The 272,057-nt window shown below is 41.9% G+C and overlaps 3 protein-coding genes and 4 long non-coding RNA genes across 11 annotated transcripts; 3 read left to right on the top strand and 4 right to left on the bottom strand.

Annotated features, from left to right (window-relative positions):
• The first annotated feature begins 2,878 nt into the window (after positions 1-2,878).
• On the top strand, positions 2,879-14,755 carry SUB1 (SUB1 regulator of transcription). 2 transcript variants are annotated; one of them, XM_079995173.1, is made up of 5 exons: positions 2,879-2,987; positions 6,999-7,071; positions 9,123-9,242; positions 12,717-12,825; positions 14,445-14,755. In XM_079995173.1, the coding sequence occupies exons 2-5, from the start codon at positions 7,000-7,002 to the stop codon at positions 14,522-14,524; spliced, it is 381 nt and encodes a 126-aa protein (XP_079851299.1). In that variant the 5' UTR covers positions 2,879-2,987; position 6,999; the 3' UTR covers positions 14,525-14,755. The 2 variants fall into 2 exon arrangements, with proteins under 2 accessions (XP_079851299.1, XP_079851298.1); XM_079995172.1 differs by lacking the exon at positions 2,879-2,987 and adding an exon at positions 3,084-3,248.
• LOC307226399 lies at positions 4,602-6,992 on the bottom strand. The gene is made up of 2 exons (XR_013843367.1): positions 5,082-6,992; positions 4,602-4,815 (listed from the first exon to the last, which is right to left on the bottom strand). It is a non-coding gene; the product is annotated as an uncharacterized lncRNA (long non-coding RNA).
• Positions 14,756-35,255: 20,500 nt separating the features above from the next.
• Positions 35,256-61,189, bottom strand: LOC307226418. Of its 2 annotated transcripts, none has more exons than XR_013843396.1 (4): positions 61,120-61,189; positions 58,571-58,828; positions 52,655-52,748; positions 35,256-35,529 (listed from the first exon to the last, which is right to left on the bottom strand). It is a non-coding gene; the product is annotated as an uncharacterized lncRNA (long non-coding RNA). The 2 variants fall into 2 exon arrangements; XR_013843397.1 differs by lacking the exon at positions 35,256-35,529 and adding an exon at positions 44,745-46,638.
• TARS1 (threonyl-tRNA synthetase 1) lies at positions 61,175-271,814 on the top strand. Of its 2 annotated transcripts, XM_079994832.1 has the most exons (20): positions 61,175-61,189; positions 63,726-63,776; positions 250,774-250,854; positions 254,357-254,547; positions 255,087-255,210; positions 256,169-256,290; positions 256,802-256,919; positions 257,770-257,834; positions 257,921-257,999; positions 258,785-258,931; positions 260,006-260,104; positions 261,393-261,559; positions 263,280-263,442; positions 263,530-263,667; positions 263,922-263,999; positions 265,357-265,457; positions 265,548-265,652; positions 268,289-268,361; positions 269,564-269,678; positions 271,329-271,814. In XM_079994832.1, the coding sequence occupies exons 2-20, from the start codon at positions 63,750-63,752 to the stop codon at positions 271,475-271,477; spliced, it is 2,142 nt and encodes a 713-aa protein (XP_079850958.1). In that variant the 5' UTR covers positions 61,175-61,189; positions 63,726-63,749; the 3' UTR covers positions 271,478-271,814. The 2 variants fall into 2 exon arrangements, with proteins under 2 accessions (XP_079850958.1, XP_079850959.1); XM_079994833.1 differs by lacking the exons at positions 61,175-61,189; positions 63,726-63,776 and adding an exon at positions 248,615-248,797.
• Positions 170,560-225,000, bottom strand: NPR3 (natriuretic peptide receptor 3). Of its 2 annotated transcripts, none has more exons than XM_079994947.1 (8): positions 223,737-225,000; positions 213,975-214,097; positions 211,488-211,654; positions 186,779-186,914; positions 183,082-183,176; positions 180,465-180,597; positions 178,142-178,229; positions 170,560-177,277 (listed from the first exon to the last, which is right to left on the bottom strand). In XM_079994947.1, exons 1-8 carry the CDS (start codon positions 224,473-224,475, stop codon positions 177,166-177,168), a joined length of 1,593 nt encoding a protein of 530 aa, XP_079851073.1. In that variant the 5' UTR covers positions 224,476-225,000; the 3' UTR covers positions 170,560-177,165. The 2 variants fall into 2 exon arrangements, with proteins under 2 accessions (XP_079851073.1, XP_079851074.1); XM_079994948.1 differs by having other exon boundaries at positions 178,142-178,226.
• Positions 186,936-188,519, top strand: LOC307226429. Its single transcript, XR_013843410.1, has 2 exons — positions 186,936-187,373; positions 187,609-188,519. It is a non-coding gene; the product is annotated as an uncharacterized lncRNA (long non-coding RNA).
• LOC307226419 lies at positions 264,130-264,849 on the bottom strand. The gene is made up of 2 exons (XR_013843398.1): positions 264,730-264,849; positions 264,130-264,219 (listed from the first exon to the last, which is right to left on the bottom strand). It is a non-coding gene; the product is annotated as an uncharacterized lncRNA (long non-coding RNA).
• Positions 271,815-272,057: the final 243 nt, after the last annotated feature.

The raw sequence follows: 272,057 nt of genomic DNA, 5'->3' as shown, positions 1-272,057 counted from the left end.
GCAAATGTTTTCTCTACAAGGTCAAAGTGGGAAAACCTCCCCATTGTCTCTTTCCTCACAAATCTTGTCTTAAGGGCACATTTAAGATATGAATAGGGTGTGAGCCTGTGACCTGGCCCAGGAACTAAGTATTTATCATTACAAAAGACTGGCCAGGCTACCCAGGCAATCCAATCAAGTAACCTGCCAGACAGGAGAAAAACAACATTCAAATTTCTGTTTTAGACGGCTTTTTCTGTGATGTAGGTGTGATGTATCTGAGGGGTGGTCTTAGGTTACACCCCTTCTGTGATGTATGTATGATGTTTCTGGGGGTGGTCTTGATCTACAGGGTGGCAATTTCAAAAGTCTTTATAAGGGTTAAAAATGCACACCATTTTTCTGGGTTCCTCCTCTCTCCTGCAGGTGAGGGGAGCACCCTGTTGCAACAGATCAATAAAGATCAAGCTTACTAGCTGCTTTGCTTCTCAGTATTCTCTGGTTGGCCTCTTGTTATTTTCTCCTACCAATAGGGAACCTATGTAAGGACTCTATATGGGCTCTTGGCTACCCCATAAGGGAAAAGGGCATATTTTTGTTTACAACAATTGCATATGATTGATAAATTTAATTGTTATTGGTAGATCTCTTATTACAGTATTATGGCTATAACACTGTTATTGGACAGCAATATCCAACTCCCCACTTCAGTTGCACATCAGTATTCCCTTGCAGCCTCTCCAGGGATAATAATTGTGCCATTGTTACCAAGCTGCTGTGTGGGATTCAAGGACCTTTCTTCAAGCTCACAGTTCTGTTCTTTTTCCAGCTTTCAAATCATAATGCGGTTTTTCCTTACGCCCCCACTGCTGAGTCATTTGTGTTGTACAACAATAATCTGCCATCTTCTAGTCAGCACCAGCCTGGAGCCAGAACACTGTAGTGCAGGGGAACCCCATTACCAGGCCCAGTACAGGGAGCAAGGGGAGTTAGTGGAGCTTGCCAAACATCCTGAGACTACACCCTGGAAGATGCTTAATGTGGTATGACTACAGATTCAGACATTTCCATGTTTTAACAGGTTCATATAAGCTCCAGAAATTCCACACTTAATCCACAGTGTAAAGGCAGTGGTGATTTAGAGTAGAAGTCTAGATCAGGATGATCTGTGCATGTCTGATATCACAAAGCCTCCAACCCTGAACCTACTCGAGAGAAGGAAACAAACTAGTGTGTGCTCTGGATAGGGAAGCAGGTGGTGGAACAGCAAAGACAGCTATAAAACTGCTCAATTTGGCACTTAATATTGGAACACCTCATTTTACTCAATTCCATGTCACTCTGTGAAGATGATTTCCTAGCGACTGCATCTTGTCAAAATGCCGCTGGACAGCACTTTGGCCCTGCTTCTAAGATAGGAAATCCAAGCATACATCAAGGGTGGAAATTGACAATACTGGCACTTAGGGGATATTCTCTATGGCATTGCTGGCAATGAATGACCCAATTCGTCTCCCAACTTCTGAACATTTTACAAGCTGTATTTTGTTGGCTTTGCAATTCTCTAGGAGTCAACACCTCAGGGATGCTGTTCCTCAGGTACTCCTACAGACCTTAATTTTAAAAGTTGCAGAAAATGAAACACTAATACCGGGGCTTTTTTTCAGGGGTACTCAATGGTATGCAGTACATCAACTCTTTTTCTTGTTGTTAAAAAGTGTGGCACTTACAGAGTACCGGCATCTCTTTTTCTAGAAAACAAAGCACTGACTAATACAGTCTGAAGGCTCCTCTATTTATTCATGTTCTCTCAACCTGGGGCTGGAGCAAGGAAAGGGCATTCATATTCCATTCCAGAGTGGCAGTTCTGCTTGCATATTGCAGCAAAAACAAGGGAGTCTTGCAGCACCTCAAAAGACAAACAACTTTTTATAGCAGGAACTATTAATAGATTTTTAAAATATAACAGTTTTAATTATAACAATGTTTACCCGGTAATTAGTTTTTTAATGGTTGCATTCCCATGTTTTTAGCTGTTCTTACTTTAAATATAAAAGGGACGCGGGTGGCGCTGTGGGTAAAATCTCAGTGCCTAGGACTTGCTGATCGTAAGGTCGGTGGTTCGAATCCCCACGGCGGGGTGAGCTCCCGTCGTTCGGTCCCAGCTCCTGCCCACCTAGCAGTTCGAAAGCACCCCTTAAGTGCAAGTAGATAAATAGGTACCGCTTTATAGTGGGAAGGTAAACGGCTCACCAGCTGCAGCTTCGTCACGCTGACCAGGTGACCCGGAAGTGTCTTCAGACAGCGCTGGCTCCCGGCCTCTTGAGTGAGATGAGCACGCAACCCTAGAGTCGGACACGACTGGCCCCTACGGGCAGGGGTACCTTTACCTTTACCTTTACTTTAAATATAGAATGATGGTGATAATGATAAACTTCCATAGAATACAAGTCACATGCTTTGAACATACAAGTGCCCACTCCACATTTGTAATAACTTTCAATGTGGCAGCACCTGCACTTTGGAATTCCCTGTCTATTGTATTAAGATCAAGCCGGCGCTATACTCCTTTCCAAGCCTGCTGGAAACATTTTAGACAAGCCTACCCAGAAGCTTATAAAGTTGATGCGACCTAAACCAGTTTAATGTTTTAACCGTTGTAAGTTGTAAATCAGTGCTGTGATTTTTTTCTCAGTTTTATCGTGTTATTTTTTAAGGGTTTGAAAAATGAATTTAATAAAAGAAAACTTCGATTTTTAATTTTTTTTATTTAAGATGGTTGATGCTGCACGCATTTCTACGTCCCACGAGTCACCCACACGCTTTAAACGCTTTTCGCCTCGCCGCGCGCAGCGCGCTAACTTCACGCACGGTGTGCGCGCGGCCTCACTCTTGGAGTGGGCGGGCCGCCGGAGTCACGTCACTTCCGCTTTTGCAGCGGCGTGGGGCGGGGATAGAAAAGGCAAGCCGAGAGGAAGGCAGTGAGAGCAGCGGGCTCTGAGTGGAACGTGAGTGCCGCTTTTCCCGTTACTCTTCGCGCGCGCTCCCCATCCCTCTTCCCTTGGCTCTTTCTGCGGGGGTGGGGGTGGGGGTGTCACGTTCGAATGGAACTCTCGCCCCTCGCTGTCGCCTGCGCGCGCGGCGCGGCGGTTTGAGCCGCCATGTTGGGCTCCTCGGGACCCGAGTCCCTGAAATGAGAGGCGGCGGCGACGACGACGCTCACCCCTGAGAAACGAGGGAGCCATGGGACAAATAACTGCACCCTATCGGTGCGGGTCGTCTTCGGACTCCCCATTCCCTAATTCTAAAGGGGTGGAGGGAAACCTGAGGGAAGAGGCGGAGGCGGCGCAGCAGCCCAGAGGCTGCCATGTTGGGGAAGGGAGGGGGCAGAGAAAGCATCCGAGGGAGGGAGAAAATGGCGGCTGGGAACCGCCCCCCAGCTCGACTTGGCCTGGGGGGATTCCCACCTCACCGCCTTGGCCCAGGTTCCCCCCCCCCCGCTTCATCTACACGGCTGTCTTAAAGGCGCCGTCTCTGGTCCTCCATACTGTGGTCTTGTCTGTCTGTCTTTCTCTCTCTCCCCATCTTCATCTTGGCTGGTTTCGGGTCCGCGGTCGGCAGAGCACGATACGGCCGTGGGTTCGAGCCCCACGCTGGGCAAAACGGTTCCTGCATTGTAGGGGGTTGGACTAGATGACCCTCGGGTTCCCTTGCGACCAAGCGGTTCTCTGATTTTCTGGCAACCTGCTCCCCTCACGTATTTCCTCCCCATGGGTGTTAATGGGACCTTGTGCTGCACTTTCTCTCTCCATTGGCTCAAATGAAGGGACCCCCCCCAAAGAACAAAACCATGGCACCTTCTAGGATACTGTGGCCCCAACAGTGACACGCACTCTGCATTTTGAGTGACCCGCCATTTGCTCTTTCCTGTGTTGTAGCCTCACCTTCCTGTTCAATCCTCCACCTCTTGAGTGGCCATTTTGTCCCTTGGGTGCCCCATGTGGCACTGGACTTGAGGCACCATTGGGTGGCAGCAAGAAGCTCAGCAAGTCAATGGCACAGCCAAGCCTGCCCCCTGGTTTGTTGCCCCCAATTTGGAGCAGTACCAGAACATAGGGTGTGGGTTGGCACACAACATACAGTATTGGTGTATTGCTTTAACCATGGGCCTAGTCACATTTTAGCCTATTCCAAGTTCATTTTCCTTCTACATTTACACACGCAGCTGCACTACATCATCTGTTAGCTCCCTCTCCTCTTTGTTCTTTAGACTTATATGCACACAGGTCTGTATGCTCATTTCGCCATCACCTCTCTCCTACCAAATTCCCTTCCCTTTTGCTCTTTTGAAAATCTTGGTTCTTGGTGAATTAAGTGGTAATAGCACATAAAGTTCTCGCTGTACCTTCACAGTTCATACAGTGAGAGAATCTCAGATACAGTATGGCTGTAGCACATGCCTCTGAATCCAGAAAGACGGGATGTAACACAGGTGTGTTACTTACAGACATTGTCGTCAGGTGGGTGGGTCTCAGATGTTCCTGCAAAGAAATTGAGGAGGCCAACAAACACGGGGTTTTTTATTTCCTCCAGGAGGATTGAAGTAATCAGGGAGGAGTTGCAGTTGGGTAAGCTAGTGTGAAAGCCTGTAGTGGTGCAACATAGGTGGGCAGATTTCTTCCTAAACCAGAGGTATTTATGAAGGATAGGGCTCTGCTATCCCAGACATTGGTGGGTAGGTTTCTATCTGTTAAGCATAACCCTATGCTCTGCATCTCCCCCCTCCCAAGAATACTAGTTGCATTTTTCAGTCTTGACCCTCTTCTCTCAGTATGCCTATCCTCAAAACAAAATAAAAAAATTCCTTCCAGTAGCACCTTAAAGACCAACTAAGTTAGTTCTTGGTATGAGCTTTCGTGTGCATGCACACTTCTTCAGATACCTGAAGAAGTAAGCTCATACCAAGAACTAACTTAGTTGGTCTTTAAGGTGCTACTGGAAGGAATTTTTTTATAATGTTTTGACTATGGCAGACCAACACGGCTATCTATCTGTAACTGGAACTATGGAAGGCACCACATTGAGCCGCATGAAATGTATGCCTATCCTGTTAATCTTCCCGCCCCCAGGACTCCTCCCATGTAATATCCAGGGATCTACCTGTCTTCTTTATACTGCCCTCCATATCTTTATTTCTAGTGTTTGTCTCTTCCTATTTTGTAATCCATTTTAATTGCCTTGATATGGTTTTCCCATTTGCATTGAAACTGCTGGGCTCTGGGTATTTTACTACTTTTCATTCCTTACAAGCTGGTCTCTGACCGTAATAATAATTATTACTTCCATCTGCCATTTCCCATGTTTCTTATATTTCACTCTAATTTATACTACAAAGTTTGTGATGGAACAAAGGTTGGATATAATAAACATGCTAAATAAAGAAATGCCTTTCCCCTTAATTGCCTTAGTGAAGCACCTGAAGCCTGCTTGTTTAATTTTTCTGAGAAGTTAAACATGTCATTGATGTGGTGTGGTCAAGCAAATATACTTACCTGGAGATAAGGTGTATGATCTCTGATGAAGCTGCATATTTAATTGCTTTGTTTTTTTCTCCCATATGTTATCTTTTGGAGCTGGAATCGGAAGCCACGCCTTGCCTAGAGAGAGAGAGCCAGAGGTTCTTTAAAGGGTTAAGTGGGAAGAATTCCTGATAACTGATAATATGTAGGGCAACATAAGATGATGTCTGCTGGATCAGACCAAAGGCTCATCCAGCCTAGTATCCTGTTATCCCAATGGATAACCAGATTCCTGTGGGAAAACCACAAGCAGCACCTGATGCACTTGTGATGAATTTCCTTGCAGTTTATATTCAGAGGCATATTGCCTCCAGCAGTAGAGTTAGAACACAGCCATCTTCTTTCATTCTGAAACTGGAATAGCAAATTGGTATTTCACAGAACATATCCATTGGTTCTTTCAAGCCACTTGCAAATTATCACTTAGATTTTGTAGAACATTTTTTCAGCTTCACTCATAAGCAAAAACATTTATTCAAAGGTGTGATACATTCTGTACTCTGCCACATCTTGTTAGGATTTGTACATAACACCCCAGCTTTGCCTGAGTGCATTATTTACTATTCAACTTTACCACCTGTGAGGTGGATCAGCTTCCTCACAATCCTTGAAAATACAGTGGTACCTCGGGTCACATACACTTCAGGTTACAGACTCCCCTAACCCAGAAATAGTACCTCAGGTTAAGAACTTTGCTTCAGGATGAGAACAGAAATTATGCTCCGGCGGTGGCAGCAGGTGGCCCCATTAGCTAAAGTGGTGCTTCAGGTTAAGAACAGTTTCAGGTTAAGAACGGACCTCCAGAACGAATTAAGTACTTAATCCGAGGTACCACTGACAGGCGTTTGCTCTCTTTTAAAACAAATACATTTTTACTTACTGCTGTCTCTTACTTGCTACGTTGTTTCAGAAGGTCTAAAGTAACCCGATTCCCTACTGTTCCTCCATGCAAGTCATATCCATCTCTCTGCCTTTGCTGTAACAGAAGAATAAGTTCAGCTCTATCAGACTATAACAGTATATATTCTTCAAACAACAGTTGGATAGGATTGCAATGTGTTAATAGTATTGATTTAAGATAAAGTAACATCCTATATGGGTCTCATTCACTGTCTCATAAGCAGAGAGGACATCAGTTAACCCTATTTAAAATCAAAGCTACCTAACAACCAAGCATTTTGTGTTTCTCTCCATAGTCATTTATTATGTATCCCTACTGCCACTTTTCCCCAATGGTAAGCCCAATGCCAAGATATGGCTCGTATCCCAATTCTTAAATATTACTTTGAAGCCTATTTAATTTCAGTGGAACTTCAGAGCAGTTGTGTGTGAAATGACAATGATGGAGGAGATTGCTTGATGGGAGGGGGTGTGAAATTTTAACAATCACTTAGTGTATGAAGCTTTTTTAAAAAACAACAACATTTCTTTCCTTCCTAGAATGCCGAAATCAAAAGAACTTGTGTCTTCAAGCTCATCTGCCAGTGATTCGGACAGTGAAGTTGACAAAAAGGTGATTTATTTCCTCTCTCTCTCTCTATATATATATATACACAAAATAATGAGCAAGAATAAAACAGTGGCATAAGCCACCCAGAAACTAATTTTAGAGTTTATGCTTTCTACTTATAAAGAGACGTGTATAAATAGCTAAGTCTTGCATATATGCCTAAAAAAGCCATAACGGTATAAGATAAATAGATCCTCAGGGGAGCTGATTTTACAAATCTACTTTCCTTGTTCTTAAAAAGATAATTAAAATGCACTTCTCTTTAATTGAGTCAGTCTTTTGAGGGCATACTTGTGCTACTCATGATTTTTTATTTCATTTTAAAGTTATGGAATATTTGGATCAGAATGGATATCTTGATCAGAACTTTTTTTTTATTCTGTTTGTATTTTTTAAATACATCAACCTATTTTAAGGCAATGACCCTTTAAGACCTTTCATTTCAAGTATACCCACAATTCCGGGCACATTTCTTTTTCAAGTTCCGCTTATACTGGTATTTAGGACCTAGTTAGGCATGTAGAAGATTGCATAGCTCTCTTGTAGCTGAATGCTTTTTTTAGCAAGCGTAGTCAGTAAAGTGGGGGAAGAATGAATCTCTCAGGGAATTTTTTTTGTACTTGAGGGGTAAGTACTAGTCCAGTTGCAGTTTCTCAAAATGTTGACGTATAGTTACTTCACATTTTAAAGAACTTTACCATCCGCATATTTACTAATTTGTGGTGCTTTACCCACTTGCCGATGAGGGGAAATGGAGAAGCATAACTGGTATAGAAGTGTTTACCACTAAATCTTGGAAAGAATGGATCCCTCTAGCTTGCAAATAAATGTTATGAACAGCAAACTGTTAACCTTAATGTTTAAATGTTCAACATCTAGCTTGGTCTTGAAATTTCATCTCTGAGCAGGATTCCATCCCACCCATGGCCTGATTCTTCTCTCAGCTACTTGGCTGTACTTGGAGAATTTCACAAAGGTGCTTTTGTTGAACGAGTAGAATGTAAGTGCATCAGACTATGCATTCAAAGCCCCTCGTTCTGCCCCAGGCTGCAGAATTTTGCAATTGCCTTTTCATCTAAATATTTTTTAAGGAATTCCCTATGTACCTGTAACTAATATTCTTTGGTTAGTGGCCCATTTTTTGTGGACTTGAGGTGTTCAGGATTGCCAGCATAGATCAAGGCAGGGTCAAAATAGTTTGGGGAGCTTTTGAGCACAAATGAATTGGGATCTTGGTTTGGCCTTTCTCACAGAAGATGGGACAGAAAGGGCCACATTTTTGAGCTGTGGTTTCAAGTGCTGTTAAGTCTGGTATTGCCAGCCCTCAGTCTTTTATACATCATGTTGTAGAAAGTTGCATACATTATTTTGCAATGTTATTTTGCATCTCTTTGATCCAGTTAATTTTAAGGGAGTTTACATTTTCATTTGTAAGTTGATATCCTAGCTGCTGGTACAAACAACACTTCTATTGAAGGGAAGTGCCTATTATTTACCAACACAGTTTGCCGAACGTTAAGGGAATTCCTGGATTTACACAGTCTCTGGTGGAGATGGAAAGCCCAAGTTATCTAGAGTGAGATACTGGAGTAAACAAACTCAGGAAGTTTCTCAATACAAAGCAAAGCCAGTTGACCCCATTCAGGACTGTTCTGAGAGTTTGCTGCAGTTTCACATTGATTTTATCTGGCCTTCTGTAGATGCAACCTGAATGTGGTTATATTTTAAGTATGCAGTGATGCTAATAAGGTTTCTTTTACATTTTAAGGCCTGCATTGAACCTTGATAGAAAAAGGTTTAGTTTCCCACAATGAGAAAAATGTAGCTTTTACTTGGTAAAATTGTTCTTTGTATGTAAGTATTGTGTCTTCCCTGTGAACATGGGTACTTTTTTGTTAAATGGTTTTCTGGGGCTTTCTCTGATCAAATATTGAGTACATTTGAACACTCTTCCTACACTGTTGTGGGGGAAGGAGAAGAGACATATTGGTGTAAACTTGAAACTACAACTTCTCCAGTAGGTTCTTAATTCACTTTCATTTTTAAATGTCAAGGTGAAAAGGAAAAAACAAGCAGTGCCTGAAAAGCCTGTGAAGAAACAGAAGACTGGTGAAAGCTCCAAAGGTGCCGCCTCCTCCAAGCAAAGTAGCAACAGAGATGAGAATATGTTTCAGGTAACTGGTGGCTCTTACTTTGAGTAGTTGGTGGGATACCCAGTTCTTGTGTTGTGGGTTGTACTTAAATTTTACAAAGCGGAAGACCTGTCATCATCAGGAAAATAAAAAAAGCCAGTGTTCTGTTTTCATAACTTTGCAAGATTGGCATCATTAAGACGACTGTGAGCTAAACCCATTTACAAGCATCTAGTACACAAGCACCGGCAAACAGATATAGTTGTAGCTTTCCTAAACTGCTATTTATTTATTAAATTATATTTGTATACTGACCTTCATCCAAAGAACAGCTATATGGACTCAGAAGCTTTATGTTCTTGTGGAACAGTTTTCCCACTACTAGTCAGTGTCAGTAACACAAAGGGAGTGGCGTGAAGTAGGAGAGCTGGAGAAGTAAAATTGATTTTGTTTAGGATCAGTCAGTAGTGGGTAGGGTCAGGAAGGAAGCTGAACTTCCCCAAGCAACAGTATTTTCCTGTCTGGGGTTTGGTGGCCTTGCTTGCTGGGAGCTGCTGGACTGAAAGATGGGAGCAATTTTAATTTGACTGGCACAGATATGTCAAAACATCTTAGTTTGTCTATGAATGACATGAGTAGAAAGCACATTAAATTCTGCTTCACTGAGGAACTAGTCCATGCCCGTGTGATGCTCACACAAAGAAAAACTATACTGAACTTTAATCCGAAAGGAAATGTTGAAAATTGTACTTGAATGGTACATCTGATCTGTTGCCAAATAAATGAAGATTACTGGATCCCAGATGGTCTGTGTTATGTTTAACACTACTATCTGTAGTGTGATCCGATAGTTGCTTATGCAGCAAGCGTGAAAGGTTGAAGAGTGTTCTTAATTAAAGGTATGCAGTTTAGAAAGCTTGATTTTGTAATTATCCATTCTTGTACTACTTTGGACTGCTAATTGGTAAGCAGTATTCTGGTTGAGCTAGGAACTTTTTGCTTCAAATTACAGTACAACTAGGAACTTGATGGGTGACCTTAAGCAAATTACTGTTATAATAACATTTTGCATGGAGTTTTTTCTCCATTGGTTCTACATGTTTACTCTTGAGAGTGGAAAGTAATTGAAGTGTCCGGAGGTGCTGGTAAAGATGGCAAATAAGGAGCAGAGGGGGGGGGGTTAGAGACGTGGAGGTAGTGGGCTACGTGTAGGAAATTTTGCCTATGGGCAGGAACTGTGTGTTTCAAAGTCCTGTTCATGGGTCATGGGTCATGGGACGGGACGACATGGGACTGAGGGGGCAACTCCCATCTCTTGCGGGGGTGCAATTAGTGCCAGCACCGTTCGTTAAGAGTTTGGGTGTAATCTTCGATACCTCCCTCTCCATGGAGGCGCAGATTGCAGCTATAACAAAGGTGGCATTTTTTCATCTCCGCCAAGCTAAGCAGTTGGCTCCTTACCTCTCTCGCCCTGACCTAGGCACTGTGATCCACGCGACGGTCACCTCCAAACTGGATTATTGTAACTCGCTCTACGTGGGGCTGCCCTTGAGACTGACCCAGAAACTCCAGCGGGTGCAGAATGCCGCAGCGAGACTCCTTACGGGGTCTTCGCTTAGAGATCACATTCATCCGGTGCTATACCAGCTGCACTGGCTCCCGGTGGAGTACAGGATCAGGTTTAAGGTGCTGGTTTTAAGCTTCAAAGCCCTATACGGCCTAGGGCCCTCGTACCTACGGGACCGCCTCTCCTGGTATGCCCCACAGAGGAACTTACGGTCTTCAAATAAAAACACCTTGAAGGTCCCAGGCCACAGAGAGGTTAGGCTGGCCTCAACTAGAGCCAGGGCTTTTTCGGCTGCGGCTCCAACCTGGTGGAACGCTCTGTCACAAGAGACAAGGGCCCTGCAGGACTTGACATCTTTCCGCAGGGCCTGCAAGACAGAGCTGTTCCACCTGACCTTTGGTCAGGGCGCAGCCTCCCTCCTTTGGCAATCTTTACAAAACTTTAGTTTATGGTTGCCATCAATTTTGATTTTAATTAATTTTTATAATGTTTTATAATGTTGTACTGTTTTAGTGTTGTTAGCCGCCCTGAGCCCGGCTTCGGCTGGGGAGGGCGGGATATAAATAAAATTTATTATTATTATTATTATTGCATGAGATTGGGATGTTGCTGCATGCAGAAAAGGGAAGATTATAACAACTGAGGAGGCTTGAGCTAGTGGAACTTACAGTTGTGTATGTTGAAACTCTTAAGCACATAGGTGTCAACATTTAAAAACATTTCAGATGTTACTCCTCGCATTGCAAAATATATTAAGATTATACTATTTATAGCCAAGGCACATCCAAGATGTTATTGACATCTTCAGTGGTAGAGATTTTGGTAATCCTTTGAAATACAACAGATACAGAAGCTATTCAATCCTGCAAATATGTGTGGCACATTTGGGGGTCTTCAGACAGTTTAGTAATTTTAGAATTATAGGAAAGTGCTTTTGCATCTCGGTGCACTTAGTGTAATATCCTTGACCAAAACTGTTGCATCATTATCCACCATATTTTTTTAAAAAATGGTTCACTGTACTTCTTTTTGAGCTAGGCTTCTGAGAATATCAGCTGCTATCAATTTTTCTAACTAGCATTCTGCAGGTTGCAGTTTCCTGTTTTAATGCTTTCAGAATGTTTTTTTCTCTTGATGGTGCAACCTGAACACTAATCTTGAAACTGCTTGCATATGGGTTTGGTGCCCTAAGCTAAATATAGGCCTCTAGTTGGAGCCTAGCGCATTTTCACAGTACAGTTGTACCTCATTTTGAGTCCACTCCGTTTAGGGTCCATTTCATCGAACGTCCGTGGCAAACCCAGAAATAACAGAACGGGTTACTTCCGAGTTTGCCGCACGTGCAGAAGTGCTAAATTGTACTATGCGCAAAGCGGCACTTTGTAGAGCGTCCCTTTCGTCCAGTGTCCAGGGCTCCGGAACAGATCCCAGATGCAAAAAGAGGTACGACTGTACTTGAAAATCAGCTTGGTTGCCTTTCATTTAAGGTTACTTCCAGATGCTAATCATAATCTCATATATGCATAAGTTTGAAGACCAAAATTTACTGAACTTGTGCCTATCTACCCTATTTCTCAATTTGAATGTGGATTCATACTTCTGAAAGCCCAAGGCTAGGATGATGATTTCATCCTCATTAGTTAAAGGGCTGAAGGTGATTGAGTTTTTTTATATTCCTTGACAATATTTCTATAAAAAGCAGGCTTCTGAGAAAAAGGAAATAAATCAGTTTGGTTTAGCAATAACTTCTGAAGAATGATTTGGCTTCTCCTGTCTCTTGCTGTCATTGCTTGTTGTAAGAGATTTCACTGAGAAGAAACACTTGATCCCATAATCTCGAAAATAAACTCTAGTTTTACTTTGTATCATACACAAGACCTTAATAGTGCTTGAAGAGCTGTATCATGTGTTTGGTGAAATAATGATTTAGTTCTCTAATTTGTTGACAGATTGGTAAAATGAGATATGTCAGTGTTCGTGATTTTAAAGGTAAAGTCCTAATTGATATTAGAGAATACTGGATGGATCAAGAAGGTGAAATGAAACCTGGCAGAAAAGGTAATTCTTACGTTGTCTGCATGGTGACTACAATTTTTGATAATACATTATGCACTATAATGGGTTCTTGGGCCCCATACCTAAACATCTAAGTCAGGGTAATTAGGTGTAGTAATAAGTGTTGTTGTAGTAGTAGTAATAATAAATAATAATAATAATAATAAATTATTTATACCATGCCTATCTGGCTGGGTTTCCTCAGCCACTCTGGGCGGCTCCCAACAGAATAATAAAGGATTGGGAGTACAGTCCATTCTTCCACATCATCATTACTACTTAGATATACCAGACACGACATGGCAAGACACATCTACCAAAATTCCCTGTTCTACACAGCTACTAAAGGCATACAGATTCTGTCCTTTTTCACATTCAGTCACACTATATTTAACTAGTTTGTGTGAAGTGGCCAATCTGAACACAACCAAACATTCCTTTGTTTCCCTGCTCTTGGTTTGCCTACCCTCAAAGAAGATACAGACAGGTTGGACATAGACCTATTTGGAGGTTCCTGTTTCTCTGGCCCCAGCAGTTCTGGTGCCCATTCAGGTTTGTTAGGTTATTGGCTTAGGGATCTAACTTAAGATCACCGCCTGCCTCTCATTTTGCACACATTCCCTTCCATCCCCACCCATTGATGTTTTGGCATTGCATATAACTCAAAGTTCTCAAAGTGAATTTTGAGCTGTGTTCAGTTTTGTTTTGATCCTGTTGACAGAAATCCTAGGTGATGCCAGGCCTGAGCAGGTGAGAAAGGAAAGAACATTATGGAGTCTTGTAGATCCTTAAACTGTCTGTGCAAGACTTTTAGCTGATCTGTGCTCTAGCTATGCCTACTGAAATACAAAAAGAAATAAATGATTCTGATCATAGAATGCAAATAAATGGGCAGGCTGACTTGCATATCTGTCCTGTATGCCCTTCCTGGTCATACTGTTTGCACTCTGTGTGGTTTCCATTCAAAGAGCAGGAAACAAGTAGGTCAAAAGGAGACAAAGTTCCTTGAATAACTAGCTGTTTGTTTGGATTGTGCTGTCAGTGCTGGTCCTACTAATCTTTCAGTCTGTTGTTTGGATGGTACAGTACTTGTGTGCTGAATCAGCATGTCACAACCCCTCCAGCTTTTAAGGCCTTTGAGGCTTAGGTATGTATCTCCTTTAATATTCTGTGGCTGTTAATATCTAGGCACTTTTAAACTGGGCTGAGAAACTGCAAGTAACATTTTGATGAGTGTTTGAAGTCTTAACTACAACAAGCTCTGCTGTGTATAATGTTACAAGTGAACTATGTCAAGAGTGACTTCCAGGTAACTTGTTTCTCTGGTCCTGCGTAAATACTTGGCTTGGTAGAATTCCTGAAGAGGGATTATCTACTTTGTACTGCATAAATTTTGACTTGGATCATAGAGGCGCTGATTGCCCTTGACCCCCCCAACTCTTCTGAGATCCTACCTTTCAAGTTTCTTGTCCTCAAATCTGCATTTTTTAATACAAAAGTTGAGGTTCTCTTGAAGCATCCTCAACAGGACAGCATTGTGAATTCTGCAGTTGTGTAAGTGTGTTTATAGCATAAGTGTGAATTTGTAATAACCTCCAAGGATTTGTTTTGGTTTACTTTAGGTATCTCTCTAAATCCAGAACAGTGGAGCCAGTTGAAGGAACAGATTACTGATATTGATGAAGCAGTAAGAAAACTGTAAAGATGAGCCATGCAGAAACTCTACTGTTATAGGTTTAAGTAGTCTTTTTACATTGGCATTCATTTTCTAAACTATTTGTTTTCCAAGCTATTGTATATTTGGATTGCAAAACAATTTGTAAGATGAGCGCTTTTTTTAATGTGCATTAAAAGTGTATTCTGGGTGAAGTTACAAATGTGTATACTTTTATTAAACAGGTGTTATGTTCTCACATCATGGTGTAAAATAAAACACATTCAATTAATACTCTGAGTAAGTTACAGTTGTCGGTGGCCTTCTTGACTGAAATACTCTAACATGAGGGAGATTCCTTGTTTACTTTAATAACAAGAAACAAAAGTAACCCACTGTAGGCTTAAACTTTTTTTTTTAGTTTACTTTCCCAGTTAATTTAGTTACTGTGTTGCTTTGAAGATATAATCAATTCCTGTACTTCTAGTGTACTTTAGAAATTCGGCCCATGTTTCCACAAATCAGTTTTCTTTTGCAGTGGTCTGGCTATTCACACTTGTTCTTCAATTTCTCTGTAACAGTGGTGTCCCCTATCTTTTTTTGGCTATGGTAAAACTGTCAGTTTGTATTTATTCTAACATAAGGCAATGCAAGTTTGTTTTTCCATGCTCTCCCTGTGGAAAGGACTAGTTTAAGCAGTGGCTAGATGGCCATTTATCATGGATGCTTTAGTTAAGATTTCTGCATCTTGGGGGGGGTTGAACTAGATGACCCTCAGGGTCCCTTCCAACTCTACAATTCTGTGATTCTATATTAACACAAAAATGCTATATTTTCTTCTGTACCATTGGTATGTTGCTGCAGTGTTAGAAACTCAAGATATAAAAGCTAGGTGCCAAATGGCTTCTGAAACCAAGGCTTCAGTTGCCAAAACATTCCTAGTAGTAATTTGGGGGCAAAACGGTTCCAAAGTCTTATTCACAGTCCATCATTTGAAAAAAAATAAGGCAATTATCAGTAGGGACACGGGTGGCACTGTGATCTAAATCACTAAGTCTCTTGGGCTTGTCGATCAGATGGTTGGTGGTTCGAATCCCCATGATGGAGTGAGCTCCCATTGCTCTGTCCCAGCTCCTGCCAACCTAGAAGTTCAAAAACACACCAGTGCAAATAGATAAATAGGTACCGCTGCAGCCGGAAGGTAAACAGCGTTTCCGTGTGCTCTGGTTTCCATCACGGTGTTCCGTTGCACCAGAAGCGGTTTAGTCATGCTGGCCACATGACCCGGAAAGCTGTCTGTGGACAAACACCAGCTCCCTTGGTCTGAAGCAAGATGAGCAGCGCACCCCATGGTCATCTTTGACAAGACACTTGTAAAAATGTCCAGGGGTCCTTTACCCTTTTACCTAATTATCAGTTAAACATCTGGCTAGTTCATGAGCTAGGTTAAGAGCTTTAAGAACTTAAAAAAGAGAAGACATTTTATCCAGGGGCAGTCCACAGGTATATTGGCCTATTCAGTTTCTTAATGGCAACACAGACCATTCATAATGTAAGACAACTGAGCAAGGCAAGTTGGGTAAGCGAAGACAAGCTACAACCATTAACTATAACATTGTTTACTGCCTCTCCTCAGGCTGCCCAGAAAAAAGCAGTTTGGTTCCTGAAATTCATTCTGATTGTGCAGATAAAATATAGCTGATAGAATTCTACAGGATGTGGTATTAGTGTGTGGAAACAGTCAAGTTGCAATGATCCCCAGGCATGCACCTCCAGACAGTGGAGATGTCAGGCACTCTCCTGGAAACCGCACATCTTCACTTGGCGCCTGGCTAACTTCAAACACTGTGGCTGGTGTTATTAGGACTCTTAATGCTTTAACTGCCTTTTTGTCCTCTGAAAAGGAAGAGGATCCTTCACTCCTTTCTAACATGAAAACTGACCACATGTTGCTCATGCACTGTTTCTCTGCCCCATTGCCTTGAAAGATGAATAGCAAGTGGATTATGGCAATTTTATTTCTTTTTGAAAAACATCTTAAACAGCAGGTATACAACTGCTAATGTGCCCAGAATTAGTGTGATGTAGCAATCTTTCGGCCAAAAAGGTTGCTTGCTGTCCATATTCAATGACTGAACCTCACCTGGACCCTTCAAAGCTTTGCTCTTTGGTCTGCCAGTTTCTTTGGTTCTGTGTCTACACTCCCTAAGTCCATAGGTTCCCAACTCTTGATGAGCTGAATACTGTTCTATAAAGAAAGAACAGTTTCTGGCATTCTGGCATCCCCAAACACTGCCTTCCAGATGTTTTTGGACTACAACTCCCATCATCCCTAGCTAACAGGACCAGTGGTCAGGGGTGATAGGAATTGTAATCTCAAAATATCTGGAGGGCCAAGTTTGGGGGTGCCTGCTCTAGCGTGACCAAGAAACAATCAATATATGCCTATTATAGTAGGGGCAGGCTTGGATCTTAATAGCTGAGTTCAACAGAAAGAGCTAACCTGTCCTAATATAGCCAACCTGTCCCAATTTTTTTCTTTTAATGCATTCATTTCCTGTAATAGATCGCTCCTTTAAAGGTAAAGGTACCCCTGACCATTAGGGCCAGCTGTAGCGCTCATCTCACTCCTTTAGGAGAGAACAAAGTGCCACACTTGGGAACAAAATAGTGGTAAGGTTTTCCACAAACACAACTGGATGGCATCATTTTTTTAGGGGGGAGGTAGCCCTGCAATTTTATCATATCACTCAGTCACAAAGCTCACATTATGTGCATATTTAAATGTTTCTATTAAGGGTTTGAAAGGAGGCTTTACAGTGGGAAATTCCTGAAGTCTTTGACAACGGGCCAAACTGACAAAATTGATCCAAGGTTTCATGGGCAAAATTTCATTCCGCATATAGCTCATTATCTTTCAACATGCATAGCGGAGGCTGCACTAAGGCAGCAGTCCTATGATTGCCACCAAACACATCTTATTAAATTCAGTGCAGCTCACTTGCAAGCCTTTACACACAGAGTTGGGCTGTCAATTGTGTGACACTTGTGAGAATGTATTTTGTTTGTGTAATTTATAAAGATTAAGATTTTCAGTACAGAACTTTGATTTTCAGTTTCATATATGCCAACAGCTGGAGCTCATCATGGCAGCTTCCACAGCGAGCACAACTGGTGCCAGACTTTGGGGGACCCTTAGCATGGTGCTTATCATGCACCAACCTTTCCTCCAAACCCAGGACAGTGCCTATCTCTGCTGGTGGCTGCCAACACATGCTTTCTCTGTTGCTGCTTTGGTGGTGGCAACGTTGCCACTAACTTCTCTCCACTCAGGGCCCAGACACTTTTGAATAGGAGCTAAGCTAGACATCTAAGCGTAATGCAGTGCTTTGGCCCGTAGATCTATGAAATTGTCAGACTTTATAGTCTTACCAAGGGCCTTTTTTCAGGGAGTAGTCAAGGGTACGCAATACTGGCACCTCTTTTTTTTTTTTTAAAGAAAGTGTGGCACTTACTGTAACGACCTCATGGTGAGTACCAGCACCTCTTTGTCTAGAAAAAAGCACTGGTCCTACCTGGACTTTAGCTCTATAAATTGGTAAATTTCATAGATCTGTGGGCTGGGACATGACATTTTGGAAATGAATAAGAAAAGGAAATATATATTTAGCCTAATTATTTTCCTCATTTGGTGACTGCTAATCTGGCAAAGAAACTTGAAAGCCTCATGCTTACTCCATTTGCTTGCCAGAGCAGCCATATAGGTACTATCTGTGACCCTGCTGCTCCAAGCTAATGGCGCCATTGCTCCTGTTCTGAAAAAAGTTCTGGAGCTCTGCTTCCCTGCATTCCTTTTGCAACTTTAATAAGTTTCGTTGGGTACAGCTTCTATCATATCCCTACAGTGACAACAGTGACACATGCAGCATTGGGATAATCTCTGAACTGAGGACTCCAGGTGACTTATCTGTGTGACATTTCTGTGGGTTTTTTTTTGTTTGTTTTGTTCTTTCTTGGTTACTTGTCCTATGTTCATCACTTCTCAAAAGAGGTAGGCGGCTTTAGAGGGGTGTAAATAACCAGGCTGGCCACTAGATGGTAGACGTGCTCTTCTTAATGTAGTAGTAGTTGTGGAACACAAATAAGCTCCATGTTCCTTAGTGAAAGCCCTTCCTTAATTTCCTGGCCCTTGTCCCCCCACCTTTTTAAAAGAACTTTGTAGTGATGCAGAAGCACAGTTTTGTAAGGGGAATTACCTAAAATTTGGCACTATTTCAGTTCTGGTCTAGTGGGAGACATGATGATGCTTGGAGAGGAAGGGGGCAGGAAAATATATCGGGGCTCATCATCTTTTTATGTTAGCCATGCTGGCTCCAGGATTTGGGCATGACATACTCATTCTACCTCCTGGAAGAGACAGGACACGCAAAGAGAATCTTTTCACATGGCTCCTGGCCTCTTGAGTTCATTGTGTAATGAGAATGATGGCATTGTTTGGATGCTTTGCTAGTTTAGGTGCTTAGTAAAACGTAGTCTGGAGATGATCCTGAACAAAATGCCAAATGTTATTCAATATAAATGGAATAAATGAGAATAATATTAATATGCATCAGTGTGCAAGGACTTTTGGCTGCACAACAGAACTTCTCCTTCCCACACCCTAAACATGTTCTTGGTTTTTCCCAACCTTCAGGAGCAGATTTTTTTTTTTTTTGGGGGGGGGGGTGCAGGGGGTTTGTGCAAGGAGCAAGAGAAGAAGTTCCATTGCACAAGCAGAAATCCTTGTGGCGGTGGAAGTTGGCTACTGCCCAATGTCTGTTCAGCTCAGAATTTACATCACCTCTATTGAAAATAATCAATTCTGCCAGAAATGATTGTCCCTCTCAACCATAGCCTCTACAATGGAGAATTATTCTTGTTCCCTTAATTATGTTCCTAAGGCAATGTTCTGAGTGCAGTCAGGAATGTTTTGAAATTATATATAATGATTAAGCTTTCTTTTCTTTCCTTGCAGCTTGGGTGGAGATTAGAGGGTCATAAGGTTAAACATATGGAATGGATTGCGCTAATATTAAAGTGCATAGCTTTGCTGAAGGGCACAGAGTAAGAATACTGAGACTGTTAGTGATGGGAAAGTACAATAAGTTCCCCCACTTTGATTTGGATATGGCTGAACATTATCAGGGTCAAAGTTTCCAATGACCTGTTTCCTGAACCTGATTAGTTGTAACTTCTGCTTAAAATCAACACACCAGCCTTAATGAATACAGGAACATAAGACGAGCTATCCTGCTACAACACACCATAAACCTATTTAAGCATCCTGCTTCTCACAGCAGCTAACCAAATGTCTCGGCCACAAGCCAGGGCAGATGGGAGCAAAACCCTCCCTAGGTGTTGTTTCCCAGCAGCTGACATTGAGAGACACGTGCTGCCTCTGAACCCAGAGGCATCATATGACCATTGTGACCAGCAACCTTATCTGCTATGAAATGTTTTAAAGCTGCTTCAGTTGCTGGCCATCAACACTACATCTTGGTGTAATCTACACCCATATAAAAAGTGTGGTGAAAATGCTTTTTAAAAAAAAGTTCTGAAAAATACATTGAATTTTGCATAGCTCACTTTCGTCATCTAGTGTCACATTTGTACATTGTACTTTACAACCAGTTTAAAATGTTGCAGCTGTAAAGCTGAGTCCCTTGTTACAGCATGAGCCAGTAAATCTAGAATGGACCAAATTCAAAAAAGTCCGCTGAATATTTCTAGCAGACCCCTTAATCATTGGAATTTCTAAGTGGTGTATGTAAGAATTTCAAAAAGTATACAATGGATAAAGTCAAATAAAATCAACCTTTGTTATTGCTGCTGCTGGAATTCCCATTGTCCACCAACGCATGTTAAATCTGTAAAGCAAATGTGGATGTTCAGAATCTTTGAACAGTTGAGGCACACTGTTGCACGTACATAGAGCAGCTGCTGATGAGGAAGGGCCCCGATCGAAGGCATTGTGACCCACACATTCTTTCAATATGTGTGTGGGGTGTCATTCAGCCCCCTCCTTGTGTTCCCCAAGTGTTTGCTAGATTATACTTATTTGGGAATTAAATCTGGAATGCGCAACAGCTAGAATGTGTAAGAATAAAAATTACCCGCCCTCAGAGGAGCCCAGTCCCCATGTTTGTGCATGAGTCACTAAAGTAAGCATTCATCCTGGTTGGAAAGAAAAGCTCAGAGCACTTACTCATGCAGAAATGCAATGGAAAACCTCCTGCAACGGTGAGCAAACTTGCTGGGTCCCTGCATCAGGAGTGACTGGGCGTTGATTGGAAGGAGGTGAGGCCAGAGCAGGGAATTATTCAGAGATGCAGCCAGTGGTTAATTCCATAGCATCTGCACTGCAGATGTGAGATGGAGTGATTGATTCTTACCCAGCACAAAGCTGTGAAACAACAGCTTACCAGCAAAAAGTGCTGAGTGTAAGTTGGCCAGGGCAGAATTGCAAATCATGCAGAGTTGCATCCGACAGCCTCTTCAGCAGTAAGGGTGCTATAGGCTATTCTTCTTGGCCAAATAGTTGTCTTACAGGAGGCTATTTTATACCATGTCAGACAAGTCATCCATCCAGTTAGCACAGTATTTTCTGCTCTGGCTGGTTGCAGCTTCCCTAAAGTCTCAGGGAAAGAAAGGTCTTTCACGCACAAGAGAGGATCCAAAACAGCTGTATGAAAAATATATTTGCCATCACCTGCTGCTTGTTTTGCTTTCAGATGGCGATACCAGAGCAGAACCAGCGATCAATGGGCCCTGCTTTGATGATCCCCCATAACGTACCCCAACACAAAGTTTGGATAATTTACTATGGTGTGTGCTGAATGTAACTGAATTGCTTCCAAGGACGGCCTGAGGCATGTTAACATCCTAAATGTTGAAACATGTTTTCCTTGCATATAGAGGGGAATAATCCCAAGCAGCTGTTTTGCTAGCAAGCCCTGCTGACATCCCATTGCAAGAGCTTGTTGCCCCTGCAATGATTGCTCTGTTGAGAAATGTAATTATTTTTATTTTAAGGTTTCCAGACTGTGAAAGCTGATGCTATCTGAGCTGCTTTCTCTGTCATCAAGGGGTGAGCCTTCCAGCCCTCGACCTCCTGTTGTTAAGACCATGAATTCTGTTTAAAAACAAAATAATCCACAAACTCAGCACACGGGGCTATTTTGATATTTTGAAAACGAAATCCCCCTGCGCGGTCACTTGATTATTTTCCAGCCACCACTTTTTTTTTCTTCCAAAGGATTGGTTTTTTGTTTTTAGGCTTTCGCTCTGGTGGCCAAAACTGTTGTTTGTTCATCTTCTGGCAGCCGCAGGTGCTATGCTGAATGCCTTGAAAATAACTGTAATTACTGAGCATTGTTTAAGTAAAATCAGATAAAATCCGCATTGGATCTGGGCTGTAGGATTATCTGCCAGATTTTTTTTCCTTTTTGACCCAGGAACATGAATCATGTGAACTTGTTTCCTCAATCGCATCAGCATGTAATTATATATAATCTCCACGAAGAATTCCTGACTGGGTCCTGGGGTCTTCTGAGGGCTGGGAAAGCATTTGTGAAAGGTTTCTCGTGTCATTAGTGAATGAATTTCTCACTTGGATGGCTTAACTATGAAGTCTCAGCAGACCCCAGTGTTGTTTGTGATCCAGTAAATCATGCACCTTTTGGAGCATCTCGGCAAGTTGCACGCCTGGTTGACGCTGTCTGCCTGTCTCTTGATTCCTATTTTTACCCAAGGTCAAAGGGGGTTTTCATCTGTGCCAATGGCTATGTTGACTTATGCTTTTCGCAGTGGGATATCTGAAGATTAGCCTTCAAATCTGGAGTCTCCCACTCAGAACGAGACAGCAGAGACAAGACCTATAAGCCGGCAGAATACGGAACAAATCTCCTGACTGAACAGAGGGGAGGGGGAAAGCTGCCCTCACAAAGTCTTTCTAACCTGCCAAATGGGTGTTGAAGGAGAGGCATGTGGGGGCTGCATGGGGGAATCAACAAAGCAAAAGGTGATGATAAGAAAGATGGGGGGGGCAGATCTTACTTGAGTGCAGATGTGGGGAGTGCATGGTCCTGCCATATGGGGTTGGATTACAACTCCCATCAGGGGACAGGTCCCCCTTCACCTCTGAAAACGTGAGCTTTACAGCAACAATTTTAAGGAGAACAGTCTGTCGGGATGATAAGTTAAATTTTGTCTGACAAAATATCTGGTTCTAAAGAATTATTATAGCTGTGTAATCTATTTTATTCTGCTTTATATATTTTATCTTTTGTAACGGCTTCAGCTAAACAAATAAATAATATTTGTTGTATTTAATTCCCTTCGTCCTTGATCACTGACCATGCTGACTGGGGTTGATGGGAGCCTAAGAATGTCTGGGTTGCCACAGGTACCCTATTCCTGCTTTATAGTGTTTTTAAAATTTGAAATCCTGAATCATTTCCTGTTTCAGCTGAATCCCAAACACCTACATTTTGGCATCCAGCCTCTTGTTTCCCGCTGTGGCCTTGTGTGAAAAGCCCACGGGGAAAGAGATTTGTTCTCCAGCAGGGTGTCATGGCGCTGTCAGGAAAAGAATGTCCAGAGTGAGGAATTAACTTGTTATTTCCAAAGGTACACTTACAAGACAGGAAAAGGCATGTCCATCAGTCCTGCTCCTGGGTATGCACCCAATCAGGCAGTTCCATGCAACAGAGGCCTCACCCCCACCTTGGCTTATGTATTTTCCCCACCTGAACTGCATGCAAGCAGATGAAGACTATGCCTACGTGGAACCTGCTTCTGCTCCTCCCGCTTCAGTCCTCTTCTGGTTCTGGGAGACTGTGGAGCAGGAGAGGTGGGGGCAGGAGGAGGAGGAGGTGTGCAAGCCCTTAACTCTACCCCAGCCTGACATATCTCTCCTTCCTCTTGCACCTGTTCTTCACTTTCCAATCCTGCAGCTTCTCCTGCCTCTGAATCTTGTCTCCCAGCTGTTACTGATTCCTCCAGTTCACTGATCCCTTTTTCTAAGCCAGTCTTCCAGTGCCCACTCATCAGAATCCAGCCACCCCTCCTCAGTGTCCAGCCAGTTGCTGACAGAGTGGGGAGGGGCAAACTACCTATGGCTATTTAAACAAGGGATTTATTTCAAGTTCACATTAGCAGGACCGGTGCATTAAATTGCCTCTATTGCGGAGTCACTCTGTAGCTCGCACCCTCTTTGTGGTGGAGGTATTCCACTTTTCTAGCTGGCACCCTTCCTCCTCCTCCTCTTCTTCCTCCTTGATTACTAGCAGTTTCTGTGTCACCCCTCCTCCTCCTCCTCAGTGGCTGAGGAAAGGCCAAGGGCTTACTTCCTCAGAGTGATATAGTTTCTGGATGGAACAGCTGAAAGGAAAGCTGTTTAGCTGTAGTTGGGGGAGGGGAATAAGTTACTTTAACCTTGAGAAGAGCAGCTTGGCTCCAATTGCATATATAGCCCCAGCTGCAGCACACAACCTCATTTTGGCCTCAAAGATCTTCTGCCTTTTGCCTCCCCAGCTCTGCATCTTTTGAATTTGCAAGCCATGCTGCATTGGTGTGATCCACTTTGGGAAGCAATCATTGCCTGAAAAGCCAGATAAAATGATTGCAAAACAAAGGAAAATAGACAAAGTTACTTGTTTGCAGACCTTCTGTCCCTCTTAACATTTTAATTTTTGCTTGACTCAATGTATTGGAGGATGCTTCGTTTTTCCTTCCTTACTGGGCAATGCCTCCTCTAAGACTTAAGTTGACTTAGGAAGGTGGAATCATAGAAGCATAGATTGGAAGTAACCACAAGGGTCATCTAGTTCAACTCCCTGCAATGCAGGAATCTCAATTTAAGCATTATGACAGGTGACCATCCAACCTCTGCTTAAAAACCTCGAAGGAAGGAGAGTCCACCACCTCCCAAGGGACTCCATTCCACTGTCAAACAGCTCTTAATGTCAGAAAGTTCTTCCTGTTGTTTTGATGGAATCTTGTCCCTTGTAGCTTGAAGCCATTGGTTTGGGTCCTACCCTCTGGAACAGGAGAAAACAATCTTGCTCTATCTTCCATGTGGAGCTAACATTTAGTGAAAAAAAGATAAAGGGGAAGGGGCATCTGCCTTCCCAGCAGGCATTCTTTGCAAGGTGATATGTTTGCAGCAGACTGCCTTGTCATCTCTCATTCTGCACCTGCATTTGCAGCCTTCCCTTTGTTGTGGCTGTTCCTAAGTGCAGAGCGATTTCCAGTGTCCCCTAACAGGGATGCAATCGCCTGGGGGATTCTCCAGGTGCAGCTCAGCCCTGAACAGCAATGCCGGCTGCCTGCATCTGAGCAGAACATGGCTCACAGTGAAGGAAAGACTCTGCCAAAAATGCCATTACTATACGTTTTTAGTACCGTGGACTTCTTCCTTTGACCCCTCGTCCGGACAAGCCGGCCCCAATTCCTTGGTTGTTTTGGTTTTTGTGGCCTTTTGTCAAAAACAGATTTGCCAGGGAGCCAAGGATATGTAACGTGTTTATTACTACAGGATAAAAAGGGGCCAAACAGATGGAAAACTAAATTCTGGCTACTGCAGACAATGCGACCTGGGAGACGATTGCTGAAGCACAGCTAAAGACAGGATTGCTGTGAACTGTTCCAAATCCACTTGTTCTGGCCCATTATTCTGTCTGCTTGTGGAATCGTCTTCTCTGGGTTTGTAGATGTTGGCAGGGCTGTGTCTTGCTACATTTCTCAGTAGTAGTACTTCATGGCAGAACGCTTCATTCCTCCACTGCAGAGTTCCAGCCATTTTCACTGCCAGTTTGCAGCGTTTGGATTCAGTCGGCAGCATCCAGACTAAGTGAGTTGCACGTAGTTCCCTTTCAAAATTAAGTGAAGTCATGACTAACATGTCCCATCAATTTCAAATGACCTATGTTCAGCTAAACCGACTGAACCTAATCCAGTAATATTAGCCCTGGGGTGAGGATTGCCAAAGCTTGAAGTTCAAGTGATCATTGGGGGAGAGAATTCAGGGCTTCCAAATGGTGCGTGTTCACTTTTTTAAAAAAGGGTACATGCTGCACTTTGGGGGCCCTTAGCTTTAGCAGCGGTGGTGGCTTCTTCTGGTTTTTATTTGTAACCTTCAATTTGGTTTTACAGCAGAAGCAGCAGCAACAACAGAGTTCTGCTCTTGGCAGCCATTAATAACTCCAAAATGAGTCAGGTGCAATGTCAGTTTTAGGGAATCTTGGTGGTAGTAGCAGTGACATTCTTATTTCCTGGGTAAGACTTGTTCTCTTAATTTGTGCTTTTCAGCTACCTAGAGGGCAGGTTCTGACGCCATTGCATCCTCAAGCAACCATCCAGCAGAGCTGTTCCAACTTGCAAATAAGCTTATTGCACCAGACCAGTGGGCAGCTTTGAGTCATTAGAAGCCTGCTGTGATGCTTTTATGAAGCACTTTGAGGATAAAGTGGTTGGACTTGCATAGAATTAGATATCACAGTTATACTAAATCCTCATATATCTCCAGAGCACTGTCTGGTCTGGTTGCTTTGGTTCAGTTTCAGTTATTACAGTTTGAGGATGTGGACAAGTTGCTTGCAGGAGTTTGGGCAACCAGCTGTTTTTCCACTCATCGTCCATCCAAGGGGGATTGACTGGCCAGCCCAGGGAGTGGTTAATGCCTATTTGGCCCTTAAAAAGACAGTGGTACACCCTCTTCTTAAGAGGACCCCTCTGGAGCCAGAAGAGTTAAATAACTACCACCCAGTCACAAATATTCCCTTTTGGGGCAAGATGCTTCAGAGGGTGCTGGTGGTCTAACTGCAGGTGTGCCTGGAAGAAAAAGAATTGTCTAGATTTATTTTAATCTGGCTTCGTTCCCATGTTTGGAAGTGGAATGACCCTTGGTTAATTACGGTAGGTTTATCAGGCAAGAGACAGGGGGATGCTACCCTTCTCAGTCTCCTTGACCTCTCAGTGGCTGATAGCAGAGTCTACAGATATTAGTGTATTGAAGCCTTTCAGAAGAAGCAAGTTGTTCCCATATGGCTGAAAGCAGAAGAGGATGAAGCCAGGCAGTCCGCCTGCAGAGATCATTCCACAACTGAAGTACCAGCAATGGCCTGTAAAACGGATTAAAGCTTCAACTTTAAGGGGACAGATTTGAGTTTAATAATTCCTGGCCAATGTTACTAATTCTATGCAAGCGGTTGTTGTGGGTGTTTCTGATTTTCAGGATCTGAAGCATGTGCCTGAATTGCACTGCACTGTATTCTTTCCAAAGCTAGCCTGCCTCCAGGAAGAGGAATAGGTTGGAGGTTCTTACGGGATGGGGAGAAGGTGAACTGTACGAATCTTAAATATTGCAGGACAGTGTAGCTAGCCCCTTTTACTTGCAGTGAAGACTAACTCCCTCCACATTTTGAATTCAGCTCGTCAACTCATCTTTGTCTCAAGTCACATAATACAAATACTTCTCTCTAACACACCAACCTCCGGGAAAACATTTGGATGAATGTTATTAATCCCTCTGGTGCCCGAGATGTCTAGGAGATGTCTACAAAACAGCATGCAAATAGCACTTGGAATGGGTAGAATGAGATGTTTTCGTCCAAATAACAACGGAAGCCTGTCACGCACCTAAATAAACAGGCATGCATGCCAATGAACACACTCATTTACGGGGATGGGGGGAGGGAGGGATGAGTGTTAGTGGTAGAGGTTGGAGGCATGCTCTACCAGGATTTGGGGGATAAAATCTTCTTTGGCTCATAAGCCGAAAACATTGCTTTGCTAGGTTCACACGTCAGACGTGGGGCATTTTTATATGTACTCAGTAAAATAAAAAAATAAAATAAAAAGATGGTGACATGAGGTCAAATTGTTCCAGAATCCAGACACTGGAGAAGACGAAAAGGGGATGGGGATCAACAGCCTATACTGATACTGATCAAGATCATTTTCAGTTCATGCAGAAGGGAATACAGTGGTACCTCGGGTTAAGAACTTAAGTCATTCTGGAGGTCCGTTCTTAACCTGAAACTGTTCTTAACCTGAAGCACCACTTTAGCTAATGGGGCCTCCCGCTGCCACCGCGCTGCCAGAGCACGATATCTGTTCTCATCCTGAAGCAAAGTTCTTAACCCGAGGTACTATTTCTGGGTTAGCGGAGCCTGTAACCTGAAGCATCTGTAACCTGAAGCGTCTGTAACCCGAGGTACCACTGTATGTTTCCAAGCATATTGCTTAAAGGCAGCCTGCTTTGCCACCTGAGGCGAAACAGGAATTGGCTGCCCGCTGCCTGGCTGTTGCATCCTGCCCACCCCACTTCCACCACAGCTGGAATGCCTCCCTCTCAGTGAACTCAGTGAGAGAGCGGCATTCCAGTGGCAGTGCTGCCTCTTGTGCTTCTGCTGCCTGAGGCACCTGCTTCACCCCGTCACATGGGTGGGCTGGCTCAGATGTTGCTTTTCCATCACTTTGGAAATCAGCAGAAACACCTGTGGTCACAAGGGTGAATAAATTGCTGAGAGAGCCCTTCATGAAAAAACTCCCCTATCTCACAGCCTCAGGCTGAAATGTTGGTAGCATTGGCCACGATGATGCAGGTTGCCATAGATTAGGCTGAGTAAGTGTGAAGGTCTCTTAGGCTGCACTCACACAACAACCTGAAAGCTATTGTTGCCAATGAGCACCCACATTCATCTCCTATCTCACAATTATTCTCTTGGTCAAGCAGGGTGTGCATGTTTCTGTAGTGTTTAAGAAACTTGACTGACCAGAGACCACAAGAAAACTTAAAGAACAAATGCATAATCATGGTTTAATACTTGTGAACAAAATGGAATTTCAGCAGGTTGTAGATTGCAAGCTACATCTGCTGGAATCTCCTATTCTACAAAACCATTCAAGGTACAGGAGCCCTGGCCACTCTAATCGGAAAGCTAGGGCTGCCATATGTCTGGAAAATCCCAGACATTGCCAGCGTTTGGCATCCGAAAATGGCGTCCGGGCAGCTTTTCGGCAGCTTTTCATCTCTGAATCACAGCTTCCTCCTAGGACTGTTTCTCTACCTGAAGAAGTCAACCTAAACATAACAAATAAGCTGAAAATGGACATCTTCAGTTAGCCACTAAAACTGTGAATGCAATTCATATGAATTCTACACTCTTAGAAGGTCTCTAGATAATGCTGCTGGGAGTGATACAATTTCCCAGCTTAGCTGTAGCCTCCTATGCATCCTACAACTGCATATGATACAGTTGTACTGATTTAATTTTCACACTCTTGGCGATAGGGAGAGAAAGATATGTCACTTTCTGTTCTCTCAGTCTCTCATTTTTGCAGCCTTAAATTTGCTTCTCCGCATTTTGTGGCAATTTTATTTTTTTTAAAAAAATCCTTATGAAAATGCACCAACATTTTATTAACACATTTTATATGCAAGTTTGACTAATTTTTGTAAGCAACTTTCCCCAATTTTGTATGCTATTTTCATTAGTATCTTAATATGTGTACTTCTGTAAATACTGTTTAGAGAACTTCACCACAAAAAAAATTCAGGTCAGGTAAGTGTGGATTTTGAGTGTAGCCATGTTTTGGTGAGCATATTGTTTCTGAAAGTGTGAATTTGATAGTTTTTGGCTTTAAACATGCATTGTGCACTGAAATTAATTTCTTATCCATCCTTAATTGACGACATATGCAAACACTCTTAATCTCACTGATCTCAGAAACTTCTAAATTGTGTAGGATAAAGAGCTACAATCACACATAGAACACATACTATGAACTAATCACTGCTTGCTGTACTGAACTTCATATATAATATTCAACACTCAACTGTTTAATTTAGGCTACCATAATATTACAGCCAAGCAAACAGATTGAACTCTGGTAGGGCCGCCTGCATGAGGTATTAGGGGAGTTAAAATCCCTTGGAGACAAATTTAAAAATCATCAATTATGTTAAACACTCTCCCATTTTCAGGCATACGTGCAAGGAAGTGTGATCCGTTCAAGCAGCTGTGGCCTGAGTTAAGGCCTCCCCCGCCCTCCAATCACTCACTATATAGCACCTGCACTTTAAACACTTTCCCCCTCCTGTGGATCTTTACTTCCAGACTTATAGTCCCCTAGTTGGATGTTCTGGACTGCATTTGCTAGCTGCTACTGACTCTACATATTTATATGCTCCAAATCCTTTTAAGTCTGACTGCAGCTTTGCTGAAATCTTGCTGAGTCTAAATTGAAAACTTGGAAGCTCTACTCTGCAAGGTGGCTATTTCACTGCAGAAATCAAACACAGGGGGCTTTTGCCCTGATTCATATAATACTAATCTTGAAATATGTTTTCTTAGGCTTGCTTTCCTTGAGCAGGGGTTTTTCACTTTTGAACTGACCTCTGTGCTTGTCTCTTTAATAAACATTTCTCCTGTACTAATAGCTCCATGCAATGAACATTTTCACTTGTTGGATTTCTGCATATCAAACCTCTGTTAAAGGCTCAGAGGTGCAGGTCAGGCAATTCCTAAACTCCCCCCCCCCCATCTACTGCCATTTGGCAACTCGGACTTCAACTCAGATATCATTAAATAGAGCACTGGTTTTAACTTCCTTGTATGAACTCTGGTGGTCTTCTAAAATAGTGTATAAATGAAATTGTGACTTCATATCAGTCACAGTGCTTGGTAGGATGATAGTCTTTTAAATTTTCAGCTACCCCTGCTGTCAGAACCCATGGGCCAGCAATGCTAGACAATTCTTCAACAAGATTTTTAACTGTGTATCTGAAATATTCACAATGAATTTTGCTGAGAAATAAAAAAAGAAAAACAGGGTGCAATATGAGATCCTTGGAACTATCCCCACTCGACCATGAAGCTCACTGGGTGACTGTCACTGCCTCTATGCCAAACCTTGCTTTTTTAAAAAATGGGTCTAGTAGACCCAATTTGAGTTGCACAACTAAAATTGATTATTTAAAAAAATAAAAAAATGTTGTAAAGGTTGTTGTAAGCAACGCCACTGAAGAAGATAACAGTGGTAACCCAGACATCATCAATCATCAACCTTTATTACAGTCCAGAGACCCAACAAATCGTTACAAAGCAATACACAATTCATACAGCCTACCTCCAGGTTAAACAAGCATTTTGTTCAGAATATAGGGATCATTGGTTCTTGCAACCACCAATAAAAACTTTGCCACTGCTAATGTTCTAGTGTTTGTCCGGTCTTCCAATAGGAACCTGACATAGTGAGCCTCTGATTTTCCCGGGAAAGGTACCAGCAAGGGTAATATCAGTTTAGCCCTGGCTTGCTCATATTTTGCACAGTGCAACAAAATATGTTTTATGGAATCAATGTCTTGAGCACACGAGCAAAGTCTGTCCTGGTAGACATCATTGCTGGTTGTGAAGGAGCCCTCACAACAGTTTAGGCTTCGTTGTTGTTGTTTAGTCGTTTAGTCGTGTCCGACTCTTCGTGACCCCATGGACCAGAGAACGCCAGGCACTCCTGTCCTCCACTGCCCCCTGCAGCTTGGTCAGACTCATGCTGGTAACCTCGAAAACACTATCCAACCATCTCGTCCTCTGTCGCCCCCTTCTCCTTGTGCCCTCCATCTTTCCCAACATCAGGGTCTTCTCCAGGGAGTCTTCTCTTCTCATGAGGTGGCCAAAGTACTGGAGCCTCAGCTTCACAATCTGTCCTTCCAGTGAGCACTCAGGGCTGATTTCCTTCAGAATGGAGAGGTTTGATCTTCTTCCAGTCCATGGGACTCTCAAGAGTCTCCTCCAGCACCATAATTCAAAAGCATCAATTCTTCGGCGATCAGCCTTCTTTATGGTCCAGCTCTCACTTCCATACATCACTACTGGGAAAACCATGGCTTTAACTATACGGACCTTTGTTGGCAAGGTGATGTCTCTACTTCTCAAGATGCTGTCTAGGCCTGTCATTGCCCTTCTCCCAAGAAGCAGGCATCTTTTAATTTCGTGGCTGCTGTCACCATCTGCAGTGATCATGGAGCCCAAGAAAGTAAAATCTCTCACTGCCTCCATTTCTTCCCCTTCTATTTGCCAGGAGGTGATGGGACCAGTAGCCATGATCTTCGTTTTTTTGATGTTGAGCTTCAGACCATATTTTGCACTCTCCTCTTTCACCCTCAATAAAAGGTTCTTTAATTCCTCCTCACTTTCTGCCATCAAGGTTGTGTCATCTGCATATCTGAGGTTGTTGATATTTCTTCCGGCAATCTTAATTCCGGCTAGGGATTCATCCAGCCCAGCCTTTCGCATGATGAATTCTGCATATAAGTTAAATAAGCAGGGAGACAAAATGCAGCCTTGTCGTACTCCTTTCCCAATTTTGAACCAGTCAGTTGTTCCATATCCAGTTCTAACTGTAGCTTCTTGTCCCACATAGAGATTTCTCAGGAGACAGATGAGGTGATCAGGCACTCCCATTTCTTTAAGAACTTGCCATAGTTTGCCATGGTCGACACAGTCAAAGGCTCCCAAAAGTAGGTCCGTCACTGTATGCCACCTTGAGCTCCTGGGAGAAAAAGGTGGGATACAAATGCAACAAACAAACATACCGCTAGATTTTGCAGCAGAAAATCAAGATTGCCCTAGTTCTGTGAGAACCCATGTTGCATTTAGCATGTTAAAATCCCATTCAACTTTGAAGATCACAAGCCAACCTTAGGACAGTCATTACCTTGCGGCCCATCCTACCTCACAAGGCACTTGTGAGGTAGGTAAGATGGAGGGTGGGAAACCCTCTATATCAATGTTATCAAAGTTAAAAATGTTCTGTTGTGGAGTAAGCCAAAATGTGAAATGAGGTGACCATGTGCTATCAGAAAGATTAAAATCCCACATTAATCATGCACTAGTCGTCTCCTCCTTGCATTATATCTTATCTGAATAAACATTTCCTGTTCTGCTGGAGTTCTCAGACTTTTCGGGAGGTCTCTAACAATTCATTCTGGATAGTGTACACAGAAGGGGAGATTTATGATTATTGTGGATGCAAGGTTGGAGATCGCTTTAACCTCAATTAAACAATAGGTACAGTAAATAGCGTAACAAAAGGGGAAGACCTCCAAATAATATTTGGAACCAGGCAAGAGTGAAATGAAGTGCAGTTCTGCATACATACGTACAATAAAATGGTAAGATGTGAGGCTGCCTTGAGGGCCTTTGGTGTGTTTTTTTCTTCCAAATTTTCTTTATAATTCACATTTCATTGAATATAACCACAAATTCAAAAATTAACTTCCCTTTCCCCCTTCCATGGTTCTATTTATTTATCCATTAAGACTGTATATTCTAATTCCTCCTTTTATTTTAAAAAAAATCCCTTCCCTCTATAGTTTTAATTATTTAAACTGCTGAATTTAAATTAATCCTGCTAACACTTTATCCTGCTTGACATAATCCTTCATATATTCTGCAAACATTTCTCACTCTTCCTTAAAAAACTCAATCTTCCTGATTTCTTATTCTATTAGTTAAATTTGCCAATTCTACATATTTAATTGATTTTATCTGCCACTCCTCCTTTCTTGGAATCATTCTCTCTTTCCATTTCTCAGCATATACTATTCGGACTGCTGTAATTGCGTAAAGAAATAAATTATTTTGGTCTGTAGGGACTTCCTAATAAGAAGCTTTCTGATCTTTTTATAAAAGTTAATTATATATCATCTCCCAGAATTCCTTCACATTCTTACATGTACACTTCATATGGTAAAAAGTACCCTCCATTTCTTGACACTTTCAACAAGTACTTGACTCTGATTTATACATTTTTGCTAATTTACTTGGCGTAAATTTATCAGCTGCCTCGAGGGCCTTTGTAAGGCCATGTGGAAGGATCTAAATGAAGTAAAATAATAGAATCATAGAATTGTAGAGTTGGAAGGGAACCTGAAGGGAACCTAGCCCAATATTGTATTGCAGAATACACCTACACAAAAAACCAGACTAAATGAGTTGCCTGTCATCTCCTCTGGCTCTTTTCCTCTGTTGATTTTTCTCTCAATATCTTCACCAATTCTCCCCTAAATTTCCTCAGAAAAATCAAAATCCCCCCCACCCATTATGGGTGGGCCAATATAAATATAAATATGAAATAAAAAGTATAAAATATGGAATAAAATAAAGCTGTGCTCTAGGCATCTTGCAGTAGGCTTCACTTGACAGGATTGGAAAATACTGGGGGGAAATGAACTCTTTTAATTATTCAGCACAGCAGCTATTGAAGCATAATAACTATTCCATGTTAAGTGACCTTAAGAGCACATTCTGGAGTAGTTTTCAGTACCACTGAGGTAAACCCTTAGGTGAACAGCAGGCAGACACCTTTGTGTCCTCAAATCTCCTCAGAAAAACTTCACAAGACTCTCCTCAGAGAGACATCCTTTCCCTCCCCACTCAGCAGCTAAGAGCCAAAAAAAGGCTGTTCTCCTCCAGATCTTGCTCAGAGCTCCTGTTCTGAAGGAAGGTGGCTGACAACACGATGGCAGTAATCCCTGGCTGTGTACACAATCCCATTGACTCTTCATCCAGTTTACTCCCACTGCTGTTTTAGAAAGCGGTGTACACATGACATTAGCCACAACCCTTATCTATCCTGTTTTATCTTGTCATTTCTTAAGGAACACATTACTGTGTTTTGATTTGCTTCCTCATAGTCCAAATTGAGAAAATGAACCACCTAGCTGTGTTTTAAGATGATAGTATGCACACAGCTTCCGTTTCTGTTGATCTTTAGGAACAGGCCAAAAACACTGCTGTTTCCCTCAGCTTTTAATATGAGTTGCTATTCATTTTACTCTGTCGTATGTTGTTTCGATATTTTAAATTTGTAAGCTGTTTTGCGAATCAGCATGATGAAGAGGTGGGATACACATTGTTAAAAAAAGAGGAACAAATAAGCCCCAAATAGTGTGTGTGTGTGTGTGTGTGTGTGTGTGTGTGTAAACTGACAACCATTTTGAACATTAGAAGGGAATTAACCAAGCAGGCTTCCCTGAAAAGTGCTGAATATGGATATTTGAATTGGCCAAATGTCTGAAGTGCGATATAAAAGCTCGTACACCTTTGCACCATTTGTTGTATTATCATTCTTCCTTGCCAAACTGATAGTATCTGAGGGTCACTGGCAACTAGGTGATTCCTAGAAAAGGATTTGAGACTCACACATTTGTTAATTGTCAGGGAACTGCCATCGGAGACAGGAGAGGAGGTAAGGCGCAGCAGCGATGCAGGAGAAGGACCCAGTAGGGAGAGAGAGCTCACTTCTGCTGGGGAAGGAGATAGGCGTTACGCTAGCTCCGAGACTGTTCCAGCGAGACCAGCGGGGAGAGCACAGAGCCTCCGCTTGGGACGCCCACTCTGCGCAGAAAGCTTCCGCGCAGGGAGGCGAGGCGTCGACTTGGTGTCAAAGAGCTTTTATGTTGGAAAAAGTTCAGGAAACGCCCACTGACGGATTCTGCCAGTGATTGAGACAGCCACGGAGGAAGGGCTGTCCAGCCGGGGAAAAGTTTGACCAAACTACTCAGCTTGGAGCAGTTTGCGACTTACGCGCAAGCAACCCCACATCCCATTACATTAATGATTTGAGATGCTTGTTGTATGGGAATGGAGGAAACAGTGGGGAAATATGTTTATTTTCTCCACCTCTATAAAAAGCCAGCAGGATACCCAACAAAGTAATGTGGGGCCCTGAAATACCAATAATCCTAATTGTTTCTTACAGTTTGAAAGGAATGCCAAGCATCCAAATTTGGAGGCCCCAGACAGGTCTTGCACAGATATTAGACTAAGCAAATATTTTCCTTCTTGCTTGGTTGGAAACAGACAATAGTTTTTAGGAGAGTTAAAAGTAGGGCTTTTTCGGCTGGAACTCGCTGGAACTCAGTTCCAGCACCTCTCAGGAGGGCGCCATTGCCATTCCAAGAGAACAAGGGAGCTGTTCATGGTGTGTTCTGGCACCTCTGTTTTCTAGAAAAATAGCACAGGTTAAAAGTGGTTGTCTGTGTTGTTTGCATGCATTTGTTCAGAAGCATCATAAAAGATACGAAAGACAGAAATGACGGTTCTATCTTACCACTTTCTGATCAGTGGTGTCTGCTGTTAGAAGCTTCAACCAGCTTCTACCTGCCTGCCTGCCTTATTACAGTTAATCTAGTGAGCAGCAAATAATAATATTCCTCCTTAGTCTCAGTGTTGCCCTTGTAATACTCATTGGGGAAGAGGATCGGGACAAACTTAAATTAGAGGAGAAACTTGAATTAGATGGTTTTGTGGGCCATTTGCTCTGGTTCCAACTATTGTTGGAAGATAAAGAAGGAGGTAGTTTCTAGTTTAGTATGGAATGCCAGCCAAGGTCATTTACTATGTAGAGATATCCAGAGCCTCTTCAGGCTTCTTGGGAGTCATCTCAGGACAGAGACAGTATTCCTATTTAATCTGAGCTTGGAGCCACCCCTAGTTAATTTTCTTTTTGTGCAGACTTTAAAGAGAGAGAGAAGTAGTCTTTTCTTGAGTACACTTCTAGGAACATATGTTGCAGTGTTCCCTTGAAGCCTGTGTGGTAATGGGCGGCAACCACAGGAGAAAAAATGTCACTATTCATCCCTGATAGACCCATTCTTTAGCTGATTAGTGTTGTTGGAATCTCTCTCTCAGAACAAAGTTTAATAGATGCTTCATGGCACAGTGGGAAACACCTTTAGTCTTGTTGACAGCGATCTGAAGAAGAGGCTGCAATGAAAATGCCAGTGCAATTTTAAACAGTAGTGATGTGAAACAGCTTCTTGGTAACAAAAACCAATGAAAAACACATTAGGCTGATGTGAGCCATTTCCAAAGGGCAAACCTGGACAATCCACCCACCGCAGAGAAAGCATTTAATATGAAACTTGACAAGAATAGATAGCCAACTGCATATCCTACACTTCAAAAAGAAAAATTGCCCTTTGAAACCAGGGGAGAGTGGCTTGGAATGCAGGCTGAGCTTCTCTCTCTCTCTCTCTCTCTCTCTCTCTCTCTCTCTCTCCTCTTATCTCTAAATAGCTTTGAACCCACATGGAAGTCACTTGAGGATACCCTTTTAAGGAATAATTGTTGGCTTAGGCTTTATGAATATGTAAAACTGAATAATTTATTTAAAGGGAATAGCAGCAAAGGCAGTGACTCATCTGAAGATGTTCTTTGCTGCCAAATGGATTGTCCAAGCAACACTAAAAATAGTTAATACTTAATTCTGTCTTAGGCCACTAACTTGAAATCTCCATTATTAATTAAAAGATGCACAAGGATGCAGGAGACAAGAGGTTCCTGGCAAATGAAATGAAATGTTCCTTCAGTGCCATGCTTGTTCAGCTGGTAGCCCACATTATCTCTTATATGGGTATGTTTTAATTTTAGGGTCTGATTACAAGGCCATCAATCATATGGTAGCTACGGGGAAAGCAGCCAATCAGAGCTTCCTGTACACTGGCCAGAGAATGTAATCAGGGCACATTTTCAGTTTCTGATAGGTTTGTTAAAGCAAAAGAGGACTAAGGCTCCTCACTATGGGAAAATACAGTGGTACTTTGGGTTAATTACTTAATTCGTTCAGGAGGTCCGTTCTTAACCTGAAATTGTTCTTAACCTGAAGCACCACTTTAGCTAATGGGGCCTCCTGCTGCCGCCGCGCCGTCGTAGCACAATTTCTGTTCTCATCCTGAAGCAAAGTTCTTAACCTAAAGCACTATTTCTGGGTTAGCGGAGTCTGTAACCCGAGGTACCACTGTACCTGGAAAACTGATGGATGCCATCTTGAATTCCATGGAAGAAAGGTGGGATATTAATGTACTAAGCCAACTGAGTAATATTTCTTTCCAATAGCACTATAGAGATTCTAGGGTGCTACTGGAAGGAATTTTTTTTATTTTGTTTTGACTATGGCAGACCAAAACGGCTACCTACCTGTAACTATGAGTAATATTTGAGAGTTGTAAGCCTAAACTCTTTACAAAAATGAACCATCATCCTACCATGTTTCGTGACCTATAGTCCTATAGTTCTGGAGATATTACCAGCTTTATTGAGATATTATAGTCCCATTGGAACTATGGAACTCCACAATAAACATACAGACTTGGAAGTGTCTCCTATTGATTCTCGTGGCTCTTGCTGCCAACCCAAATGTACTTTGGATCGAAGCCTTAATGATTCAAGTGCTACCTGTGTCTGCACTAATGATACCTTTCCACTGCCCAGGCCTCAGATGCGGCGGCATCTAAGACAGGATTGCCTTGTGGTCGTCTGCTAATAAGGAAAGGAAATGCGAGTAATGTGGAATCCTGCTCCCATAAAATATTCTGCCCAGTTTTATAAATCCAGGAGGTTTGGCTACTTCAAGTAAGTTTTGGAGAAGCACCAGTCAGGCTTTGAATGCCCAAAGTGAACCCAGAGTCCAGACTGTGGTGTGTGCAACTTGTTATAACTTGCTTTCTGTCACTTCCTGCACTCTGACATTCCCCCACCCCAAGCTTTGAAATCCATTTCTGACTCTGCCACAAGGAAGGAAGTAAAGCCATTTATTGCTTCTCTGCAGCTATTTCTACTGAACAAATAAGGTTGCCACCCGGTTGGTGTTTTCTCTCTCTCTCTTTTAATTAAGCATGGTCTTTTCTGGGTTGAAGCCTTTTATTCTTTATCTCCGCTACCATTTATTTAGGTCCTTGCTCCATTCCTGTTTCAAGCCCTGTGGGTTCAATATATTCCTACCTCTTATTATGTATTACATTTCATTCCTATCCTGCTCCATGGCAGAGATTCTGAGCAATATGCAATTTTTTTTACAATATTACATGTTATTAAAAAATAACTAAAGACTGGGACTTTCCTGGGAGGGTGTGCCATCTCCTCCACAGGGCTGACTCAAGATATCTCACTGCCTGAAGTGAAGCTGCCTGCATCCCCATTTCACATATTGAATGAGAGTTGCATACCCCTCAATTGTCCCAATTTGAGTGGGGCATCCTGGAATCACAGAAGCTATCCCAGCTTCTCATTGGATCCTGGAAAGCCGTGGTTTTCTCATCCACTTGCTCATCCCAAGCACCAGACCAAAAGACACTCATTTCTTCGTTTTATGCTCTCATGCAACCCTCAAGCTAGCTCCCGCAAAAGCTTGGGACCAAAAAACGAGCAACCCAATTTTGATCACTGGAATGTTGGAGGGTATTTGTTACTTTGACACTGATGACTGGTGGGGAACATCTGCTACACCTGAGGGTAGCAGGTTAGTTTAGGGGGCACAGGTGCGCGACACACACAATTCTGCCCTCCAACAGAGGTGGAATGATCAGGAAGCTGTTGCCACTCCACCCACCTAGCTTCCACTCCCTCACTGGCTATCTCACTCTGCCAAATGGTAGGGCCAGTCCTTCCCCAGATGTATTTTTCATCTGGCTAGTGGCTGTTACTATTGCGTTTGCTTTTGCTCCTGCAACCAAAGAGTAGAGGCCAATGCTGCAGAGGAGAATCAAGGTCCCAGTCCCTATTTGTCCTTTGGACAATGGCTGGGCCAAGCTGACCTCCCCTCGCTAATGATATCCACCCACCCCCATGGCTCAGGGGGCAACAGGAGGAAGATATTTGCCTAGAGCTCTGCAGTAAGCATAATAAGTTGGCTGAGCTTTCAACCTGAGTTGCATAGAATAGGCTTACATGAGTACATTATTCTGCAATAACAATCCCTGAACAAACTTCATTGCATATTATATTCAAGGAAAGAACAAGGAGTTAAGAGTGAGTCAGCAACCCTGTCAAAATTAGGGTGATTAATTCTATAAGCAACAGAAAAGTTGGCACTCAGGAGAGTTTAAGCTCCAGAGAGGAGTACAGCAACCTACGTGTAACTGCCATATGTCTTCTGTATACATAGAAATGAAAGGGAGTTTTTGGAGCTAGCTAACAGAAGTGGTTTAGGGCTTCAGGCGAACTGCTGTGGCTTTAGCACTGATGCTTCTTTGGAGCTAGACCTACCTGCATGTATGCCTGCCTACTTTCTAAGGATGGCTGAGTATGTCAATTTTGGTTTCTCTCTGGTTTCTCATTTTCCCATTATTAAGTTTAGTTTGTGATGTTTCTATATCAGTGAGCATTTTTAAAATAAGCCTTCAAGAAAATTTGTCAGCGAATTTCTCCTAAAATTGCACATGTTTATATTGCAATTTTTAATAATATGCATATTTTCGCAATAGGATGCATTTTAAATGTTATTTTCAACAATATATGCATTTTTATAAACACTTTAGTATATGTAGTTTTGTACACATTAACCTCCGCTACCTTGTGGGATATCTTTGAGAGAAGAAAAGGCTAAGAAGTAAACCCTACACAAATTCAGAGTGGAGTCCCCAAGATGGTTGGGGCAACTCCTGAAACCAAGCTGGTGCCAAATGTATTGTTCTGCTTTTCTTTGGACTACATCAGTAAGGCGGAGAGGCGAGTCTGCCATCTGGGCAGCCCAGGATCACCATACACACTGCCCAGGCTTTCACCCCAGGGAAGTCACTTTGGTGTTGCTGATGTAGTACTTTGACTTCACCCCCCCAGAGGCATACTCCACTGTCTCTCAAAACAGAAGGATGAGACCAACAACTTCGCTGGGGAACCACACTGCAAAATTCAGAGAAGTATGGCTGTGTTTCAATTCACATATTGTTTTCGAAGATGCAGATTAGGTTCACCTTTAAATATGAACTGAACTGAATTTCTCTCCATTCTCTACTGTGTTCTACTTATATCTTTATACATAAACAGATATTACAGAATGCTCTGGATCACAATCTAGTACAGAGCTAAGGGTGCTCTTAAGGCTACTGATGCGAATGGGGTTAAGTACATTTAATGTTGTGCTCCATTGTGGCTAGGGCTCACTGAAAAATGCCCCCCCTTCTCCATGCAACAGTTTGGTGGGGCAGGGAGCCTTAACAAGGAAATTACCAGATAATTTATCCAAATACTATTTTCTGAGACATTGTGGCTCAGCCCTGATAGTGGCCTGTAATTACCAATATCTGTTTACTTCTTAGTGATTAAAATAATCTATTTCTCACTTTTATTCACTTAAGTGTAGTTGAGGTGACATACAATAACTACAGTACACAAAATACAAAATCATAAATGGGGCTGTAATCTTAACCCCACTTATTTGGGAATAACTCACACTGAATTCAGTGGGATTTACTTCTGAGTAGACATATTAGACTTGCAGCCTGTGTCCAGTGCTCTCTCCAAAGAAAAGTGACCCTGAAAAGCATTTCTCACTGCTTGGGGAAGCATACAAAACAATGCATTCATTGAGAACTTTTACTTAATATATATGCTAAATCCAAAACAGTGTTACTGATCTCTACTCTGGGAATCCCAACCCTGACCCTTCTGGATGAGCCAAAAGTCAAACACTTTTAACAGGGCTTCTTCTCACATCTCTCTGTTTTCTGACACATTTCTAAGCCATGCCTTGGCCAGTCTGCATTCTGGTGTTAGGTATGGAGACAGATATGAATGTCAGCAATGCCTGGAATTTTCAGACATTCCTATGCTAATTTTCCGCCCACTCTGCTGAGCCACATTGTCCACCTGGGAGTTACTGGTAAATGCTGTGCTGTGCTATAAACATGTGCTGCATATACTGTATGGTGGTGGGCTTCAAAGACATCTGAACAAGATCAGAAAAGAAAAGCCGCCACACTGTTGTTGACATGTTGGGCTTAGAACACATGAACAGGATGAAAAAACGACTAAAGATGACACTGAGATCAACTAGTGAAAGTAATAAAGGTAAAGGTAAAGGTACCCCCGACCATTAGGTCCAGCTGCGGACGACTCTGGGGTTGCGTCGCTCATCTCGCTCTATAGGCTGAGGGAGCCTGTGTTTGTCTGCAGACAGCTTCCGGGTCATGTGGCCAGCATGACTAAACCGCTTCTGGCGAACCAAAGCAGCGCATGGAAACGCCGTTTACCTTCCCGCCAGAGCGGTACCTATTTATCTACTTGCACTTTGACATGCTTTTGAACTGCTAGGTTGGTAGGAGCAGTGACTGAGCAACAGGAGCTCACCCCGCCACGGGGATTCGAACAGCCAACCTTCTGATCGGAAAGCCCTAGGCTCTGTGGTTTAGACCACAGCGCCACCCGCATCCTAGTGAAAGAATAGTAAAGGTAAAGGTACCCCTGCCCGTACGGGCCAGTCTTGACAGACTCTAGGGTTGTGCGCCCATCTCACTCAAGAGGCCGGGGGCCAGCACTGTCCGGAGACACTTCCAGGTCACGTGGCCAGCGTGACAAAGCTGCATCTGGCGAGCCAGCGCAGCACACGGAAACGCTGTTTACCTTCCCACCAGTAAGCGGTCCCTATTTTATCTACTTGCACCCGGGGTGCTTTTGAACTGCTAGGTTGGCAGGTGCTGGGACCAAGCAACGGGAGCACACCCCACCGCGGGGATTCGAACCGCCGACCTTTCGATTGGCAAGCCCTAGGCGCTGAGGCTTCTACCCACAGCGCCGCCCGCGTGAAAGAATAGAGCCTGCATAATTGTTCCCAGCAGCCAGCCTAATTTCTCCCTGTTTTTTTGGCCCCTTGTAAATTCCAGCTTTGCCAATGTGGACCTTTTAGTTGTGAATTTGTAATATAATACTTTGGCATTCTCACCTTCTCCTTATAATTGCCTAGTCTGAGTACTGTGCTAACAGCATAGGTCACACAAGACATAATTCAGGGTCTGAACCATGCAAATGTAATCGCTCGTAGTTTCCTCGCTCACTGTCTCCAGGCTTGCATGTGTACTTCCATTCAGTCAATGGCACAGAGTCTTACATGTTTCTTTGTCCCATTCTGGTAGACATCCCCATCACCTTCACTCAGGTCCATCGTTCTTCAAACCTATTACCTACTTGGTTCCATTACTTCAATCAACACACCGATTCTTGGCCTTGTCAATGTTCCAATGATTCTTGGCCTTGACAACTTTCTAAGTCTTAACCTGTCCATACTACCTACATGTCAACACAGCTCCTCCACTCTCTACATCCTGTCTTTGCCTAGCCAAACTGGCTGTTCACTTCTGTCAAAGAAGATGGCCCGTTTGTGAACATTCTGTTATTTGGAGCTTCAGTCTTTCATCATGGCATCATGGCATCGCAGCTGCTTACTTGCAGAGTCTGTACCATGGCCATCTTTACTACAAACCTCCTTAGCATATTACAATATGCATTTCTGCATCTAAGAAGACTTTTACTATATTTCTGTCACAATCTTTCTCTGCTTAAATATAACCAGTTGCTTACATGGCAGCTAGATGGCACCAGTTGCTATAATACTTTCTTTTTAATTTTTGTTTTAATCAGTGCTTGTTTGGAGAGCTTTCCTGCTCATCTTTCTCAGCTATTCCTTTCGCCCAAGGCAATAGCTTTAGAGTGAAATGAAGACCATGAGTTTGAGATTATTACTCAGAAACTTAAAGGAAATTTGTTTTCTTATCAGTTTATCACCGATGCAGGATGAATTATAATTGAAAAAGAAAAGTGAAAGACTATCGTCATTTTGTTTTTAAAAATGAACATTTCCAGCTGTGGTATCTGTCATGGCTTGACTGTTCCAGCTTCAACAGATGGTGAATAGAAACCTATAAACATATTTTAATAATTCATTTTATAGTATTTTATGAAGCAATCTTATACTCCTTGAAAAGGCGGTGGAGGGTCTGTGAGATGCCATGGGGCTCCCTTTCTGTGGTCAGAGGCCTCATCACTACAGCTGTAGAATTTTTATGTTGTGAACTGGCCTGTGAACATCTATGGATGGCGGCGGTATAAAAATGTATTTAATAATGATGATGATAATAATAAGGTAAATAATAAGAGTTCTCATTACTCTTCTGCCACTGGAGCTGCCACGGTGATAGGGGCTAAAAAAGGGAGATGGTGGGGATATGGTGGGATCATATAAGTTGGAAGGGACCCCACGGGACACCATTCAACCCCCTGCAATGCAGGAATATCAACTAAAGCATCTATTTATGGCAAGTGGCCATCCAACCTCTGCTTAAAAACCTCCAGGGAAGGAGAGTCCACAGCCTCCCAAGGGAGTCCATCCTACTGTGGATCACATAGATCTTGGATTGGAAGGATCCAAAGCCCTCCTGTTCCCATCATAAGCTCTCACACCAACTGAAAAAATATATTCTTGGAGCTGGCATGGTTAATTTCCCGCTCATTGAAGTTGATGGGAGGAAAATTAGGAAGCACCCATCCCCTGCAGGAAAAAAGGAACAAGTTGCTGCTATCTTTTTATCGTGGCTGGCGCAAGCTGGCAGCGATTAGAAATGATGGTTTCTCTGCCAAGGAACAACCTCCCCTCCGTTCTCATTAAGATTGCTCTGCCCTTGTATCTTCTAGCTAAGTGTTTTGGTATGTTGGTTGCAACAGTGGCTAATAAAATCACTCAAACAAAGAAGCAAGCAAACAAATAAATGTTGCAGTTATGGTTCAAGGGATATCTTTCTTTTAAACATACCAGTTCCAAATACAAGGGGTGATATTTGAACTATGTTTTACTCAGGGAAGATGCATTGAAACTAACAGTCTCTACTCTGAGTAAAACTTATATCACTCCATATAATTATGAAAGTGTTTTCCAGGTGTAGCTGCAGGGGAGGGGCATAACTTCTGATTATGTAGATGAATTTGAAAGTGTTTGGTTGATGGCTGGTGACATTCCAGATCAAGGCTTTCTCTACGTTCTCCTAGCCTCTCCTCACCATTAGAATAAATTGTGCAGAATAAACAAATGATGTCCATTTTTTTCCAGTTTCTGCAGGTGGCAGACTTCAGCTTTGCTTAAGATTGAAGTTGCTGGATATTTCCTTCCCCTTTACACAGAGTGTGTAGCCCTGACTGTAGACATCTGTCAACAAAAGCAACCACCAAGCTGGGCCTCCTAGCTGAGCACATGCTATTTATTTATTACATTTGTGTTTCCACACCACGTTCCTCCAAGAAGTTCAGGGTGGCATTTGAGCCTGATGAATGTGAAGTAGCTTCAGCTGAGAGAGAGAAACCCAGTGATTTGCCCAAGGCCACCCAGTGAGCTTCTTAGCTGCGTTTCCCAGGTCCAAGCTCAACACTTAACCATCACACCACACTAGAAGAAGCTAGATCCACAATTAATTTTTAATTGGCCTCTTCAGCATCTGGTGACATCACATGGAAAATTTAAACATAAGCAAAACCCACAGAGAAGAACAATAGTTTCAGGAATGTGAAGAGGCATTCTCTTGTCTACAAAGAGATGTTTTCCGTTTCTAAAGCTCCTCTACCTGACTTTTCTTTTCACCTAGTTTGTAACAAATGGAGCAGAACATCCCTTCCTGAACACTTCAGGAGCAAAAACAAATGGGCCAACTTGAAAAAGTCAGAAAGAAAGGTGGTTATTCAGCCCTGACTACCTCTCAAGAGAGCCCAGGAGACACACAGTAAAGCTGTACAGCTAGTTGCACAGAGCAGAGCTCCGGAGCTCAAGCATGAAATTGCACCCTCCAGTTGCCAAGCCTCATTTACTTTTCTCTTTGGTTTCCAGCAAGGGTTTCTCTGAGTAACCAACCACTATACTGCTTCAGCAAAAAGAGGGAGAGAAAGAAAGGGGTGGTAGAAGCAGTGAATTTACTCACTTATAAGTTGATGCACAATCTAGTTCAGGGATTGGGACCCTCTGGCTCTCCAGATGACTCACAGCCCTGACCATTGGCATGATAGGAGCTGGAGTCCAGCAACATCTGCAGGGCCACAGGGTCCCCATCCCTCATCTAATTAATACTAAAGTGGTTCGCTGGAACCTATTTAGTGCCTGGTGAAACAGTGTAGCCATGGGTGGAATGCAGCATACCACTTCTCAATCACACCTCCAACTTCTTTCATTGGCCAACAGACAGAAATGTCCAGGCTGCAATTAGAAGGATATCTCCCCAAAACTTTATGCTTCATAACTTTCTTTCTAGAAGGGCTAGAGTTTAGTTTAGTTTTTAAATGAAAGCTCAGGGTCACTTCTGAAAAACTGTTCCAGATGCCCACTGAAATGGCATGGGAGGGGGCATGGAGGCTTCTTAGGGAGGGTCAATTCTCCAAAATCAGAGAAGCACCTTTTGTGAATTGCTTTTCAAGGGACTGGAGTGTGGAGGAAGCAGCAAGCAAGTTGTATTTTGTCAGCTTCTTTCAGCTCATCGTTGTCAGAATCCAATTCAAAGAAAATCATAAATATTTTTTAAAAATCACTACTATAAAAACTACCAATATTTGAAATCCAGCCTAAATAAGAGACTTACAATGTTTTCTTTCATCCTGATGATGGTGCACAGCAGGGCCACAACTAAGAATGCCCCATGTTGTGTACCAAACAGATTTTACTTCACCAAAGAAGGGCCTTGAACAGAGCCTCACTGTACAACAAATTGAAAACTTGAAAACAAGTACATTTAAGACTTAGAAATTAAGTTGCATACTTTGCATTGTCTCCTTTTAAACAAAAACAAGTTGCATGGGCATGCAACCTCTTTTGTGTGTAAAGTACTTTAATTTGGAAATTTTAAGGGTTTAATGCTGTCCGTTATGGAAAAGAAAACAATTAATATTGCTTAGGTGGCATGGAATGCTTATTTCTCACACATGTGGGTCAGGGTTTGTGTTGAGTAATTCTTCGCCAAGTTGGTTAATCACTGTGTTATGCAAGGAATTTCTGTATCCTAACCAAAACAAGCCAGGGATTCTCTTTAGCCGCATCATAAAATTGTTATGACGTCTCTCGGAGTAGAAAAAGGATACACACATATACACAGTCTTTGTCCGTAAAAGATTCCTGTCTCTCATTTGGGTTTTTTTTAATGTTATTGGCAAATGCGGCTGGAGCAGTGGAACAAAAGCAAATACTGTCTTTGTATTTTCAATACAGACAAAGGGTGGATTCTTCCATTTTGAAACATGTCACAACAGGCTACTTTGAGTTGTTCTTGAACCTTGACCAAGGCTTTTGTTGCTTCCATTCAGTGGTTGAAACTAGCAGACAAAAATGGTAGTGATTATTTAAAATAAGGGGGCGGTGGTGGAAGAAACTTGGGTCTTGCCCTGTTGTGTTTCCTTCCCTTCAAAACTCAGATTGGTCCCATTTAGTTGGATTCTAGCAATCTGAATCGTCAAAATCCTAGAGCAATTGCTCCATCTGATGTTTGTTTAGAGAACATGGGGGGGGGGAGTGCATGTGGGGATGTATTCACATGAAATATTCAGTGAAATTGACAAGGCAAAATAATCTCATTTAAAAATTGTGATCTCCACCTAGAATAATCTTAAATAGCTAGGCTAAGAAAGAACTACAGCTGTGTCTGGCCCAAGACAAGTCAGGGCACATAGTAGTATCCAGATACCCTAGGCCAGCCATGTTATTTTGGTACCCGAGACAGAAAATCTCCCCCTGCCTAACAGAAAAAATACAACATAATCAGTTTAAAAATACAACAATAAGTTTCAAGGTCTAAGTCCTTTCAAGATGTCCAAAATCAGCTGCCCATTCTGCTGAAAACCTTCTATGCCGCAAAGCTTATGCAGGCAATTAAAATAAGTATCTTTCTGTTAAAGTTAGTTGATCTCTGATTTTAATTTTTTTACATGATTGCTGTAAACAACTTTGTTTGTTTGTTTAAAAAATAGTAGTATACACATTTTTAATAAACAATTAAAAAAGACATAGTGAGTTTGGTACAGCGTAAGAAAAAAAGTTATCTACCCCTGCTGAGGTAAGGTCACACTGCACCCACAAATTTAGATGTTTAATGTGATACATTCCCTGCCTTTCTGTTTGACTTGAGAGCTATAAACACAACAATAATTTCCTTTAAGAAATGCTATGGCAATGTCACATGTAAAGCATTTGATTTTTCATACTCTTGAGGTTTATGTAGCCATAAATCGAAAGGCTGTTGCATGAAAAGTTTGTCTATTGTGATGCCATCTCCTTTTTTCAGATTACATTAAGATTTATGAATAAAGCATCTGCAAAAAAGACCTTTAAACTAGTGTCTCATCAAAATAATTAGATTTATTGTTCATGAATGACACTGAACTGGTGTTCGATTTAAAACAAACTCCTGTTACCCTTTCCACAGATATATGTTCTATTATTCATGGGCATGGTCTGACTCTTCAAATCTATTTATCATTTATTTTAAAAATTGGACACTGCCGGTTCTTTTAACTCTTCATAGTATCTTGACATATGTGGACACTTTATATCAGCACATCAATTAGGTAAACCTCATTTCTTCCAGACAATGCAAAGCAAATAAGACTTGGTGTAGCTGCAAACTTTTGTTCTGCATCAATTTATCATGATTTGTGGTGTTCAGATAATGATCTGAACAAGTCTGCATCCTGCACTGTAAGGAATGTGTCTCCTGTATATGTCAGTAAACAGTATGATACTCTTTAGTCCTATTCAATATGATATCAAGGAAGATATGTTCTGCTTTCAGACAGTTGCAATAGTTAATTAGAAGCTTTGTGCTATTATATTGTTGCCTGCTTGAACAAACTCTTTAAAAATCCTCATTATTTCTCTCTGAGTTATATCATACCTGTACAGTACTAGAAAATATTGACACTTAGTGGCTGAGAGAAAAGTGTCTGCGTGGTGAGGGCAAAGACATGCACAGACCAGGATTTTAAAAAGAAGACATTTTGAACATTGGGTAGATCCTCCCACTTTTGTTGTGGTTTCCGGTGGCATGCAGGCATATTATGTGCTCCATGAGCAGCAATGTGTTTGAAAACACCAACCCCAAACCAAAACACCATTCAGAACAGTGCTGCCTTGCAAATATAAGGGGCTGTGATGTGGATCCAGTCTTAGTTCTCTGAGAGAACTTACATTTAAAGAAATAGATGGTTGGAGGGGGTTTGGAATTACATTTACAAAACTGGATTTGCTGGAGATTTACTAGGCTTCAATAAGCTGGTGGTGGGGAAAGTCTAAAGAAGGGATAAGCAGATTTAGCGAGTGCACTAAAAGGAAACAGTACTTCCTCGAAGTGATTCTCAGTACTGTTTTGAAGCTGTTTACTTCCTATTTTGATACCTACAGCAACAAGTGTCCAGGCTAGTCTCTGATTGGCCTTGGGCTCTGTTTTGTTTATACCAGCTTCCCATCAGGAAGCAATCATGATAAACTCTGTGACTCTGTGCTGGATGGTTTTTCCACACTGTGTTATTGCTTTTAACTGATAATGATGGGAACACGGTGCTCTATTCTTGTACTGATTTATTAGGAAGGCTAGGCTGAGCTACCTTTTTTTCCTGCAATGTAAGTGCTTTTTTCCGCTAGAAGAATAAGATACAGAAAAACACTAAACATTTTGCAGCTGGAAGCTGTCTCGTGATCAATGTGCCCTCCTGCTTGAAAATGCTGCTATGCCTGAGGTTCTTTTTCCTCTGAAACACACACCGATAAAATGTGGCATACTGAACAACACAAAAAGTTCAGTCCCTTAAAATATACACACACAAAACCTAACAAGTACAGCTGCATATATTAACCCCATGGAAACCTGCTGGAGAACATTGCCAAATTATCATTATACAACATCCCTACTTGCAACCCCTGAATCTGCCCTCCCTTTACTTGCCATGTGGTGGTGGAAGCTGGTAAATGCGTAAGCCCAGTTCCTCCCTATCTCCTCAGCTGTTTCCTAGTATTGGCAGCTAAATATGCTGCTCAATGGACCAAAGTTGTGAGTTTTCTGCCCTACTGACAATCAGTTTCCCCAGAATATTTCAATAAGTTGGGGCATGACTCAAATTAAAGACAATTTTGGAACAATGTCTGGTTACATTGCTTGTTTTCAAGCTTGTATAACAGGCCAGTGGTAGAATCAGAAGCCTTAAAAAAACGTCATCATGCACCCAATTGAGCAGAATTGGTTGTAGCAACAGTGGTAAATTTTAAGGAGAGAGGTCTGGTGCAGATGTAACTTTCTGTGGCGTTAGATTGTGCTTTGTGGAAACAGACTTTTTACTGCTGCTGTGAGTCACTGGTGGGGGAAACAGCTGTGGAACACCTGATCTAACAAGCAAAATTTCAAAGATGCTGAACCACCTGACTGTGGAATAAAGACTGATTGTACAAAAACTGTTGGCGAACCCTTGCATTCCCCAAAAGAGCAATTCAGTGGTTTTAAATGTTTCTAGTACTTTTAAGATGATGGGGTTTTTGGTGTGCCTGTGTGTGTTATCTGAAAGGAGCTTTTTGATTTGCTAGATTATATTTATGTCCTAATTTGGAATCTTTCAAACACCCTTGGGTTTTAAGAGCCTGGAAAAAACCGCAGTGACTATATTTGGTCCAGGATTTGTTACTTTATTAAAGCATTCATTGGTGATTTACAGGAAATTATGTCACCTTGCTCATAGTTGCCCTTAGAGAATCAAGACTCTAAGGACCTGAATGTGCTTTTAAGCACACCATCAGATGTGCTGAAGCAGCTATTGGAAGTCAGTGGAGGCTAGAAGAGTCACTCAGGGCAGGGAGCGAATTCTGACTCCTAAACACCTTGGCTTTTGGGGAGGTGTTATGGGGGTGTCCAGCTGCTGTGCTGCTGGCTATATAAGAAGAGTTAGGGCCTTTAAACAGATGATATTTACTTTCCAATCAATAATTTTTCAGTTGTTTCACAGGCCCCTCTAGTATTTCTTCCACCGGTCCTGTGCTCACTCTCCAGTCCCTGCTGCTGCCCTCTTCCGGGTCTCCCACATCTGCCTCATCCTGACAACTCAGCATAGGGCATTCTTCACCCTTGCTGTCAGTCCCCGCTCCTCAAGCAAGCCTCTTCAGGTTAATCCTCGCCCTCAGTGCCAGTCTCCTTCTCCTGTGAGGCATCCCAGCATCCCCTGCCTGCTCTGGCACCCTGTGCTGTGCCCTCTGTGTTTGGCTGATCCATGACACAACTCTACCAGTTCTATGATTCTATGAAATGTGGTTACAGTGGTACCTCGGGTTACATATGCTTCAGGTTACAGACTCCTCTAACCCAGAAATAGTGCTTCAGGTTAAGAACTTTGCTCCAGCGGCGCGGCAGCAGCAGGAGGCCCCATTAGCTAAAGTGGTGCTTCAGGTTAAGAACAGTTTCAGGGTTAAGAATGGACCTCCAGAATGAATTAAGTACTTAACCTGAGGTACCACTGTAATTAACTTTATTTGAATTTGCTGGTATGTGACAAAATCCCACCTTGAAAATGACAACTGTCTGGAAACACCCTTGGCTTTCAGATTTTAAAGCAGTGGCAACTTGAAGTCTGACTGGGTGGTAAAACAATCGATGGCAGCTTTGCCACTCACTCATCCACTCCATGCACCATCTAAAAAACCAACACCACAGTTGTTATCAGGCTGACTGTGGCAGATGAGAATGTGCTTTTAGTGGATGTCTGAAGGCAACTTGGATGCTTACATGCCCATAAGGAAAAATGGAATCCCTTACCACTGAAAAATATTTGATCATGTTGTTTGGGCTAAAATGACCACCCAGATATTGCTGCAGACCCACAAAAAGCCAGATTAGACAGATACAGCTAGTATTATGTCGTAAAACTGCCAGATTTGGATTCTGGTGGACCACAAAAGCATTCCACACAAACCAACCAATATTCAGCTTCTTTTAAGTCTGACTGTTTCAAAGCTATTCAGGATATGAAGCCATAAAGGATAACCAGCACTATGTAAATAAAGACGTGTGTGGTCATTGTATTTAGAGGTACTTTCAAACATCAGATAATCGGCCTCAGCACAAGAGCCTGGGTTTATTTGATTTATTTATTTATTTGCATTTATATCCTGCCCTATTCTGAAGGCTCAGGGTGGGTGCAAGCAACTATAAAAGATTAGGATAAAAATAACATTCTAAATGCATAGCCCATAACATTGCAAAAAGGTTAAAATTCTGGCAAAATAAATAAATCCCTTAGCAACAGCATAACCCTGGAAACAAAACAATTTGCCCTGGCGAAGAGGTCTTGTGATAGGTATGGGGAACCTGTGGCCTTCCATATATTGTTAGACGCTCCAGCCACCATGGTCAGAGAAAATGCAAACTGTAGTCCAACAACATCTGGAAGGCCATAGGTTCCACAACTCTGCCTTACAGCAATGATCAAGTCCCTCAGGCTTTAGTAGGTCTCCAAGGGAAGCTCTTCTACAGATATCCCTGCCTCAGAGCTTAGACAGTTGGTCACCAGGAAGAATGCCATGTTAGTGGTGGCAATCCATCTGTGCAACCTGTCCCAGGCAGATCCGTAAGGCCCCAACATTGTTATCTTTTAGACACCAGGTTTAAGAGAGCTTTATATTCTCTAAGGATGACTGTGGTTGACCTGTGGTTCAGCAACTTTTATCTAAATGGATTTTTACAGGACTTTATTCATTTGTTTATTTAAGGAATTTAGACCCTGCTTTTCACTATGTTCCTTAGAATGGTTTAGCAGTCAATCCCCTCTTACTCAATACTTCAGCCCAAACAGGCTTCCCAATGAAGACAATTTTATTCTGGCAGGCTTTTTATTAACACCAGTATTTTAAGCTAAATTTTGATGTTTAAATTATCTGCTATACTGCTCTTTTTAAAATTTAATTGTATATTTATTGAAGGTTGGCTAATTTGTTGTGTTGAGTTTTTCCCCTTTTTTCCTAAGGCTACTAGTTTTAGTATTGGAATAATATTTCATTATACTGTTTCTTTTCAATGTGTTATACATTTTTTTTTAAAATGCAGGGGTGCTTTGAAAGGTGGGATAGAAATGCATAAAATAAATAAATAAATATTGTTAGCTCTGTGAAGTAGATAGATGGGTTACGAATTATACAAAAGAACGAATATATTATTTGATTTAGTGTAAGACAGCTTCCCATGTTCCTGTGAATAATATAGCTCTTCTTTCCTCTGCTAGTTAATAAATACTAGCACTTGGCTTACCACAGGAATGTCTGCTATTTTTACAAGACAGTAAGATTAACTCACACAATCCTTACCAGTATGCCACAAGCAGGTAACAAAAGGAAAGGAGGCACAGCACAGTCCTAGCAAGCAGATAGTGCCAGATGTCTTACACTGCCAAGCCTCATGCTGTAAGAGAAGAAGAGGAAATCAGAGAAGAACATCAGACAGACTGCGGGTAGAAATAATTCTACATCTAAGCAAGACCAACAGAGTGAAGGAAAATCCCAATATAGGGGTGGGTTCACACATGCATGTTCACCATATGATAGTGGTTTCCATTAGCTGATCTGATTTGCTTCTACAAAACTTATGTGGGGGTTAGGCTATATCCTGTCTTTACTGATCATTCATTCTGATTTGTTTGTGGGGATGTTATGCAACAATGAGCATTCATCCTGATTTTCTTATGTGGTGTTTATAATGGGATTGTTCAGTTGGGACCTGAACATGAGAGTTAGGTTGTGGGTGAACATATCAGACGACACAGCGATTCCTAAAACAGCTCTTGTTTATTCACAGGCCAGAACAGAACTGAACTGAAGGGTTCAGCCAGCCTGCTTATATAGAGCTCCACTAGAACGCAACAGTAACCATTTTCTGTAACTATCCAGTCACTAAAGGTCACTTTCGATCCCTTATTTGCATATGTGGACCTGAACTATCTACAGTATCCCCCTGCTGGCCCAGGGGGAGAACTTCAGTACATAACAATGAGACTTTTAATCTCACGGTCGTGGGTTTGAGCCCCACACTGGGTACAAGATTCCTGCATTGCAAGGGGTTGGACTAGATGACCATTGTAGTTCTTTCCAACTCTACAATTCTGATTCCCTGATCTTCCTATTAATTATTCAGTCCATTAATCATTCAGTCATCCCACATTTCCTATGCATTTTCCTGTCACCTTCCTAACAGCAATAAATATTTTTTTAAATAAAACATGGATTTGTTGTGGTTGGACAACAGCAATCTTTAAACTATTGTGCAAACCTAAATTTCTGGTATATGACTGATTCCCTCCCCCCAAATACTGACAAACTAGTCATAATCAGTATGCAACTTCATATCAAGGTTTGCATGTGTAAATTAGTCATTAGAATCTTCTAGCACCACAGGCACAACTTTCATATCCTCTCATGCTCAATGCTTTACAATGGGGTGGGTGCGGTCAGAGCATACTTTGATCTGCTGTCAATTAAATGCAGAGAAATCATATGAAATAAAACATTCCATCCCTTGCCCTTTAGTACAACATGGCCGTATCAAGATACATCTAGGGGAAAATGTGATCCAAATGTTTTACAGGCTTAATTTCAGATCATGCAAAGAGTCACTTCTTCCTTCATCTTACTCAGACTAAACATTTTAATAACAAGCCACATAAAAATCCAATTACAGATTTTCAGCAAAGGAAGGGCAGTTTACAATGTCATACTCACACCTTATAAAGACACGTATTAGATTTTCTTAGCTTGCTCGCACTGTGGCTCATATATTTATTCAGCCGCAAAGAAGCGAACAAATGTTTGTCTTTTTTTAAAAAAAGCTGACAAAAGTGAATGACTTTAAATGTATTTCTCTGTTAGCAGTTTTTGGCATCATTTTATATCTTCTTAATTGGGTGAAGATCATTTGAAAACTTAAGGCAGCTGAGAGAACAGTTTTGCAACTGAAAGAACTGAAGATTAGACAGTAATTCCTGTGCAGCTTGGGGCACAATTTTCTGCAAAAATTAATAATAATAAAAATAATATATATCTCACGTTTCATTGTGTAGGTCTCAAAGCAAATGAACACAAACATCCCCTCCAACATTTCTCTGATGAAAATAGGGACGTCCCATTCCATAGTGATAATTATACTATTTATACCCCACACATCTTACTAGGTTGCCCCAGCCACTCTGGGCAGCTTCCAACATATATAAAAACACAATGAAACATTAAATGTTTAAAAAACCTTCCCTATACAGGTTTGTTTTCAGACAGCTCGGGGGTCAGATAACTCCATACCCTCCAACATTTCTCCAATGAAAATAGGGACATCCTAAGGAAAAGCAGGACATTCCAGGATCAAATCAGAAACTGAGGTAGCTTCTCTACATCAGGGACATCCCTGGAAAATAGGGACACTTAGAGGGTCTGCAGGAACTGTATCGAGCATGCTCAAGAGTGCCCAACAAATGGAATGGAGTTATGATGATGAAAGGGTGTGGTGATGCTAGTCAGAGTAGGTTCAAATTTCAGTGGCTCCCATTATGTCCAATATAAAGGTAAAGGGACCCCTGACCATTAGGTCCAGTCGTGGACGACTCTGGGGTTGTGGCGCTCATCTTGCTTTATTGGCCGAGGGAGCCGGCGTGCAGCTTCCGGGTCATGTGGCCAGCATGACTAAGCCGCTTCTGGCGAACCAGAGCAGCGCACGGAAACACCGTTTACCTTCCCGCCAGAGCGGTACCTATTTATCTACTTGCACTTTGACGTGCTTTTGAACTGCTAGGTTGGCAGGAGCAGGGACTGAGCAATGGGAGCTCACCCTGTTGCGGGGATTCGAACCGCCGACTTTCTGATCGGCAAGCCCTAGGCTCTGTGGTTTAACCCACAGCGCCACTCGCGTCCCTCATGTCCAATATAAGACAAAGTAAATGGTCTGTATTCAGCATGACCAGGGGGAGAGGGGAAAGCTGCCTTCTCTCAGAAAAACAGAAGCCAACAAGTGTAGAGTTTTAACTGTTCCAACCCCCTCCCAAAGTTATCTCCTTTAAGTACACTTCACTCCTATGTAAGTAAAGGATATTAATTCCTGTAGGAAGCATTAAAATGATATGCTTGGTATTGCCAATGCACTGAGAGCAAACCCTCAGGATTGATGTGCTTCCATCACCACCATGCATAACCACATGGTGTGTGGAGCCAGCATGTTCTCCCCTTCTGGCGAAAGACTTTCTAATGAGAAAGCCTTATTTCTATTACTACCTGCTGATAATAATTATGAGCATTTTCCTTGCTACTAGAGAGACTTTGACACATGTATAAGGCACCTTTCCAATCTGACCAAGGGCAGTATTCAAGTAAATAATTGCGTAAGTAGAAAGTATTTTGTTCAGGCCTGTGCCGAGCCTGTCTGAGGGCCAGAGTGGAGTTAGAATGAAGTTGTAAACTAAAAAACGTAGCTGGTCCCCAGTACGGTGCCTTGGCTGGCTTAGCCCTCCAAGGTCCAGAGCAAGTGAACCTGGCTGCCCCCCCCCCCCAACCATGGGCCTGCTTCTTCTTCCACAACAAGACTTCCACCCCCCTTTCCTCTGCTTGCCTGTCCCCAGATGTGTTCTGGAGGGTTGGGGGGACCCCATAACAGATGTAGTGAGTGTGCAGGGGGGAGGGGGGAAGTCCCACTGTGCAAGTGGAAATGGTTCTGTTCATGCAACACTGCCCCAAGCAATTGCAGCTTGCTTCCACATATGTGAGATTCCAAACATCTGAAAAAACAACAGGTCTTTGTGAGTCACCAACTTTTGGTATGCTTTCCCCCAACAATGACTGGCCTTTCTTCTTATCGCTTGCCCTCGTACCCTGAACACTCTACTTTTAATTCCGCTGCTGTTATTGTGAATCATTTCATACAGCAAAACAGTGATTCTGTTTTTCTGAAAAAGGTAGTTATTGGGGAAATCATTTGCAAGTCATACTGTAGACTTGGCAACTTGCCAGCAATCCATTATGAAGTGATCACCGTCTGTTTAATGGGAAATCCCAGTTCTTATTCCCTATGGGGTTTTTGGTAGGTCTGAAGTATATCTTTGTGGTTAGGGGGAAAAGACATTTACTAAGGAAGCAATGTGTTATGACCTCAGGCAGTGTGCCAAGTGCAATAAAAACTCACTTTTACATGTCATTTACGCATTCAGAAAGATTTAGAGAGACTCTGCTGCATATCTCTTCATACAGTTGCCAAACTTCTGTAGGCTCTTATCCTCAAATATAATGAGGCAACATCTAACACTTCTCTGTAGACCAAGAGTCAGGTTTTTTCCATCTAGGTTTTCCATTGTGTATTTTCCCTTAAAACACTGCTGCTCTTTGGTATCTTAGGGTGCAGAGTTAGCAGAAGGAAAACCCCTCCCAAGCTGATTATGTATAACTGTTGACTGCAATAGTACTGTATTTGGAACACTTTAATCCACCAGCAGTAATATCCACAGAAAGCAGATAAGCAGATACTTTTGTATTGTCCATGCTGCCAAGTCAGTTTACTCAGTCATGTGGACAGTGAATTAATTTACAAATGTGGCAAACTACTGCTGCAGATGCTGTTTCATAAAACCTCTTACATTAACTACACCTGTGTGGAGCCTGAGTTGAGAAACCAGGTACACCCCATACATTTAAAGCACTTGACTTCTCCCGAAGAATTCAGGGAACTGTGGTTTGTTAATGGTGTTGGGAATTGTAGTTCTGTGAAGGGTGAACTACAGTTCTGACTTTTTTTGGGGGGGGCAGGTGGGTCCTGTCCTTTAAATGCACTTTAAACATATACGTAGTTTGTACTCAGCCGAAGTAGCAAGGAACCCATGTCTCTAAATGGAAAAGACCACAGGAAAAGGGAAAAGGAGCTGCCCAGGATTATAGGGAGGGGTTTGGGTTGCAGAGCAGGAGAACAGGGGAGCAGAAAAAACAAAGACACGTCGTGGGGAAAGGTCTGCTCTGGAAAGTGGAAGCAACAGCAGGTATAGCTTTGCTAAACAAAGGGGAATGGTATTAAGAGGCACCAAAACATAGTTAGGAAAGAGGGAGGAAGTATGACTTGGTTGATATCCTGAGGGTAAATCTCTTTGGTCATATACAGTGGTACCTCGGGTTACATATGCTTCAGGTTACATACGCTTCAGGTTACACACTCCGCTAACCCAGAAATAGTGCTTCAGGTTAAGAACAGAAATTGTGCTCTGGCGGCGCAGCGGCAGCAGGAGGCCCCATTAGCTAAAGTGGTGCTTCAGGTTAAGAACAGTTTCAGGTTAAGAACAGACCTCTGGAACGAATTAAGTACTTAACCCGAGGTACCACTGTAAATGCATCACTACTTTTAACTTGAATTTTGTTATTTCTCTTTTACATACTGTGATGTATGAATTCAGATAAATGTATGAATGCCTGTTCTGGGTGAGTTGAAGTGAATTGAAGGAACATTCCAGACTCTTGTTTCTGGACTATCAAATTCACATTGGAATAGGACCCTTAAACAAAAAATGGATATAAATGCTCCGGGGTTAACAAGGCAGCAGGGTTGCAGCCTTGTTGCTGAGATCAAAATAGGACGTTTAAAAGCACACACTGCAGGAAAGAGAAAACATGGCTCCTCCTCCCCATTCCTTCCCCAGGCCTCTCATTGCACAACCAATGAGGTATGAACAGGTGACAGCAGCAGGTTGGAAAAGAACAATCCTGACTTTCTGCTTGAATTGGAGATTTAAAAATTGTTCATATTGGAGCTGTACAGAGGCAACCCTGCAATCCAGGGAGTGGGGTTTTCTGCTAGGCCTCTGTAATGCAAGCTTTTGATAACCAGGAAGCAGCTCCCCAAGGCCCAGCCTCCATATTCTGAGGAGAAATTAGTAATGAATAAATTAGTAATAACTAAATAAATTCTGAGGAGAAAATTAGAAGTAAATAAATAATAAGTATGAGGGAGGTTTGCCTTGATTTTTAGACAGGAGTCGCTCAAAGCTTTGTGAACTGGATTGTAAACCTGTGATTTTTAAAAAAGGGCTGGGTCAGTTATTGGACTTATTAACTGTTCAGTTTGTGAAGTAGGATGGTTTCTTATCAGTTTGAGGACGGAGCCAGGATAATTTTGGTCAGAGGATCAAAGTGGGTTATAAGGCTCTGTGCAAAAAAATTACACCACATCACCCTCCTCAGATCTGAAGGTATGTGGTATACTCAGCAAAATACCTGATGCCAAGCTGGAGAAAAACTATCAAACGGAAAGCCAACATCTCTGCCAGTTGGTAACCCAGCTCCTGACACAGATTATGAACCAGGGTATGGGGTTTGTTTGGTTTTTTTCCTTCCAAGGGAAACAGAGAAGCTCCTTTGATGGCGAAGGATCACGAAAAGCAGCACTGCTGAATTCAACTTCCCAGTGTTTCTAAGAGTGAAGAAACACCTCAGTCTCAGGCCTGCTGCAGCAGACGTCTTTCCCTCCTCTTTCTTTCTATTTTTTGGTATGTCTTAATTCAATGTGTTTCTAAGAGTGAAGAAACACCTCAGTCTCAGGCTTGCTGCAGCGGACATCTTTCCCTCCTCTTTCTTTTGGTATGTCTTAATTCAATGTGTTTCTCAGTCTCAGGCCTGCTGCAGCAGACGTCTTTCCCTCCTTTTCTTCCTTCCTTTTGGTATGTCTTAATTCAGCTTTGTGACATCTGTCTTTCCTTAGCTTGCTCTTTTTCATCAGACTTGCGTAAATTAGTTTTCTGAGAAAGTTCTGGGTGTAGGGCGTGTGGGTTTCTAGATTTTTAATGGTTCTCATTTTTATATGTAGACCGCCTTGAGTTCTGTCAGAGAAAAAGGTGGGGCATAGGTAAATAAAAAATAATGATAATAATAATATTCATGTTAATAAACCAGAGTGTTAGGACTCTTCTTCTCAAGGCTTTACAGTTTTAGAGGATTTCAGGCTGAGGAACTGCACTTGTTTATAGAACTGAAGCTCCCTTCTCTTTATCCATTCCCCATGTGTCTGAGGGGAACAGAGAGTAGGAGCTCTCTTTATGGTGACAAGAACATTTCGTTGTGATTATTTGTATGCTATTAATTTTAATCATATTTAGATAGATAGTTTTAATTCTATAAATGTTTAATTGTTTTTAATTACTCCATTTTCTGTGTTTTCAGCGGTTCTTACTTTTACCTGCAAGCTGCCTTGAATCCTGTCAGGAAAAAAGGCAGGGTTTAAATAAATAAGTAATAATAATATAATAACATGGTAATATAGAGGCAAAAGAAAAGTACAGTGCTATTTAAACAGGTTGTAGTGTAGCACAACTGAAATGAAAAGCGTTTAGTGCAGTAAATTAGCACCCAACTTTTTTTAATGCTTTTTTAAAAAAATGACAGACGTTTTCTGTGGATTAAGCAGTATGTGAATTCTGTTAAGTAAATAAAAGAAACACCTTTCTTTTAGTGTTCGCATCACTGAAATATTGCCTCAGAAATATTGCCTCAGAAATTGTTCCCATTCATGAAGGAGAAAATTCTGCTAAGTGATTTTCAAAGAATGATACAAAATCAAATAGATACAACTTAAATGGAAAAAAAGGATTGGAGAAGATAGAGGTGGGCCAGGCAGGAGAGAGAAGATGCAGAGTTTACTTGATATAATTCACTTGATATAATAACCATGGAGAAGAGCCATGGAGGAGACTCATGGGGGTGAGGAGCTGAATGAAAGTTGATTCCAGTCACTGCAGCAGAGAGGGGACTTCTCTGCCATTCTGTCACTGATACCTGCCAGGTGGAACAACAAAATTTGGGAACTGGTTTTGGAGAAGGAGGAGCACACCAGGGAACTACACATTTTGGCTTGTCCAACTAAACAGCCATTATTTATGCCAACCTGCCAAACTTTATCAATTCCTTTCCAGATGGTGGGTTTCCCTTGGGGTGCATCCAGACATGTGTTTATTGTGGGATTGGTGCTCTTCGTACATAGTAGGGTTTTTTGTTGTTGTTTTTTGGCAGTGTTGAAATGGCATCATCATTGAAATGCCAACCACATCCTCCCTTCCCACAATTTAATTAGGATTTACTCTTTCCAGCAAAAATCAATACTTTTGATGCCCTGGGCTTCAGAGCTGACTGAAAATTATTCTCTGATGGCTGACAGATCATCAAGTAGACCATAGTATTTAGAAATACCACCTGTATGATATACCCACACCACATTCCCCATTGTAGCTGCTGGTGGTTGGTTGCAGATTTGCAACATGATGGTGGTGTTCAGTTCTAGATCCATCACAATAGCAAGGCCCCTCTTGACAGCATCTCCATGACAGGGCTATGTAATGTGTTGTGGCTCTCGGTCAATGAGAGCTGTTTCAAATAACATTTCATGCTGAATTATACTTTCCCTGATTATCGTGACTTTTCTTTGCGTGCATGGAAAATACTCCGCTTAACAGTGTAGGATTTTAATGACCATCTGTTGTTTTTTTAATGTGTGTATTTTAGTGTTACATTTGGCACACGAAATTCTAAAATGGCTGGGAGGAGGTGTTTGGAAAAGTTCAGTCCATATTTGTACAACTGCCACTGTTTAACGAACATCTCTAGCAACAGGGCAGTTTCAAAGTCTGAGATGGTATACTATTGTAAAAACAGTACAAGTCCGTTTAAAAACTGTCCAGTGGTGAAATTCTAGCAATATACAGTTGTTTGGGTGCTTTTATATCTAGCTAATTTAATTAATATTGGTAAAATGGCCAATAGTTCTGAAGATTTACCCTTTGTCTTTTTGCAGAACAAGCACAACACAACAGTTAATATACAGTATTCATCTTGATGCTAGTGTAGGTGAGTAACTTCCAGCTTGCCAAGCCTCTTTGAATGCCATGTGGCAGTTGTTTTAAATAAATAAACTATCAACCCCCAGAGCAAATCTGTAAAACAGCCCTCCACATTTCTCTCTCTCCCTCAGCACTGCCTGAAATGGCTTGAGAAATGGGGGAAATAATAATAGGCAGAAATACTGAGCAGTGACAAGGAATTAAAAAGAGATGTTAGAACAAGGACTTCAGCTGGGATTCCTTAGGCCCAATTTAAACATTTGCATAGTGGCATAGTTGCTGCTGAAAATCATTTCTTTGTGGTCAGAGCTCCATGCAGCTGAAGAATGTTTGAATCCACTTCCTGTGCAGGACGACTGATCACATGGGAGGTAGACCCACAACCATCTGGAGCCCTGAGCATGGGTGAGTGATATTTAGCAGCGACTATGCTGTTGCACAAAAGTTTGAACCGGGTCTGAATTTTCTGCTGCTTCTTCCAACTCAGAGTTGGCTTGGGGTTGGGAATAGATATTTTGATGTTGCCAAGCGTGTAGTAGCCACCCTGGAACTTCTTTCTGAAGGACAGAGTATGAATCTTAATTGGTTAATTAATACAGTGCAATACTGAGATTTTAAGATAGCAGTAGCAAGGCTTAGCAGAACTTCACAGATATGTAGGATTGCCAGTTTGCAATCTAGAGATTGAGGATACACAGAACAATTGTACTAATGAAATGACACAAGTGTCTCCTGGGATTTTTTTTTTATTTTTTTTTTTGCTATGGCTGCTTGCCTGCCACTTGTCCTTGTGCAGTAGCAAGGGCAAAGTATGGCATGCAGCAGACAGAGAAGGAGAGATCCAAGAAATGAGCTTTACCTCTCATTTCCCTGGTACAAATGCATTAATCTCTGGGTTGCAAACTATGTATGCGGGAGGCAACTGTGGGTACTTCTAATCATAGGTTGAATAGAGCCTCTTGGAATCTGGCAAATAACGCTTTGGACATGACAGTCTATAATATCTGAAACACAACTCAAGCATTTCCCATAACTATATTAGAGGGAGACATACAAAACTTCCCATGCCAGCACATCTCTTGGAAGGTGGAGATGTGTGTTTTAATAATATGGGGATGTGGGAGAACAGAAACACATGAGCTCTCTGTTCCTTCCTGCAAGAGAATGAAGCTGCATTTGACTCTTCCCCCACCCAAGTAAATCACAGAGGGACTGTCAAGTTAGCCATTGATAAAGAGCCTACTTGGTGTAGCATGGTTCTCCTCCTCAGATTCTGATTGAGTTCTTGCTGAGGATGTAGGAGACTGTACATACTAGGTGAATTTGCAGACATGGACACCTCTTGCTTGTGTTTTCCTCTTTCTATCTGTCCCTTGAGTCTCTGACATGAAACTGTAAGGGGTGAGGGAATGGTTGGAACAGCTGACTGTGAACATAAACCCATAGTCATTTCCTCCTGCTGAAGCCCACCATTGACTTCTTTCTGGAAAACATGGTTGCTATGATCTAGATTGTCATAGAACAGCCAAGGCTTTTGGTTGACTGCTGTTGCCATGATTCATAGTAATAGCCTGAAGGAGAATGACACTCTGCCCATTACGAAAACCCTGAATGAATTGCCAGCTACCCATAAAGTGCTTGAGCCAGGGGTTCATAATTACTTTCATTAGTGAATATATAATTTGTTATAATTTTTGCGTAATCATGTTCCAGAGCCATATTTGCCAAACCTAAATCTTATAAAGTGTGTATTAATATAAACTTTAATGTAGAGGTTTGTCTCAAACTATCTCATTTTCCCTTTTGTGAAGCACAAACATCTCTCTTTTATTTGAAATAGTATATATATTTTGACTTTCTTAGTAAAGTAAATAATTGACCAGCACAAAGTATAAGGTCTTCAAACTCAGATGGGTGAATATGCTAATTTTCTTTCTCTTTCCATCTCATTTTTCCAATCTTCAATTCAAATCTCCACATTTCCACATCAGTTTGCATTTTTTTAAAAGTCTGCATGAAAATTCATCATTTTAGTGCAAATTCTAATATACACATTTTTGTAAGCAATTTTGTCTAATATACCGGTACATATTTTTGCAGAGCAATTTAAAAAGTTCCCTATTATAATGGATTTTTGTATGTTATTTTTATATGCACTATTTAGTATACAGTATGCACTTTTGAAAACATTACTTGGCTGAAAAACTGCATTGCAACATTTGGGCAAATGTGAATTTTGAAGAATGGCGGTGTTTTGGTTTGCATATTGTTTTGGAAAGTGTGAATTAGGTATTTTTGCCTTTAAATACAAACTTAATTAATTGCTCCTCCTTCCCTCCTCATGACTAGTTATTAAAGTACAAATTAACATGGCCACAGATTTTGATTCCTGATCCTCTGTTGTATTGTGGATAGCAGGGCTGTACTAAATACTGCTGATTGTGGGCTGCAGATCAGTAATGAACATATAATTATTTGTGCCAGACAGAGGTTCAAGAACACTGTCAGCACTAACTTGAGACTGATTTCCTTTTCTAATACAGAGGAACAGAAGAAGCTGACTATTTATGATGCTTATCTGGGTGGAGCCCGTGGTGAGTGTTTTTCAGTTTCTTTATCACTTTTGTTAACACACTTTATTTTCCTGTTAGAAACATTATTTTTGGAGAGAAACTTTGCTGGCCACTTTTCTGTTTGTGTGCTGAGTCACTCAATCATACACACCCTAAGAACACTTATTTGGAAGTAAATTCTGTTGAATTTAATCAACCTTACATCTTCTATGCATCCACAGACTCTGCTATAATTTCCATTTCCTCCTGAACCTACTACAGTGTCTATTGTACCTCCTCTGTCTCTCTGTCTTTCTTTCTTTGCTGCAATCACATTGACACATTCCTGAAATCTTGTTGGTGTTTGCATCAGCTTCAGCCAAACTAAGCTTCAATGCATTCCACCAGAATTTCATATAAACCTAAGTACCGGCTATATTGTATAAAGAAGACTGGATGATATGTATAAGCAATAACACACAGCACAGCAGGATGAAAGCTACCCTAGAAGTCTTATATACATACTGCTTTGGTAACATCAGCATATACCACCCAAGGGGTGCAGCAGGATGCCATTTGCAACCTGAAGTTTGAAGCTGAAGAAGGAAGCAAAGCATTGTCCCTGACTTCCCATGGAGATGCAGTTTGAGGTCAGTGTACATGCTACTCTGTGTACACTGAACTGGCAGAAAGCCCCGTAGTATTCAAAGAGGCTTCCAAGTAAACATGCACACAAGGGCAGCATTCTGCAGGCTACAAGTTTTGACTTGGCTACCAGGGAGAGCCAAAATATGTGGATCACTGTTTGAAAGAGGAATCTATGGTCTATCAGTGGTTATTAACATTAGTAGATAAATGGAGCCTCCACCCTCAGGTGTCCACTGTGAACAATTTGCAAAACACCTTGAAGATAAAATGACTTAAATCCATGCTAACTTGGAACCCATATATAAAGTTATGGATGCCCTCATGGTTCTCAAGTACCACAATGCATTTCAATTTATTCAGCCTGAGGAGATGGACAAGGTCCCCTTCTTGCCGCTGGAGGGGCCTGGCATATTGGGTGGGAGGGGTTCTTAATGTCTCACATAGGGAGGGTGTAGTTTTAGTAGTCTTAAAGGATCCTTAATAAATAGCTTATACGGTGGTACCTCTAGTTACGAACTTAATTCTTTCTGGAGGTCCGTTCTTAACCTGAAACTGTTCATAACTAGAGGCGTGCTTTCGCTAATGGGGCCTCTTGCTGCTGCTGTGCCACCGGCACACAATTTCCGTTCTCATCCTGGCGCAAAGTTGTCAACTTGAGGTAACTCTTTCAGGTTAACGGAGTTTGTAACCTGAAGCATTTGTAACCTGAGGTGTTTGTAACTCGAGGTACCACTGTAGTAAGATCTTTACTAAAGAAATACCCTGTGTCTTACTGATTTGAATAACTATCAGACAGTTCTAAAATCTACAATTTGGAAGGAAAGTGTTAGAGCATGTAGTGGGGATACTGGTGTAGTGGTCTGCTTACTTTTCCAAAAACTGTTTTTGTATTCCTTCCTATGGTGGCACCCACTATGCTCTTCTCAATTTCTTTGTGGTGGCTGACACTCCCACAACCCTTGGTTTCAGATCGCATAACACCAATATTGGAGCAACTTCATTAGTACTCTCTTTGTTTAATAATTTCAAACTACTTGCATTGACTTTAAAAGCTGTTAAAAGTTCGGGGCCTAGGTTTCTCAACTCCCACCCCTTTGTTGGAAGAGTATCTATTCATAGGACAGAACCCCCTGTTTTCCTTAGATATGATGTGTGGAAATTTGAGTTGCAGCCTTATCAGTAGTGGCTCTCAGTTGTGAAATTTCTTGTTCAGTGAAAAGTGACTGCCCCACTTTGTCTGTCTTCAGGTGGCTAATTAAAGTATTCTTATTTATGTGAAACTTATTATAGTACTGTATCTAAAATGTCTGGCTTTACTTTCTAAGCCAATATCACTACTGGTAAAAATGTTTTAAATAAGTGAGGAGGGATAAAACAATTTTAAATACTTATTCATTGAGCTTTATTGTTTATTTATTTATTTATTTAGTGTAATACATTTGTTACCTGCTGTTCATACTACGCTTTCACAAGATGCCTTACAATATCTGACAAAGCCAGCTAAAAGTGCATGCAATATTCCAATAACAGGTCATAAAATAATAAGCAGGAAACAATAAAATCACACATCCATTTCAGCAATACATTCAACACAGAAATTAAAATAGGCTGCCAAGAACATGGAAGATGAAATTTCAAGAACAGTAATCCTATCCCAATTCACACAACTTTTTAGCTATTTTGCATTGCTTTGCTTTCTCTTGGTTTCATATGGTTTGTTTGCCATAACATCTTTTCCTTCATTCATTTTTTTGGGGGGGAGGGGCAAGAGAAGACAAAGGCAGCTTCTATCCTTTCTAAAAAATGTTAGACATTATTTCAATGCAAATGCTGAGTCAAATACTCTTATTTCTCAGGTTGGATTATCTTTGTGTTAAAACAAAAACAAACAGTACAATCCTAGTTATGTTTTATCTTTTGTATGTTTTCCTCAAAAACTAGGGAGGTATTATTATTGCAGACGATTTAAAAACATTGCATTTAAAAAGCGGGCTCCAGTTTAATTTGAGAACAGAAAGTGATCGGTATTATAAGCTTAATGTTTATAGGAAAGAATGTTTTTCCTTTTGGGCCCCCCCCTCAATGTTTGAAACGTTAAGTTCAAAGAGAAGTTTCACACTAGTGCCTGCTTGAATTTCTGCATTTTTGGTCAGTAGATTTCAGTAAGTCTGTTGAGGTCCTTCACTAATGTACAGGCTCAACCCTGCATTAAGGGAAGGAATTACAAGCTGTAAATAGTTTGATAGTGAAATCTGAGCAAAGGGCCAATGTCAGCATTATATAGGTAATCTGTCCATTAACTTTTAGTACTTCAAGATACAAGTGACAGCAAATACACATTATGGTTTAATTATGTAAGGAAAGTAAAAAAGTTATATTATTTCATGTCAGGATGACAGGCGCAACAGGGAAACAAAAGATCCATGATGAAACTTATTCTCATTTAAGTGTTAATAAAATAATTACGAGTTCAGAAACTTTGCTAAACCCAAAACTTTGCTATGTCTTGCAGATAAGAAGGGTAGGATACACATGAAACAAATAAATGCAGTGTGCTTTTAACATTAATTCCTGATAAGATTTAAACACTTGTTTATAGAATTGTACATAGGGATATATGAAAGGAATAGGTCCAAGGCATAAAATGATTTTGAGATAACCAGTCTAACTGCTTCCAGGGTTGTAGCCTGATGACTGTTGATCTTCTGTTTCCCCTCTGGAACATAAATGTTCTGATTTAAGGGTTGTTTTTTTTGTTCTCATGATGAAAGGAAGGTTCTAATGAATACAAGAAAGGTTTTTGCCTTTCTGCTTCACAGCATTATTTGTATAAATGTCACATCCTTGCCAGGAAAACGATCTGGTCACCATAAGTAGAAAACATGGGTGTTTCTTCTTCTTTCTTTTAATGGTACGTTGTGTCCACAAATGCCATTCTTTTGCTAGCTGGAAACAGACTACATATGGCTTTGTCGTCATTGGAGGAAACAGCAGTGTGCTGTGGCACTTTATAAACGGTTTTCATTGATTTAGTTTTGTCCATCTAACAGCTGCCTTCCAGCCCTGTACCCCTTACCCACGTCAGTGCTGCCGTCAGTCCAATTTTAAAAGGAAGATAAAGATATCTTTTTTGAGGGTGAGTGTTTAGTTCCAGGAGATGAGTGTATACATAGGATTTCATCCAGTTAAAATGATGGCTTCACCTTGGCCATGAATGGCCCTTTTACTAAAATGTAGGCGCTGATCACAGAAACTTAACAAAACCTAGCAAAAAGGGCATATTAGAAAAATATATATTTTGTGCCATATAACTTTCTATAACTTACCAAATTGTGTCTTCTTCAATAGTGATGTCTTTTGGCATTTACATTGTGTTTATTGCACCTTGTATAAATGAATAAACAAGGATTTTTTTTTTTACAGTGATTGTTATTGGCATACATTCCAATTCTCAGTACTGTTTTTGGCAAAGACTCCCTGAATGGGACATGGTGGTTTCCACAGTGTGCTGTACAAAGGGCACAATAGTGTATTTTTACTAAAGCACTCTATCATAGTTTGAATATACCTAACTTTAGGTAAAAAGAGAATGAAGTGAAGTGTATGACCACCTCAGACCATTACCAAAATTGTTATTAGAGGAATTTCCTTTACATCTACTTTGCTAGGCATAAAATGCTATACAAATGTCTAGAATGAGCACTTACCCCTTCCTTTGTGGATGCCTTTGGGGGACCGCGCACAGCATCTCTGGCCACATGGGACTTACCAGGTGGTTGGGCTGACCTGTCTCCCTGTGCTAGTCATTGGGGGCTCCTGCCAAACCCCAGTTAACCTATCAGCACTGTTGGGAGGCGGGGCCAGTTGCATAAATAGGAGGCGGAGCCAAAAACATTTTGATATAAAAACTTTCAAGCTAACCTGAAGAGAAACTATTTTAGACCTTATAAATGAGAAAAGACTGATAATAAACAAGAAGCAGGCCTGGATGAAAACAATGAGAAGTTTTAATTTATTATTTGAATAGCCTGGCTCTCTGTCTCCCTAACACAGCTACCACTGAGTCTGCTTACATCAGTGGAAACCATGTTTGTTCCCATTTTAAAAAATGGCTAGAAGACCAAGCAAAATGCTGAAGTACATCATTTCTGGATCAAGAAAGAAGGTCACACATACTAGGGAAATGACAAGGTTAGAGTCCAGATGCTAGGCAATCCAATTTAATGGAGAAGTAGGAAGGACAGCAGTAGCTTGGCTGACCTAGGGGCAGTAAGGGTGGCAAAGGAATGACGCTCTGATCTTTCCTTCTGATTAATTTCTCAGAACTAGGAGTATAGAGTGTTGGAGCTTTACGGAATCCCATTCCTTTATGGAAATGACAGCGGAACAGTTTTTTTTTACTTTCTTCACAGTTTGACCATATCTGAACCCCAGAGAAGGCTGTATGCAGATTCACCCTAGGTAAATAAAATGATCACTATCAGAATATGCTTAAAATGATAAGAATAGGGAACAAAGTTGTTTGGAAATATTTTCAAGAGTAGGTTTATATAAAAAACCTCATCTGGATTTACTGTAATAGGGCTGAAACTATTAGTGTACAAAAATGACACCATTTGTAGCTGTTTGCCTTTTCTCTTACAATCTCAGCAGGTTCATTATTTGAGCTGTTTCCTCTTGGAATCTAACTTCTTGAGTGTTTCTCACAACTATTGCTAAATTTAGACATAAATTTGAATTAAAAAGAAAACAAAGGAATACCATGTGTTTGCTCTCTCTGGCTATTTTATCATAACTGACCTCTAGAACCATTAACTGGTTTTCTTTTTGGAAAATTATTGGGCACTTGTCTGTCTTGTGTTACTGACTATAGATTGCACAGTAGAAGAAACTACAATTGGGTGAATTCTGCCAGTATATAGAGCATAAATGTTATTGAGCATCACTGTACAATTCATATGAAAGGAATTCCAGCTGGATTTTGTTGAAGCTCAAACCGCAGCTGATCTGAAGACAGAAATTCACCAATGTATTAAAAACTTAAGAACAATTCATTTTCTTACTTATTTTGGCCTTACTGGGCTTTTTTTTGGGGGGGGTAGGGGTAACTGCTCACTTTTTAGGAAGGGATCAGTGCTATATACTTATATTCTCTTTTAAATAGCTCCTCCTTCCATCAGTAGTCATTAGGATGTGCAAAGGGATAAATGGGAAGCAGGGCCCTTCCATCAGCTCTGCTGTATTTGGCTCCTCCCTTTCTCTGTACTGTTTCCATTTTATCTGGCCATTATAAGAACACTATGTAAGACTAACTGCTTATTCACACTTCCTGTTGTCCACTGCTTTTAACTCAGGGAAAACTGCTCTTTAGTGGTACTTCACTATTGAAATAGTGGTGAGCTTATGAGCCTAAGAGTCAAACTACATGTTACAGTATGTATAGTTAGGAAACATGTCAGGGCTTTATCTTTCTGCAATTGCATCAAACCTGCAAGGTGCAGGGAGGTACTCCCCAGCTGAGATCCTACAGACTGTGCATCTAGAAAAAGCTCCCAAAGGTTCTTAGGTAAGTATGGTCAGTAGTATCCCACATACACTTTAGTTGCAAGCAGCATGTACACAAGGGTGAACAGAATCTAAGCCACTGCTTGACCTGTTACAGTATCCTTGCTTCACTGTGCTGACCTTGAGAGATACCGGGCATGATTGCAGTTCACATGATGGAACTCCATATATACACAGCTTCCAAGGATTCAAATGTACATGTGGATCTGCCAGACTAATTAATAACCATCAGTTCACATCAAGCTTCCGTGCTGGCCTATGTAAAATATTGCTGGGGCAGGAACATGATCCTTGTGAGGTAGGTCATTATTAACTTCATTTTATAGATTGGAAGCTGGGTGTGAACAGCAGTTATTCAACCAAGTCCATATAACTCGCTTGTGGCAGATTTGGAATGTAAATGCTGGTCTCCTGACTCTAAGCCCAATGCTATATCTATTGGACCACTCTAGCTCATGTCTATGAGAGTCAAAATGGTGCTAGAGCTAAGGAAGGCCCTTAATTATTTTTAAATATTATAGTCTAATGCAAGCTTTTCTATGATCATTTTTCAAATTACAAATAGCCACAGGAATTATTAAGGCACAGGGTTTCAAAATGTCAAATGTAGTTCATTGAGAGGATCACATATATTCACAACCTCTCTTTCCAACAAACTGTGATTGTCTTGTGGTTATGTGTTAAACGGTCAAACTAATACCAAGATTGCCACGAAACACCCCTTGGAAAATATACATAGTGTATGCTCTGACACATGATGACTGGCTTTTAAAGTTTTATTGCCTCATTTAGTTTACATATTTGAACGGTTTTGAAAATAATCATTATAAATGTAAATTTTATCATTTCACCACACCATGGGGTAAAACCTGCTGTTTTTAATAGATTTGGGACCTCTACTTGAATGTTTATGTTGGTGGAAAACCAAGTTGAATATGAAATACATGTTTTGCTAAAACCCATGTGAAACCTCTTTAGCCTTGTTTACATACCACAGTTCAAAGTACTGTACAACCAGATTTCCATGGAAGTGGGAATATATGGTACAAGTACCTAAGGAATTTCAATATGGTGTGGTCTAGCAGGGTGGGAGTTGCTAAAAACTGGGTGACTATGACATAAATAGATGAGCTCATTCCTGTTATGTAGAAGCGTAGTTGAACTTAAACTCTGCAGTTGCCCCAGAACTAGGTGCCTGTTTTGGCTTTGGTCTGAGCAATGAGTGTGGTGCTGATGAAAAAGAATCAGAGTGGTTTAAGCCACTCTTCTCCCATAATAGCAGTCTTTAGATGTAAGTACCAGCCCAATTATTTTATTTATTTATTTAAATTATTATCAGTAGATCTTGAAGCAGTTACTATATTAAAAAAAATCAAGTACATAAATATACAATAAATCTCAACAATTTAAAGGAGGGGTAGAAATCCAAATATATATACATACAGCACAATATATTTATAACAATAATCGTATCAATATAAATTTCTATGTGTGTGTCACTTGTTAAACATAAATCAAGGTCTCAAGCATTTTATACACACAAATACACTCATAATCTCTTTTTCATCAACTACTCTCACACACATATATGGCCATTATACTTTTCCCAGGGTTTTCTTTCCCTCCTTTTTTCTAGCTGCAGATATTCTACCATTAGGATTTGCCAATCTTCCATGTTGGGTATTGATGTGTTTTTCCAATTTCTTTCAAAGAGCATATCCTTTCATAATAACATCAATAACCACCAAACGTATTGATAATAATAGCAGGCAGCAACCAATAGGAATAAAAGTTTCCACACTTCAGAAACATCAGTGACTCCAACCCACGTCTACCAAACGAATAGGCAGTCATGCCCTGTCCCACTCACTTTCAGCTACAGGAGGGAGCTGTTCTATATTAATGCAGGATTCCACCCAAATGGTCTGTGTGTGTGTGTGTGTGTGTGTGTGTTTGTGTGTGTGTGTGTGTACAACTCCAAAAATGTTAAACAACCAAATCATAACATACATTGTACTCCACTAACCTCACCAACTCAAGCCTAGCAACGAACACTAATAGTTCTCTTCTTCATGATTAGACAAATTCATGGAGGATAAGGCTATCAACAGCTACTAGCCACGATAGCTATCTGGGGCAGTATATTTGCATGGACAGGCGGAGTCCCCAGATCCCGAGCGGTCCCCCCCGTCATGTGGAATAACGACTCAAGACAACGTGCTATGGGATTAAATTGGCCACAACTTTATTAAATTTCAAATGTGGGTAGACCTTGGCTCAGGCGTTGGGCGTTCTCCTTCCCCAGTCCCCAGCCGGGGACCTAGGGAGCATCAGGGTTATCCAGTGTGTGTGGGGGGGGGATGGGCCGGCTCTGGAGAACATATGTTCAAGCAGAGATAGCCGCCCCTGTTACGCCGCCGCCGCAGGGGAGAGCAATAACGACCTTTCGGCGTACGGTCAAACCTTCCCTTCAGAAACCCCTTTAACGGGGAACCTTGGTATCGCTGCCGCAAAGAGGAAGATGGACAAAAGGATTCTGCCTAAGGCCTGATACCACCAAAGTTGTGACGTTTTGCTACGGGAAAGGCAAAACCTGCCAATGCAGGGAAATTCCTTTCCGGCCCTTTGACAGCGACCTTAACGTAGCAGCGTCCGCATACCTGTGAAGAAAAGTTAACCTGCAAAACCTGTGAAGAAAAGTTAACCTGCAAAATAAGACATTAACTGAGGGTGGGTAGGGTGGGAGAAGCTCTGGAGCCAAGTGAGGATTCCCAGGTAAGATCCTCCCTCTATTGTGTGGGCAGGTAATCTCTCCCCTACCTGGCCTGGTCTCCTTGGCAACGCTTCCCCCAGGTGGGACTGGACAACTGACTGAGGTAGGCGGAGACCTCCAGGTATCCCACCTGAGGGAAGGCTAAGCCAAGCCTATGCTGATGGAGCCGCTCCAGATCTAGGGGCTGCGCACGTCCACGCAAAGGGCGCCCCCCGTTTTAAGCGGGGAGCGGTCATTCTTAATTTCAACTTTGGGAATCACAAATAGGGAAAGTGTTGTTGTGCTTAGGTCCCACTTTTGACCTTCCCATGGGCCTCTACTTGACTATTGTGAGAACAGAATGCTGCAGTAGATGGGCTGATCTGGTGGGGCTTTTTTCATGTTTCTTATGTTTGTGGTAAGAATTTACTTCTGAACCACCTGTTCATTTCCCAGGTGAGGGAACATCTTTAAATAAAATACGGGACCAAGAGATTAAAATCAAGTCCAGCTCCCAGTTAGGGACCCGGTTTATTAACTACTATTGCAGTAAGACAGAGCTCAACTTAACGTGGTTGTTCTAGCCATGGTCCGACCAGCAGAGGCTGATCTTTGCTGGCAAGCAGCTAGAAGATGGTCACACCTTGTCACTTTCCCCCAAATTCCCTATGTCATCTTGCTTGTGCCATATCTCTAGCTCTGGTGTAATGTGAATATAGGATTGCTCTATCTATCATTTTTTATTCTTAAAGTGGTCAGTACTAATTCAAAAATATAAATAAAAGGCAGAAATGTGAATACCGAGTATTTGGGATAGAGACATTTCCTGCTACTGTTACGTATTGGACAGAAGCAGAAACGGGAGATGACCCTTCACTTAACATTAGCATTAACATAAATCTGATAAAATAAAAATACAACAGTGATGCTTTGAAAAAAAAAACCATTAGCTTAACAATCTGATTCCTGCCATGGATCATTTTTTAAGAAAATGGAATGTGGAGATAATTTTTGCATTTTGAATAACCCTGTTCCAGTAACCTGCTTTCTGCCCTCTAGCATTCCTATTGGAATGCTTGTTTTTATGTGATTAAGCCTGGAGTTCAACCTGACCCTCTTGTAGTCAAACAAAACATTGACCCCATATATAAACACAACATTCCCCAAGCAGACTGGCTGACCCAACTTATAGCCAATTTGGAGATACTGCAGTTGTTACAATAATGCTAACTTTGGCTAACACAGAAATAATGAAGGGTATCTTAAAGACTAATAAATATATTATTGCATAAGCTAGTGATGACCAACATAGTGTCTTCCATATGTTGTAGAACTCTAACTCCCATCAGCCCCAGCAAGCGTGGGGCTGAGAGATGATGGGAGTTATAGTCTAATTAAGGTACATTTGGAGGACACCACATTGGCTGTCTTTGGCAATCAGAGTGACCTCACTGACCTAGTTCAACTATAGCCCCTTTTCCTCTTTATGAATAATTCTGTTTGTTTTTAACTACTCTTAATACTATATGTATCCTCAGAAGTAAGCCCCTGTGAAGTCAGTGGAACTTACTTTCAGGATTGCAGCCTCACTTTTGCATATTACAGAATGGTTTGCTAAAAGTTAAAAATTCAGACTGGATCAGTAATCTGTGAAAGTTTACAGCATAATGAATGTGATAGTCTTTAAGCTCTTTATTGTTTTTGCTTCCACAAACTAACATAGTCAACCCTCCAGAAATAATGGTGGCCCCAAGTGAAATGGAAAGTCACATGAATGGGGCTGACCTTCTGTTATAAATAGCAGCATCCTCTCCTGAACAGGGGCCAAGCTATTGTGCTGCAGTAGCTGATCATGCATAAGGGTTTTCAAGCAATACAGAAGGGACCACACCACATGCATATATGCTGGGACTGCTGAGATCTACCTGAGAATTCAGATTTGCTGAGCAAAGACCATTCAGTGAAGTTAATTGAATAATGCTGGTCCATTTCAAAATGGTAAAGGGAACTCATTATTTATTTGTTTAGAAATATTTATATACTAAGAAATATTTATATACTACTAAACATTGTCAGATATCATAGTGGTGTTCAGCAATAACATACAACAAATGAAAACAGGTTAAAACAGTGTTCCAAATAGGAATTTGATATTGCCCATGTGTCAACTCATCTTTCTTGGAAAACCTGTAGAAATATGAGAGATGTTAAACAAAATATGTACCAAGTTGGATGCTAGCTTCAATAAGCAGTGTGTTACACAAGATAGGTGCCACTGTGCTGAAGGCGCTACTCTGAGTCACCTTGCAGTTCCCTCAGCATTGATGTGTTGATGGGTAGCAACCCCTGCCATAAGCCATGCTGCTGAATTTTGCAGATACTGAAGCTTCCAGGCCAAACATAAGGGCAGCCTCACATAGAGTGCACTGCAATAATCCAGGGCACAGGTCACTATAGCCATGCTATCCCTGTCCAGGAATTGCCATTGTTGGCACAATAGGGGAAGCTGGTAAAAAGCACTTCTAGCTACTGTGACCACTTGAGCCTTCAATGACAATGATGGATCAAGGAGCACTCCCAGACTCTTTACCTGTTCCTTCAGAGGTAGTACAACCCCATCCAGAACACGTAACTGACCTGCACTCTGAACAGTAGTAGAAACTCTCATCCACAGGGCCTCCATCTTACCAGGTTTCAGCTTCACAGCCCACTACAGAGAAATAGAGTCAGGTGTCATAATATAGATTATATTTTGCTCGAAATCTCCTAATGACGGCACTCAACAGTGTTATATAGAAGCCAAACAGTATGGGGGACAAGATGGTACCCAGTAGGACCCCATAGCATAGTAGCTGGGGGGCTATTAGGTGGTCCCCTATTACTACTTCCTGAAAACCACATTGGATGGTTGGCTTCCATCTGTCTTGGGAGACAATGGAGGAGTGCACCTTCAGGGGTGAAGTCAAACTGTTGGAAGATTACACTGCTTGCTGAATAAACAAATGAAACTACTGAGGAACAGTGACCCAAGTTCCCATCTTGCAGAGGTGGCTCAGGAGAATATCATGGCATCAAAAGATGGAGTTGCATACACTCTTTGCTTCTTTCAATAACGGTTATCATCCATCAGGCTAACCAATGCTATTTCAGTTCCATTGTGAGGTCAAAACCCAGACTGGAATGGTTCTAGATCAAGAATGCTTGTAGTTGTTCCATCATGACTGTCAATCACCTTAGCAAAGTAGAATCCTTCAATTCTCACCAGAGGATTACAGAAGTAGCAATAACTGCTCCTGTGTTACCTTTGCAAACTTGAATCCTAGTCAGGTCCATGTGATTAAGGAAAAGAAGAACCCTTTTAATAAAATCACAATTTTATTTGCTGGTGTTATTAGTTCTTGCATGCCATTTTTTTTTTAAAAAGCCTAATTTTTGTACTTTTGGGGGCATCAGCAGATTCCACTAGGTTTATGAGGGAGCTTATTTTTCCCACTTAATTCTTTGCATAGTTGGCCATGCACATTGTAGCGGGTGGGAAGGGGGTTCATTTTCTTTGGAAGCAATAGGAATGGGCACTGCTGGAGGCTGAATACTCTGTGTGATTGCTCAATCTGGTAGGGCAAATCCTATGTTTTTATGATGTAGGTATGCAACTTTCCCAGTCTTTGTCTTATATAGTTTGTATTGGATTTGAAATTGTATTTGTATATGAAATAGTTTTCATATATATTTATATTGTTGATGTTTTTATTGTTTCATTGCTTCACGTTTTATAGGATGTGATTCATAAATTGAATTAAATAAATAGATGGATAAAAGGTAAAGGACCCTGGACAGTTAAGTCCAGTCGTGAACAACTCTGGGGTTGCGGTGCTCATCTCATTTTACTGGCCGAGGGAGCCAACGTTTGTCCGCAGACAGTTTTTCCGGGTCATGTGGCCAGCATGACTAAGCCGCTTCTGGTGAAGCCAGAGCAGCGCATGGAAACACCGTTTACCGTCCCGCTAGAGTGGTACCTATTTATCTACTTGCACTTTGATGTGCTTTCGAACTGCTAGGTTGGCAGGAGCTGGGACCAAGCAACAGGAGCTCACCCCATCGTGGGGATTCCGATCTTCTGATCGGCGAGCCCTAGGCTCAGTGGTTTAGACCACAGCAATACATAAAAATAGATGTACGTGATAGGATTGCCATCTTTTTCCCTTTCCCTGCTTGTGTGTCTTTAACAACCTACAGATACACAGAAATAAAGAATCTGCTGCTTTCCCCACCAGTTTCCATACCAAAACATGCTTCAATTATTAAATTTTGGTTATTTTGGTTATTAAATTTTGTAGCTGTTAAAGATGCTACAGTGAGTATGTTTCCAGTAGCAAGCAGACTTGGAACTGCCTTGTATCAGGAGTGGCTTGGTGGCAAACAAGGCTTCTGAAGCTGTTCTCTGCAGCAACTAAGGAAACTCAGGATGGTGCATAAACAGCTGTCCCACAGTGTACAGCAAGGAAGCTGCTGCAGCAACCTGCAACACCTGTGTCATGATTGTCTTTCTGACTGAGAAGAGTGTAAAACTACACCTGCAGCAAATGGAAGCCAGTTGCCTTGCTGGAAGAGAAGATAGTACAGTGACTTGTTGGAAGAGAAGGTACAGTGACTTGAGTGTGCTTTGAGCAAAATAAGGAAATTATCGCTACACCGGAATGGACAGTCCTGCAAGTGGGGTGCACCTAGCAGGGGAGGAATGTGACACAAAAAAGCTGGACTGTCAGGAGCAATGTTGTATCTCTGGAGTTGAAAAATCGATTCCATGAGCTCAACTCAGACACTGATTTTCTGCCAGAAAAGTAAGAGCAGCAGTTGCAGACCTCAGAGCACACTGATGTGGCATTGGACAGTACACAGAATGATGTCTACTGCTCCACAGAGAAGGATAAGATGTGTGGTGGCAGCAGGTGATATCCTTCGGAGGGGGTGGAGGTAGCGGTGTGCGGTTTGAGTTGTCTCAATACTAATGCCCAGAGTATGAGAAACAAGCAAGATGAATTTCACCTCTTAATACAGGATGACGAATAATAGGCATTACTGATGAGATGAGACTCATGAATGGAACACAGAAATTAAGGGGTATAACCTATTCAAAAGGAATAGACGGAACAGGAACAGAGAAGTAGCTGCATTATAGGTAAATTATGTTTACACTTGTGAAGAGATTCCTGACTTGGAGCATGGAAGGCAGATGGAGAGTATGAGGATAAAAATTGTAGGAGAGGAAAAGAAAATGACCTTTCTGTTGGTGCCTTCTATAGACCTTTAAGACATATTGAGAGTATGCCTTCCTGCCGCAGATTACCAAACATTCAAAATGGAGAGATAAGTAGTCCTGTGGGATTTCAACTATCCTGATATCTCTTGGAACTCAAACTCTACCAAGAATGTAAGTAAAGTCCAACAAATTCCTCCATTGCCTTACTGACAATTTCATTTCCCAGAAGGTGGTAGAAGCAACAAGGGTGTCATCTGTCTTGGACCTGGTCCTCACCAACAATGAAGAACTGATGAATGAAGTAAAAGTACTGGGAATCTTGGGAGGAAATGTCCTGGGCCCGTTGTCGTTCACAATCTTTATAAACAACCTGGATGAAGGTCTTGAGGGGATGCTCATCAAATTTGCATATGACTTCTGGGAGGGGTAGCCAATGCCACAGAAAACAATCAGGATTCAAGATGACCTTAACAGATTGGAGGACTGGGCTCAAACTTACAAAATGAATTTCAATAGGGACAAATGCAGTGCTTTTTTTTTCCTCTAGAAAAAGAGGTGCGGGAACTCCCACCTTTTTTGGACAGACAACCCTAAGTTGTTCAGCTTCTTTCAGGAAGACCACCCACAGCTGCTTTCAGCACCATAGGGAGGAACACAACACTAAAGAGGTGCCAGAATTCACCATAGAGGTGCCAGAACTCAGTTCCGGAGAGTTCTGTTTTAAAAAACTCCCTGGACAAATGTAAGGTTCTGCACTTAGGCAGGAATAACCAGCTACACAAATACAAGATGGGGGACATCTGGCTTGCCAGTAGCACATATGAAAAGGATCTAGGGGTCTTAGTAGACCATAAGCTTAACATGAGTCAACAGTGTGATGCAGCAGCAAAAAAATGCTAATGCTGTTCTAGGCTGCATCAACATAAGTATAGTGCCCAGATCAAGGGAAGTAATACTACCACTGCATTGGTCAGACCACACCTGGAGTACTGTGTCCAGTTCTGGGCATCACAGTTTAAGAAAGATATTGACAAGCTAAAGGCTCATCTAGTCCAATATCCTGTTTTCACAGTAGCCAAACAAACACAGCATTTTTTTAAAATCTAAAGAAAAACAGTAAGACCTTCTCAATTTAGTTAGGTATTAAATATTTGTAAAATGTCAAAACCTAAATATCCGCAGACCTCTTCATAGCCTCATCAGGTCTAGTGAGCACCAGTTACTGCTGGCTTAATTATTGGGCGGTATGTTTGTATTTTGCAAAACAGATCCACAGAAATACATTGGGGAAAGCTACGACTGCCCTGCATTTGTTTCTGTGATGTTTATGTGAAGAAGACACAGAGCCATCTCACACATTACAGGGTAGAAATGAGTGCACACTACTTCAGGGGGTAGCCAATATGGTCTCCAGATGTTGTGGACTATAATTATTACCATTGGTCATGCTGGCTGGGACCATTGTTTGAAACTCCCATTGTTCTAGGTACATTTTTCAACAAGGAATTTAATTAGAGTGAGCAGTTTCTGAGCTTTGGGCGCAGTACTGCGCCTAAGATTTCAGATTAAAACTGCAGAGTGGAAGGAAAAAAGGACCTTTTTCTGCCTCCCCACTTCCAGCTACTCTCTGAAGTCTGAATAAGAGAGCCTCTTAAGAATATTAGGGGGGTGGGCAGGGAAAGGACTGGACTATATGAAAAATGAACATAATATTTTAGCTGCAGTTAATTCATTTTCAGCTTTGCATTCTTACAAAAAAGCGTGCCTAGACATTCCATTGTTGCGACCATAACCTCGGTTTAAGGTGCCATTTAGCTCCAAGCCTTATATCTCAGTTTCTAACACTGGCTGGGACTGATGGGTGTTGCAGTCCAAAGCACTGGACTATAGCGTTTCTGGGACCTTCTGGTGAAACTTGAGTTAGTTATGCTGTGTACTTACTTCTACCTTAATGTGTGAAGTAGCCTTTACACAACTGTGTTTATATTCTCTTTCATAAGCATTGGTTACTTGGGCTACATGTCTCCAAATTATGTTTCTAGGTCAACTGTGGTCCTTTAATTCTTCATAGGAGATGAATACCAAGTAGCAAAGGAGGGGGAGAGGTAATGATTATGTATAGGACACGATGAGTCAGTGCAAAAACACAGAACTTCTGGGTGGGTGGCCGGCCTTAGACACTCAAGTATCTTTTGGGATCAATTTGGCCTAATATGTGCGTTACACAGATCATTCCTTTTCTTTTCTAGTGGAACAAATGGAGAAAACAGCAGGGAGAAAAGGGATCCTTATAGGTCTTCTTCTTCATTCTGTTACAACCCAAGTGGTTTTCTGTAACTGGGAACAGGCTTTAATGATACATATATAAATATATGTACAAATACACATATACAGTGCATTGTTTTATACAATGTTAAGAGATTTCCACTTTAATTTTAAAATAATCCTAGTGTTTAAATTACATATACTTTGGATAATCCTGTCACTCATCTTTCCAAATCCACAATGCAGATTGGAAATAGGCTTCAGTTGAGTTGACAAATGCTGTACAAAGTCTAAATTCTAAACTCCAAAACTTATTGGCGCATTCCTGCCATTCTAAAGAAAAGTGGAGGATTTTCAAAGAGTGACGACCATCTTGTTTCTTAATTTTGAATGATGAACCATTTGCGGAGTGAAAGAGGCTAAATATTATTAGAAACACATTGAATAAGTACATAAGAATCTGGCTTATGCTCAGACCCATTTGTCTATCTGGTGTAGTACTGTCTACACAAATTAGAAGTGGCTCTCCAGGGTTTCAAAAAGAGCATCATTGCCAGACCTACCTGGAAATCCTGGGAAGTTCTGCATGCAATGCAGTTGCTCTTCAAGTAAGCTTTGGTCATTCCCCAGGCATAAAGGTACCCAAAAATGCTTAGTAGGGCAATAAGTAGCAAATTATAAGTTATTTACTAGTGATAATGTCTTATACATGTCATTATTTTCTCATAGAACTTTCCTTGGGTCTGCTCCAGGTCTGCTGTTCAAATACTAAGTTTTTGCTCTGAAATACGGTTTTGCCGTTGAGGAAATATGTGTTGTGTACATTATACGTTCCTTCTTTGAATATGTTTGCATAAGTTTGGCTGATTAGACCTCCATGGGAGGCAAAACCTCATTGTTATTACCAATGAATAACACTTTTCTGTGCTTGAAGAGATCCTGATAAACTTTCTGAACTTTGTATGCCATGCAACACTTAAAGGCATTGAATACATGACAGAATAAAAGGGGGCCAGAACTTGCCTGCAAGAACTCAACAACATGCTGTTCTGACCCAACAAGGCATTTTGTTATTTGTTATATTGCCCCCTAGTCTCTGCATTTAGAACTCCTTTAAATTTCCGTTTGTAATCTTGATATATTAGCAACCAATCAAATCTTTCTATTGCTGTGTGTTGATTTGTTGTTTTCCTGTGTAGTATATCTAACCCTTTTTAGATTAGTTTTACTCAGTGGGAATGCTACCTTTGGGCTTTGTTCTCTAACACTTGGGAGTTGCAACCTGGAGAGTCTAGACTTGTATTTTCTTTTTCACCTTATCCACACAGACTCTTATCTCACTCATTCCTCCTTCTTGTACAGGTTGAAGATTTAAAAACGGTGGATAATATTCAGAGAAATCTCTGCAAAGTGGTATTTTGAGACATCTGTTTTCTCAGGAAATATCGTTGAGAGATGTTGGGTTGGCTCTGTACTCCTTGGTTTTGAACGGCAGCAGTGAATCTTGTGAGCACCTATTGAAGACAGTTGTGAGCTGGCTAGATAATGACCGCTCCCCGCATAAAACGGGGGGCGACCTTTGTGTGGACGCGCACAGCCCCTGGATCTGGAGCGGCTCCATCAGCATAGGCTTGGCTTCGCCTTCCCTCAGGTGGGATACCTGGAGGTCTCCGCCTGCCCCAGTCAGCTGTCCAATCCCACTTGGGGGAAGCGTTGCCAAGGAGATCAGGCCAGGTAGGGGAGGGATTACCTGCCCACACAATAGAGGGAGGGTCTTACCTGGGAATCCTCACGGCTCCAGAGCTTCTCCCACCCTACCCACCCTCAGTTAATGCATTATTTTGCAGGTTAACTTTTCTTCACAGGTATGCGGGCGCTGCTACGTTAAGGTCGCTGTCAAAGAGCCGGAAAGGAATTTCCCTGCATTGGCAGGTTTTGCCTTTCCCGTAGCAAAACGTCACAACTTTGGCGGTATCAGGCCTTGGGCAGAATCCTTTTGTCCATCTTCCTCTTTGCGGCAGCGATACCAGGGTTCCCCATTAAAGGGGTTTCTGAAGGGAGGGTTTGACCGTACGCCGAAAGGTCGTTATTGCTCTCCCCTGTGGCGGCGGCGTAACAGGGGCAGCTATCTCTGCTCAAACATATGTTCTCCAGAGCCGGCCCATCCCCCCCACACACTGGATAACCCTGATGCTCCCTAGGTCCCCGGCTGGGGACTGGGGAGGGAGAACGCCCAACGCCTGAACCAAGGTCTACCCACATTTGAAATTTAATAAAGTTGTGGCCAATTTAATCCCAAAGCACGTTGTCTTGAGTCGTTATTCCACATGACGGGGGGGAACGCTCGGGATCTGGGGACTCCGCCTGTCCACGCAATGTGGATTTAACTCAGAAAATGTATGAGGGTTGTTAACATTTTTTTTTGGGGGGGGGGGAGTTCCTGAACTTTTAAGAGCTGCCTAACATGAATACATATGTATAGTAAATGAAGTTTTCCCTATAACTTTCATTCCAAGCTAGGAAAAGCTTCGCTTGCTTAATGTCTTCTTACCAATTAGTTGTTAAAGTTACAAGTAGGTTCACCAGATGCAAAGTCAAGCTTGACAGCTGCAGCTTCTCATGTAGGAGTGAAAGTCTTCACCTATTGAAAATGCCCTCTTCTACACAATGATTGTTGGTACTCTTTGTGTCTGGTTGTTCTAGGCATATAGAAAACTTTATCACACGAACTATTGACAGCTCTACTTTCTGCTAAAGTGCTCTAATTGTTGTCTATTGGTAAAATCTTATCATTTCTATTAAGCTGTTTAGTCCTTGGTCTTGAAGAAAGTTTTTCTAAATACCAATTGCAGTGTATTTCAGCTATGTTACTTGGGCAGCTCAAAAAAGAACTTGATTTTTAACTTACCTAGAAGAAGAAGAAAGTGGAGCTTGTGTGAATACATTATTTTGTATGAAAATGCAGGCACACTTTCTCTGCTTTTGACCACAATATAAATCAGCGTAGAAAACAATGTAGATTTTGGCATTCAGGTCATGTTGGTTTTTAATTATGAATATATACTGGGGTTGGGAATTACAAAAGCTGCTTGTGTGGTAATTTTCTTTCCTCAGTTCATCTCCAAGAATACTTGAGCTGCCTCATGTCCTACATTCTGTATCATTCTCCTTGGCATAGATAACTGGGGTTTCCCACAGAGCAGCAAAACCATAATTATTACTAAGATTACTTCAGTGAAAGTCATATATAATATATATATGGTGGCACTTCTGTTTTATGGTCACGCTGAAGTTCAATGTAGCTTGTGGTAGAGGAGAAACAGAATGGCTCACTATTTCCCCCTAGAAAGGAAGCAGACCCTGGAGTTGATACCACCTGAGGTAGCTATATGTGGTAAGGAAGAAAACCCATGGCCTGTCAGGAGCACACAGCCTCCTTCGTAGGCACTCATGATGCCCAATTGCTGGGATGATCCCTTGCACCATCTCCTGAGTTTGAAGTTTGAGAGAATAATTGAGGATTATGTTTGTGCCACGGAAGCATAGCACAATATTCTGTCCCCTCTCCAGCTCCAATAAGAGAGCTGGGGCCAGTCTTTGACACAGTGAGCGTAGCATTTGCCATGGGAAATGTAGATATTAAAATTGTGGACACCTGGTAATGCTTTTTTCAAAGTGGCTTTTTTTGAGACCTGAGTTAGCAAGTTCTGAGTTAAGAAGTCCTTGGTCAAATCTTACCTCAGCTACAAATTCTAGATGGCCTTAGGCAAGCTACCATTATTTCAGCCTCCACTTCCCACTAGTAATATAGGAGCAATAATACCAAGCTACTACTACCTTGCAAAAGTTTGTCTGAATGTGAAACACCTTGAACAGTAAAAATGTACCATGATTCTACTTTCTTTGGGCTGTTTTTTTTATTTTCAGTAAGCAAACAAAATATATACAAACGAAATATATACAAACAAAATGCAGCTGTCATATAATCACTATTTGCTCTGTAGTTTCGTTCTGGAGGCAAGTGTACAGAAATCACAGATTTAAATGGTACATTTCAAGAAATTAATAAGTTTATAAATGCATTCAATACTGGTTTATTTTTATATTTGTTTGTAAAATACTAAGTTCCACTATGAAAGTGTCCTTATTTTGTCCTTTAGTCCCACACTTTTGGGTAAGATTTTCTCACAGCAATTTCCCAAACTTTGTCATACCATTTTGCCACAATGATACCTTTCAAAGTCTTTCAAAATCTAGCTATAAGCACTCCAGCAGCTACCAACAAATATCCACCTAATGTTTTCTTTGTCACATCTAGATTATTTCCTATAAATAAACTTAATAAGGCCAATTCCAGTGTTTTCTTAATTTTCTGTCCAACTAATATGGAAATTTTGTGAAATATTTTATCCCAAAATTTGGCTATGTATTAACCATATAGCCCCTACAACACATGGCAGAGCTTGATTTGTGCATATGAGACAATTCAATGGAGTGAGATACTATTTTTGCATAATTTTTATTGCAGTTTCATGAAATTGGGCCATGGTAAATCTGTATTGGAATTTATTCCAAAAACGGGTCTGTTGTTCATCCTGTATGTCTAAATGCCCAGTCCATTTCCTATAACCTTTTAAAGACTGTGCAGTGATTCCATATCTTCCTGGATAAGAAGTTTATAAAGTTCTTTTTTGCTCTAGCAAAGCTTTTTGAAATGTATTCAGGTTTCTATTCCCTTGATATTTTGCATGTTGTTGACTTATAAAGGTTTCTGTTTGGTTGCACATAAGCCATGTAACGCCTGTGTCTCTAAATCGGTTCCTCCCCATGTGATTCTACTTGTTTTTCAATTCTGGATGTAAGACAGTGTGAGAGCTTCTAAATCATGGATGGGGAACCTGTGGCCCTTCGGATGTTGTTGGACTACAACTTGCATCATCTTTGACTATTGGGGATGGTGGCGGAGGCTGATGGGAGTTCAAGTTCAACAACACCTGGAGGACCACAGCTTCCCCATCCCTTTTCTAAATGGACGTGTGTGTGTGTGTGTGTGTGTGTGTGTGTAAGTAAGGCTTGGATATTCAGTCCAGCATTTTGTTTCCAACAGCAACCATCATAGGCCTCTGGAAGCTCACCAGCAGGGCATTAAGGTTATGGCCATTCCCTATGATCACTAGCAAATTGTATTCAGTGGTATACTGCTTCTGATCATGGTGGCTCCACCTGGCTATCATGAATAAATGAACACATTAAGACAAATTTATACTATGTATAGCACGAGTTTGAATTCCTGCTATGCAAATTTTTTGATCTGTAAACAGAAGGGGCGAACAGAAAGAAGCTTAGTAGGTGCATTCAGTTCCAGTGATCACTGCCAGCTTCATAGCTATTATTCCCGGAACTGCTTTCCCCCAACATAATTTCCAGGGATGAAACCACATTATTGGCAAATGGGAGTTTACACTGTCTGCCACGTTACTTCCAGACATAATGCATTCTAAAGTCCAATCCACAGCCTGGTTAAATTTTAAAAAGTTGATTTCAGTCTTGTTGAAATCAACCATGTTGGAAATTGCACAGCAGTGCCTAAAAGATTTTACACCTGTGCAAGAGGATGGAAGTTGGTGGAAAGAAGTTACCACACTGCAAGCAGTGTTGAATTATAAATGCTCTTCCATAGCGCCTGGCACAGAGGTTTGCCATTTAGAATGAATGCAGCCAGTTGGTCCCTTGCTAACTTACCTCTGCTTTTCACCCAGTATGTAAACAGAGTCTTTTCACTGTTATTGACAAAGCTTCTATGGGAGAACAGGGGTGTAAATTAGGCATTTGCAAGACAAGGGAGACCCCAAAAGCAATGTAGTATTATTTCTAGTATTAGCATATTGATCAATTTCTTTAGGAAATGGTTACAGATAGGTAGCCGTGTTGGTCTGCCATAGTCAAAACAAAATAAAAAAATTCCTTCCAGTAGCACCTTAAAGACCAACTAAGTTAGTTCTTGGTATGAGCTTTTGTGTGCATGCACACTTCTTCAGATATCTGAAGAAGTGTGCATGCACACGAAAGCTCATACCAAGAACTAACTTAGTTGGTCTTTAAGGTGCTACTGGAAGGAATTTTTTTATTTTGTTTAGGAAATGGAACAGTTTGCTGTATTAGCATATTCTATAATAATTTTTTCTATTATAAGTATTATACTGACAAGGCATTCTTACATCTACTTATGACACTTTCAGTCTGAGATCGATTACAGCTTTACTCAGGACAACACACTCCTGTACGTTTCTACTCGGAAGTAAGCCCCATTGTGTTATAGGATATGTGTATAGCAGGGCTTGGTAACCCATACATTTTTTTGGGGGGAACTGGTTGGGGGCTATATATCAGTGTCAGTGGGCAATCACAAAGCAAAAAGTGAACATGAGAATGTTGCTGAAGCAAGACGGAATATACATTTTGGTCTGTAGATTTTTTATTTGCAGGCAAAGAAAAGGGAAATGGATTCAAATACTCTGATGCTGAAATTGTGTCAGTTTGTTTTTTTATCACTGTGTTGGATTTTCCTCATGCTCAGTGAATCCTCCTGCATCCTGGGCTTGGGGATGCAATGTGGTGCTCTGCATGACACTGTGTCACTAGATCTGAGAGTCCTGATCATCTGTGGGTGTATGTGCATTCATCCCTGATAAATCATCTGACTGAAGTCACATAAACCTTAAAAATAAGGTGATATTCAAAATATCCTGTCAAGCACATGGCAGTGTTGTTTTTTGCTGTGGTATGCTGTTGTTGGCATCTGTCTGTCTCAGGAGACAATGGAAGAGCATGCAGCCTGCAACAATGTGCAAGGATCTCTTGATTGAGCCCATAGTGCAGAAAGTCCATATGTGTGTGTATCTACTGGCAATTTTTCAATAATTCCTGTTGAGCCAGGCATGGAGTAGTTGAAAGACATTGTTCTTGCAAACTTTAAATTAGTTGTGCGGATACTTGGTTTGTTTTAAATGTTTTTACAATACCGTGTTTGATTGCTCTGTTGTTTGCTGCCCTCGGCTCCTTTGGGAGGAAGGGCAAGATAAAGGTCTTAATATACATAATATGTAGTAGTTGAAACATATTTCCAGGTCTGTCAGCATGCTTCCACACACCAAAGATTTGATATATAATTATGCAAGTATGTTGCTTCATTTTTGCAATAGGGAAGAAGGGGGAATATGTATCTGCGTGTGTTTGCATGAGAAAGAACTTTAAACCATAGATGTGTGGGCAGAGAACACCCACCTTGAAATTTTGAGACATAAATTTTCCAAAAACAAATGTTTGAAGCAGTTTAAAAACATTGTGTTTTTAAGCGAGCAACATCTGAATATTTTCCAGAGCTCTGAGTCACTTGGCCATCCTATTCACACCTTGTTCACCCTGGACCAGCATAAGTTCAAATATGCAGAAAAATGAACTAACTTTTGCCATATCTTTTGACCATATCTAGTTACCTCATACTGAAACATTAGTTCTTCTAATTTAGCTTACTCTGGTCTTTACCAGTCCTTCTTCCTAAGATTTTTTTTTTTTACAGGTACTAGAATTGAATTTGGGGCATGCAAAGCATGCAGGAGCATACCTAGCCGTCAGCCAGGATGCCCCCCCCCCCAGGGTGCAGGCCCAGTAGGGTGGACAAATTGTGCCGCTGTTTGGCACACTCTGACAAGAGAGCCGAGGGGGCGGTTGTGTGGCACTTCCCTGCCGCAAGAAGCCAGCTCACCACATTCCTGAACACTGGGAATACCAGGATTTGGGAGGGGGAAGGGAGTGGAGCTGGAATCAAAGCTCCCAGGACGATGGAGCACATAGGCAGAGCTGCCTTGCAAAGATGCAGAAAGGGGCGCCATGTGGGAGCATATTTGCATTGAAGCACAGGGATTGGTGGGGGATCCTCTAGAAAAGGATGCTTTGGAAAGGGATTTGCAGTGTCCTAAAAGAGGAGGAGGAGGATATGGGGAAGTGGGGAGATGAGGGAAACTGTTGACTTGGAATGGTATTGCTCCTCACTGTTGAGGTATAGGAAAAACAAGGCCTTGCCCACACTTGTCCCTTTAGTGGAGAGAGAGAGGGGGGGGGATAGTAAGTAAACATCTGCAACAAGTGTGAGAGTTTACTTTGCAGTTCCTTGCCATGGGTACAAGTGTGGGGGCACGTTCTGAGACAGCTCCTTGCTAGATATGCCTCTGAAAGCATGTGCTCAATCAGTCATCCACATGCAGAGCAATCAAAATATTGTTTACGAATGACAGTACTGTTTTTCAGTTGGCATCTAAACACACATAAAGAGGAAGAGAACTGTCCTAAACGCTTCAGACAGGGAGTTTCATATGCAGTGTACAGCGGGGGGGGGGGCACCTCTCTCACAGCATGCCTTGTTGAATCAGCCCACAAAGGCATATAGGCCTACAAAAATTATTACAAACCTGCTTACAAAAATGGTAAACTGTTTATGCAGAAGTATGTTTTATTTTATTCATTGGGACTAATCCCTGAACAGCAGGGAGTGCACCACCAAGCCAGCCACTGCCAACTGCATTGCAGCTGGGCACTAGAAGAACAAGAATGGGAGGAAGCCAGCCAGCCATGTAACCTATATCAAACATTTATCCACACCTGCATAAAGTCACTGTCACTTAATGCTACTAGGTGAAGGCTGATCCTAGTTATAAATGCTGCAAACTAACCTAATCAGCTTTCTGACCAAACACTGTGTTTGGTGCATTTGAGTTTCATAGTTAGCAAAGCTTTGTCCTTTGCCACCCCATTTCAAATATGGACTTACTGTACTTCATTAGAGGAGATAGTGGCTAAAGGACATAGCTATGGCAGCACAGTAGGAGTTGCAGAGAGATTCACACATTGATGAATTTCCTTTGTGCAATGGTTTGTTTCTAAGCTCCCCCCTCCAAGTGTCTAAAGTGACATGGGTACATGCAATATCCCCAATTTCTGTGGTTTTTACTTATTAATTATTAATTTCATAGAAATTTATACAGAGCTTGATTGTAAAAAACCCCCACCTCAAAGCAGTTTACAAAAAGATAAAACAAGAAAATCAAGGGGGGAAATCACAACTGTACTTTAGAACATACAAAAGTTAAAATACTAAAACAGATTAAATATTTTGATGGGATCAAGGGAATTTAAGGTATGATTTATACAGAAGTATTTGCATATACTTGTATCACATGACTGTTTCAGGCATCTTGTGTATTCATAGTTGCATCTCAATTCTAGGAGAATTATGGATTCACCAGTCTTTGTCTAAAAATTCTGGCTTTGAATCATATTTATATTCTTTGATCCCTTAGGATTGGACAGGCCAGTGATAGATTATATAATTCCAATAAACAAGACTGGCTGATAATTAAGTTGAGGCACAATGAACATGCCTCTCTTTCTCTCGCCTGGGAAATAGCAGATGGGAAATCACAGCATCTATGAAGAATAGCTCATGAACAGCACAGTGGGACTGTTCTGTCCTCCCCTTGAAGATTCTGGGCCTCACATCTGGCCCTAGTATGGAGTGAAGTGTGCTCTCGCCATACTTCTGCTTAAACAAACAGTTGTCTTTGGCAAAAATTATAACTGTTCAGCCTCTTTTATATGTCTGGGGTTCCTATTGTGGTGGATTTCCTATTATCTATGATCTTGCAAGACAGGGATATGCATTTCTCCCTGTACTACCCAGATGGCCTTGGAGTTTATTAGCAACATTTTACAAGCAGTTTATGTCTCTTAACTAGCGCATGGGAGGAATGTTAAAAGCTATCTGTCCTGCAAGATCAACTCTAGTGGTTTATTTCCTTGGCTTCCTAAAATGGCACGATAGTTTAGTTACTTTTTGAAGAAACCTCATTGTAGAATCATAGACTGTAAAGTTGAAAGGGATTCCAAGGGTCATCTAGTCCAATGCCTTGCAATGCAGGAATCTCAGCTAAAGCATTCATGACAGATGACCGTCCAACCTCTACTTAAAACCCCCAATGAATATAATACAACCCCCTGAGGGAGTCCATTTCACTGTCAAACAGCTCTTAGCATCGTGTTTAGTTGGACTCTCCTTTCTTGTAACGTGAATCCATTGGTTTGGGTTCTATCCTCTGGAGCACTAGAAAACTAGTTTGCTCTATCTTCCTTAGGACAGCCATTCAGGTGTTTGGATATGGCTGTTGTACTTCCTCTTGGTCTTCTCTTCTCCAGGCTAAATATACTTAACTCCCTCAACTGCTCCTCATAAGGCTTGGTCTTCAGACCCTTTAACATCTTGATCACCCTTCTCTGCAAATGTCCCAGCTTGTTAATATCCTTGTTAAACTGCTCTGCCCAGAACTGGATGCAGTACTCCAGGTGCAATCTGACCAAGGCAAAATAGAGCAGCACTATTACTTCTCTTGATCAGGACATTATAATCCTGTTGATACTCATTATAGTTACGACATTGCTTATTAATTTATTGCCTATTCAGGATTTCTGCAACCAAAAATCCTTGTCAATGTAATTAGTTTAATGGAACATCAGAGAATTATTGTTCTGAAAGCAGAGATAACAAAAACTATAAAAAGCATGATATTTACACAATACTATAGAACTTGAATGGTACAATGTGTCTGCAGTATTGTGGCAGTATTATCTTTTTACTTTTGCCTTCCATTCCCATCTACTTATTAAATATTTGTCCTAGGAAAGGTAGAAAGAGTTTTCTCTTTGTAAGTTTCCCCCACAGTCTTGGAATCCCACAGCTGGAATGAATGGAATTCTCCTACTCAGAAATGTAAAAAGTAAAAATAAAAATCAGACTCTGCTGAGACTGTTTTAGCAGAACGTTGTATGGAGCTTTGTATTATTGGAGAGTGAATGATAAAATAATTAAAAACACTGTCGCCCCAGAAACTCAAATAACTATGAAAATAGCACATTCCTGCTGATCAGAACAGTGGAGAATGCGTTGGTGAAGATCTGCTTGACATGAGCTTGTCTGGCAGTTTTTTGGTAACTACATATTTCTATGCCTGCTGCCCAGGAGGACTCCCCTGAGTGAGTGCCTGAGGGCCCTGCTCTTGCCACTTACCACCTGGCCCAGGGCGGGGCCTGAAGCCTCACAAGGACTGCTTGCTGCCTGCTGCCCGGGAGGACTCCCCTGAGTGAGTGCCTGAGGGCCCTGCTCCTTCCTGCCACTTACCATCTGGCCTGGGGCGGGGCCTGAAGCCTCACAAGGACTGCTTGCTGCTTGCTGCCTGCTGCCCGGGAGGACTCCCCTGAGTGAGTGCCTGAGGGCCCTGCTCTTGCCACTTACCACCTGGCCCAGGGCGGGGCCTGAAGCCTCACAAGGAAAGTTGCTGTTACTGCCAGAGGGGCACAGAATGTTTTAAACTGTTTTTAAAAATTTCTTTTGAATTTTTTGTATGTGGGGGGTGGGGGTGGGATGGATGTTTGGTTGGGCTTGGGGAATTTTTTTGATTTTGATGTCCTTGCCGCTGCTTGTCCACCAGGTTTCTCTTACGCACAGCAACCCAAGTCATGTGGGCGGGGAGGGGGGGTTGCAGTGATTTTTAGGAAGTCATTAGTTTGCACCAGGCATCCTAGGATTCCTTTTGGTGTACCGACCTCCCCACTGCACCAAGGATTCCCTGCCCGAGCTGCTTCAGATCGTGGCGGATGTTCTCCTGGAGACACCTAGCTTGGTCGTCCTAGGGGATTTTAACATCCATGCCGACACGCCCTTCAAGGGGCCGCTCGGGACTTCATGGAAAGCATGGCCTCCATGGGGCTGTCCCTGAATAAGTCTGGCCCAACCCATAGCCGCAGACATGCCTTTTACCTGGTGTTTACCTCTATGGATGTTGGTGATCTGACACTAAGTAAAAGCGAAATGAAAGAAGTGCCATGGTCAGATCACTTCCTGGTGCAACTGGACTTCTCTGCGACCCATCCCCTCTGCAGGGAGGTGGGACCAATTCGGATGGTCCGCCCCCGCCACTTAATGGATCCAAACGGTTTCCAGAGAGTGGTAGGGGATGCTTTATCCCATGTTGATGGCCTTTCAGCTGATTCCCTGGTGGCCCGCTGGAATGTGGAGTTAACCAGGGCTATTGACTGTTTGGCTCCGAAGCGCCCTCTCCGATTGCATGGAGCCCGGACAGCCCCGTGGTTTTCCACGGATCTGAGGGCAATGAAACAATCGTTGAGACGGCTAGAGCGCCGGTGGCGGATAACTCATTCCGAATCTGACCAGACACAGGTTAGAGCTCAACATCGAGCCTACCAAGTGGCGATAGCGATGGCGAAGAAGAATTTATTCACCGCCTCTATTGCATCTGCAGAAAACAGCAGCAGGAGACTTTTTCAGGTGGTTCACAATTTAGCAGAACCACCTGCAACATCGGGGCCCAGTACGGGCCACCCGTTCTCCTGCAATGATTTTGCAAAGTTTTTTGCAGATAAAATCGCTCAGATTCGGGAAGAAGTAGACTCCACTGTGGGAGCAGGGCTGGGGTGGGAGAGTGCTAGAGTTTTGTCTAGTCAAGTTGAGTGGGATCAATTCCAATCTGTTACCTCCGAGGATGTGGACAGGCTGCTTGGACGAGTGAAACCAACCACCTGTCTCCTGGATCCTTGCCAATCCTGGCTTATAAAAGCTAGCCAGGAAGGACTGGGCGATGGGCTTCGTGGGGTGGTGAATGCTTCCCTCCGTGAGGGAGCCTTTCCAGACCCGCTGAAAGAGGCGGTTATTAAACCGCTTCTTAAAAAAACATCTTTAGATGCGGCCACAATGGCCAACTATCGCCCAGTCTCAAATCTTCCATTCTTGGGCAAGGTGATAGAGCGAACGGTTGCTGAACAACTCCAGGCATGCCTGGAAGAAGCGGACCATTTGGATCCCTTCCAGTCGGGATTCAGGCCTCATCATGGGACTAAAACTGCCTTGGTTGCACTGGTTGATGATCTCCAGCGGGCTAGGGACAATGGTGAGAGCTGTTTCCTAGTTCTGCTGGATCTCTCAGCGGCGTTTGATACCATCGACCATAACATCCTTCTGGACCGTCTTGAGGGGCTGGGAGCTGGGGGCACTGTCATACAGTGGTTCCGCTCCTTCCTCCTGGGCCGTGTTCAGAAAGTGGTGGTGGGGGATGAGTGTTCAGACCCCTGGGCTCTCACTTGTGGGGTGCCTCAGGGTTCTGTCCTCTCCCCCATGCTTTTCAACATTTACATGCAGCCGCTGGGAGAGATCATCAGGAGGTTTGGGCTGGGTGTTCATCAGTATGCGGATGATACCCAGCTCTACCTCTTTTTTAAATCAGAACCAGTGAAGGCGGTGAAGGTCCTGTGTGAGTGTCTGGAGGCGGTTGGAGGATGGATGGCGGCTAACAGATTGAGGTTGAATCCTGACAAGACAGAAGTACTGTTTTTGGGGGACAGGAGGCGGGCAGGTGTGGAGGATTATCCTGGTCCTGAATGGGGTAACTGTGCCCCTGAAGGACCAGGTACACAGCCTGGGAGTCATTTTGGACTCACAGCTGTCCATGGAGGCACAGGTCAAATCTGTGTCCAGGGCAGCTGTCTACCAACTCCACCTGGTACGCAGGCTGAGACCCTACCTGCCCGCGGACTGTCTCGCCAGAGTGGTGCACGCTCTAGTTATCTCCCGCTTGGACTACTGCAATGCGCTCTACGTGGGGCTACCTTTGAAGGTGACTCGGAAACTACAACTAATCCAGAATGCGGCAGCTAGACTGGTGACTGGGGGCGGCCGCCGAGACCACATAACACCAATCTTGAAAGACCTACATTGGCGCCCAGTACGTTTCCGAGCACAATTCAAAGTGTTGGTGTTGACCTTTAAAGCCCTAAACGGCCTCGGTCCAGTATACCTGAAGGAGCGTCTCCACCCCCATCGTTCTGCCCGGACGCTGAGGTCCAGTGCCGAGGGCCTTCTGGTGGTTCCCTCATTGCGAGAAGCAAAGCTACAGGGAACCAGGCAGAGGGCCTTCTCGGTAGTGGCGCCCACCCTGTGGAACGCCCTTCCAGCAGATGTCAAAGCGATAAACAACTACCTGACATTCAGAAGACATCTTAAGGCAGCCCTATTCAGGGAAGTTTTTAACGTGTGATATTTTACTGTATTTTTGGTTTCTATGGAAGCCGCCCAGAGTGGCTGGGGAGGCCCAGCCAGATGGGCGGGGTATAAATAATAAATTATTATTATTATTATTATTATGCTCTATTTTTTGGACTTTCACTTATACCACTTTTTTAATGTGAGGAAGGAAAGCTCCCTATGTACGCATGTTAATCACCAAATATCACTGTTGAATACTGTGAGCGTAAAATCAATGTATAAAACTATATTAAGAACTATGCACTACCATGTATTGAGGATGTGGGCTCTCCCACAGAGATGTAATATGTGTTTGCTCTAGTGCTCCTCAAATGCAGTCAGATTCACAGCAAACATGTATGTAGGTTTTCCAGAGCCCATGCTATTTCACAAGAAGTAATGGATTTCTTTAACCCTTCAGCTTTCTCAATTAGTGTTTCCTGGAGACTAGGGAATCTAATTTAAGTGAAATTTGGCTAGATAGCTAATATCAGCACATTGTTTTGTTGTTCTTATTTTGATTATGTACTTTGTGGTTTTATATTCTGAGTTTATCCTGTGAATCACCCTGAGACCTGATTGATCAACTTTATTCTTAAAATGCATAGCCAGATGGTCACAGTGGGACTTGAAAACTCCAGAGGCAGCTTCCCCACAATGGGAGTATCCTCCAGACCATTCAAAAGAACTGCCGGTAGACTACTAGATGATGCCTTACAAACTGTGAAATGAGCCTTCTTTTCAGCCCAAATTGCCACATGGGAGGCTCAGTTATGTGCACTTGCCAGTGTTCAGTTCAGAGCAAGTCTTGCACTTTAGTTTTCATCCAACTTGCTTCATAGTTTGAAGCTCCCTAGAATACCAAGTAGCCACTCATGCTACACAATACTGAAGAGAACTTCAGGAGTTATTGTGTCAAATTATAATCCAACCAACAGCTGCAGCAGCAACAACAAGACAATAGCACCCACCCCATAATTTTAGAATAGGTTTCCATTTAGTATCTTCCTGAATGTTTTGTTTTAATTGCTGAATACATAGCATTTCATATGTAGATAGAAATTGCTCCCTTTAAGTCAATACATAGTAGTACATAGTGGTTCATTGAGGCTGAATATTCCGTTTTGTGGGTGTGCTATGCTTAAGACTTTTAACATGTTTTAGATAGATTGCGATTCCATTTTAGAAATGAATTCAACTATGGGTGGTAAATGGTAGATGGTAGATGTAGTTTCTGCTTATTTGAAATAGTTGACACTTTTATTTACTTTGTGCCCTAACCCCGCACATAAATGAGTGAAATGGATGATCTGAGGGTCACTGGCTCATATTTCCTGTCCTAATGATAGTAAAACATGCTGAGAGCAATGCGGAGGAACTGAAAATGAATGTGAAGGCATGTGAAATATGGTAAGGGTCGTGAGACAAGACAATAACTTTCATAGCTAAAAAATAGTACTTCACTTGGTGAATCACAGGAGAAAACTACAAAGGAGATACAAGGGCTCAAATGTCTTCCTAAATAAGATGGCTTGATGAAATACAAGGCATTGCCTCCATAGCAAAAAACAGAACTGAATGGGAGACAGAATGGTTCAGGAAGATTGTGCTTAATATCCCTGCTGTAACCTAACAAGCTCCTAATTAAGGTCCATGTCTGCACATATAAATTACAATTTCTGCACATATAGATGAATATTAAAATCACTGGTCTAAACAAAACCATGGGTTAGTGCAAATGTATAGGCACCTCGGAAGGAAATAGCAGCCACTTCTTTACTTCTTTACTTCCTTGCCATTTTGCTGCCTCACTATGCTGAACTAAGCAATAATTTGGGTTCATATGTTGTTTGAACCTAGGCTCATGGTTAACTCTCCTAGACATGTCACAAATCGTAAACCTTCATTACAGCTTGTGATTTGTCTGGTGAGAACTTTCCTCTTCCAGACGCATTTGTGAGAGGTGGTAAATGTGCATTTGGAATCCTGCAGGGGAAATGAATTTTGATCAGAAAACCAAATTCTAATCCAGTTTTAAAGCTCCCCAACTTATTTTAATGAGAGAAATTTCACAAGCAATGAGAGAAGAAACTGAAACTTTCTGATGCAAGAGCAACATACCATATCTTTCGCCCCATAGGGCGCACCGGCCCATAGGACACACCTAGTTTTTTGGGGGGGAAATAAAGGGGAAAAATTATTTCCCCCCCAGGCACGGGGCTGGGGCGGGGGATGCCCGAGCTTCCCCCGACCCCAGCCCCCAGAGCAGGGTGCTATCCACAAGCCTAGGGAGCCCGGCGGGAAGTCGCGCCAGTCTCCCCAGGCTTGCGGATATCTGTCCCCCGAGCTTGTGGGGCTGGCGCTGGGGAGAAGCGTGCTTCTCCCCACCGCCAGCCTCCAAACCAGGTCGGGGAACAGAGGGAAGGCGTGCTGCGCCTCCCCGCTGTCCCCCAAGCTTGTGGGGCTGCCCGATATCTGCACGAAGCCCGGGGTGCGCTGTGCAGCGCGCCCCAGGCTTCGGGATGCAGGCTGCTATCCGCAAGCCTTGGGAGCCCGACGGGAACTCCTGTGGAGCTCCCAAGGCTTGCGGATAGCTTCCTGAAGCCTGCATTCGCCCCATAGGACGCACACACATTTCCCCTTCATTTTTGGAGGGGGAAAAGTGCGTCCTATAGAGTGCAAAATACGGTAGTTCATGTCCTCAAGATCTTAAAATTCAGAATGGGGAATGCATCTTATGGAGATCATATTGGTAAACCAAAAATAGCTTGAATGTCTTAACAAAAAAATAAATAAAATAAAAATAAAAATAGTGGTCTGTAGGCAGACTGTGGGAAGAGCCCCAGTACAGAAAGAAAATGTAGCTGGTTCATCACAAGGACTGGTAGCTGCATTTTGCAAATAACACAGAATGTAGAATGTGATTATATATGTCTTATTTTTTTGTAAAATTTAATGTTGGTGATGTTTCATAATATGATCAATTCCATTAAGCTTAACTACACCAAAGATGCTCTCTAACCACATTCTTTTAGTTAATTTCATACCTGCTTTGTGGAGTCACCTACTTCTGATCATCACATTTAGATGTTGGAGGTTAATTGCATTGTACTCAAGTGGATAATAAGCCGGAGAAAACCAAACTATAGCTTAATGTCATCCTTAATAAAAAAAATTGTTCTATTTGATAATATAGTAAGTGATATTAAGTACATTTTAATACAGCATTTAATCTTAAGTTATGGTATGTACTTAATGTATCTACTCATATTAAATTTCCTGCTTCTGGGAACAACTTGCAGTCACCAGGACTTTAGAAATGGCAGGTAAGTATTCTTGTATTCATGGCTTAATGCCCCTGAGGGGGTGATTCTTAGAGCTACAAACTGTCTTGTGCAGCTTTTTTTCTTTTTTAACTCCCTCAAAGAATATCTAGTTACAGAGTGCTGTGCTGGGAGTACCTGGGGAAATAGTAAAAGGAAACACAGCTGGGAGCCACTGTGGTTTGACTTCACTCCAGATACTTTGAAAATATGCTGGCAAAAACATGATTTTAAGTAAAACTGTTTCCTTTGGTAACATACCCAGAACTGCAGGTTTTACATTTTTGTGCTTTGTGTGTGTAGGCCAAGGGTGGGGGAAGGAGTTGTATGAGGATGCCATATATATGGATGGAACAAGGATAGCATTGTAAAAAGAGGATAAGAAAGACCACAAATGCTGCAGTGGAGTGAGTTTTGGTAACGCAGATTTGCTGCTCAAATTGTGCTGTACATAGAAGGCAGAAACACTGGAGGGAAGGGGAGAGAACCTGTTTAGAATATGTTGTTATTATTATTTTTAGAAATTAAAGAAAACCTGCCCCTTCAATGCAAAAATCTGATGGTGTTTTTACAAAATACACTTGAAAGTATAATGTGCTAGGGATGGGAGAGAAAATAAGTTTTGAATGTGAATGTACTTTCCAAAACAATATACTAACCAAAACACAGCTATCCTTTAAAATTCACATTTCTCCAAATTTTATGATGCAGTTTCCCAAACAAATAATGTTTATAAAAATGCACATATAAGGGGAAATGTACATAAGATGTATCTGCCAGAAAAAAATAACACATGAGGTCACAACCTTGCTAAAGCTAATCAGATCTAGTTTTGTTTAATAGATGGGTGACTGCCTTGGTGGTATATATATATCCTGTCTTGGATTCCTTGGTGGAAATAAGATGGGATATAAATGTAAGAAAATAAATAAATGCCTTGGAACACTTCTTAATTCAGGTACTATGATTGCAAACAAATCCACAAATACAGTGGGCATTTTACTCTTGAATTTAGTGGGCACAGCTCCTTCTGCCATAATTTTCACAAGCAGAGCTCAGAAAACAGTGGTCATCTTGGGAAGAGGATTACCCATCCATTCTTATTGAGATGGTGCACACAGCAGTGTTTTCAAATACTTGTATAGTATACATTATACAGTATATATTAATTCCTGAATTCAAAGTGATATAGCATATGTGAATTATGCTTTCTCCATTTTTCTGCGGAAGTCTATAAGGTAGTTGTATAAGCATATATGCAATTAGTTGTTTGAATGTGAGATGTGTATGAGCCCCTGGAAGAGTGATCCTGCACTTGGGTCCTGCTTGCAGGCTTCCCATAGGCATCTAGTTGGCCATTGAGAGAACAGGAAGCTGGACTAGACTTAATGGGTCAGTGGCCTCATCCAGAAGGCTCTTCTTAGGTTCTTACAGTTTCATCAAGGTGGACAGTCTGAACAACAAAACTGGTCAGGAGCATAACCTCTTTTCACTGGTGCAGAAGCTGCTTCCTAAACACCACCACCACCATTTATGATTTCTACCCCGCCCATCTGAGTGTGTTGCCCCAGCCACTCTGGGCGGCTTCTAGCATAATAAAAACACAGCAAAGTAAGAAACATAAAAAAACTTCCCAACTCAGGGCTGCCTTAAGATGTCTTCAGAATGTCGGGTAGTTTATGTCCTTGACATCTGATGCGAGGGGATTCCACAGGGTGGGTGCCGCTAGTGAGAAGGCCCTCTGCCTGATTCCCTGATTCACTTATTGCAGTGAGGGAACTGCCAGAAGGAGCTGGACCTCAGTGTCTGGGCTGAACAATGGGGGCGGAGACACTCCTTCAGGTATACAGGGCTGAGGTTGTTTAGGACTTTAAAGGTCAGCACCAACACTTTGAATTGTGCTCAGAAACATACTGGGAGCCAATGTAGATATTTTATGACCAGTGTTATATGATTCCAGCGGCCACTCCCAGTCACTAGTCTGGCAGCCACATTCTGGATTAGTTGTAGTTTCAGAGTCACCTTCAAAGGTAGACCCATGTAGAGCACATTGCAGTGGTCCAAGCAGGAAATAACCAGAGCATGTACCACTCTGGCAAGACAGTGCACAGGCAGGTAGGGTCTCAGCCATTGTACCAGATGGAGCTAGTAGACAGCCATCCTGGATGCACATCTTGTATATGTTATCCTGCAAGGTTTTATTTTGGCTTTCAAAAAGGTACTGCACTGTATTCATTAACTCATCTCCATGAAAAGTAATAAACATTTCAACAAGGCATCATTTTGCTTTGTGCGTGAACAAGTGGAAGTTTGGAAGAATGGAATTTGCACACCAGCAACATTTCTGCCTCAATCTGATTTAAAGTGTACTGAGTTAATAGTGAAATATAATCCCTTTTTATTGTCTGCTTTTCCAAACAGCATTCCAGCATTTTTTCAAAACTCCACCTCCTTGCTTTAATGTGTTAGTCTCACAGCAAGCTAATTTGGCTGATACCTTCTGCTAAATTAGCATAGTATCTACAGCAGCAGGTGGCGCTGTGGGTTAAAGCCTCAGCGCCTAGGGCTTGCTGATCGAAAGGCCGGCGGTTCGAATCCCTGCGGCGGGGTGCGCTCCCGCTGCTCGGTCCCAGCGCCTGCCAACCTAGCAGTTCGAAAGCACCTCCGGGTGCAAGTAGATAAATAGGGACCGCTTACAAGCGGGAAGGTAAACGGCGTTTCCGTGTGCGGCTCTGGCTCTGGCCAGAGCAGCGATGTCACGCTGGCCACGTGACCCGGAAGTGTCTCCGGACAGCGCTGGCCCCTGGCCTCTTAAGTGAGATGGGCGCACAACCCCAGAGTCTGTCAAGACTGGCCCGTACGGGCAGGGGTACCTTTACCTTTACCTTTTATCTACAGCAGCAGTTTATGAACACCACATAGAATGAGAACCTGCTGAATACCTCTTGCTAAAATTGGTGTGTCCTTTGTCTTCTTAACTAGAATCTCTTTCATCAAACATTATTTAATTTTCATAAACCTGAATTGAGATCATGGTTTCCTTCAAAAGCCTTTTAGTTTGGTGAAGTTACAGCAGGTGTTGGGCTCTTTCAAGCTCCCTTTTTCAACTACAAAGCAAACTGGCTGGGATTGGTAGAATGAAGCTGGTACGGAGACCTCTACTGGTCACACTGCATAAAAATAGTTGTAGCGATGTTCTGGGACTTTTTTTGGCTTTCACTTGTTAGTTTTGCAGATTCAGGGTCAAAGGTATTGTTATGTTATGACATATCTTCATAACATTTGCGCATCATACCGTGTACAGAAATAAACAGTACACACAAATCATGTAACAAAACCCCAACAGCTTTTTTTAAAAAAGAAAAGCCACAAAAAGAGGGGACAGTTTAGAGCAGAGAAGTGGATGATGCTTAACCCCTTTCTTGTCTGTTGCTTCTGTGCTCCAAATTGTCTCCTACAGTCACCTTTCCCCTGCTACAACCCTAAAAAGAATTCCTTTGAAGTAAGTCTCATTGAAGTAAATAGTTGTTTCTCCAAATAAACATGCTTAGAAAAAGCCAGAGCTGATCCAAAACAGAAAATAGATATATATTATTTGTTTTGAAGATTTGCAATATGTTAGAGGCTTTCCATTTTTACATGTTTTAATGTTTGCAAGTATTGGAACAGGAAGATGTGGGAGTTAAGGTTATTTCTGGACTGTAAATACATATTTAAGTTATGAATTGTTATAAAGGGCAAATTTTCACACGGGTGTGTGGGGATTTGCTTGCATAATTCCTATTATTGTCAACCAAAATCAGGCTAATGTCTAGCTCCCCAAACCATTTGTTTTTCTACAATACCTTCTGAGAATGAATGTCTAATTATACTGATTAAATTTTAATAATACAAATATTTGACATTAAACATCAATATTCTAAACTCATATTGCTCCACAGTTATGAATATATATTTTTTTCCCTCCCCATTCCCAAACAGTATAAACTTATTTTGTTTCCTTGTTGCATATTTGATACTATCTTCCTTGTCTAACAAGAGTTATACAAACTCTCTCCACTTATGTCTGGCTGGGGGGGGGGGTTGGGTTGGAGGGGAAGTACCCCTTCGCTCAGCACTGGCAGCTGAGCTGGCCGCTCACTGGCAACTACTAACTTTGCTCTTCTGCTTACTAAATGAGCAGATAGGTACGATTCTGTGAAATTGCTGGCAAACTTTTATGAAAACTGCCAGTTTAAAACAAACAAACAAACAAACAAACAAACAAACAGCAACAACACTGATAAAGGAGAACAACTTTAGATTGTAGAGATGAGAAACCAACACTGAAAGTTTTATCCATTCCTTGACTCAGTACATTTTCTTCTTTGGTGCTGTACTGACTCCTATCCCCAAACAAAAGAGCAGAAATGCTTACTTGTAAATAAGGAAAGGATCTTTAGTAAGGGAGCGTAATGGTACAGACCCAGGAGCGATAAAAGAGCTATTCTAGTCCCAGAGCTTTCACAAAGCAAAGGGTGGGCTGGGCCAGTGGCCAAAGTGCATATGTTCAGGGTAAGTTAGAAGAAGTTCAAGACTGCACAAGAGCTAAGTAGTTGTTCCAACACATTTCCCATGCCTACCTATCCAGCTTTAAAGCTAAGGCAGGTTCTGCCCTTACTCACTGGGTCTTTATTCCTGTGTGAGCAGCTAGCGTGCATCCAGGGGTGTGTGTCTAGGCCCTTCTAATTAGGAAATGCCTTGTCATGGGAGGTAATGCTGGACCCACCTCCCTCTGCCCAAAACCTGCTCAGCTGCGCCAGGCAGAGGCTCCATGCCCTCCTCAGATATTGACAACATTTTCTTCCACCAAGGATGAGAGGGAGCTGGACTTCCTATATACACACTAGAGCCAGATGGGATCAGGAGGAGAAACTTTCGGTTTCTGCCTCCCCCTGCTGTTTCTTCTCATTTTCCTATGGAGTCTGCCATCATGGGGCCAACCCAGATGGCACCAAGGGAGTCATGACAGGTGTCTGCCTACAACTGCAAAAATGGGAGTTGCAGGAAGAGTTGTCCAACACGGCACAATTTACTAGACAAAATACAGATGGCTGGTGTTTCCATTTCACTACATCACAATTTGGGTAGGCTTGCTTTGAACACAACTTGGTGGCCACAGAGAGATGTGTTGCCAATTCCCAACATTCCCTGCATTTCCAGTGTTCAAGCTTTGAGTGTCATCGTTTATGTAGCCAAAATGGCACTACCCATCTACAAGAGGAAGATATCAGCAGGCTTGGAGGAACTCCCAAGGTTAGCAGAAGTCCAAAAAAAGATTTAAAAGTCTTTAAAAATCTTTGGGAGGGGGAATGGAATTCAGAGTAGTCCTGGTCTGTCTAGTTATCTTAAATGGTGGGCCCAGCCTATCTAATTATTATTTGGAGGCTGCAGTTATCATTTTACTTCTGTTAGGTGAACAGAAAATGATACAAATGTTTATGAAATCAATTTTCAGTTTAGTTTATTTTAATCAGAATATTGTACAGCAACCCTAAACTCCACAGGCTCTATTTATTTATTTTTTTGTTCCATTTTCATTTGTCTTGCCTTTTAAGCTGGTTGCTTAATGTCTTGGAAGTAGCCATAGTTTGATCATGGCCATCTGTGGAGGTGTACCTTCCTGAGTTAGAATTCTATCCTTGGCGCACCCTCTAAACAGCCCTTTGAGCAGTAAATATGCTCAGTGGGCATTCCATTAGAAACAGAGCATGACCAGTTCGGTCACACTGGGTGCAGTGGGATGTTGAATGGAAGGTGAGAGGTGGGGGCCACCAAATTTGGGTGTTGTACAGGGCACGACTGACATTTGAGATGCCTAGATCCATTCCTGATACCATGCCCACTGACTGTTTGAGTGCTGGTGCTGGAAAATAAGATGTTGATGGTGGTGAGTGGAATAGAGTGGCTGGAATCCTGAAGGGAGCCTTTAATACTGTAACTTTTTGTTGTAGATCCCACTTCTTCTAAAGCTCAGAACTGAGATATGCCCTTATTTAGCTGAAACAGCATCAGCCCTGCACAACAAGAAGGTATCATAACTTTGGAGGGACCCCAAAGTTTACAGAAGTGCAAAAATATTTAATGGGGTTTCATTAAAATTCTAGTCATTCACCATGAGTTCTAACAATTTATTATTGCTTGAACATATTTATTTTATTATTTTATTATTTTTCAGCAATAACACTTCCAGCATGAGCATTTTTTGCTTTCTTGGGTTTCTAAAGCATCAGAGCCAAATATCTTAAATTGCCTTAAGGTTATAGAGTGGTATTGTCTGGTTTTGGCAGCTGAACATAAAGGAGATATAACAATAATCATAAAATGTTTGGTGCACCAAAATGCAGCATTTGGCACCCGAACTACATAGTAGGAATTTTCTGTAGCCCCCAGCTGTCTTACCAAAACTCTTTTTGCTTCCCTCAAAATTCCATTGAAATTTTTACTTGAGCAAGGACTTAAACTTTTTGCCTTCACATATTGCTGTTGGTGAAATTTGATTATGATGGTAACTGAATTAAGAACAGTGAGACTTATTGTTGAGGCAAAATTAAGAGATCCAGAGAAACTGGGAAAATGTCAGGCTCCTAGGATGTTCCACCAGGGGTGGTGCTGGTTGCCAAAACCCTCCCCCATTGTTATGAGAGTGGCCAAAGCAGTGTGAAGCAAAGCACCAGCTGAGGCTGAAACCACTCACCATCTTCATTTTTTCAGAATGCCCCTGGGCAGCTTTACCTGCAGCAATTGCATGTTGATTGCCCTCTTAAAAGATAAAGTCCAGCAACTGGAGGAACGTGTAGCTACGCTCCAAAGAATTAGAGAGCTGGAGCTCTTCTTGGAAGCAACAGAGCACACCGTCTCCACCAAGGAGGAGACAGGGGACTCCCCTGAGAAGGAGGCTAGTTCACCAACACAGGAGCCAGATATATGGAGAAACGTGACTCAAAGAAGTAGCAGGCCCAGGGTTCGCTCTGATTGTTTAGAAATACACAATCGCTTTGAGGTCCTCTCCCCTAGCATGGAAGACGAAGAGCAGACTCCATTTGAGGATCTCCCCCTCATTACAGTCGGTCAGGTATATGAAGACGAGCAGCAAAGTCAGTTCTCAGGGAATGTGCAGGCGACCTTGGAACAGACAGCTGTGATAGGGGATTCCCTACTGAGGGGAACAGAAGCAGTGATCTGTGGGCCTGACAAGATGTCTCGGGAAGTGTGCTGTCTCCCCGAGGCTAAGATCCAAGATGTAACTGAACGACTGCAAGGAATCATAAAACCCACTGACAAATACCCCTTCCTCTTGGTTCATGTGGGAACCAATGACACTGCAAGCAATAGCCTCCAGAAAATCAAAAGAGACTATGAGGCTCTGGGCAGGAAATTGAAGCAATTAAATGCACAAATTGTCATCTCATCTGTCCTCCCAGTTGAACGACGTGGCCCAGGGAGAGAGGGAAAAATAGTGGAAGTGAACAGCTGGCTTCGCAAATGGTGTAAACAGGAACGGTTTGGATTCATAGATCACGGACTGCAGTTTCTTGAAGATGGACTTCTGGCAAGCAATGGGCTGCACCTCACAACGGTTGGGAGGAAAGTTTTTGCCAAAAATCTCAGAAACCTCATCAGGAGGGCTTTAAACTGACTAATGTGGGGGAGGGAGACAGTGCTCCTGAAGGTAGGAGTCTATCAATTGATGAAGATGATCATCCAAATGTCATAGACCAAATGGAGCAAACAGCACGCAGACCTAGTGGTGGGAGGAAAAAATCCTTAAATAAGAGACACGGGGCAATGATTAATGGACTTCAATGTCTGTACACTAATGCGCAAAGCATGGGAAATAAACAAGATGAGCTTGAGCTCTTGGTACAGCAAACTAAATATGACATAATAGGCATCACTGAAACCTGGTGGGATAAGTCCCACGACTGGAATGTAATAATGGAGGGTTACAATCTATTTCAGAGAAACAGACCAGACAAGAAAGGAGGAGGAGTGGCGTTATATGTCAGGGATGTGTATACCTGTGAAGAGATCCAAGATTTAGAACCTCAAAGCCAAAGTGAGAGCATTTGGGTAAAATTAAGGGAGAGAAGAATAACAGTGACCTCATTGTGGGAGTTTACTATAGATCCCCAAGCCAAACGGAGGACATAGATGATGCCTTTCTGGAACAGATGGCCAAGCATGCAAAAGGAAGGGAGATAGTAGTAATGGGCGACTTCAATTACCCGGATATTTGCTGGATGTCAAACTCAGCCAAGAGCATAAGGTCAAACAGATTCCTCACTGGCCTTGCAGACAACCTCATTGTCCAGAAAGTGGGAGAAGCAACAAGAGGAACAGCCATTTTAGATCTGGTCCTAACCAATGTTGATGACCTGGTTAGTGGGGTAGAAGTGGAAGGATCATTAGGCGCGAGTGATCATGCTCTTCTGAAGTTTACTATACAGCAGAAAGGAGCAGCCAAGCATACTAGGACTCAATTTCTTGACTTTAAGAAAGCCGACTTCATAAAACTTAGGGAAGTGCTGGGTGAGATCCCATGGACAGTAATACTAAAAGGAAAGGGAGTTCATGATGGCTGGGAGTTTGTTAAGAGGGAGATAGTAAAAGCACAACTTCAGGCAATGAGACGGAAACATGGAAGGTGCCTAAAGAAGCCAGGGTGGCTATCTAAAGAACTTTTAACTGAGTTAAGATTAAAAAAGGATGTGTACAAAAAATGGAAAAGGGGGGAAACCACCAAAGAGGAATTCAAACAAATAGCCAGCACGTGTAGACACAAAGTCAGAAAAGCTAAAGCACAGAATGAACTCAGGCTTGCTAGAGAGGTTAAAAGCAACAAAAAAGGCTTTTATGGGTATGTTCGTAGCAAAAGGAAGAACAAAGAAACAGTGGGGTCACTCAGAGGAGAAGATGGTGAAATGCAAACAGGGGGCACAGAAAGGGCTGAACTCCTCAATGCCTTCTTTGCCTCAGTCTTCTCTGATAAAGAAAACAATACCCGACCTGAAGAATTTGGAGCAAATGATTCAGCAGAGGAAACACAGCCCAGAATAACTAAGGAGATAGTACAAGAATACTTGGCTAGTCTAGATGTATTCAAGTCTCCAGGGCCAGATGAACTGCATCCAAGAGTATTAAAAGAACTGGCAGATGTGATCTCAGAACCACTGGCAGTCATCTTTGAGAATTCCTGGAGAACAGGCGAAGTCCCGGCAGACTGGAGGAGGGCAAATATTGTCCCTATTTTCAAAAAGGGGAAAAGAGAGGACCCAAATAATTACCGCCCAGTCAGTCTGACATCAATACCAGGGAAGATTCTGGAGCAGATCATTAAGCAAACAGTCTGTGAGCACCTAGAAAGGAATACTGTGATCACCAATAGTCAGCGTGGATTTCTGAAAAATAAGTCATGTCAGACTAACCTGATCTCATTTTTTGACAGAATTACAACCCTAGTAGATGAAGGGAATGCAGTGGATGTAGCCTACCTTGATTTCAGCAAGGCATTTGACAAGGTGCCCCATGATATTCTTGTAAAGAAGCTGGTAAAATGCGGACTTGACTATGCTACCTTTCAGTGGATTTGTAACTGGCTGACTGACCGAACCCAAAGGGTGCTCATCAATGGTTCCTCTTCATCCTGGAGAAGAGTGACTAGTGGGGTGCCACAGGGTTCTGTCTTGGGCCCGGTCTTATTCAACATCTTTATCAACGACTTGGATGATGGACTCAAGGGCATCCTGATCAAATTTGCAGATGACACCAAACTGGGAGGGGTTGCTAACACCCCAGAGGACAGGATCACACTTCAAAACGACCTTGACAGATTAGAGAACCGGGCCAAAACAAACAAGATGAATTTTAACAGGGAGAAATGTAAAGTATTGCACTTGGGCAAAAAAAATGAGAGGCACAAATACAAGATGGGTGACACCTGGCTTGAGAGCAGTATATGTGAAAAGGATCTAGGAGTCTTGGTTGACCACAAACTTGACATGAGCCAACAGTGTGACGCGGCAGCTAAAAAAGCCAATGCAATTCTGGGCTGCATCAATAGGAGTATAGCATCTAGATCAAGGGAAGTAATAGAGCCACTGTATTCTGCTCTGGTCAGACCTCACCTGGAGTACTGTGTCCAGTTCTGGGCACCACAGTTCAAGAAGGACACTGACAAACTGGAATGTGTCCAGAGGAGGGCAACCAAAATGGTCAAAGGCCTGGAAACGATGCCTTATGAGGAACGGCTAAGGGAGCTGGGCATGTTTAGCCTGGAGAAGAGGAGGTTAAGGGGTGATATGATAGCCATGTTCAAATATATAAAAGGATGTCACATAGAGGAGGGAGAAAGGTTGTTTTCTGCTGCTCCAGAGAGCAATGGTTCCAAACTACAAGAAAGAAGATTCCACCTAAACATTAGGAAGAACTTCCTGACAGTAAGAGCTGTTCGACAGTGGAATTTGCTGCCAAGGAGTGTGGTGGAGTCTCCTTCTTTGGAGGTCTTTAAGCAGAGGCTTGACAACCATATGTCAGGAGTGCTCTGATGGTGTTTCCTGCTTGGCAGGGGGTTGGACTCGATGGCCCTTGTGGTCTCTTCCAACTCTATGATTCTATGATTCTATGATTCTAAGTCAGATCTCAGAGGCATTTTATGGAAAAGAAGATGGTGGATGATTGCACAGCTGGTCTCCGATGCTCACTACTTCAAAACCTGGGATGAAAGACCCTCCCTCATTTTCCTGGGACTGTTTGTTCTCCATGAAGGGACTAATTTCCTCCCCAGGGTGTGTGTGTGTGGGGGGGGGGAGTTGGGGGGGGGGAGTTGGTTGACTTGCCAAGATAGCTTTTTCTTTTTCTCTCTTTTCACACCTTAAAAACAGCCTTGCATTATCTCCGTGGTGTGTGTTTGTTTATAAAAATATTTATATACCCATATTCATAAAAAATAGGAAGGTGTTTACAATAATTTTACATACTGTACAGCCATACAACAAAAATCATATAAAAAGTTAAACTCAGAAATCAACTAACTATTGTGGAAAGATGTTTTCGCAATTTCCTGTTTAAGCCTGATAGAATAGAAAAGTTTTCAGCAGGTGTTAAAATGTTGAAACAGAAGGCATCTGCTGAATCTCTATTGGCAAAGTATTCCACAGGACTGGGCCAACTACATTGAAGGCTTGTTTTCTTCTTGTTTCTTCTTGTTGTTAAGAAGAAGGGGACACGAGTGACGCTGCGGTCAAAACCACTGAGCCTTTTTGACTTGCTGATCAGAAGGTCGGTGGTACGAATCCCTGTGACGGAGTGAACTCCCGTTGCTCTGTCCCAGCTCCTGCCAACCTAGCAGTTCAAAAGCACGCCGGTGCAGGTAAATAGGTACTGCTGTGGCAAAAGGTAAGCGGCGTTTCCATGCGCTCTGGCTTCTGTCACAGTGTTCCATTGCGCCAGAAGTGGTTTAGTCATGCTGGCCACATGACCCGGAAAGCTGTCTGTGGACAAACACCAGCTACCTCGGCTGAAAGCAAGATGAGCACTGCAACCCCATAGTCGCCTTTGACTGGACTTAACCGTCCAGAGTTCCTTCACCTTTACCTTTTACTTTGTTAAATGAGCCTCACCATCTCTGGGAATGACCAACAACACTCCCATAAGTGATCTCAGTGACTGAGCTAGGATATAAGAGTTCAGGCAGACCATGAGGTATTCTTGTCCAAGAAACATAGCTAGGAAGAGTACAAAGCGCCCTGTTGCCTACAGTTGGCTGCAGTGCCTAATATTTTTAAAGTACAAAAAAGAAAAATCTCTTGGCCATCTTGTTGTTTAAAACTAAGGTAAGCCAACCTACTTGCCCAAAAACTTCACGGAAATTTCCTTGCCTCCAATCTTTGGAAACACTTTTATTTTCACCCCTCACTCTGTAAATGACTGAATAAAGCTGGGTCAAAAGGTTCCGGCCTACTCTAGAAAATCGGGGTGGGGTGGGGCAGGAATCCTTGCCCACTGTTGCCTGGTAAGTTTACTGCAGGGACACTAGGATGATAAAGGGGTTTCCCGGATGGCCCTATGCCCAGGACCCTCTTAAACTGGTCCTGGCCTTGTCGACAAAACACATTATCGTTTAGCTGAGACTTGAAGCCCAACCTGGCAAATAATCCCTTTAAAAGTCATAAACATTAAGCGTATTTATGTCATAGCATTAAGCTTGGTCAGGTTTGAACCGTCTTGTATTGTAGTATAAGAGACATCTTGTTTGCTTTTATTTACTTTCTTAGTAGTAAATGCATTTTGGTTAACCACAATGGCAAACTTAGTCAAGGCATTTATGTCAACAAATCCTTCTTCTCAACAAAGTAACATTCTTAGTTTCTAGGGCAGCAGACTGGATTCTAAGTAATAAGGTGTTTATAAGTCATGCTGTAAATCTGGGGTTATAAACATGTCTACTTTTCTATTAAACCTGCTGCTGTGTTTGAGGCACAATATGCTCTCTTTTAAATTTTATGGTGGCAAGCATGTTGGTTTTCCAGTTCTGATTGCTGTTGATTTAGCAGTTGCCAAACTCTCCTGCCAAGCTCTTGACCTAAGTCATGCTCCCTGGTGATGTCATATTGCATCTTAGAATGTAATAATTGATGGTACCTGCTGGGAGCCAGTAAGAGGTTTCTCACATTCTCCCCCTTCACCACCCTTCTTCCCCATAGTCCTTTTTGTTGTAGGCAGTTTTCGGAATAACATTAAGAAATGGGTACATTTTTCACTGCTGACTTCTAATTAGTCATTTTCCAAAGTAAATACACACTGTGCAACAAAAGTTCAAATCTGGAAAGGTTTTATAGGCACATTCCTTTGAATTCTCTATTTTCACACATCCCAAAACTCTGGTAACAGTGGAACAGTTCCTGGAATCTTACTCACCCACTAATTCTTAATCTGTTTATTACTACTGAGCAATCTGCTATTGCAAACTTCATCCTTTCACAGATTATGGTGAAATTCCTTGTCACATCAGAAAGGCCAACTCATTTGCATAAGAACAGCAGGATGGGTCAGGTAAATTGCAGCCCACAACTTATTTTCTCTGCACGTGTGAAGTCAGCAAAAAAATAAAAACATCTCTCTAAAAAGACTGCTATAATATAGTTGTGACCTTAAATGCAGTTTTTTAATGGCTATTTGGAAGGTGATGGAAGGATAAACACACATTCTTTTTTTGTTGTTGTTGAGTAATTTTTATTGGTTTTAAAGATACAAGATAGAGAAAAGTAACCACAACCTGGTTCCTCTCAGTCTAGAACATTTACAGAAGCAAATGCCATAGCCTATCAAAATGTTTGCAAAATGCAAAAACATATAGTCAGAAATAAATAAGAAACAAAGCAAGGAAAAGTTGTCAAAGCTAGGACTACGTAAAAAACAAAATGTTATAAACTTGTAGTATAAGAAGTCGGTGACCTTACGTCAAGGGAGAAAGGACAATCCAGAACTGACTGAACAAAATAGTGCAAATGTGGAGCAAGGTGCCATTCTGGTTTGTATTGTATTGACAAGGAACAGGGTGTTATCCGTGAAACTATTGCAGAAATGCTATTGCATGCCTCATAAACCTTTTTTTTTGTTGGGAATGTGCTAAAGTTCAAAACATTTGGAATTATGTATTTTGTGAAATTATAGTGATCTCTGGATGCAGTTTCTTGCTAACTCCTTAGCTAGCTGCCACCTCTCCAATGCTTCCGCCGGCTGTAGCTGGCTGGTGGCTGCGCCCTCCCCTCCTCTCAGCCAGCCCAGGGCCGGATCTAAAGAGAAGGAGCTGCTGCTGCTGCCCCCCAGTCCCAAAGGCCAGTCCAGGTTCGCTTCCCTCAATGAGGGAACTGTAGTGGGAGTGCCTGGTTGTGCCCCCTCAAAATAAACTGCCTGGGGCAACGGCCCCCATGCTATGCCACTGTCTGTTTATAAGAACCTATTAGGAATGTGGGGTTTCCGCCTAAACTTATTCTTTGAACATAAAAATGCATTAAAAGGAGGACCATCCACTTCCTCTGACTCCAAGTAAACCTAACAACATAAAGTCTGCTGGATCAGGACAATGGCCCACCTAATGCAATGGAATCTAAATATTCCCAAATCCTTGTTGGGTCCACTTTGCAGATTTGTTAAGGTTGGAATAAAAAGAAGCAAACTCAGTACAAATGTTGCTGTTTGGATATAAAATCTGCCTTCCCATCACTTAATTTTTACTTTTAAAAAAAGCTTTTTGGGTATCTGTTAGCCAGAAGTTTTGAACCTTTGCCCCCATACTCAAAATACCACTGATTTATATAGAGCACATTAACTATTGTTTGGTCTGTCTCTAGGGAGTTCACCTCACACCACTTCTGTTCAATTTCTCTGTAAAGTTTTGCTGAGCCAGTTTGTTTATGGGTGTATAAATTACTTCAGCATAGCATTCCTTAAAGTTTCCTTGCATTTAATTATCCATTTTTCTTTTAAACGTATCCCGCACAGCACAGCCTTCATTGCCTTCCATTGAGTGTTGGAACTAATCCCTTCTATATCATTTCCTTTGATATAATGTTTCCATGTTTCCTTAATATGCTCCTTTGCAATTTGGTTAGAGAGAAGAGATGGTTTAAAAGATCATGAAGGTGATGTATCATACTTGTTCCTCAGCAGCCAACCAACCTCTGCCAGAGCATAGTCCATGATTTTAATCAACCCCAATGAGGAGGTTTGGACCATAGGTAGCAGGGGAAACATGACAAGGATGAAATCCAGCCAAGACACTGACCCATATTGAGAAGAGTAAAACAAGAAGCTTCTGTCAGTTGGATTCAGTTTGCTCCATACATCTCTCATAGCACAGACATGAAAAAGATGTAACAGTTGAAATGTGAAAGGTCATGAAATTTAAATTGGAGCTTAACACTATGGCCACACCTTCAAATTTAGCTGTGCCAGACGTGACATCCTGGGACCCAAACCAACTATTCACTGTATGTAGGCTGCCATAAATTTTATCCCTGAATAGACAAGGTCTTGATTCCTTACATTACGCCTTGACTCACATGGTCAAGACTGCTTCCTCCACCTAATGGAATGTCTCCTGCTGGTGATATCTCAACTGCATGTGGTGATCCATGAGTGTAGCAGTGGGTATAAAATGTTCCACTGTGCCCGTGGTTCCATTAGCTGAGGCAAGCATTGCATGAACTACCCAGAATCAAGATGCAATGAAATTTCTGCTTTCCGAAAGCCTTTTGCATAGATTCTTTGAAGTTCAGCTGGCAGGAGTCTGGGGTAAGCCTATCAATGACTAGTAGCCATGGTAGCTATAATCTACTTTAACTATCAGAAACAGTATGCTTTTGAATACCAGTTCTGGGAGTTGCAGGTAGGGACAATGCTGTTGTGTTTAGGTTCTGCTTGTGGGCTTCTCGTGGGCATTTGGTTGGTCAGTGTGAGAATAAAGCTGCTCTTACCTTCTCTGACATCTTGCCCCAACCCTTTAACTAAGCACTCATTGTCCTCTGCCCTGGCTTACCCAGCCTTTACTTTCCACTGTTCCCAACCAAAATGTTTTTTGGGGTGGGGGTTGATTTTGCTTTTGACAGGCTTTTGACTGCTTATAACTTGCCATGGATGCTACTAATATATGTCAGTCTGAACTGAGATTGCTAGATGTAAAAGAATATGTTTGCTCTGCTCCTAAAACTGAGCTAACATTTTGCTCCATTCAGAAACAGCTAGGAGGAAGAATTTACTTTTACACCAAGACTATGTTTGCTCACTTTTCCACCTCTTGTGTCTTGCTGTAGGCATTTTGGAGTCATCACGGAGTGACATGATAAATAAAATGTTTTGTTTCATTCAAAGATGGCCATGTGGCATCAGTCCAGGTTACATAACCTGAGAGGACAGCTGCAGTTGCAAAATTGACAAGGGAATGTGTCATAGGGAGGTTCTGAATATTTAATATTTTTCCCCTAAAAGCAAATAATGGAACAGTTTATTTCGGTAAAATGTTCCTTTTAAAACAACTTGATTATGTACATGTGTTGGATTAGGAAAAAAATAGTACCTGCCCAACCCATTGAATGGTGAGAACAGAACAGGCACCAAGGCAGTTGGCATTCCTGAACAGGCCCACAAAGTATGGAAGGGAAATGCCATGCCACCCCCAAGAGGGTTGGGTGCCCAAATTATTTTGAATGCTAATAGCTATACTGTTACCAGCTTTTTCTTTTTTCAAATACCATTACTGTTAGTGTTAGTCATTTGAATATGGCAACACTGTTAGTCAGATTAAATGCTGTGAGTTATCAGTTAGTGCATTGCAAACAGACCTTTCCTTCCCTTCTTGGTCACACCAGTGCTTAGAGCGAGGACTTTAATTTAATTTTCTTTTTCTTCCAATGGAAAGCTGGTCTGGCATGTGCATTTACATTCCCCAGGACTACATTTCTCAGCATTTCATTTCATTCCCTGCACCCTGAGATTGGCACAGGTATATCAGAAAGTTAGGACTGCAGCATCTCTGAGGAGAGGGAGAGAATTGTCAGAAGATGGGCAATTGGGCATGCAGCCTTTTACAGGGGAGATTTTTGAATGGTCCTGATTGGCAGGCATGGTGTTGCTGCAGTATATAGGGCTAGATGACACCGACAACAGGGGAAGGAGACTGGAACACAATATAAAAAGCCAGAACCAACCAAACTTTTATAACTTTGTAAAACATCGAGAGGAGTCTTTCATGGGCAGTATAGAAATGTTGTAAATAAATCAGTATTGCCAATCAAATGAATACAAATATTACCCAGAGAATCCTACATTGCAAACATAATCATTGCCTTTTGGAACTGTGTTGACTTTGATTACAGGCTACCATGACCCCATTTACCTGTATTTCATCCAAAGTGACTGTTTCATTCTGTTCACCGTCAGTCATATTATTTTCAATACCCCTCTCCTAGCTTCCTCCAACTTTGTGCCAAAACTCGTCATAAGTATTTCTCCTAACTAAAGAGCCAAGATGAGTGTAATATTCCAGGTGTGGTCTGAACAAAACTTTGTAGTGAGGGATTATCACCTCTTTGCTCCATTACTTGATGTCTCCAGGACCAATAACCTTTATGACTGCTGCAGCATCAGTACAAAGTCATGTCAGATTTGCAATCCTATGTCACCTCATAAATTCTTTAAAATTATTTTAATCATCAGTATTCTTTCTATTCCCAGCCAAGTAAATGCAAGACTGGAGTGTATTTTTTGCATTACCTACTTTGTGTTTTTTATATCGGAATCTTAATATATAATGCTAGCAAGTCTTCTAGCATGACCTTGAACTTAAGATTTTTTTTCTTTTCTGAAGTCCTTCTCCAAGTTTCCCTTCTTAATGAAGTGAGATGGGTGTTTACTAGAGAGAGGGCCTTGTTGGTAGTGATGCCCTGTTGTGGAAAGCTCTCCTAGGGAAGCTTGCCTCACACCTACATTAGGATCTTTTATTTCCCCACACTCATATATTTATTGAACTTTAGTGCATTTTAGTTCTTTGAACTATTACTGGGTTTTCATGCTGTTTTTATTGATCTTGTGCTGCTTTGATACTGTTGATCAGTTTTTTGCATTGCTTGCTTTTGCTTGCTTGTATTTAAATCTTACTGCACTAAGGTGCAAAAAATGCTTGGGTTGGATATCAAAAGCAAACATCAGAAAATAGTGTGGATAAATATCAGCAAAATAGTAAAACAATAAATTGTGTCATGTAGATGTTATGCAAATAGCAGGCAAAGTAAAGCATGAGCAGCCTGGGGAACATGGCAAGGGCAGGTTCAGGAATTAACCCTCCCTCTCAAGGATGCAAGTCTTTCCCTTAGCTGATATTTATATAGCAAGAAAGTGTATATTAATTGCATTCACACAATTAAGTAAATAAGCATTGACAACATGTCCAATTTAGTTCTAAGATTTTACTTCATTCCATGAAGTCTTCCCAAATTTTCCTTAAAACTCTGAGCCACAAAGGCCACACAAGCAGGTAGTTCAACATAGTAATGTAGTGCTAACAAGATTCAGTCTTATGTGTATGGGAAAGCCTGAACAGAAAGATATATTTTTGTTCAACATCTGAAACAGCTGATGAATGACACTTCACATATGGAAGAGGGAAAGGCATTCCAGAACCCAAGAGAGATAGGAGAAAAATGCCTGTTTTGGTGTCACTCCCCAGTGATAAGCTGTAGGTGTAGTACTTAGCTTCAGAAAAGTGCTCAGCCTTGGAATTCCAGTGGGATCCTGTCCAACAATTAGAAAATCAGGTATCTATGAGAATATCCTCTTGTTTATATCTAACTAGCTAATCCTAGTATACATGCAGCCTATTTATATTAAATTCACATTTTAACTCTGACTACATTGGCAGAATTTTATTCTGCTAACTGTGTGTAATGGTAACACTCCCTCACTTGCCCCAGAACACCCCACTATAGACACTTTTCACTTAGAACTCCAGTTGACCATTCATGAACTTCCCCAATCCAGTATATTTGGGTTTCACTCTGTGACTCTTCCAGCTAGAATGCTGCAATTATCAAGTACCAGGGTCGTGTTAAGTGCTGCATTCCAAGAGGATTATCACCTCTCTGACCTCGTTTGCTCTGGCAGACTTATGGAGAAGTTGCTGTTAACCTCTGGGGGAAAGGAGTATGGCGTATCTGGCTCTTACGCTTCAGTTATTTGGCCTGTGTGCTTTTTAGATCAGAAAAGTCAAGCTTGTTCTGTCAGTGCTATAGCTGCCCTCTCTGTGCACAACCAATTGTTCACAACACAGATTTCCTGTAAAATTAGAGGATTCCAGCTTATATATTTATCATTTATTTATTTTAGGTACTTATACTCTGCACTTTCATAAAAGCGTATCAGGGCAGCATACAACATACAAGATTATAATAAAATCAGTAAAAAATACCATTAAAGGTAAAGGTAAAGGTACCCCTGCCCGTACGGGCCAGTCTTGACAGACTCTGGGGTTGTGCGCCCATCTCACTTAAGAGGCCAGGGGCCAGCGCCGTCCGGAGACACTTCCTGGTCACGTGGCCAGCGTGACATCGCTGCTCTGGCCAGAGCCAAAGCCAGAGCCAGAGCCGCACACGGAAACGCCGTTTACCTTCCCGCTGGTAAGCGGTCCCTATTTATCTACTTGCACCCGGAGGTGCTTTCGAACTGCTAGGTTGGCAGGCGCTGGGACCGAGCAGCGGGAGCGCACCCCGCCGCAGGGATTCGAACCGCCGACCTTTCGATCGGCAAGCCCTAGGCGCTGAGGCTTTAACCCACAGCGCCACCTGCGTCCCTTCAAAAAATACCATTAAACATCAGTAAAAGATCAGTAAATACCAGCTGGCTTCACTAGTAACCGCCCCCCCCCAATACAGTGTGTAGCAAAAGCTTGTCTAAACAATACAGTTTCAGAAGACATCTAAAGATGGCAGGGATGGTGTCCCATAAGAGGATCTCTGTGATTGAGATACAACACAAGGGACCACAAGGGAAAGTAATGTTACACGCCACCATAATCTCTGAGCGGTGTGAGATTCCAGGGGTACCAGACGTGCTAGCCAGGGTCTGAGTTTCCTTTTGGACAGTGAGGCACAGCAGAGACTGTGATGTCTTTATTATATATAGTTTATTTATACATATATACAACCTGAGTCTACTGTGGGAAGGTTCCCTGCATTATACTACAAGAAGGTCTATTGCTTCTCTCATAGGTGCAGCAGCAGCTCTTCTGTTGCTTTCATGGCTGTCACACAGGATCCAAAAACTGCCTACACACATTCTGCTTTGCCCCTCTTGGCAACTATCCTGCTTGATAACGGCTTGCGAAACGCAACTATTTCCCCTTCCACCTACCACATTGCCCACTGCTATTCTGGCCCTCTCTCCTGAAACTCTGGCCTTTTGTCTCTGCTAACTATCTCTCACCTCAGGGAGCAGCTTTCCCTGTTTGCTGTGTGACCCAGAGAATCTCTGTTAATGACCTTCTTAATGGGTCATCACCCATTTCTTTGTGCTCTTTTAATGGTTCATCTCTCCAGGCAATTGCTTCATCAGGAAGGCAGCCTGTTTATATTTCAACGTGTTAAATTTTATGTCTGGTATGCCAAAATTAGAAGGGGATCCAGAATTAGAAGAGGAGTCCAGGCACTCTGCAAACTTACAACAGCACTTTGGCCCCAAGGTCTTTAGGTCTTTGTGAGTTAACACATATACCTTGAACCTGCCCTGGAAGCAAAGTGGTCTCTCTCAGCAGCAGAACATGTTGCCAGTAGCCTGTTACATACTGTGTAAGCAGTCTGGCTGCTGCATTCTGTATTAGCTATAGCTTCTGGACCAGCTACAAGGGCAGTCCTACATAAAGTGTGTTACAGCAATCATATCTTGAGGTTACAAATGCAAGGACCACTGTGGTACAGGAATGGTCCCAGCTGGTATACCAGCTGTAGTTGGTAGAAAGCATTCCTGGCCGCAGAGTTCACTTGGGCCTCTAGTGACAAAAATGGATCAAGGAGTACCCCTAGATCTTATACCAATCCTTCAGAAGGAATGAAACCTCATACAGAGCAGACAATTGGCCTATTTTCTGGACATGTCAACTACCCACCCTCAAGGCCTGCTTCTGCCAGGATTCAACTTCAGCTTATTTTCCCTCATCTATCCCACGACTGTATCCAGGCAGCAGTCCAGGGCTTGTGCACCCTCACCTGACTCAGATGTAATGGAAAAATAGAGTTGTGTATCATCAGCATACTGATGACATTTTGCTCCAAAACTAACTAATGACCTCTCCCAACACCTTCATATAGTCACTGAATAGCATTGACCTGTGGCATCCTGTAGTATAAACTCCAGGGTGCCGAATAACACTCTCCCAATGCTAATTTCTGGACATGACCCTGCAGCTAGAAATGGAGCCATTACAGCACAGTGCCACTGAGACACATTCTGCAGAACTGGTGCAGAAGGATACCATGGTCAAGGATATTGAAAGCTGCTGAGAGATTGAGAAGAAGGAACAAGGTTGCACCCCCTCTGCCCCTTTTCCTAAAGATTATCCTTCTAGACAACCAAGGCTGATTTGCTCCCCAATCAGTGCCTGAACTCAGACTGGAATGGATCCAAACGATCAGTCTCAACCAGGAATTCCTCCACAGCCCTTTCAATCACATCCCCCAGAAAGGATTTGTGACCAAGCAATAGTTGTTGGAATCCATTGGGTCCAGGACTGGCTTTTCCAGTAGAGGCTGTACTACTACCTCCTTTAAGGTGGCAGGCACCATCCACTCGTGTAATAAAGCACCCACCCAATCAGTCTCCACCAGCCCAATTTCACCAGCCACAATAAACTGGGATTGAGAAGGCACACAGAGATTAAGTGCTAGAGAGCCTCAAGTGTTGGCGAAAGAGGGCATAGCTCCATGGTATAGCACAGACTTTGCATGTAGAAACTTCCATGTCCAATTCCTGGCTGTAATTGTTATGGTTATTATTTTTAGAACTATTTCAGCCCTTCAGCAATATACATGTCTGCAATAACTTCAGCATGTTCCAACAATGGTATTGCTAGGAATGAAACTATTTGCATTAGCAGAAATTCAGCTGAATGAATAAATCATGTAATCTAACAATTTCCCTCAGTCAAGATCATGAATTTGAAACTGGAGAGTGTGTTATCCAACACCAGATAAAGTAACTGGGATCATTCTATCTGGGCTGTATGCTTAATCCTGGATTAGCTTCCCTATTGATCAGCAGCATTTTTGTCTTCTTAGCCCATTCAATTGATCACTGATTGCAGACACTGGCTTTAGTCACACATCACATTAAACCACAGTTTTAAATAGATTATGGGTTGATGCGAATGCTCAAAAGTTCCTGCAGCTCCCTTGTTCCTGCTGCTGTTGCTGCATCACAGACAAGACAAACCAGAGTCATGTCACCCAAACCTGGATTTGTGGTTCATTTCCCGCAAACAAATCACAAGTGGTAACCAAGGCTTATTCTTGGGTTATTAAGTAATCAACATTTATTCTTAGGGAAAGCAAACCATGAGTCTGCATTTGGACAAAGACTGGCTAGGTTCATCTGTCCTGCAATAGGAGTAGGGAGGCATGCCCTGGGAACTTTTGAGCAGTGTGCACTGGTAGACTGCTTGTTCATATCAAACAGCAGTTTGTTTTGAACTATGGTTTAACGTTACATGCAAACTAGGCTACTGATTCATAACCTCTACTGCCTCCCTGGCCATAGCTGTATTATACCTGAAGGAGCATCTCCACCTCCATTATCCACCCTGGACACTGTGGTCCAGCTCACTGCGAGACATAAAGCTACAGGGAACCAGACAGAGGGCCTTCTTAGTAGTAGAACATCCTCCCATCAGATGCCAAACAGATAAACCTCAATTTGACTTTTAGAAGACACCTGAAGGAAGCCCCGTATAGGGAAGTTTTTCATGGTTAATGTTTTATTGTGTTTATAATATTTTGTTGGGAGCCATCCAGAGTGGCTGGGGCAACCCAGTCAGATGGGTGGCTAAGAATAAGAATAAGAATAAGAATAAGAATAAGAATAAACAACACTGGGTATCACCTGCAGGTTGATGACAATGCAGCTCCATACTCCAGTTGACATATCCCAGTGGTGTCATGTAGATGGTAAACAACATGTGGGATAAGTGTGTTCCACTTTCCACCCCACATTTACTCCTAGAGGCTGTGCTGCTGCTTCACCCTTCCCCTCTCCTGTTAATTTACTGAAGGGGGAGGAGAGCGGTGAGGTACTATATTTTGGAGTCAAAGGATGGAGAATGAGAATTTAGCCCTAAGCCATGCTTGGTTGCTTGCCTATGGGCCAAAACAGTGGCAGTGTGTTTGCTCACTGCCTCTTTCCAATGTTTTGTTTGGTAACCTGATGCTCAGCCAGACAAGACAGAGCTCTGAGCCAGTGGCAGGTGAAAGGGAGAAGGGAAAGAAGTGCATGTGGGTTTGCACCTGAGTTTCTAACCACCACCTTATCCTTGAGAAATGGGTAATCTGAGAGGCCTTTCCCCAACAGATTGTGAGATCTGGGTTTTGTTTTTGTTTTGTTTTTTTGGAAAAATGATGGTTTTCTGTTGTTGGTTGGATTTTTTTTTATCAATCTGTCTGAAAGGAGAATTTGTTTCGGGCAGGGAGTTTCTAAGTTAATTGTGCACTTTTCCATAATTTTTTTCACATTGGGAACAAGCTTCTTTTTTTGTTCTGCTGTGCCCCATTTTTGGATGTTTGCATTCTTCTCCATGGGCAGAGGGATATGTGCTAAAGAATTAAGTACAATGAAAACTCTTGATGAAATTTATTTACAAATGGGTGCCTATTTGATTTGCATGAGTAATATACATGTGCAAGCACACACCTGGAGCCGTTTGGTAACTTTTAAAAATGCTGTATTTAAGTTATTCTGATTTTGAGCGCTGTGAATTGGCAGCAAATTGTTGGACATTAAATTTATTATTGCAGTTTATCAGGGAGGGGGATAAGCATAGACTAAAGAGAAGAATATTTTTGTTTGACTAGAAATGGGTTAGCAAAATAGAAACAAATAGTCTTACCTGTTTGACCCACTTTTGATCTCTGTCTCTTCAAACTGGGTGCAGTAGCGTTTGGAAAGATAATCTGTCTTTGTTTTTGATGTGGCAAGAAACATTCACCTTCTACAGTGTTTGTTCTTGTTGCTGTTTTGCATTATTCTTTCTTGAATTATGAGCATATAAAAATAAAAGCAAGGGTAATGAAAATATCTATAGGCAAGAATGGATTTGAGGAGTCTGAACTTGTTCACATATTTGTAGACTTGCAGTACATTACCAGTTTGTACAAATATCTACTTATAAAAGGACATATTTAAATCAAATTACAGAACCAATCCAACAATATTTTAATATGCTTTGTGCTTGAATGATCCATGCAATGGATCCGTGGGGCCTTTGTTCTCTCAACCACCCAGCGTGTGTACCCATTAGCAGGAAACTAAGGAGGACACAACAAAACTGTTCAAGGACATTCCATGTTGCATTTCCTTTTCTGTATTTCTGCATTGCTTTCAGCTCCATCCCAGGCAGAGGACTCTATAACTAACTGATTCTATGAACAAGAAGTCAGCCACCTTGCAATAGAGAAAAGGAACCAGCAGAGGGAGGAACATTGGGGACTTCATCCTATCAATTGTTGAACACACCCGCTGTTAGAGTAGCACATTTAAGCTGTGAATGGAGTGAAGTGGAATTAATTGTATGAAGCTTGTGATCTGCCACACATTGCTTAAGAAGCAACGGTATTTTCCACATTTGAGTTCAAACTCAAGTAACTGAAAGTGGTTTTGCAGTACATATGCCAAGAAGTGTTACAATTTATCTACAAGGTTGTTTACATAATTAAACAACTTTATAGATAAATTGTAACACCTATTTTGGATGATCTGCACTGGCAGCCTACATGTTGCAGGGCCTGATTCAAGGTACTGATACAAATAGAAGCCCCTGAAAGTGTTTATTTGATGGGGTTCCCCTCCCCATACAACCCTGGGGTCATTAGGAGCCCCTGCTTGTGGTCCCACCAATGGATGTAGCTTGTTGTGTAGTGACCTGAGCAGGGCCTTCTACAAACATAAGATGAGCATGCTGAATGATGCCAGTGGCCCATCTAGTCCAAGTGTGCTCCCAGTTGTGGAATGGCAAGGGAGGCTTCACTGTTATTACTAATCTGCTGACTAGTGATGAAAACAAGCCAGCTTGGATCATTTGTGTTACTTGTTGGTCCTGCTAGCTAAGGATGATGGGAACTGTAGTCTAAAAACAACTGGAGACCCAAGTTTGGTAAACCCTGCACTAGGGTATTAATCTCTTCATGCATTAATTAGACTTGAGCATGTTTGTTATATGAGGCTGGTTATCCCACACTACTGAGACATATGTATCAGTTTAAACATAAATATGCTAAGAAAATGTTTATATAGCTCATTTAAACAGCCATACTGCATAATGAGTGTCACCATAGTGGGTGGCAGGAGACTATGACCAGGTGACCTGCTCAGTTTGTTGCTCTGTCTTTTTTTCTAGCTGGACTGGAACTAGAGTTAAGGGGGTTGTTTTACTAGCCTGTGGATTACTAATGAATGGGATGGGTTTTACATTTATTTTTTGCAACAATGTTCATTTTATGATGTTATTTTTCATTGCTGTATGTTGGTTTGTCAAAGAACTGCTTTAAAATGAGAACAAACAAATTCCTCAGGCTTACATTTAATCCCCACAGGGAATATAATACAAGGTGTTATATGTTTTCTTTTCCTCTATGGGAGGGAGCAATCTAGATTTTGAGTGGAGAAGTGGCTGGCAGGAAGAAAGTTGACCCCCCATTCTTTACCTGTCATGCTTCCACTCCCAATTTCAGTGCCTAGTTCTGTGCTAATAAACCCCCCAAACACCAAGGGAAAGTTACACAGAATTCCAGGTAAATTATAGTTTGGCCCTAAATAGAGTGTTTTAACTCAGGCTAACTCTAGAAAATCTTGAGCCCAACCCTGTGGGAAGAGATGAGTTGGATGTTTTATTCCATTGATCTGATGAGTTATTTTCCAGAAAGAGCTCTGAGCTCTTAAACATATGGACTTCTTGTTAGGATCACTTGACACCTCCTGGTCTTTCCTCCTTGGGGCGTAAACAGTTCTAAATGACCTGTCATTTTGCAAAATCTCATGTACCACAGCAAATGCAAACACTTTACATTTATGGAAGGTTTCAGCTACAATAATATTTACCTTTTACATTTTGTTCTATCTATAAATCCTTTTTACGGCAGGTTTTAAAAAATAAGTAAATGTTATATGACATTTTTATTACCTATTTATTTAATATCTCAAATTAAATGTCCTACTGCTGCAATTTGGAGGTTATGAAAATGTTGAGAGAATGACACCCTACTAGTTCTGCAGATCTCAGTCCACCCACTTGGAAAAAGTCACTTTGAAAAATGCAGTTTCTGCCACTCAGGAGTAAATGGTTTGGGGATCGTAGCCTAAAACACCACATAAAGTAATACATTACCATAACAGTGTACCACAACTGCTTAGCTCTGACATTGTGCTAGTGAGGATTGCACATTCTGCTCCATGCTAATCTTATCAGGAAGCAATGTAAAGCAGTTCCTTCTAGAGACAGATTCCACCCGAGTGCCATTTTCTTGACCGCATACTTCATCTTTTTTGTGTCATTAAAAATGAATATGGTGTGTGTGTTTTCTTGACCTTTTCCTTCAGTTTCAAAGATGTCTCAAGACAAGCACAGATTCTGCTGTCCTACTTGCAAATGCATTATAAGAGCTTATATCTGCAATCTAAACATGCAGGCTTGTGATAACAGCTATTTTACAAATAAGTTCCAAAAACTTACTGGCCTACATGATTTTTTGCTAGCATGCCTGCCTATCTCCACATCTAAAATGTAAGTCATATTAGTTATCTCAGCAGCCCCAAAGTGTGAAGTACCAACCCTCTACCAATTTCCAAAAAAAACCTTGCCTGGTTAACTAGAAGACATTCTTAGAACAGAAAGTAAACAAGTGTCTTTTTACAAGCCTGGCCAACAGAAATAGCCCCAGAGTGCAAAAATGCATTTATGATGCTATGTAGCAAAGTATTATCTAGTCTCTCCCCCTGCTACACTTTTATGATACCACAACGATCTAACTGGCAGTATGTCAGCTTGTCTTATCTTGTCTTTATTCTCATTATGCCTGAAGTAGAGGAGCCTTGGGTGGGGTTGAAAATTTCAAGGATTTTCAAATTGAAGCAGCACAAATTAAAAGACATGCTTTTATAGATAACATACATTGTTCCATGAACATGCATGGGGTGGGATGAGCATTTGGGCATCATGTCTTTTCCCTGACCTGCGTGTATATATGTGACAGACAAAGTAGAACATGCAGATGTATAATATGCACAAAGGGTATGATCAGGAAGCCTATTTTTTTTAATCCAGTTCCTGTCTAAAGAAGGTTCACCATATTTTTAAGCAAAAATGGATACTGTGAGCTGATACAGAAATGTTCTTCAGTATTAAATCATGTTTTATAATTCAGTCAACTGGAAGTTCTCCATATGCCATGCTGACATTACTTTTTACTAATTGATGTAAGAAAAAAAGTTGGCTTAAAAATAGTACATGCAGCAGCTAGCACCATTACTTTGTTTTTGTTTTGATGATACATTTTACTTAAGGGCAAGGCAACACCTACACTTTGAAGCAAGACACTGGCCTGGTTTGCACAACACTTTAAACCACAGTTAAGTTTAACTCAGAAAGCCCAATCCACTTTGGTGCCTGGTCTTAAAAAGCAAGCCTGGGGTGCAAGGCTAGGGTGATGTCCGCAGTTTCCAGGAGCCATTTTCTTTGTGAGATTTTGTGGGTGAGCTATGAGTTTGTTTGAGCCTTGGGCGAGAGCCAGAGTGGAATTCTGGATAAGAGCCAGGAGGCTGAGAGGGGAAGCGTGCCAGAATGTGAAGGAACTGATACTGGTCTATATTCATACAGTAAGTGATTTCGTATTCATGAAACATTTGTATATGTTACTATATATTTATATAACTTTTGTTGTCTAAGTTGTCTCTTGTTGTTGCTTTAGTTTTCTGTACACAGCTAAGAGAGATATTGTTATAAATTAAGCAGTATAGAAATTGTGTAAATAAATATAAAATAGTGGCTATTTTGCTTCTTCCCAATTTCTGCTGCACTGTTGCGAGCTAAGGCATTGTGTTATGTCAGAACCCAGTCTTGTAGTTTGTCTCCCCCCAAACAAACCTTGAGCTATAACCAAGATTTGCTATTGCCTTACTGCTCACCATTTGTTTGAAAGAGAGGAATCACAAACCTGGCTTTGAATGTAGCATTTAACCAAACAATGACTTTGCTCCTTGTAATATGGCAGCAGGAGCAGGGCAAAAGTGACCACACCAGCATGCTGTGTGTTCATCTTTAAACTACAGTTAGCCTTAACGATGGTTTAAAGTGTTCTGCAAAGAAGATCACTGTTTCTATATGTCATATTTTCCCCAATGACCTCCAATTTTTATTGTTCAGATTAAGTCGGGGGGGATCAAATGTCAGAAACTATGAATTCCAACCAATCTAATGAGTGACAAGTTTTTGTGAAAGTATTTCATGCGGGCAGATAATATTTAGAAGGCCCTCTGAGACTTCTGCATGCATTTTGAAATTTCTAAGTGTCAATTTTATATTATTTATGCCGCTTTGAGTTTTTAAAAGTTGTTGAATAAATTAATCCGCTTCATTAAGCCCCACCCCACCCCCACTGCTCTGCTTTTAACTTTGCTGCATATTATTTCTTCTTTTTTCTGCAGTGACTCCTAATTATATATGGCAGAACCATATATAATTTCTAAATACTTAAAGAGCAACAAAATCCTCATTATGAATGGTGTCAGGGCTGCAGAAGGTGATAAGATAATGATGAGGTCTGTAACCACTTTAAAGAGAGTAAGAGCTGGGGCCACATTCTGCCCTCAGTTACTCCAAATAACTGCATTGACGTCATTAGTAAGTAATTGAGGTCGGAATTTAGCCTACAGAGCTTAAGGTCATTAATCCTGGTGATTTTAAGTAAATTGCTGTGAGAAGGACGTTGTTTATAGCTATGTAACTGTGAAGCGTGAGGCCTGCTTTTGCATATGCAATATAAAACAAATTTGGAGCCAACTTCACATATTTGAAGGAAAATAAGCTTACTTTCCACAGAATGGACAAGTATAGGATGGAAGGCACACAAGGGAGTATATTTTTCATAAAAATATTTAGACTTAGTTGAGAAAATAATTGAAAACACTGGTATATATTAATCTTTTGGTGTATAAATTTTAGTTTATGTACAGATGATGAATACAGTTTTATTCTGTCTAGGTGCCCAGGAAAAAGGAGATTCTGTCCATTACGAACTCTTGTTTCTCACAAAGTAGTACAAATATTTATTAAATGTTGGGTATGCCTGTTGTGTTTTCCTTTGAAACAAACACCCTAATAGCATGTTGGAGAAGGTTTGATAACTTTTCCTTCAAACCTTGTCCTGTTTATTTGCCAACTCATGACTTGGGACTCCTCCCAATAAAATCATTGTCTGAGCTGGCAGTGACGGGCCAGAACAGAGATTGTGGGGTTCTGGTGCACAGCTCATTGAAAGCATTTATCCAGTGTGTGGTAGCTGTGAAAAAAACATATTCCATGTTAGAGATCATTAGGAAAAGATTCAAAAAATAAAAATGCTAATTAGAGATGAAAGGAGCTGTCGATTTCAGTTCTCTCTGGTTCTCATTTATGCAGTCTTAATTTCAGTTCACATTTCTGCAGTGGTCTGCAATTTAAAAAAAAACTCATTGAAGTTATTCAGCATTTTAGTGTGAATAGATACTGTATGCAGTTTTGATTAATGTGCTAATTTTTGCAAGTCATTTTGACTGATATAATGCATTTTTGTATAGTATTTTCACAAATACATTCGTTCTTTTGAACACTTACTCCTAATATATGCATTTTTAAAACACGGTTTAATGGGAGAACTGCATTGTAAAATTCAGATAACTGCAAATTCCAACTAGACAGTGTGAGGCAAGGAGATGCTTATGGGGGAGTGGTGTTGAGAGAACAGAGACCTGTGTGACACATGGTCTGCACTCTGCCTGCTAAAACACCTTGATGCCCTTAGGTGCAGTAGAGGACTATGACTTGCAGCAAGTGTTGATATAAGATTCAGCTGTGTGTCCCATCAACTACTACATGTTGAATGAGAGGGGTGTCGTCTTTGCCTTAGGTAGGGAAAATATATTGGGTTAGCCCTACACAAAGTAAACTAAGGAATTCACAACCACAAGATGTGGTGGTCACCAACTCTGATGGTTTTAAAACAGGATTAGGCCAGTTCAAGGAGGAGAATGCTGACACTAGCTACTAATTTGCTATATGTAGGACCATAAACAGCATGCCTCTGATTATCAGTTGCTGATGGAGAACAGTGGGAGAAGCATATTGCTATCATGTCCTCATCCTGTGCTTCATGGAAGACTCTGGGAAACAGGATGCTGGACTTGAAAGGTCTTTGGTATGATCCAGGATGGCTGTTCTTAGTACTACAACCCAAGCTAACCTTGCCTATAGTGTGATGAGATTTGAGTGTATCTTAGGTGAGGATAAGTAGTCTTTTACCTATTTGATGGTGTGGTTGATAGTGTGGTCCTACTAACCCCATTTATATGCCATTTGAAGGAATACAGTACAGTACAGAAGTACTTTGAAGTAATTTCCACACCACCTATGTACTTCAGAAACCAGTAGCACCAGCATAGTCAAGCTCACATACAGTGTTGGAATCCATGCAGCTGCTCAGGTTAGAACTTCATTAAGAGTTAATTTGACAGACCTCCTCTGCATCTAGCTAGGATTGTTTCCCCTACTTCACCATTGCAGCACGGTAGCTTATAGTAGGACTGGGCTATAGTTGGACCCACGCTGGCTGGGGTGGAGGTGAATGGGATTTGGAGTCCAACATCGGGAGGGTCACAGGTCCTCCAGTCCTGAGACAGAATTCAGCCTCTCTGTTGTTTAGTATTATCTTTGTAGCATACTCCCTAGAATTAATCTCTACACAACACCGTCACACAGCACAGCTGCTCCCCTTTTTTTTCTTTCAAAAAGTTGTCATGATTAGATCTTGCTGTTCTGCTTTCACTTGAAGGAAACAGTCTGTTAATTCATAGGTTGGTTTGTTGTACTTCTTCCAGTTTCCTCACATACATAATACAGGAAAGGCATGATCTGGCTCTATGTAAGAGACTTGTAGCTCGCACAATTTTGACATATCACAAGTCAATCCAAGTCCATGTGAACCAGAACCATACTCTTCAAATATACGTAATTACATATTCATTGTCTCACAAAATTAATACCCAATAGTGGACCTTATAAAAGTTAGCACTAATTTACTTCCCAAAATTCTCGTCAGAATTATCTACTGCCAGATTAGATGGCAGAACCTTTAAACCAAAAAAAAGTATTTGCTGGTGAATGTACATGTGCCATTGAATCTAATGTGCACCTTAATTTTCACAATGTAATTTGGCCAAAAAAGTGAGCATTAGATTTGAGTAAGTACTGTATACTGAAGAAGTGATATGTCATATAATTATGAATATATTCATCCAGTGATGTGAGGATTTCAAATATTATTTTGTAGGGCATGTCAACAGAACCATCTAGAAGTACTGTATGATGAACTCTTCATTTATTTAATGTGAAAAGAGGTGCATCTGTTTTCCTTAACCAGATGATGAATCCTATGATTACAATATAATGGTTTGTGAACATCTCCATATATGGCCCTAGTTTCAAATGTGTAATAACATTTAAATGAAGGCATATTTGCTTTATAATAGCTTTATAACAGCTTAATGCTTCTAGCAAAACTTTACTTAATGCATATCTAAGGATTACACACAGTACACTAACTAAATGAATCCCAAGCATGTAGACATTAGAAAATATAAACAGCAGTTTTCTAGGTTACTCAGTTTACCTAGAAAAGGGATGGAGAACCTGTGGCCCTCCAGATGTTGTTGGATTACAACTCCCATCATCCCTGAACATTGCCTATCCTGGCTGTGGCTGATGGGAGTTGGAGTCAAAAGACATCTCAATTCCTGACATTCTAGACTATGGGCATTAGTATGATTTCCTTTGATAAATCCATCTTCCACACCATCCAGGTGTTTTTTTTAGAAAAAGAGGTGCGGGAACTTGTTGACCTTTTTTAGGCGGGAACACCCACCCAATGGTGGAGGTTGAGGGGGAAGACTTCTTCACTTGCTCACCCCACCACCGCAGGGAAAAATAAAAACTTTTGCCTCAGACCACTGTCGTAGTCGCACCACTGTAATCACCCTGCTGCCCGCCACCTCCATAGTACAGCCCCGAGCACCCTGACGCCTCTGTCGAGCAGCCCCGGGTGTTGTGCAAGGGGATGGCACCATAACACAACAGAGCTGCTGGGACAAACCAAAGAGGTGCCGGAACTCAGTTCTGGTGAGTTCCAGCTGAAAAAAAGCCCTGCCACCAACCTTTTTATAACATAAGAGACAAGACAAGACGGTAATCAGTCTGAGTTTTAGCAGCTGACAATTGCAAGAACCAGATGCTGAGCTGTAGAATTTATTTTTCCAGGAGGGTCATGTAGGTCTTTGATTTCTTTCATAGCTAGCCTGTCAGAAATTGTTTTATCTGGCCCCTAGGTTGATTCCCACCAGAAAAATAAAGCATTTGTACGCGATAGACTGACGTCGTAATCATAGTTACTTGGAAGTAACTCCACTAGAGTCAGTGGGAAATTATATTGAAGTAAATACATTTGGGTGTGGACAATGATAATCACTTTTCCCTATGTACTGTAAGCCAGTAAACTAAACTAAAGGTTTGCACTGTCTTTGTGAAAAGTGTCAATGAAGAATAAAAGTTGTTATGTCAGGACATGATATGCCAGTCTTGTTTTTTAGTGCAGAAATAATGGACTGTGAAGCGTTGTGTGGATACTACTTATTTTTTATCTGAATGCAACTTGCAATCTGTTGTTTATGGAACTACAAATGTTATCTTGCCTAGGCAGAGTTAACATCTGTTTGCGATGGAGAATGCCATCCAAATCTCAGTGAGCAGCAAGGAAAAGACATGAGGAGCTCTGATAGCCTTTGCCCACATCACTGGCAGCTCCATTGTCAGCTCCAGGTTTTGTTTGCCCTTGGGTAAGATGCCCCCAGTGCCCCCTTCTCCTCATGGATGATACCACTACCCATTCATTTGCCTTCTCCAGATCCCAACCCATACAGTTGCCCAGGGGAAGAGTGCATGACATGTGAAGACTGCTACCTTGTTTTCTCAGTCTTGTCACTGCTTGCATGTTCAGAAAGGGCAGTGAACATAGAGGTACAGCAAGGAAACTCTGAAAGTCAACAGTAGGCCCCCAGCAACAGTGTGGGCCTTCACAGATGCCCTACAATGCTTACATTTGAGGACACTTTGGAAATTTAAAACTTTCTGTGAAAAAAGGCTATTTTATCTTTGTATTTCTAGTACTGCATGAAATATAAATCTTCAAGATACTTTATGATCCAGATACAATACTTCTAATATTAAACAAAATAATTCAAACAAAAATTTCAAACACTCCTACAACTCAGGTGCAGGTGTGTAGCTTGGGGGTACTTCTGGACCCATGTCTGTCACTTAAGGCTCAAGTGGGCTTGGTGGTGCAAATAGTTTTACAGCTGTTTCTGCTGGTGTCTAACCTCTGTGTTGAAATTGTGGGAACCCCTAAGCTAGATTATTGCAATGCATTATACATAGGGAGATATCTGAAGGCAGTTTGGAAACTGCAGGTGGTGCAGAATTGAGTGAACAGATTACTGAGTGTGGTAGGATGGTTTGAGCAGGTAACACTGATCTTGGTATGACTGCATTGGCTACCAGTAGTTTCCAGGATCAATTAAAAGTGCTGGTTTTGACCTATAAACCTTTATGTAGCTCAGGCCCCCACACCTCAAACTGCTCACCCCCCATGAACCAACCCAGACCCTGTGCTCATCATCTGAGGCCCTTCTCTTTGCACCCCTTTCGAGGGAGGTGACATGTGAATGATTGTGGAGGCACACCTGGTACCACCATTAACTGTTTTTAGGCACCCTACAAAAACAGGCTTTGGTCCCTCAATTTTTTTTGAGGAGCTGGGGTACTTAAGTATATTTGTGGCTTCTTCTGCTCATCTATTTAGTGGACTTGGTTGAATTGGATGCTACATTTTATATATATTATGGAATAGCATTTTAGGTTTTTATTTTTGGTTTTAATGTTTGGTTTTACCATGTCGGTTGCTTTGAATAACATTTGTGAAAGAACCAACAAACTCACATGAAGTGAAGGACCTCAACAGTATGTTCAACAATGCACCAAAAATTTAAAGCACAGGACATTTAAAGAAACTTTTATCTTCATGAAACTAACAAATTATACTCTATTTCACAAGCTACAATTTATTCTAATATCCCATAATCTTAATTGGCTGGTCACCAAACACTAAAAATTGCCTTAAACGTTGAGTCAAACACCCTTTTTTCACAGAGTCACAAGTTGGTTGATTCCTCCCAAAGGATTAGCAAAAATGATACATTACATTTAAAAGAATATTACAGATGAAAATAAATCATGTAGGATCTGTCATTTTTAATAAAGGTTCATATGCAACTAAATTAGTGCACTAGGGGAAACCTATGCAAGGATTCCCACTAGTGCAATAGGAATTTCGCCCTCTATTCCCCCATATACCCCCATGCCATCCCCAAATCTTCTGCAAAGGGTTGGTTTTCATTATATTTCTGTTTAAATTGCAGTAATTATTTCATAAATTTTGCTACTTCCGATTCTGGTTGTTTTGCCAGCTTCTGTCCCTTTGGGACACAGATGACTTGGCTACTGTACTCTGTTCTGGTAACTTCCAGATGGGATTATTGTAAATGTGTGCTGTGTGGAGTTGCACTTGAAGATTACTTGGAAGTGTCAAGTGGTCCAGAACTCAAGGGCCAGGTCACTGGCAGCAGTTCCATTTAGAGCTCATATAGCCCCAGTTCTGAAACAGCAACACTAGTTGCAGGTTCATTTCTGTGCCAAATTCAAGGTGTTCACTTGGGTGTTTAAGGCCCCAAATATCTAAACTATAAGTGATTGAAAGCTCTATTTGTTTTGATTTTAGATTCAGTAGGTTTACATCCCAGCCCCATATTTTATTATTTTTCATTAACGGTTGTTTTTCTGTTTTGGTACTTGCTTAGAGAAATAATACTGATATCCTTAAATAAAGAAATGAAAATTATTTTTTCATGATGTGTCCCAGAAGGAATCCCAGGCTTGCAGGCTCCGGACATCCCCCCCCTCCACCCCACCCCACCTCACTGTCCACATACAGCATGGGCACCATCCTTTCCTACAGCAACTGTGAAAAAAGGAGCCAATAATACCAGATTATAACAAAGTTATGAAGTACTATATCCTCATCATTTTTGAAATGTTTTGATAATTGCAGGTCTTTGCAGTGGCCTCACTCCAGAAATATTTTCCTGTAGGAGTAGGCAGTGAACATGGCTTATGTGCAGATTTCCTCACTGAACCTGAGGTTAGCATTGGTTTGCACATCACAGTAAACCGAAATATAGTATAAAAGGACCCACAAATGTGGAGGTTCTCAGGAAGGAGCTTGCAGCCACTTGATTTCTTCCTTGACTTTTTTACTCCTACGCCAGACTGAACTGCAGCAAGGCTTGGCTTAGCACATTGTCCAAACCTGGGCTCTCTTTTTGTTAACTACAAGCTGTTGCTAAGGTTTACCATGGTATGCCAATGAAGCCACTGTCAGCTTTGACAGTACTGATATCTGCTGAGATGGATATCACTCTTCTCAGTACTATCTACCAAGCCGGTGTCACTTCTAGCAGTCTTTTGGGTACACAGGGCCCAATCAGGGATGGGATCAACAAACAGCTTATATTCTGTCAGGACATATGTTTCAGACAAATCTGATAAAATGTTTTTGTACTGTTTCTTAGGATATAGAATAATAAAAAAGGAAAAATAATCTGCATCTTGACCTGGAAAGCACATTTGCCCTAAGCAAGACAAAGCTTATGTATGTTATCTCTTCAACTTCCAAGCAGCCCTCCTTATTTTCCTTATTCACAGTCTCCTAGGACTTTGGGCTCTGCGATGGATAGAGAGCAGCTGGCTCTTATCTGCTGGACTGTGGGTCTTCTATTTCCCTTTTTGGTGCTGAACTGCTAGGCAGTGGAGGGAAAGAGAAAATCCAGGCATTCTCAGCTGGGCTCTCTCAAGATACTGGTTTTAGGAATTCTCCCTTTTAACATTTTCTCTCTCAAGGGTTTCGCCCTGATAAATTTCTCTCTTGATGATCCAGTTAACACAAACATGAAATTTATTATTTGAGATACCAGATACAGTTAAACTTAAAGCAACAAAATTCATGGCAAAGTTTGGTGAATTTTACAGGGGTAGAAATAGAGCTCACTCTGCTAACTTCCTTTCCCCTCCATTCTCTGCCATATCTCTCAGGAAGCCAAAAATTCCAGCAAATAACAACAACAACAACAACAACAACAACAACAACAACAACAACCCACCAATCTGGCTGGATTTCCCCAGCCACTCTGGGCAGCTTCCAGCACATATAAAAACATAAAACGTCAAACATTAAAAACTTCCTGATGCAGGGCTGCCTTCAGGTGTCTTCCTAAAGTTGTGTAGTTCTTTATCTCCTTGACATTTGATGGAAGGGTGTTCCACATGGAGGATGCTACTGCTGAGAAGGCCTTCTGCCAGGTTCCCTGTAACTTCAGAATGACCATTTAATATGCAAGGGATATGTTTGTAGGGACCAATAGCATAGAAGTCGGGGCGGGGGGAGGATGGAAGAAATGATGTGGGTAGTTAAATAAAACCTATTTTTATTCAGATTGACAAGGTTAGTTGATTTGCTTAGATTGTTTTAAATCTCTCATTCTCAGCTATTAGAAAGGTGCCCCTAATAAACCAGGTTGATTTTTTAAAAAAATAATATAAGTATTTGCAAAAAATACTGATAAGCACCATCTTACAAGTTCCATTTCTTCTTTGCTCTCATATAAGAGGGGATGCTTTTGGAAGAAGGAACTTCCAGAGAAATGAGATTTGTTCTGTTTCTTCTCACAGGAGCTGCCTAAAGCCAGTTTTTAGCAGGGCCCAAAAAGAGTATATCAAGTATGTCTGCCTGATATCAGTAGGCAGGGAGTTCAAAAGTGTGGGTCCTGCCACACAAAAAGTCATTAGTTATATGCAGTGCTTTTTTCTGGGGGGACACAGGGGTACACATACCCTTAAACATTTTGTGAATCTAATGGGAGAAGAAACAATTTTTTTTAGTTTCTTCTCTACCATGGTGAATTGTCAGTTCCATTGCTACCACGGTGCTTCCTGAGTCTTAGACAGAAGTGAGCATTTAATGTGTGAAGTAGGATTTGGAATCTAGCAGTGTTTGGTCAGTTTCGTTGTTACCACCTCCAATGGTGGCCTCATTTCCTTTCCTGGTGATTTTATTGAGTCAAAACAAGAGTACCCCTAAACATTTTTTAGAAAAAAAGCACTGGTTATATGTGTGTGTATATAATGAGTAGATTGGCTCTGAGTAGGGTTTTAAAGTTACTTGTATGATTCTTAGCTGGCTGTTGAAGTTATAGGTGTCTCCTTGAGCTGTTTTCAATGGAGAGCATAAATATTTTTAATATATAATAACTGCTATCCTGTGAAGTTTCTCAGTGTATAAATGGGAACACTGAAATATTTAAGAATGGATTTAGTAGCTGTAAAGCACCTTAACTTTTATATCCCCTTTTTACATTCAAGTGGCATGTGTAAACATCAGGAATTGTGGGATGAAATAGTCCTTGCTATTTAAAAAAGTTTTGGATGGGCAGAAAATGTTTTTCTTTTTAACCCTTCCTTATGCATGAATAGGGTGTCTGGAAGTATGTCTGGAATGTTTCAACCTTGTGTGTTGTTTCCATATGTTTATGTAAGGGGAAGAAAGTGACATTGTACCAGGTGTAACTTTAGGCAGCTATTAGATAAGTTTACATAGTGGCTTTGGGAGTTCATTCTAAACCACAGAGACTAGAAAGCAGTTTTCATAAGTCTGTTTCGCTGTATAATAAAAATGTAAGAATGTCATTGTACAGCCCACACTGGAGAATTTCTACTGCCTCATCACAATTCTGGGTTTGCATGAAGTCAGCGTGGGGGAGGGGAGAAAAAGAGAACAGAGGTCATAGCATGGGAACAAGAAGGGTCACTGAGAGAGGGAAAGTGGTGGTTTAGAACAATGGCAGAAGTAGGAATAAAGTGGGGGGTAGAGGGACAGGGAAGAAGTGGTGATTTTAAATAATGGCAAAGGTCTGACTACAGCAAGGAGGAAGTTAGGAAGGGCTCTGATGATAGCTTTTTGGTGTTAGCTTTTTCATTGTATCCATCACTGCTATTTCTCCTTTTTAAAACAGTTGAAAACAAAACAAAACAAAACCCCTCAGTGTCCTTCCAGCCCTGCTTTGTGCAAGTTTCTGCTGTCGCTTTCCCCCTTCGGTGCTGCTTCCTTCTCATTGCACTCAAATGTCTCCTCCTTCCAATCCTCAAGTTTCTCACGGAAGGGAGATAAAGGGTGTGGAGCCCTCTAATATTGCATAGTACTTTTTTCAGCAGGAACACTCAGGAACTTAGTTCCGGCACCTCTCAGGTGAGCAGCATTGCTATTATAAGAGAACAGGGGAGGTGCTCATGGTGAGTTTTGACACCTATTTTTCTAGAAAATGCATCTACTGAGCACCCCACTGCCCGGACCAGCTCCTCCTCCTCCTTGCAACCTGTTTGTTTATCTGCCTCTTGCTTGGGCAAAGGAGGGTCATTGAATGTCCCTGCATGCTTGTTTATTGGCTCTCTGCCTGGCATGCAAGCAAGTGTTAGAAGTGATAAGGACAAGCATCAGTAACTGGTGATAATGAAGCCAAAGAACAAAATTTGTTCTGCGGGTGGCAGGGGTGTCCCATAAAAAAAGTCTTGCCCAAGGGCCCTCCAGAACCTGAAGCCAGCAATGAGTAGTGGGTTAAATATTCCTGGCATTCCTGGATTTTTTTGTTTTTGTTTTGTTCATGGGTGCTATTTTTAAATCTGGTAGCATTTTAAGTATTATGTAGAAGCATGCAACAGTTTTACATTTTTCTCATGGATTGCTTGTTCAGCTTGTGGAAAGAAAATATAATGTGCTGTGGTTTTGAGGGATGAATCAAAGGTCACAGGGGCCCTGCACACACACTTAGAGATGAATTGTGTCTGGGCACTATTCCATATTTAAAGATATATAGCAGGAGATTAAATTTCTGTTTGACCTTCTTTGCATTAGGTATGAAATATTATCATACATTAGAGCTAATTGCAGCCTTTTAAGATGGGAAAACAAGGAACACAAGGGACAACAGTTTGAAGTTTGAAGTTAAGGAAGACATTGGGCTATGGCCAAGGGGAAAATAATGAAAATCAAAGCCCCTTGGATGTGATTGAAGCAGTAACATGACCAATTTATACCATTGATCATCAGATCTCCTTACATTTCTACTTTAGCAGTGGTGCTAGGGTGCAACTTGAGGGGTGGCATTTACACCAGAAAAGTAGCATAGGGTCAATATGCTGCTGTGATTTTAAGAAAATGGAGCCCTCAGTAACTGTAAAGTAAAAATTGGAACAATTGGGGAAGAGTTGATTGCTCCCAAGTTGTGCAGCCCCAGTAAAGATGGTGCTAACCAATTCTCCCTTCCCCAAATAGTATGTGAACCAAAATGGAGCTATTTGTTGAAACTGACACTTTTACAGACTGTGTGATGTAGTTTTCGCACCAAAAGTTACAAAAATGTGTTTAATAACTAGAAATTGTGCAAAGAAATGCATGTATTACTAGAAACGACATAGAAAATGCATCATATTAAGGGAAATAGCTTGCAAAAATGTGTAGCAGCTTCAGGAGGGAACAATATTGAACATAAGAGTGGCAGCACAAGCAAAGCGGCAGCACGGTCAGGTAAATTCCAGGACCCATGGACCCTAGACTGAAACAGGCTGCCAGCATCTCTATTTCTTTTAAAAACATTTTACTAGGGTGTTGAGCCAGAGCACTTAGGTTGACACTCTGAGGATGCAAGTATCCAACATCATTTCCCCAGCATGCCTCTGTGCCAAAGGTGGGCCCATTCCAATTGTTGTCTACTGCCTGGAAAGTTTATACAAGAAGCAACTTTGGTTTTTCCCATTTATACAAGTAGGCATCCCCTTTTGTATCTCACCCTGCTTTCTAATTACGGGTTGATCTCATCATACAGGGCTTTCACTTACATGATTGTAGCTTTATGTACAATCGCTGACATTTTTAAAAAAATAAATGGGAAAAGGGATGGGGAGGTGGAGAACAACCCCCCTCACCCCGAAGGTCCATTTGAGTGGTTTGCAGCCTGATTTTCCTGGACTTACTGAATTATCCTCAAATTGGGTAAACCCTGATTTACAGGAAAAGCTTTTTGATTGGTGTTATTTGAGAGCAACATTATGTGAACTACACAAATTAAATGGGATCACAAACAGTTACAAACATGCAGGAAACTACAGTGTGGACAAACCCTAAATCTCCAGTCTTAAGCAGCAAATATTAAGCAACTGTATGAACCATCCATATTTGCATTCCTTTGTTGTCCTAGTTGGAGAAATAGGAAATTCTGGAAAACCATCCATTCTCTGGAGCTCCTGGCTAAACGGCTTGTTTGAGGCCACATGACAAAATGGTTGATAAAGTCAGAATTCAAACGAGCATTCTTGGCTACAAGTCCTTTGCTTAGTCCTATGATAGACATTAAGTATATTTTTATTCAAATATGCTATTCATTTTGATATGGGACATGAACAAATTGAAAGATCTAGCAGAAAGCTATTTAATGACCTAAGAAAAAGTTTCCCAGATATACAAGAAATCTGTCATTTCATATCATGCATAGGAAGCCAACTATATATATAGAGAGAGAGAGGTTGGTAGTGTGAACTCACAATTGCTTTAGTTCTGTAGTAAGAATACAGTTTTGCTTCAGACTGTCACAGATTTATCTCAGCACTAACATCTGCTTCTCCCAGAGCTATAGCTTGAATTCCAAGTTTTCAAGTTTGAGTAGTGTAATCTTAAAATTATAGTTGACAAATACTGTTTGGAAATCACTGACAAATACTGAATGGAAAAAATTATGCTCAGATTTTACAGCTGGGATGAATTTAGTGAAGTAGGTTTGAGGTGACCTGTCTAATTCTAACCGTTGTCCCAAGACAGCATATCCTTCCTATATCAAAAGTATCTTTGACAGATACTTGTCCAGCCCTTTCATGAAAGTCTTCAAGAAAAGAGATTACACAAAATGTACTTGTAAAGTTGGAAAAATGGCAACTGGGTTGCAGGATGCTTTAGCCACAGATTTCCATCCTACTACACATTTCCATTCAATTGCCATCTTGTGTGAGTGTCCCAACTGAATCCATGAAGGGAAAGCTCAGGTCTTTCATATCCCAAAGAATAGCCTGCAGCCTCTTACTGCCTTTTGGCAGAACTTATTCATCTCATTGCTCTAGTATTGAGTGTCAGGTTGTTATTTTGCCAAATAGCAACATTGCTTGGAGAAGAGGAAAAGAAAGAGGCAGCTATTTTTAATTAACAGCATAAGAAGAACACTGCTGAGTTAGACAAAAGGCCCATCCAATCCAGCGCCCTGTTCTCACAGTGACCAACTACAGATGCCTATAAGAAGTCCACAAGCAGGAACTGAATGCAATAGCACTCTTCCCACATAATTTCCAGCAAATAGTACTCAGGGGTAAAAAGGTTAAAGGACCCCTGGATGACTAAGTCCAGTCAAAGGTGACTATGGAGTTGCGGTGCTCATCTCGCTTTCAGGCCAAGGGAGTCGGCGTTTGTCCACAGACAGCTTTCCGGGTTGTATGGCCAGCATGACTAAACAGCTTCTGGCACAGCAGAAACGCCAAGCATAGGTGTTGTTTTCTGGCAGAAACCAGAGCACACCAGAAACGCCGTTTACCTTCTCACCGCAGCCATACCTATTTATCTACTTGCACTGGCATGCTTTCAAAATGCTAGGTTTGCAGGAGCTGGTACAGACCAACGGGAGCTCACCCCATCACAGGGATTCGAACCGCTGACCTTCTGACCGGCAAGCCCAGGAGGCTCAGTGGTTTAGACCACAGCGCCACCCATGTCCCTTTATTCAGAGGCATACTGTCTCTAACAGTACAGAGGTAGAGTATAGCTATCATAGCTAATGGTCATTAACAGCCACATCTTCAATGAATTGTTTGTTATAACTGTCCAAATTGGTGATTATTGCTGTATTTAGCAGGAGCAGATTCCATAGCTTAACTATGCACTGTTTGAAGAAGTAGTTTCTTTTGTCTGTCTTGAATCTGCCAACACTCAGCTTCATTGGATGGTCCCAGAGTTGTAGAATCATGAGAGGATTAACAACTTTTCTGTATCCACTTTCTCCACATGGTGTGTAATTTTACACAACTCTGTCATGCCACTTTTTTCTTGCTTTTCTTAACAAAAAGATCCAAAGGTTGTAACCTTTCCTCTTATGGGAGTTACTCCAACCTCTTGATCATTTTGGCTGCCTTTTCTTAACCTCTTCCAGTTCCACAATAACCTTGTATATGTGAAGCAATCAGAACTATGCTCAGTATTTTCAAGTGTAGTCTCACTATGAATTTGTATGCTGGCAGGACAACATAGGTGTTTTTACTTTTGATTCCTTTCCTAATAATCCCTAACATGGAATTCACATTTTACACAGACTAGGTCGGCATCTTCATTGAGCTGTACACTATACTCAATGTCTGATCAGTCACTACTAGTTTGAACCCTATTAGCATATTTGTGAAATTTGGATATTTTGACCCAAATATCTGTTACTTTATACTTGCATACATTGAACTGCCTTTTCTATTTTTTTTGCTCATTTACCCACTTCGGATAGATCAGTTTAGAGTGCACAAGTTTTAACTAACTTGAACAAATTTTGTATCATCAGCAAACTTTACTTCCTCACTGCTCACCCCTAACTGTAGTCCATTTGTGAACAAGTTTAAAAAAACCACAAGTCCAAATACTGATTATGTTGAGTATAAGCAACTTTGCATGCCTCCAGTCAGTAGAGGACAGGGTTGCAACTAACAGATAGCTAGGGAAAATGCACTTTGTGGTTTCCTACTAAACAGCTAAGCTTTCCTTCTGCTCTCTTTCACTCTGTCTCTCCCCTGCACTAGGCTGCCAGTCATGAAACCTCCACTCACAATTTAGACATAGAATCCCAAGCCATTCTTGTGAATATGGAGGGCATGATCTGTTATTTCAAAGTCACCCTTATTCAACTAAGAGGTTGCCCAGTGCTAGAGAAGGAAGAACTTTGAGATCAGGCAGCTTTCAGCTGGGCCAGTATGTGTCTTCATACCTCTCAGAGAATCCAAGGTGGATGCTTTTCAGCAAATTAACATATCCAGGAGCTGGGCCAAAGTTTCTCCATCTCTGTGCTTAAGCGACACACTTCCTTGATTCAGACTTGGTTAGCGTATGACCTGTCAATGTAAGGCTGATGAGCAGTGTGTTGCTAAAGCAACATTTTCCAATGTGTGCTGTGAAAACTTTTTCAGCTATAGGTAGGTCTTCTCTGCAGCTTTTATTCAGAATTGTGTGCCTCAACCATCAGAAGTTTGGAAATGCTGTACTAGACTAAATTGCCTTTGACTAAAGAATGTCACAATAGCGTGCATTCTGCAGCTTCATAGTGTGCATGATCTCCACATTCTCATTACATTTGGATCATGTTTCATGAATTCATGGTCTGCAATTTGTTTATGCTTCCCCAAGACAAACATGGTAAGATAAAGCAAATGTTCTGCATCTGTAGTGTAGGTTGCATTGCTCTTAGAAAATGTAAGCAAGAAATTCATTTTGGAGTTTTTCCCATGTTACTGATATTTCGTGTTGAGTATAAAGAGAAAAGACAGCATTGTGGAAAACAATAGAGAAAGAGAATGTAAATAATGAGTTGTGTTTCAAGGAAAGGTGCATGTGAGACAGGCTGCACGTACCTTTGGAGAAAGAATAAGGACATATTTGTTGTGTTACTCCTACACACTCTGTGGGTTTACACAGATGTAAGTACATCAGTAATGTGACCTTCCAGACTTGATATCCCATTGCCTTAAGCCCCTACAGAGTAATGGAACATGCCACCGGAGGAGAAATGTACACTGTTGCATTCACTGTGCACAGATAAAATGAAAGCAGAAAGTCAAAGACTGCAGGGAGTGTGAGCTGCTGGCAGTAAGCCACAGAAAGGACAAAGTTTAGTATAAACCTAGGTATTCTTAATGCTAATATTTTCATGTTTTAAGGCTATCAAAAGCAAGTGTCAAATTGCAAAGGTGCAAAAATATGAAATATTACATAGAAGATAATTTATCCCAATACATTATGAACCAGAAATGGATTTGTTCATCAATATTTTAAAATGGCTACAGTCCTGTACAGACTGACTTGGAAGTAAGCTTCGTTTAATTTAAAGAGATTTACATATCTGATTGAGATCTGATTGTTGAGCTGCAACCCTATGCAAAGTTGCCTTGGGAGTAAGATTCCAGGCAGAGCAATCTACTGAGGTTGGAGTGTGGAGGGGGAGTCTGGCAGAATAAACATCACTTCCAAGTCCTGCTGGACTCATGCCAGGCAGGAGAAAAAGTATGGATAGCTTTTAGCCTCCCCCTTTTTTATTGCTAATTTATTTATTTATTTATAAATAAATAAAATCCAGTTGGTTTTAATGAGGATGAAATTAACCATCACAGCCCAACAGCGGGCATAGTTCCCTGTTCCAGGGACATATCAAGAAGATTTGAGTGGAGGGAGAGGAGACTGCAGGGGGAAGTAAGCAAGGAGAAACACCCATTTCCTGCAAAATTCAGCATATGGCAGCCCATCTCAATACTCCAAGCATTGATTAAATTCCAACACCCACTGGATCCAGGAATTCAGGGGAGTCAAGGCACCCAAAAACTCATAGCAGTATCAAGACAACAGTCCTCACCAGTCTGCTGCATTTTCTTTGGCACAGTACTGCTACAGAAAGTTCATTTGTACTATGATAAGCCAACACCTGCTTCACTGATTGAACTTGGAAATGATTGACCTAACGGTCTCAAGAAAACAATACACAGAGAAGGAGGATAGTGTGATATTGTAGTGCTTAAAAAAAAATTATTTAGTTTATGTGTGTGTGTGGGGGGGTGTCCAGTAGCACCTTAGAGACCAACTAAGTTGGTTCTTGGTATAAGCTTTCGTGTGCATGCACACTTCTTCAGATACACTGAAACAGAAGTCACCAGACCGTTATATATAGTTTTTAAGCACTACAATAATGCCCCATTGTATGGAAGTCTTTTGGTGTTCTTTTTCTATTTTACATAAAGTCAGAGCTTCTTGTTGCTAGACATTTTGTATTTTGAGTTGTGATAGCAAATACAAAATATATATGCAGGCATGTGTGAATTAACATTTTGCCCTTTTAAAATGCATCATATGCAGAGTTGGTCCCAGTTTCACATAACTTCTGGCTGATGTGCTGCCTGATGTTCTCCATCTCCCCAAAAAAACATAGGTGCACACACCCCTAGTGAGCTTGTTGGCAGCAGTCATGGGCAGCAGCTGTGATGGCACTGCAATTTGTGGCAGGTGGCTGTGAGCAGCCTACCATTTTACATTTATGCTGCTACATCAAGGCACTGAGGGAGGTTTAAAATAGCAAATGGCTTGTAGTCACCTCCTGCAGTGTAAAAACAAGCCAAGGGGGATACGTGGGTGGGCTGGTGTAAGCATTGTCTGCAGGGGGACCATTGTAGACTCTGCTGTTTCCCCTTGTCACCACTGCTTCTTCATCCATGCTCACTGAATATGTGAGCAGTGGCAAAAATGAGAAGATGTTTGTACATATTAAACCTGGAGGGAATAGAGCAAATGAATGCCAGTGAGAGCCACCAAGGGGGTGAGGAGAGAGAGACACGCTGAAGCCATCTTACCCAGGGTTCTTCCAAAATGTGGTGTCAGTACTGGTATATTGAGCTGGTATCAGTATGTGTGGGTGCTAAGCAAGTGCCTGAGAATGCCAGGCACTGATGTTGGCCCTGATCATGTGGATGGGGCCCCAATCCTTTCTTGTGTGTATGTATTTCCTGTAACAAATGTGGAGTGATAGTTTAACCAGCACATAGCTGCTGAGTAGGCACTTATGTGCATATGGTTCTCATTAAAGGTTATATGCATGATGGGCCTAAGTTCATTTCCACAGCCTGCTGCATGCAGAACCTAAATGACTGAGCCATATGTGAACTGACCCTGTCTTCAATTAAATTCTTAAGATGTTTTATGCCCTTTCCCCCATATAACATTTTTAAATGCTTTTTAAATTTCATGACAACTCTTGGAAAACACAGAGGTCAACTAGTCTATAAACATGACTGCAGTTAGCATCCAGCACAACTTTTTAATGAAAAAGAGAGGGAACATTTATGTTTATGAGTCCTACACACAGAGTCCTACACATCTTAGCAAAGCTGCAGTCAGTTTAGTAGTAACCTTGTGATTTTTTAGACATGGAATTAGTGTAATAGGAGTTTTCATTTACACTAATAGCAGGCAGAATGCTATTGAACTTTGGCAGGAGTACACTGGCCTCAAGCTAGAGGAGAACGGGGGACTTGTCACGTCTTACTCATGAAATTGACTATCAGATCTTGGAAGAATCTCTCAGATTATGTGGTCAGCTCCCAAAATTCAGCATAGTAGTAATTTATGACAAACACAGTGGTCCAATTCAGATATATAAAGAAGCCTGCTCTGTCCTATGACTAGGGAATTGAGGAATACACTTTATGTCCTTGGTTAATATTAAGTCTGAACCAGCTTTAGCTGCTGTTACCATTAACAAGTAGTTGATGGTGTGGTGGGACTTGCCTGGTCTCTGGTCAGTTGTGTCACTACTGCTTACTGGAAGGAGTGTCTCCACCCCCATCACTCAGCCTGGAGGTCCTCCTCCAAGGGTCTTCTGGCAGTTACTTCACTGTGAGAAGTGATGTTACAGGGAACCAGGCAGAGAGGGCCTTCTCAACAGTGGCACCCTCCCTGTGGAAAGCCCTCCCATCCGATGTCAAGGAGATAAAGAACTATAGAACTTTTAGAAGACATCCGAAGGCCATCCTGTATCACAAAGTTTTTAATGTTTGACATTTTACTATGTTTTTATATGTGCTGTAAGCCACCCAGAGTGGCTGGGTGGGGAAACCCAGGCAGATGGATGGGGTATACATAATAAAATTATTATTATTATTATTATTATTATTATTATTATTATTATTATTATGGCAGATGGTGGTGGTGAGGTTGGTTTGGTGCAAATACCCCACCATGCCATTTGCTTTTGCCACAGGAATTTCGCAATGGGGCACCTGACTTATGAAGAGTTCCACTTTATACACTAACATATTCTGCTTTTTATTTAGAATACTTACATTTTGCTTTATAGCCCTGTGAGGCTGTCAAAGTGACAGGCAGAGTAATCCTAACCTGAGAGGAACAGGGCAGTAGATCCACTGTTGCAGCCAAGGCTCTTCCAGTTCATGCCATTCTGGGTGGAAAGTGAGTGGCAGGGTAGTTGTTTTTCCTTTCAGTTTTTGTTACACCATTTCCAGGTTGGCATAGGTAAGGAACACCAAGGAGTTCCTTTCCTCTGGCAGAAAAAACCCTATGTACCACCCTAGCACACATACCCTGTTACCAACAACCTGAGAGGAGGGATAGGATTGCTCTGTTACAAAATATTTTTTTAAAATAAAAGCATATTCAAATCTAGGACCCATGATTATTCAGATAACAATTTATTGGTTTTCCACAGATCACCATTTGCTCTGATTCAGTGTTAAATACAGTGGTACCTCGGGTTAAGTACTTAATTAGTTCTGGAGGTCCGTACTTAACCTGAAACTGTTCTTAACCTGAAGCACTACTTTAGCTAATGGGGCCTCCTGCTGTTGCTGTGCTCCGGAGCACGATTTCTGTTCTTATCCTGAAGCAAATTTCTTAACCTGAAGCACTATTTCTGGGTTAGCGGAGTCTGTAACCTGAAGCGTATGTAACCTGAAGCGTATGTAACCCGAGGTACTACTGTAAGGGAAAGTGCTGGGGCAAAAAAAAGAAAAGAGAAAAAAAAGCACTCGGCGCTTTCAAGCACGGACCTGTGCCTAGAAACACAGCATAAAAGGAAGTCTAGATGAACCTTTAGTCTTCTCAAATTAATAAGTATTCTATAAAACAGAGCTTATGACACAGATAAATGTGTATTTGCACAGCCACATTCAGTTATTTCTTTTAATGAATCTCTTCTTTGGGATTAGACTTTTCATCTCTCGACAAATAGTAACATGAAAATCCAATCCCACATATCCGACTTTCATACTCTGCAAAAACCCAGCTATATTGCAATGTTTAGCCTTTACATTAGTTCTTAACTGAACTCTAGGCTCCTGTCTGCAGTGCCAAGGCAACTTATACAAATCTTTTCTAAATTTCCCTTTTGAATGATGCACACATCTCACCATGCAATTTCAAGCTAAAGATGACACTATTATTTTGTTAATGTGAAATTTGGCAGGACAGCAGTGTGGATCCTTTTGTGTCAAGAAATAAAGGAAAGCTGTAATTTTTAAAGTGGTCCTCAAGAGCTTCTGGCAGCATTGTTAGTTTGCTTCTTTTCAGGTAAAGCTATAAAAGAGTATTGGGAGTTGGGCCTGGAGCAGTCACTCATTTACTTCTTGGCAACCACTTTTGGTGGCAGAGAAATAAAAGTACAGTAGTATTCTTACTACTTTTTCTTTCTTGGTTTGCTATCGTTCCCCTGATCAAAATGCTCAGGAAGATCTTGAGATTCAGAATGAAATCAATGAAGCATCCGAAAGAGGAAATGTTGTAGTGAGCTACTCTCACATAACTTGACTACATTTGTGTTTCAGTCATAACAAAATGGTGGATTCTCTAAATGATTGTGCTTTGGAACAGTTGTCCATGGAACCAGCCAGAGGGTCAGCGGCCCTCGATTTAATCTTAAGAGATGCCCAGAACCTGGAGTGACATGCAAGTGTTGTTGAACCAATTGGGAGCAGTCGCCATTGTGCTATTAACATAAATGCAAATAGCCAATTGCCAAGAAAACCCAACATGGTCACACTTGACTTCAAAAGAGGAAACTTCCCCAAAATGAAAACATTTGTAAAGAGGTGGCTGAAAGGCAAAGTCAAGAGGGTCAAATCTCTCCAAAATGCTTGGGAGTAATTTTAAAGCACAATCATTAGAAGCTCAACTGGAGTGTATACCACATTTCATAAAAGGTATCACTAGGGACAAGAGGATGCCAATGTGGCTAATGAGCAGTCAGTAAGGCTTTTGATGAAGTCTCCCATGATATTTTTGCAGAGAAGCTGGTAAAATGTGGACTGGACAAGGTAACTGTCAGGGAACTGCCATCAGAGCCAGAGGGAGAGGGAGGGCTCCAGAGGGATTCCGGAGAGCGTCCCAGGAGGGAGAGAGGCAGCCCATCTTCTGGGGAAGGAAATCAGCATAGCACCAGTGGAGAAGGGGGGCAGATGGGGGAATCGACAAGGTGGCTCCATGACTCCTCGCCGGAGACCAGCGGGGAGAGCACGGGTCCTCCGCTGCCCACACTCTCCCTGCGCAGAAGGCTTCTGCGCAGGGAGAGTAGGCGGAGACTAGGCGTCAAAGAGCTTCTTTGCTGGAAGAAGTTCAAGAAACGCCCACTGACAGATTCTGCCAGCGATTGAGGCAGCCACGGGTGAGTGGCTGTCCGGAGAGAAAGGGTTCACCCAGGTAACCCAGCCAAGGGTGACGCCGATTTACGCGCAAGCAATCCCTAGAACCATTACAGTAACTTTAGGTAGATTTGTAGCTGGCTGACTGACCAATCCAAAGAGTGCTCATTAATAGTTCCTCGTCATCCTGGGGAAAACTGGGCCCGTTGTTGTTCAACATCTTTATAAATGACTTGGTTGAAGAAATTGAGGGGATGCTCATCAAATTTGCAGATGACACCAAACTGGGAGGGGTAGCTAATGTCACAGAAGACAGAATCAGACTTCAATATGACTTTAACTGATTGCAGAACTGGGCCTAAACAGAATGAATTTCAAGAGGGACAAATGTCAGGTTCTACACTTAGGCAGGAATAACCAGCTGTACAAATAAAAGATGGGGGACATCTGGCTTCTCAGTAGTACATGTGAACAGGGTCTGTAAAAAGACCACAAGTTAAACATGAATTAACAGCAGTGAAAAAACGTAAAGGTGTTTTAGGCTGCATCAACAGAAGTCAAGACTCCTGATCAATAGAAGTCATACTACTGCTCTATTCTACTTTGGCCAGACCACACTTGGAGTACTGTGTTCAGTTCTGGGAACCACAATTTAAGAAGGATATTGACAAAGTGGAACATGTGCAGAAGAGGGCAACCAAGATGATCAAGGATCTGGAAACCAAGCCTTATGAGGAACACTTGAGAGAGCTGGGTATGTTTAGCCTGGAAAAGAGGGGAGAATAAGAGGAAATATGATAGCCATCTTCAGATATGTAAAGGACTGTCACATGGAAGATGGAGCAAACTTGTTTTCTCCTGCTCGGGAAGCTAGTACTTGAACCAATGGATTCAAAGAAAGGAGATTCCGACTAAGGGTCTGGAAGAACTTTCTGTCAGTAGGAGCTGTTTGACAGTGGAACGAACTCCCTTGGGAAGTTCTGTACTCTCCTTCCTTGGAGGTTTGTAAGCAGAGGATGGCCATCTGTCATGGAAGCTTTGGTTGAGATTCTTGCATTGCAGGGTTTGACTAGATGACCATCAGGGACTCTTGTAACTCTACAATTATATTATTCTATGAACTCTTGTATTGAATACAGTTAGTGGGTCTGTAGCCACATAATATTGAATTCCACCCTTTGAAAGGATTCAAAGAGAATAGCTGTCAGTGGAAAAGTCCTGTGGACCCTGAAGGCTAAAAATTGTATAAACACAAGTTTAGATATTTGTGTTTCTTTAAACTGGGACTGGGGGAACCATTTCTCTATAGCCATCAACTTGGATGGCTTTAAAAAAGAATTGGACAAATTTATGTAGGACAGAGCTGTGTTCCACTTCCACTGTCAGAGGTAGTACGCCTCTGAATACCAGTTGCTGGAAATCACAAGCAGGGAGAGCGCTGTTGCACTCCAGTTCTGCTTCTGGGTTTCCCTTAGGCATCTGGTTGGCCACTGAGAACAGGATTCTGGATTAGGTGGGCCTTTAGATGTCTTCCCTGTGTTTTTATGGAAATGCAGAAACCTAGAATGACTGGAGACATTTGTAGAATGAAAGCAAGGACAGCCCTATTCAGCCACCTCAGTGCAACAAAAAACATGTACCCAACCCAACAGAATTTTGCTGAATTTTTCTGTCCACTTTGATAATGTTTGAATGCAGTTTCTTTGCTCATAAATTGGCAGAGAATGGTTTAGAAGGGGAGAAACAGGCTGCATTTCAGCTTCTTGATGATTCCTGATGAGAGATATTTTTTGCCTGTAATTAACATTGATTTTTGTGGTGCGGTTTTCCTTGGTAAGTGTGCCTTTGTTGCCAGTCAGCTTAAATACAAGAGCATCAGTTTAACTACGCAGTGAATAATATTGTTCCATTGTTCTTTTAAAGTTGCTTATATTAAATACCACTTCATGTAAATTTAGTGATATTAATGTACTATTCAGTGACAGACAATGTTAAATGTTGTTCAGCAAGTAGCAGAAACAGTTTTTGTTTCCATTTGCTGGTGGAAACAACAGGCATTCCCCAAGCCCCCATATTTGGAAGGATTTGCTAATTTTTTGGAACCATCACATATGGAATATGCCATGTGTAATTTTTAACTGGATCCTGTGGAAGTAAATCAATCCAAAAATGTCAGAGTTGGACCAGTTCCTACATTTTTGTACTGAAGATACAATACTTCCAAAATAGAGAAGGCTTGAAGAGTAGGTTTAGTTTCTTTGGAATAATTGTTTTAATAATTAAACAGACTATTGCAGTCCCATGACACTTGAACCTAAATTCTCTGGTGAAAATATGTTTTTTTTACATTTGATGTATTCATCTTCAATATTTTTCTTACAAGTTATGAAAAGAAAAAAGAATATATGTTATGCAATCAGATTTCCAGTAAAAAATATAGTGGTCTTAATTAAACACTGCAGTGTGCTTTTAGATCACAAATTTACAACGATCATCTACAAAACTTTCTTTATGCTAAGAATAGACGGGAGTAAAGTCTTTTGGAAGGGGACTGTTGATATAGGATAAAGCAAGGATAAAGTCCAGTGGAAGAGAAGTACAGTGTAACGACTTACTCCTGCCCCTTCTCAGTGTTCTATAATACCTTTCAGTTGTACAGTGTTTCAGAGTGGAAATATTGTAAAGTGGAATTTCTGAGGACCAGTTTACTGAAATCAGTGGTGTCCATCTTTACCAATAAATTACACACATGGAAGTCTACCCTGTTGCAAACATTTGCACAATCCCCAGATAACTGTGGGTGAAGTTACTGCTTTTTGGCACTGCAACCCACCATGGCTGCACTGGTCCTTAAATTTACTTCTTTTGTGTGTGTGCAGATACCATCAAAAAAACAACAACACTTGGTATGTGTGGATATTGTGCACATGTGCTCTTAGCTATGGTCACTTTGCCTACTCTGTATCTTAAAATCTACGGTACATCTTTATCCTGCCTTCCTATGGTTTCCCACTATACCTCTATTGCTAAAGTTGATGGTTTTTACAATAATGGAGGCAAAACAAAAACAAAAAAAGGAAAGCAGGAGTGGGAGCTTGCAGCTCTTTAAGAAAAATAATTTTGTAATATATCTGTTTATTATTAAATAGTAATATTGATTTCATATGTATATTTGTTTGGCAACAACTGTTTCTATTTTCCATGTTTCAGTTCTGATGAGTTAAAAACAGGTCTGAAGCTAAAACAAGTTCTATGTCCAAGATTACAACTGCATGGTTCATATATTGCCTTCACATTGTCCATTCATGTTTCCAAATTACTTTGGGAAGGATATTGCCCAGGGATCAAAAGTTAGTGTATATTGCCTGCTGTAATGGAAGTAAATGAGTTGTGGGAGCACTAAAGGAAAGAATGTAGCATGGTAGGGAATGTTCTAATTCTGTGTGTTCAACATTCTGCTGGTTTCCAAAGGGTGGAGTGCATTCTTGTTGATCACTCAGCAGGATTTGTGATCTGTCTGCAGGATTATTTTTTTCCCAATGTTTCATTTGTTCCTCAGACAGGGTTTTTTTTGTTTTGTTTTTTTTGTTAATACTATGTTGATACAGTTTGGAGTATAACAGATCATCTGCCAGTGAAACCAACTCAGCTAACATTATTTTCTTGTTACCGTCATTCTGTATTCAATAAAGAATTTCTGTGCTTGAGAGAGTGTGGTAAAAAGAAGCATCAATGTGTGGTGATGCTGATAGACCAGAATCTGAAAACCATTATCTTTGAAATAAAGAGGCACAGAAGAAGACTTTTAATGTTCCATTCCTAGGGTGGCCACTTTGCCTTTGCTGAGAAAGAGGAAATGCAACACACACATACAAATAAAAAAAGGATACAGATTTGCCTAACATTGACATATGCTAATTTATATAGTTGTAAATTTAGAAATAATTACTATAATTTAAATGGAAATACAGTGATCTTACTAATAGTGGGTAAGACAGTGACATGGGGCCTTGTGGGTCTATTCAGTCTGCTGTCCAAGTGCTAATTGTTGATGGGCAGCCTCAGTGCTCCTCCTCGCTCTTTCTTTTTGCATTTCTTTTATATTTTAAGTGGAATTGGACCACATAGCCCTTCAGAGGACTGTTCTCTGTAAAGTAGTGCTTTCTTACACAAATGCTTTTGAATCATTCCAATGGTAAGAAAGGTATATAGGTTGGCAAACATTGTATTGGAATTTGTTCTTCACATAGATATTTTAAATATCCTTGAGCACGAGCCAGCCCAAATCTTGTATCCTCCCCATGAGTCTTTCCTTAAAAATCCACATGAATAACCAGCTCTGGAACAATGTTTTCCAGCTGCATGCCTTCATAGGCATTCCGTTCAAGTCAAACCTCATATTCCAGTTAGTTCTGAGTATTTGGATTCAGTCATTCATTCCCACTGTCGGACAAGCAAGTCTCAAGCTGGGATTTTCTGACTTTAGCAGTAACCAGCCTGCTCAGCCTGCCAAGCTTAGTTCAGAATTCAGTGTGTTAATTCAACATTTGTTGTTTAAAAAGGGTCTGCAAATCTGGTTTTAAAATAAGCTCTGGGAATATACACACTATACCTTTTAAAGTCCATTCAAATCACATTCCCACCCCCACCCCCAGCAAAGAATTTGGGGCATAGTAGTTAGGAGGTTAATGAGAATTATAACTCTGCAAGGGGTAAACTACAGTGTGCAGAATTCTTTGAGGGGAAGAATGTGCTTTGAAGGTATAATGTGTATGCAGCCTAAGTTTGGTACTTTTCTCATGTTTGAATAAGATACTCGTGGCTTTTGAAACAGTGGCTTTTGAAAGTTGCATGCCTTAGATTAGTTCACCTTTGCATATTGGTTTTGTGTAATCAATGAGACATTACTGAGATTACTCTAGAGCAGGCATGTCCAACTCCCAAGAAACTGCGATCTACTCCCAGTATAAAAACACTAGCTGCTTCTAAACCGCTTCTGGCACAATGGGACACTGTGACGAATGCCAGAGTGCATGGAAACGCTGTTTAGCTTTCCATCACAGCGGTACTTATTTAAGAACTTTCACTAGTATGCTTTCAAACTGCTAGGTTGGCAGAAGCTGGGACAAAGCGACAGAAGCTCACCACCTTTAAATAGTAAAAACACCAAAGGGAGAAATATCAACTGTATAGAATCTGTATGAGAGAGAGAGAGAGAGAGAGAGAGAGAGAGAGAGAGAGAGAGAGAGAGAAGTTAGGAAAACAAGGATAGTTAGAGTATCCCTGCACCCCAGCTTTGGTCACTGAAAGGCACATATTGATTAACAAAGAAATAACAGTGTTTTGTGTCCCTGCTCCAAGATGAGGAATATGATTTACAACACTTTCCCATGACCTTATACATGAAGGAAGATTAAGATCATTGTCATGGTCATGACCCCAGGATCATGGGGGTGGCATATGTCCTCTCCCAAAGGGTATAAGGTCTTTAGTAACCAAATGAGCTACAAGAGTCATTCAGTTCATCCATTTGCCAGGAGAAATAATAACACCATTTTTTTATGTGACAATTTGGTGCAAAAGGGGGTGGGGTGGAACTGGTTCTATTCTCTTTTTCATAAGATGACGTGTTGGGCTCCAAGCACTAATTGAAGGAAACACCAAACACATTTGTTTTCCCACTGGCAGCAACAAACAAACAAACAAACAAACAAACAAACAAACAAACAAACATACATACATACATTGGGGAACTATGTAGACCTCTGAAATATCTTATGCTCAGCAATGGCAACTAGCATAACAATATTTTTGTTTACTGAAGTAGTAGCTTTATATTTATTATCTTGCAATGGTAAAACATAATGAAACGGTAGGATCCACTTCTATATAGAAACAGGTGCGTTTCTGAGAAGGCTATTTCTTATGACCTGGACACAGGCAGGCTGGTAATGCTGTTCTCCTTTCACAGAGTGACCCTGTCCAAATTTTGATGCTGAAGATGTGCCAGCTCACTATCTCAAAGATCATTTCGATACCTTAAAAAAAATTTCACATTACAAAAGAGAAGTGTGGGAATGCCAACAGGATTCACTGACGCAAATTACGTTGATGGGAATATTGTGTTTGTTTACTCTGTCAAAGGAAAGGATGGTTCTTAAAAGTTTCATGACATCAAAGATGAGGCAGAGGAAGCCATTAGAACCAATCAATCATGTGTATTCCTTTTCCAACACTGTTTATAAAGGAACTTGGGCAGTTCCTCTGTTTAACTGTTGTGCTAACAACTGAGGACATTCCTAGCATTGCCAATATAATCTATTTAGTTCAATATTGAAATTGTCATACCACAGTTCTGAAACAAGTTCTCCTATCTACTGAAATTCACACTTCTCCAAAATTTGTGATGCAGTTCTCCAACCAAAAATGTGTACAGAAATGTGTGTGTTAATGGAAAATGTGCATAAAAATTAATATATTATTGAAAACAGCATACAAAGGGCATTCTATTAGGAAAATTGCTTGTAAAAGTGTTTGTATTAGCCCAAACCACACAAAAATGTGTACATTGAGATAAATTTGTGCTAAAATACTGATGAATTTTAACAAGGCTTTTTGATTTTAAAAGCCTGCAAACTGCTATAGGAATGTGAAGAACTGAATTTGAAACTGGAAAAATGAGAAACAGATATTGACAGATTTGTCCATCCCTATGTGATGCCCCATGTGGTTAATGAACTAATCCTGGCATCAGGATTTGAGTTCAGCTGGACATGAAAATTAATTAACTTGAGTGCTAAAACTAAATATATGAACATCCCAAGTAAATATATTCCACAAATTTAACTTCCTTTATATAAGTAAATATAGCAGCAAGGTGGGGAGGGAGGGATGAAGCAGGAAGCAAAAGCTGGAATAGTTTTCCCACATGCAGCCCAAGGCAAAGTGAATTGTCTTTGCCACAGCACCAGATAGCTCTATACCTGCTATTTGCACAGGAAAGAAAACTCACATCCACACCAATGGAGCTTTCCTTCCATTGTAGATAGGTGTGGGACTCCAATCTAGATCAGGACTGCAAGAAGAGAGTGGGTTAAAGCCTACCATCAGGATCCTGATCTGTCTTCTCCTTTCTCTGCTATTTACTCTTTTAAACAGTCATTCATATAATTGCTAATTTTGTGAATAGTGTCTCCTTTAGTGTGATGGTAATCCATATCCTTGTGATGTGCTGTTACTATATCATAGTTCATTTGAAACCGGCACTGGTGTAGCATTAAAGGTGGGTGATAAGCTTTGCTGTGAAGAGAAGGCAGAAGGTAGTAGCATGAAAAGGCAGTACAAAACCATGTATGAATTTGGGAGTGGGTGCTTTTATTTTTTGCTTATTTTTTGCAAATCTTGTTACTCAGCTAGTTTGCCCTGCCTGACACTCCTGAGATTGATGGCAGTGGAATTCCTGTGTTTATATGGGAACTATTTAATTGAGAGTTTCTGCCATGCCTTCCTGTTTTCAGAAAGTAACCCAGATTTCAGCTTCCTAATCAAAAGAAATATGGCATTGTGCCATAGACATATCCAGTTTTACTTCCAATAATTAGCTTTAGCTGTGTTTGCAATCTGTTTTGTCTATAAGGATTTCTTTCTTCCTAGAGCAATAATTATTTTAATCAAAGAAATACCGGTATACATAATTGGGTTTTTAAAACATACCATACACTTTCAGTATCTTTGTTTCTTGAAATCTCTTTATTTAACAAAACTGATGTATTGTCATGAAGGGGGAAAAATGAGACAGATGAAATGCAGTGCATTATAGCAGATCTATGACAGGACCAGGGCTCAACCGAAATGCCCCATGTTTTTTCATTTTTATTATTGTGTGTGTACATCCCTTCCACCCTCCTGCCCTATAGAGCACCCAACCAGCTTCTTCTTCTGTGTCTGCCCCACTTCTCACTCTGCTGCTAAACCATTCCTACCTGACCTCTCTGACATCCAGTGAGCATGAGTGACTTTCTAAAACAACAGAACTGCAGAGATGGGAATGTGCATGGAAATAATACCCTCTGGTTTGGAAGCTGCATACCTAAATCCCAGACATTATTGGAGCAGACTATGTTCCTTCAAATATGATGAAAATACACTCTACTCATATTAAAATATATTCTCACATTTAAAGGGAGAGCACTAGAGCATTCAGGTTCTTTGGAAAGTTATCAGTCCCTGATTTGGGAATTAGTTGAGGAAGGGAAGGTCATATTGTATGTGGTCATCTGAAGTGTTTTCATTTGAAAGGTGGAAGGAATCACAAAAGGATTTGATAATATGTGAACAAAAAGGCATTATTATTATCATTATTATTATTATTATTTATTAAATTTGTATACCATCCTTCATCTGAAGATCTCAGAGTGGTTCACAGCATAAAAAGACAAGATAAAAACACAAAATATACAATAAAAGCAAGAACAAAAATGAAACAATAATCCCCCCTCCCACAATCACATTTAAAAGGATATAGGATGTTTATCAGCCAAAAGCTGGTGGAAAGGGAACGTTTTTGCCTGGCAACTGAAGGTGTAATAATGAAGGCACCATGTGAGCCACGCTAGGGAGAACATTCTAAAAATGGGGAGCCACTGCAGTAAAGTCCCGTTCTTGTGTTGATATGCTCTGGACCTCTTGCGGAGGAGGTACATGAAGATGGATCTCCGATGATGATCACAGGGTCTGAGTAGGTTCATATAGGAAGAGGTAGTGCTTGAGGTATTGCAGTCCTGACCCTTTTAAGGCATTATAGGTGAAAACAAGCACTTAATTGGGCTTGGAAACTAATTGGGCCAGGATCAGTGTAAGATGCTCAAACCATCTTGCCATGGTGACCAACCTGGGTGCCGAATTCTTCACCAACTGAAGTTTTCGAATCATCTTCAGAGACAGCCCTCTGTTGCAGTAATCTAACCTTAAAGGTTACATTAGCCTAGAGGTTTCCAGAGCACCAGAGTTCATTTTTACTCAGAAAACCCGTCCCCAATCTCTGCACTCCCTTCTGCTTTAGCCTTTCCTCCCTATCTTACTTCCCTGACATCATCCCCGCTTCCTTCCTTATCCCAAACTTTTGTCTGCTTTCCTTGAGTAGTCTTCCTATTGCAGCATTAGGAAGACTGGAGAAGAGAAGGAAAGGAAAGCTTTGGGAGAATATTATTAGCACTGAATATAATTAGCATTGTAATTAATTTATTAATCACCTTCTATACAAACATCTCAATACAATGTATTTTTATTTAAACAGATTTATAAATAGCTCACAGTATAAAATATCAAAGCAGTATAAAGAAAATGCCACACTGAACCTGATCTGGTAGCACAGAGGCAGCCAGTGCAGCTGCTTCAACAAAGGTATAATATATAAATTGAACATGGATAAAAGTGTGAGTGCGTATTTGGCTTTTTTTTTTTTTATCTCTCCCTGCTCTTTCATAAAAACATATTCATGCTTGATATTCAGATCTCCTTTAAGCCTGCTGTAAATTGCAAATGACAAAGTATTTGGCAACCAGATCCTCTGAAGGTCTCACACTGGCAGCTCTAATTTGAGAAGCCAGTCATGGCAATTTCATGCTCAAATTAGCAATGCAGTATTTTGTGTACATTTTTTGCATGGTTCATTTCATTCCTTTTAAACTGTCGGCAGTCAGTTATTTCTTCCACCGGTGCATTTATTCTTGCTACAAGCCATAAAGCTATGAGATAATCCACCTTTAACTTTGGCCTGTGTTGATGTATTTTGTGCACCTCAGGTGAACCCTTTTCTAATGGTAGCTGGATTAATGTAGGGGTGTAATATGTATATGTACACACTGATACCAGTTTTCCAGCCCTTGACACCAGAAGTCACATCTGTGAATATCCATTCTAAAGCACTGAAGTCTGTAGCGGTACTGTGGACAGCTGCATGGACATAAGTCCATTTAAAATATTTTGATTCAAATAACATCTGACACTTGCATGAAATACAAATGGTATTGGTTGCCAAACTCTCGGAGGTGGAGGGGCTTATTTGTAGAGCAAGACACTGTCTGGATGCTGCACAGTAATTCACTATTTGTCTGAGGTGACAGAATCTGTACACCATGCAAATTTGTCATACATCTGCTCTTGCACTGATTTATGACAACCCTACATCACACTGGCAAATCTGCTTAAGCCCTGTAATATATAATTTTAAACCCGAAAAATTATTACATAAAAGCTGCTCAGCCAAATCCATAGCTCATACAAATCAGTTATTTGAATTTCTGCTGATTTCCTACTTAGCTGTATCTTTTGTGAAAGCTTCCATTGAACTTAATGGGAGTGAAGAAGAACCTCCTTTCAGCTGTGCCAGTGCAGTAGGGAAAGTCCATTGGATTGGATTGGTTTAAATTCCAGACATTCAATTTAACCCAGTTGTGGCCTGGGCTATTACATTGCTCAATTTAGGCCATTTTGTATAATTTACCCTATATTTATATTACATGTACAATTTTTTAAAAGGTGTGATCTGTGAGTGAATTTTCAACATAATGTCGGCAGTTACTGCATTTTAGTATATCATCCCAATCCAATGAAGAGAATCTTATGCAGCTGATGTGATATGCATGGCAATGCTAATTTGTTTACCAATGAACTTAATGGATGCATTTCACACTATCATAAAATGTCCACATCCAGAATTACTAGTCAGGTATAACAATGCAGCTAGAATTGAATTGCAACTAATTATGTTATAATGGTTTGGGATGCAATCCTGTGCATGTTTACTTTGGAATAATCTTATTGAATTCCAGGTAGATTACTTCTGAATATACATATAGGAGTGCACTGTAGAATAGATTATATTGGCTTGTAGTTATTGGCTGTTATTACTTTGTCAGTCACATTATTTTTGGCATTATTACCTGATCCAGTTTATCTGGAAAAGATGGTAATGGGAATCTGATCCATATCCATATCCATATTTTTTATTTTTTATTTTTTGATGTTTTGTAATTTTTACATTTTTTGTTTGTATTGTTTTATTGGTTTTGTTTGTTTAAGGTGTTATTTGGTTCTTAGGGGGAGGGTTCAGGGCTGCCGGGGAGTGGGCCCCAGCCCACAAAATGGCTGGGGCATGTTCCACAGGGGGGGATGCACTGGGACAACCGATCTCAGTGATCACGGGTAGGAGGAGGAGTTACGCTAAGACCAGACCATGTCATTACAGAGGAGGCAGGTTTAGTCGTTGTCTGAGAACTATCCCTGCCTCCGGGTCTGGTCCTGACCGGATGGATACTAGAATCAGCAAGGGATACCCACATGACCTGAAGGTGCTGCTGTGCAATGCCAGGTCAATGATTCATAAGACCACTGCCATCCATGACTTGATCATGGATGGAGGACTTGACCTGGCATGTGTAACAGAGACTTGGTTGGATGAAGCAGATGGGCCTGTCCTTGCCGCTGCTTGTCCACCAGGTTTCTCTTACGCACAGCAACCCAGGTCATGTGGGCGGGGAGGGGGGGTTGCAGTGATTTTTAGGAAGTCATTAGTTTGCACCAGGCGTCCTATTGGGAAGACCCAGTTTACCGAGTGCATGTTCTGGAAGTTGGGCAATAGGGGCAGTACAGGATTCCTTTTGGTGTACCGACCTCCCCGCTGCACCAAGGATTCCCTGCCCGAGCTGCTTCAGGTCGTGGCGGATGTTCTCCTGGAGACACCTAGCTTGGTCGTCCTAGGGGATTTTAACATCCATGCCGACACGACCTTACAAGGGGCTGCTCGGGACTTCGTGGAAAGCATGGCCTCCATGGGGCTGTCCCTGAATAAGTCTGGCCCAACCCATAGTCGCGGACATGCCTTGGACCTGGTGTTTACCTCTATGGATGTTGGTGATCTGACACTAAGTAAAAGCGAAACGAAAGAAGTGCCATGGTCAGATCACTTCCTGGTGCAACTGGACTTCTCTGCAACCCATCCCCTCTGCAGGGAGGTGGGACCAATTCGGATGGTCCGCCCCCGCCACTTAATGGATCCAAATGGTTTCCAGAGAGTGGTAGGGGATGCTTTATCCCATGTTGATGGCCTTTCAGCCGATTCCCTGGTGGCCCGCTGGAATGTGGAGTTAACCAGGGCTATTGACTGTTTGGCTCCGAAGCGCCCTCTCCGATTGCATGGAGCCCGGACAGCCCCGTGGTTTTCCACGGATCTGAGGGCAATGAAACAATCGTTGAGACGGCTAGAGCGCCGGTGGCGGATAACTCATTCCGAATCTGACTGGACACAGGTTAGAGCTCAACGTCGAGCCTACCAAGTGGCGATAGCGACGGCGAAGAAGAATTTCTTCACCGCCTCTATTGCATCTGCAGAAAACAGCAGCAGGAGACTTTTTCAGGTGGTTCACAATTTAGTGGAACCACCTGCAACATCGGGGCCCAGTACGGGCCACATGTTCTCCTGCAATGATTTTGCAAAGTTTTTTGCAGATAAAATCGCTCAGATTCGGGAAGAAGTAGACTCCACCGTGGGAGCAGGGCCGGGGCGGGAGAGTGCTAGAGTTCTGTCTAGTCAAGTTGAGTGGGATCAATTCCAATCTGTTACCTCCGAGGATGTGGACAGGCTGCTTGGACGAGTGAAGCCAACCACCTGTCTCCTGGATCCTTGCCCATCCTGGCTTATAAAAGCTAGCCGGGAAGGACTGGGCGATGGGCTTCGTGGGGTGGTGAATGCTTCCCTCCATGAGGGAGCCTTCCCAGACCCGCTGAAAGAGGCGGTTATTAAACCGCTTCTTAAAAAACCATCTTTAGATGCGGCCACGATGGCCAACTATCGCCCAGTTTCAAATCTTCCATTCTTGGGCAAGGTGATTGAGCGAGCGGTGGCCGAACAACTCCAGGCACGCCTGGAAGAAGCGGACCATTTGGATCCCTTCCAGTCGGGATTCAGGCCTCATCATGGGACTGAAACTGCCTTGGTCGCACTGGTTGATGATCTTCGGCGGGCTAGGGACAAAGGTGAGAGCTGTTTCCTAGTTCTGCTGGATCTCTCAGCGGCGTTTGATACCATCGACCATAACATCCTTCTGGACCGTCTTGAGGGGCTGGGAGCTAGGGGCACTGTCATACAGTGGTTCCGCTCCTTCCTCCTGGGCCGTGTTCAGAAAGTGGTGGTGGGGGATGAGTGTTCAGACCCCTGGGCTCTCACTTGTGGGGTGCCTCAGGGTTCTGTCCTCTCCACCATGCTTTTCAACATTTACATGCAGCCGCTGGGAGAGATCATCAGGAGGTTTGGGCTGGGTGTTCATCAGTATGCGGATGATACCCAGCTCTACCTCTCCTTTAAATCAGAACCAGTGAAGGCGGTGGAGGTCCTGTGTGAGTGTCTGGAGGCGGTTGGAGGATGGATGGCGGCTAACAGATTGAGGTTGAATCCTGACAAGACAGAAGTGCTGTTTTTGGGGGACAGGAGGCGGGCAGGTGTGGAGAATTCCCTGGTCCTGAATGGGGTAACTGTGCCCCTGAAGGACCAGGTGCGCAGCCTGGGAGTCATTTTGGACTCACAGCTGTCCATGGAGGCACAGATCAAATCTGTGTCCAGGGCAGCTGTTTACCAGCTCCATCTGGTACGTAGGCTGAGACCCTATCTGCCTGTGGACTGTCTCGCCAGAGTGGTGCATGCTCTGGTTATCTCCTGCTTGGACTACTGCAATGCACTCTACGTGGGGCTACCTTTGAAGGTGACTCGGAAACTACAACTAATCCAGAATGCGGCAGCTAGACTGGTGACTGGGAGCGGCCGCCGAGATCATATAACACCGGTCTTGAAAGACCTACATTGGCTCCCAGTACGTTTCCGAGCACAATTCAAAGTGTTGGTGCTGACCTTTAAAGCCCTAAACGGCCTCGGTCCAGTATACCTGAAGGAGCGTCTCCACCCCCATCATTCTGCCCGGACGCTGAGGTCCAGCGCCGAGGGCCTTCTGGCGGTTCCCTCACTGCGAGAAGTAAAGCTACAGGGAACCAGGCAGAGGGCCTTCTCGGTAGTGGCGCCCGCCCTGTGGAACGCCCTTCCAGCAGATGTCAAAGCGATTAAAAACTACCTGACATTCAGAAGACATCTTAAGGCAGCCCTGTTCAGGGAAGTTTTTAATGTGTGATATTTTATTGTATTTTTGCTTTCTATGGAAGCTGCCCAGAGTGGCTGGGGAGGCCCAGCCAGATGGGCGGGGTATAAATAATAAATTATTATTATTATTATTATTATTATCTCTTCTGTAACACCTTAAGGAACAACACCCCCCATTTAACAACAATGTGCAATGATTAGGAATATGTCCATGTCTCCTTTTTTGTCACAGAAAATATCAGTGAATATATAGATAGTGGTAGGCTCATTTTAAAATAGTTCAGGTTCTCATCACGTTGATTAGTTGGTTGGTAAAATGAAGCTGCTGGTTTTTTTTGAGGGGGCAGACAAATTAACCAAAGCAGAGTCCCTAAACACTGCTTGTCAAAACGTATTGTTCAACAAGAAATTCCCACTGGCAACAAAAGAAATCTGTATCCAGGACAGCTGCAGAAAACCTAAAGAGGGAAACAGACTGAGTTCTCAGCAGTAGCACTACATCACTGCTTTGCTTGTTTGGTCTTTGTGGTTTAATTTTTAGAGAGTTCATATCTCTCCTAGCCTTCATGCCGTTCAACATTCCTTTACATGTTTACTTGGAATCGAGTCATTTTTTACTGCAATAGAATTATATGGGTCTAAGGTTTAAGTCTCTGTGATTGGTTTAGCTGCATGCTTTAAAAACATTCCTAAAGTCTTTTTTTCTTTTCTTTTTTAGCTTACATGAGACTTGTGTGTGCTTGAAACATTTTGTTTGAATTGGAACATGTCGCTTGCAAGGCTTTGGCCTGAATATCCTTTGCCTTCTGTGTGGCATAAAAGTTGCTCAGCATTGTATTTTGCCATGTGTACCCTTTCCATTCGTAAGGTAAAATTTGCTCAGTGGTAGCTGGAGCCTCTTGGGCCTTTTGAGGAAGAGAGTTGGGGTAAGCTGATGGAGCCCGTGGTAGGTGTAGCCATCGCCCATCTCCCATTTTTGCCTACCTATCTTTTAACAACAGCTTGATATGCAGAAATTAAAGCTTTATCAATGGTGAGGGAAAGTTTCCAGCTTGACCTTTTGCATGTATATTTATGATTAAAGCAATCTACTGTTCGCTCTAGTAATGGAGAACTTGCAATCTAGAGGCCTCTGAGTTTGGCCTACCAAGTTGTTTTAGCCAAAGCATACCCACTTTTCCCACCCCTGATGCCAGATGAACTCAGATGTTAGAAAGTTCAGTTCAAACAAAATTCAAGATACAGATACAAATAAAGCTTGCTATCCACATAATATTGTATTGTTGGTTGTTCCCCATGCTGACAAGTTGATAAGGACAAGAAACAAAGCCTTTCATGTTATCAGCCCAGTATTGTAGAATGCTCTGCCAATAGCAATTGAGCAGGCACCTTCTGTTTCAATTTTTTAATACAACTTTGGTTACTCACCTCTATTCCTACAAACAAGACAGACAATCAAGAAATAAAGAACTAGGTGAAGCACATTATTGCAGTTAGAATAATATAAACAGAAGGTTCAGTACACTTTTGCACACATCATTTATGTGAAGGGACTTTTTAGAAGGGTCACATATTGATAAGGTAGCCTTGCCACATAGAGGTTTATGGTATTGGGGACTTATGCAGCACACTATTTTTATTTCATCTCCTTATATGGAAATATGATCAGGATAAATTAGGTTCCAAATGCTGTCATGAAATACAAATCAACTGCAATTTCTATATGGCCATTCTATTGGGCTATAAATCTATCCCCACCCCACCCCAAATGAATATTGATGTCTAAATCAAAACAGAAGGGCAAGGTTAGACTAGCCTGAGGAAATGTGTGCTGTTTTCTTTTGGTGCAATTTTCATGAATTTCACACAGATGCCTAGAGACCTTTTCAAATATAACAAGGGAGTTAAGCTGAAATCCTTGGGTATGAAAACTTTGAGATCATAATGACGCAAAGTATGAAAAGGATGTTTCTATTTAGCAAAAAGTCATTTATAGACTGTATTAGAAAGAATCCTACAAATGAAAGAAGGAAGTAAATGAAGGACATGGCGCCTTACTGAATTTTTTTTGCATAGATTTACAAGTTGCTCTAAGTCCCCAGAGGGATGGATTTTTCACTATAAACCTGCCTTGGGTACACAGATCTGTACAGTGTAAAGAGCAGTTGAACTGACATCTTTCCGCAACAAAGAAGCCTCTGATATCAACCCTTCCCCCATGTATCTGGTTTTTAAACTCCAGTGTTAACAGCATTTTTGTACATGTCCAAATGTTTTATTAATTAATTAATTTAAAATATTTACAAGCAGCCCTTTAGGTTTTTTTTTAAAGAAACCAAACATCTCAGGACAGCAGTCATACTCATAAAACACAGAGATATTACAATACAAGAATAGCAACAGCTGAAGAACCAAAACATGCCATACATCTAGAGTTGTCTACAATATTAAAAACTAAAGAACCGTAAAAAGCTGGAAAGTAAACAAGTCTTCACTTGGGTGTTGAAAAAACAACACCAGGTAGGCTTCCATTTGGAGGGAATTTTATATACGGTACATATGCATACCCTCCAACATTTTTCCAATGAAAATAGGGATGTCCTATTCCCTGATGATGATGATGATGATGATTTTATTATTTATACCCCAAAAATCTGACTGGGTTGCCCCAGTCACTCTGAGCAGCTTCCAACATATATAAAAGCATAATAAAGTATTAAACATTTAAAAAAACTTCCATATACAGGGCTGCCTTCAGATGTCTTCTAAAGGTTGTATAGTTACTTATCTCCTTGACTCATAACTCCATACGTTCCAGTGAAAATATCCAGTGAAATCCTAAGGAAAAGCGGGACATACCAGGATCAAATCAGAAACCAGGACGGCTTCTGTAAATCCGGGAATGTCCTTGGAAAATAGGGACACGTCAAGTGTCTGTATGTGGGCTGCCACTATTGAGCTGTTTAGGGAGGGACTTGATGGGTAGATCAGGGAGGCACAAATATGCCTATATTCAATCCTTTGCACATGCAGCTGTGCAAATGATAGATGTTTTCTGTGTGCTTCAAGTGCCCGCAGCTGCCTTCCATTCCCCTTGCACCCCAGGACCCACCAAACTTACCAGGAGAAGGGGAGAGGGGACAGCAGCAAAGGTAGTGGTGAGTGTTCCAATTCTTTGGCAGATTACCCTTTTCACCAAGAAACAGGCTGGGGGCATAGCTTCCAGCATTCCTGGTAGGAACATGGTTTGCATCATTTTCTGCAGAGGACAAGGCCTTCTGAGGCTAGAAGTGGTCACTGCAGTGGAGCTGAATCATCTGCCACTGCTACCTTGGCTTCTCACACCAGTTAAGCTTGGGGGCTTTGGGTGGTTCGGGGAAGCAGTGGCAGAGAAAGCAGCTGAACAGTTGAGGTGTAGTTCACTGGGTTGTACTTGCTGTCTTCACAGAATGCTGCGAGCAGGGCCCTGTTCAACCTAGACCTACTCATAAGTAATCAAACAAGGATGCTTGTTTTGAAGAACCCTACTGCAACAGCCCTATTGAAGATGAGCATGATATTTGGACACATACCCAGGTCCAATGTCATTTAAGGTTTTAAAGAAGAGCTTCAGCACTTTTATTTTTTCCTGGAAACTGACTTGGAGCCACCACCACCACAAGCAAGACAGTGCTCTCTTCAATGGGTCCCTGTTAGTTCAAAGTACAACTGCTAGGTAACTAACTGAAAATTAATTAAACCTCCTGAAGGATGAGATTTTCCCATTTCAACTCCTCTCCCCTCAATAGCTTAAATCCTTTCTCTGCTTTAACTAAATAGAAGAAACCCCAAAGTATTTTTCTTCTTTCCTCTGTTTGTTATTCATCATTTCTATTCAGATAATTTGAGATCTGGGTCTACTGTTGTTGTTTTTACTTTACCACCTTCCAGTAATTCATTAAGCAATATTATCACTAACATCTATCAAATAAGGATAGCATTTTTCATCACAGGGATTGGTTGGGCTGTGTATTGTTGTGTTTGACCAAAGGTTTTATTTCTTTTTCTTACTTGTGGATTTTTGGAGGAATTTTAAAGGCGGTATTAACTCCCCCCATCATTTTCTGATTGCTCTGTGAGCAGAATGGAGTAGTTAGCAAGCCTGTGGACTTTAATTAGCACTTTACTGTTAGTCAATTTGTTTCTTTTCCATAGTGAGTGATGCAGGGCTATAAAGCTTGCTTCTGTGATGAAAGGTATTCAGTAAGAAGCACTTCTCCTCCCACCCTTTCTCTGTATGTCTTTAGGAGCAATGTCCTGGTGGATGGGGCTGCAGAAATGCAGCTTGGACCATTGGAGAAGATAGAATAATAAATCCCTGTATAAATAACTCTTCCCCATATGTGTGATGCAACCAAATGTTTGCATGTACAGGAGCCAACTAGAGGTGATTGTACAGTAAATGAGTAAGTGCTATTGACATTCTGAAACACCTTCTTTTAGCAACACAGCTTGCAGTTTGTTTTTAAAATTAGTGTATGAATTACAATTCAGGGAATAATAAAAACAAAAACTGACAACAATGTGAGTGCTTGTATGTATACAGCTGTCTTCTTCCCTCTGGGATCATAGGATTCTATTGTTGATGCCAATTCTGCTAGAGCATGTTCTAAGATGGACATAGTCTAGACTCCCTATTAATTTTTCTAGCCATATTTTAGTGGATGGGCAGGGCAGCCAGATTCTTCTCAGAGCTCTAGCTCTAGCTATTGAAGGTAAAACTAGAGGCTCAAATTGTGAATGCTCTAATGGTGTTTTTTACACACTGAACACAAGCAACACACACACACATATTTTGCTGTTTTTGTTTGTTGTTAACATTTTGCTCTCTTGACAGCACTGGGGCACAATAATGAGGATTTTTTAAAAAAAGTAATTCTCTGATAGAGGCAAAGTATTTCAGTGTTTCTATCTGTCTCAGCCCTGCCCTGGAGGTGCCCATGCTTCTAAATGTCTTTCAGTTCTCAGTCTCTGACTGCAGAGAGGATTATTAATGAAGCCTTTAAGATATTTATTCTTGCGTGGTGACATACCTACCTACCTATAAACATTTAAGGAATGGCAGGCTTTCTGGGAAGAAATTTCTGAGTCGCTGCACCATAGCTTGAATCTAAAATACGTTTCCAAAGTGATTTGGCATTTTTAACACAGTGGGCTATTTACTGACTGTTGAAAGAATCCACCTCTGCCTAAGGATCATCCGTTTGATTTATATTTGGCTTGCTGCCCTGTTTTCTGGAAGAGGGTTTTTTCTGTCTGCACTCTGCAGGAATGAAGAGATTAACCAATCAAGCATTTTAAAATGTTTGAATATGATTAATTAATTTACTACATTTTTGCAATCTTACATTTTTTTTTGTAATATTTTATTGAAAAGATTTCACCTGTAAATAAAGTGATAAAAAGAGACGAAGAGAAGAAAAACAAAAAGGCACAAAAATGTGTAGAAGAATATATATGAATATATACAAAAAATATCCTAACCCATACATCCTAACCCATATATATTATTATCCTAATACATATGTAAATATTAATAGCCTACTACCTTTTGTATGGGGACACGGGTGGCACTGTGGGTAAAACCTCAGTGCCTAGGACTTGCCGATCGCATGGTCGGCGGTTCAAATCCCCGCGGCGGGGTGAGCTCCCGTCTTTCGGTCCCAGCTCCTGCCCACCTAGCAGTTCGAAAGCACCCTTAAGTGCAAGTAGATAAATAGGTACCGCTTTCTAGCGGGAAGGTAAACGGCGTTTCCGTGTGCTGCGCTGGTGCTGGCTTGCCAGAGTAGCTTTGTCACGCTGGCCACATGACCTGGAAGTGTCTTCGGACAGCGCTGGCCCCCGGCCTCTTAAGTGAGATGGGCGCACAACCCTAGAGTTGGACACGACTGGCCCGTACGGGCAGGGGTACCTTTACCTTTTTTACCTTTTGTATGGGACGCAGGTGACGCTGTGGGTTAAGCCACAGAGCCTAGGGCTTGCTGAACAGAAGGTTGGCGGTTCAAATCCCTGCGACGGGATGAGCTCCCATTGTTTGGTCCCAGCTCCTGCCCACCTAGCAGTTCGAAAGCACGTCAAAGTGCAAGTAGATAAATAGGTACCGCTCCGGCAGGAAGGTAAACGGCGTTTCCGTGCACTGCTCTGGTTTGCCAGAAGCGGCTTGGTCATGCTGGCCACATGACCTGGTAGCTGTATGCTGGCTCCCTCGGCCAGAAAAGCGAGATGAGTGCCGCAACCCCAGAGTCATCTGCAACTGGACCTAACGGTCAGGGGTCCCTTTACCTTTTGTATAAACTCATTCCAAATATTGTCATATTTTCCCAAGCAAAATCTATGTCTGTAAGCAGTCCATTCATAAGTTGTGAGTGTTATCATATTAGTGATCCATTTATTAAAGGGGATTATATCTTTATTCTTCCAGTTATCAATATCAGTCTTTTGGCTACCATTGGAGTACGTAGAATCAATTTTCATTGTTAACTTCCATACAATAGGTATATAGTTCAGAAGACATACCAGTAGTTTTAATTACAGATAGGTAGCCGTGTTGGTCTGCCATAGTCAAAACAAAATAAAAAAATTCCTTCCAGTAGCACCTTAAAGACCAACTAAGTTAGTTCTTGGTATGAGCTTTCGTGTGCATGCACACTTCTTCAGATTCAGGTGTATCTGAAGAAGTGTGCATGCATACGAAAGCTCATACCAAGAACTAACTTAGTTGGTCTTTAAGGTGCTACTGGAAGGAATTTTTTTATTTTGTTTTGACAGTAGTTTTAAGGTTTTCTGCATGACCCTGAAAGCTAGGAATTTGTTCTCATCTTTGCCATCGAAAGCTAGTATACAGTATAAATAAATTCCTGCACAAGTTCTAAGGAAGCAGTTGAGCTGCTGGGGGCAAACAGAAGCAGCTGAGAGGCTGACCGCTAGTGCTGGGATTCAAGTACCTATCTGAGAGATATCAGGCAGGGAGTTAATATCTTCAGCATCTCCAAGCTCAGGTTAAAGGAATGTACAAAGCATCCTTCCTGTCAGATCAGAGTAAAGGTTCAGCTAGAATCTAAACCTCTGGAGTTTAGAAGCGGAGCATACTCTGGTGTCTGCCATCAGAGAGGAGAGCAAGAGCCACTGGAAGGTTGCGCCAAGGATGGCTGTTTGCTTGAAAAATGGAAAATGCATCGCCACTACCCCAAAAGGGCACAGATTTGTCAAAATTTGGACACATGCCCCTTAAGGGAAGTATGCTCTGGTCCCATCCCTCAGCCAAAAGACTGCTGGGTTGTATGTGTGCATCAGTGAGAGATCTGCAAGCAGAGCAGTAGCCCATACTTCTTGTTGCTCCCCCCACCCCCACCCCATTGACTAATTTTCAGAAACATATTGCTTCATATTAGGCATTGATGGACCTCTTCACTCCCATAAATCTGTGTAACAGTGGCCATTACAACGTAAGGCTACAGATAAATTAAGAAGATTAGTGTGGATACGATCTCCCCCCTAGCCAACCTCCTTGAGCTGACAGGTTAGATTAGGCAATTAATATTCACTAACACTGAAGTTCTATATCATGGATGCCCAGCAGTCTATACAACAAAGCAATCTGCTCTTGCAAGCTTGCATTTGCCTTTCTTCTTCTCTGCCTTTGCCTTGCCCCATACTTGACTGCACAGAGGCTGATAGCTGTTAATCCCTGATACAGACAGTCATCACTGGAGATACTGGAACTTGAATAGGAATCTTGAGATCTTTGAACAACCTTTCATTAATTTTTTGTTTAAAGCATTTATATCCCATGTTTACTCCAGAGAGCTCAAAGCAGCTAACAAAAATAAAACCTTAAATTAAATGGTAAAGGATGCCTTTAATTATAATTATAATAATTATTAACACTAGCAGCATGAAATAACAAAAAACAGCAACTTTTTTTTCCTATAAGAAAACCCTCAAGAGTTCACTTTGCTCATTTTGCATACATTTAAAGTTTGATTATAGTGTCTCTTAATTATAATCATGTCTACTCAGGGGTAAGCCCTGTTGAAATCAATGTTGCTTCCTTCGGCGATCACTCATGGCCGAGTAAGATTGTCTTTCATTAACACGGTCTTAATGGTGTGTCCATAAGTGACTGTAGAGGCCAATTCTGGATCCACACATCCTTCCACAGTGGGGACATTTTCCCCATCTCTCTCTCAATGGAGGTCATCATACAGGGCGACCCAAGAAATTTCTGTGCCAAAACTGGGGCTAAACCTCAATTGAAAGGGATCTAGAAAATCTATTCTCTCCAAGAGCGCCTGGCTCTGATTGACAACCACCCACTCTAGAACCTTCCCCAGGAAAGGAGGTGAGCAACCGAATGGTAGCTAGTTAGATTTTCCAAATCCAGGGTTTCTTGAGGAGTGGTTTTACCACTGCCTCCTTCAGGCAGGCAGGGACCACCTCCTCACGTAAAGAGGCATTAATCAACTCCCTGGCTCAGCTAGCTGTCCCTTCCCTGCTGGTTTTTATCAGCCAAATGTCCAGAGCACAAGTGGTCACCCTGACTGATCCAAGCACATATTCAAGCCTTACTAACTGAAACTCATCCAACACAACATGACTAGACAGTGCTCTGGACACCCAAGATTTATCTACCCATTTTTCTTGTAATTAAATGTTTATAATTAGGAATAGTCCATTCCACTAATACCAACCAGTGTAGTATAAAACAGGGATAACCAATGTGACCCTTCCCCCTGACTTGGATTCCAGCAATATCTGGGGGGCAAGTTATCCAACCATTGTATAAAAGTCAGCATATTTGAATGGGTGTGGATTTCTTGGGTGGTGGTAGAAAAGTGGCTATCTGAAAGATCTCCCCCAGCCATTTAAAATAAGTTTTCCTATTGTACCAATTGCATGTTGTATAGCAAGGATTATCTTAACATATCACGAGAACATGCTGTTAGGTGAATGTATAGGTTCATATCTTTAATGGAAGCCTTTTGTTATAATGTGGGAATATGACAATCCGTACTACTTGAAACGTTTACAAGAAAATGTACACACTTAATAGTCAATAGACACCAATATTTTGAATGAGAAACTTGTAAAAGAAATAAAAATACATCACACAGAGGTTACGTGTATCCACAGTCATGAATTCTGTCTCTACAGAAATGCAATAAATAAAATCACATCATATGCAAATAGTTCTACTTACATCAGTACAATATACTGTGCAGCTTTCCATTCATTTTTACCCAAACCAGTATTACACTTCTAGATTATCCAGTTTATTTTTTCTACAATCATAACATTGCTCACAATAAAAGGGGAGGCAGAGACAAAGTTAAACCTCCACAATCTCTATCCTGAGTCTTTTTAGTTTTGCACATACTTTGCAGAAGGAAACCAAATCTTATCCTATGGCAAAAATTTAGCTTAGTTTTCTGCTCAAGGTCTGTTAATATCTCACAAATGATTTTACAAAACAAAAATTTTAAGCCAGTATTGTTATTAGGAAAAAAGTAGATATGCTTCAAACTTAACCTCTGAGCAGCTGTTTTGAAAGAGATTCTAAAATCCAAACAGAGATCTATTGCAAGAGCAGTTGTTCAGTACGGTACATGATGGCCAACCTATATACATAGTGTGAATAGTAGCCATATAAGATTATGCTTTTCTTTTGTGTTTCGTTAGGTCTTGCAGTTAAGGTGGTATGATGAACAAATGCAGTGGCTTTTAAAATACATTCTGAGGGCTGCAATTCTCATTCACAAAAACACTCTCACAAGTACGACTAAAACATGGCAAGGATTTGTGCGCCTGTCAACTTATGAGGAAGGCACATTATGTCAAGCTGCTCCAAATTAGAGATTGACAAGCTCTCTGAGATTAGCTCTGTTTAGCTCTGGAATTTTTCAAGGTTTCCTGGAAAGAAAAGGGAAACCCCGATAACAATTTCCTGAATCAAACCAAGAGATAAGAAAAATGTCACCCCAATTCCTCAAACACATCTCTCGCATCGCTCATTGTTTCTGGCAGAGAAGGAATAGCAGCAGCAACAAGCAAGAGAGGTAAAAAGGTTGATGATATAGCATGTGATAGGGGCCATGCAATTTCCGAAGATTAAGGTGAAAGGGGGTACTGCATTTTGGGGATGGGGAAAACATTGGAGGATGTGCAGGGGTTGCAATAGATATGGGCAGCGGGAGCTTGGAAGTCTATTTGCTCTTGGATTTTGCTCTGGGCAGGAGAGGAAGTTTGACCATGTAAAAAACACCCTTCTCCTTTTGTGGTGAATTTTCTTGGTCCCCAAAGTTTGATTCTGCGTGTTGCTCATGAGAACTCTGCTAACATAATTACTCCAAATCCTACACCCCATCTGACTTCGAGCACACACCTTTTGCACACATTGGTGACACACCTGTGAAAGAAAATAGTGTGTGTAAACATCAGATTATGCACTTGGATTTTCTTCTTTGTTTTCTTTGGTGGCTGTAGCTGCTGTTTGGCTTTTCAAATCTCTTTTCATATTTGGAGAAGTAGACAAAAGGAATGTAGTGGTTTGATCCATGGAAATCAAAGCAGAGAGTCCAGAGGTACAAATGTGAATTATGTGAGCTTATGAACTTGGCTTCTCTTAATTGAGACCACTGCGAGCCATGGCTCCTGGAATGCCACTGAAATTGGAATGTTTAGTCTGACTCTCCTCCTGTTGAAGTCAGAAACAAAATTCTAATTCCAGCTATCAGTGTCTATCTCCCTAAGCATTTAATAGCAAAGGAAAAAATTCATTTTCTTATTTGTTTAGGAACTGCAGTCATGCCAGAAATGACACACAAAGCAGTGTACAATACTAAAAATTAAAAGTAAAACTATTATGGTCATGCTTACTATCTTATAAACCATTATAAACTGTTGGCACAACATTGTCACAGATATGGAAAGGAAATGTTATAACACCCTGTAGCCCCTAATAACTTCTTCTGTAATACCATCTATTGGTTTCTGTAAGTAATTTGAGAACTTCATTGTTCAACAGAACAAGTAATTCAGAAAATAAAACTAATATTCTAGCATATACAAGTTGCATCCTATTCTGAATGATATAAAATAAACTTTAAAAATCTGCTGTCTTTATGACGTATTCATTAAAGGAAGTAGTAAGACATAAGAATATATGAGTTAATGATTTGGAATGATTCTATGTCTTTGTGTATTCCAGCTTAGATTTTTTTAATTTTCTCCTTAGAAATTCCCTACTAGATACATTTACTTTGCTTGCTCAATAATCTTTTTGGAGATGTATGCTCTGGAAACACTAAGCAAGTGTTGTTGTTACTTTATAAACCATCTATTGCATCACATAGTAAATCCCCAATAATAAAAGCACTGTAGCTCAGTATATGAATCTCAAAAGTATCAAAGTCACCAGAATATTTCAGCCTTTGACTGCCTTTTACAGTTACTGTAAATTTTACAGTGTAAAAGTTTAAAGGAGCACCTTTCAAAAATTCTTTACATGCTATAAATGTTTGTGTGCACCAGAAAGAAAGTGTTTAGGAAGAAATAGTTTTGTATTGATAAAACAAGGTATCTATACAGCAGTTCATTTCAGAAAACCTCATTTTGAGTTTGTTTTCAAGATCAAATGCAATGAATCTTTGTGTAAAACTAAGCTGCTTCAAAATTACTGTAGCCTTGTTCTTTAGAGCTAAATTCAGAGATTCTCCCTTTAACCCCTTCATTCTAGCCTAGCAAAAATTAGTCTTTGGAGGCAATAATGTTCCAAAACAGTCTTATTTAGAAACAATATGTCTGTCAGTTCACTAATGTAGGAGTAATGTGGTTCTTTGGATGATGCTTATGCCAATTTTCTACTAACACAAAAATAGAAAAGAGGAAATTGATAAGCCAATTCTTTTTACTGGTGCAACTTGTTGGCCAACATGAAAGTTTGAATATCCTAAAGGGCTGTATTGCATTGGAAAACATGACACACCCACCAACAGCTGCTGGTTCAATAAAATGTGCATCCAACCTTCTTTACTGTCTTTTTTCAGTTGGCTCAGTGTTAGTACTTAGATTCTTGTACAGTCTTTAAATTAAATTCCAGCACATCCTTCTGTGTACTCTTTGTAGATTTTGGCAACAATCCACTGCAGTTATGCACTGCTTGATTTTAAACTGGACAAAGCAATTGAAATTAAGCATACTTATTGGCCTATTTATTGTGTATGCTTTATTTATGTATGATTCATTTTAGTGAAGAATGCTTTGGTAGTGTTTTAATTTTATTATTCCCTTGAAAAGTCTGAAACGTAAGAATAGTATTAGCACTGGAGAACCAGCTGGAATGCTCAAGGAATTGGGGGGGGGGGGAAATAGCATACACTGACTTAGGAAAAGAGCAGAAGATTGCTGGGAAAAAACTGACAGTGGTTTTCAAACTATGTTCCAAGGAACTCTCATGTCCCTGGAAGTTATCAGGGCATCCTCAGTAAGAAGGTAAGCAAAAATTGACAAGCTTCCCTGAAATACAGCTAGACCTCCATCTTCCCCTGCAATGTGCAGCTACAGGAAAAGGTTGAATGTGTTGTAGCTCTTAAGTTACACACTCCACTATTTATGTAGGGTAGCTGTGAGACTGAATAGGAGTCATCAGTGTCTGCATGAGGCTGAATGCATTCCCTAAAACATGCACCAGAATCATCTACAATGTTCAGGGGCCAGTGAGGTGGTACACCATAAAGAGGAAAGAATAGCCACTTCTGCTGGATGGCAGACAAGGACACACAGACACCCTTGCCAGCAGGAGACATGAAAAAGTGGTAGCAGCAGGAAGTAGCACCTTACAGGTGTGGGGCTGCTAGGAATGACCAGGAGTGTCCAGAACTCTTGCTGCTTCTCTGGTAACCACTAGCTGGTTCTATTGGGAACCATGTCGGAGCTCCTTGACAGATGAGTCAATATAGAGAGATCTCTGAAGACTGACATTAGAAAGATAAAAACTGATCTAATAGTATTTTTAAACCAACGTAGGTAAGAAGGATTGCTGTTAAAACCTCCATATTCATGTACCCTTCCAATAAAATAGATGTTTATATTATTCCTTTTAGAGAAATCTGGGATTATTAGCATGAAGTCTCTCAACCCCTATATTTGGATGGGGAATCTCTGGCCTTCCAGATGTTATTGGAGTCCTACTCTTATCAGTTCTAACCAACAAGGTGAGCGGCCAAGAATGGTGGAAGCTTTGGTTCAGCAACATCTGGAGGACCACAGCTTCCACAGCTCTGTTCTGTATCATCAAAGGAATCTTGCCACTGAATGAGAATTCCATGACTGGGGAAAGAAAGAAGGGGAAGGGGCGGACTGGCCCAATATGCAAAAGTCAAATATAGTACTTTTATTTACATATAAGAAGATCTGTGCTCATTATTATTCACACTTTTAAAAAAGAAAAGAAAAATAGCTCTTCAAATGTGCTCTCACTTTGACTTTCCAAGGTGAAATAAAACAACCTCAAATAGACATTTTTTTCTTAATAGAAAAATATGATAAGAATACCTAAAAAATAACATGTTAGCCAGATGTCACTTTTTATACAACAAAAAAGTTTGGAGTTGCCTTTACTGTACAAAACCACTCTAATACTTAATATTTACATAGTTTGGGCTACACTCAGGTCTCAAAGGTGGCCATGCGGTGTTTGCTTCCAGCTGAAGAATTTGAAGCAGGGATGATATATTGCATCCTCACTCTGTACTCATTTTTCTCAGAAGTAAGTACCACAGATTTTAATGGAACATGCTGCTGAGTAATGGCCTGATTATTTTTCTCATCTGCACAGCTGTTATGCCCATACATCTACACATATCAATATTCTTGCCTTGCCCATTTCTTCCCATTTTAGCAGTGGGAACCAAAAGGCTAAGGAAGCAGGGCAACCTGGTGGAGACAAAACCAGAGGAGCCAGAACTTCTAGCTGTTTTGTATTTTTGTGTGTACATATCTCTATGTACATAAAGAGATCAGCCAAAGGTTCTTTGTCTGAGGCAAGGATCTCATTTACTGTTATTGGCCTAGTCTACACATAAAGCAGGATGAGATGGGAATGAGCTGACAGATTGGACAATACTACTTCAGAATGCAGGTAAGGGAAATCATATTTCTGAATGCTTCCCTGTGTAAAAAACATTATTTATGCAGAAACCTAGCATGGCTGTGAAAGGGAGCCTAGACTTTTCTCAATTTTTCATGTTGCCCCCTCTTGCTCAGTTATTGGGACGGATTCAACTAATGAATCACATCAACAGAAGCCCTACGCAAGGGCTTCTGCTTGTGCAACAGGGCTTTCCTTTCCTTCTTCTCCTGCGTGCCCCATATCCCCTGAAACTGGCACAGGGGTGGGAGAACCCCCAGAACAGTGCATGGGGGAGGAAAGTGGGGACTGTTGAATCTGGCAAGCTACAATGCTTGCCCTTTTGGAACAATCGCCTTAGTGCTACACTCAGTTCCTTCCTTTGTGTGTGGCTTTTTTTTAATAACTTGGAGTACAGAATTCAGAAATGGCACCTCCTCTCAACTCATCTGTATTCTGAAGTTGTAAGACCACTCTACCACCTCAGGGTTCTTTTACCTAGTGTCACGTTATGTGCAGATCAGGCCTGCCTCTTTTCTGGAAATGGTTCATGTTTATTTTACACAAGAAACACCCAACAGATTAAAAAGCAGGAGACATGTAACCAGTGAATGTATAATCCTACAGTGATGTCTATGACAGGAACCCTGCAGAATCCATATATAGGTCATGAAAATGATACAGAGGAGGGAGCTTTCTTGAAACAAAAATGCCATGTAAATGGAAGTTCTCTTAAACCCAAATATCCCCAGGAACACAGGCAAGCAGTTGTCCTGTTTAGACCAATACACAACATATTTGCAAAGGAATCCTTTCACAGGGAATGCTATTGGAATGATATCCAAAACTAATTTGTTGTGTAAGTAGGTCCTTAGAACCAAATACTATCTTTCCACTGCCTTGGGATTTCTTCTGTTCTCTAAAGATGCTTCTGCTCCTTTCCCATAAATTGTATTGTTTTGTACTACCTCACACTTCCTTTGCTCAATTCTAATCTCCACTATTCAATGCTGAACAACACTAAAAAGCAGCACCTGTGTCTCTGAAAACACATTCCTTTTATAATCTGGTATGAGGTACAGCTAACGAAGGGCCGCTGAATGAACCTTCATATTTCCAAGAAACAAAATGGCTGACCACAGCGACTTGTCTTGGATACACACCAAGTGTCAAAACCATCTGGGGGGGGGGGGGGAGACACACTTGTTCTTTTGTCATTTTCTTTTCCACAAGATAAAAAGGCCACGTGGAATATGTGGCTAGTAAATCATTCCTGAGTTTCTGAAAGAAATTAAGACATAGTTACTCTACTTTTAAAATGCTGAGTCCTTAATAAGCTTCTCCTTTTCTGTTGCTGTCTTTGGTAGTGTCCATTTGTCGACAGGTTTCCTCCACACACACAAAAAAACAGTTTGTTTCACCTTACTTCATGCAGCAGAAAAGTGAGACCTTATAGAGTCCTCTCGTAATTGCCAGTGCTTGCCGATGTTGTATTCTTCCAGTTGACTTCGCCTCTCAATAGTTATTTTGTATTTTTTTCTGCATAAAAGAAATGGGTAGCACAGGGTAAGAAAACCTCCTTCAGTTTAGGATAATTAGGAATATAGCTCCCTTCACAAAAGAATGTCTGTGAAGTACAAATGTGTTCCTAATGATAAATGAGATGAATGAACACCATTGCCAAAAGATTAAAGAGGTGTGCCTTGAAGCATTTTTGCCTGATCTCAAAGTTAAGTTATATTCAAAGATTTCAGACAAACTGAATATTCTTCCACAGATCTGAAACTAAGTGAGCAGGAAGCCAGTAGAAAGTGCAACAGATGCTTTGAAGTTAGGGCTGCAAATAGTGGAACCATTTAGTAGTTAGTTCTCTCAAACAGTTTTTTTTAAAGAACTGCTTCAAGATTGCAGCATATGGCTTCATATTGTTCAATGGAATAGATTGCTTGCCACCTCACACTGTTAAATATAATTTGCGTTCTGTATTTGTGTTCTTCAGTGAAATTGGGACTGCCCCATTAAAGTCCACTCACAATTCAGTAAAATTTAAATACTCAAACATATCTAATTAATTGTTATTCTGACTAAATTCTTACATGTTGTTACTGCCAAAAAATATTTATAGACCTTGTTTACAAGTAATAAACACTGAATGTATCTTACACTAACGGAATAATAATACAGTTGCAACTATAATAAAACAGAGTGCAACACAAAACTGCTCATAAAGTTCACAACATTAAAAAATCAGCAATATTAAGTACCCGTCCACTCCTCAAAATAAATAAAGCACAATCTGCCCCACAGATGATTCAACAAACCATGGCTTGTTTCTCTAATGATTGATTTGCTTTATACAAATTATAAAATGTAGGCAATATTTCCCCCAAAAACAGAACCAACCTGAAAAAGTAGAAAGCCATCAACAATCCTGCTCCTAGCAAGGCACCCACAACAATTCCTGTAACTGCTGACTCTCCTAGACCACCTGCTTGAAAAATTAAAAAAGAAATAACCAATAGCAAATCACAAAGAAATATGTTCAAGCTCACAGAATGACTGAATAAATGATCAATGTAATATTATAAACAAATCTATTCAAAATCCATTTTGAAAAGTGCCCAAAGAAACTTTTCTATAGTCCCAACTGCTTTTATTATCTTCCTTTATGTTTACCTTGGAGCTTATTGATGTCAAACTCTGAAGTGCTGCTGATTTATTTCAGTTATTTCTAAGCCACCTTTCAAGACTATACAAGGCGGCTTACATTAAAACAATGATACAGTTTCCATTAAAAACAAACATTGAAATATACCATTCAAATCACAATAAATCAGTCAGCTAATAAATTTCAATAAACGCTAACAGAAATCCCAAGCCAAGGAAAACAGGTGTTTTAAAAACTTTCTATAACAGCAGAACTGAAAGAGTTAAATTGACCCTTTTAAAGGGAAGGCATGTGTTTTCTGTCCAACACGCCTTGAGGGCACTGCGCAATGGTAATTCTCAGTCAGTAATGAATTACCTTAGGATGCGTTGCAATACAACTTTTTACATCCATATGCTGTTTTTTGCTGTGATTTTCGTGTGTGTGTGTGTGTGTGTGTGTGTGTGTGTGTTGAAATGGTTCATCCATGCAATTCAAATCTCAAATTTATAATAATCTGCCTTCTTTTATATTGATGCTGGGAGATAGGGAGTGAGCCAACAACATGACAACCACCTTGGCTGCTTAGTGGGACCTGCTCCTTGGTCAGCTAGCAAATGCCATCTGGGCATGGATAGGAGATGGAAAGGGAGTGAAGCTAGGTGGTGAATCATCTGCCATGCATACAAAAGGTCCCAGACTCAATCCCAGGCATTTCCACCTAGGACTGGGTAAGACTCTGGAGAACTACTGCCAGTCAGTGTAGACAGCATTGCGCTAGGTGGAGCAAAGTTCTGACTTGCTCTAAGGAATTCAATCCATCTGGTGCACTTCTGGACTATAAATTCTGGTTTCTATCCTGGTGGGGATGGGGTGGAGAGTTCTTAAATTACCCTCCCACTCTCCCTAATTCTTGGATGTTTCTTCTGCTTGCTTACTTTGTTATGGGCTAATTGCCGGTCACTGGGTGATAGTGCCAGGAAGGAATTTTACCTAAATTCCTAATCAACCATTTGGTTCCAGTTTTTTTTTTAGTTTTTTGTTTTTGTTTTGCCTTCCTCCTAACAAGGATATTTTCTTTCACAGTGCTTTCAGTCTCTTGCATCAATAATTGTATCACAACTAGCTCTACCCGCTGGGGCCCTGGGCAGGGAGCATAGTTTGAGAGCAGGTGGGAGTGATTTCACTGAATGCCTTCCTTGGGCTCTGGGGGTAATGTCTCGCTTCTGGACCTTGGTACCATTTACATTCTATGGTTGGTCACAGCAGGTAGGAAGAGCAGTCTGCAGTGAAGAAGCTGACTTTCCTCTTGACATCAGTTAGGCTATAAGGCAGGCTGCCAGAATGCTTTGGTTCCCTCGGCCATTCTATGCCAAACGTTTCAACGCTTAATAAACTTTGGGCCTGATTCATTCTTGTGCCTGTTCAGCATTTACACTCACCTCATGACAGCTTCATTTCAACTGCATCTCTGTATCTTCTTCCATTTACTCCTTTATCCCACCTAGCTCCATCTGCAGCACCACTATTCTCTTCTGGGGGTTTCAGCAAAGTTATTTGTTTGTTTGTTCGTTTGTTTAAGATCCCACCTTTCCTCCAAGGAGCTCAAGGTGGTGCACATAGCTCTCCTGCTCCCCGGTTTATCTTTACAACAACCCTGTGAGGTAGTTGGGCTGAGATACAGTGACTGGCCCAAGGTCACCCAGTGAGTTTCTTTGCTGAGTGGGGTTTGGAACCCTGGTGTCCCAGGTCCTTCACTCTAACCACTGTACCACATTGGCTCTCTGCTTTGCAACCTTTTGCTTGGGAAATCTTGATGCTATTGCCAATATACAAAACCATTTGCACATACCCACTTTGCCAGTGTTCCATCTTCACATTTTGAAAGAAACTATCCCAGATTTTCCCATGAACATTAGCTATACGTAAATTGAGCCTCAATAAATTTCCTCTGGTCAAGTTGTTATTTGTAGTATTGATATTGATACAGAAGTGTATCTGAGAACAAGCGCAATTCCTTAACATGGACTGTTGTCTGTTGCAGATTTGGAAAGGAGAAGTTAACCTCAGTAAACTTACATGATTTGCAGGGTGTGTTGCTTGGGTGTTCCAAACCTCGGCTGTCATCTGTTCTTGCTTTGAGCTTCCAGGGGTAATTTACATTTGGAAGCATTTCAAGCCGTCCATGCTTTCCATAATAGTTCCAAATAACCTGTGAAGAAAATAGATATATAGCAAAATGACAGTCTATTTCCAACCAGCTTCTGGAAGTAGGGAGAAAACTGGGGTATATCAGCTAGCTTAATCTGTTATATATAACATACACTTTTCAGAATTGCATCCAAAAATCCATCAATTGAAAGACATAATTGCTGGAGCCATGCATTTTTGGATCATAAATCCCTCCTTGCCCCATTCTGAAATTTGGAGGGACCAAATGTCCAGCACATAAACGTTTGTTTACTTCACCGAATGGTGTGTAAATTATTGCTGTCATTTGTGTATGGCTGTCAGAGCTCTTTGGGCTATATGCTTGGCTCTTATTCTCTACCACCACGCCTCTATTTTTTGTTGTCCCAAACTACTCTGTTTTTCTTTAAAATGTATGTTTACTTCATTTTAGGTTCATTTTATTTATCATATTCTAGACACCAAATTATCAGATAAAGATTTGCTGGTCAAGCCTAAATTGGTTTGGCTGCATTCCGCTGAGAAACGAAGGTTTTCATGACCAGTGGGAATGAACCTTCCAAATAAACTAATATTACCACCAGTACCATCAAAGAGAGGTCAGCATTATAAATTAGGATGAGACAATCCCAGCAAAATGAATGATGTCAACAAACACAAAATGGAAAGAAGCTGGAATGTGACATGAGTGAGGCTTCCAAAGGGAAACAGAAAGGATGTACTAAATATACAAAAAAGTCTAATCATGCAATTGCTGGATTTCCTGTCATAGATGAGAGATGCACATGAATATATGTAGAGACTGGGGTCAATGTTATCCTTCCCATGTGCACTTCCCCTCCACTCCAAGGTTTTGGGTTAACAGGCTGTGTCCTTCAGCCTTTCCTCAGATGACTTCTGGACCTGTAATAATCTTTATAGTTCTTTTCTGACATCTTCCATGTTATCAGTCAGTCAGGTCTTTGTGTATGGCCAAGGCAGCACAATATTACACACACAAATTAATCAAAAGCAACATAACTGCAGTACAAACAGTCTGGTTGACACCAGATCAAACCAATTCACTGTCCTTACAGTTAACAGGTTTATATGTACAATTTCCCAACTAATCTTAGCAGTTTATGCAGCAAATGACATTACTGTACTTTATAAGCCATTATTTCCATTTTACCAACATTATTCTTGAAATGTAACTAGCTGCGGTTGCTGACCCCTGAGGCTGGTGGGGTGAAGGACTGAGCAGAGGGCAGGGCAGCTAACTGCGGATGCGGCTGGGGTAGGCAAAGCCAGGGGTCACCAAGGGCCAGCCACATGTGACACAGAGATGCAGGCAGGCAACCAGGCAGGCACGCATGCAGACACATGCAAACAGTTTAATTGGTGGTGAGAAATAGCAAGATTTGGGTCTGGGAGGGGAAATACACAGGTTAAGGAACGGAGGGGAAGGAAAGAGGGACCAGTGCTAGGCATTCTGATTTTTAGCTCACTGTGACATTCTGATTTTTATAGGATTGCCGTTTAAGGCATTTATATTTTTGAGGCTGAAGTTCTATGTGTTTAATGAGGAGGAAGCTCAACTAAACAGCAGATTTTATGTCTGAATGAATATGCAAAGGATTGTTCTGTATAAGGCAAATAGTTTGATTTTATACACTCACTAGCTATAAGTGATCCATGTTATATCATTAAAGGTTAAAGCAGTAGAATAAGTTTAGTGCTGATAAGAAATTAAGAGCTGAATATATTTCTGTTTTACCCTGGGAAATTTGCTTCCCATGGCTTCAAAATTTCCAGAAAATTTCACCTCTCTGCTGCCTCATATTTAGTTTCTTGTTCACTGCAACTAAAACCTTCTGAACAATGCCACTGTCTAGGATATATATGATATATATATCTGGATTTTCACTCTAGCATGTAATATTATTGGTTGAATGCTGTCTGTAATTTCTACAGATGAAGACCATGACATTTGTAAACCAAGGACCCTGTAGTGCTATTATGCAATTGTAGTGTTTCATTTCACAGTACCAATACTCAAGGCACTCTCCTTTGGCGTCATTGTATCTCCTGCTTTTGATGACCAGCCTAGCTAAACAAGGTCATGAATACTTTTCATTTTCTTCGAAAATGTATGCGGTCTCCCACATTCATTAAGATCTTGAATTCAAGAGTCTAGGTTGCCATATCATATTTTTCAGGCTGATGATGATCCAGTAATAATCCAGTAAGAAAGTGTGTGTGTGTGTGTGTGTGTGTGTGTGTGTGTGTGTGTGTTTTAATGGCAGTTTGTTCCAATCCCTGCACATCAAGCTTTCTTATGAGGTTCTGCTGAAGGGTTAGTAAGAAGGACTTGTAACAGTGATCAGTCTAAATTCTTTCCTTAATTGGTTTAGTAGAAATGGAGACTGCAAGAGACATAATATATCTTGCCCACGGTAGAGTCAATAAACATTTTGCCACTGAATCCTTGTTCCAGCCTAGCATTTAGCATTATTTCAGCACTTACCTGCTGCATTCCAGTTTCTGGATCGGTCATTGCAATCACAGAAAAATCTCCATATCTTTCACCATTGGCATCTATGGATACTGGCCCTGCAATGCCTAGAGAGTGGCAGGTGAGAAATTTAAAAATTAATGAGTTGACAGCACATAATGCTTCCAAGAAAAGCAAATGGCAGAATTATTAGAGACTGATATGGCAGGAAACCTCATTAGTCTTCCAGTTCTTCTGTTGGCATTCCAAAAGAAATTGTAATTTTACCTCTGGGGCTGCATTCCTAAAATTCCTAACATTTATTCTCACACACACACACACACACACACACACAGCCTGCGGGGCATAAGTCCTATTTCAGAACCCCTATTTTGCTGATTTTTAAAAAGCCATTAAGGGGCAAAATAATTTTACACAGGAAAGTCTAGCCCTGGAATATTTGAGGAAGCTAATAGTTTAATGCATCTACTCGTCTGAACTCAAAAGGCAAGCAAAGAGTCCTACTAATACATTGTCATTGTACAACCTGTGTACAATGAAATTAAACGAGCCTCCCCCCCCCAAAACACTCAATCTCTTGTCGAATGTATCAATCTCTAATACATTCACCCTTTGAGATGGCATAGCATATTTTGAGAAAGGGTGGCAACTATGAGGCTAGAAATCCTTAACAGCATGTTAAGTTCTTCCTGCTACCCTTCTATCCTCACAGCAACTCTGTGAAGTAGGTTGAGAGACAGAAACTGGCTTAAGGTCTCTTCAGTCTAAATCCAGCACTACTCACTGCACTATACTGGCTATCTTCATAAGCAGTCCCATGTTTACTGCACTCGTATAATGCATGTAATATGCATATGGTACTAGAATTTTTAGTTTTTAAAGTAAAATCAACATTACTGATACATTTAGGATAATGGTATCCTGCTTTGTAGCCCTGAAAGGCTCTCTAATTAAGTTAATAAAAGGTTCTTACAATAAAAATCACATTCAAGTTGAGTATCAGGAACAGAAATAACATCATCCTCGGGCTTCTTTGGTGCAGCCCTTCAATTTCTGTCTATTATAATTTTCTATCATTCTTATTTATTTCATTTGTGAATCACTTCCCATAAAACATTCCAAAGTGATCTATACAATAAAAAGATAGCTACAAACAATTTCAATTCAGTACAGACACAGATTGGGATTCCCCCCCCCCAAAAAAAAATCCTCTTGAAAGATTTGTTGGACAAGGAAAGAGCTTCAATAGGCACCAAAATGATAACATAGATACTGCTAATCTGTTATGTGGTGGGAGGGAGATCTGAAGGGTAGGTGCAACCACACTCAAGGCCTGATTCCAACATCATGCAGAATGGCCCTCCTGAGGAAATGGCATCTGAAGGAGGCCCACCCCTGTAGAGTGCAGTGATTGGCTGCAAATATAAGGCATGAGACATGAGATAGCAGAGCCCACTGATGCAAGAGAGCAGCTAAACTCTCTTAACCCATGATGGAGACGACTCCTTCCCCTGCGGTTTGGATTATGTGGATTATTGTTGGGACTCAATGTGTTGAGCTCCTGGATCAGTAAGGTAAAAGGTAAATGACCCCTGAACGCTTAAGTTCAGTCAAAGGCGACTATGGGGTTGAGGTGCTCATCTCGCTTTCAGGCTGAGGGAACCGATGTTTGTCCACAGACAGCTTTCCAGGTCATGTGGTGAGCATGACTAAACCGCTTTTGGTGCAATGGAACACCGTGAGGGAAACCACAGCACACAGAAATGCGTTTACCTTCCTGCCACAGCAATACCTATTTATCTACTTGCACTGGTGTGCTTTTGAACTGCTAGGTTAGCAGGAGCTGGGACAGGATAAATTTCTTGTCCATTCCAACCAAATGCCTCTCCATTACTGTGAGAAAGAAAAACTCACTGAAGTCGAGAAAGTGGTCCATTATGTTTTTCATAGCTGTTCCAATTTCAGAACTCATTGTTGGGTTCTTATCTAAAGGAAATATTTCCTTTCAGTTTAAGTACTTCCACTGGAAATTGTGGTAATCTTACACTGTAAGAAATGACAGATGTATCTGGCAAGAGCAGCTTGGTCTTACCAGTAAGGTCCAGCTGACCTTACAAAGTTTAATGCACGGGTGTGTGTTCTGGAGTTTGAACATATTCATAGATTCTAAGATTGGCAGGATGTGGGTGGGGCAGAAGGGCCCAAAAGGTTTGGCACTGAAAACCCTGAACACTTTGGCATGCACAATCTAAAATAGCAAATGGAGACCTTGAAACATTTCTGAATGCACACACAAAAAGCTGTTCAAAATCTAATACAGCAAAGAAAAGGAAGAGGGACTTGGCATTTTTGCATTTTTATTAAACCCAGCTTTTCAGTTATAAAACCTAAATGGAAAAGATGAAGCAATGTAAGGAAGCATGCTAATATATGCACATGAAAGAGTCAAGTGGCTGCAATCTTCAAAAACAAGGAAGGAGCCAAGAACCTTAATGATGACAGCTAACCTATTATTATAAGGGATTTCTTTGTATAAAAATTACTGACAGTGATGCTATAAAAATATAGACAACAGGGGGCTATTTAATGTAGTTTCTTAATATCTAGTGTGCAGGCAAGCTATCTGTACACCCTGTTTAAACATGTCACAGTCTCCATTTTTGTCTGTGTTGTCCCTGTTAATACATAAGTATGTGTAGATAACCAGAGGTAGGGAGAACCTTCCAAATACAATATGTGAGGCATAAGGTGGTATGTAAAGGAGTGATAAAAAGCTGTCACTGCACATTTAGATGGAAACCATTATCTTCTTACCTCCTTATTATAAGCTGCCTCTTCTTTTTTGTACCAATAATTATATACTAGGAATCCTTAATTTATATCTCATCCTTTCAAGGAACCACATTATTCATGGTTCTACCCCCTTCCCCCACTTTTTTATTGCTGGAAACAGCACAGCAACACAACACAACACAACACAACAAGGGTGGGGGTCTTTTCCACCCTGAGCCCCACATTCCAGCAATAGGTGTGCCAAAGCAAAAAAGGGAATGGTAACCCCATACGTCTCTGTGTGTGTGTGTGTGTGCGCGCACACACACACACACACACACACACACACACACACACACACTGTAATTTGCATTGGAGAGAAAAGGACTTTTTAACAACCAGTGGGGAATGGACGCTCCCTCATTTTTCACTTTATGGTATGCTATCAGCAGGAGGTGGGATGCAGGTGGCGCTGTGGGTTAAAGCCTCAGCGCCTAGGGCTTGCTGATCGAAAGGTCGGCGGTTCGAATCCCTGCGGCGGGGTGCGCTCCCGCTGCTCGGTCCCAGCGCCTGCCAACCTAGCAGTTCGAAAGCACCTCTGGGTGCAAGTAGATAAATAGGGACCGCTTACCAGCGGGAAGGTAAACGGCGTTTCCGTGTGCGGCTCTGGCTCGCCAGAGCAGCGATGTCACGCTGGCCACGTGACCCGGAAGTGTCTCCGGACAGCGCTGGCCCCTGGCCTCTTAAGTGAGATGGGCGCACAACCCCAGAGTCTGTCAAGACTGGCCCGTACGGGCAGGGGTACCTTTACCTTTACCTTTTATCAGCAGGAGGTGGCAGGTTTTAATTTTAAGAAGCTAGATGGTACAATCAAAAAGTTACAGATTTTCCCAAGACTGGACAAACAAAATTACATCAAACACTTGATTATTCCTACCTTCATACGTCCTATTCCATGTCTGATGGACAATCTTTTCTCCATCTTTCTTAGTGAAGCCATTCTTCAAAACTTCCCGTAAAGCCAGAACATAGAGGATAATAGCATCATGGAATCCTTCCACAAACATGTTAACCTAAGGACAAAGCAAAGTTTTATTATTATACTGGGCCATAACAAAGCAGATGTTTGCAACATTCAGCAAAATCCCACAATTTGTACAAATTGCTTAAGAAACTCAATTAAATAGAAAAAAAAACAAGTAAACTTAGTATGTCTCAGAAAGTGGTAAAAATATCCCAGCATTTCTCCTTATTGATAAAACATCTACATTCAAACTATGGAGCCAAACAGAATGTCATTCTTCAGAAAATTTTAAATGGGCTATGTACTTTTTCAAGATTATTGTATTTAAGTCACTTATGCCAAGGGTAGCAAGCCTGTGCCCCATGGGCAACATCCTTACCCAATTGTTTTTTTGTGCGGCCCCAATGTTTTTGTTTTAGGAATTTTTTTAAAAAAGATACTGTATATGTGTGTTTATGTGCGTAAAACTTGGCTGGGGGCAGCAGGGTGAATTTCAGACATAGCCAGTGTGGTGTAGTGGTTAAGAGCGGTGGACTCGTAATCTGGTGAACCGGGTTCGATTCCCCGCTCCTCCACATGCAGCTGCTGGGTGACCTTGGGCCAGTCACACTTCTCTGAAGTCTCTCAGCCCCACTCACCTCACAGAGTGTTTGTTGTGGGGGAGGAAGGAAAAGGAGAATGTTAGCCACTTTGAGACTCCTTCGGTAGTGATAAAGCGGGATATCAAATCCAAACCCCTCCAGCAATTAGTTATCAACAAAGATTAGGCAGACATGCACTGGGGTAGCCAACACGGTACCTGCCAAAGTTGTTGGATTACAGCTCCCATTAATCTCAGCACACATGACTAGCATCCAAGGATAATGGAAGTTATAGTCCATGTTGGGTACCCTTGCTTTATACAAATCTGAGATCTTAAAACTCTCTACTGGCCTCACTCTGAGTCTACAACAATTACCCTACTTCAGTTGTATGTTTATACACATAATCCTTTAAATCATCTATAACTTTACCTGGAAGTAAGTCCCACTGACCGTATCTACTTCTGAGTAGGCATGCATTGCACTGTAACTCTGCTTTATCTTGTTAGGGTAGTGGTAAAATAATCTGTCATTGCTCAAACTGCAAATAGCAGAAATGCTTCAGTGTCTGCTTTACAAAGCACCTTCATTGGCTATGGAAATAGTGTCTCCCCGTTGTAACTGTGGAAGTTTTTTCAGACTGTGCTGGTTATTTTGTTTGTCTAATGATTGCTCTCCCCCAGCTCTAAGCCTCCCTTACACATCTGTGAACTCTGGACTTTGCTCAACAGACTCCTTGTCTGTTGGAATATGAACCAGCAGCATGTTTTCTAAAGCGGTAAAACAATAAATAAAAGTTCCCCATCTTTTGTGGCCCTTTCAGTAAATGGCATGAGCTAAATGAAATGTCACTTTCCACTACAAATCTCCAAAACAATTAAATGGATTTGTGTTTTATAGCAGTACTGTCAGTATTGTCCTACAAGGAATCCAACTGTGAGTGTACTCTCTCAGGGTTGCATTTACTATGCTTGGCCTTTTGGACAAGCTCCTGTGGATTCAGAAAAGATGTAAGCAGCCCCTTCAAATTGGCAGGATTTGTCTCTAATAGCAAGCTCGTGATACACTTTTCACTGTGTATTGATTTTTGTCTTTTTATTTCGTTCCTCCAATATGTTTGAAGTACACATTGAAAATTCAAGTTCAATACAGTATAGCTTTGAAACAAAAGTCAATGTGAAGTAAGAAAATTCAGGCGTGAAGAACGGGATCAGAAGCAAGTAAGACTAATCAAAAGTAGTGGAAAGACACTTTAAGAATCTTTACTGTCTATTTTAGGAATGCAATGAAGCTCCTTCAAATGGAGTAATATCATTGATCCATCCAGCTCAATATTGCCTAGATTGACTGGCTCTGACTCTCTGTGTTTCTGGCAGGGGTCTTTCCCAGCCCTACCCAGAAATACAAGGGTTTGGAGCTGCATACTTTTTGCATGCAAGTGTGTACTGTATTCTACCACTGAGCTACACCCCTTCCCTTTGAGAGTAATCCAAAAGAGGGCTGAATTGCACATTTACTGAGTGTTTACAGGAGAACACCTTAAAGGCAATTTGCTAATTTCAGGAGCTGTATATTCATAATGTGGGACGCAGGTGGCGCTGTGGGTTAAAGCCTCAGCGCCTAGGGCTTGCCAATCGAAAGGTCGGCGGTTCGAATCCCTGCGGCGGGGTGCGCTCCCGCTGCTCGGTCCCAGCGCCTGCCAACCTAGCAGTTCGAAAGCACCTCCAGGTGCAAGTAGATAAATAGGGACCGCTTACCAGCGGGAAGGTAAACGGCGTTTCCGTGTGCGGCTCTGGCTCGCTAGAGCAGCGATGTCACGCTGGCCACGTGACCCGGAAGTGTCTCCAGACAGCGCTGGCCCCTGGCCTCTTAAGTGAGATGGGCGCACAACCCCAGAGTCTGTCAAGACTGGCCCGTACGGGCAGGGGTACCTTTACCTTTTACCTTTTATATTCATAATACTTCGTAGAATAGAATAAAGAAACTATACAATACTCTAACAGATGATTTATAAGACTCTTAAGGCAGCAGTTATGTTCAACCAATAACACCAGGTTGAAAATCCAAGATTCCATTTCATTGATGGAGCAAAGATGTGACATTCAAACAGTAGGAACAGACAGAACTGTAGCATACAAATTGGGGACATGTGGAATCTCAGCCACGTGAGGCAGGAGAAAGGCTCCATCTTGCCCATAGTCTGATTATCTTTCCATTGGTCATATGAATCATATGTGAAGACCTCTCTCTATGGAAGGCCGATGGAGGCGATGTGGAAAGTTTCCCCTCTTTTCCATTTCAGGTAATGTTTGCTGGAGGGGCAGGACAATTCAGTGGCAGAGAGTGACAGAGCACAGGAACGACCCTCACATCTACAGTCCCATCACTCATGATGACGGGCAGAAAGTGTGGGGCCAGCCTATCGCTCTCAGCTATCAAGCTTGGTTCAGGCCTGTATCATTAAGTGGTAGCAAAGATTCCAGTCTGAGCCAGAAAAGGGCCTGAACAAACTGGTACTGATGGAGTATATAAAAGATCTGTGTGTGTTTAGATGAAAGAGAATGTGCATTCCTGTATGGGAGAACAAGCAAAAGCGCACTGTAAGGACTGATTAGTTTAAAGTTAACCTTGAGACTCCTAGAGCCAAACTGGACACAAAATGCAGCTTTGCACCTAACTTGCAATATCAAGAAAAATCCTCCTACTGAAGCTGGTATATGCTTTGGGAGGAACCCCAAAGAGATGCCTGCAGCAGAGGTAAATGGCTAATAGGAGAAACAGTGTCAAAAAGGGCTTAAGCAGGAGGGCAGAGGACATAAAAGGTTCTTTGGAGAAGTTGGGAGACAGGGTTGCCTACTCCTAAACAAGGGATATCCATGTAGGAGTAGTTCTGATGCCTGAAGGCATTTTGCTACCATTGCTTTTCAGAGAACCCCATAAGGCAAAATAATAAAAAAAATCAGACAACCTGCCACTTACACAAATGAGGAAGATGAAATAGCCCCTGGAAGTGAGCCACCTAGCTACCATGATTTGGTAGTGCCAGATGTTTTATCAGCTCCTTCTGGGCAACTAGATGGTATGCAGAAATAAGAGGGGGGTGGGGTTATGATATTAACTGTCCACTCCCCAGGTCTCAGATATTTACTTAGCTAACAAGCAGGAACAGTGTTATCTTTTGGCACAAGGTTGGCAATTACATCACTGGAATTCTAGCATTTCACTTTCCAGACATTATGGGCGGCTTTCAAATGCAAAACAGTGGCCTGCTCACTAGGGTAGAAAACCTGAAGGTAGACTGTACAACTTCAGGCAGCCAGAGGGGGCTCATGACTACTCTTCCATGAGGGGGGAGCGAAGAATATAAAATAGGGGGGTTCTAACTTAACCTTCCTGGTATGCATTATGAAAAAGATGCCTGCACAAATAAAATTGGCATGAATGGAAGAAGGCTAAACCAGAATTTAGTTCCCTGATATTTAGTTTTCTACTTGAAGAGGGGATTGTGTGGAGAAGCATTCAATCATGTCAGCCCCAACCTACAATCTGAAATAATACAGAACTCCAGACACAGGTTTACCATCTCAGTGAAAACTAGGAACTGGCGGTGCTATGATGTCTAAAAAAAATATGGCCTAGATTTGGGGCAACGAACACTTATTTAGCTTTTGTTTTATAGCACAAGAGTTCAGTACAGATAAAATAAATGGTATTCAGAGACCTCGAAAAGAGTGCAGTTCATTACAAAATTTCAAAACTTCAGCACACTGTGAACACTTAAGATGATTTTGCAATATTGGTGCATGTTGACGAGCCCTTATCTCTTCCTAAGGTCAATGGCATTTCCTTTAGTCCATTCTAAAGATTTCAAAAGGGTGATATGAGGTTACCGTGCTTAGTACTGGCAACAGGAGCAAGGAGAAAGCATGCAAACCTACAGCCCATACACCTGCTCACTGCACATAGAGGTGGGGGGCAAAGTCTTTTGCTTGAGACCCTGGAGAGCTGATGCCAGACGAAGGCATGCAAGGTGCCAGCCAACCGTCTCAGGGGCCTCACTCCAGATTTGTGCAGGGTTTGCTTCTTAACCTTTTCTTCTCCCAAAGATATCCCGGAAGGCAGCAAAGGTTTAGGATCAGAGTTTTCGTTCTCCTAGGTCTAACTTCCCAGGTTGATGAGCCCCATCTACTCCTCACTTCCCTCTACTGCATGTGCAGAAACCGCATTGTATCATAATGCTTATATTCATAAGGGTTTGGGAAAGTGCTCATTTTTTTTAGTGAATTGTCATGCATTACAGATACATAAGGTGCTGAGATTTCCTTAAGCATTTGGAGTCTTAAATTCCATAAAGGAACAGGAGCAGCTCAAGAAAGTTTGTCCTCTGAGGCAGAACAGCAAATGGCACTTGCCCTCCATTTACTCTCAGTCAAAGTCCATAGTACCTAAGCTTGGCCAAATTATTTTGGCACCTGAGACTGAAAATCCCACACCAGCCTTTTTCCTGGGAGTTAAAATACAACAAAAAATAAATTAAATAACTAGCAATTCTGCCTTTTTGTTATACCTAAAACCCACTGCCTGAGGTGACTGCCTCATTTACCTGTAATACCATAATAGGTACTTTGGGCATTTTATCTGACACAGAAAGGTGGGCTAGAAATGTTTTAATTTTAATAAATAAAAGTTCATTTGTAGTGTAAACATGCCCTAAGGGTTATGCTTCCTTTGAATAGTCACCTTGTTTTTGTAGCTCTAGGAGGTAAATTAATTTGCTTTGATTCATTTCTGGTTGCTCCCCACCCTTACATTTCAAAGTTGAAAATTTACTGATTCTGGAACAGCCACAGCCTGTCCTTTTGATGCAGTATAAATCTATCCTGCCCCTGGTCTGTGCAAGAGCGCTACAGTAAAAAAAAGGGGATTATATATATACCACAGTGACAAATAGCTTACAAACAAGGAAGCAAAGTCCTTTATCTGCAAACAGTAGATCTTATTAGGGTTCCCAGTTGTATCTTTTTTATTACCACACTGTTTTTGAAGTGATTAACCAGAAAATAAATGGCTGTAAGCTCCTGGCAATGTTTACTTGTAAACTTACAATAAATCCCATAAATATTACCCCCCCCACACACACACATACATCACCAATGGTTCCTCTTATTGTCTTCCTACTATTGAAAAACAAATTGCCACTTCATTAGATTTAGGATCCGATATGAAGCCAAGGTTTGTTTTTTAAAAAATGGATTTAAATAGGCTTTGAATCAAGCTCTAGGAGAGACAGACCCTTTGGCTCTGCATCAGACATCGCATTCCTTCCAGAATTAAGCTGACATCACTTTTTGTTACATAGAGCAAAGGAAAGCTAGGTTGGTTCTATTTATCCTTACTCTATTTGTTCTCTAAGTGGCCAGCCATACTCAGTAAGGTTCACAAGCAGGGCACACTGGCAGTATTTGTCTCTTGATAATCCCAAACACTTGTCAACCAGATAGATGATGAAAAGGTGGTTATGTTAGGCTAACACAGGGTTGGGGGTCGGAAGAGGAGCCTGCTGGATCAGGCCAATAGCCCATCTAGTCCAGCATCCTGCTCTCACAGTGGCCAACTAGATGCCTGTGGGAAAGCCACAAGCGGAACCTGAGCTCATGAGTGCCTACTCCACACCTGCAATTAACTTTCATTGTTATCTGGTGTTCAAAAGAGGCATTGACTCCTATTATTGTTGTTATAGGAATTCTAAGGTCTTATAGATATACAATAAATGTTCATAAATGTACAAGGTAAACACATACATAAGTATATAAGCCACGTGTCTGAAATAGCACAGGAGAACAATCCTGAAGCCATTCTGACACTCCCAAATTGACCTCAAATATTTCTGTGCAAGGAGGAAGGAAATGGGAAAAGCTTTCCAATTGTCTTTGGACTGTAGGGGCTTACACCTCCCTGTAAATACAGTCTGGCAAATCTGTTAAGCTGAGCACACTATCAATATGCATAAGAAATCCAGGAACTACCGTATTTTTCGTCCTATAGGGCACACCGGCCCATAGGACGCACCTCGTTTTTTGGGGGGGAAATGAATAAAAAAAAATTATTTCCCCCCCCCAGCCGCGGCTGCAGCCCCAAGCCTTGCGGACACCCGCCCAAAGCACGGGGCGCCCTCCAGAGGGTGCCCCGTGTTTCGGGCTGCAGGCTGCTGCCCGCAAGCCTTGTGAGCCCGCGGGAACTCCTGCCGGGCTTGCAAGGCTTGCGGATAGCTTCCTGAAGCCTGGAGAGCTAGAGGCATCAGTGCGCACCGACCCCTCTCGCTCTCAAGGCTTCAGCGAAAGCCTGCATTCGCCCCATAGGACGCACACACATTTCCCCTTCATTTTTGGAGGGGAAAAAGTGCGTCCTATGGGGCGAAAAATACGGTAAATATTTACCATCTCAGCCAGGCTACCCAGAAAAGGCAATCAGATAAGGCATTATCAGGTATCCTGGCAGACAGGAGAGAAGCAATACACTCAAATTTTTGCTAGGGACCACCTCTTTCTGTGATGTATGTATGTTTTGGGGGGTGGTATCGAGCTATAGGGTAGGCAATTTCAAAAGTCTTTATAAGAGCTTGCACACCAGTGTTCTGGGTTCCTCTCCTCCCTCCATACGTGGAGTAAGCGGGGGACCCTGCTGCAACAGTTTAATAAAGATCATGCTTACTAGCTGCCTTGCTTCTCAATATTCTCTGGTTAGCCTTTGTTATTTTCTCCTACTGATAGAGAACCTACATAAGGACTCTATATGGGCTTTTGGATACCCCATAAGGGAAAAAGGAGCAGTTTTTTTCTTATAACATTATTGTTACATGTTTATTGCTCCCTGTGAAGATGAAGCTTGTATTTAACTTGTCCTGGATTATTGTGTTCTGAGTGTGCATGCTCACTTTCATTTGGATACCCCATGTGTTCAAAACACTGTGCAGTGTACACAGCCTTTAGACCCTTGGGAGAAAGGCAGATTATCTACCGTATTTTTCACTCTATAAGACGCACCAGACCACAAGACGCACCTAGTTTTTGGAGGAGGAAAACAAGAAAAATATTCTGAATCTCAGAAGCCAGAACAGCAAGAGGGATCGCTGCGCAGTGAAAGCAGCAATCCCTCTTGCTGTTCTGGCTTCTGGGATAGCTGCACAGCCTGCATTCGCTCCATAAGATGCACACCCATTTCCCCGTACTTTTTAGGAGGGAAAAAGTGAGTCTTATAGAGCAAAAAATGTGGTATGTAATACATAAAAAATATGGCCAGTGAGCAAACAGAGAATGCTAAACATTCAAATTAAATCAAAGGCTGTGCTTTGAGTGGGCCAAAAATCCACACACAGAGACATACACAAAAGGCCGCTACTAGAGACATTCAATCTCAACTAAACTACACAACCAGGAACCCAACGCGACTCAACCCTCATGCTCCAGAATGGAATGTGGCATCCCTCGCTGTGGCTTGTGTCTTCTCAAAGCTTCCTCACTGGGTATGCACCATTCTGTCATTGGCTGGCACTGACTGGGCTACTGTCATGCATACAAAGGCTGCACAGTCTCAGTTGGGAGGTGTGTGTGGTAATTTGACCTATAGTCCAGCACCACCCAGAAGGTCAGAGGTTCTGCATCCTGGCTAAAAGATTATTTCTGGTTGAAGACATCCAGTGAGCTTCGTGGCCCCACAGGGTTTTGAACACAAGCTTTCTTGCTTCTGTCCATCCACTAGACTATACTGGTGGTAACAGCTAGTAATAGTTCTCCTACCTCTCTTTGACTACAAAACCCCTTACTATGTCACCAAAATTAGCTTTCTGCATGATTCATTCACCAGTTATCACAAATCCACATGCCAGCTAACTTGGAAAACAGCAGCTACAGAATTTACGCCATGGAATGGGCATGTCCACCCCAAGTTAAATGTGTACCGACATGGTCCTAAAACCGATGCACACTTCGGATTCTCTGCACATCTTTTTTTTAAACAAACAAACAAACAAACAAACAAACAAAGGTCTGTGGCAGATCTTAGAGCCACTGCACTTTTAGCAACTGGTATCTCTCATATCAGCGATAAGTCTGTACAATAAAAACCACAGGAAAGTTAAAACGGGCATCAATTAAACATTGTGGAAGGATGTATTCTTAATTGCCTGCATAGGCCTGGGGGAATAGAGAAGTTTTCAGAAGATGTTTAAAGGTTGGCATAGCAGGCCCATGTGTGTGTGTATTTCAACTGTTGATTTAGAGAATTGGAAACAACTGGGGGTTTTTAGGTTAGTTTTTTTCTGTTTTTATTTTTTGTATTCTTGTGTAGCTACCTTTTCTTTTGCATCTGTTTTTGTATTGAATGGAAATAAGAGTATAAATATACCCTACTTATTTCTGTATTATACTGTATTATAATTAAATCATTTTGAACTGTATGTAACCATTACTAAGTTTATATAACTTTATTTAAAAACAAACAAAATACACCACTATGGCCAATGGACAAGGACACTTTAAGAGTCACTGCCATTGCAGAAATCACACATACGACACCCAGATGAAGTCACTAGTTCATACAAATGCCTCATCCATTCAGCCCCTGTGGTGGCACACTCCCAATGTTTATTACACTGGAGCTGTCTTCTCTACAAACTTGCTCTAAGAATCCCAAAAGTCAGAAAATATGCACTGATTAAAATAGATCTGACAACAGAGGTGCTTCAAGTCTTGAGAGAGAACTAGGGATGGAGGAAAATTTCATCCTGCATTTTTAAGTGAACTGACCTAGTTCACACCTCCTAGATTAATACATAGATTGGAGTATGTCCTGAATTTTGCAATGGAGTTCTAAAAACATACCACAACCAATTAAAAATGTGTAATTAAGGCTAAAGAAACCTTAGACATACATGAACCACTATAAAAAAATGTAGTTAAAAATGTTTGAGATACATATGGAATAACATATGCATTTAAATATTTAAATATTTATCTTCATACTTTTTAAAAAAAATATCACATTAATGTATAATCAAGGCAAAACTGCCTTATGAATGAACACATGTGAAACTGACCTGAAATCAAATCAGACAGATCTGTCCATTCCTATTCAAAACACACAGGCATAGCTTTCTTGTGTTTCATTCTCTCAGTTTGAGGCTGTATTGCAAGAACTTCGAATTCAGATAATCAAAAGTTTCTATTTTGGTTTTGGGTACACAGAAAATAGTACTATAATGTCTTAAAGTACCACAGGACCAAACTAATGGTTTGAAGGTGCATAGGATGTTCCATTACTGGATATGTTCCATTGTGCCAGAAGTGGTTTAGTTCTGCTGGCCACATGACCCGGAAAGCTGTCTGTGGACAAACACCGGCTCCCTCGGCCTGAAAGCGGAGATGGGTGCCGCACCCCATAGTCACCTTTGACTGGACTTAAGTGTCCAGGGGCAGCGGTGGAGTTAGCTGCATGAACACCCGGAGCAGCGGCCATGCCGTGCACCCGGTTGGGGGTGAGCTGCGTGGGGGGGTGATGGTGTGATCCGCTGCACGTTGCCACGCACGGGGGCGGCAGGGCGAGCCCCCCATGGTGTGCCTTTTTGTCACCCCCTCAGGGATGACACCCAGGGCGCGCTGCCCTGCCCCCCCTTCCTACGCCCCTGTCCATGGGTCCTCTAGCTTTACCATTTTTAAACCTGGGGACTGCTTCTTTATGTGCTGCTTGGAGAAAGAATAGAATGCACATATACTCAAACTAGTTTGGACAAGCTTTCAGTAAATGGGGACTAAATGTAAGGCTTGGAGTTTTAATATTGTTGGTTTCAGGACGGGGAATTCTGGTGTGTTTTTATAAGTGCTGTTTTAAATTGTTAAAGTATATTTTTAATTGTTAGTTTTGTTTAACCAACACTAAGACTTTGGGGAAGGACTGGGTGTGACTGCAAATATATCCAGGGAACACCAAGTTAACATAGATTAATTACATAACCCTGCCCAAATTAATAAACTCAATTTTGTTAGGAGCCCAGGGTGAGGGCATTTCTCTCTCTCTCGCAACATTCAAAGCCACAAAAACAAGGTAGGATCTAGCCTTGCAAATATGTGCAATTTAAAGATGTTGCCTTAAAAATGATTAGACACGGTCACGGAGGATAGCTCAATCAACAGCTATGAGTCATGGTGGCTAAATGAAACCTCTGTGTTCAGAGGAAATGTATCTTTGAATACCAATTGCCAGGGGGAACAGCAGCAGCAGCAGCAGCAGCAGCAGCAGCAGCAGCAGCAGACAGTCCTCTTACTTTTGTGCTCCCTAGCAGATTTTGACCTGCCACAATGGAAAACAGTATGCTTTTGGGCTGATATGCAGCAGGGCACTTCTTACATCATGGATGGGTGGCCTCCTAGATGTTGTTGCATTGTAATTCCCATTGGCCATGCTAACTAGGACTGATGGGAGTTGGAGTCCAACAACAACTAGAGATCCACAGGCTCTCCATCCTTGTCTTGTCTTAAATTGTTATGTGCGCTACCATTGTGCACTACAAACACCACTGCAATGTTTGCTAGAGAGCTCCCAACAGTTCAGGCTTAACTTTTCATTATGTACCATTTCAACTTATTTTCATTATATATCATTTCAACTTCTTTAAAAAAATACAACTCCAGAATTTTGAAAGTCACTGTTATTATATATTTGAATGAAGCAGAATTAAGGAACAAATTAATGTCATATTAAATACATCTTTGCATTTAACACACAAGCTTTTTAAAGCAAAACGGCTGGTGTGGTGGGTAAGTGTGTATTGTGGAGAGGTGGGGTTTAACTCTTTCTTCCCCTAATATGATCCTAACAAAAGTCTATCAATGGGAGATTCTCTCTCATTGCAGACAGCGGCCTCAGAAGAGTGATTGTCAACTGCATGAAGGATGGAAAGGTTTAACAATTCCCCCGGCTCCTGCAACCCCAGTAATTATCAGCTTCTACTAGCTGCATTTTAGAACACTTGCATGCTAAATGCATTTAACATCTAGTTTGGCCCTAAATTTCAGGTGTCAGAAATGGTAGCAGTCAAAGGTTAATGCATTGGGGTAGGTACAGAATTTGTACTGGGAGCATGAAGGCATTCATATAACACAGTACAATGTTCCTCCAAACCTAACGTTCCTAAATATATAAGTTTAGTCATAGCTGTGAAGGTTCACAGTGCTCAGAAGGTCTCATTGCCCTCAGGAGATTTCTCATTGGGACAGACGTTTTTAGCATCTAATGGAAACAGAAAGCTCAAAACACACAGCTTTTCATTACAGAGAACCAAACCACAGTATGGACTCAAATATCAATGCAGGTTCCTTCATTTGGGGTACAACATGTCCAGCACTGAGGGCTACACTTGAAGGATACCGCACATGAGAGAACCGATTCTACTTTGTATATTTTTCTTTCACATGTTGCATTGCTTGTACATAATCTTCCCTATGCCCTCCCTTTTCAAAACGTTTAACTTTAAACGTGAACAATACATGAGTCCATAATAAAGGTAAAGGTAAAGGTACCCCTGCCCGTACGGGCCAGTCTTGACAGACTCTGGGGTTGTGCGCCCATCTCACTTAAGAGGCCAGGGGCCAGCGCTGTCCGGAGACACTTCCGGGTCACGTGGCCAGCGTGACATCGCTGCTCTGGCGAGCCAGAGCCGCACACGGAAACGCCGTTTACCTTCCCGCTGGTAAGCGGTCCCTATTTATCTACTTGCACCCGGAGGTGCTTTCAAACTGCTAGGTTGGCAGGCGCTGGGACCGAGCAGCGGGAGCGCACCCCGCCGCAGGGATTCGAACCGCCGACCTTTCGATCGGCAAGCCCTAGGCGCTGAGGCTTTAACCCACAGCGCCACCTGCGTCCATAATAGGAGTCCATAAAAACAAATTGGGCCTTTTTCACATCATATTTTTTTGACTTACCTTAAACAGAAGGGCTGCAGGCTTAGGATGCAATCCACATTTCATTCAAGCTAATGGCCACAGATTTTAATAAGAGTTGGACCCCACGCCACAAGAATATGCCTCAGGTAGGATCCATTTGTTGCCTTCTACTGAATTTTATCTATTTTGTGCCATAGCATTTGCAGTTCTTTAAGAAGATTCCACAATAAGTTCAATGGTGTTGATATACACACATTTCTTTTGGCACGTAGATGTGCTACTTAATAATGCCCCTCTAGGCCAAAAGTAAGCATAGCAAGAGCTATGTGGCTCCTACCAGAAGCAACAGTCTTGCATCTCCTCTTTCCCCTCCCAGCCCCTGTAATGTCTAGTACTACAGAAAACATGACCTGATATTACTTACTGTTCCCATATCCACAAGTGGCAGACAGTGCAGTGGAGTGCAAGTGTGGAAACTCACAGCACAATGATGTACTGCTTCACTTAATATTAAGCATTAACAGAGGACGACTACACATTGAATTGCTGCTTTTGGTGATGAGCACGTGGCTCCTATAACTTCCAGTTCTGGCAGGATTTAAAGCTGACTGTTTTTGTTCAACATTGCATTGTGGTTGTTTCTGATCCTGCCACTAATCTGCTATTGCTGGTGTATGAAATTTGTATTTTCTTATTTCATTGTTGGCTTCATTTTGATTTTGTAAACCACTGTGGATCTCTTTGATTAGCAATGCAGAAATATTTGTACTATTTGTATTTTCTTATTTTTATTGTTGGCTTCATTTTGATTTTGTAAACCACTGTGGATCTCTTTGACTAGCAATGCAGAAATATTTTATGAAAGAAAAAAACTGCCATTGGCACAGCTTTAATGCCCTGGGTTTGAAGTTGATTAGGTCTGCAGAATGTGAATCCATCAAAACTGCCTTGCAAAAATGTACTAGAAATCCTTCAGTTAACCTACACCCTAGCTGTATGTTACCATAAAATTAATTCCAAGCCTCAGCAATACCTTACAGCAAGGATGGTTATATCTTAGAGCAATGGTTACTGGTCATGGTGGCTATGATCTGCCTCCTTGGTCGGAGGCAATAATGCTTCTAAATATTAAGTTACTGGAAACTATAAGAGAGGAAAGTGCTCTTGTGCTTGGGTTTTGCTTGTGGTTTGTGCCAGCAGGAACAGGATGCTGGACATGATTGGCCATTGACCTGATCCAACAGGTTCTTGTTATCTTCTTATGGGGAACCTGTGGTCCTCTAGATGCTATTGGGTTACATACTTCCATCATCTGTGACCATTGACCATGCAGGCTGGGGCTGATGGGATTTGTAGTCCAGGAGGGCTGCAGGTGGTTCCTCATCCCTGCTTTATAACAATATGTTGAATATACTACCAGGTTAGTTTTCTTCCGATCCTACTTGCTCTAAATGTCCTCAAGTATTGCATTCAAAGGAAAAGATGTCTATGTTCTAACACTCTGAGATTCCAACTGGGGATAATATGCTGAAAACCAATAAATGGACCTAAGGATTAGGTTGCTAAAGTACTAAACATAACATTGAATGGGCCTGGACTGGGTAGATGTAGTCTGTTTCAAAATGTCCACATAAACAAGGGACAAAAATGCATTGGGGGGCATAAGGAAAAATAAGAGTGTAATTTTATTCATTGTCAGTAAACATCAGATATCTTGGGCTTTATCCTCTCAACAAAGATAGTGGGAAAGATCTTGCTGACTTTGGTGGCTATGCAGTCATGCCACAAACTTCTAATTACAGTGGTGCCCCGCAAGACGAACGCCTCACAAGACAGAAAACCCGCTAGACGAAAGGGTTTTCCGTTTTGGAGGCGCTTCGCAAAACGAATTTCCCTATGGGCTTGCTTCGCAAGACAAAAATGTCTTGCAAGTTCCTGCGGGGTTTTTTCCTCCCCCCTTTTTTCTAAGCCGCTAAGCCGCTTATCAGCTCATCCGCTAAGGCGCTAAGCCGCTAATAGCGCTAATCCGCTAAGCCGTCAATGGGCTTGCTTCGCAAGACGAAAAAACCGCTATATGAAGAGAATCGCGGAACAGATTCTTTTCGTCTTGCGAGGCACCACTGTAATAGTGGATTGATTCTGTCAGCAAAACATAAGCTGCCATGTGAATTCGGCTTTTCTTGCCACTGAAAGCAAATCTGTGGTTTGCTTTTATTCTTTCAAAGACAATTAGCAAAGCACTCCAGATACTGAAAAGTTCTATTCATTTGTACAAATTATTCCTTGGCAGCAGCCTATTTATTTCCTCTCCTTTCTCTCCTGGTGCATTTAAAAGAGGACACAAAAGCCTGCCTGTCATTAATCCTACTTGGCTGGTTTGGAAAAAGACAAGTGGTGCACACACCACTGAACATGTCACATTTTTGCTTTCTTTTAAAGAGATTTTTAGGAAGTGCTTAGCAATCTTCCATCACCTCCACTCTCTGTGACTGTATAGTCCCAATTAATGGATAACGTTTTTTTTTGGGGGGGGGGGGAATGCCTGTGTGTGTGTGTGTGTGTGCGTGCGTGCGCGCGCGCGCGCGTGAGAGAGAGAGAAGTTGGGGGAATTGGAAGACAGATAAGTGGGAGTATTTGGCATGGAAATTATGGACCAGCTGACAAGCATTCCAATTTCTGTTGCCTCCCATGTAGCTTTTTAAAGATAATCAACACAATGCTAAATTGTTGCTTCAGAGGACTGGCAGTGCCTTCAACTCTCATTGACAAATGTTGTCTAACTGACCTGCTCATTAGAGAGAAAGAGAGAATATCTGATTAAAATAATTCATTTAATGCACTGGTGCACATTCTTTCAACAAGAAAAGTTATAAATCAAATAAGGCCTGCTCTTCATTCTCTCCGACATTAGAGAATGTTGCAGAAATGCCTCTTAGAGTGACAAAACTCTGATCCCACCAAACAATGCAACCCCGCTCTATCCAGCCAACCTTGCTGGAATGTTTGTTAAATTAGTTGATTTTCCCCTTGCTTTTAAATGAGAAGAAAAAACAAGCCATGGGTGGCCTTGCTAACCTCAAAAGGCCAAATAGCCAAGGTTATAAAATCATCCCAGCTCAGAATACTGGATCTGAAATAAAAGCAGCATTTATTAAATTCTACCCCCAAACCAGTAACAGAGGTAGCATTAATAATTTTGAAAAGCAAAGCCTAAAGCCAATTTCCTGTAAGAGTGCAGAATCATTTAATAAAAATGGACTGTGCCTGAACTTTAACTGAAAAACAATTTTTAGTAAACTAGGTATGTCAGGATCTATTTTTACTCTGGGGTTGTCCTTACTTTTTACAGGCATAATAACACTATAATGGGTACAAGCCATCACACACTCATTTTCTTATGCATATTCAAATCATACCCCTCTTCAGCACTCATCTATTATAATATTAATTTTTTTTAATATTATAGCATGAAGAATGGACAAACTATTCATTTGCTGCAATACACTTGTTCTCCAGCCAGTAAGGGCAATTTGTGTGCATGTTTTGGGGTGGGGGATTCACACGTCTTCCCACAGCTACTGCTTCCTTTGTAGCCAAATTGCACTTTGCCAGCAATAGATATGTGCACCTTTTCTAACATCCAACTAACTGTAGGTGTGCCTGGAGGAAGATGATTATCTGGACCCTTTAAGTGGCTTTTGACAGAACTGTCCATGATGTTCTTCTGAAGCTACTCAGAGGAGCTGGAGGCAGTGTGTTGCAGTGGTTCCACTCTTAACTATAGAGAGCAGCACTGGAAACTTTTTCTCAACCCCATGGCTGTTAGGCTGTAAGGTTCCTCAGGGGTCTATTCCGTCCCTTGTGCTATGAAACCACTGAAAGCTGTCATCTGGGGATTTGCAGCACAATATCATTAGTATGCTGATGGCATGCAGCTCTACCTCTCCAGCCATATAAATCAGCAAAGGCTGTATCAGCTACTAGACAAGTGGGGCTGGAGCCGGTGGTGGGCTGGATGGGAGCCAATAAACCAAGGCTGAAAATGATTAAGAGGGAGGTGCTGTGGGCAGGCAGTTCACATGTTAGGGAATTAGGCAGGCAGCCTGCTCTGGGGATGGTTGCACATCTGAAGGAGCAGGTGTGCAGTCTCCTTGATACCAATCTGTCACTAGAGGCCCAAATGGCTTCTGTGGCAAGGGATGCTTATGCTCCACTACAGCTGGCTAGTTCGCTGCAGCACTTCCATTTGGACTGCTTCAATGCACTCTACATGGGGCTACCCTTGAAGATGGTCTGAAAGATGCAGCTGGTGCAGAATGTGGTTGCCAGGATAGTGACTGGGGCAATACAGTTGGACCATTCATCAGTATCCCAGTGTTTCCTGTTTCAGGCCAGGTCCCAGCTAGAGAGGGTCCACAAGGCCCACAAGCAGTCCAGAGACTGGGCAAACAGCTAGCAGTAAAGGCAAGGGCACAGGCCAAGGACAGTCTGGCCACACAGAGATAGGTGTTCAGGCCAGGTGTGTTGCTGATGGAAAAACAGCTCTTCTACCCAGGTACTTTTGAACTGGAGCAGCTGGAACCATTACCAGGGTCCTGCTGAATTCTACCAGTTGTTATCAGAGAGAGGTCTCCTCATGGGGAGGACCTTGCCTCCGAAGGAGTCTTTTCCTGAATTATGGCACTTCTTTTTATGGGGCAGGTTTCCACCTGTCATTTAAGGAACTGTTGTTCACGTGGGCTTGGGGACCATTCAGCCTCAGCTTCTTGGACAACACTCCCTGCCTGTCTGGTTCAAGAGCCCTGACTCTGAGGTGCTTTTCAAATGTATTTTACATTGTTTTAAATTCTGTGTTGTTTTACATTGTGATGTCAAGTTCTGGGCTTCTTCAGGGAAAATGTATAGGTAAAAATCTAACAAACAACAGCATCTCAAAGAAACAAAAATCAAAACCAAATGTCTATCATTTGATTCTGAAAAGGTTGTAGTTTCTGTTAACTAGGAAAAACAGAACCAGCTTCTGCCCTTGGTAAACTTGTACAGTGTCTTTTGGATAAGAAAAGAAACAGTGGGGTACTTATATTTGAAGAGAGCATGGCATTATTGAAGCTTCTATACATACACCCTATCTAATCCATGGATTAAAATCTCTTATGGGTGCCCTGTTATGTAAAGTTCAGTAACAGTAATCTAGAGGGAACCAGATTTATGCAGTTACTTAAGATACTGTTCACCTTCCTCTACAAAACAATAGACTATTGAGAAGAAATTTCATATGCTCGGGGCCAGATTCTGTAAGCTTTAAGTATGCTGGGCATGCCAACTTGGGAACAAACTTTTGTGCTATAGGTTTGTGTAGTTTTGGTGTTTACTTTTAACAATAGCTATCTCTTGGCTTAAAGCTGGAGTCATAAAATGACAGTTTGTAATTTTACCACCAGCTAAGGAATATGTGGGTGAGGCTAGACTTGGCTCCTGCCTGTAATGCATCATTAGTGAATTAGTGAATTAGTGTAATGAATTAGTGAATTAGGCGGCAAACATAACCTCACATACCCGGGAGTAAGCTTCACTGAATTCAGTGGGACTTACTTCTGAGTAGGCATGCTTAGAATTGTAGCTTTATGTAAATTTCCAGGATCACAAGAGGAAAATAATGGAACTATATATTAAGAAACTTCCATCAGAATCAGAAGACATCATTTTTTCCTATCTCTATGGGATTTTTGAAAGGCTATATTACCACCTGTCAGGTAAATGGGAATAGGCAGGAGTCAGCAGAAGAACTGAATTACGGTACAGTTTCAGGAGGCCTGCCTTTCATCTTTCCTCCTAGTTTGGCTTGTTAAGTCAATACAGTCCAAAGTTAAGATGTACGGTATTTATGATGGCAGCTTACTACCATTGGAATTGTCCCCCCATTGCATGTTTTGCTATTATTATTATTATTATTATTATTATTATTATTATTATTAAATTTTATTTATACCCCGCCCTCCCCAGCCAAGACCGGGCTCAGGGCGGCTAACACCAGTATAAAAACAATTGATTGAAATACAACTTAAAAACAAGATTAAAATACAACATTAAAATGCAGCCTACTGAGGTTACATTCAGAGTTTCAGTAGGAACTTTTCTGGGGATGAAAACATCAAGTCTTCACCAAGGCCAACTATCTAGACTGGTCCTACATGAGCCAGAAAAAAGCCAGGGAAGTCCCCAAATAGGAATTCCATCACAGAAGGAGAAAGGATAAAGGAAGAGGGGGAGGGGATCAATTTGATTCCAAGCCAAAGGCCAGGCGGAACAATTCTGTCTTACAGGCCCTGCGGAAAGAAATCAGATCCTGCAGGGCCCTGGTCTCATGAGACAGAGCGTTCCACCAGGCCGGAGCCAGTGTTGAAAAGGCCCTGGCTCTGGTTGAGGCTAATCCGACTTCCTTAGGGCCCGGGACCTCTAGGGTGTTACTATTTATGGACCTTAAGGTCCTCTGTGGGGCATACCGGGAGAGGCGGTCCCGTAGATATGAGGGTTCTAGGCTGTAGTAGCAGTAGTTTGAGGTTACATTTTACTGTGTGATTTAAGAGAACATACTGCTTTTTCCACTGTGTTGCTTAAAAGACTGCAGATGGCCCTTGAGAACTGTTAACAACTCTCTGTCCTTCTGAGCAGAGTTCCTATTCAAGGCCGAGGTTGTATTCTTTTGCACCAAGGCAGAATGAAAAACTGTAAATCAACTCTTTATTCTTTTGTTAGCAGGACTTGAGATAACATACACACAATTATGAACAATACAGCAGCTTTCATTGACAATTTTTCCTGTTATGCTGTTTTCAGAATGGGAAATCAAACACAAGTGTGCTTATTTATTGTGAGGCACTTGAAATCACATAGTCACCTAATATTAAAGGGCCCTGACAAAGCCGGGTGTTTCGGGTGAGAATACTGTCTATAGTTAATATTTTGGGGGTTTCCCCATCAGGCACCAATTCAGGGCCTGTTCAGTTTTACTTTTTAAAAAGCTATGCTTAAAAAATAAATCCTACAACACATGTTTAAATAATTCAATTTTACATTAATATTACTCCATACTGATTTACTGCCTTGTTAATAGACTGGCAAGACAATGCGAGAGGATATCTGTATCACTTTAAGGACCCTGGAAACAGGTTACCAACTACATTTGCAGGTGCGGTCTACCTTACAGTTGCTTTGTACTAACACAGTGTTTCTGAAAGAAGTACAGTTGAGGGAAACATTGTTACCTGTTCAGTGTTAAGATTTGCTCGCACAGGAAATTCCAGTTTGATGAGAGACTAACAATAATATATTGGCCAACTGGCTGTAACTGAGGAAGACTGACTTCTAATTAGAAAGCTCTACTACTCTCCTCAGGAAGGCATCCTTGGACTTTCTTGGAATTCAGTATTCCGGACAGATTAAACTAACAGAGATCCTAAGCACACTTACTTGCAACAAGTACATTTCACTGAAATTGGCTGCATCTGTTGGATATGAACCAAGGAGGAACCAAAATCTTCCCCCCAAATTGGCCTGGCGTGCTCCTCCCAGACTAACTCATGAATCAGAACAAAGCATTTCTGCCACCAAGACTGTGTTTGAAATGGAACTGACAAGATCCCTGTGATCAGGTGTGGGGGAAGATGGTTAACTGCAACAGTACACAGTTGTGGAGGCAGATATGCTTGGAGTGGTTACTTTGACTGTTTTTTGAAAAGGGATTAAAATGTTAAAGACAGCTCTTCAACCACTTTTCAAATACAGTGGTACCTCGAGTTACATACGCTTCAGGTTACATACGCTTCAGGTTACAGACTCCGCTAACCTAGAAATAGTACCTCAGGATGAGAACAGAAATTGTGCTCCGGCGGCGCGGTGGCAGCAGGAGGCCCCATGAGCTAAAGTGCTGCTTAAGTTAAGGTTAAGAACAGTTTCAGGTTAAGAACGGACCTCCGGAACAAATTAAGTACTTAACCTGAGGTGCCACTGTATGCAAGTATGTTGAATATGATGCTCGTGTTTAAACACAAACTTTAGTGTGCTTTTTAGTTTCAAAAATTCACTAATGCAATGTAAAGTACAGGATGGATTCAATAACTAACACATGTGCAATGAAAACAGACTAAGAAGTAGACTGATCCAGCCATCTCTACCCTGGGACCCTAATGCTGCTATGGTATATTGTTATTCATATTTCAATGCGAACATCCTAATATAAATTTCCAGTACAGTTCTTGGGAGGTATGTAGATGGCCTTAAATTAGGTTTATTACTTGTGGAACTCCAAAGTGCAACTTCCCTGTCTCCTCTCCCTTTTCAATGCTATGACTGAACTCCTATGTTCTCTTAGGTCATGCTCACAACATTTTCTTAAAGCACATTGACTTCCCCCCAAATATTCCTGTGAACTGTAGTTTGTTTAGGGAGCTGGGGTTTGTTGTTTGGGAGGGGACTATGGTTTGCACAATTATTTTAGGGTAAACCATGTTTGCATTGAATGTATGATGTCAATGTGACACCATACTGAGGTTGCTAACACTTGTAGCAGTTTGGCATTAAATGCTAGGAGGACAGCTACCATTCAAAGCAACATTTTCAGACATCTTAGCAAAATATAGCATTATACACCTCTCCTGAATGGCCTATCATGCTCTCACACAGGCCATGTTCTGTATGGCTCCCGGCCTGGGCGGTGGGGCGGGGCAGAAGCTCCCCCCCCCCCCCCCCGGTTCAAAAAAGAAAAGAAACCTTCACAAGTCCTAAGAAGTTTAATTACAGTGGAGCTTTAAACCCAAATCTGTATAAAACAGATTTAAAGGTCTGCTGCTTAAAATGATTTGCATTGGGGGGCATTAGAAATTACTAGATGTACTGTGTCCCATTAACCTTTTGTGGAGGGACATACAAAACGGATTTTAGTTCCAAATGATTGCTTCCACTATCTACAACTACAAGGAGTTGGTAGACTTTCAATGAGGGCTGTGCCACATCTGACACAGAACTTTTATTCCTAACAGAGCTCCATAGAGGGTGTTCTCATGGGGAAAAAGAAGGTGAAACAGCCGAGATTACAGTTCAGTGCCTCCGAACAGGCAAAACTCTGGTGGGGTGTTTTTTTTAAAAAACAACAAAAACAAAATCCTCTGACACCCTGCCTGTCAAATGCTGCATTCAGGAGCTGCAATATAAAGCCAGTGTAGAGAATGGAAATTGCTGTAGTGGAAAAGTCTTGCACTAATACCAATGGGCAGCTGCCTGGATTTAACACGGAATACTTGAAATCACTTGCCGAAAGTGTCTCTGGAACATCTAAGAACACTTCATTCACTGACATACAATGGAATATTTATCAAGGAACTTGGCATTTCTTAAAGGGTTTATTTAAAAACTTTACATGTGTCCCTATTGTTATGTTTCATTATGTTCCATGCCTAAAATCTTCACAAGATAAAACACTTCAGGAGTTTTCAGGAAGTAATTTCTCCCCTACAGAAAAGGGTAGTATCTAACTGGTGCCCTGTGCTGACAGAAGGCATCTGGATGTGGACAGAGAGGGCGGCAATTTTGTGCTATTTCCTCCCCCCCCCCATAATCCACCCTGGGGGTCTTAGGGGGCAGATTTTAAGGGACTGCAGGGGCAAAGCAGAAAATTCCTTCCCTCCTTTTTCCACTCTGAATGCATTCCGCTAGCAGAGGGGCACCAATTGGATGCCACCCAAACAGTATACATTTCATTTCATTTTACTTTTAATGTTAAGGAAAATTGCAACAAAGTTATACAGTGGTGCCCCGCAAGACGAATGCCTTGCAAGACGAAAAACCCGCTAGACGAAGGGGTTTTCCGTTTTTCGAGGCGCTTCGCAAGACGAATTTCCCTATGGGCTTGCTTCGCAAGACGAAAACGTCTTGCGAGTCTTGCGATTTTTTTCCGCTTTTTTCTCCCTTTTTCTAAGCCGCTAATAGCCGCTTAGCCGCTAATAGCCGCTAAGACGCTAATAGCGCTAATCCGCTAATAGGTTTGCTTCGCAAGACGAAAAACCGCAAGACAAAGAGACTCGTGGAACGGATTCTTTTCGTCTTGCGAGGCACCACTGTAATTTATAAGCAGAAAACAGCGACAACGGATGTTACTGCTAATTGTTTTGGACTGACCATTTTTAATCTTTAACCTGGAATTATCTTCCTCTTAATCTACAAACAGCTGTTACTTACACTCTAGGAACCTAATCATTATTCATCTCCTGTAAAGATAGGCCTCACCCATGGATGGAGAACAACATTTTTTTGCTCAAGCACTGTTCATAACTGAAGCTGCAGAGGAGCTACGCCATAGCAGCAGGCAGGATAGCCAGGAAAGTACTTACAGCAGTAGCCACAGGTGGGCCGCAGAGCCAAGCGGGCAAGCATAATTGCCTAGAGATTTTTTTTTAAAAAATAAATGACTCATAAATGGAATAAAATAAATGAATAAAAGAGAATAAAAGTTTGGTGTCAGAACCTGGGACAGCGATTGTGGGAGCTGGAGCCAAGCGAAGACAAATGATCAGTGCCAAGGACGGGCAATCCAGTATATTACCCCAGTACTGACCTGAACTCTCATGAGGGCAAATATAACTAGGCAGGGCGGTCTGTGCCATAGGCCCCACATCCCTGGAGGAAATCAGTACTCAAAGAGATGCTTTGTGCCTTTGACTGAAGTGGTGTTTTCTGCTGCCTCAGGGACTGGCATGCTGGGGTGTGTGTGTGTGTGTGTGTGATTGCAGCAGAATGCAAAGAGCTGAGATAAGTTCTGGGGTGGAGTCTTTGGTATCAAGTGATACAGGCAAGAAACCATGATTGGGAGCCAGAGGATAAAAGAAGCAAAGTCCCTGGGGATTAGGGACAGACTGCTGTGCCTTCTCTTCATCTCAGGAAGTCTCCACCAGAAGAACTGCCTCAGTGGCTGCTTCTTGAAATGTTCCAGATATAGGGTCTTCCTTGGGTTTGTTATTATTATTTAGTTAATTAAATTTATATACCACCCTTTATCCAAGGATCACAGGGCGGTTTACAGTATAAACCTCCTCTGTTATGTCCTCCCCTGATGCATCACTAACTGTGTGTCTGGATCCAAGACCATGACTGCAGTATTAGATACTCCAATGCTGATATTTCTGGGTTCAGAATAGTTGTGAGTGCAAAAGAGCTCTTTTCAGGATATTTTGATAAACTGGAAGATGTTTCTGTAACACAATTAAGGAAGTAAAATGCAAATCTCACAAGCTGCATCTGAGAAACCTTGTTCCTCCCCCTTCACTTTTGATAGGTTCCACATTTTCCCAGTGTACCTTTGCATGAGCAGACATAAATGGATCTAAAATGCACCTTAACTAATATAAAGAGAGTGAGAGGAAGAGATGCAGAGATCATCAGGAAGAAAAAAGTTACAATGGCAAAACAAGACTTCTCAAATTTGGTCTGAGAGCCTGTTCAAGTCAAGAGAGCAGATAAAGTTCATTCAGGTACTTTGCAATAGAAACCAGCTACAACTACAGAGAAAGGAGTGAGAAAAGGTCTCAAGTGGAGGAAAGGATTCATGGCATGGTTTATGTTCCCCAGTATCTTCCATCAACACAAGTGGGAAAGAATGCGGTTTGTTGATTAGACTGCAATAAATTATTTGATAAGGTGAGGACAGGACAAGGAACTAGAGGATAACTTGATTCTCTGCTGGAATGGCTTTTGAGATAACTCAGGGAAACATGGAGCGAAATGGAAAACTAAGGAAGTCCTGACAAAGAAAAACAGTAAGGATTACAGAACCAGTTTCTTCACCACATCATCCCTTAAAAGCCTCATGATGAGCAAGACAGATGAAGATGAAAGGAACTCTGTTCCAGATGACTGTGAACAAACAGAAAGAGCAATTTTCACTTGCAAGTGGGGTTGCTTTTTTTAAGGCTACCAGGAAAAGTGTTCTGAAAAAGTAGCTGAACACTCCGACAATTTGGTCCAATTCAGAAAAGGCCACTTTGTCACCTCTGATTTAATTAGGAGGGTGTTTTTATGATGCCAAAAGCTCTAGCCTCATAATCGGGCACTTACGTAATCATCATCATGGATTCCTTGTTTCTGTACAGAACTTTTCACCTCCATGGCAAACTTCTCAAATTCAGGTTTCACTGTCCTCAGTAGTGTGACTGTCTGGAGGGATGAGTACGCCTGCTTTGCTTCAAGGTCGTATTTGTCTCCTCTCTTCCATGAGCCATTACCTAAGGGAGAAATAAAAATATTTACAATTCCAAGCCAGTTACCATAAAGAGCTCGTTTTCCCCCTTTCCTCCTGCTGTATTCCCCATGTGTTGCTGGGGGTAGCCAGAGATTTAAAGGATGTTGCCCTGCTAACAAAGGCGCACTGTAATGGTATAGTGTGGTTACTCGTGCGTAAACTGCCTCCACTCCAATTAGATGGTTTGCTCAAACATGTTTAGGGTTAGAGCTCGCCCTCCGTGACCTGTTAGTCACTTGCAGAATCTGCCAGTGGGCGTTTCTTGAATCTCTTCCAGCATAAAAGCTGCTTGACCCCAAGTCTCCGCCTATGTTCTCTGCGCGGAACGCGTCTGCGCAAGTAAGGGGATGGCAAGGGCGTGCCAGCGCTCTCTCCGCTGGTTTCGGTTGAAGGGTTTTGGAGCCCTGACACCGATTCCTCCATCTCCTCTCTATTGGTGTCACACTGAATTCCTTCCCCCCGACTGGTTCCCTCTCCGGCATCGCTCTGGAGCCCTGCCTCCGCTTTTCGCTCTGATGTCAGTTCCCTGACACGCACAATCCACCAAACTTAAACACTTTTAAATCACACTTATTACCTATGAGAGCATCAAACACATTATCAAATATTTCCCATTGAAATGAAATGTGGATGGATTGTACCCTGCATGATTCATTAATGCAGTTTTTTTTAAACAAAAGGCCACACACTGTACTAAAGAAAAAGGAAGCATGCTGTTTTCGAGGGTGAGATGTGTGGCAAAAGTCTGACATTCTTTACAGGAAGTTCAGGACAAAAATGAAATGAAAACAAGCATAGCTCTTGGGACCTAAGAAAGGGAAACAAAGAAACATTTTCCTTTTTTGGGGGGGGGGGGTCCCAAGAGATATGCTTGTTTTTAATTTCATTTTTTCAGCAATAACATTGTGCACTGGCAATACAGACAACAGAGTGCCACAACACAACTGCTCTAATCTCCCTGGAAACCTAATTTTTACAACTGGAAATTTACACTAATGAATAAGAAAAAAAGAATCAAAAAGAATTTAAGAGCGGAAAAGAGAAAAGAAAAATATGTCTAGAGGGGTGAGGTGGGTGGGGAGTGTGTCTGCTTATTGTGGTGGTTATATTTAGCTATTTGGATGATTGTGTCTTAAAAAAAAATATTTCTTGTTGTTCTTATAATATAAGCCACCTTGAGGCTTTGCTGCTTGGTAATGAACTGAGCCAATAATCCACATCATTCCTCTACCTCCAGTCTAGTAGGATTCTATGAGGATGTTTGGATGAGTTTACCTTTGATTAATCAGTTGAGAAATGAATGAGCCCCTCAGTGTAAATCAGCAAACAAACCAGGACACATTCAGCTAACCATAGTTTCCTTATTTGAAATGGAAAACTATGGTTAAACAGCTCCAGAACAAGCCAGGCCTTTGAAATCACAGACTCGTAGAATGGGAAGTAATCTTTGAGGTCATGAAGATCAACCCCATGCTCATTATCTTGCCTGAGCAGCCAGAAGCTGCAGCAACATGTATGGATCAAACTTCCTATGTGATAATGTGGTTGTCTGATGGGGACACATGTTCAAAGTGACACTGGCTTGGCATATGAAACATACTGGTGGCTTCAGACAAGTTACTGTCTCTCAACATAAGCTATCTCACAGGACACAAATCCAGCTCTGAACTCCTTGAGGGCAGAGGGGAAAACAAATTAAAAAATAAATAAAGGGTATCAGTTTTTCATACATTTCATAGAATCATAGAATTGTAGAGTTGGAAGGTACCCAAAGACCATCTAATCCAACCCTTGCAATGCAGGAATCTCAACTAAAGCATCCATGACAGATGACCATCCAACCTCTGCTTAAAAACCTCCAATGAAAGAGTCCATTGCCTTTCAAGAGAGTCCATTCCACTGTTGAACAGAAAGTTCAACAGAAAATTCCTCCTGGTGATTAGTGGGAATCTCCTTTCTTGTAACTTGAATTCATTGGTTTGGGTCCTAACCTCTGGAGCAGGAGAAAACAAGCTTGCTTCATCTTCCACATCACAGCCCTTGAGATATTTGAAGATGGCTATCATATCTCCTCCCAGTCTTAGCTCTTTTTTGTGTCACCAATTTCTCTTTATACACTGAACTTTTAAAACCTTGCCCCCCCTTTCTAATTTCATAATCCAAGTGGATACTAATAAGTGTTAGAAGAGACAATGCTATGTGGCATATTTTAAGACTTACAAACTTAAAGACTAAAGTGATCTTTAAAATGTTGCTTTGTTTATAAAAGCCTTGAACCCACCAGAGGAAAGAAACCACATTACCATATGATGAACTGTTGAAAAGTTCAATACTGAAGAAAGCATAGTCTCCATTGGTCATTCCTTGCCGATGTGCAGCCAACATGATGTTCCTTATTGCGTCACTGCTGGCACACATGATCACAACTGGTGAAAAGAAATGGAAAACACAAGATAAGAAACTATTCCTCAAACTACTGGAAACAGACTGTCAAATTTATGTACAGCTGGAGATAAGGACATAAAATGTCCTCCAGTTGCTTTTCAAAATCTTGGATATAACGTCCAGCAACAAGGCTAGGGGTTTCAAAGGAAAATATAGCAACCAATTTCACTGCCACTCTGCAGAAGCCCAGCTGCTAATTCTGCTAGGCCTATTTGAAAATACCACCCGCAATGGCCTATTATTGTCAGCCTTTTCATTGACATAATGTTTGTAGAGGTTTTAAATATCAATTTCACCATCCACATTTTAAATATTTCATGCAATGGCATATTTTTTATTTATTGGAGGAAAGACTTAAATAGTTGGAACATTTAACAATACATAGTTAGGGGGCAATCCAATTAAAGTTAAGCATTTTAAAATACCATTATAAGTATATGTTAGGATATTTCCTGGAAAGCATTTAAAAATACTTCACTTTGGCTGGATCATACCCATGATGTTTAATAATGTGCAGGAAAGGAGGGGTGCTGTGATTCTTAAGACTTAGGGTGGTATTCAGCTACGATTTACTCAGAGTAGACCCTCTGAAATTAATGGACATAACTTAGTCATGCTCATTAATTTCAATGACTAAAAGGTAGTTGTGTACTCTTTCTTGGGCACTGTGAACTAGGCATTCCTAGATTGTAATGCTACAACCTTCTCCTTTAATCCAGCACTGTCCAACTTGGTTCCTTCCAGATGTTTTGGAAAACATAGCACTTGGCAGGGGCTGATGGCACTTGTAGTCTGACAGGCACCAGGCTGGGGAAGGCTGCTTTAATCTGAATAACTAAGATCAGTGATAACAAATCCCGTCATTCTGTAGAATGATTGAGTTACAGAAATTAAGTTGCTAAAACTTCACCAGATCTAAATCAAGAGAACTGGAACATCTTCAAAAATGTGTGACATGGTAAGAAAAGTATTTTAGATTGTGTGAGAAAACCTGTCTGCTTTCGCCAGACACTTTAAACCTTAAAACAAAGATCACAACTGAAATCTTATCTGTGCTGAACCTAAAACCTAAAATGGCTACACGTGGAAAAGACCTGTCAAATTAATTAACGAAAATTGGCTTCATAATTTATACTTTGATTAAGTGAGTCTCTGCATTGGCAGAATCACTAATCAGGACAGTCAGTCTGCAGCAATGGCCACAGCTGAGTTGGGCAAGCAGAAAGCTGCTCATCAACAAAGAGGCAGACAAGGCAAGGCATGGAGGCAAAGAGGAAGCAAATGATGTGCTCATGGACCAGAAGGAATTTACAGGCCTTCTACTAGCACAGGGGTCTGCAACCTTTAAGACAAAAAGAGCCACTTGGACCCGTTTCCGAAGGGGAAAAAACTGGGAGCCGCAAAACCATTGCGACATTTAAAACAAATATATCTCCGGAGCCGCGATCTGACAGCGGGCAGGAAGGTGACGTCGGGACGGTGCGTGACTAACGCACGCACTGCCCCCATGCGACGTCACAGCCAGTACAGTGCCCGCCACAGTGGGGAGTGTCGGGGCGCACAATGCGCCTCCTCCCCTCGCTAGTATCCGCCCCGGAGCCACGGCAAAGGTGTAAAAGAGCCACATGCGGCTCCGGAGCCGCGGATTGCAGACCCCTGTACTAGCAGTAAGTAATGATAGGGAATCTATGGCACTCCAGATAATGTTGGACTACAACTCCCATCATATCTGACCATTGGCTTGATGCTTTATAGGGCTGATGGGAACTGGATTCCAGCACAGGCTCTGGTGCAGAAGGCAAACTGCTCAGATTGAGGGGCAGTCTGAAGCCACACAGGACAAAGTGAAACCCCACAGGTGCACTGTGTTTGCTAATAACTGCCGAGTCAATAGATGCAGTATCTCAACTTGGAAAGATGCATTGGCCACACAGTCTCATAGGATCACAACAGTCGAGAATGGCTTTGTAGGTCATCTAGTCCAATCTCCTGCTTGGTGCAGGCCTGTAGTTTAATCTCCTAACAGGCTGTATGCTTCAGACGCACACATACAACTTATACAAGCAAAATCCAACGCATGCATGGACTACTTTCTAGCTACAAACAAGTTGTGCTGGATTTCCTTCAAAAATACCCACTCAGTTCTAACCTATATATATTTAATCTACCATTAAGTAAGCAGAATCAAAGTTATTCCTCAAGTATCAATTAGCAAGATTGACTAAAAGCACTGAAGAATTCAAGTATTGATAAAACATGTGCAACAAACCACAGAAGAGCTAATTATATCAACTATCCACCATCACTGCAATTACATGTTCTCACCTGATTATAAAGTCATTACATTATAGGTAGAGAGTGTATAGGACTATTTATTTTTGGTCATTTATAGAAGACCCCGATAACGAGGACACCCAGTGAGGAAAGAGGACCAAGGCCCCAGTCACCATCCTCCAGTGTCTTGTTGTAGCACCCTGCTTGTGGTTAACGCTTAGCTGGAATGAAATATTCAACGCAGCAATAGAGAAATTAAAATAATAATTTATTTGTCGGACAAATAAATATGAGGCACAGTGGTATATGGTTACCAAGCTCTGGCCTGGCCTCCTGCCGTTATGGCCAGCACTTATATTTCCTTAATCCAGCCCCCTTGCTCCTCCTGTGGCTGCCTCTGTCCAATCAGCCTGGTTGAAATTCCTATTGGCTGTTTGCTAGAACCAATCACAAAAGATACACCCATTTCCTTTTGCCCTTTTATGGGAAACAAAAAGCTATATATTCTTCTATCTATAAATGACAAATAAGTAGTCATATATCTTACATTTGTCTCAACAAGAAACCTTAATTACCAGCTCACCTCTTGCCCTCCTTGGCCTATTGCCCTCCAAAACAGATGGTTAATCTTAAATTTTTATCTTAAACAGATGTCAAGGATCTTGAGTTCACATCATCATTGAAAGATCTCCTTCTTTTGGAGGTCTTTAAACAAAGGCCTGACAACCATATGTGTGCTCTAATGATGTTTCCTGCTTGGCAAGGGGGGCTGGGCTGATGGCCCCTGTGGTCTCTTCCAACTATATGAAATAAGAATCTAGCATAAGGATTTAACATTTCTTAGTTTCTAATTCCTTTGCATAATTACATTTAAGCCAATATATTTAATACATAACATAAATAACCTTTTAAAAGGAAAAGAAATCTTAAAAGGATCTCAGTTTAAGAAAGAAACAACTTTAGAAAAAGACTTCCCAAAATACTCCCTCCCTTTCTGCCAGCCAGATGCTCTTGGCCTTTTAACCTTAGGAAAATATGGCTCAAGTTTAATGGGAGGCACATGGTTTTATTTTACTATTTACCCACTCTTAATTATGTTTTCTCAGCCTTCTTATATCTTCTGTAATATGTAGGGTCAGTGTAACCTTGGCTCTCAGCCTGTAATTCCCTTTGACTTTGAGAATTGTTTTCTGCTATAAATCAGGGGCCCCCCTTGTCCAGGAGAATAAACATTGCCAAGGTTCTTAGGCAGCTGGTCTTCTGCCTGGCATGAAACATTTGAAAATCTTTAAGCTCATCTTAATATACAGGCCTTAATCAAAAATATAAGCTTTGATAAAAATGCAGGCTTATGATTAGATGCCTCATTGTGACTGGCATGTCCTGTTACCACAGTCACAAGTCCAGATTCATGCCCCTATTTTGCCTTTGGGTTGGTAACTAGGGGCCTTTTCAGGGAGCAGCACTGAACCCAATATCTGCCAGCTGCTGATCTTTAACATGGGATTTACCTTTTGCTTCACCCCGTTGGGAGTTTTACTTGTGGTTGTTTGTTGGTTTTAACATGCTGTGGGTAGTCTACAGAAAACAGCTGGACAGACAGCGTAAAAGTATAGCCAATAATGTATAAATATGACTTGCAAAGCTTACTTAGTCCTATATTCAAGACAACGTTGTATAATAAAAGATAGTGCTTATCTATTTCTTAATGACATATAAATGAAATAGTTAATGTGTAGTTAACTGAGGCTCAGTCTACACATGACAGCAGATTATTTCTGTAAACTGAGGTCTGCCCCAAAACATATATACAGTGCATAGTGGGAGTAAAGGTCCTATTTTTAAAGCAAAGGAGCATGTGGTGGTCCTGGTGGGGCACAAATCGTTTCCCCGTGTGTGGTTAATATTCCTTCAGTCTGTTTCTCTGGCTTTTCTCCAATATCAGAAATGAACTGGGGGAGGGGTGAGCACTTGGGGCTGGGAGATGCCATGATAGGGGTACAGAACAACCTACTGTACAAAGAAAAGAGACATATTTACCCACCATTAACATATGGCCCCTGGAAGGCTGCCCAAGAGGCCATGTAATGCCATCAGGGTGAAAAAAGTTCCCCCACCCCTGGTAAGCAGCAGTCACATGGAAGGTTTTGTTCCCTTCATTTGTTCAGTCTAAAAACCAACCCGCAAGTCCTCGTAAGTGACAGGGGAAGACCCAGATTTGACACAATGTATCCCCCAATACTTACAGCTCAAGTCCTGGATTTTGTAATTAATTTTATCCACCATTTTCCACCCAAAATGTATATCACTAAAGATTACACTAAGAAATGATTATTAAATCCATTTATTGTATCTAAGTTTTCAACAGCAAGAACAACAACAAAATGTTTTCCAAGCTGTTTGTCTCCCAGTTGCTTGATTTTCTAAAGTGATGAGCGTATTGCTGAACAAATGTGAGAGTCAGGAATCCATGTGCTCCCCTGATGGTTCCTTCCACAAAATGCCTTTGTTATTTATGCAATACTCAACGGGATCTCTCCAAGGTTGAGGGGGAAGAGACTCTATATTCAGCATGGCCAAAAGAAAACATCTCTCACACTCCTAACATAGGCAGAGTCACTATAAAAGAATGAAAGGTTAAGCATCAGATTTGTTGCTGTCCATCCAACATTTCCTTTTGGATACGCTCATGGGGTTTTTGCATTCTTAAAATGAAAGACCTTGAAAAAGAGGCTGATTGCTAAGGAACTATTATTATATAGTACAACAACAACAGGGGATGCTTAAATCAAACAGGAGGGGTCCTTGGCTTGAATAAAAAGTTGAATTTATTCACTTTCCACAAAATACGATGGCTCAGTTTGCATGTAACGGTAAGCTATAGTTAATGGTTTACTGTAAATATTCCTTTCTGGGCTGTTAAGACTAATCTCTGTTCACACATGCAGGAAACAAACCACAGTCCCTAGCTGAGACTTATGTCTGATCCAGGGATTGAACTACAATGTGCAAACATGGCTCTTGTCTCATGGTGAAACTAGACATGTGCTGGGAATTCCTTTTTGCTCTTGATATACAAGGCAGAGGTGGGTTGACATTTGCAGGAGCTGCGAGTGGGAATTGGAAGAGGTGCTTAACCCTGCCTTGACCTCACTCTGCAACTTCCTGTTGTGTCTGCTTTCCCCCACTTCCTAGGAAAGCATGTCTTGGATGTCCTGCTTGGGGTAGAGATGATAAGAATAAAGCTGGAAGGAGCAGGGAAAAGTTAAACACCCCCACTGCTCCACATCTCCCACTTCTCTACTGTATATGCCCCTCTCTCGTGTTTGGACTTCAAACACACAGCTGAAAATCCCATGTTTACTCTCAAATGTTTAGTTCCACCTTGAGCTAGCAATTTACAGTACACAGTGCACTTTTAAACTACCAAAAGACAGAAGACAGTTTGTCTAATATAAATAGACGTTGAAAGAAGTAACCCTAGTCATTGTCATATGAAGCAAGCCAATACCAGCTTTATAATCCAATGCAAGTGTCAGTCTGTCCCAATAAAGTATGTGCGAAGGTTTATAATTACGTAATCAAGAAGCCATTTGAACAAGATTCTAATGCAGACATAGCCCCTGCTTAGTCTATCCGCACAAGTGGAAAGCTTTCATACAGACACTTGGGATTTTTTGTGGTGTGCTAGTGATGCGGAGAAACATTTCAACAGCCCTTGACATCTCTATTCCATAGCCTACTCCACTCCTCAAATGCTACAAGAGGCTGTTTTATCTCAATTTATCTGCATCCTGCACCTGCAAGCTGATTTTTCTAGAGTGACAATGCAGCAAACTTCTTTCTTCTGTACAACAGCGTAAAGTTACATTATGTAAATGTTCAACTGTTGCTTCAGAAGAAACACACATTTATAAATGAGAAGAGAGATGTGGACATGATCAGGAATAACTATGAGCTAGGGCATTTTTAATACATATCCCAAGGCAGTTAGGGAAGTCAGGCTTTGTGGTGTCTCTTGTGTAACAGATGACAAGCAAATGCAACGAACAACCCAGAGGGATCAATCTGAAGTTTCAGTGGAGTATATCTCAATCCCCATTCATTGTAAATCTGACTCCTGTGCTTCCTGCTACCCCTGCTGAACTCAAGAAGTCCAAAAGCCAACAGGGTATGACCTACCAGAGAACAACTTCCTACACTGAATAAAAACAGGAAACACCACAGAAGATTAGACTCTGCTGCTATTGAGAGTAGTTGGCCCGAAAGCTCCAAACAAGAACTATTTGTAACTGACAGAAAAACAATAACGAGAAGCACAGAAAATGTTATATCTTTAATACAATGTATTCTCCAAAATTGTATAACCTGCCCATATAGATTCTACATAGGCAGGTAATGAAATGTTGGATGAGTCAGCTTTTGAAGGAAATGCAAGGGGAAATCCTGGCCCAGTTCCTTCACTGGCAAATCTAAACAAAGAAACAGAAAATGGAAATGAGAGAGGCTGGCATAGACAGGAACATTACTTTTGAGAAAGTTGCACAGGAAGTCAGGAAGCAGAACTCTGGCGTTAACTCATTCTTGCTGTATTATCTGGGGCATTTCTTCTGACAGGATTCACTTTCCTATTTTATTTTTTCATAAAAGGCATGCTGAAACGTATAGCCTCAAGTTTATTCCCTTCTCCCCTGACCTTACATTCCCAAGACAATGACTGCTTCTACAGTCATGTGCTTCTCACAACAACTGCTTGGGTCACAATTCTTAGCAATCACACCATGCAATCACACCATGCTTGTCACACACAGTCCAGGTGCTATTAGCTGGAACTACAAGCACACATGCATACATGTTTTAGAAAGCCTTATTAAGCTTTGCTAATACAAATCACAATAAGGCTACTCAAATGAGCATTGGGTCATGCTGCATCCAGGGGGTTCCTGTTTTCTCTGTTTGAGTACAGCTCACGTTCAATCAAACTTACTGTGCTAGGATCATATGAAGTGCTCCACATCAACAAAAATACAATCCTTTCTAAATGATCCATTCCAAGCAATTCCTGCTCAACTGTTTTCACAAACAGGACAGGAGAAAATGACCTAGTAGAAAACCAAACTCTGAAGGAGACTCACTCTTTCAAGAGACTTATATACCTACATTAACTGGGCAGAGGTGAGACCTGAACGTCCTCATTACCTCAAACTCAAAAACTAAGGCACTGTACCAGATCTATGTATGCATATATCTGTACAAAATAATTCAGGAAAGTCTGTAGCACATTCAGACTCTACAATCCAGCTGCACCCATGATTTCCACTGTTCATATCTGACTCAGTCATTCACAGAGTGGGTGGAAAGGCATTCTTATTTCATACCACTTTCCATTATGTATGGACACAAGAGAAAGTGTGTAGCAAATCCCCTAACAGCATATGAAAAGCAGCAAAATATTTGAGTTTCAGCCAACTACGGCAAACTGAAGAGTAGGTCCTCTGGACTAATTTTAGTCTATTGATTTCAGTAGGTCTAATCTGACCTAGTTGGGTGCAACCCTTTTTTAACTTGTTGTAAGGGTTTGTTGTTGTTGTTGTTGTTGGCCTTTGCCCTGAAAGCAGGGGGTATACACTTATTACATAAATAAGACCAGATCTAAGAATACAGTGGTACCTTGGGTTACATACGCTTCAGGTTACAGACTCCGCTAACCCAGAAATATTACCTCAGGTTAAGAACTTTGCTTCAGGATGAGAACAGAAATCGTACTCCGGTGGCGCAGCGGAAGCAGGAGGCCCCATTAGCTAAAGTGTTGCTTCAGGTTAAGAACAGTTTCAGGTTAAGAACGGACCTCCAGAACGAATTAAGTACTTAACCCGAGGTACCACTGTACTTGTGTGGAGGAAAGAGTGAGGAGTTGGGTTATGTGTCACTCCATGAAAATGCCTTGTTTAAATAAATCCTTGATGTCCATTGTTTATTCCTATACATTCCTGATCCACCAATAACAGCCTGCAATATCCCCTACTGATCATCTGCCAATGAAAATCCCATTAGGAAATCCCATTTTCCCAGTGCATCTATTGCAATAAGAGGTGCTAGGCATACTGTGCTTTCCAGAATGTTATGAACACCTACTGGATAGTGTTTGTGGCATCATTGATGATAATACATTCTTTTTGTGTCTTCATCATTTCTGAATAGTTTTTAAAACGGTTATTTAAAACTAGCCTTTAGTTGTTTTATACTGTGTATGTTTTCAGAGGTTGAGCGTTCGCACGTGTACCAATGCTGTCCTAGCAATCATGCTGCCCTTCAATATGGAAAAAGCTAGTGAACAACTGCATAGTTATCACCTCTGCCATAATTTCCACAAACTCTTTGCCATTTTAACATATAGTTCTGCAGCAGTTGAGCACACAGGCCCCAAATGTATATTTTTGTGTGGTCCCAAGCTCAATACAAGTCAATTGACAAGTTTTAATGGATTTGAATGCTGTTGTTAACTTTAATATATGCAAAGGAGAGGTTCCCCATTGGTGGCAACCCTGGGAAAAGGAGCGATAAAGCTGTAGCAGAGAGTGTAATGGAAAGAGTAGCTGAATCCTCCCAGGAACTGGGTGTATTTGACTGGAATGTGGTAGACCTCAATTCAAGTACATCCCTGGTCTACGCAGGTTGCTTCCCGTTGGCCTCTGTTTCCCTTCTGTAAAATGGGAATAATAGTAGTCTACATCAGAGGGCCATTATGAGGATAGGTCACACTGAACCCGGGACAATAAGATGATTACTGAGCATTCATTCCGATTTTGTTTGCAGAGAGGTGTGATAACTGTCCCAAAACAAGTGCTAGCCAGTTTCCAGTGCCTTTCCCCTTCACTTTCCATATCGCAAAAAGCCGGCTCTCTGGGGAAAGCGGGTTTGTTACGCAGGCCCTCCCAAGCAACAATAATCGGGGAACCTAAATGTGTCTTGTTTGCGACTGAATCCCACTCTGAAACGGCGATAGTCTGGATGCGCTCCCCTGTCCCATTTTTTTTTAAAGCGAATATAGCTCTAAGCTGGAAATAGTGAAGAGGTGCTGCCAGACAGAGATGCCGAATAACGCAAAGGCGTTATTTGAATGCATGCCACCATGCTAGCGCGCAACGCGGGGCGCAGATTCTCCGCTTTCCCCTAAGTGGCTGCACCAAGCAGTGCGTAAAGAGGAGCGCCCCTCCGGAGTTGCGCGCTGCTCCTTGCGCCCTCTGGTCCAGGCGTTGCGCTCGCCCACCCCCAGCCGGAGGAGCCTCGTTGGGCTCCGGGTAAGGGCAGCTCCCCCCGGAGGTCGCTCCCGCGCGCATCCTCACCTTTCTCGCCGCCCTGGATGGCGCGCACCACGTCCTCGGCGTACTTGGCGCTCTCGTCGAAGGCGAAGTCGTCCAGGTGGAAGCCGGCGTCGCGGAAGACCACATGGACGCCCTCGGCGGCGAAGAAGCAGCTGCGCTGCTCCTTGTCTTCGTGGTAGACCAGCAGCACCCGGTTCCAGTTGTGGTGGCGGAAGAGCGCCAGGAACATCTCGCCCATCTTGGCGTAGCCCGGAGACACCCGGGTCAGGTGCGAGTACTCGCCCGTCTTGGTGCCGAAGCCGGCGGCCAAGGCGCCGGCCGAGATCATGGGCAGGTTCCAGTGCGAGGCCAGGCGCGCCACGGGCGCGGCCGCGTACTCGCACACGGGGCCCAGCAGCAGGTCCGGCCACTGGCCGCTCAAGGCCACCATGTCCACCAGGCTGAACAACGCCCCGTTGCCGCAATCCGAGTCGTTGTAGAAGAGCCGGAACTTGTAGCCCGCCGGCAGGAGCGTCCCGTTCGCCTCCAGGCGCCGCACCGCGTACTCGACGGCCGGCTTGACCCGCGCCAGGGAAAACAGGTACGCGTTGTCCTTGGGGAGAAGCACCAGCACCCGCAGCGCTTTCTCCTCCTCCGCCTCCTCCTCCGCCTCCTGCACACCCGGGCGGCGGCTGCTGCTGCTGCTGCTGCTGCCGCCGGCGAGGAGCAGCCAAGCCATCAGGCTGCAAGAAAAGCAGCCGAGGAAGAAAAAGGACGGCATGGTTGCGATGCAAAAGGGAAAAAAGAACTCGGAGAGGGGTGGGAAAGCACTCCTGAATGCACGGGAACTACGTACCCAAAGATGCGAGAAGAGCGCGCGCCAGGAAAAGAAACCCCTGCAAAGTTTGTATGGATCCAGCAACAAGGAGCGCCTCGTCTTTTCTCTCTCGCTCTCTCTCCCTCTCTCGTCTTGATGCCTAGCAGGGAATGTGTTGCTTTTTCTTTTTTAAAAAAGGGGGGATGTTTTGCAACTCAACTACAACTCTCCCGCGACTTATCCCTGATGCTGCGATGGTGGCGGGGGCGCCAAGAGCATCTCCTCCTCCTTCTTCTTCTCCCCTTTCTTCTTCTTCTTCCTCCCCCTCCTCCCCCGTCCCCCGTCTCTCTGCCTCCTGAGTGATCTCGGTGGACCTCCGTTGCTCCTCCTGGTCTCATAGCCTCTGTTTAAATAGGGTGGCAGCAGCCCGCGCGCCTGGTCGCCACACACATGGCGCGGCGAGGCCGGGTTTGAGCTGGAGGTGGGGGGGGGGGTGCGTGGGAGGAGACCGCCATTGACGCCCCTTGCCTGCCGGTGGCCCCGCCCCCTGCTCTGCCCCGCCCCCCTGGCCGCAGCGCGCGCCTCCGGACGCCCTCTCGGGCTTCCGCCACTTTGTTCTGGACTGCAAAAACGAGGACGACCCGGTGGGCAAACGGCGAGGAAAGTGAGCCGCGATTTCCCCTCCTTTTTCCGGGAGAGAGGGGGGTAGGGGGTGGGGGTGGGGTGCTGCATGCCTGCGTGCCCCGAGGGTTCGCAGATCGAGGGCGCTGCAAACCTGTGCATGGAAGCCCAAGCGGCTGCCCCGACCCCAGTACGACTTCACTTCAAATGCATGGAATGAGAAAGGTCCGTTGCAAAGTTTCAAGGGGCGCTGCTTTGCACAGCGGCATGGATGCAATTAGGTGCAGGGCAGCAAAGAGGGGGCGGACTTCCCTAGGCTTAAAAGCTGCATTGTATGCAGATGTTCGGATTGCAATGAAGTCAGTCCCTCTCTCTCTCTCTCATCGGTCCTCCCACTTTGAACTATCGCCTGCTTCGCGGATCAGCGGGACTGGTTGCTAGCTTGTTTACGAGCCGAGCAAAAACAGTAGGCGTGCAGTCAGGGGATGCGTGTGCCTCTTCAGGGGAACAAACGGCCAGCACACAATGCTGGCTAGGATGTCCCCAAGGAGTAGGCAGAGTACCTCACCTTGGGAAGGAGGACTAGGACTCCGGAGCTATAGTCGCAGTTCCTGGCTGTACACATTTAAAGAGTCTCTGCTTCCTGCCACCCTCCAGCTCCCCCATGAGGACTAGAAACTTACTCTTCTTTAATCGGTGCATGAATGTTTGTGGATGTAAAGACTTTCACATTTCTGTTATTTGCATACAAGGAGGTCCTGTGTTAATTTGTCACCTGTTTCTTTGGTAATCACTCGTAGCCGAGTAAGATTGCCTTCTATGAACACGGTTTTAACAGCAGGTGACCGTGGAGGCCGATTCTGGATCCACACATCCTTCCACAGTGGGGACATAGGTTTCTGGGCAGGAATTGATCACAGTGAGGGTTTGCCAAACGTGCCTTCTTCTTAGCACATTTCTCACTTTCATGCTGAGTTTGAGCATCTTCAAAGTCCATGACACTTGGTACAGGCTGTTCTCGAATTGGAGCATTCGCAGGCCAGTGTTTCCCAATTGTCGGTGTTTATGCTACATTTTTTTTAGATTTGCCTTGAGAGAGTCTTTAAACCTCTTTTGTTGACCAGCAGCATTACGCTTTCCATGTCCCACCCAGTGGCTAGACCACTGAGAAAAGGATTTCTGACTACAGTACATGAGACTTTGGCCTGATCCAGCAGGGCTCTTACTTTCTTCATTTCAGTGAGATGGACATGTAAGTAAGGTATACTTTGGAAACATTTCCGCACATGATAATAATTAATTTTATTTCATTAGAATATTTATACTTCCTATTAGAAGTTCAAATGTCCCTTCATCCTATTAGATTTCAGGGAAGTGTACATGGAATCATATACAGTACAACACAAAAATAAAGATCAATATGTATTTTAAACATTTATCACTTTGTAGATTTATCATGTCTTGCGATATATGGGGTTTCCTCCGCCTGATCACATGCAATGAGGAGTCACTATCCTGACTTTTTGACGGCAGTGCTGATTTGCCACCTGCAACAAAGACCAAGGTGTCAAGCACAAACTAAGTGATTTAATTGAAAGCAGCCTCAGTTGCAAGCTACACTTCACTGTAAATGAGGTCGCTGCGTTAAGGAAGGCATGGCTGTAACAAGAATCCCCTCTATTTCCAATGTTCAGGCTAAGTATCAAGTATACCGCATTACATTTTGTTGCAAATCCCACATGTTGTGGACTAATTGAATGATTCCAAATTTTATAAGAGGAGCCGGAAGGATAAGATATATTCTGCTTTTTGGCTATGACAGGGAAAATCCAGCAAGATAATTCAGTCCCTACAGAAAGCACACACAGTGCTTCTTTCCAATATGCATCTGTGTAGCAAATCTAGTCAATGGAGAAGGTTCATGTACAAGAGAAGTCTGAGCAGCTCCACAATTTACAGAGCAAACAGTTTCCTGCTATAAAGAAACATGGCTGCTGAGTGACATTTTCGGTATTTATTGTGTATGAATGACATTTTCAGCGTTTATTTTCGGCAAGTTTCTAATTAAAAGCAGCATGAAAGTGAGTCTCCAAGTGTTTCCTTTCCCAGCAGAAAGAGCTTGTGTTTTATTTTTAAATCAGCATTTTCCATGAAGGAAAAAAAAAACACATTTGGTTTTGAGTACATTTAGAATGATGTTCTCTAAGCAACAATTCTCAAACTGTATTCTATTATAATTTATGGAAACCATGGGGGAATGTGTTGCTGGCTTCAGTAGGATATTAATTAAGTTGTTGCAATGTCACCTTTCCAATATGCACAAAATGTCCAAAGCACTTCACAAAAATGAAAAATGATGGGAGTCCACTGAAATCAACAGAAGTACTCCTGAGTAAGTTGTTTGACTACTGGTACGTAATTAAGGCTGTAGCAATCCAAGTCCCTTGTAGCTGGGAGTAAACCCAATTGAACTGAATGGGATTTACTCAGTAAGATACAGGATTGTACTTTTAAAACATTCACTAAGAATGAATGCTTCATAAAAATAATCATATGGTGATTTGCTAATTTCTGATAAGGGAGAACAATGTGCAACACAGCCATTTACCATTATACTGAAGTCAGTTACGTGTTGCAGTGGAAATCTCTGTAGTTCCTTATGCCAGCATTACACAGACTGATTTATTTATATTTTGTTAGTAGTCAAAAATTCTAGGTTCTTTTACAGATATCTTGTTGCAATGGCCCAAGAATCCCTGCAAAAATTATTTCATTTATTCCCTTATTTTAGATGGTAGAGGGCTTTCAGAAAATAATCGGCTCTGGAAAAGCTTTCTGTGGACAGGGCGGGTGGCAGGAAAGGGAATTACTACAGCTTGCTGCTGTAGCGATTCAGCCTCACCTCTAAGAAATCTACAGAAACAGAAAACTCTGCACCCTCCCAGAGTTTACAATGTTCCAGATTCTATGCTTATTTGGTCTTTGAATTCACATCAATTTTTAAAAGTCCTTAATACAGGCTTCCTCTAACTCGGCCCTCCAGATGTGTTGAGACTACAATTCCCATCATCCCTGACCACAGGCCCTGCTAGCTAGGGATCATGGAAGTTGTAGGCCAAAAAACATCTGGAGGGCCGAGTTTGAGGAAGCCTGAGTTAATAGTATCAGTACTGAGAACATGGACCGACTTTGAAGTAAAGCCATCCACAGGGATGCCATAATGGCTGCTTAAAGCAGTAAGATCAGACATGTCTAATTGTCTAATTGTGTCGCAGAGGAAGTCCTGAAGGAGGCTGTGGTGAGGCCCTTATTAAAAGGTGTCTCTCCTTGACCCCGGCAGAACTAATAACTATTGCCCTATATCCAGCCTTGTAAACCTTAGTAAGGTGAACATGTGATGCAGCTCCAGGATTTGCTGAGCCAAACATTATTTGGATCCATTTCCAGACTGGTTTTAGGTCCAGTCTGGGAACTGCCTAGGTTGTCTTGAGTGACCTGGGTTGAGTGATGGACTGGGGAAGTGTTACTGCGTTAGAAACTGTTCGTTGTACTTGCATTTACATATTTCTAAGTGGCGTACGTAAAATGTTAAGAAATGTTCAAAGAATAAAAACAGTTAAAATTCATCACAAAAGAAAATGACTTTCAATAGAAGAGCAGGATACAAATACATTGTCACATTGTGGATTATACAAACTCAGTGTGGAAAAGCTACATACAAATATCAAACCAAGCCAAATGTAACGGCATCAATGACAGTCAAAACTAGGGACGGTATACAGCAGAGCTTTCCAAACTTTTCACGTTGAAGACACACTTTTTAGACATGCATCATTCTGCCACCATAACCAGTTCTGTCATGTCTGGATAAGCTTGTTTGTTGGTCCTCATCCAGCTCATACCTTCAATCCCACATATCCTCAGAGAATCCTGATAAGAAAGGATTTGAAAAGAATCATTGCCTTTTTAAGACCTGCATATTGATTGCTATATTGACGATACCATACTCCAGGCTTCCAAATGATCTTTCCCAGCAGTTGCATGTAGATATTAAAAAGTACCAGGGATAAGATGGCACTGGGAGATACTCCACAGGTCAGAGCCCCTGGGAGAGAGTAGCAGACACTTAGTGCTACTTTCTGGTAGCTAACTACTGCAAAGTAGTATCCCCCCAAATTAAAGTAAATTGGCAGTCTAGGAAGATTAGATGGTTCTATTGTATCAAATACCTCTGGGAGGTCTTTGAATATTAGTATGGTCACACTCCTGCCCAGTTCCACATAAGGATCATCAGCTAAGCAAATCAGTCATTAACCTCACTCTGAATTAGTGTTTCCCAAAGGGGGCTGTTTTTGAATTATGGTGCTGGAGGAGACTCTTGAGAGTCCCATGGACTGCAAGAAGATCAAACCTCTCCATTCTCAAGGAAATCAGCCCTGAGTGCTCACTGGAAGGACAGATCCTGAAGCTGAGACTCCAATCCTTTGGCCACCTCATGAGAAGAGAAGACTCCCTGGAAAAGACCCTGATGTTGGGAAAGATGGAGGGCACAAGGAGAAGGGGACGACAGAGGATGAGATGGTTGGACAGTGTTCTCGAAGCTACCAGCATGAGTTTGACCAAACTGCGGGAGGCAGTGGAAGACAGGAGTGCCTGGCGTGCTCTGGTCCAGGGGGTCACGAAGAGTTGGGCACGCCTAAACGACTAAACAACAACAACAAGAAAAGGGGGCTGTGGGATTAGCAGGGTGCCGAGGCAAGCGGGTGGCAGAGAGGTGTTGGATGTGTAAAAGACTATCAAGACTTTGAAAAGCTGGTATCACCAGATCAAGTTCATCAATTTTGTTGAATTAATTACCGGTAAATCATTTTAAATGGCTTTGGAATAAATGTGCAATTAATTGTTACTGATATCTATAGATTTCTCCTTGAGGCTTAATTGTTTTCTTGTTTTATTACAAGCTGTGAGGGCATAATGTATAGCTATTAGGCCTGAATTCCAATCAAAATCGAGATTCAGCTGAAAACCAGAATTGCAGCTCCAAATCAAATACTGAACATGTTATTATTTCCTTGTATGTAGAACATAATGAAATACCAGCAGAGTGACAATCAGAAATATTTGGGGAAATAAGATATAAAATAAGATGCAGAAGGGCAAAGGTCAAGAGAACTTTACAGGAATTACATTTCAGCATTTATTACTACAAATTATTTCAAAATGATCTAGGAATTTGCCATTAAAACAACACCCTAAACTTTCTAAATACACTATCAGGTGTGAGTTTATTGTGCAATCAGTGCTGCTCATGCATGCATCATTATTATTTTTGGCAGCATCTGCACAACAGCCATGCTATCAAAATTCCAGCCCATGCTTTTTAAATATTTTTTTAATCTGGATTTCCCCTTTATGCAAAAATAAATAAACAAAATAAAATCCAGTAAATTAAAATAACCTTTTATATATCTACTACAGGCACTGCTGATGTGTAAACTTGTTAGCATTTTTATTTTTATTGATGGGCAGTTTGTCACATGTGTGGTAAGGTTTCAGCACCCCCACTTCCATTTGCTACTTGCTTGAGCACAACCCTAGCTATTTTGTTTCTGAAAGCGCAAACGATAGGATCATTCCTCTCTTTAACAATCTGCACAGGCTGTAGGCATGCTCAACAACTGAATAGGATGAGCTGTTCTCTCAAGATGTCCATCCACTACATAGAAGGGACTACCTTAGAGACTGTCATCTTGTGCTAGAGTGATAAAAAAGATATTTTCTAAACCATTAGAACCAAAACTATAAAATAATCAACAATCCCAGTGCACGTACTGCAACTGCAACTAAACTGACAACGGGGAGGGACAAAAACAAACACCTGTGGATATGTTTCATTAAGCTCTGTCCAGTGGTGTGGATGGCAAGCGGCAGAACAGCAATATATAAGACGGGGGGGGGGGGGAGACACACCAAGGAATGTGTAGAAGCTAGCATGCACACAGAAAAAAACAGATCTGAATGTCCTCTTTGCAATATAACTCCCCCTTATGGAATGTGCCCTTATTTGGAAAAGTGAATGATAAATATGGCAGGAGGATTCCTTACTCAGAAAAAGACACACCACCAAATTGGCATCCTGAGAATGTGAGTTTTGGTGGGTCCAAGTAGAGTCCATCATAAGGCAATATAGCCACACAACTGCTTTTCTATGAGCCTGTTTTTGGAACTCTATGCACGTGTAATGTGACCAGGATTACAACTGGACACATGGCGAATGAATGGCACAACAGCTTCACCAGAAGTGAATCTACTCTGCCCACATTGTCAACACAGCAATTTGGTCATGGAAACTGAAGTTTCAGTGAAATGTCCCTTACGCAATAGTTTCAGCAAGATTAACATGGGGAGATAAATGGGGAGATGCTGAGTGACAATTTTCATTTGTATTAATACAAATTTGCATTCGTTTTCAGCATTTTCTTTTGAAAAATACCAACTATGAAAGCTAGCCATAACAGAAGACATCCAGAAATTCCATATAGAACTAACAAGTGAGACTAGCAAAAAAAAAAAAAGTAACAGCAGGGGCAGGGTTTAAAGTATTGCTATTATTTTAACTTGTGCAAATGGCAGAGTCCCCCCAAATATGCTGATATCATCTTCTTGTTTCTCTCTGCCATTTCTGGCTGTACTGGGGAATTGAGTTTGCCATTAGGAGTGATGGGATATAATACAAAATTACAGTACCACAAAATTATCTGATATTTACCTGGCAGAGCAGCACTCAGGTTGAATCCTCCTATGTATACCACCAAATGATGTAAAGTGGCCAATCATGGGTTTGGCTTGACAAAATACCTTGTAGGCTACTGGCACCTGTCCTAAATTCAGTCTTGTGGTGGTTCAGATTCACCCTAGGATCAGGCTGCCTGTGTTCAATAAATATCATGACTTAAGAGGAAATACCATGTGCTGTTTTTGTTCTTCATTTGTTTCCAGTTTAAAAAAAAAATGAAAGGGAAATACTCTCTGCTTGACACACAGTCATTAAATGTCGAAGGCAGGGAACATTTTCACAGCAGAGGCTTTCATGGATTCACATAAGTTTGTTTTCCCAGGATGTGCATTTGCATTACAAATGCCTGTTCTTCTTTCTCTACTGTATTAGCCACCATAAGAGCTGCAAATGTGATTTAAATGTCTCTTACTAACGGGATCATACGAACACCTTTTCTCATATCCATAGTCTGAAAAAACAAAAGGCACACATAGACAAAAGTTTTACTGAAATAGCTTAAAATTCATTTTCTCTTTTCTTTTTATTTATTAAAATTTTTATTACATTTTCAGTTTACAGAAAAGAAAAAGAAGGACAAACCAGAAAAAAGAAAGAAAGAAAAACAATCCAACTTTCAAAATACATTTTTAGGTTACTAACTGGACTTCCCCACATCTCCCTCACCCTGCGTTCTTTACAATAAACATATCAGCAAATTATTACCTTGTTTCGTATCTTATTTATATCTTTCAGAGTGTTTTACTTCTAAATTTAAAGTACCTTTTGTCAAATATTTATACCTTAAGATAATACATAAAATAACTTTAAATTTCAACTTTTTCTTACTTATAACGTAACTTTCTATTTTCCTAATCTAATTGCAGGAGCTAAAATTTCCAAGTCATGCAGATTCTTAACATTCATACAACTTATAATGTTTTTGTAAATAGTCCTTAAATTTCTTCCAGTCCTCTTCCATTGTCTCTTCTCCCAGATTTCGGATTCTGCCAGTCATTTCAGCCAGTTCCATATAGTCCATCAACTGCGTCTGCCACTCTTCCAGCGTGGGAAGGTCTTGTATCCAACCATAAGAGCTGCAAATGTGATTTAAATGTCTCTTACTAACGGGATCATACGAACACCTTTTCTCATATCCATAGTCTGAAAAAACAAAAGGCACACATAGACAAAAGTTTTACTGAAATAGCTTAAAATTCATTTTCTCTTTTCTTTTTAAAACAAATTTCTCATCAGGTGCTAAAGTATAATAATTCATGAACTACTTTTTCTGGACTGGTTCTGTTGACTTCAGTGGGCCCATTCCAGAACATTTATCCAGCATTTATCAATATGGAAACCAAGTCTTATGAGAATGGTTGAAGGAGTTGGGTACATTTAGCCTGGGAAAGAGGAGTTTGAGAGGAGATATGATAGCCATCTTCAAATATCTAAAGGGCTGCCACAAGCTCTGGTGCAAGCTCTGGAGGGTAGGACCCAAACCAGTGGATTCAAGTTAAGAGAAAGGAGATTCTGGCTAAACATCAGGAAGAACTTTCTGACAGTAAGAACTGCTCAACAGTGGAACAGACTCCCTCGGGACGGTGGACTCTCCTTCCTTGGAGGTTTTTAAGCAGAGGTTCGATGTTATATATGATCTAGTCTAGTGTTTCCCAACCTTGGGCCTCCAGCTGTTTTTGAACTACAATTCCCATCATCCCTGACCACTGGTCTTGCTAGCTAGGGATGATGGGAGTTGTAGTCCAAAAACAGCTGGAGGCCCAAGGTTGGGAAACACTGACTAGTCGATATTCCTGCAAGGGACTGGACTAGATCACTGTTGGGGTCCCTTCCAACCCTACAATTTTATGATTCTATGACATAGAAAAACGAAGATCAGCTACTGAGAAGCAGAACATTGCAGTCTGGTCCTTTGACGCTGCCTGGGTGCCCCTCTTGAACAGACATGGTTTAGCATGTTGCATTGCTTTGTTTTGATTTGATTCTAAAGTCATGTGTGATCCACATATTTTAATATCAAGGGGGAAACTGGCATGGGATGTGGCCTGAATGCTTTAGTCCTAAAATCTGCAGCTTTCTCCAACTCCTTTTGGCAAGTGATTTTCAAATCTCTCCTGAGATGAAAAGAAATGAAAGGATTTGCTGAAAGCAGGGCTCCCCCTAGAGGCTGCTGAGAAGGAAGGCCAAAATGGAGAGCAATATGAAATTGTTACTTCTTTTTTCACACGATTGCACACATTTCCTTTTATATGTTCTAATCTAGATCAGGGATGGGGAAGCTATGGCCCTCCAGATGTTGCTGGATTTCAATTCTCACCATCCCTATTGGCTATGCTGGCTGGAGTTGGTGAGAGTAGAAGCCAAGCAACATCTGGAGGGTCCACAGGTTTTCCCATCTCTCATCTTTATAATAACAGAAAAGTCATACTTCAGAATCATTTGAGCTGCAACATTTAAGGGGCCCTTCTTGCATCTTGCCAGTGATAACAGGGCCCCCACTTTTAGAATTCCCCGCCCCTGGAAATTACCTTCATTGCTGAGTTTCAGATATCAGCTCAAGACATCTATTCCCCCAGACCCTGACACTATAATGGGGCCTGTTGGCATGATTATTTGCTGCAGCCATTGGTATTTGTTAGGGATTCTTATATTGTTGGTGTTAAAGCTTGTTGTTTTATGGGATGTTAAAGACAACTGTTTTATATTGCACTGTTATTATAATGTTGCAAACTGCCCTGTGGTCTTTGATTATTAATTTTCTATTAACATTTTTGATTAATGGTAATAATGATGATGATATGCCTCAGTTAAGTAACCAAAACACAGCCATCCTTCATCAGCCAAAACTGAGCCACCCTTTATACTTCTCTAAATTTTGCCATGCAGTTCTCCCATTTTGTCTCACACAGAAGGGGGCAGATCTTCCCAGCTCTCACCTGGGAGCTTCTCTTTCTCCAGTCTCCCACCCTGAGAAATCTTCCCTTCCCTGCATCTCACACAGGCTCTTTCACCAACCATCCATCAGGTTCTTGTGTGTACCCTCATTAAAGCAGAGTATAGAACAAAAGATGCAGGGTTCTGCATGTGTTTTACACAACAGTACACTAGAAAGTAGAGGGGTGCGGTGGGTTAAACCAGAGAGCCTAGGGCTTGCTGATCAGAAGGTTGGCGGTATGAATCCTCACGACGGGGTGAGCTCCCGTTGCTCGGTCCCTGCTCCTGCCAACCTAGTAGTTCGAAAGCACGTCAAAGTGCAAGTAGATAAATAACCACTCTGGCGGGAAGGTAAACGGCGTTTCCATGCGCTGCTCTGGTTCGCCAGAAGCGGCTTAGTCATGCTGGCCACATGACCTGGAAGCTGTACGCCGGCTCCCTCGGCCAGTAGAGAGAGATGAGCGCCGCAACCCCAGAGTCGGCCACAACTGGACCTAATGATTAGGGGTCCCTTTACCTTTACCTTTTTACACTAGCAAGTATGGTGCTATATGGCATAGCAGGAGTAGTTCATGTTTCTAAACATTCAGGTCGTCATTACAGTGGTGCCTCGCAAGACGAAATTAATTCGTTCCACGAGTTTTTTCGTCTTGCGATTTTTTCGTCTTGCGAAACACGGACTTTGGAAAAGCTTCAAAAATCACCAAAGTCTTCAAAAACCTCAAAAAAGGCTACCACACCGCGTGCTATGAGTTGCTCCTCAAAGTGAATGCACGGTTTTAAGAAAAAGGAAACAAACTTGCAAGACAAAGGAAACAAACTTGCAAGACGCTTTTGTCTTGCGAAGCAAGCCCATAGGGAAATCCGTCTTGCGAAGCAACTCAAAAAATGAAAAACTTTCGTTTTGCGAGTTTTTCGTCTTACGAGGCATTCGTCTTGCGAGGTACCACTGTAAAGTACTTCAGTCCCAACGCTCTGATTTTCCTGGCAAAAGATGATCCTGCGCTAGCATGGAACAGCCAGCAAGGGGGCAGGAGAGAGTACATGCTGCTCAGCTCTCACAAAGAGACCTCCAAAGGCATGATCAACTGAAACGTGGAAGAACTACAGCACTAGTGGGTACAAATGTGGGGGTGTCCTCCTCGCTAAGGACAGCCACAGGCAGCTCTCTGCCTTGATCCACAATTTGCTTTATTTATTTCATTATATGCTGCCCAACGGCCAAAGTGGCTTTTAAGCACTTTAGGAACATAAAACTAATGACCCCAAAATAACAATGAAGGATCACATATAATTAAAACACACAGTGAAATAATTCTATCAATACATTAAAGTAAGCACCCACAATTAAAGTGTGCAACAAAAGAAGCCCGTTAAACATTAAACCGGTTAAAACAGCAATTAAAAGCAGGAGTTTCAGATAAGGAGATCAGAAGAACTTTTGTCTAAACAGGCACGTCTTCAATAATTCCTATGCAATGTTGGCACAATGGATTCGGATGTGATGTGCATATGTTTCATTTGCAACAGCAGAGTAACAATTGATGTAAACAGCCAGAATTGTTCACTTAAATAGAAGACAGGAGAAGAAACAGCAGACAAGAGAAAGATGTTGGATTCCACTACAAGCTGCACTGCTTTGTGTCATTTTTGCAGTAGAAGCCTTTCTCAGAAAGAGCCTTAAGTAAGACAGTCTGGCTAAGCAAAACACAGTAAGTGGGATATAAAAATTGAGTGCTCTGATCAACTCGTTTTTGATCTCTCTGTCCACCTGTAAAATCTCTGTGCAGGATCAGGCTGTTGCCCCCAAACTGGCAGACTGGAAATGTAAAGACTGTGCAGATGCCATATTAAGAGTTAATCCAAACCAAATGTTTCAGTGCACGTTTGAGGTTCAGATCATGAGTCTTAGATCGTGAGTAACACATATGAGACCGTGTGAAACCTGTTTTCTATTTATCCTGGGTGGAAAAACTGGGATCCATTATTAGTCTGAGACCAGCCCCAAACTTTTTGTTGGCATTTGTCTGTCTCAAGAGACAATGAAGTGGGCCTCTGGGGGGTAAAGTCAAACTGCTGAAGAATCACAGCTCCTGCTGTAGCTGCAGAGACAGGTAACTCATAACTTCTGCCTCCCATGTTCGCAGCACCAAAGTGGCCTCCCTGGGATGCAAGCCTGGGCAGTGTGTATGGAGCTCTTGGGCTGCCCAGACAACAAGACCCCACCCCACCCCGTTCTCAGCCAGACTCAGGAAAGTAGAGCTGGAAGGAGGCCTACAAGACACCATCCAACCATCTTAGAGACCCTACTCCAGATTTATGTAGGGTTTACCCCTTAGCTTTTTCTTCTCCCGAAAATATCCTGCAAGGCAGTGGGTAACCCCCCCAAACCACATGAATTTTATTCCTCCCCCCCCAAGAGCAGCAGTGCCTCTCATCAGCTAATTATGTCTCCTTGGAAATATGTTGGACTTTCTTAGTAATCAATCAAAATGATCATATGAACTTCAAATATATATATAAATTTTTAAAAAATTGTCCAATAGCACCTTAGAGACCAACTAAGTTTGTTCTTGGTATAAGCTTTCATGTGCATGCACACTTCTTCAGATACTGAATTTCAGTCAGGCTACTGGACTTCTCCACATACACGCTTGACCACAGCATGGTCTGAACTATGGAGTCATTCCCTATCTAATGCCCCCAGGTTTGTGGCCTTGTTGCAAAATAGTTGGTTGCCACATTTCCCTGCAATGGGCTCAGTTGTGGACATAATGTGTGAATAAGAAAGGCTCACACCATCAAATAAAACACAGAAGCTCAAAGCAGTGAGGGTGGAACAGAGGTAGACCAAATACTGTTGACTCAAGTAAGAGGAAAAACTAAGAGAATCTGCTTGCTGATGCTCTGAGATGTTTTACATTGTTGCTTAAGAATCCCAGTTTTCCATTTTCCTTTTAGCCTTAGCATTGATTGAGGTGTCCCCGTGGCGATTAATAGTGGGATCTGTCCCCACTCCTAGCTGTCTCTCTCTGCTAGCCATAGCAACCCCTTCTCAATCGAAAACCAAAGAAAACAGAGGAGTGCTCACTAGAGAAAGTAGTCTTGATCCTTAACCAGGCCAGCTGTTCCTGGACATGCTCAGAAGCATTATTTCCTGTTGAGCAACACTGGGCCTTGAGCTTCCTGAATGGAACTGGGGCCACAGGAAACTACAAATTCCACGTTGTTCAGCGGGAAATGATGCCCCAGAGTGACTTGATTCACGTGGAATTGGTCAGGCAATGGCAGCAGAGCCAGTAAGTCTTGTCATGCGCCCAGATTTCTGCTGATTTTTCAGGCAGCATACCCAGCAAAACAGATTTTGAAATCATGTGGCCAGCTTCAGAGCAGTAGTCCAAGAAGGTGACCACACAAGAAATTGTTTAAAAGGCTGCACTGTTGAAAAAGCATTCTGTGTGCCCGCACTGCACAAACAGGCTTGAACTTTTTGCTTTATCCCGAGGATTGAGACACAACAATCCAATTGCTGTGAGCTGAAAAAGCACACTGGGTACTGGCATGCAAATGGCCAAAGCAGGCATCCCGTTTTGCCCAAGAGTTCCCACGTCTGAAAAAATGTAGACATTTATCAAGCTCCGTGTCCTCAGGCAGCCTCAACAGATGTGCCATTCTGTAGATGGTTTAATTTTGAAAAAACAAAAAGAAAAAGTCTTGCTGAAATCCAGGCCAGAGTGAAAACAAACTTCATCTCCAAACACAATTTGTGGTGTTTGTCACGGAACCCCCTAATGTCATATACGCGAATGGAAAATGAAGCAGAACTATAAATACAGAAGGCATTGCTTAGCAATCCACTGTAAATTTTTTACATTACCTTAAAGGCAAACAGATGTTTTCCAATAAACAATTGTTTTCTTCCCATTTGCTTTCTTTTACTGTTCGCTTCTTAATTTAAAATGTTATTGCGGGGTGATGGGAGGAAGAGTTCCTAAGGGTTTCTAGTCAGAGTACCAAATAAATTAAAATAAAAAATGTGGAGATGAGGTACTACAGTGGAAGGAAGTGGAGGGGGAAGAATTTACAGCTTGTTCGCCTCACGAGAGAACTGTGGAATATAGCGCTATTGCCAAGTAGGGAGGGTTATGCCTTTTTAACTGGAACAACTTGTGTTGGCAGAAGGGCATCAGCTTGCGAGTTTCACAGAGTTCTCCCTACATGCAGTTCACAGCCAGACATTTCACTCGCTACGAATGCTGGGGTGCGAGGGCACATTTATTTATTTATGGCATTTATATCCTGCCTTTAGGTGGGAAGTTTTTAATGACTGATCTTTTAATGTATTTTTAATCTTTTGTTGGAAGCCACCCAGAGTGGCTGGGGAAACCCAGCCAGATGGGTGGGGTATTATTATTATTATTATTATTATTATTATTATTATTATTACTATTACTACTACTACTACTACTACTCTTGAGAGAGAAATAGGGTCAACTCCAGCCTTGAGGCGACTCCTCAGCAAACCTGTTCTGTGGTGGGCCCTCCTTGTGTAACCTGTTTTACAGACAACCCCCCTCTCTCTGAAGGGCTATCAGAGGGCAGCCCTCTATTTAAACTAAGGAACCCTATATCTGAAGCCACAGGCTTCATCACTACGGATATAAATACTGTATTTCAATGTAAATACAGATAAAAAAGGTAAAGGTACCCCTGACCGTTAGGTCCAGTCACGGATGACTCTGGCGTTGCGGCGCTCATCTCGCTCTGTAGGCTGAGGGAGCCGGCATTTGTCATGTGGGTCATGTGGCCGGGTCATGTGGCCAGCATAACTAAGCCGCTTCTGGTGAACCAGAGCAGCGCATGGAAGCACCATTTACCTTCCCGCTGGACCTATTTATCTACTTGCACTTTTTTTGATGTGCTTTTGAACTGCTAGGTTGGCAGGAGCAGGGACTGAGCAACGGGAGCTCACCCCGTCGCGGGGATTCAAACCACCAACTTTCTGATCGGCAAGCCCAAGAGGCTCAGTGGTTTAGACCACAGTGCCACCTGCGCTACACATATAAATACACATATAAACGAGCACATGCAGATTTTATGCAAACTCATGCCCTATCTCTTTTCTTCGTTATGTGTTTTCTCTCTTTTGGACATTTTTGATAGATCTAAGGCAGAAACCTGGTGTTGTTGTTTTTTGCAAGCATGGGAGCAGGTGCCAATTGGAAAAGGTACATAACTAAGCACACCCACACCCACCCACAATCTAGGGAGGGGAGACTTGCCTCAACTGGCCAAAAAGCAAAGAAGAAAAAGAAAAAAGAAAAAGAAAGCCAAAGAAGCATTTCTTTTTCTTCTCATGGTTAGCTAGCAACCTTCTTGGCATTGTGCTTATCCTTTCTCACTGACTGCATTGCCAGTTTTAACTTGGGTACTAGGACAATAAATCTTGCAACTTTAATAGATAGCTGTGTGGGCTCAGGCCACAGAGCCAGGTCGTTAATTTCCCTCTTTTGGCTTTAGGTTTTCTTCAGATGTTGGCAGTTTTGGAAACAAGGGTAGCAAAGCATGGTGAATGGCATTTCATTCTATACGACATCTACTTTTGGCATGCAGCTGAGCTGTAGGATGTCACCAGGCTCCCTTTAACTCTCTGCTGGCGCACAGAACAGGACCCAGTTATCAGTGCCCATCATGGGAATTACACAAGTATGCTTCACATTAGCTAACCTTCCTGAAATCTCTGTTGAGAATATTTCCAATAGGGAGCCTTGTGATCTCCAGTCACACGGAGTGTTTTGGGGAGGGGGGTGTTGTAGGTTTCCAGCAAGAGGAATTAATTGTGGGCCAAAGTTTCTGATTCTGGAAGTGGCAAAAAGCCTAATCAAATTTGGATGGTACTTGGTGCCTGCCTCCCTGCTCTTTCACCCATTCTTCCAATGTCAGCTAAGCCTTCCTGTGGAGAAATACCAGCAAAACGTTGCCAGCATAACTCTTGAAGTTCACAGACTTTCCCACATTCTTATTTTTGAGAGTATAGGTCAATCATTTCTCCACCAAGCAGATGCAATGGGGTGGAAAGCATCCACATAATTAGCAATAAGAATTTTGGATGGCATTTAAATTTCTGCCATCTTTCTTGTTTGTTTGTTTGCTTGCTTGTTTCGTCATTGTAAAAGGAAGGTTGCTGGAGTTCACTTCGTTGTCTCAGTGCAATTACATAGATGGGACTGACACCTATAGTAATTTAGAAATACTATAATTTTAAGAGAAATACAGTACATCTTGACATAATGGCGAAGGCTGCCCAAGTGACCTGTGGACCTGCTCAATTTGCTCCAGTTGCAACTTCAAGGCCCTTCTTGCTCTTCCTTCTGAGGGTTCTTTATCTTTCAACTGGACCTGGAATTAATCCTTCAAATAGAGGACTGATCTCTGTAAAGTAAGGTATATGGCCTCCCTACCACATAGCAGACCTGGGACCCAGTTGGCGCTGTGGGTTAAACCACAGAGCCTAGGCCTTGCAGATTAGAAGGTCGGCAGTTTGAATCCCTGCGATGGGGTGAGCTCCCGTTTTTCGGTCCCAGCTCCTGCCAACCTAGCAGTTCGAAAGCACGCCAGAGTGCAAGTAGATAAAGCGGGAAGGTAAACGGCATTTCCATGCACTACTCTGGTTTGCCAGAAGTTGCTTAGTCATGCGGGCCACATGACCCGAAAGCTGTCTGCGGACAAACGCCGGCTCCCTCGGCCAGTAAAACGAGATGAGCGCCGCAACCCCAGAGTCGTCCGCAACTGAACTTAACGGTCAGGGGTCCCTTTACCTTTACCACATAGCAGCAGTCTCTGAACCAGTGGTTGCCACTCCTTCTTGCAAAATCCCTTTTTAGACACCGCTCCCAACTGCATCATGAAACATAATCACCAATACAGTATTTCAGCAGAAGCTATAGATAAAAAAAATTTATACCTCTGATTTCTACCTTTTAGTAGTTTTAAGAAAAGTATCTCAGACAGTTGTCTCAGAATCCCACCAAGTTTCCAAGATAGGTAGCTGGACTTAAGACACATCAGAAGAGGAGAATTGAGAAGGTGATTTGTGATTCCTTAGACCATGGGTAGGCAAACTAAGCCCCGGAGGCTGGATCCAGCCCAATCGCCTTCTAAATCTGGCCCACGGATGGTCCGGGAATCAGCATGTTTTTATGTGAGTAGAATGTGTCCTTTTATTTAAAATGCATCTCTGGGTTATTTGTGGGACACAGGAATTTGTTCATTCCCCTCCAAAAAAATATAGTTTGGCCCCCCCACAAGGTCTGAGGGACAGTGGACTTGCCCCCTGCTGAAAAAGTTTGTTGACTCCTATCTTAGACTGACATCCTTTCTTTCAGGAGGCTTCCAGCTGTGGTCACAGCATCAGGTCCAGGTTGATACCACAAGCCAGAAACACAGACGTACCACACAGTATTCCCTAGTATGGCCTAGTGTAGTTATGATCCGTCAGTATCCGACCACCTCCAGCCTTGATGCATCTCGCAGTGTGATGGCCATGATCCTAACTAAGTGCTTCAGTAGAGAGTGATGCCTGAGCCAATAACATAATATAGGTGGAACGCTCCCATCAAGCATTCAAAGGCATGGATCTTTGATGAGGATAAAACACTTACTAAGTAAGATGCACTCAGACATCCAATACTTAAAAAGCTGGTTCATGGTGTAGAATCTGGGTTTATTTACAGAAGCGAGGTGGGCAAGCTGCAGTCCTAGAACCTGCAAGCAATCAGTTCTGATCTCTGACAACAGCAGAGATCTGTCCCTCTCAGCCTACTGGGGGGGGGAGTAAGGGGGGTATGAAAGAGAAAGAGGTGGGTGGGGAAAGGGAGAGAGGGAGGGGAAGAAGGAGGGAGGGGAGGAGGAGGGTGATGAAGAACAGGTGTCAAAAAGTTAGGGATGGAAAGGGGGCATCAGTATGCAAGATGAATCATTATATGATCAAAAACTAGAATCAACTTGCAGTAATCTGGCCCATTATAAATAGGAGCTTCTGCTTGGAATACAGTCACCAATTAAATAAAAATTCTTGAAACTTCTAGAAAAGCTTCTGTCTTAGTTTCACATGATTTCTCTAAAATTGCTAAGCACATTCAGGAGAACCATTTGACAAAGACAACTAGCCACGTAACATCTTGTAACTTGGAAAAAAACATGCAAACCTTGGAGAAACTATGTTTCTAATGCGTACTGGATCTGCCTATAACAGGCAAACTAATCTGAGGCATGTTTACTCAGAAGTAAGTCCTTGATGTATTTTCCAGAGCCCCCTTTCCAGAAATCTAACTAGACTACTTTTTAATGCTTCAAAACCAAAGGAAATACAAGTCTCCGGTTAAACTTTTATAACACTAGGTAGACACAGGCCATGGTATAAGAAGTCTTGCAAAATTCCCAGCTAGTTCTTGGGTTTGAAAAGCCAGTTTGAGATCAAGAAACTTCACTTACGAATTTCCTGATGAGGTCTCACTCTTCGCTTCACAGAATAAAATGTTAATTGAAAACATTAAAACCCACTTTATGTCCTAGCTAGAAGAAGTGGTTTTCCCGGGATGGTTTAGGCATAACTTGGGTTCAAAAGAAGATGGCATATACTCAAGGGCCTTCAAAGCTAGATACATCATACTGATTTTAATAGTGACGTCTTACCCCATTTCTAGAAGGTCTCATACACCCCCATTTCAAGCTCCTGGCATTAGTCTGGCTCACCAGCTTCCATTTTTCACACTGTTATTTCCTTGGATTGTATTTTCCTGGCTACTTTCTTTACTGCCTGTTTTAAGAAGAATGTGAACTCAATAACATTCTAATTCCAGCCAGTCTTTCCAACCACAATTTTAAAGTAAATTTAACGCAAGACTTGATGGAAATGGATACAGCTCAATATTTACACCAGTCTGCACCCACTTAGGATTTGACCCAAGACATTTCACCTATACAAAAATCACTGTCCTTTCTGTGCTTGGCAGCTGTGGTTTCTACAAGACAAACGGTGCTCATTCCCGCCCCCTCGGTGCCACTCACAGGGCAGACAGTGTAAATACCAAAGCCATGCATAGAAATTGGCACAGATGGACTTTTGTATGATAAACTAATAAACAGAATCCATTTTTGTCCCATGTTACTAAGCAGAATCAATTCACACTACATTCACAGGGTTTTTTTCTGTTCCTTTTTTGTTTTTGTACACATTGATGATTTTTTGTGGTCAAATTATAAAGGGAATCAATGACACCAGGAGGGCTGCCATCCTAAGCACATTTTCCTGGGAGAAAGTGAACTCTGTGGGACTTGCTTCTGAGCAAACATACCTAGGATTAGATTGCATGTTATGGGCAGATTCAGAATGCATTAGAATGTATTAAGTTTCCCTCCATATGCAAATAAACTGCTAAAGCGGGGATGATTCTCACTGGTACCACAATAGAGGAGAAAGTGTTAACCCCCTCCTTTTATCCCACGTGGTCCCAAACTTGCTCAGGCTGTCCCATAGCTGCTATTTACATTTTTAAAGTGCCATTTTAATTGCAATCACAAAATGAATGCCACATCTAGTTTGCCTTTAGCAAACCTGATTGGCAGAGGTTTTCCAAACTCGTGTTTTTTATATAGCTCAAGGTTCTCATGGCTCTCTCCCTCCTCATTTAATCCCCACAACAATCCTGTGAGGTAGGTTTGGCTGAGGGGAAGTAACTGGCCCAAGGTCACCCAGTGAGCTTCATGGTTTAGTGGGGATTCAAACCCAGGGCTCTAGCATCTTGGAAGAGCCACCCCATGCTGGGTCCTTTTTAATTTCTCCCCACCCCCCATGCACTGCAGTGCTCTGAGCAGCACCAAGCAATTGAGTTTAACTGCTTTTAATTTCCCACAATGCCCTGATGTATGGCCTTTTGTGAGGAATTGTGGAAAATTTAAATGGCGGCCCTTAGCTACAGAACAATGCCACTGGCTGTGAGCAGTAGCAAAAAGCTTGCTAAGGCTCTCCAACAAGGTTGGGGACCTATCAATAATGAATTTTGCCCAACGCTCTTGCTCTCTCTAATCTGGACTTGGCTCTGGTTGGCCTACAGTGCCACTTTGTATTGGATCCGTGCCAAGAAATAGTTTCATGTGAATTTCCAGGATTGCAAAACAGAACAGCAACAAAAAAAATCATAATGGAAAAAGGTTAAATGAATCCAAACAGAATCAAGGTCACAAAGGATTATATTCTGAAATGTGTAACTTTACTGCCCTCTCCTGGCTATATTTATTAAAGGTAAAGGTAAAGGTACCCCTGCCCGTACGGGCCAGTCTTGACAGACTCTGGGGTTGTGCGCCCATCTCACTTAAGAGGCCAGGGGCCAGCGCTGTCCGGAGACACTTCCGGGTCACGTGGCCAGCGTGACATCGCTGCTCTGGCGAGCCAGAGCCGCACACGGAAACGCCGTTTACCTTCCCGCTGGTAAGCGGTCCCTATTTATCTACTTGCACCCGGAGGTGCTTTCGAACTGCTAGGTTGGCAGGCGCTGGGACCGAGCAGCGGGAGCGCACCCCGCCGCAGGGATTCGAACCGCCGACCTTTCGATCGGCAAGCCCTAGGCGCTGAGGCTTTAACCCACAGCGCCACCTGCGTCCCAGGTAATATATTTATTACATAATGTTAATAATGTACACCTTTCCAGAATCTACCAGTTGTTGCAGAGTTTTTCATTTCTCCTTTAAATAACTTTGTTTCCTATTTGTTTGTTTTTCACTAAATATTTTCTAGTTTTAGAATCTCATCTATGGTTCTAGTATTGTATCATACAGTGATATAATTATTTTTTATAAACAAAATGGTGAGACTCTTGCAAAAATTAGCTTCTTTTTCACATACCTTCATACGTTAACTTGCTAATGTACATTTGTGAACCATCATGCTTGAACTGAACAGTGAAAGATCTTCTTATTTATTTAAAGCACTTTTACTCACCTCTTCAGTCCAAAAGGCTCCAAGGGTGACTTACAAGATCAATAGTAAGTTAAGTCCCTGCCCTGATTGTTAACAATCTAAAAGGCATGACACACAAGGAAAAAGGGTGGGGAGGAAGGAATAAAAAAAAAACAAAAGTAAAGTCAGGCACCAGTTCATACAGTATATACACAGAGACAACTTTGAATATATTAGACACTTTGGTTTCTCCATCAGAAAACAAGAAAATCACTCACAAAGGTAAAGGGACCCCTGACCATTAGGTCCAGTCGCAGACTCTGGGGTTGCACGCTCATCTCGCTTTATTGGCCAAAGGAGCCGGTTACAGCTTCCGGGTCATGTGGCCAGCATGACTAAGCCGCTTCTGGTGAACCAAAGCAGCGCATGGAAACCCCTATTTATCTACTTGCACTTTGACGTGCTTTTGAACTGCTAGGCTGACAGGAGCAGGGACTGAGCAATGGGAGCTCACCCCGTTGCGGGGATTCGAACCGCTGACCTTCTGATCGGCAAGCCCTAGGCTCTGGTTTGACCCACAACACCACCCGCGTCCCTACATACCCAAAAGGAAAAATTCAGGCTAGAATCCTGTTGTTGTTGTTGTTGTTGTTGTTGTTGTTGTTGTTGTTGTTGTTGTTGCTGCTGCTGCTGCTGCTGCTGCTGCTGTTAGCATCCGTCTGTCTCGAGAGACAATAGAGTGCACCTCTGAGGATGATGTCTAACTGCTGTGTTAGCAGGACCTAAGTGATCTCCCAGGACATGGTGGTTGTGGGCTGCCCAGATGACAAGACCCACCACTTTCAACCTCCCAGCTGTTTTAGGGACTCCACTCTGGATTTGTGTAGGGTTTACTCCTTAGCCTTTTCTCCTCCCAAAGATAAGAACAGTGGAGGTTTAGGATCAGAGTTTTCCTTCTCCTAGATGGGCCACCTTCCCAGGTTGACAAGCCTCACCTGCCCCCCAGTTCCCTCTACAGCATGTGCAGAAACCACCTTCCAAACTATGGGGTCCACTATTGGTCTGTTCCGCTCAATCCGCCAGAGCCTGTCTTTGCACGCATAATTTCTTTTTAATTTTCCATGATTTATTTATTTTATTAAATCTGCAAAATTAATCTGCTTAACAAGAAAAAAAATACAATGAGTCATAATGGACTATTTTGAAAAGTTTCTTTTTATAGATAGCATAGTGTATAGACTTTGTTTTAAATACTATGAACTGGATTTAATTAATGAAAAACTAAGACTTAATTGAAGTGTTTATGATTAGCTAGTACAGCTAATTACTTAAAACAGGGAAGTATAAGTGTCTGATAGAATTGTAGTGTTTCGTATTGTGCTTTTTTCAGTATGTTGTTTGTTAGTATGGTATGTATGCTTGTGTTTTTATATTGTAAATCACCCTGTGATCCTTGGATGAAGGGCGGTATAGAAATTTAATAAAATAAATAAACATTATCTTGCTTTTTATGTTTTCATATTGTTGCAAACCGCTGTGAATGATACAGCAGTATATATATTGGACTGCAGCTGCCATGAGCCCCAGCCAGCATTTCTTTTATTTATTTATTTATATATATATATATATATATATATATGAGAAATATTAAAGAAATACAGTGGTACCTCAGGTTAAGTACTTAATTCGTTACGAAGGTCCGTTCTTAACCTGAAACTGTTCTTAACCTGAAGCACCACTTTAGGTAATGGGGCCTCCTGCTTCCACTGCGCCACCGGAGCACAATTTCTGTTCTCATCCTGAAGCAAAGTTCTTAACCCGAGGTAATATTTCTGGGTTAGCGGAGTCTGTAACCTGAAGCGTATGTAACCCGAGGTACCATTGTACTGGCTGGGGCTCATGACAGCTGCAGTCTAATAGCGTTCAGAGAGCCACAGGTTTTTGCTGTGCTTGATTTAAATAAGTTTTTTTTTATAAAAAAAAAACCACAGCTATCTGCTAATCATTCTGGCTGCAGACAGACCAGACACAAATTCTGACTTGCCAGCGACTTTCATACCAGATAAAATACATGGCAAAAAGTGGAGCACATTAGGAACCGGCCACTCTATGCAGGGCCTGTGCTATCATTGGATTAGTGTGAAAGACTTCAGAGGGGTGCAGTACTGACCTTTGAAAGGGCACGTTTTTATACAGATTAGTTTTCGTTACATCTTTTTAAATCTGATATTTTATTTTTATTTTATATTCTGAAGTTTTATCACTTTTGAAGTAATTCATACCATATCCATATGTATGAAAAAGACCGTACAGTTGGTTGGAAATCTATGTAACATATACCTAGTGTATTTTTAGTGTATTTTTAGTGTATTTTTCATCTCTGTTGGAAGCCGCCCAGAGTGGCTGGGGAAACCCAGCCAGATGGGCGGGGTACAAATAATAAATTATTATTATTATTATTATTACCTAAATAGTGAAAATGCATTTAATTAAAAAAAAATAAATTTAGCAGTTTCAAGTGCTTTTGATTTTTTCTAACACACACCAGTTTTGTTTTGTTTTTGAAATTGAAGTTAGCAATTTTGGGGAGGGGGATGCATTTGGTGTGTGTCTGGCGCAAAAAGAACAGCCTGGCACCGGCACTGACTCCACCCGACCCCTCTGGAGAAAGCGATCGAGCGGGCGCGCGCAACAACCAAGCCGCGTCCCCGCTCTCTCGCCGCTGCCAGCGAGCAGCTTCCGCTTTCGCTCCCGGGGATCGCCGTCCTTCGCGCTCCGCCCCGCGCCGCGGCCTGGGCGGGCCCGGGAAGAAGCACGTTTGCGGCGCGTTGCATCAGCTGCCGGGGCCTGCGCGACTGAAGCCAGCCCGGTTGAGTTCGCGGGCTGCTATTGGGCTCCTCGCCGCTTCGGAGGGAAGAACCGGCTCAGCCTGTGCAAGGAAGGAAGGAAGGAAGATGGAGACGGCGGCAGATGAACAGGTAAGGGGGCTCCAGTTTCGCGCCCAAGCTCCATGGCGAGGCTGGCTGGAGGCAGCACCCGCCCTCGGTGCCTCCAGACTTAAAAATAGGCCTCGCCTTGGGCTCTTTTTCTCTCGCTTTCAAAGAAGCTTCTCCGAAGAATCCCGGCTGGGTTTGTAACGTGAGGACGCTGCTTGCGCGCACGGCCACTTTTACGCAGCGCCCTTGGCTGTGAAACATTTGGCGTGTCGCCTCCTTTCATACGTAGAAATGAAATAGTTTGCCCCCCCCCCCGATCCCTCGCACCCATCCTTTGCTGGAATACAAGGCCTTTCCTCGCAGGGACCTCCTGACACGCGCCTGTAATGTGTGAAGCGCCATACACGTGGACAGTATAGTGTTACGTGGACTCTCGGGAAGTCGCCATGCAAATGTCAGCGAGGATGTTGTAGTTCGAAGGCCAACAGTCACAGCTGCCGCCACGCCACCCTTTTTCCCGAATCATGCTGGGTGCTGGTCTTTTAATTATTTTCTCTATTAAAAAACAAAACCTGCTTGGTATTCCACCTGCTTGGTATTCCTCCAAAGAGCTCAGAGTGTTGTGTATAGATGGGGGTCATTCAGTAAAGAATGGTAGTTGCTGTTTCGTTTCCTCTCCAAGGTAGGGCAGCCCTTCCCCTAAAGCAAGTGGGATCTAGGAACAAAAAAAGTTGCCTCATACAGAGTCAGGCCATTGTTTCATCTATCAATTCTGAGTTTCAAATGAGCAATTCTGAGTTTCAAATGAGGGGAATTCCTACCTCTGCTTGGAAATTCTGGGAATTGAACCAGGGATATTGTTCAGGCACAGCAGGTGCTCTTCCTCTGCTATGGACCTTTAAATACCTATTTTTAAAAAAGGAAAAAAGAGAGGAAGTGCTTTTCATTAATTTCAAACAAACAGGACTGTTTCTTTTTAAAATCCTTGCCACTGTCCTGATTTTTGTGGTGTCCAGTTTTCTTGTTTTACTCTAGTTTTGTGAACTGTCCTGAGATCTCTCCTACTGAGCAATCTGGGGATTTGATAAATCAGTCAAAAAACAGCCACAGGCTGCATCTTGATGTACAAAGGCAATATGCTCAACTGATCACCAGATGCTTGAGGATAAGTCTGCCTCCATCTTGATGTTTGTGGGTTGCTTGGCTGCTCCTGGGCATAGAATGCCAGCCTAGATGGTCTCCTGCTGCCCAAGTTTATTAGGAAGTGTGAATACAGAACACTTCACCATGGTGGCAGCTTTTGATTAATCCATCTGCAGTTCCAAATTGTGAGTATAAAAGAGTAATAAAAATCGATTGAAGTACAACAGGCCTGTGTTGAAAGCCCCCTCAGTACATTCATTCACTGACAGTGGTTGTCAACTTTTAGAGACAAGGAAGGGCTCATGCCCTGTTTGTGCACCAGCCAGGAGTGCCAATGGGCTATAGGCACAAATTGTTTTGGGATTCCTGCTTTTAACTTGGCAGAATTGGATCGCCAAGTGAGTAGTCCTCAACACTTTCAGGTTTGGCAATGCAGGGTCCTGGGTAACAGTTTGTGCATTGGCATCACCTGTGCTTTCTGAGGAAAGAACGGCTGTGTTTCTGCCCTTTTCTTCAAAGAGAAGCTTGCAGGCCAAGGAGTGCAACGCCCAAGGGAGCCTCCCATCTTGACAGCTTCATAGCTAAGCATTTTGACTCCCACAAAGTAGGAGTTGTTTTTTTTATTATTATTAATATTTTTATTATTATTTATCTTACTTTCTTTTAGCTTAATAAGAGGGTTGTTAATAACAGAAATGGATTTGAGATTCCGGTGCAGCTAAAATGTTTAATTATCCTGAGTGTATTCACACTAAAGTTACAGAAATTCCTCTGCTATTCTTACCATTTCTAAACAGAATGATGATTTTTCTAGCAGGATTAATGATGACACTTTTTGAAACAAGTGCCTTGGTGGTTTTCTTTTATTCTTCTAGATCATTGCTGGGGGAGAGAAGAAGAAAGAACCAGGAAAGAAGAAGAACAAGGAGGGAACTGGTGAAGGTGGGTGCTTGGAGGTAAGCCTATACTTCATGTTTCACAACGGTCGGCAAATGGTGGTCCTCTAGATGTTGTTTGACTACAGCTCCCAGTATTCCTGACCGTTGACTGTGGTTCCTGGGGCTGATGAGAGCCCAGCAACATCCCACCTCCGTGGACGCACTTTTTTACTCTTAAAAAGTAAGGGGAAATGTTTGTGCGTCCTATGGAGCGAATGTATGGTCCCTGGAGCCAAATTGCCGGAGTGCGGCACACTTTTGGACTGGTCTTTGGTAGTGGTGGTGGAGCCGCGCTCATCTGCCGGCAGCCTCTGCTTCCCCCTGCAGCCCCGGGAAGCTTTGGAGCAACGGGAGGGCTGTGCGCCCATGCCCCACACTCCTGGGCTGCTGAATGGGGGCAGGGGGAGAGCCGCGCTCATCTGCCGGCAGCCTCGGCTTCCCCCTGCAGCCCCGGGAAGCTTTGGAGCAACGGGAGGGCTGTGCGCCCATGCCCCACACTCCTGGGCTGCTGAATGGGGGCGGGGGGTGTGTGTGCTCTGCCAGCAGCCTGCCCTTCCCCTCAAGGTTTGGAGCAGCGGGCAGGCTGTTCACTGAGAGAGGGGAGGGAGAGGAGGGGGACCAAGAAGCTGGGTGAAGGGAGATGAGGTACCATAGGTTGCCGTGAGTGGAGAGTCATGGTTGAGGGCAAAGGAGAGGGAGCAGTGAAGGGGAGAAATTGTAGACGTCACCTGAGGAGTTTGGGTGAAATTGATGGAGAGGAGGAGGCTGGGAAAGGGGACTGTTCTGCTTGGGGGGGGGGAGAAAAAAGTGGGGAAAAGGAAAGCCCAAGCCTGCCGCTGAGAAGCTCTGCTTGGCTGTTTCTTGACTGTAATTCAAGTAAAGGGAATGTTTGTGAGCAGCTGGCAGGCTGTTCACTGAGAGAGGGGAGGAAGAGGATTGAGAGGAAAAAATGTGGCATTAGCAATGCTTTGGATGGATACGAAGATGGTATTTTACATGAAGATAAAAGTGATGTCAGTGACTGTGAGCAACTGAGCTTCATAAATTCTGACTTTAGCAGTGATGAGTTCTTGGGGTTCACAGAAGACTAGAAGAGTACTCAAACTTTAAAGTCTCTCTTCATTTGTTAATGACAGTGATGATGGTAATAATAATAATAATAATAATAATAATAATAATGATAATAATAATTTATTATTTGTACCCCACCCATCTGGCTGGGTTTCCCCAGCCACTCTGGGCGGCTTCCAAGAAAGATGAAAAGTACAGTGGTGCCCCGCAAGACGAACGCCTCACAAGACGGAAAACCCGCTAGACGAAAGGGTTTTCTGTTTTGGAGGCGCTTCGCTAAACGAATTTCTCTATGGGGTTGCTTCGCAAGACGAAAAAATCTTGCGAGTTCCCGCGGGTTTTTTTCGCTTTCCCCCCCCTTTCCTAAGCCGCTAAGCCGCTTATCAGCTGTTCCGCTGATAAGCCGCCTCTCAGCTGATCGCTAAAAGCCGCTAGACCGCTAATAGCGCTAATCCGCTAAGCCGTCAATGGGCTTGCTTCGCAAGACGAAAAAACCGCTAGACGAAGAGAATCGCGGAACGGATTAATTTCGTCTTGCGAGGCACTGTACACTAAAATGTCACATATTAAAAACTTCCCTGAACAGGGCTGCCTTCAGATGTCTTCTGAATGTCATGTAGTTGTTTATCGCTTTGACATCTGATGGGAGGGCGTTCCACAGGGTGGGTGCCACTACCGAGAAGGCCCTCTGCCTGGTTCCCTGTAACTTGCCTTCTTGCAGTGAGGGAACCACCAAAAGGCCCTCGGAGCTGGACCTGAGTGTCCGGGCAGAACGATGGGGGAGGAGACGCTCCTTCAGATATACTGGACTTAATGCCATTGTTGACTGCTGTTCACTTTACATGGCTGTAATGTGATTCTGATATACTGGTTGTTTATTAAATACAGTAGTTTAAACAACATTTGATTCAGAATATTTTTTCCTTGTTTTCCTTCTCTAAAAACTAGATGCGCCCTATGGTCGGGTGCGTCCAATGGAGCGAAAAATACGGTATTTCTGAATGGGTGTGCCCTTAAAACTCCCCCCCCCCCAGGGTTTTGTCACAGTTTGAGTTCAGAGGGATGCAAAAGCAGGGTCAACCAACCTTTTCTGATAACAGACCTCTCTCTGTACCATAGGCAGGGTGCTCCCAGAAGGCACCTGTAGATAATTTGGTCTTTATGGCTCAACCTCTAAAAGTGTATCTACATGTGAATCCAGGTATACATACAAACATCTCCCTGTAACATAGAAGTATTATGGGGCTTAGTTGAGATGTGCTGGAGGTTGCTCAGAGGCCTGAAGGGATGTGTGATCTGGCCAGCTATGGTTATATTTGAGATGGTTGGGTAGGAACATCAAAACAGCTTGGGTCGATCAGACCCAAATTTCTCCCTAGTCCATAACTTTGTTTGCAACAGTGGCTGGACTCTGGGATGCATCCAGGCAGAGCATGGAGGCAATAGTTTTTGCTTTTTAACCCCCTCCGCCAAATATTTGGTATTCAGGTGTATGCTGCTATTCAATATGCAGATTCTATTTTGTTATAACAAGCTATAGTAAAATAATATGTTGACTTAGAGCTATTCTGGATGGTTTCTGAGACTCTGAATAAAAGTATGCTTACTAAGGTTTTGTTCAACTGCTTTATTAATGGCATGGTTACTTTTGAAGTACATTAAATACCATATTTTTCGCCCTATAGGATGCATTTTTCCCCCTCCAAAAATGAAGGGGAAATCTGTGTGCGTCCTATGGGGCGAATGCAGGCTTTCGCTGAAGCCTGGAGAGCGGGAGGGGTCGGTGCGCACCGACCCCTCTCGCTCTCCAGGCTTCAGGAAGCTATCAGCAAGCCTGGGGAGCCTGCGGGAGTTCCCACAGGGCTCCCTAGGCTGAGGATAGCAGCCTGCTTCCTGGAGCGTGGGGCGCGCTGAAAGCAGAGCGCCTGGCGCTTTGGGAATACACCCGCAGCCTGCTTCCCGGAGTGCGGGGCGCGCTGAAAGCAGGGTGCCCGGTGCTTTGGGAAGACACCTGCAGCCCCACAATCTCGGGGGACAGCGGGGAGGCGCAGCGCCGCCATCCTGCTGTTCCCCGACCTGGTTTGGATTCCCCAACCTGGTTTGGGGGGGGTAATAAAGGAAAATTTGTTTTCCTTTATTTCCCCCCCAAAAAACTAGGTGCATCCTATGGGCCGGTGCGTCCTATGGGACGAAAAATATGGTATTTTAGATGAACTTTGAAGTACAGTGGTACCTCCGGTTACGAGCGGGATCGTTCTGGATGCCCAGCCGTATCCCAAAGATTTCGTAACCGGAGGACCGCTTCTGAGCTTCTGAAACCCACTTCTGGTTTTGCTGTGTTCGCAACCCGAAGATTACGTTACCTGAAGGTCATGTAACCCGAGGATCCACTGTAGTTAATAAGACTAGTTTCCACAAAATTCCTTTTTCTCCACCTTTTTGCATGCAGCTGAGTCAGTTGCCTGACTACATCAACCCGCGACTAGAAATGTATCATAAACTGAAAGCAGAACATGACGCGCTTATGGCAGAACGAGCTGCTAAAGAAAGCCGACCCATTAAAGTTACCTTACCTGACGGCAAGCAACTTGATGCTGAATCCTGGAAGACGACGCCGTACCAAATTGCCTGTGGAATCAGGTGAGCTTCCTCTTGGAGTGCAGCATTTCTTATTTGGGTATTTAATCCTTAATAGTGTGCTAACCACCCTCTCCTCTGCTTTTATTCTTCTTTCTTTCTCTAAAATTGTATTCAATATTTTCAAAAGTGATTTATTATAGGAATAAGCTTATTGTGAAGATACTTGCTTCAATGAGGTATATTAAAGTGATTACACACACACACACACACACGTTGGCAGTAGTTCTATGCTACTTCATGTAGCTAACTGTTAGTCGCTGGATAATAATTTTGAATTAAACTCAGGAAATTCCTTACCTTACAAAAATCTTCTCTTGAGCAAAAGAGCTTGATCCACTAAACACACAGACTCTGATAGCAGGTTTTTATATCTTGAAAAATAATATTTGAATAGCCCTGGTAGGATTAGGAAATTGGTTCATTGCTTATGGGAGTGCACATTTGGAGAAGTGATCAATTGTAACTCATGTGCTATTTAAGTATATCTGTTGTTGCTTGCTGTATACAAACAGCTTATTATAACTATTTTACCTTTTTAGTCAAGGTTTGGCCGACAACACTGTTATTGCTCGAGTGAACAAAATGGTTTGGGATCTAGATCGTCCTTTGGAGGCAGACTGCTCCTTGGAACTGCTAAAGTTTGATGATGATGAAGCAAAAGCGGTATGTAATCTACTATTTATGAACTGCCCATTTTCTAAATCTTTCACTGAGCCCTGTCATCACCTGCTGTTCAGTTCCTAGTGGCTAGTGTTGAACTTTGACCGTGGAGACCAGTCCCCACTCAGCCATGAAGCTTGCTGGGTGACTTTGGGCCACGCACTGTCTCTGAGCCTAACCTACCTTACAAGGTTGTTGTAGTGATTAAATGAGGAAGTGGAGAACAAAGAGTTCCATCTTGAGCTCTTTGGAGAAAAGATGGGATATAAAATGAATGATACTGGGGTGATAGCTCAGAGCAGATGTATTGAAATCAATGGACTAAAATTTACATCACTTGAGTTTAATGAGTCTATTCAATATGACTAGCGTTGGATGTTTCTTTCAATAATCTTCAAGCATTTTTTAAAATTGGGAAATCACTCTTTATTAAGATAGAGATTAGCACAGAGTTTAGTGTTTTTGGAAGAATTAATTATGCCAAGTAATACAAAAAGGAAGGGATGCGGGTGGTGCTGTGGGTTAAACAACAGAGCCTAGGACTAGCCGATCAGAAGGTCGGCAGTTCGAATCCCTGCGACAGGGTGAGCTCCCATTGCTGCCAACCTAGCAGTTTGAAAGCACATCAAAGTGCAAGTAGCTAAATAGGTACCGCTCCGACGGGAAGATAAACGGCGTTTCCATGCGCTGCTCTGGTTCTCCAGAAGCGGCTTAGTCATGCTGGCCACATGACCCGGAAGCTGTACGCCGGCTCCCTCGGCCAATAAAGCGAGATGAGCGCCGCAACCCCAGAGTCGGCCACGACTGGACCTAATGGTCAGGGGTCCCTTTACTACAAAAAGGGGAGTAGAAGATTTAAATGTTTACGCATTGTAACTCTTGGACTACTGTGGAAAAGGAAGATGTTAGATGATGGCAGCCCAGGAGTCTGAACTCCCTCTCTTTCTTCCCCTCTTGCTAGGTGTATTGGCACTCAAGTGCCCATATAATGGGTGAAGCCATGGAAAAAGTATATGGTGGCTGCTTGTGTTATGGCCCGCCGATAGAGAATGGGTTTTATTATGACATGTTCCTTGAAGATGGGTAAGTTTTTGCTCTTGTTAAAGTGAAAGTGTCTGGATTGTTCTATATTGTAGCCTAGCCTAGATGAAAGAAAACACAAATCCCCCTGGAACATGGATTGAATAAGTCTGTGAATTTAAATCGTTTGCTGTTTTCCTTCATGATGATGTCGGAATGACTGGTAGTGTACATTCTCTGACTTTCTGGTTCCTGTTTGCCTAGAGGCCAGCCTTCTTGGTATACCAAAAAAAAAGCACACCAAGAACTCAGGCCAATATAAGTTTCAGTAGTGGGAGTGGTCCTTACTCGCAAATCAATAGTCAGTTGTAACAAAAACTGATCCATTAAAAAGTATGTATTCTGACAAGGATTACAAACTCAAATAGAGATTACAAACTCAAACAGAGATTAGCCTTCTTGGTATGGCAAATTGTGTTTTTGTGATGTAACACGTTGGAATGTAAGAAAGAGATAGAGCTCAAGAAAACAACCTGCACATCTTTATTTTTAAAAAATAAATTGTCCACTCTAGGGGTGTCTCTAGCAATGACTTTCCTGGTCTAGAGGCATTATGCAAGAAAATTATGAAAGAGAAGCAACCCTTTGAGCGACTGGAAATTAAGAAGGAAACCTTGCTTGAAATGTTTAAGGTAAGATTTCAGAGCATATGGTTCATGTCGTCTGCAATTATCACGTCCACAACATCGTTAGCTGTGTGTTCTTTTGCAATTTTTTATCTGGTTATTTGAATGCAGATTATTAGCTTACCCACGTCTTATGGTCTTGATGGATGGCAGATTCCGTTTCATCAATCTTAGGTAGAAGTTTCTCTTTTCCACTAAGCTATTGCCAAATACACCCCCTTCCATTGTGCTGTGGGTACTCTTTTCAAATCAACTGCTTATTGCAGTATTGAATGGTTCAGTTGGGATAATGCTTTGAAACATACACTGTATTTACTAGATTATTACAAAGATTTAAGATGGAAATATGCTACAGAAATCTCAGAATCCTAATCATTCTCCCTTGAACTTCTCTGCTTCTCACTAGTTTACTAATCTCACAATCCAGTATTGGTTTGTGTAAGTCCTATGGTATGAACATATAGGTAAAGAACAGTTTTTTGGCTCATTGTATTATGAATCTTACAATCACTAGGCTGGGAATTATGTGCAACTATTGGCTCGTGAGGTTCTGCAGAGTCCTGGCTTCTGTTTCTGTTAAGGTCAGACAGAATGGAGATTTCAGCTAAGGCTGAAGATTTGCTGAATATTGGATCGTGCAGTTGTAGAGCAACCCATATTTTCCTTGAGAATCTTTTAAGATGGTTTAACTTCATGAGATGGAGAAATAAAATTCTTAGATGTCCGTAGAATGACTTTTTGTTTTTATGGTTCCCTTTTGTATGATATGGCAATATATTACAAGCATATGTGGAGATGCAATTTGGATCTTAACAGTGGCATAGAATTAACTCCCACTCTTCTGTTTTTCTCAAAGTACAATAAGTTCAAGTGTCGGATCTTGAATGAAAAAGTCAACACTCCAACTACTACTGTATACAGGTAAAAGAATACAAAAATCAGCCAAACCGAGAGCTGCTATAGTGTAACTATTCGGGAGTCTGATTGTTATCCTTGTGTGGTTTTAGGTGTGGCCCTTTGATCGATCTCTGCAGAGGACCTCATGTCAGGCATACTGGTAAAATAAAGGCATTAAAAATACATAAGGTAAGAAATTAAACTATAGTGCAATTAAAGTAAGAGTGTCGAAATCTCAGGGAGAAATCTTCTGGGAGTGTGCTGAGGTTTTAAAATCAGATCAAAAATCAGTTTCATTAATGAAGAATTAATTCATTAGAGTAGTTTTTAGCCAATGTAGATCTCTACAATTCATGCCCATTCTCCTATACTGCACTGCAGATAGGAAGACAAGAAACCTATATACCAGTTTAACTTACCTGAATTGTTTTTGTAAATTGAGGTTTTTTCAAGCAGTGTATAAATTCTATGAAGTAAATAAATTAGATAATATTAAGTTAAAGAGGTTTTTTTTAAAGGTACCATATTCTCATGCTAGCTATTGAACTCAATGGACTGAAAGAAAATACTTTGGCCCCATTTAAGTTAGCATATATTTCATGTGGCAGTAAAGGCTTTCTAAGTCCCACTGACTTCAGTGAGAATTTTAAGCCCTTCTGCTGCTTTGGTTTTTGTCCATTCTCTTGTCTTTGTGTATTGTGGCCATAGTTGTCAAATGATGGGGCTGCTTTTTTGGGGATGCAGCTTTAGAATATGCAACTATTTGTTTACATTACTTTTTAATATCCTCATCTTCCCCTCCCACTGGTTTTCTCAAGCACAAGAAACTTTAAAGTATCTGAGAATGTAAGAAGTATGCAGCTTCAAAACACAGATCTTACACATAGTGAAGCCTTCCTGAGTAAAGTTTAGAGTTGCTGTTAATAAGCTCTGTAACATCGCTTTGTGGTATTAAACTGTTTCTGTGATTCCAGAATTCTTCTACATATTGGGAAGGGAAGTCTGATATGGAAAGCCTGCAGAGAATTTATGGAATTTCATTCCCAGATCCAAAAATGCTGAAAGAATGGGAGAAGTTCCAAGAGGAGGCGAAAAACAGAGACCACAGAAAAATTGGGCGGGTAAGATTAACATCGGTAGCATGGATTTGAGCTGGTCATATGAGGAGAGTAAAATTGCTCCTTAATGTTTTCGATGTAATAAAATAAATGGTCTATTTAATTCTGTAGGCATTATTTCAAAATATTTTTAAAGTATGTATTTATTACTTAAGATGCTGAATATTTAGATGTAGGCATGCATTAACTTTTAGCGTTGGTTTGCTGTACAGATGGCAACCATTTTAGGCATGTCCAATTGATGTGTGGGCCCTTTTGGACCCCAAAGAGGTAGAACAGGGGATGGAAAGAGACAGAACACGCTTATGCACACGGTGCGATGTGCGGAGGGGCTGCACATTGAACCCCCACGAGAAAAAAACCCCACATGAAATGGTTGCTGCCTGTATTGCAGGGATGGGGAACTCCTGGGCTGTGGCTTCCCAAGCCTTTGAATTGGGCCCATGGCACTCTCCCTATGCCACAGTCCCACATCGACTCACTTCACTTCCCCGCTTTGTTCTGCTCCCTCCATGAATGCAGTAAAGTGACCATGGAGAAACAGAAGGATTTCATTCTTGGCCGACTCCTCTGATGAAGCCGAGTCCACTATCCCTGCTTTGACAGCCCATTCTCTTCCTGCATTTTGCTTTTCTGAGCTTGGCTGCCTTGCTGTGCCTTGTGAAAGGGGAGCCCCCTTCTTAGCACACATAGAGCTGGCTGCCTTCCACTAAGGCCAGCTCACTGCCTTCCCTTGTGAAAGACTCGCATCTAAAACCTGGTGGAGGCAAATGGAACATGGGGTGAAAAATTAAGTATCCAATGGCAAATGCCACCAAACCGTTAAACTTTTTTTTCATTCGTCATAGTTTCTCTGAATGTTCCTTTTCTTTTTCTTCACGCTGTGGTGGAGTCTTCCTACTAATTTTCCGCCTCTTCCGGAGAATGTTCACGTTTTCTTAGAGAAGCTATGTATGTTTTGAAGGCCTGGCTCCTTTTGTGTGATGTTACAAAGCGATGGTTCATTTCGATGTTGCCTAAGAACCTCCATCACAACTTTATCACAGGCGCAAACTGCTTTTTGGTTTCTCTCCCCAGGATCAAGAACTGTTTTTCTTCCATGAACTCAGTCCTGGGAGCTGTTTTTTCTTACCAAAAGGAGCATACATCTATAATACGCTGATAGCATTTATTAGGGTAAGTTTGAGACACATGTCCAGCTCATTTTCGCCAGCAGCCGCATGTGATCTCTTGGAACAGTGACTTGCGTTTGCACAGAGGCAACACAAAGGAGAAGATTGCATTGACTGCTTTCAAAGCTCCTATGTGCAGTCTGTTTCATATAAGACATGTACATATAAGACATGTTTCTGCTAGACATGTACAGTCACATGGCAGTAGCTCGGTAAGTTAATCCTTGTGCTGCCTTCACAAAAAACCAACAACAACCCAGGTTTATCACGCTTTAGCAGGGTCACTTTGTAGCTGGCAGCAGCATTTGGCTTTGTGGTCACAAGTTGTGAAAGCCTGTATTAAAGCCAAGTATAACAGCAGAAGCAGAGTACAGCCGATCAGCCTCTTGAATTACTCACAAATTATTAACTGTACAAATCATTCATAGATTTAATGGATTTCTGTTGATTTTGGGGCCCGTCTGACAACTAGACTATCAGTTCATGATTTTGTTGATCTGATCATTAAAAGAAGTGGGTCGCTATGAGTTACAGTCCTTGCAAGGTCCATAATGTTTGTTTCAGATATGGTGTTACGTAGTCATAGATGTAGGGACGCAGGTGGCGCTGTGGTCTAAACCATTGAGCCTCTTGGGCTTGCCGATCAGAAGGTTGGCGGTTTGAATCCCCGCGACGGGCTGAGCTCCAGTTGCTCAGTCCCAGCTTCTGCCAACCTAGCAGTTCGAAAGCACACCAGTGCAAGTAGATAAATAGGTACCGCTCCGGTGGAAAGGTAAACAGCGTTTCCATGCGCTGCTCTGGTTTTGCCAGAAGCAGCTTAGTCATGCTGGTGATATGACCCGGATAAACTGTCTGCGGACAAACGTTGGCTCCCTCAACCAGTAAAGCAAGATGAGCACCGCAACCCCAGAGTCGTTCGCAACTGGACTTAACTGTCAGGGGTCCTTTTACCTTTACCTTTTTAGTCATAGATGTGTGTTGTACTGACCCTCTGGCATCAAAAGGCACATTGCAACTGTGATGTCCTCTTTCTTTGTGGAACACACTTTTTCTCTAAACCCTGTACTCCATTATTATTATTATTATTATTATTATTATTATTAATATTATTATTGAAGTTGGGGGGGGGGGAGAAGGCTAATAGGCCTAGTTTGTTGATCTGCCATGAAGAGTGCTTTGCTCAATTTTGACATAGATTTGACATCTCTGTAGGCATTTGAATCACTGGCCGGACTTTCTCAGTCTGCCTCCTCTTAGGTGTTTCTGATTTTTACCTCTCTTCTTTTTTCCAGAGTGAATACCGAAAGCGAGGATTCCAGGAAGTTGTGACACCAAATGTCTACAACAGCAAGCTCTGGGTGACTTCAGGGCACTGGCAGCATTACAGTGACAACATGTTTTCCTTTGAGGTGGAAAAAGAAATCTTTGCTCTGAAGCCGATGAACTGCCCTGGACATTGGTACTGTCTTAGTCGGGAACTGCTTTGAGATTACTTCACTTTCTTTCCCCTTCCTAGTAAACTCTTGTGTGGTGCTTGGCCAGCGTCGAAACATCCTTGCAAGGGTGGATAAAAGTGAACGATATATATATATATATTTAAAAAAATAAAAATCAGATTTTAAAAAAATTAAATCAGATTTTAAAAAATGTATATTGGATTTTTAAAATAAAATGCTTTTGGAGGAAAAAATCTTTCTAAAGATAGTTTTCTATTAAAGTTACATTATAGTCCAAAGGCTATTCATCAGGAAATAAGGATTTGTTTTAAGTTTTTCATGTTTGCTAAAACTCAGTCTAAGGTTTGTTTGTTTTTAAAAAATAATAATTGTTTAACCACATCATTTAACAGACATGGATGCATATGCTATAATGTTATTGTTTTAGTTAAATAAATTGTTATTAAGGAAATGATTATTTTTCTCCTTCCTATAATGTACAGCAGAAAAGTTGTCCAAATATAAACAGTTAACTTATTAAACCTCACAATAATTTCACAATTATCTGTCCATGTGTTTCTAATAGTATCACCAAATCCGTAATTTTTGATATAACTCTAAAAATTACTGTGAAAAATTATAATTCCAAAAATGAAACCTTCCTCTGGTTGTAGGTATTAAGATGATACCAGCAAGATTGAGTCTTTCTGTAGAAAATGATTTAAAATCAAGTCTTACTTAGTGATTTAAATCGTGGTTTAAATTGATTTGATTTAAATCAAATCCACCCTGATCCTTGCACAGTTAAATGTGCTATTTATGCTATGTGACCTTGGGCTGTAGAGAAAAAGATTCTGTGTTCATATGGCAAAGAGCCAAAAAAAGGACATGGACCATTTTGCTGTAATCACTGCTACTGTTACCACCATTTTGCTCCTTCAACTTCCCTTACCTAGATTCCTACCTGAACCTTCCTTGGAAGTGCTGTTGCTTCTCCATAATAATCTCTGTGCCTCAGGCTTATGCCAGACACCATGGGTCTGACTCCTGCTTTCCCCCTCGTAAGCCCCTTTGCCCTGTTCCTTTGCATTGTACCTCATTTCCATTTGAATCCCCTTGAGCTAAAAAGGACCAATTGTGACTTGTCTTTCAAAATGTTTCAGAGTAATCAATCGGTGATTGTATTTTGCCTTTATCCAGTCAGTTAGGGAGGCGGGTGACGCTGTGGGTTAAACCAGAAGGTCGGCGGTTCGAATCCCCGCAACAGGGTGAGCTCCTGTTGCTTGGTCCCTGCTCCTGCCAATCTAGCAGTTCGAAAGCACGTCAAAGTGCAAGTAGATAAATAGGTACTGCTCCAGCGGGAAGGTAAACGGTGTTTCCGTGTGCTGCTCTGGTTTGCCAGAAGCGGCTTAGTCCTGCTGGAAGCTGTACGCTGGCTCCCTCTGCCAATAAAGCGAGATGAGTGCCACAACCCCAGAGTCGGCCACAACTGGACCTAATGGTCAGGGCCCCTTTACCTTTTTATCCGGTCAGTGTGCTGTGCCAATCAGTCATTTGGGATTCCTTTTGCAGTCAGCAGAGTCATTAGAATATTTTGGGAGAGTATATTTTGAAGCAAGAGTAATACACAATGTAAACTAAATCTGCAGCATCTGAGGTTGTCGGCCTCTGTTGTTCAAGGCAGCCTTTGAAAAGCATTCTCTTATCAGAGCTGATTTCCAACATGTGCCCTGTTTCCTCCAGCCTCATGTTTGATCACCGGCCCAGATCCTGGAGGGAGCTGCCACTGCGACTGGCTGACTTTGGCGTTCTCCACCGCAACGAGCTGTCAGGGACGCTGACAGGCCTCACCAGAGTGAGGCGCTTCCAGCAGGACGACGCTCACATCTTCTGTGCCATGGAGCAGGTACAATATGACACGCAGTTGTGGGTGGGAAATGGCCTCATGAAAACGCAGGGGCTTTGACTGCATCTCTTTTTGTTCCGTGTGCAGATTGAAGGGGAGATAAAGAGCTGTCTGGAGTTCTTGCGTGCCGTATATGATGTGTTCGGCTTCTCCTTCAAACTCAATCTCTCCACCCGCCCTGAAAAATACCTTGGAGACGTTGAAGTGTGGAATCAAGCTGAAAAGGTAGCCGATACCTCCTTGACCAGGAGCTGTTTTTTTAAGCCTGTTTAAGTGACTGCAAGAACTAAGGCATATTCTAGATAACTCGATAGGCTTCAGGTGTTAATGGAATTTATGTTTTAATTTCCTGGTCAGGGGGGGACTAAGGTAGCAAATGCTCCATGCCTATTTACTTTCAAACTGTGCTGTGAGGAAGAGAGAACAGCAAATGAATTATGCAGTGCAAAGCCACTAACCTGTATATCCTCTTCCGTTAGCAACTTGAAAATAGCCTGAATGAATTTGGTGAGAAGTGGGAACTGAACCCTGGGGACGGAGCTTTCTATGGGCCAAAGGTTAGTAAATTTGAAAACTTGCCGCCCTTCCCAGCATCTGGTCACTTTTGATACTTATTCCACAAGCACCGATGGTGGATAAATTGTCCACCAGAGTTTATTTAGTTCTTAATTCCCACATGTCTGTACATACTTGTGGGAGGCAGGCAAGTTAAATGCTGCTTAAGGATGGGTCAGTTCTCTCTGCACTGTATAAGCAGAATGATACATACAGTGGACGCTTGAGTTGCGAACGTGATGTGTGCAGGAGGCACGTTCGCAATCCGCAGCATTCGCAACCCACGGTGCCGCGTCTGTGCATGTGCGGGTTGCGATTTGGCGCTTCTGCGCATGTGCGACCGCCGAAACCCGGAAGTGACCTGTTCCGGTACTTCCGAGTTTTGGCGCATCCGTAACCCAAAAAAACACAACCTGAAGCATCTGTAACCCGAGGTATGACTGTAATTATTTTTCAGACTACAGTGGTGCCTCGCAAGCTGAAATAATCCGTTCCGCGAGTCTCTTCGTCTAGCGGTTTTTTCGTCTTGCGAAGCATCCCTATTAGCGGATTAGCGGCTTAGCAGCTATTAGCGGCTTAGCGGCTTAGAAAAAGGGGGGGAAAGGGAAAAGACGAAAACGTCTTGCGAAGCAAGCCCATAAGGAAATTCATCTTGCGAAGCGCCTCGAAAAATGGAAAACCCTTTCTTCTAGCGGGTTTTTCGTCTTGCGAGGCATTCGTCTTGTGGGGCACCACTGTACTTGGAATATAATGGACCTGCTTCATTCCTACTCTGGTGAACTTCCTTGCAGGGTAGAGAGTACTCATCCATTTCACCATACAGAAGGCAGCCTTTACAGTGTGTGAACGAGGCTGTGAGATAAGGCTAGGCCCAGATACATTTTTCCTTTGGGACAGGGGGAGCCATCCAAGGCTAATTATATTTATTTAGCAAAAAAGAGTTTGTAATTGGCCAGGTGTTCATTTAGAAAAATGATCAACGAAGTTGAGAATCAAGATGTGATGGGGGACAGAAAGTTGTCTTGCAAGCTAACCTCACATTAGTTGCCAGCCGATCCGATGGCCCATTTGGCCACCAAGATGCTTCACTGTTCCCCCAGTTGGCAACCGTGCTAAGGGTAGGGGCTGAGGGTGAGAGCAGATGCAAGGTCACCTGAGCATCGCGCTGCTCTTCCTGGCACAAACCTGTGGAGCTCATGAAAGACTAGGAGAAAGTGAGCCCATGGGTCCTTCCTCCAAGTGGTCCATGGTTAAAAGAAGGTGGGATGAGAAAATGGGATTTGCTTTAAAGTGTTGCTGAACCAAAAGACTCAATTAACATTTGCCTCATTTCCTCACACTCCTCCCATAACCCAAAAGATTGACATTCAGATTAAAGACGCCATTGGCCGGTACCACCAGTGTGCTACAATCCAGTTGGATTTCCAGCTGCCCATAAGATTCAATCTCACCTATGTGAGGTGAGTGTGCTGTGTACTTCCTTTGGCTACAAAGCATTTCTTGTTTTGTGAGGGCTTGTGTCTTGACGGAAGCCAATTTTTATCTTCTAGTCATGATGGCACTGACAAGAAACGGCCAGTGATTATCCACCGCGCTATCTTGGGATCTGTGGAGAGGATGATTGCTATCCTGACAGAAAACTATGGAGGCAAATGGTACTGAATATATCTTTCTCTCTCTGCTTTTGCCCAGTTTGTCCGATTTTAGCGCATCCAGTGAAGCAGGCACAGTTCAAACCAACTCTGCTTATTACAGGCTCTGTTCTGCCTAGTCGTCGTATTTTTAAAAATGTTCATTGGGTAGTGCATTTGGCCAGCTCTGAAATCCTATAAGAGTTTTCAATATTTTGCCTGAGCATGTGAACAGGAGGCCAGGGGTTTACATACAAGCCCCCACCCCCACCCCCACCGCTGGACACCTGGTTTCCAACCTTCCCTGGTTTCCTGATGGTGTGGAGGATACTAGTCATGTTCAAATGAATGTGTGAGGCACCCTCTGAAAGCCAGAAACTTTGGGAAGGGAAGCATGCGCAAGGATGTTTGCTTGCATGCGCACCCCTGTCCCCACATTGCATATTCCCTTGCTTATATCTCTCACAAGTGCTTCTGCTAGGTGTTGGCACCATGGGAAGAGTGGAAGAGAGAGTAAAGGAACAATAAGCAAGTCCTTGGGGAAAGGGATTGAGAAAAGTTTCTGTGAATATGCGTTCTATAAAGAAAGAAGTTTGTCTCAACAAAAAGGCACGACAGAAAAAGAGTTTAGGAAAGGTTATTATTTTTTCTTTTTAATAATATTTATTAAAAATTTTCCAGAATAAAAAGGAAAGATAGCAAGAAAGAAAGAAAAAACAAATATGATTTACACTTGGTTTCAGTGGCATCTTTCCCGGACTCCCCCCCCCCTCTTGTATTCCATTTCCCTTAAATTGATTCCACAGATTCTTACCTCAAATTTTAAAACCTTATTTGTAATTTTAAATAACCCATTTATTCCAAATTAATTTATCTTATTTATCTTAATGAACCATTTCTCCTTATATTTTATATAATTCCCTAAGATCGACCCCATTTCCCTTCCACGAATTCCCCTATTTTCAAACAACAAACATGAAAAAAGTAAAGAAAGAAATAATATATAATTTTACAGCCTTTGGATTCCAAATCTCTCCCCCCCCCCATTCCCCGGTTCCAATCCCCAAAGTTCATCCATTGTCTACTGCCAGCCTGGTGTATCCACGTCTATATCTCAACTCCACTTTGCCGTCTTTTGATAGCTTTTAATTTCAGAAAGTCCAATCTCGAAAAAACTCTCAGAAATAGTCATTGTTCTTCCATCCAGACCTCTATGTTTAAGAGTCTAACTTAAATTCTATTTCTTGGTCCTTTTAAAGTCTGGATGTTCCAAATACTCCGGCTTCAAATTTGGTCCAGCTCTTATTCCTCAGGTTGCTTTTTCCTGTTCTGCTGCAGAAACCTTCTAATTCAGAAACTTCTTGTTCTCCACAGAGGCTTTTGTTATTCAGGAACATAACTTGCGTCAAGTCCCTTCCTTTCTTCAATAGATAAATCCATTGTCTCCTTTAGTATAGAAACCTCTGTAGACAAAATAATGCTTCGTTTTTGCAGCTTTCCCAAGAGATAACAGATCCTGCTCAAATTCATAGTATTTTTCCACTTGCTGCTACTGTTGCAATGTCCCAGCCTCCCTCTAGAGGGAATATGGTAACTTAATTTCTTTCAAAATCAGACCCAAAAGTCAAATAACTTGTTGCCTTTATTTCCAATAATTTATGTCCAAATTGTAACAAATCTAACCAGCAAAGCCATCGTAACAAAGTTCTCTTTTATTTTCCTGCTTTGACAGCTACTTTGACAGCTGTCAAAGTTTCTGTGTCTCCTCACCAGTCTCTCATAGCGGATCGTTCCCGGTTCCCGGGGGGGTTGCATTTTAGTTCCCACAAATCAGTCTTCTCCTCCAGCACAATTATTGTAATTTCCCTAGGAAAGGTTATTAAAATTGTTAAAGTAACTTCTGTGAGAAATACAGTAAGCCTGTAACTTATGCGCATTTAATTTGTGTGCATTCAGCTTTACACGTGTGGAATTTAAAAAAAGACTGGCGTTCCAGGAAAAAGGACTTTGGCAATAGCATACATCATGGAACCCAGTGGGTTTTGACTGCACACAGTTTTTGCTTAACCGCAATCTCGAGAATGTAACCCCTTCATACATTGCAGGTTTACTACACTCAAAGGCTTGATTCAAGTATAACAATTAAATTTATTAAGCCAAGAATGAGTACTTGGCCCACACGCTTCCCCTGCCGCATAGGTTTTGGCACTTCTTTCATGATTGTTGAAATCACGATTTCTTGTCATGTCAACACTGGGAACCCCATTTCAATTTAGGCTTACTAGGGTATGAAACAAGGATCTGGTCTGATCTGAATTAGGACATTTCCTGTAACAGTGTAATTTAGGTGCTTCATGGTCATTTTCCAATGAACTCTCATCAGGGAAGTTTTTAATGTGTGATTTTAGTGTATTTTTGGTTTCTGTGGAAGCCGCCCAGAGTGGCTGGGGAAACCCAGCCAGATGGGCGGGGTACAAATAAAATATTATTATTATTATTATTATTATTATTAAGCGACAGGATTGCGGAAGCAAGTTAGTCGGTACCGTCAGCCCTTTAAAGCATAACATTGTTTGCTGTTCTGAGTGCAGTGTTGTCTTCCAAGTGGTATAATGATGTCTTCTGTTAATCCCACTACTTTTGTTTCCTCCTTGCACAAGGCCGCTCTGGTTATCTCCTCAGCAGGTGATGGTGGTGCCAGTTGGACCAACACTTGATGAATATGCCCAAAAGGTAGGGGCTTAATTTCTTTAGTTCCAGATTTCCAGTCAAGTCCTATGAGTTAAAGCACCTGCCATTGCTTGATGTTTTCACACTGGGCTGTTTGTAAGGCAATTCTACACATTCTGGACAAGTTCCGTGGTTTGCGCATGCGCAGTTGGAGTCTTAATTCTTTTTCTTCTTATGGAAGCATTTTTCTGTGGACGATAGGTATTGATCAACTTGGTTTGTTGTATTTCTATGCTTTCCATTCAGATGAATCTCCAAATGGCTTACAAACAATAAACAACAATGGCTTAATACAGCATCACAAGTACAGCATAAATCACATAATATAATTAACAAATCGCCAGTAAAACAATTGCATTTTACAAAACGCTATTAACAAACCAGCAACTAAAAAATAAATATCACTATTACAGCATGCAGGAATGCCATTCCCTTGCCTATCTTTTGTCATATGTACATGTAATGTATATATTGTGGGAAGCAGTGTGCAGGTGTGGGATTCCTGTGTTTGTGAGTGTGTGTAAATGTGCCTGAGCACTAAGCAAAGCCCACTTTCATGTTCCTAAAAATATTTCTACGCTTGTTATAAATTTGTCACCATCTTTAAGATACAGTGGTACCTCGGTTTAAGAACTTAATCCGTCCCGGAAGTCTGTTCTTAAACTGAAGCCCTTCTTAAACTGAGATGCTCTTTCCCTAATGTGGCCTCCTGCTGCTGGTGGCCTTCCACCATTCGGATTCCATTCTTAGACCGAGGTAAAGTTCTCAAACCGGGACACTACTTCCGGTTTTGCAGAGTTTGTAAACCGAATCGTTCGTAAACAGGACTGTTCTTAAACAGAGGTACCACTGTGTGTGTGTGTGTGTGTGTGTGTGTGTGTGTGTATGCCCCAAATGCACTGATTTATAGTGCCTAACTTGTATACATTCCATTGTAAACTCTGTTGCTTCTTAAGCTTTCTCCTGATGGAAGAACACTTGGCATATATATTTTTGTTGCTGCTCAAATTTTCCCAGTGTTTTTAATTATGTTTTATGGATATTTATGGACTGGGGTTGGTTTTTTAAAAAACATTTTGTAATTTGTAAGCTGCCTCAGTGTACTTAGTACCTTATTTATTTATATAGATAAAGGCTAGACCTACTTCTCCGAAAATTTAGCCTACCCATAACCTAAATACTTTTCTCTTGCTGTTGTCTCCAAGGTGAAGCAGCAGTTCCATGATGCTGGCTTAATGGCAGACGTTGATGTGGACGCTGGTTGCACCCTGAACAAGAAGATAAGAAATGCTCAGCTTGCACAGTACAACTTCATTTTGGGTAAAAACATCACCTTTTTGTATGTGGTAGGACTCCATTGGGACAATGTCCTTCAGAGGTTACTAGCATGGGGCAGTTATATAATTGTTAGCTTGTAAAGTTTGCTGCCTTTGCAAGTAGACAGCAAGAGAAGTATTCCTTTTGGAGCTTGCCTGTGCTGATTTATAGCCACCTCTTGGGGAAATCTTTGGCACTCTTGCCTGTTAAGAATCAAGTAAATTGCCCCAAGTCTTCTTTTGTAGCAGAGTGGCTCAGAAACATCTGTCTTTGGTAATTTGTTCTGCTTCTTTATCAGCATTGTAAAAAGGTACAGTGGTGCCTCGCAAGACGAAAAGAATCCGTTCCGCGATTCTCTTCGTCTAGCGGTTTTTTCGTCTTGCGAAGCAAGCCCATTGACGGCTTAGCGGATTAGCGCTATTAGCGGCTTTTAGCGGCTTAGCGGATAAGCGGCTTAGCGGCTTAGAAAAAGGGGGGGAAAGGGGGAAAAACCCGCAGGAACTCGCAAGACATTTTCGTCTTGCGAAGCAAGCCCATAGGAAATTCGTTTTGCGAAGCACCTCCAAAACGGAAAACTCTTTCGTCTAGCGAGTTTTCCGTCTTGCGAGGCATTCGTCTTGCGGGGCACCACTGTAAATGAATTCTAGGGCACATTTTGTTCTTGGTGTAAAAAGCAGGGGGGAAATGCTGCAAATATGCTTGGTGCATGCATGCATGCAACATTCACTACTTATCACATCCCAGTAACGGGGGCCTGATCATCTTCCCTCCTGTTACCCCTTACTTAAATTTCAAAGGAGAAAGGGAGCATAGACTTGCCACTCATATTTGACATGATCTGCACATATTTTGCATTAGTGCACATTCTTGTCTTCAAATGCAATTGGGGTATACGTCACTTGTTCTTCTCCCACTATTAAATTTGTGTCCTTCCTACAGTTGCAGTGCCTCTGTATCCTTTTTATTATTATTATTATTTCACATCTTAAGTGCACTTGTGGGCTACATTGCAGCCATCGTGACAGAAATTTATAGAAGCCAAAAGAGTGCAGAAATAGTTGGAGCGTTTGTTCAGCATCCTCCAAAATGCAATGTCCCAGAAAATCTCTGATTATATGCTCGTCCAGCTGTCCTTGGAAAGTGCCCAAGAAAGTTTTCTGTAATCTTGATAAATTGTTCAATTGCAGGACTTCTCTTGGTAGTTAGTGAGGTTTAGCGTAAATCAATTCAGTAGCAGGAAATGGGGAGTCACATGTAATTCCTTCATTTTGGTTCTTGAGTATTAAGTAGTACAGTGGTACCTCGGGTTAAGTACTTAATTCGTTCCGGAAATCCGTTCTTAACCTGAAACTGTTCTTAACCTCAAGCATCACTTTAGCTAATGGGGCCTCCTGCTGCTGCCGCGCTGCCTGAGCACAATTTCTGTTCTCACCCTGAAGCAAAGTTCTTAACCCGAGGTACTATTTCTGGGTTAGCAGAGTCTGTAACCTGAAGCGTATGTAACCTGAAGCATATGTAACCTGAAGTGTATGTAACCCGAGGTACCACTGTATATAATTGGTTGACTCTCTCTCCCCGCCCCAACATACTTTTCAATGGTCAACAGTAACAAGATCTCCTTTATAACCTGCTTGTCTCTTTCCTATCTTTTAGTTGTTGGTGAAAAGGAAAAGGCCAGTGGGACAGTGAACATCCGCACCAGAGACAACAAAGTGCATGGCGAACGCACCGTGGCTGAGACGGTGGAGAGGCTGCTGCAGCTGAAGGACTCGCGCTGCAAAAACGCTGAAGAAGAATTTTAGCCAAGCCCTCCTTTTCCACATTTTTTCCCTTCCCCCATAGCAGTTAACCTTTCTGGATTTAGCAATGTTTGCTCTGTACTGTATTTGATAAGAGATCTTTGTCAAAAGAACCAAAACACCCACTTGCTTTCGTATGTTCAGAAATTAAGTTTGTAAGTCCATTTTGTATAAATGTGGGCAACTGCCTTGATTAGCCTCTGCAAACTCCAAGTTTGTGGAGCTTGAAGAAGCTAAAACTGAAAGGGACAATGGAACAATTAATCAGGGATTAAAATGCCACTGGTAGCAACCCTCTGATAATTTATCCTCTTCGTGAAATAAATTTGTATTTCAGCAAGATTGAGTAAAATGGTGTGCTTCTTGAAGATTTGCAGCCCTGTTAATTATTCTGTTTCATTTAAGACATCATAGAAATCATCAAAGTGGCAAATCTTTTTTTTTCCTTTTTCCTTTTACTTGAATCTGTGTCGTACTGATGACTAGGTTTAAAATAAGGCTGGAATGTGAGGCTCAGTCTGTAGTTCTAAAAGTTGAAATACTAATATTTGATTCCTCCTGTTTGGCAGCAATTATAGTAATT

Source organism: Podarcis cretensis (genome assembly GCF_951804945.1).
Source record: "Podarcis cretensis genome assembly, chromosome: 11".
Classification (NCBI taxonomy): Eukaryota; Metazoa; Chordata; class Lepidosauria; order Squamata; family Lacertidae; genus Podarcis; species Podarcis cretensis.
Note: the sequence above shows the minus strand (reverse complement) of the source record. Positions and strands in the feature narration are given on the sequence as shown.

Bases quoted from the DNA above. Each gene is read 5' to 3' on its own strand.
- TARS1 (XM_079994832.1), top strand. From the start codon at position 63,750: ATGATGCTTATCTGGGTGGAGCCCGTG. The intron at 263,443-263,529 runs GTACAATATGAC...TTCCGTGTGCAG, and splicing joins TCTTCTGTGCCATGGAGCAG to ATTGAAGGGGAGATAAAGAG. The intron at 269,679-271,328 runs GTAAAAACATCA...CCTATCTTTTAG, and splicing joins ACAGTACAACTTCATTTTGG to TTGTTGGTGAAAAGGAAAAG.
- SUB1 (XM_079995172.1), top strand. From the start codon at position 3,223: ATGGGACAAATAACTGCACCCTATCG. The intron at 3,249-6,998 runs GTGCGGGTCGTC...TTTCCTTCCTAG, and splicing joins CAAATAACTGCACCCTATCG to AATGCCGAAATCAAAAGAAC. The intron at 12,826-14,444 runs GTAATTCTTACG...GGTTTACTTTAG, and splicing joins AATGAAACCTGGCAGAAAAG to GTATCTCTCTAAATCCAGAA.
- NPR3 (XM_079994947.1), bottom strand. From the start codon at position 224,475: ATGCCGTCCTTTTTCTTCCTCGGCTGCTTTTCTTGCAGCCTGATGGCT. The intron at 214,098-223,736 runs GTGAGGATGCGC...TCTTTTCACCAG, and splicing joins CATCCAGGGCGGCGAGAAAG to TTGTGATCATGTGTGCCAGC. The intron at 178,230-180,464 runs GTAAGTTTACTG...TAATTTTTCAAG, and splicing joins CAACACACCCTGCAAATCAT to CAGGTGGTCTAGGAGAGTCA.